Source organism: Pelodiscus sinensis, chromosome 25 (assembly GCF_049634645.1).
Source record: "Pelodiscus sinensis isolate JC-2024 chromosome 25, ASM4963464v1, whole genome shotgun sequence".
Classification (NCBI taxonomy): Eukaryota; Metazoa; Chordata; order Testudines; family Trionychidae; genus Pelodiscus; species Pelodiscus sinensis.
Window position 1 is genome coordinate 17,374,227 of NC_134735.1, and position 276,827 is coordinate 17,651,053.

Here is a 276,827-nt window from a genome sequence, read left to right on the forward strand (position 1 = left end):
GGCGGTGCCCAGTGGGCCGGGAGGGGGCGGCGGGGTGGGGCGGTGCCCAGTGGGCCGGGAGAGGGTGGCGGGGTGGGGCGGTGCCCAGCGGGCCGGGAGAGGGCGGCGGGGTGGGGCGGTGCCCAGGGGGCCGGGAGAGGGCGGCGGAGTGGGGCGGTGCCCAGTGGATTGGGAGGGGGCAGCGGGGTGGGGCGGTGCCCAGAGGGCCGGGAGAGGGCGGCGGGGTGGGGCGGTGCCCAGGGGGCCGGGAGAGGGCGGCGGGGTGGGGCGGTGCCCAGCGGGCCGGGAGAGGGCGGCGGGGTGGGGCGGTGCCCAGGAAGTGGAGCGCTCTGGGGCTGGCCCTCTGCTTCCTGATGCTGCGGAGAAGCCAAACCCAGCAGGCCGGGAGAGGGCGGTGGGGTGGGGCGGTGCCCAGCGGGCCGGGAGAGGGCGGTGGGGTGGGGCGGTGCCCAGGGGGCCGGGAGAGGGCGGTGGGGTGGGGCGGTGCCCAGCGGGCCGGGAGAGGGCAGTGGGGTGGGGCGGTGCCCAGGGGGCCGGGAGAGGGCGGTGGGGTGGGGCGGTGCCAGACGGCCAGGAGAGGGCGGCGGGGTGGGGAGGTGCCCAGCGGGCCGGGAGAGGGCGGCGGGGTGGGGCGGTGCCCAGCGGGCCGGGAGAGGGCGGCGGGGTGGGGAGGTGCCCAGCGGGCCGGGAGAGGGCGGAGGGGTGGGGCGGTGCCCAGCGGGCCGGGAGAGGGCGGAGGGGTGGGGCGGTGCCCAGCGGGCCGGGAGAGGGCGGAGGGGTGGGGCGGTGCCCAGCGGGCCGGGAGAGGGCGGAGGGGTGGGGAGGTGCCCAGCGGGCCGGGAGAGGGCGGAGGGGTGGGGCGGTGCCCAGCGGGCCGGGAGAGGGCGGCGGGGTGGGGCGGTGCCCAGCGGGCCGGGAGAGGGCGGCGGGGTGGGGCGGTGCCCAGCGGGCCGGGAGAGGTTGGCCGGAGCAGCTGCTGGGTCTCTCTGGCTTCCGTGGTCACAATGAGTTGGGGGGGAACCCTGCTGCTGCCCCATACGAGGCCCCTAATAATCTCCTGGGCCACCCCAGGAGGACAGCTGAGGTGGCTGCTACAGGCCCCAAAGCGCAGGACTTAGCGCAGCCGCCCCAGCTCTGGCTGGCAGGAGGGTGCACGCCTGGGCTGACAGACAGGCTACGTCTACACGGCAGCGCTATTTCGGGGTCCCGGAGGTACTGAAATGTAACGGGCTCGCTATTCCGACGTCCCTGTAACCCTCACTGCACGAGGGATAAGGGATGTTTCGGAATTGTGCTTTATTTCAAATTTACCTCAGAATAAGTTACCAAATCAGCCTAGTGCAAACTGCGTAGCTTATTTTGAGGTAAGGTGCTGTGGGCACGTCTGCACAGCGGTTAGACACCTGCCAGCTGACGGGGGGGGGGTTCGGGGGGCTAAGGGGCGGCTCCACCCTTACCTTGAACTAAGCTACACAATTTGCAGAGCTTGTTTTGAGGTAATTTCAAGAGCGTATTTGGCTTCACAGCACCAACCATGGAAATAACGGGCGATTCCGAAACGTCCCTACCCCTCGTGGAATGAGGGTTGCGGGGACGTCGGAATAGCGCGCCTGAAATATCGGGCTTGCTGGGAAGACGCGGGATAGCGATTTGGGGATACTCCGGGATCCTGAGCTAGCTCCGCAGTGTGGACGTAGCTCCCAATGGCCACAGCCCCGGATCCCGCCTGATGGAGGGTCGCAGAGCTCAGACCGAGGCCCAGTGAAGTGGCCCAGGGCCCAAGCCCGAGTCAGCTGGCTCAGGCCGGCTGCAGGTGTGGACACAGCCAGCGCGTGTCGGCAAATCTCGGTGCTGCGTCGGCGCAGAGCTCTGCGTTATGCAAATTGTTCACCCTCCAGAGAATTGCATTTGGTATAAGTGGCTGCCGCGGTTCTCTCCGGTCACTGATTCACGAGCACGCTTCTCTCTACTCCCCCCCTCGGCTGTTGTGAATGAGCCCACGGGCGGTGCCTGTCGCGCCCCCCAGTGGCCAGGACCCTGCACTGCTCTCCTGACCCGGAAGACCAATAAAACACGTTTGTCCTGGGACACTGCCCCCGACACCCAGCCACAGCTCTGACATCCCCTGCCTCCCCTGTGCAGCTCCCCTGCTGGTCTGACCTGCCCCCCCGCAGGCACCGACCGCCCAGCATCTGCTACTCCAGTCCTGCCCCTCTGCAAACTGGCCAGCCTGAAATTGCCAGCTTGATGGGCACAGGTCTAGCGGGGGGAGCCCCAATATCAGCTGGTGGCCTAGCCCAGGCTGAAGGCTCAGGGTTGCTCTGGTGGGAGAGCGACCGGACCACCGGTTTCTTTTGCTTCCCCTTTCTGCATTCACAGGGGAAGAAATCTAGCTGGGCAGAATTTCTCTGAGCCAGAGCAGCAGGGAGAGACACTGCCCTCCCCCAGCTCCCCAGCTCCGCACTGATTCGTTCAGCTCCCTGCTGCAGGCTCTGCAGCTGCCTACACGGGCGGTTATGAAAAAGCTTTTTTTTTAACAAAGATGATTCAGAAACCCGCAGGATGATCACAGCCTCGCTGCTGGAGGAGCCTGGGAAAGCAGCGGCTCCGAGGCATCTCTCTTGTCCCTGGCGCTCGCGTGTTTATGTATTAAAAAACCAATAATCCCGGCACCTTCTCATAGGGCCATTGAACACTGAAGGGGGCAGGGGATTGCATCCTGCTTGCTCAGTAACGACACTAGTCAGGAAGGGACCCCACCAATGTCCACCACCAAAGCAATAAACTCCCTGCCTCCGGCTGGAGAGCAGCTGTAATTCCTGGGCTCCATCCTGCTCCCAGCATGGATTCATAACTCTAATTTACCTGCATTTCAACACGTTATTTAATACCATACAGAGTTCAAAATAAATCTTCCCTGCCTGTCCGCTCCCTTCCTGCCTCCGGGTCCGATAGTCCTCAGTTTATGCACCTGGCATTGGCCACAGGACAAGATGGCCATTTGGTCTGATGCAGTATGGCCGCTCTTGTGTGTCTGTAGAGCCTTTCAGCCCAGGAGCTCCAGCAGCCGGGTTCACCTCTCGCTCACCCTCCAGTAACCCCACTGATTGCAGCCCAGGTGATGCCCAAAGCACAACAGGCTGAGCAGGCAGAGGGGGCCCTGGGACACACAGCAGCACTGGTGAGCAGCCAGGCGCACCGTGTGGAAGGTCTGATCGCCCACCGGGGCAAATGCCGACGGTTAGGGAACATGCTCTCAGGTCTCTGCCTTCCACCATGGCAGATCACAAGATCTTGGCGAAGGCGAAGTCTGCGCAGGCACATCCCAGCGCTGGAAACTTCTGGCTTGGGTGCGAAAAACTTCCCCTCCCCCGAGCAGAGCTAGGGTGCGTCTACTCTGCACCGGAACTCGAACTCAGACTCAGCTGCGCAGGGTGAGCTCTGCACATTGAGTATCTTATTTTGATGCTATTTCAAAAGAGCTTATTTCGCCAAATTTCAAAATAAATCGCTATTCCAAACGGTGCCTTCCTCTTCGTGGAATTAGGGTTCCAGGGACATCGGCATAGCGGGCCCCTTGGATTTGGAAATAACGGGCACGCTCAGCAGACATGGAATAGCTGTTTCGGGACTCCTCCGGTATCCAGCAATAGCGCTGCAGTGCGGACACAGCCTAGATGGGAATGTAATCATCTAGGCTTAACAAACCAGACCCTGGGCGGCTAATTCCACCGGCTCAGGACAATTAAATACGTTTGACCCATTGCGTTTTTGAAGAGATTCCGGGCGGGTTTCTGACACGGTTCCATTCAGCTCTGTGCCCACATCTGGGACCATGGGGCTGCAATGCAAGCTGTTTCTGTGGCCTGGGGGCAGGGGTGGGGAAAGGAGTTTGATGGGCCTGGGAACACGTGGATGTGCATGTTTATTGTGCACGGGGCAATTTGCTCCTGACTTCCTCCCCCTGGCCCACATTGCACACCGGGAAAAGGGGCTTGCCACAGGGCTCTCTGCTGGCTTGGCTGCCTGCTCCTGGCAGTGCTCTGCCTGTGCGATGCCTTGCCTGGGGCCGCACACACTCCGTGGCTCGGCCTGTGCCCTGCAGGAGCTACAGCTGCCTCTCCCCGCCAGGACTGGCCGTTCAGTCTCTCTCCCCCCACCCCCGCTTCCCGGGACCGGCCGTTCAGTCTCCCCCCCTGCCCCTTCCCGGGACTGGCTGTTCAGTTTCTCCCCCCCCCCCCCCTTCCCGGGACCGGCCGTTCAGTCTCTCCGCAAGCAGCACCAGGAGGCCTCAGGCCCGCCCAGTCAGCCACAGTGACTCTGGGAGGCTTCGTCCCCACTGCCCTTTGCAACACCTCTCTGCGGGGGAGTCAGGCCCATGTTGCACTCTGGGGGCCGTCCAGGGACCAGTCTGGCCCTACCCCAAGCTGCTGCTCTCACCCCGGCTTCCGTCTGACTGCAGCTTCCCCCCACCTAAGGCTGAGGGACTGCGGCGTCCTCCCTGCTGACCCCCACTGTCACCAGGCTCCTCACTTTACAGGAGCCCCTCCTGCCCCTCACAGGCAGCCTGCTTCTAGCTCCCTGCCCCCGCTGGCCAACACTCCCCCACTGGCAGTTAATTGGCTGATTGGGCCCCACTTGGCTTTACTCGGCTCTAGCAGGGCCCTGTGCGCTCAGCACACAGACGGTGCCGCACGCAGCACTCCCCAAGGAAGGGCCTTTGTCTTTTCCTCCCTCAGCTTCCCCCGCCCCCTCGGCAGGCCACGGCTACGGATGAGGTGGCGTGTCCCTCGCTTGCAAGCTCAGCCCTCTCTAGAACAGAGGCTCCTCAAACGGTGGCAAGCTCCATGCAGGGTTGGCGGATAGTTCCCCCTAAGGTGAGTGCCTGGGCAGCTGCACACAGGCGAAGGAAGCGCCGCCCACCTCACCACTGGAGCTGTTCACAGCTCCACTGATCAGGCGCCTGGACCCTGGAGAAGACACACGACGGGCCTTGGGGAGTATAGGGGGTAGGTGGCAGTGGATTGAAGGGGGGAATAGGAGGTAGGTGGGGTGCAGGGAGCTGGGGTGTGAAGAGTGGATGGAGGAATTTGAGAGAGTTGACTTTCCCCAGCCCCAGGGCTGTGGCTGCCGGGGAGAGAGACCTCCCTCCCTCTCAGCCGCCGCTCAGGAGCTGCTGCACAGCTCTTCCAACTACAGATAAGCCTAAAGGGAATCACTTGCCCAGACAACGCACAGGCAGCGCATTTGTCCAGAGCGCTCTGCAACAGCTCGCTGAGGATGTAAACGCTGCTTGGAAAGGTCACGCACCGACCCGCCGAGACCCAACCGCTCTAGATCTGCCATGGCTCATGTGGAGGTTCTGGGCTGGATGTAGTAAGGGCCTGGTGGAGCTCCATAGCCCATGGACTATGGGTCAGATTACATCAGGGTGGCGGTCATTTTTGAAGGGGGGGGCTACATCGTGAATTTCAGAAATGGTCACGGGCTGCCCCAGAAGGGGCGGGGCCTCAGGCAGAAGGGGTGGGGACAGGAGACTTCACATGCTCCCCCGCCCACAGACCTTATTGGCCTGGGAGTGGAGGAGCCCTACCCCCAGGTCCCAGTTGGCCTGGGGAGGGGCGAGCGGCAGGGCAGCTGCAGGTTGGCTCCATCGGCTTGTCAGGCTGGATCCAGCCCAGGGAGGCTCTCTCGCCCACCCCCGACTCGATCCTTCTACCCCCCCTTCGGGCTCTCTCGCCCACCCCCGACTCGATTCCTCTACCCCCCTTCGGTCTCTCTCGCCCACCCCCGACTCAATTCTTCTACCCCCCCTTCGGGCTCTCTCGCCCACCCCCGACTCAATTCTTCTACCCCCCCTTCGGGCTCTCTCGCCCACCCCCGACTCGATCCTTCTACCCCCCCTTCGGTCTCTCACCCACCCCCGACTCGATCCTTCTACCCCCCCTTCGGGCTCTCTCGCCCACCCCCGACTCAATTCTTCTACCCCCCCTTCGGGCTCTCTCGCCCACCCCCGACTCGATCCTTCTACCCCCCCTTCGGTCTCTCACCCACCCCCGACTCGATCCTTCTACCCCCCCTTCGGGCTCTCTCGCCCACCCCAGACTCGATCCTTCTACCCCCCCTTCGGGCTCTCTCGCCCACCCCAGACTCGATCCTTCTACCCCCCCTTCGGTCTCTCTCACCCACCCCCGACTCGATCCTTCTACCCCCCCTTCGGTCTCTCTCACCCACCCCCGACTCGATCCTTCTACCCCCCCTTCGGTCTCTCTCACCCACCCCCGACTCGATCCTTCTACCCCCCCTTCGGTCTCTCTCGCCCACCCCAGACTCGATCCTTCTACCCCCCCTTCGGGCCCCAAAGCCCACGAGCGCCTGATGAAAGAGCAGCAGGCTGCTGGACTCTGGCTGTGAGCTACACAGAGCCACTCGTCTTCTCACAACCTTGCACTATGCTGTCTGCACCCTCGTTAACCTTTCCGGCCCCCCGCTGGCCCGCCTCCCAGCAGCTCCCTCAGGCACCGGAGGCTCCCTCCAGAACCCTCCCCCCCACAAGCAGAGGCTGAGTGCAGGCATACGCTTCAGCTCTGGCTTCTTCAGGAACAGCCGCCCCTTGGCCAGAGCAGAACCTCCGGGGGAGGAATGTGCCATGGAAGGGAGCCCAGGTCCCTCGTGCGAGACCCTGCTCGGAAAAGTGGGGGGTCGTTGCAAGGGGCACAAAGCTGTCTGGGACAGGGAAACCCACCTGGGCACGCCCCAGCCCTGCTCAGAACAGAGCACACAAACGAGGGAGTCGGTTGATTTTGTGCAGGCAGGACATTTTTGCTTTACAAACCCAAAAAACTTGCCCTGCGGATAAAACCAATATTATACCTGCTCATCCCCCCCCGGACAGCACCCGGGGATGGGCAGGTAGAATGGGCACAGCCTGGGGAAATGCTGACAGCAGCACTTCTGGAAAGAATGGGTTTGGCTCAAAGGCCACAGCAGCGGCTCAGAGCAGGCCAGAGATGCTCTGCAGAGACACTTCCATTCACTTGAGAGAAACTGCAGGAAGAGGGAACCCCACTCACCCCCGCTGGGGGTCAGAATTGAAGGCACCTTGTCAAGAGGCTGCCCCCACCATCAGGAGGGCCAGGCAGAGACATGCAGGAAGGGGGCGGGGCGGAGCCTCTTTCATTCTGGTCTGGACCCATCCCCCGCAAAAAAACCCCAAACCCCTCTTTCTGCAGAAACTGCAGCTAAGGGGAAGGGGCTGGTTCCTTTGGCTGTCGAGTACTAAATATTCGTTGTTCTAGAAACTGCTGTTCTTTAAAGTTCGTTTATAGCCGTGGTCCCCAACACGGTGCCCCCTGGCGCCCGGCAACCCCAATGGTTGGGGACCACTGGTTTATAGCATTGGGCCGGTTTTTACTCAAAACAAGAAAATAGGATTCAGTGGCTGCCAGATAATTATTTCCAGTGTGGTCACTTTTATGGCTCTAAATAAAAAATAAAGTCGCTCCTCTGAAGATGAAGTGGATTCTTTCCCTGGATTCTATTAAAGCAACATTCCCCACTTAATGCTGAACAATAGATGAATAAATTCCAGTCACAATTCTTATAAACAGTCATCTATTTAGTTTGTTTGTACAAAAACAACCCGGAGAAAGTGGATAGGAAATATACAAATCACTTACCATTTGTTGACACGTATTAAAATGCAGTAAGTGATTCTGGCAATGGCCAATAACCTCTTCAGCAGTAGAAGTTGGGAATACAAGAAACATCTTAAAAATTCCAATGATTCCTACCGCCTCCCCTCCCCAAAATTCCTCCCTCCTTTTTGCTGGAGGAGCATCCAGAGAGTGGTTCTCCGAAGCCTGCTCGGTTAAGACAAAGATTGCTCTGCAAATGAAGCTGGCATGGTGGTCGCCACGTGTGTGAAGGGGCTGGCACTGGTTCGAAGCAATTCAATTCTACTTCTGTAAACCGAAGATGTCAAGGTCAAATATTAAGCTATCGTCTCATCACTGGATCTCTCCCATATACAGTCTTTTGTCACTAGATGCAGAGAGTACTGAATCGGGAGAGAGAGAAAAATCAAAATGTTAAGAGCCTGTGGAGAGTTCAGCTGCAGAGGAGTTAACCCCCATTTGGATTTAAGTGCCCATTTCTCTTGCTCTCACTCATGTCTATAAAGGAACTTTCGAACTAAAACGGTTCTCTCCCCAGCATGCTGGTCAGAATTATTCGGTTACTGACAGCTAATCACATTTTGCATATTCCTGACACATTTTTCTATTCCAAGTTCTAATTGCAGGCATGCTTCATGTGAAGTGACATATTAAATGTTTACACTGTTATTGCTGCTCTCCTTAAAATTAGCTATAAAATGTCAAACATGTTGGCTGCATCTAGACTGGCAAGTTTTTCCGCAAAAGCAGTTGCTTTTGCGGTAAAACTTGCCAGCTGTCTACACTAGCCACTTGAATTTCCGCAAGAACACTGACGATCTCATGTAAGATTGTCAGTGTTCTTGTGGAAATGCTGTGCTTCTCCCATTCGGGCAAAAGCCCTTTTCTGGAAATGCTATTGCGCAAAAGGGCCAGTGTAGACAGCTGAAAACTGTTTTGCGCAAAAAAGCCCCGATGGCGAAAATGGTGATTGGGGCTCTCTTGTGCAAAACCATGTCTAGATTGGCACGGACGCTGTGCCAATCTAGACGCTCTTTTCCACAAGTTTTTTTCCGTTAAAAGCATTTTTCTGTTAAAAGCATTTGCGGAAAATCATGCCAGTCTAGATGTAGCCGTTATGTATGTTCCTTGCCAAAAAGATGTTCAGATTCAAGAAATGTTAGTACTCCAATTCAGAGCACTAGCCACTAGAGGGAGGAATGTCTATCAAAAGTCTCCAAGGGCCAGTATGCTGGTTTACCACAATAGCTATAAAGCAAACCGATTCAGCCATCACCCCATCATCTTCAATTCAGATGAGGGAATTCAGTGGCTTCACGACACAGATCTCAAATGCAGCGAGTCTCTTTCTAGACCTGCTGTACCCATTACCCAGGGCAGGTTCCCAGGCAAGTCAACGACGATGCGACTACAGTGCACCTTGAGCTCGAAATAAGCTACACAATTTGAGTTACACAAATTGCAGAGCTTATTTCATTATGAAACTGCTATTCCAAAATGTCCCTTAATCCTTGTGGAACAAGGTTTACAGGGACATTAGAATAGTGCGCCCACTATTTCTAAAGATATTTTGAAACAGCAGGTGCACGGTCAAGACTAGGGATTGTTAAACTTCGATTAACTAATCGACCAGTCGATGGGATATCCATCCACTATTTGATTAGTCGTTAAGGACTAGCACGTGCTATCTCTGAAATGTACAAGAGCCCCAGCTCTCGAGCATTTCAAAGACTGAAACGCTACATGGAGCCCAGGGCCAAAGGGGAGTTCCACTGACCCCAGGCTCCATGCGGGCACTTCCGTTCTGAAATGTGCAAGAGACCCAGCAGTGGCAAGGTTAGTCGCTGCTGTGCCCCTCCCCCCCCAAAGCTGGAGGGAACCGGCTTTTTAAGTTGGCTCCACCTAGCATCCCTTCTCTTCCTCCCCTTGCTGCCTCTTTCGAATAGAGGGAGCAAGGAGGGGAAGCAACTAGTTGACCAGTGTGTCAACTACCTGATTAGTCGCTTACATCCCTAGTCAAGATGTGCAATAGCTATTTCAGGTACCGAAGTATCCCAAAATAGCACCGCAGTGTAGACGTACCCTTAAAGATCTTCTTATCTAAAGATGACTGATTTAGGCCCCTAATCTCAGCCCTCTTTAGAAGTCTGTGTGCCTCCAATGCAGAAGCCTGGGGATCTGTGAGCAAGGGAGCGGCTTACAAGGTTAGCTCCCTTTGATGTTAACATGAGTCACCCTCAAACCTTTGCCCATGGAGGGGACAGATCCCTGCTTTATTTTTCCAGATCAATGAATGATTCACAAAATAGTGCTTAGCTGCATGCAATTGCAAACAACAAGCCTCCTCTGTGCAGAGAGAGATTGCTCTGTGCTTCCAGCACCTCTCCGACCTGGAGACAGAACAATGAATAACTGAGGGACAAACTCATGAATTCCTGGCACTGAATTACCACACCCAACCTTCTGTGGAGATACTCGTTCCCAGGAACAATGCATTTACGGGGGTGACTAGTGTGAATTTCCTGGCCAACGCAAAGGGGCAACCCAGTCCATGATAACCATGAGTCTATGTTTCCATGGAAACAGTGTAACCCAGAGGACCTGTCTGTACTACAAAGACTGTTAAGAAACAGCTGTTGTTATGAATGGTTTCAGCTCTCAGTGCTGGCACAAGCAGAGAGGGCATGGTGTAGGGATGACAGTTTTTGAAACCATCTAGCAGATAGGGCTAGACCTCCCCTCCACCACCCTCCACCGGGGGACTGGTACCTTCTGAAACAGGCCATTTAAAGAAGCAGTAATAAAAAGGTCACCCCACATGCACTTGCAATGTTAGTTTCCGGGCACATCCCCTTTATGTTCATGAGTCCTGGGGCAGGGGGAGCTCAGCTCAGAGGTGAAGGAATGCATGGAAGGTTTATTAGGCTGTTTGCAGGTCACAGCTTCACTCCTCACAGAAAGCCTACAGCAGCATGCCCCTCTCCTGGGCTCGGGGGGAGGCCTGCGCTTCGCATAAAGCTTTGAAATACTCCGGCAGCATTCCACATCACTTCCCTAGAAGACTAGAGAGTCGTGACAAGTCAACAAGACTTACTAATTGGCTCCTCTGGATGAAAAGCCACCTCGTTTACGGAGCCAGCGTGGCCTGGCAGCTTGTAGAGAATTCTCCTGGAGGTTGTATCCCACACATAAACAAACCTGCAAGACACAATCGTTACGAGGGTGAGAGCTTCCCGAGGGCAGGACTTCAAAAAGGAAAGAAACCTCCCGCTTCAGCCTCCAATTTGTCTTGATTTCCCAGTAACTCTCATTTCCCATTACGCTTGAATAGCTACAATTGCCTTCCATCTTTAACATGCCAAGAAATGACTCCGGAGACAAAAGTGTATCGTTACCAGGTGCAGACAAAAGACAGGGTTAGACAGCGAGCAGCAGCCCAGGCAGACAGAAAGCCTCTCGGCCTATACCTGTGAAGGGCTGAGAGCCCTAGGGGGTTTCAGACAAGAAGGCAGATGGCTGGAATTCCAGGTCACAGGGGCTCTCTACAGCCATCGTAACAGCTTGGGATGAAGTGACACACGGGATGGGCAGGAGAGGTGGCAGTGGGGATTTTATCTGAGCGCCAAAGCCCCAGCAGGCTAGCACAAGGCACCGAGAGCTTGGCTGTGCAGCCTGTGGATGAGACGCAGCCTGAGAGCCTGAGCTTCGGCGGGCACGTCTCGCTTTGGAGGAGCAGAGACGCCCTCCCCAGCGTCCTAGGAAAACCCCAGCTCACCAATCCACCTGCCTACAAATTCATCCTGAACTGTCAGTGGCACATCAGCATTTGCCACCACTTGTGACAAACTGGCGTGTAGCACAGCTGTGTGCTGCCAAACCGCCCCAGCCCCCCGCAGCAGCTGCTCTCCGTCAGCATCAGTGCGCTTTGGAGGAGCACTGCTCCTGAAAGAGGCGCTGCTCCAGAGAGGAAGGGCTGACTTCCCCACGGAGCCAATTGGCACAGTTCAATCCGTCACAGCTACTGCCGTTTGGAGCTGGATTGCCATTGCCTACATGGTAACAAAGTCAGGATTCACTTCCAGTTGGCAGTTTACAAGGTGGCAACTCCCTTTCGTTGGTCGCTTCCTAATCTGTCTCCTGCCCTCGCGTGCATCATTTCTGGGACCTGCCTGGCTGCATCTCCTTGGCTGAAGGATATTCTGGGTCAGAAACTAACTTCTGGAAGTATGAGAAGTTCAGCTCTTAAGCAGATTAAAAAAAGGCAACTGCAAGTCATGCTACCCCCAAGAATGCAAACACATTATTGCAAATACAGTTTGTGTGTCATTTGTGACCAGTATGGCTGAGTGACTAGCTGCTCAGCTAATGCCCCAGTTTCTCTCGTGTTCTGACCTTAGCTACAGTGAAATTTTTAGGGGCTTTATTGACAGTCAGAATGAGAAAGATCGCTGAGCGGAAGATTATAAACGACGTGTGCACCACTTCCTGTCAAACATGCCAGAACTGCTTTAGCATGTGAAACCATTCGTTACAGGGTTCACCTCTTAAAGAATTCACTGAAATGGGCTCAGGAAAGCTGCCAGCTAGGAACTAAAGTGAGTCTGCTCTCTCTTGCTTTGGAACAGAAATGCTAACTGAAAGAAGAGCTCTCTCTGGACGTCACCAGCCTCTCAAACTAACCTTGCTAGCTGGGGGGGAAGTTTTGATGTTGCGGTAATTGGCTAGGCTGCATGAGAAGACTGGCTCAACTCCTCTCAAGTTAGGAGCATTGCTGTATCCATCAAAAGGGACACTGCAAAGGATGAGGGCACAAAGGACAACCAGACAAGAAAAATTGCAGAATGCAACCCACAGTGTTGTTCTGGTCTGAAACAGGTGTGTCTGCATGTTTATTTCTCTCCAAATCAGATGTGCTCTTAAGTCTTTTCTGCCAGCCCTACAAACTCAGCCTGAGATCCAAATGCCAAGCTCAGTCACGCCATTGCTTCTGCCTTCTGTATTAGTCATTGGGATTCAACACATTCTCAGTTACAGCTGGTAGCCTATTGCTTTCTACATGGTTCACAGGACCGAGAGCAGTATCGGGTCTTGGCATTAGTACTTCGTTAACAACTCTTAGAACTCTCCCTCCCCTTGCTCCACAGAGTTCACTGATTTTTGGTCCATCTCCTGAGTAAGTGTAGACAACAGAATTTTATAATGTTTTATGAGATGTGCTTAAATGGGTAGTATGAGAATAAATGTTAAACTAACTCTGCCAGCCACCCTTCTCTGGTGAGCAGGGAAGAACAGTCTTCTAGGTCCTTTAGGAAGATCTATCAGGCAGATTGCTTGTGTTTGTATCTGGTAACACAGAGATCAGAAGGGCTCCTTGTGATTCAGCACAATCACACGGTTGCTCTTAGGAGTAATCAGAATACAGGCTGTGTTATAAAGAAAATATGATGAATAATTAAAAATTTGTACTAGCAGAAGCTTTGTATTAGAAATATATGGATACAATTGTCCATACAAAAGGTATCCCTTTTCCCATGTGTGAAATAATTGTGTAGTTCCTGGGGAGGACAAAGTGAATGAGTTTGGAATGTGAGTGTTAGGAGGAGAGGCTGTAAGACTCTGAGGTGTCAGAGTACCATAAATTGAGGCCCAAAACAACGCAGACCGACGAAAGACACTACAGACAGCCGTGGAGTGAAGGGTAAGCACCCCTTTACAAACAAGGCAGCCTTGAGATAGACACTGGGAAGGAGGCACCAACATACTGATGTCAGATGGCAAAGAAGAATGACTTCCAGACAAACAGATGTTAAAATGGTGATTAAGAACGGATACAGCAAGATGTGTAGACTTGAATGGGAGAAAAGTCTTATAAGAGATGGGGTGTCTTGCATGAATCTCTGGGTGTCGTCAAGATCAGACCATCAGTCCGGACCGAGAGAAGGCCCTGCTCCTCTCTTTGCACTTAACCCATCTGGCCAGTGAGTTAGTGTGATCAACAGACTGGTAACTTTAAGCAAAAGCAAGATTGAGGGGGTGGGGGAGGAGGAGAGAGAGAGAGAGAGAGAATATGCACATAAACTAATGTTACATTGTCAATAAGTGTGGCATTTTGCCTTTCTCCCCCTAAAAAGATCCTGGGAAATTCTTTCAAGTATAACGTAAGGAATAGTCACTTTCCAGACTGTGGGGGAGAAGGCAAAACGCCACGTTTATTGACAATGCAACATTACTCTGTTGCATACATATTCACACCACACTTTACTCGCTTCATTAAAGTGCTTTAACAAGGAAAATAGCTATACACAAGCACGGGCTTTTAAAATTATTTAATGCAGCATCTCTTTACATTAGAATTCCCCTATTTCAACTTAGTAGGTGAAAGCTGTGATAAATTTTTGCTCCAACATTCTCTCCATTATATATGGTTATTAAAGCTGTGGGACAGGCGAGGCTCTGTTAATTGCTTCTTTTAACCACAACAAGTTTCTGAAGGCTCAGCAAATAGTCAATTTACAGCCCTAAGGATTTTCAGCTAAATTCAGCCATCTTCAGGGTCATATAACATAGCAGGAAGCCAATCACTACTTTGCAGCCAACTTTTGCATCTCAAAGAGGCAGAACGACTACTTTCATTTTGATCTCCTACCAGGACTTCTAAAAATAAGATCTTGCAGACATGCAGGCAGAAAGAGCTGTGGACATGTACGGAATCCAGCGTCTCTACTTGTCCCATCGTGGAAGATGATCCCACACACTTGGGTCATTTCAGGTTGTTGGACTTCACCCAGCGCCCATGGAACAGCTTGCAGTTTTAATCCTGAGTCACCATGCTGTGCTGTCCAGTCAAGGACCAGCCTAACACTAGCTGTGTTAATAAATAACAGCTGATCTCCTAGCTAAGCAATAGCAGCATTAGCATTTCATGCAGCAGCACATAAAGCTTACTCAGGCTTCGTCTACAGCAGCCACGGCAGTGCTTTAAACTGAAAGCAAGGCCACAGCACCACTGCTGGCAAAGAGCTCACTCAGCGCTCCGTGTTAACCACCTCCACAAGGGATGTAGCCACCTGCGTGGGGCGCACGACTCCAAGCGTTGTAGCCTGTTCATCCTGGTACTTTACGGCTCTGTAACTTGCTGTGCTCAGGGGCTGGGGAGGGGGGGTTCCACATCCCTGAGCCACAAAGTTACAGCGCTGTAAAGTGCCAGTGTAGACTTAGTCTCTCAGGCTCCTTAGCTGGATATTTAGAACCAGAATTTTCCCCCTCCTCCAGCACAAGTTCATATCTAATCTGCTGACTGCTATTATCTCTAGGTCTCTCAGGGAATGGCTATGCAGCAGCGTTATTCCAATATAACACAGTGCACATCTACACCACAAGTCGTTATTCCGAAATCATGGCGAGCTGGAGGACTTTTTACTCTGACTCCTGTACCCTCATTTCACAAGGAGTAAGGGAAACTGACGGAGGAGCGTTCTTCCTTTTGATATCCTGCTGCGTAGACAGCGTCAAAAGCCGAATTAAGCTATTTCAACTTAAGCTATGCCATTGATGTAGCTGAATTTGACTTTAGCCCTGCTGCATAGAATTCCTGTCACTGATGTGTTTGGATTAGCTCCTTCCAGCTGTGCTAGCATCCATTACAGCAACTGCCAGTCTCTTATGCCCAGATTTGACCTCCCTAGCTTCCTGTGTTTTACTTCTCAGTTGTCACGTGTGTTTTCAGCACCTTCCACTACAAAGTCCCAGAGGATGCTAATTTATGCATATTTAACTCATCCTTCAAAATCCTTAATAAAAATAGTTAATACAAGCACGGATCCCTGGAGTACCCCACTGAACGCATCCACCCAGTTACTCTAGCCATTAGCCTTTGCTTCGATTGCTCTGTTCATTTTCAATCCAGCTGGAAGCACTCACAGGCAAGCCATCTGGATTGCTTGCTTCTAGCATAGCTTCCCACAGCTCTATACCCAACAGTCTAAAAGTCTCCCGATATCTCTGCAGAACATGCCTTTTGTCCAGCTGTTCTGCAACTGGGTCAAGAAATGAGCATGTTGGTCTGGCATTGTCTATGTCCTTTGCAAAGCCCATCCTGTTAGTGCTGCAGGTTTTATTATCTTCGAAGCGTGTCTTGTATGCTGCTTTAATAACCACAGTCAGTGTTACCTTCCCAGAAGGCAGTGCAGTACACTGTGACAGGCTGCAGCTTCAGTCTCAGCTCTGCCCCTGCACTCATCTCCCGAAAAACGAGTCTAACAGAACGTAACTCACTGGCTCAGCTAGTGACTGTGAAGCACTTTGGGATAGAAGGTGACAGACAAAAGCACAATGATTAAGTGTTACCTGTCTGCTGAGCCGCCTGCTATTTTACTCCCATCTGGTGACCATGAGCATCTCAAAAGATTCTGAGAAACAAAACATAAATATGCAGAGTTCCATTAATAGGAGATGTTTTTGGTTTCCCCTTTGGCTTGAAATAAAAATCACCATGGGATTGGAATGATCATGAAGAACACTTTAATTATCTCTTTTTGGAAGATAAGCCTGTAGTTAAAAGACTGCATTTTAGTGCTGGAAACATCCAGTGCCTTGTTATTTTACACAAAGTGGATACTAAACATAGAAAATGTTTAATTTACAACTAATTATAGCTGAATTGAGCAAAGAAATCTTGTTACTGCAGCTTTAATTGGAACCCCCTTTACACATTAATCTTGCCCTTAGTCCTCATTAAATCCTTTCTAGTGTATATTTGAATTTAAAAAACAATGTACTGAGAAATGACTAGACAGCTGGAGCATTTCATCCACAAGCAGCCTTTCCAATGGCAGAACACTCACCTTCTCAAAATTATGCACATTCCCCTGGAATATCTTCACACATCTCTCTTTAGGGGCAAACGGTCGCACGTCCCAAATACGAACTGCAATGGAGCACAGAACAGCCGCCAAACTGGGTCAGACCACTGGCTCATCTAGCTCGGGATCCTGTCTGCCGACAGTGGCCAATGCAGATGCTTCAGAGGAACTGAACAGAACAGCCTCCCATTCCCAGCTTCTGGCAGAAGCAAGCGACACCATTCCTGCCCATGCCTAGATGGATGTATTCTCCATCAATTTATCTAGTTCTTTTATGAACCCTGTTATAGTCTTGGCCTTCACAACATCCTCTGGCAAGGAGTTCCACAAGTTGACTGTGCGCTGTGTTAAACACTTTTCTTGGTTTTTAAACCCACTAAATATTAATTCATTTGGTGCCTAGGGATGTGAGTAGTCAACTACCCAATAAGCCTAGGCTCATTGGGTGGTCAAGTCACTACTCAACTAGTCCCTTCTTTTCCCTTGCTGCCTATCAGAGGCAACAAGGGAAGAGAGCAGGAGCCAGTGCTGAAGGGAGCCATCTTAAAAGCTGGTTCCCCCCAGCACTGTCTCCGCAGGGGGACCAGGGAGGCAGAGGCGGGGGGGGGGGGGGGGAGGGGGAGGAGAGAGGACTAGGCACAAGTCGGGACTCAGTCCTGGCTTGCTCCAATTCCCAGACACTGCACCTCTGCCTTTTAAATGTAGTACATTTAAAAGACAGAGCTGCAGTGGAGTTTAGCTCCCAGCCCCAGGAGCTAACCCTGCTGCGGATCTGCAGTTTCCCCTGTTATCGACTAATCAAGTACTCAATGGAAATTCCATCGATTGCTCGATTAGCTGATTAAATACAATTTAACATCCTTATTGGTGACACCTAGTTCTTGTGCTATGAGGAGTAAATAACACTTCCTATTTATTTCTGTCAGGTCAGTCATGATTTTATAGCTCTCTATCACATCCGCCCCTTTAGTGATCTCTTTTCCAAACTGAACAGTCTCTGTTTTTTTAAGCTCTCCTCATATGGCAGCCATTCCTACCCCTCATCATTGTTGGTGCCCTTTTCTATACCAATCCTAATTCCAATATATCTTTCTTGAGATGGGATGACCCAGAACAGACAGTCCTGATTACATAAGGATGCTCACATAGCTATCAAAACCAAAGCATTCTGGCATAATAACTACCATACAAATTGATTACAGGAGCGGTCATCTCCACAAATGAGTATTCTTTCAAATTCTTTTTTGTTTTAAATATATTACCAGAAATAAAAGTTAAGCTATTATAAGTATGTTCAAACCACCTTAATTTCTAGGCTAAACCCACAAGCAGCAAGAAATTCAGAGAAAAGGCTAAAATTCCTTTCTTCCTTCAGTACATTGGGCCAAGACATTACCAGGTTCTCCAAACTGGAGTTGATTTTATATCGGGAAACCCTGAATCACTAATTCACTATGCTTGGTGTGTCAGGTGAGCTATCCGGCTCTCCCAATGCTCAATATTATGGCACCAGAGATAGCAGGATAGATTTGGGTCAGCTGACTTATGTCCTGACAAGGTGGAGCTGCTCCTCCCTGAATGCCTGCAGTGCTTTCCACTCTTACGCAATTTGGGGTTGCCTTTGCTTCACTTGGAAGAGATGACGAACCCTCCCAGTGCCATCACCCTGTTCACGAGAAGCATCACTGTAAACAGAGTGTCACTATAACGGGAATTAAAGCTTCAATACACACTCATCAGTCTCTCAGACAACTCCAACCTACATTTTCCTGTGGCACCCAATCGCATGGAGTTATTCCTCACACAAGGTTATACAATTTCCCCCGTAACCAGCTTTCGATCTTAGCAGCGGGAATGCTGCCTACATAGCTGCACTCAATTGCCACAACCTGGCATCCTAGGACTTACCTGTATTGTCCATTGCGTTGGAAAGCAAGTAAGAGCCTTCTGAACTCAGACTGAGGCCTGTCACCGAGTCAGCATGCCCTCTCATGGTGTACGTCAGTTTGTTCTGCCGAAGGTCCCATACCTTTGAGAAAAACGCACATGCACTGCATTGTGATTTGGTTCTCGTCAATGTAATTGACAGGGCTTGACAAACGGTGGCGAAAACCTCTTGCCAGCCCCATACTGTGCATGCACAAGAGCCACACTGCGCACGCGCGTGCCACAAATGAACGGGGCACGCAGCTGAAATCTACTTGACCGAGCCCTGGTGATTGATATGAGTGGAAGAAGCAGTGTGGCTGTTGGATGGTGAATTCACCGAATTGGTATGTCATAGGCAGCAACAGCGCAAAGTTCTCCACCCATTTGTCTCAAGTACAGATGTTAAAATACGTTTATTCAGGTAAACATGTCCCTTCTGAAAATTTCAGCCGTTACACATTTACATGCAGGGGGGAGGGGAGGCAGCTCTCCAAGAGCAGAGTCAGCAGTCCACAGTTCGGGGAGGTAAAAGTCTGCTTCCTATACATATTGGCTCCCATTTGCACCCCCATGCTGCTGCCTCTGATACAGGGGAATAATCATTTCTCTGGATCTGCTGCAAATGCTCCTCCTAATGCACCTCAATATGCCATTAGCCTTCTTGGCTATAAGGGTACACTGTTGATTCATATCCAGCTTCTCATCCACTGGAATCCCCAGGTCCTTTTCTGCAGAACTGCTACTTAGCCAATCGGTCCCCAGCCTGTAACAATACTTGGGATTCTTCCCTCCCAAGGGCAGGACTCTGCACTTGTCCTTCTTGAACCTCATCAGATTTCTTTTGGTCCAATCCTCTAATCTGTCTAGGTCACGCTGGACCCTATCCCTGCCCTCCAGCGTATGTACCTCTCCCCTTAGCTTAGTGTCATCAGTGAACTTGCTGAGGGTGCAATCCATCCCTTCATACCAGGTCTTTGTTGGTACTTCTCACCAAAGTCTAATTACAACAAATAATACTGCAACTTGTGATGCTTAGTCCTCAATTCTTTTCACACAGGTCACTGATCAGAACAGTCACGAGCTGTGAACAACTCTTCTTCACTGCCGAGCTGGATTTGCACTGGAGATCTAGGAGATTAAGCCAGCACATCTGTCCCAGGAACGGGACATATGGCTGCATATACTTCCTACCTAAGATGCCTCTGCTTTATGCAGTAAGACAAGGCATTGGATGCTGGCAGCAAAGTGATGGAGATAATCACCACATGGTCAGTGCTAGCCCCATCAGAACTTCAGCCACGACAAACTGTCTGACAGACGATGGACACTGAAGGATCCAGAGGCTGTGCTCTGTTCTCTCTGGAAAAAAGCTTCAAATGGTCTCACAGAAGTGCCCAGGCTAGCACCACCTTGTCCAGGCTCTAGATTAGATGGAGACTGGAGGCTCAGAAGCGATATCACCATCAGCTGTGCTAGAGTCATGTAAGGACTCTTCTGCAGACCTCTTAAACTAGCAAAGAGCTAACCAGTGTTTCATTTAAATCAAACACAATCTTAGCACCAGCCTGTGGTTCTCAGACCTAACAGAATAATGTCCTGGTAGGAAACTGGAGCCGGGTTTGCAGAGGTTAAGTTTATCACCAGCCACTCAATACTGCCAAATCAGGCTGGTTCTTTAGGAAAAATGTGCAAGTCTGACACTGGATTGCAAAATTAATATAACCACCAAGACTAACCCACTACCATACCATGCCCCTAATGCACAACAGCATCTGGGCTAATGCACGAACTGTGTTTGGGACTGTTACAAAGGGAAGTGCAGTAAAACAGTCACCATACCTTGATATCATTGTCTATGCCTCCCGAAATAATCTGATCGCTGGTGTCATTGAAGGTCACTGCTAATACTTGGTAAGTGTTCTGAAATGTCTGGACAGCTGCTTTTTTACGGATATCCCACAGCTGAAAGGACAGGGGAAGCAAAAGATACACATCATACATGTCACAGTACAACCAGGGAGTCTCACTGGTGTCCCCACTACCCTCTACACACAGTCAAAGTGCTCAAGGGCTGAATTTGGGGCTAGCACATGTGGAGGATCCCTACAGAAAGGATGAAACCTGTTGTCTTGACATAAATATGTATGTTTTCAAGTGGGGGGAGAGAAGGGGAAAAAAACCAGATTGCAGTTATGTATAAATATAACTCCATGCCCCAAGAAGGATCTAATAATACAGGTTAGACTACTCCAATATGGATATGACGCCTTGGTAACGGGGTTTGGGACAGGGAGAAAGAGAACAGCATTTATCATTTAAATGCTGATTTTTTTCAGCCAGTGAATTTACAGGAGCATAAATAAGGGCAGAACTGGAAGCACTCAGCTCCGATCCAAGAAAAATCTCATTAAAAATCCCAGCCTTGATTCACAAAAGGAGCCAGCCATTTTCCAGGCTTAGTCTCATGTTCTTTTCCAGGATTCTAATTTTATTTTTAAGTATCTAGTCCTGTTTAGCCAAAATATTTCAAGGATAACTGAGGAAGTTAATGAATAAGCGACTCAGGCTGGGATTTGATTCAGGGGCAAATCTGGATGACGAAGAGGGTATCAAATGAACAAAGTTTTACTCAAGTTTTACTCAACCTGTGGAACTCCTTGCCAGAGGATGCAGTGAAGGCTAGAACTTTTACAGGGTTCAAAAAAGAGCAAAATAGATTCATGGTCCATCAATGGCTATTAGCCAGGATGGGTAGGAATGATGTCCCTAGCCTGTTTCTCTGGAAATGGGTGACAGGGGAGGATCACATGGGGATTTCCTGTTGTGATCCCTCCCTTTGGGGCATCTGGCATTGGCCACTGTTGGCAGGCAGGATACTGGACTAGATGGATCTTTGGTCTGACCCAGTATGGCCGTTCTCACGTTTATTAAATTAGTTATTTTTAAATGGTCAATGACAATAAATGACCTTTATTTAGGTGGGCCATCTAGAGTTTGTATAGTCTCCATGAGTGCAAGAGTCACTCCACACAAAAACACTGACCTTTACTGTCCCATCATCGCTGCCGGTACAGACAAGCTGGGGTCCCCGCCTCGCAGGATAACAGGAATTAACAAATGACGTGTGCCCCTTCAACCTTTTCACTCTCTCTCCAGTCTCACTGTCCCACACCGCCACCGTTTTGTCCGTGGATGCTGAGAAGAGCATGCTGGCGGAGGGAAAAGGTGACACAGCTATGGAATCCTGAAGGGTGATAAAATATCTGCCCCAATCCCTTTTGTTACTCTACAAACACCACTCAGACTCCGGCTTGGAAAATTAAGGGGATACTTGCTAGCTAGAAAATTAAGGTCAATATTCAGAGGCTGTTGCCAAAAGATGGCGTGGGGTTTTGTGGCAGGACCAAGGAAGGGGTAGTATAATGATGAAAAATCCCACTTTCAATGTACCCCTCAATCCAGTTACTGAAGGGGGTGTCTGCTAGCTGCCTGTAGGATTTCATCTTCTTGACCCTGCTCAGGATGATGGGGGAGGGGGAGCCATCTCTTTTGTAAAAACCTCAGATAGCATTGGATAATCTGGAAAGCTGCCAACATCGCCTTCCTAGTTTTCCTTTTCTTATCCTGAATTGTTCCTTCGTTGTCTCTCCCATCCACTTTCCCACAGATTCACTTGCTAGGGGCGGGATGGGACGGGACGCCTGGCTTTAGATCTGCTTCCCATCCATGAGCCTTGGAACTTGCCACTTAGGTTCTACTCTTTGCTCCTGCACTCTACAACAGACGTAGCGTGTGGAGCTATTTCTGGGAGGGGGAGCCATTCAAAGAGCACCATTGCTTTTTCTCTTCAGAGCCACCAGGTGAGCACTGAAGCAATGAAGAGGAGCTGTAAAGCAACTTACATTCACCAGCAGCTAGTTCCCCACTTGCCAGTTGCAGGTACCTTTTACAAGTTTTATCCAAAGGTTACTGGCTTCATCTAGCAGCTTTTCATACCAACTCTCTCCCCAAACATTTCACAGAGTTCATTTGGAAACATCATCAAGGTAGGCTAATGACAGCTCAAGTCAGTTTCATCTGATATTTACCTGCCATCAGTATTATAGTGCAACTCCATAACTGCTCCACTGTGTCCCTTCAGAGTGGCATAATTATCACAGTCCCCATACACATTCCATAGCACTGGAAAGAAACCAAATACACATAAAACTATGTTCTACGCCCACATCATCACAGCTACACTTCCTGGGCTCACTAAAATGAAGCACTTACAATATTCAGCATAATCGCCAAACTCTCATTTTAAATAGGTTTTTAAATATGTGGAACAGAAGATGTGAAAGTTCTCCTCATCTGGGGGAAGGGTAGGGAGGCCCATGTCTCCCCATGGCCGCCACCCTTATTAACTTGTTCCTCAGCTGCCACTTGCCAGGCCAGCTGCTGCACCATCCCTGACAAAGTGCAGGGAACTTCGCTTCTCTGAGCGCCCCATCAACAGACAGAGGCGGTTGGTTAATAATGTGTTCCACAACCCGAGTCATATGAGCAGTAGGATTTTAATCCTAAATGTGAGAGTTACTGGCTAACTGATTGCTATAGGGCCTGAAATAGGAGAACTCAGCAAGGGAAAGCAAGACCAAGGATCACACTAAACAGAAAAATCTGCATCTTAATTTATTTATTAATGAAGCCGCTAAAATGTAAATAGGACTATTATTGACTTCAAAAAGTATCAGTGGCACACAGATCCATAAATAGAAGTGAATAAATTAAATCTTGGCATGTCACATCTGAAAGGTTGACAATCCCTGCCCTAGTACATTCTTAGGTTGAACAGCATGTTGTTGCAGTGAGTCCCAGAGGTTAATGATCCATTGTGTAGAAAAGTATTTCCTTTCAACAAACCTGAATGTCATCTTTGCTCCTGTATTATGAATAAGCATAAATAGAAACATCTGTTTTAACTCTTCTATACCCTTCATTTTGTATCCTTCTTAAATGTAGAGAGCTGACAGATTAGATGGGATATGAAAGGAGTCCCACATCAAGCTGTCCTTATGGAGAAGGATTTCTCATCCCTTTATAGTCCTGTATGGCTGTGCAACCCATAACTACAGTGTTGCAGTTAAATCCATATTCATACAAACAGGAATCCAAAATGTATATCTGCGTTCATAAAAATGAGTCACAGATATCTGCATCCACATCTGTGGATGTGGATACCAGGGGATATAAAGCAGATATCCATGGATTTGCAGAGCTCTAACTGTAACAATACTATGTGGCTTCTTACAAGAGTTAGGGTATGTCTACATTACCAAGTTTTGTTAACAAAATGTATATCAACACCCAAAAATTGATAAAAACAAAAATTGCCTAGAGGGTGTTCACACTTGCTCCCTCTGCTGACAGAGCATGTTCACGCTGAGGGCACTGTCATTGACAGTGTGAGCAAAGCACTGTGAGTATGTATCCCACAGTACAGTGTTGTGAGAAAGCAGAGCTGGGGGCATGGCCTGGCAGGGTAAGCAGGGGTCCACGGACTAGCAGTTGGGAACTGCTGATTTAGGGCATTAAAGAGGTTACCAACGCTTTTGAAATATGCTCAAAAGCGCACAGCTCATTACTGGCCTGCTGTCAACATTTCACCCCATTGCTCTCAGCAGCTCAGTCACTCCATTGCACTTGAATGAATGGAAAGCAGTTTACACCAGCAGTGTATTATTATTATTATTATTTTTTAAACAAACCACCCTCATAGCACAAACTACTGATCATTACAAACTCACAGATCAGTCTGTCAAATCCTGCAGATGCTAAAGTTGCTCCATTAGGGTGAAACTTGCAACAGTAAACTTCTCCTTCATGCCCCGAGAGCAGCATTATAGGTGCCTGGAGGGAAGAACAGCGTGGAGGGCCCTAAAACACAGAGGGAATGCAGACAGAAATGAAACAGAATAATAAATAATGAGCTAATGAAACCTCTGAACCAGAAGGTGGACGGTGTGGGGGAGCAGGCCAGAAAACACCCCCCCTCCCATAACTCCTTCACTAGTTTTAACTCGGGTCATATTTCCACTTTTCTGACACACACAAAATAATAATAATGGCAAAGCGCGTCTCACACCCCGCCCGCCACGGGCCCCACCTCCGATGGGGAGGCGGAGGCCCCGCGCAGCAAGAGGCCTGGTCTCGAGTCACACCAAGGCCGGTGTCAGTTCAGCGCGGAGGCTACGAACGACCCAAAGAGGCGGAGCCACGTTGCGACAGGAGTTGAGCGGCCCCCCCCGGCCCGGCCCCCGCCCCTCCGGGGAGCCTCGGGGTCACCGCCCGCGGGGGACGCGGCCCGGCCCATCCCGGGCCCCCCGCGCTCACCGCCTGCAGCAGGGCCCCCGGGGGCGGCGCCCCGCCCGGGCCGGGCCCCAGCAGCTCATGCCGGGGCCGCTTGGCCGCGGCCGCCACCAGCGCCAGCTCCGGGACCGGCCCCTTGCGCTTCTGCGGCTCGATCATCCCGGCCCGCGGCAGCCGCTCGGCCTCGGGCGTCCTGCAGCGCTAGGCCTCGCTCCGCCCGCGCCCGGCCCCCATTGGGCCGCGATGCCGCGCTCTGATTGGCTGCGAACGCCAAGCGTGCTGATTGGGCAGCGCTGGCCATGCTGGCTAGGGGATTCGCCGGAGAGTTCTAGCATCGGGCGCGCCCATTGGCTCCGTAAGTACCCCGCGCGAGTATGCCGTGCCGTGATTGGCGGGCGCAAGCTTCCTCAGCTCGAAGGGACCGGGGTGCAGGTGGGATGACGGCGGCCGCGGCGCCCTTGAGCGGGTGAGGGGGCGGCGCGGCCTCAGCCCCTTCCCCTTCCCGCGCTCGGCAGGCCCCGCTCGCGGTCCGGGCTCGCTGCTTCTGCCCGCGGGAGCCGCTGAGCGTCGCGTCCAGGCGCAGGCCGGGCCCTTTGCGCGCCCGCTGGCGTCAGGCCTGTGTCCCGGCGCGAGCGGGTTCCAACCGCCCGGGGCAGCGGCGGGAGAGCCGGCCGGGAGCCCGGTGGCCCCTCGCAGAGCGGGGCGGGGAGCCTAGAGCGGCCCCCCCCGGCCCCTCCCACGGGTACACAACCTGCCCCCCCCCCCCCCGGCTCTGGTGCGCGAGGGGGATGTGGGGAGCCCAGCAGTGAGGGGTTGTTGGGTTTGGGGCCGCTCATCTCTGTGCGGCTCCCGACTGACTCTTTCCTGTGGGTCCGTGGCCGCCACCCCCCCCCCAAAGTTCCACACTCCTGTTAGAGTCACCGATTTATTTTGGCGTAACCTCTCCTGAGTAAAAACCACTTGGTCAGCTGCGTGGAGTCTACAAGGGGCCACAGGACTCTTCATTTTCCCAAATACAGACTAGGGTTACTGACTGTGTTTAAAGTTACAGGCTAACGCAGCTACCCCTCTGAGGCCATCGGCTACCCCTGTGAAATAGGAATGAAGTGTCTGTGAGGCTGAATTCTGAGAATAGGGCAAAATTGGCTAGTTATTATCCAGAGCCAGTTTATAGTCACGTGTTCATATTTTGCTGTATCTGCCTAGGTACTTGAATACTTAGTGTTTTTGAGGTACTCTTCTGACATACCCTACTGCAGAAAGCTCTTTGAAATATATCATAGCACCCTTTTATCCAGGGAGAAACTGAGGCATAAAGTTTAGTAACTTGCTCATAATTGTACTGAAAGTTATTGGGAACTGTATCATTGAAGAACTCGGATTGTCTGTTTCCTCAACTTGTTCTCTATCCACTTGATTACACTGCCATAACGTATAGTGTGAGCACAAGACACTATGGACACATCTACACAAAAGTCGAATTAAGCCACGCAGCTTCAGCTATGTCAATTGTGTAGCTGAAGTTGAAATTAGGGATGTTAAATATTGATTAACTGATTGAATAGTTGATGGGATTTAATTGATAAGGACTAGTGCACATTCCACCTTTGAAATGTACAAGAGCACCAGTGGGGGCTCTTGGGCATTGTAAAGAGGAAGCATCTCATGGAGCCTAAGGTCAGTGGGGGACTCGGAGTCCACCCCAGGCTCTATGCAGCATTTCAGTCTCTGAAATCCACAAGAGCCCCTACTGGAACTCTTGAACATTTAAAAAAGAAAGCACTACTGCTGCTGTGCCCCGCCCCATCCCATGGAGCTGGAGCTGGGGGGAACTGACTTTTAAGCTGGCTCCCCCCAGCGCCCTTCCTCTTCAACCCTTTGTTGCCTCTTTGTGATAGCGGCAGCGAGGGGAGAGGGAGAGGGAGGAGGAGTGACTAGTTGACTAATGTGTTGACTATCCGATAAGCTTTTGCTTATCAGGTAGTCAGTCGCTTACATCCCTAGTCAAAATAGCTTAATTCGTCTCTTGGCGCTGTCTACACAGCAGGTAGACGAAGGAAGAACTCTCTTCTTTTGACTTCCTTTACTCCTTGGCTGTGTCTACACTGGCACCCTTTTCCGTAAAAGGGATGCTAATGAGACACTTCGGAGTTGCAAATGCCACAGGGGATTTAAATATCCCCCACGGCATTTGCATGAACATGGCTGCCGCTTTTTTCCGGCTCGGGGTTTTGCTGGAGAAAAGCGCCAGTCTAGACAGGATCTTGCGGAAAAGGGTTTATTTTCCGCAAGATCCCGTCTAGACTGGCGCTTTTCTCCGGCAAAACCCCGAGCCGGAAAAAAGCGGCAACCATGTTCATGCAAATGCCATGGGGGATATTTAAATCCCCTGCGGCATTTGCAATTCCAAAGAGTCTCATTAGCATCCCCTTTACGGAAAAGGGTGCCAGTGTAGACACAGCCCTTGTGAAATGAGGGTTACAGGAGTCAGAGTGAGAAGTCTTCCAGCTCGCTATTATTTCGAAATAATGTCTTGCTGTGTAGAAGCGTATTTGGTTATTTCAAAATAACATCACTTATTCTGAAATAACACATCTGTGTAGACTTACCCTATGGTATCAGATATTTAGAAATTAGTGAGAGTGAAAGCAGTGCAGATAAAAACCATCCCTGAAAAGTTTTCCCAGAGTTTATTTCTTTTATCACTAATGAAGATATTTCTTTCAATAAATGGTGTCTTTCTTTATTTCAGCTACGAATAGGGTTGCTCCACAGCAATAAATGGGACATCTAATACATGGAAACAAAGTAAGCTATAAAGGTTGGGAAAGAATTGTGGAATGCATACTCTTAGAAAACTTCCCAAATGAAGTCTGTGAGACCTGAGGCAATGGAGACTTTACCTGAACTCTATGATGTCTTCCAAGGAGAGGTATGTGTGGTGTTGCTTAGGGTCACAAAAGAAGCGTGGGAGACATGAATGGTGCAAGATACTGAGAGATAATAGAGAGCCTTTCATTTTTAAATCTTCAGTTCAGAATCAACCCTAGATACAGGCAGTAAAACTAAGTGACCAATGTAAAATGAGCTTGTGTTGTGTACTCTGGTTCATAGAGAGCAAATGTCCACATCACAAAACCCACTACTGTCACAGCTGTCTCACACTGACCTCCTGTTGGCATTCTCGGTAGAGCGTTTAAAGAATATGTAGGTTAGAGAGAGAGAAACGGAAATGAGACCCGAGGGCCATCAAAAGGGGCAGTGCCAGAGTGATGGGTTTTTTTAAAGCCATTCTCGTGATCTTGGCTTCTGGGCTCATTATTTTTGTTCACTCCTTTATGCTAGAGTTGATGCGCATTGACAGGGAGGTAAAGTCGACTTCAGTCTCTAGTGCTGCTGCCTTCTACTGGCAATCTCAGATTAAAAATGTAATACGCTTTTTTGTAAATACTAATGTTTTGAGAACCGGCTGAGACTTTTATTGCAGGTGTTATTTCATTAGATGTCTTAAAAATAAAACCACTTCAAAATAGTCACATTGCTAATGTCATTCTGAAAAGCAATATCTACTAATTTTGAGAAGATTAGCTAAGAATGTGTGTTCATAAACATGCTAGTCCACTCTTAGGATGGGAAAAGCTGTCTGCAGAAAATTCATGCTGATAATTTCTCTCAGCCAAGTCTAATTTTCGACCCAAGTGTAGGGGAATCTGAAAGACTTATTGCTTTAATTTTCACATTGTGTTGAGCTTGGGGATAAAGCTTTCCTTCTGCCTCATGCTGTGAGATACAAAAGACTTTGGCTCTTAAAGTAGGAAGCTGTTTTGAATAGCTGCTATCAAGATAATTTGTTGCTCAGTCTGGCACAACTTGAAGTTCTGAATTTCAATATTTTAGGTTCACTCCATGCTTGAACTTAGCATAAAAATCCGCAGTGCCCTTAGTTCCTTTCTTGTAATTAAAAAGGGAAGTGATATTCTGTTATCGTCTAAAGAGCCTTACGTAGTATGTTTAACTTCAAGAATGGGAGAGGACAAAGACTAGAATTAGAGATATCACGGGACTGGCAATGAGCTAAAGAGCCTCTCAAATTTCAATTGGTTCAAATCCAGCCTTAGGCCCTGATTCCAAAATAATGCTCTACACGGGTGGATCCATGCAGCACCTAATCAACTTCAGTGAAGTTCTGTGCAAACTCACTTGTCTATTTGCGTAAGTGTGGCAAAATTATTAGGGAGGGCAAGTTTTACCATCAGATGTTTGTTATAATTATGTGAAACTAGTTGGTGGGTCTCAGTCTAGATACTAGTGGACCAGTATCTATTTCAAAACCACCACTGCCACGGTTGGCACTGACCCATCTTCTAGTGGGCAGTCTCATTAGAGAGGCCTACGATTACAGGAAACCCCCACGTTACGATTGCCCGAGTTGCAACCCCCCGCACTTACAACCATTTTTGTAAGTGTGGAAGGGGCTGAAACCCCCTGACTTACGTCCTTAGCCCGCATTTACGACCGTGCACGGCGCCTATTGTAAATGTGGGTTCGAGTTACGACGCCTCTGACTTGTGACGCTTCCCCAGGAACTGATCGCATCGAATTTGGGGGTTGCCTGTAATCTGAGCATGGAGGGAAGGGTTAACTCCACCTTAGTGCTAGGATGAGGTCCTTCAGAGACATGCTGGTTTGCAGATTTGGGGATGTTTTTCTTGCCTGTCCAATGTCTGTTCCACAGAGGCTGTAAGTTCAGCATTAAATGTATTCAGATGGTAAAATGTTAACTCCTGCTGCTAAATATAGCAAATAGACGCTCTTTGAAAAATACCATTTTTCAAGATTTGTCTGTACTCTTGCAGGGCAGGAAATAATAATCCTGTGCTTTTGTTTGTGTGTGTGATGGAACAATAATTGTTATGTAGCGCCTTAGGTCAAAAGCTGGTGACATGAAGCAGACTCAGGAGGCAAATTAGAAACAGCTGAAACCAAAAAAGTGCACGGAAAGAATATGGGTTGAAGGGAATGAAAAAATAAGACAGAAAATGGGTGTAATGTACAAGTTTTTCTTTGTCAATGGAAATATTGATTTTCTTTGCAGGTTGCTGCTGTAACAGAATATGGGGCATTTATAAAAATTCCAGGCTGCAGGAAACAAGGTTTGTTTCTCAGACTAAATTTTCAGACTGGGTTTCATACTGATTTGCTTAAATCATACAATCTAACCCTTGTGGAAGTTCTTGGCATTTTCTTAGAAAAGTCTGCAACATGAGTCTACAGTTCACTTTTACCCAGTTGATTAAATCCAATTTCCCAGTGTGGGGTTTGGTTTCTTACTTAGATCTTGAATGTCCCATTTATGCCACGTAAGAATTCCAGATATGGTAATAGGGCTATATAAATGCTTGCATTAATACTGAACATACTCATATAACACTTTTTCTGTAAATGAAAATAAATACATTTCCAGGTGATTGTAAGACACTAGACTGGACTGCAGCAATTCCCTTCAAATTCAGGTTCTGACATGTTTAACTTCTGTTACGGATGGGAATTCATAGATGGAAGGAAAATCATAATGGCAAATCATTGACTTGCACTAAGTCCAAGCTTTCCTGGTTATTTTTCAGATTGTTCCCATTAGTTGTGCGAAAGATTTGTATTAACAGGTGAATGCAAGGGAAATTAGAATTTTGCAGGAAATCCTGCCAAATGCACAAGGTACACCAACTGAAAAAGTATTCAATATCTTTTTCTCCAGTTTCTGAGTTGCAGTGGTACTAAGGCACTATGGGTTCAGTAGTTAATCTTGGTTATAAAGTCTCATGGCAAATGTTTAGTCTGTGCTAAATAACATCCCGTTTGGTTTCCCTTAAGTGCGTTAGGTCCACAGGATTGGCAGGAATGAACACTTGTTTGTGCCTGTTTAAATTAGCATCCTAACAAACAGTGAAAGTGTTATTTCTGTGAGTTGCTTTCTTATTAACAACACTCTAAGATCCATAATTTGCAGCATCCCATTTTTCCCTTCCCACAGAAGTGATTCACGTTCAGAATTAATTAACACTGGGTTTCATATAGTAGGTATCTAATTCGGCAGTTTTTGTGGATATCTGCAGTTCACTGAAGTCCTTAGAGAGTTTTGACCCAGTCTCACAGTAAGCTCCATATGGCTGCAAGACTCCGATCTGCACAGAACTTCTTGTTTTACCAAAACCTTAGTTTTGCAAGCAGCTTGGTGTGCACAAAGACTTGCAGGATCAAACTCTGTGGGGTACATTATACCAGTTCTGTGATTAGCTGTCAGGTTCTCGTTAGGGATGTAAGCAACTAGTCCACTATTTCCTCGACTTTATTGCTCCCCCCCCACTTGTTGCCTTAAAAGCCGGTTCCCCCAGCACCATCTCTACGGGGGCAGGGGAGTAGCGGGGACTGGGCACAAGCCGAGAATCCGTTGATTCCCGACTTGCGCTCACTCCCAGATGCTGTGACTCTGCTTTTTAAATGTATTAAGAGCCTTCCAGCTTTTAATACATTTAAAAATCAGAAGCACAGTGAAGGGGACCCAGCGTGAACTGGGAATCTGCTGTCCCAACTCATGATGGATCCACCCCGCTGCACGCCGGCCTTTTAAATGTATTAAGAGCCTGCATGCTCTTAATATGTTTAAAAATCAGAAACTCAGCAGGGGAGACCCAGTGCAAGCCGGAAATCAGCTGTCCCATCTTGCGCTGGGTCCCTCTGCTGCACTTCACCTTTTTAAATCTATTTAGAGCCTGCCTGCTATTAATGCATTTAAAAGGCAGAGCTGTAGCGGGGTTAGTTCCCGGGAACGCTAACCCCACTGTGGGTTCCCCTGCTTATTGACTAATCAATGGAAAATCCCTCAACTAGTCGATTAGTTGATTAAAATATATTTAACATCCCTAGTCCTCATTTTTCAAGAGCTGATTCATTATGAGATTTGAGCAGATTTTGGTGGGTTTAGGTGTCTGCATTTGATGTAATGAGGTTTTAAAAAACCTTCTCATTTTTATTCTGCATGAAATGGTGATTGAAGAACCCAGCTATTTAATTTCATCTGAAGAAGTGGGTTTTGCCTATAAAGCTCATGATATCATCTACTTGTTTGTTAGTCTGTAAGGTGCTATTGGTTGGTTTTTTTAAGTTACTTCACCTGACATTCTGATTTCCTTGAGGATAGAATGTTATCTTCAACTATGACCAATTTATTTTATTTTTTTTCCTCCCATAAAAACCTCTAGGCCTTGTCCATAAAAGCCACATGTCAGCCTGCCGAGTGGACAAACCATCTGAGATGGTAGATGTTGGAGACAAAGTATGGGTGAAGCTTATTGGAAGAGAGGTAAAATTGTTTCTGGTGTAAAAAGCACTGTGTAAATGAAGAAAAAATTTGCAACTACTGCAAGCTAATGCTTTTCATGTTAAAAGAAGCTTAGTGTTTCAATCACTTTGTCTGGTGCAGGCCTGGGCAAATTACGTCCCGGGGGCCAGATCCACCCAGGGAAGCCACTTGTCTTGCCCCACCTGGACGCCACTCATAAACGTGGCTGTGGGGCTGGTTTCCTTTAAAAACTGTGAGCCCAGAGGGGAAGGGCAAAGCTTTAGGAGCTGCTGCCACCCCCAGCACAATTCCATTGGCCAGAAACTGACCAGTGGGAGCTGCCTGTTTCAATAACATGCAGCCATGAAGCACAAGGGGCTCCTGAGCACATGGCTGCAGCCTGTGCAGGGGGTGGGGCAGGCAGGGAGGCTGATTCAGGAACTGCTGCTGGCTGGTAAGTCTCCCAGCAGAGCCTACCTCTGGCACCCCAACCCCTCCCTTCCCCAACCTTTTTCCCCCACTCCTGTCCCCTACTCCACATACTCAAATCCTCTGCCCCCCTCCTATACTCCAATTCCTTGCCCAAGCTCACAATCCAACCCCCTCCAGTCTAGTCCAGTGCCCCAGGTTTCAACTTTCTCCTTCACCCAAACTCCCTCCCTTTCTCCTTCACGCAAGCTCCCTTCTGCACCCATCCTCCATCCCAGACCCTGCACATTCTCCATGAATATCATGGAAGAGTGCAGACCTCGATCACTTTCCAAATTCTTGGAGCTGCCCCCCATCAAAAATTATTGCCCATCCCGGTCTAGTGCATGATGCTGATGTTGTAAATGCAAGCTAGTCATGTTCCTTCCCACACGAGGACTTGAGGACCAATGCCTAGGCATCTGATTTGCATGGACTTGAAAGATCACGTGGCATTCTTCGTAAAAGTAGGAATGCATCTGTGATCAAATGTAGTTTTGCTTCCCCCCTGCACAGTTGTTCATCCCACTGTTTGTGGGTTAGCTTCTCACTCGGTAGGTAACTGCATGACTTAGAATATAGAATCCTAGGCTGGAAGAGACCTCAGGAGGTCATCAAGTCCAGCCCCCTGCCCAAAGCAGGACCAATCCCAACTAAATCATCCCATCCAGGGCTTTGTCAAGCCGAGACTTAAAAACCTCTAGGGATGGAGATTCCACCCCCTCCCTAGGGAACCCATCCCAGTGCTTCACCACCGTCCTAGTGAAATAGTTTTTCCTAATATCCAACCTAGATCTCCCCCACTGCAACTTTAGACCATTGCTCCTTGTTCTGCTGTCCCTCACCACTGAGAACAGCCTCTCTCCATCCTCTTTGGAACCTCCCTTCAGGAAGTTGAAGGCTGCTCTCAAATCCCCCCTCACTCTTCTCTTCTGCAGACTAAACAGACCCAACTCCCTCAGCCTCTCCTTGTAGGTCATGTACTCCAGCCCCCTAATCACTTTGGTTGCCCTCCACTGGACCCTCTCCAATGCGTCCACATCCTTTGTGTGGTGGGGGGCCCAGAACTGAACACAATACTCCAGATGTGGCCTCACCAGTGCCGAATAAACAGGAATAATCACTTCTCTAGATCTGCTGGAAATGTTCCTCCTAATGCACCTTAATATGCTATTGGCCCTCTTGGCTACATGGGTACACTGTTGACTCATATCCAGCTTCTCATCCACTGTAAACCTCAGGTCCTTTTCTGCTGAACTAAATCATAGAACCATAGAGCTGGAAGAGACCTTAGAAGGTCATCAAGTCCAGCCCCCTGCTCTAGGCAGGACCAATCCCAACTAAATCAACCCAGCTAGGGCTTTGTCAAGCCGAGACTTAAACACCTCTAGGGATGGAGACTCCACTACTTCCCTAGGTAACCCATTCCAGTGCTTCACCACTCTCCTAGTGAAATAGTTTTTCCTAATATCCAACCTGGACCTCTCCCACCACAACTTGAGACCATTGCTCCTTGTTCTGCCATCTGTCACTACTGAGAACAGCCTCTCTCCAGCCTCTTTGGAACCTCCCTTCAGAAAGTTGAAGGCTGCTATCAAATCCCCCCTCACTCTTCGCTTCTGCAGACTAAACAGACCCAGCTCCCTCAGCCTCTCCTCGTAGGTCATATGCTCCAGCTCCCTAATCATTTTGGTTGCTTTCCACTGGACCCTCTCCAGTGCGTCCACATCCTTTTTGTAGTGGGGGGGCCCCAGAACTGAACACATTACTCCAGATGTGGCCTCCCCAGAGCCGAATAAAGGGGAATAATCACTTCTCTGGATCTGCTGGCAATGCTCCTCTTAATGCAACCTAATATGCCATTAGCCTTCTTGGCTACAAGGACACACTGTTGACTCATATACAGCTTCTCATCCACTGTAACCCCCAGGTCCTTTTCTGCAGAATTACTACTTAGCTATTCAGTCCCCAGCCTGTAACAATGCTTGGGATTCTTCCGTCCCAAGTGCAGGACTCTACACTTGTCCTTGTTGAACCTCATCAGATTTCTTGTGGCCCAGTTCTCCAATTTGTCTAAGTCACTCTGGACCCTATCTCTCCCCTTAAGTGTATCTACTTCTCTCCCTAGCTTAGTGTCATCTGCAGACTTGCTGAGGGTGCAATCCATCCCCTCATCCAGGTCATTAATAAAGATATTGAACAAAACCGGTTCTAGAACTGATCCTTGGGGCACTTTGCTAAAAACCAACCACCAACCTGGCATCAAACTGTTGATCACTACCCGCTGGGCCCGGCCTTCTAGCCAGTTTTCTATTCATCTTACCGTCCATTTATCCAATCCACATTCCCTTAACTTGCTGGCAAGAATATTGTGGGAGACCGTATCAAAAGCTTTGCTATTTAAGTCAACATATATCACATCCACTGACTTCCCCATGTCCACAGAGCCAGTTACCTCATCATAGAAGCTAATCAGATTGGTCAGGCATGACTTGCCCTTAGTGAATCCATGTTTACTATTCCTGATCACTTTCTCTTCTTCCAAGTGCTTCAAAATGGTTTCCTTGAGGATCCCTTCCATGATTTTTCCAGGGTCTTCTGTGGTGGTTATATAGCATGTGAAGTACTTTAGAATTCATTGGAAGTTAAGGTGCTATATAAATGTAAACTCACGATTGGAAATGACTCTAAGCCCATTCTTAGCAAAAGCAGAGACATTTCTTAATTCTATTTAAGGGAATGATTTTCCTTTGAAAGGATACTGCTAAAATATTTATTTTTATTTTGCAAGTCTTTAAAAAGAGCTTTGGGACTTGTGTCAGTCTTCTCTTCTTTGTGGTATCTAAAGAAGGTCTGGTGAAATTCATGTTTGTTTAAAAAATCCATTTAAATTTAAATATACTCAAAATTAAATTTGAAATTGGTGGATACCTAAATTTATAAATATTAAAATCACTTAGAAAAAGTTAAGCAGCCTGTGTTTGCAGCTGAGTTTTAAAGAAAGTCAGACCAGTTGGTGTATGTTACTGGCCAGGCTCTTGAAACCAGATTAAATATTAAACCAGCTTTTGAAAGCAGTAGCATTTGTTGCAGGTGTAGGGAGAATTATTTTGTTTTCATTTAAGTTTGTTCTGCTAGTTCAGTTCAATGACTAGTTCATTCAAAGATAAGAAGCCAGTTGACACTTGCAAAGGCAGCAAACTTGTTTTCCCATTCCAATTTATGAATGTGAGATTGAAATGTATTCTAAATTTTAGAAGTGAGCAGAAACTATTAAATTGATCAATTACAGAAAATATTTGCTTAATAAATCACAAGTTTTCAGTGTAAAATATGTCAGTTTCTGGCACATTCAAATAGAGCTTGAGACAAGTCATAAGAAAAAATTAGTCAGCATACTAATTTTAGTATCTGTTGTTTGATATCATACTGAGAGACTAGCAGAATGTAAAGATTATCATATGAGATTACACCATGTTTTTCCCCAAACACAGAACAGAAATGTTTATTGAATGCTTTTACCTTGTCTGCATTATTTTTAATACTTCTACCATTTCCATCTAGCAATGAACCAGTATCATAATCAGTACTAGTGTAATGGGGTTGGCACTCACGTCACATAAACGCCACCGTTTGGCCAAGTGTGGCTTCCTGCACTGCCTCAGCTTTAAAAAGACTTGTGGCTATGCATCCCTCTGGCCAAGTTATACAGCCTTGTGTGCAGTCACAACCCCTTCCGGGGTACACCTCTAACAGAGGCCCAGACTGGTACCCTCTGTAGCGTCTCTCTCCAACTGTTTCCCCACTCAGTAGAAGAGTGGTGCCTCCAGGGCTTCTCCTCCTGGAGACAGTGTCCGAAACAGCTCCTCACTCTCAGCTGTCCTTGGTTCCGCCAGCCAGCTCCCTTGACCTTCTCCCTGCCAAGTCTGACTGAGCTGCTTCTAGTCCTGCAACTTCTTTTATAGTCCCTCCTGGCTCCTGGTTGACTGGTTCCTCCACAGCCACTCTAGCCTCCTGGAATACTTCCCTATGGCTCTCTTGGCCATAAGGCCTAGCCCCATTACAACCAGCGATGACTGTCTGTGTGAGGTCTAGGTGCACCTTTAATCTCCCCATCCCTGCTTGGCCTTCCTGGAGTACACCCATATAAGACTTCAAGGTCACAGCCATCACTTATCTTTGATGGATGTGCCTTTCCTTAGAGTCAAGGGTTTAGGACTCTAAATGGTGCAGTTCATTGGCACCACAGCAGCAGATCTGATGAGAAGTGAAGACCTGTTCTTGCTATATATGCAGAACTTTTAGCCATTTAAAGTAGAAAAAGTCCTCTTTTGGGGAAAAATTGTGGGAGTGTCTATACTTGCCAATCACTTTTTGCAGAGAAACTTAGAAGTTTCACTGCAAAAAGAAAACTACCCTCCACGAAAGATGGACAGCTATTACTGATGATGCTTTTGCTGATGAGCAAGTGAAGACCTGTTCTTGCTGTAGGTACAGAACTTTTAGCCTCTGCAGGAGATCTGCTGCAGCCAGCACCTTTGCTGCTTTGTTGCTGAATATACAGACATCCACCCCTCACCTGTATAGTCCTGGGAACTTGGAATCTCTATCATTAGAAATATTTAAGAGCAGGTTAGATAGATGTTGATCAGGGATGATCTAGACGGTGCTTGATCTTGCCAAGAGGGCAGGAGACTGGACTTGACGACCTCTCGAGGTCCCTCTAGTTCTAGTGTTCTATGATAAACCAGCCATGAGCCTGCCTAGGACCAGAAAGAAATTTTCTTAGTGATCAGGTTATTCCACAATTGTCTTTTTGGAGTTTCTTGTATAGCCCCTCCCCACAAAATATTTGGTCCTGGCCACTATTAAATACCAGATACCGTGTAGATGGGCCTATGATCTGATGTGGTAATTTTTATGATCTTATTTTGAGACAATTATTTTTAAGTAATCTACTCTGATCCATTAACTAGAACACTGGTATGTAAATAAAACTGAAATAAACTTGTCAAAATTCAAATACTTTGTATGCTTGACTTTAGAGCATTCATTTCTGTGCTAATTGACAGCTTTACTTGTTCTTTGTGGGCTTCCCTGTAGATAGTGGAAATTAACCAGGTTCTGCTATTATCCCTCAATGTCCGTCTCTTACAGATGAAAGATGACAAGTTGAAGCTGTCTCTTTCCATGAAGGTCGTCAACCAAGGAACAGGAAAGGACCTTGATCCAAATAATGTTGCCCTTGAGTAGGTAAATCTGCTCTGTTGGGTGCAGCAAACCAGCCTGGGGACTATTGCTTCCTTTTGTTGTGCCCTCCCATTACAGTAACTGTCTCAGTCCTCCCAGGAAGGAGGCAGTAGCTCCCTCCTAGCCCATTAGTGCTGCTCTGAAGTGAATGTAGGGGTTACTGGAGAATAATCTTAAAATGTTCCCTCTGCAGCACTGTCCGCAAAGGACTGCATTTGAATATCAAATTTTAGCATGCTAACAAAACCTGCTGTTCATAATGACTTATCCACGGAGATCTTTCTCTGCTGAGGGTGTATTTATTTCCTTTAAGCTTATAGCCCCACAAAATTATCCAAATCCCTAACATACCAGGCGCAAAATCTCATTGCCTGCCTTTTATTGCGATGCCATTTATTATCCCAGGCACATGTTTGTGTACATTATGTATATGTGTAACTATATATTCGTGTTAAGCAAGGCAGCTAAGAGTTAGATATCAGTGTAATAGACTTATACTTTGGCTGTATGTGTGTCTGTATTCTGTGAATCTGACTCTCAGATGAGTCCTCTTGTACCAAGAAACAAATTAGGGAACAAGCTGTCAGCCGACGGTCAGGGCAGTGTGTGCGTGTGTGTTACACCCAAGTCTTCAACTGCTGAGACACAAAGTCTCGTTGCAGCGGGCAGCCTAGGAGGCTGGAGGGTGCCCCGAAAAATAGTTTAACGTCCGTGACTTTACTACTAGGACCGAGGTCCCATCGCAGAGGGTAGCCAAACAGGCTAACAGACGCCCCAGTGTGTACAGGAAGAGCTTATTACACTTCAGATTTTAGCTGCTAGAATTCATAATTCCTTCGCAGCGGGCAGCCCAGGAAAGGCTGAGAAGTACCCCAGTGAACCCTGTCACCTGGGAGTGACACAGATCCAAACGCTCAAGCTCTTCCTATAACTGTCCCTTTATGACTGGCTGAAGTTCTTTTGTTTGTGTTCGGTTAGGGTACAGCAGCACGGGTTCAAGTCAGAAGCTTGACACTCACTGCCTTATTTATAGGAGAAAGAAAGAGAAAAGAAATAAAGAAACTTGGTTCAGTGTGTGTGTGTGTGTATATATATATATATATATATATATATATATATATATATTATAAGTGAATGAGGGCACCCCACTTGTTCCCAAAGTTTATAGCTAAATCACCTTACCAAAGGTGATTTACAATAGAAATGAAGCAGTTTGACTTTAAGAAAACTATAATAAAGTAACTAACTTACAACAGAGAGACAATTAGAGTGTACACATAAAGAAAACACATTGCAGGTACAATTCTCACCCCTGCGTTCCAGACTTGGCGTGGCCAGCGTCTTTCTCTCAATCCCTCGGGAAGAAGTAGGGCGAGGTTGGGCGTCCCACGGACTTCGGGAGACAATCAATACCTGCCAGCAGGTGTAGGTGATTGGAGCTCAGATTGGGCGGGCAACTCAACCCTCTTTGTACCCCTTGGGTCACATGGGCTTCTTCCTGGTCTCAAGTGGCCAATTAGGAAAAATGGCTTTGAATGCCAAGTTTCCCACGAAGGGTGCAAAGCATAATTCACACCTGGGAAGATGCAGACAATGGGCACCTCTGGTATGTGATGGGCGAAGATTCCTCTCCCGAGACAGTGCAGGCGTGTCAATTACTGATACTAGCCATCACGGCGACGGGAGGCCTCCCAGTCGTCAGCTAGCCCATTTACTGTCTGGTTTCTGTTTATGGTAGAGTCAGGGACAGGCACCACACCTGCGTTCCCAGGGACACAAGCGTAATACGCTGTTTGTGGCTTCCCCCAGTAAGTAGTCAGCTGGATTCTGCAACTTAGTTACTTTCCATGCCTAATTATGGACAGTAATAGAAATGTAGCCGTGTTAGTCTGGTGTAGCTGAAGCAAAATGCAGGACTATGTAGCACTTTAAAGACTAACAAGATGGTTTATTAGATGATGAGCTTTCGTGGGCCAGACCCACTTCCTCAGATCAAATAGTAGAAGAAAATAGTCACAACCATATATATACAGACACACACATATATATGGTTGTGACTATTTTCTTCCACTATTTGATCTGAGGAAGTGGGTCTGGCCCACGAAAGCTCATCATCTAATAAACCATCTTGTTAGTCTTTAAAGTGCTACATAGTCCTGTATTTTGCTTTAACTATGGACTTAGAAGTAGGCAGCCATGTTTGAAAACTTTGGTCTGAGCTTCCAAGTAAATGCATAGGATTAGAGATGATGCGGGTTGGAAGAGTAAAGTAGTTCTTTTCTTTCCACAGTCAGGATGAGCGGAAGAAACGTTCATTCAGAGACTACACTAGTCAGAAGATTACTCTGGAAGCTGTGTTAAACACTGTCTGCAAGAAATGTGGTTGCAAAGGTACATTTGTGCTGTTTCCATTCTTATTCCATTTTTTGTCTTGACCTACATTATGGATGTATCCGTAGTGACTCTGCAGTTTGGGCTGTTGATATCTTCATTTAAAACATGCTACACATTTCTGTTTTTCACTGAAAGGATTTAATCTAGGTCTCCAGGCATAATGCACCTAACTCTTCAGAGGGCAACTGGGTTTTCTGACTAAGGCGAGGGAAATAGTTAGAAATGCTCATTCTTAGAGATTTGGTTCTTACAGTCACGCTCTTTTTAACTTCATATAGCTAAAGAACAAGTTCCTACAGATTCCAAACTTTTATCTTGCACGTTAATTACACTTCATAGCAAGGATACTGTTCTAATTTTACACTTATAGAGAAAATTATTTCCTTAATTCATCCTAACTCCTTTCTGCTTCAAGAAATCCCGGTGGAACTACTTAGTTTCATCAGCTACTAGGAATTGGATGCATACTTATGAGTAGTTCTGTGTTAGAATCGCTACCCAAACACTCAGGCAAGTTTGAAATTATAGTATTCGATTTTTTTATTGGTAAATGTTGAGTTCACCAAAAACAGAGATCAACACACAATGGTAATTAAACTTCTAGATAGGGAAAGAAATTAAAATATGGCATGAAAATGAGTGAAGTAGTGAGCCCCAAAAAACTAACTGGCATCAAGACTCAGTATGATAAGTTTATGGAGGGGATGGTAGAGCCCTGCATGGATACAAATGTCTACCTGTGGATAGGGATGTTAAATAGTTAAATAGTTGTCAAAATTAATATTAGATTCTCTCAAGCCTATATATGAAGGTTGTAAGTGAATCTCAGCTTAACTGGCTTCTTAACTTAACTTTTATTGATGGCTCACATACATAAGCAACTTTTGTCCTAATTAAACATTTTGCCTGCGGAATTTGTACCATGCCCTACTTGTTCTTGTATATTACATAGCGTAACCAGTAGACGAAGGCTACGCTGGACTTTTAAACTGTTAAGAAAGCTTAATAAGCACAAATTTAAAAGCAGTTTCTGCTGATGCTAAATATAGTTAGCTCTCCAGTATAGACTGATTTGTCTGTTTAATCCCTTTTAAGTGACCTGTGTTCTATACAGTACCTGGGGGTTGGTTAATCAGTGTAGATTAAATCAGTTGAACATTAAAGGAAACAAATGCTGTAATGGAAGAGTCTCACTTCTGCATCTAGTAATAATAAAAAACAAACTTCAAACACAGTTTTAAGTGTCTGAAATACAATAAAACAAATGAGAAACTGCCATCTTTAGCCTTACAAGGCAGATCAGGACTGACATCTGGTCCCAGTTTCCAAGTATTTTAAAGTGCAGAACCCAAAGATTAATTACAGTTAATGTAAATTAATCAAAGCATATTTTAAAAATCATTCTCAAATATTTAATATTAATCTCTTGGCCCAGTTATCTCAGTGCTTTTCAGAGATGGATGAGCATTGTTATTCCCATTTTACAAATGAGGAAACCGAATCAAAGAATACTAGCACTGGAAGGGCCCTCAAGAAGTCATCAAGTCCAGTCCGCTGCCCTCACGGCAGGACCAAGCACCCTGATAAATGTTTATCTAACCTGCTCTTAAATATCTCTGCTAATGGAGATTCTACAATCGCCCTAGGCAACTTATTCCAGTGTTTAACAACCCTGACAGCTAAGTAGTTTTTCCTAATGTCCAACTTAAACCTCCCTTGCTGCAATTTAAGCCCATTGCTTCTTGTCCTGTCCTCAGAGGTCAAGGAGAAAATGTTTTCTCCCTCCTCCTTGTAACACCCTTTTAGATACTTGAAAACTGCTATCATGTCCTCTCTGTCTTTTCTCCTCTCTAAACTAAACAAGCCCAGTTCTTTGTCTTCCCTCATAGGTCATGTTTTCTAGACCTTTCGTCATTCTTGTTGCTTTTCTCTGGGTCTTGTAATGTGGGTCCCAGAACTGGAGACAATGCTCCAGCTGAGGCCTAATCAGTGCAGAATAGAGTGGAAGAAGTGTCTTGCTCACAACACTCTGTTAATGCATCCCAGAATGATGTTTGCTGCTTTTTTTTTTTTTTTTTTTTTGCAAGATACATGGAGAGGTGAAGAGACTTTTTCCCAAGGCTGTATAGTAAACTAATGGCGGAGCTAAAGATAGAACTAGTCCAGTCTCCTGTCTGAGTCATCTGCCTGAAACTCTGCTCTTTCATGGGACCTAAGTTCTCTCACTCGTGCCTCCTGCTGAGATGTTTTGAGCCATGTAATAAGATGGCAGCCTCAAATAAGAGGCAACAGTCACTGAGTGGAGTTTGAATAGTGATGGATTTTTAATAATATGGTGACAGCACCTTCCATCTGTCGCTCTGTAGTATGTAGTGGATTACTTTCATCGGCATTGTTAGTCATTTTCAAAAGGACTCCAGCTGTGAAGAGCAAGCATGTAGAGATCCCAAATGAAATCAGCACTCCATTATGCTAGAGCCAGATGTTGTCCATGCACATGACTGGAGAGCTTTGTCTAAACCAGTCAGAGGCTGAGGAGAGGAATAAAAGTGCAGAGGAGGGGAGCAGCACAATGCTGACTTGCTATTAAACAGGCATTCTATCACTTCTAAGGCTATTTTAACACCAATGGTCTGAATAAGTTACTATGGAAATGGGCTCCAGGTAGAATCTTCATTGTGTTCCTCAAAAGACATAACCCTGTTCTTTTCTATTTCAAATGTCATTTTGCAGGTCATTTTGCCAAAGAGTGTTTTATGCAGCCTGGGGGAACCAAGTACACTCTGATACCGGAGGAGGAGGAGGAAGAGAAAGCAGCCAAATATGAACATGATAAAAAATCAAGCCACGCTGAGAATTCTTCAAAGAAAAGAAAAAAGGTACAGGTTGCATCCTTGTTGATGTTAGACCAGAGGAGAATGGGCCAGGTTACAAATGTGACTCTAGGGAGAGAGTTAATCTACATTGCAAAGTGATAACAAACAGCCAGCTCCTTGGTTTGGGAAAGGGATAGATTTTGGTTTTGCACGGTTTCTGTGATGAAATGGACATCAAAGTTTTTTTTCCTAGTGGCTTTAGATTTGCTCATTTTTAAATAAATCTGGCTTGGATATTTGAGGTTCTTATTACCATAGTATACTGTAGTCTTACAGTCTCACCTGTTTCCTAATAGTCCACTTGTCCATTTTTTCATTCCCTGCCCCAGAAAAACAAATGGTAGAACTGAGCTACCATCAGTGAAGTAAACCTAACTCTAGTTTATCTCCAGGCTTTCAGTGTCAAATGGAGTTTTCATTTCTTTGATCTGCCACTTCCTTGAAGTCCCTTGATGGTTTTGTTTTTAGGTCCAGCGGAGGGCAACCAGAATGATTATGCGACAAGGAGTCCTGTGGCACCTTATAGACTAACAGATGTACTGGAGCATAAGCTTTTGTGGGCAAAGATCATCTGACAAGGTGGGTCTTTGCCCATGAAAGCTTATGCTCCAATATATCTGTTAGTCTATAAGGTGCCACAGGACTCCTTGTCGCTTTTGCAGATCCAGACTAACAGGGCTACCCCTCTGATCCTTGACAGAATGATTATGGGACCGAAGCACATGACCTACAAGGAGAAGCTGAGGGATTTCAGTTTATTTAGTCTACAGAAGAGAAGAGTGAGGGGGGATTTGAGAGCAGCCTCTAACTTCCTGAAGGGAGGTTCCAAAGAGGATGGAGAGAAGCTGTTCTCAGTAGTGACAGATGGCAGAACAAGGAGCAATGGTCTCAAGTTACAGTGCGGGCAGGGTATGTGTCTAGGCTGGATATTAGGAAAAACTATTTTATTAGGAGGGTGGTGAAGCACTGGACTGGGTTATCTAGGGAGGTGGAGGAATCTCCATCCCTAGGGGTTTTTAAGTTTCGGCTTGACAAAGCCCTGTCTGGGTTGATGTAGTTGGGATTGGTCCTGCTTTAGTCAGGGGACTGGACTCGATGACCTCCCGAGGTCTATGATCTCTCTCTCTCTGAAGGATCTCTCCTAGAATGGGAAGTCTCTTCTCACCTGCTCTCCACCTCAGCTGTTGATACATAGTAGCATAGCAGTAGAAGCCAGCCATGGTTCCTTCATGTTTGGAATGGCTAGATAGCGCTACCCCTCCTTGTCACAATTTAGGGCAACTGCACTGGTATTTCTCCTTACTTGCATGCTAATAAGCTTACCAGAGAACATCCCAATTCCAGAAGGGTGCTGGCAGGTGATCCACCCTTCTCCCCCCACAGACAGGGGTTTTCGGTAGTCACAAATTCATAGTATCTTCAGTTCAGAACAATCACACCCCTGAATCTGTGAACCCCTTCTTTATGCAGTGCAGGATTTGATCTTCAGATTCCAGAAATAGGTAATCAGCAGCCAGTGGGTTTTCCCATGGGGCATAGCTTCAAAAGGTTAGGTCCAGACATGGGAATTTGCATTCACTTTATCCTAGGTTTTTCCTAGGAAACCTACTCAACTTTGATCCAAACATGTCTCCTTGTCTGTTGTTTAAGATACTGTAGTCCTTTGATGCTCATATCACTTTCTAGGATTTACACTGGGTCGCATCTTCCCCTAGAGAAGTTGCATACAATCTCACAATAAAACTTGAATTTTGTGCTTATGATATAACAACTTCAGTTACATTGCCTTAATTCAATAAGCTCTCCCACATATATTGCAGGAAATTGCCAGTCTTTCACATTCTTACATACTTTGTTAAAAACAATTTTTTTTTTAAAGTTCTTCAACCTTTGGCACAAGCTACTTTCACGTGATTTGGGGACCCTTTTCAGGGGGGGGTACAACCTGTAGTATTATAGTTAAATTCTATATGGTGGTTCCAAAAGTGTGGTGATTTGTTATTCTTCATCTTAGGACTTCTGTGTATGAGTTGTGATCTAAGTATAGAACATTGACGTTTTCATCAGAGGCCATCAGAGGTCATCCTGTTTAGCTTGCTGACATTCAAATGCCCTCTTGGATTTCAGCCTTGGATTCAGGCATTTGCTGTGGAAATCAGGGAATCTGTACTCTGGCATTGCTGTCTTGGGTCACAGAAGGTAGTCAGTCTTAACAATTTACATAAACTATATTAATTCTTCACCTAGGCTGTCATGTTGGGAACGAGACGTACAATTTGGAGGGATCTGTTGTTTGGTCTACTTTTTTGCAGGAATTTTTGAAGGCAAACAAAGTTCATAGCAGAGTTAGTCATGTCTACCCAAAAGGCAGACAGCTATCAATTAGTATTAGATAGAATTCTCTCATGCACAGCCCCCTAGGTACCTTGACTGCCTAGAGAGTCTGCAGGACTAAAGCTAATGAAATACTAATGAGAAGAATGCATGGAGGGCCAGCCAACTTCCAAGTAATGATTCCTACTGATCAGCACAAATGCCAGCTTTTGTTAAGAAAACGGTAATATGTACCATGCTGTCTGTTCACATAGAGCCCAATTAACTGTCACACTGTTGATATAATTTCTCCTCAATAGTCCAGTAATGGCTAAAGCCCTAGCCTGAGACCTGGGTTTGTCTGATCTGCAACAGATTTTTTGTGTGACCTTGGGCAATTCACTTAGCCTATCTGTGCATCAGTTTCCCCTCATAAGTTACTCTGCTAAAGATTGTGAATTCTCAGATACTATTGTTGTGGTGTTGATGCCTTTGATATGGGAATGTTCTGTGAAAGCTGCCTCATGTTTTGTTACTTCAAAAAACCCTTTAACTTGTAACTCTTAGGGTCACAGGAGAACAAAGAAGTCTCCGAAAGGAAATGTGCATACCTAGTCTCCACTGGGCACATGTAGGAAGAAAATATACTGAGCAAAAATATGTCTTCTGGGTTTTTTTCTCCCATGTATCCTCCATTCATAAGAGGGCCAGCTATTCCCAAGAATAAGAATAAATGTCTTTGATTTATTTCATTTTTCTGTTTAACTGCTGTGATTTCTGCAGCTAAGCCACATCTTTCTTCTTTTAAAAAGTCCTAAACTGGACACTGCGTCAAAATTGGTCTAGCTAATGCTATATAAAGTGACCGCACAATATCCTTAGACATAATCCCAAACAAAGCTGTTTCAAGAGGTGACTTTCACAAAAAACTGGGTCAATATTTCAGAAGTATTTTTCCAGGCTTTCACTTCATGTAACTTGTCTCAGAAAAGTTCTGTTTGATTGGAAAAGGTGCTGAGAGAGACAAGGAAAATGATTAGGGAATGGAACATCTTGCACATGAGGAGAGATTAGAAAGATTAGGACTGTTCATTTTAGAAAAGAGATGAGTAAGGGGGGTGACACGGTAGAATTATGAATGATAAGGAGAAAGTGACGCATTGCTCCTTCGCATAACACTCAATGAAATTAATAGGAAGCTGTCTTAAACCAAACATAAGGAAGTTAGGGATGTAACTAGCCAAGAAAACTGTTAACTGGTTAAACGATTGTAATGTTACTGGTTAACCAATGGACAGCAGCCAGGAACAGGGGTCCTGTTGCCCGCCCAGGCCAACTCAGAGCAGCCAAGGCTCCCCTGCCAGCCCAGTGCAGCCAGGGCTGGAGTCCCACCTGGGCTGCTCCAGCACAGCTGGGGCTGGGGTTCACCGCTCTGACCAGGACTGGAACCCTGCCAGCTCACCCAAGCCGCTCCAGCCGTGGGACCACCCCCCGTCCTCCCATCCCTGCCTGCCTGCGTCAGCCGTCCTTTGGACAGGCTGGTTACTGAGTTTAGCATGCAGGAAGTGCCCTGGTCCTCGCCCGCTTTGCTCCTCCAAACACTGCAGCCCTCGGGGCAGCTGAGGGAAGCGGGCGGGGCCAGTGCACTCCACTTCCCATTGCTACAGTGAAGCGGAGCGACCCAGCTAGGAGATGGGCGGCGGGGTGGAGCAGGCTGCTGGGTTGCTCCTTTTCCTGCAGCTCCCGCCATCAGGATGAGTGCAGGGGGTCTGACCCCTGCTGCCACCCTGAGCCAGGCCCTCTGTTAAACCCCTGGCTCGGGTCTCGGGAGAGGGAGCTTTGGGGAAGGGGAGCAGTGGAAGTGGGAAGGGAGCATAGCAGGAGTGAGAAGAGGTAGGGCAGGCCTGTGGGAAAGGGGATTGCCCAGACCCTAGGCCTGGTGTGCGAGGGTTGCCCCATGCCCCCTCTAGGTGGGCAGCCCTGGGGACTGGACTACAGGGAGGTTGGCTGCACTATTTCACCTGCTGCAGACAACCTTTTGAGCTTGTTGCCATGGTTTATTATGCACACCAAAAGAATAACTGGGTTCAAAAAGAATTGGATACGTTCATGGAGGCTGTTAGCCAAGATGGTCAGAGCCATCTTGAGGGATACACTCCAGCTGTGTCTAAATAATAACACACTTTGTCCTAACTATAGCTCTGTGAGGTTGGGTGCAGGAGCAAGGAGGGAGGGGTGTTTGGGGTTGTGGGGGGAGGAGTGCACGAGGGGGATAGGAATGCAGGGTCTGGGCAGGAGGGAGATGGGAGACACTTACCTGGGTACATGCCCCCACCTGTTCCCATTGACTGTGACTGGGGCAATGGGGAAAGCCTCCAGGCATGTTGGGGGAGACAAGCCCTAAGCTTGCGGCCCACCTGCAAAATGGTCCATGGACCACACTTTGAGGACCGCTGATCTAAGGTCAGCATTGCCACACCTCTGCTGCAATAATATAGGTAGTTGAACTAAGGTGCAGAGAGGTGAAATGACTTGCTCAAGACCACAGAGCACGTTTGGTGAGAGAGCCAGGCCTATAACTCTGAAATTCTTACTTTCCAGCTCCCTGCCTGCAGTCATCATTAGACATGCTGGTAGGTTCTTAGGCTGGTTACATTGGTGCAGATCCATAAAGGGTAGAGTTATTCTGGATTTTCATGGCTGTTGCTCATATTGGAATTTGGGCTACCAGTTTGCTCTTCCCTTAGTTATGGCTACATTTCCTCATGCTATATTTCTGATTTTTTATCTTTTCCCTCTAAGTAAGCTGTGGGGATAGTCCACCTCATTGGCTGCTGGCTTAGAAAGAATCATTCTGTTTGTAGTCCCTTGAATTATGTAATGGTACCAGGAGGCTTGGTTATTCATTTCTGCTTCTCACCTGGAGCACTGCACAGCACAGCTGTGACAGGGCAGGAGTGATTTACAGCAAGGCTGTTCCAGCAAAACTCCCCGTAAGCCCAGGGATGGGCTTGAGGTTACCGGAAAACATCTTCCTAAGATAATAAGCAGTGCTGTTGGCTTTGGTGACACTTGGAATCTCCTGTTACACTCCCCTCAAGGGAGGAATGTAAATCATTCTTTATATGACAGAAACAATGAGAAGGTTATGGTTAGGGCTCCCATTACTTTGCTGCCTCATCTCCCTCTATCCTTCCATTCCCTGAAGCATGTTCACAGCCAAACCTTGAGCCTTGTTAACAGTCTTTCAACCAGTTGAACTAGAAAAGTAAAATAGAACGAGTCTTTGTCAGATGTACTGAGATCCCTTGTTCATCTGTTGTGGTGACAAGCAAGCGTAAATAGCCTCGGATTTCTCCAGCTAGTTGGCTTGAACGGGCAGCATCACACTGAGATAAAACAGGTCATCTGGGTGTTTCACTAACCATCTCTGAGAATATATGGAGATGCAACCTTGCATTCATTTGGAAATATTGTTTAAAAATGCTCTCATTCTGTAGAAATGCTGGGTACTCCAAAGCGGGCAGATTGAACTGGGAAAAACTCCAAGATATTGGGTGTTTGTCCACACTGCTCCAAAAGGGGATCAAGATACATGGTCCTTCTGAACTTTTCATATCCCTGTTTAATCCCTGTTTACAACCAGTGAGTGGTTGCAAATAGCCTGTCAGCATTGTTGTAAGACACAGAGTATAAAGCAAACCTTCTGTTAAGCTACTGCTTAACTCATTCCTTCTACCATGATTTTTGGTGTTCTTTTAATTTTGATTGCTTAACCAAAGAAAAATGACTTGAAAGTAGTTTTAAAGAGTTTATTAAATATCCTTAACAATAGCAACTAATAGTTTAGGATAGAAGGCTAAAATGGTTTTGGGCTATGATTTGATTACATAAATTAGAACATTGGAGGATACAACTATTTAGGTTTTTAGAATCAAATTTCATACCGACAATAGAGAATAATGCTTATATTCAGTTATTGTCTTGGGAATGTGACTTTTAGATTTTTGACTCAGTCCCTCATAACGTGACCTCACTTGCCAATAAGTTATCAACTCTCATGTTGATAGCACAACAAAGGAAAAACAAACGAAGGCTAGATCACAAGACACTTTGGTCAGTTATTTATGTCCCAGTTCGCCAAGGTCTCTTTTCTGATAGATTTGTCCTAGTCAGCCCTTGTTGCTTACTTCTCAGTGAATGATATTAGCCTCAGGATCAGATAAACACTAACTACCTAAAATAACTCTTACACCAGACTAACACGGCTACATTTCTATCACTATCTTACATTATGACAGACTACATAGACTGAGAGCTGTACCAGCAGTTAGAATGTTTGGTCATGTTTTATGTCTACATACACCTAGATTTGAAAAGCGGACACCTGTACAGTTTTGCAATCTTAGTAGCATAACTTTTTTCAGTTTTAAAGCTACTTTACAACATTCCTTAATGGGTACCTGTTCCAAAACAAAGAAACACATGCTAACTCTGCCAGTCTACAGAACATATACACAAGCATTGTGCTTTGTTTCAAGACTTGCTCGTTGACTGATTTGGGTAGTCACCCAAGAGAAAGCTTGTGTTGTTTCTCACCAGATCTTTACTCAGCTCCCAGCCCATTGATTATTCACAGCAGGAATTAATGCTGCCAAGGTAGGGGCAGTGAAGGACAGACAGGATTGTAGTCTCTTTCCAATGCCCTTGCAGGCAACTTGAATTGTCCTTAAGGAGACAGCTAAAGATGCCTATCTAAGATAAACACTGAGGAGTCACCCCGAGGACTCCCAGGTGGCCAGTCCAGGAGCTCTGTCTTCTCCTTTCTAGGCTTCTTTGGCTTCCCGTGAGCAATGTGCTGAAGAAGATAGGTTGTTTTTCCTATCCATGTGGTCTAATCTAGTTCCTCTTCCTGGAGAAGCTGATGTGGACCTTTCAGATGGTGGCTTCTATTTTTGGTGCTTTTAAACTTGTTCTAATTCCCCTCATTACACAGTATAAAGCCACTTCCAACCTGCTGGAGAACAACTGTCCTTGACCAGCTGTATAAATCTTCCATTTTTGTTCTCTTTTTTTAACAATAGGCTCTTACTATGTATTAAAGAAGTTAAGATGCATGTAATTCATTAATAGTGTAGTGAGAAACATTTTTGATTAATTGATAAGGGTTTGCATTGCAAGCACTCAGTCCTGACTCAAGGTAGGTCTCGACAACTACCTCTGCTGCTGGGAGTCTGCACTAGAAGCACTTTAAGAGCCGGTGTATGGGCAGGCTGGCTCAATCCTGGCTCGACCCGGATCCTGGCAACTACTGCAGTAGGAGTTGATGCTGGAAACATCATGATTTGAGACAGAGAGAGCCTGTCGGCCAGCCCACTAAAAGAGTACTTGAAGTGCCGGTAGAGGGGGTAGGATTGTGTAAAGCTGATACTAAACTGTTACATTTCTGATTTTTCCATTCTGTGATCAAATGTTCTTAAAACATACTGTTCAGTTTCAGTTGCTTTTATTTACGCCTGTTTCAGCAGAGATGCATTTTGCTGACTTTATGGCCTAGGCATGCCTGATTGTAACCATTAGCCTTACTTCTTCACTTTATTACTAAGTTAAAAGAAATCAATATGAATGCAACTCCTTGCCCTCTCTGACAGGATTCCTCATGAAATAAACCTGTCATTAAAGTTTCTTCATCCAATTAAACATAAAAATGGACTTACTGGATAATGCCAGTGGTCTGTTCAGTTCAATATCCTCTGTCTGACTGCTTCAGGAGAAGAAATCCTGCACTGTCAGTTATGGGGTAATCTGGTTGCTATGTCCCAAACATGGAAAGTTTCTTTAAAACTGAATTACTGCAACATGAGCTATTCTCCATCTCCACATAAATGTCCAGTCCTTTTTTGAATCCTGCTAAGCTCTTGCCCTCAGAGGTCTCTGACTGTAGAAACGGGAGGGTAGGTTGTCATAAGTTGCTTCATGCCTGATAGTGTATGTTGGACAGTTCAGCTGACAGGTGGTTTTGCTTTGAGTAGCTCTGAGTGGGAGTTAGAGTTGTACCTTCAGTGGGGTTGTATGTTTGTCCCTGCCTTTCACAGAAAGGGGTTGTGTCTATGTAGCTGCCATCATCAGTAAAAGGGTAGTGATTTATACTATACTGTGAGTGATTTTTATTAGTAATCCTCTAGCAGATTAATTGGCAAGAATGAGAAGAACATTGACATTAATTAAGGAGCTGGAGATTGGTGAATTAGGAGGAAATATGAGGAGTTAGATAGGCTAGAACAGCACAGCAGTGAGTTATATTCAAGAGATATTTATATATCTTCACAGCCATAAAAGCAAGAGAGGCTTTTCAAATGACACTTTCATTTGGCATACACTAATGGGGCACCATTCTGACACTTGCTGCTAGCTAGGTGCCTTTGTACCACTGTCATCAGTTCTGATAGATTCCTCTCTTTCTGTTTGTACACCTTCTTGTTCCTCTACCTCCATGTACCATCAGTCACCTGTGCTCTAATCTGGGCTACGTCTACACTGCAGAGTTTTTGTGCAAAAATGGCTGTTTTTGTGCAATAACTCGTGGAGCATCCACACTTCAAGTGCGTTTTTGCACAAGAAAAAGTACAGTAGATTGTCAGAAGATAGGGCTGTTTGTGCGAGAGTTATTCCTGTTTTATGAGGAATAAGCCTTTGTGCGCAAGTGCTGTTGCGCCAAAAGGCGTGTGTGGATGGCCCCTATCAGAAGAAGCACAGGTGCTCAGAGCTTTCTTGCACAAGTGCGTCCATGGCAGTGTGGACGCGCTCTTGCGCAAGAACATTTTGCAGAGGATCTCTTTCGCGAAAAGTTTTGCACAAGAAGCCTGCCATGTAGACGTAGCCCCTGGGTTCTCAACCTTTTTCTTTTCAAGCCCCACCCCCGGCTGTAAATACTCAGTGGCCCACCTGGTTTTCTGTATATAAAAGTGAGGGTGGGGTAGCAAGCAGAGCTGTTTTCTGGGGCCCTCAAAGCTCAGTTGCCCAGATACTGGGGCTTCAGCTAGTCTAACACTGGACCTGCTTGTCAGAGCCCCCCCGACTCCTGATGCTTTCACATGTTTCAGTGGGGGAGGGGAGATACAGAAATTGGTTTTAGAGCAGCTAGTTTAGAAACCTATTTTATTAATAAAGCAAAGTCCTGAACTTGTGAACTACCACACAAGTGAGTCATAGGTATCTGAATAGTCTGTGACCTCAGTGGGGCCAGGCTTGTGAGTAGGGATTATTGCAGTTTGAAGGGTTGGGGTTTGTGTGTTCTCAAACAGCCCCCACTGTGTCTCACCCCAGTTTGCTGATATGGTTTGATGCGTCAGGCCAGCCAGTTCTCCTTCCCAGCTAGCAACAGGTTGTATGTAAAGAACTGACTTGCCGTTTTTGGACTGAAAAGCAGCACGCTGCTAGACGAGTGAGCACTTGGCAACCAGAGTGGCTTTGTATCCTTCTCACCAACAGGAAAAGAAGAAGAAAAAGAAACACAAGAGCAAGAAGTCGTCCGAGTCTGACCATTCAGACAGCTCCGACTCGGATAGTGATGGGGCTCAACCAGCCAGCAAGAGGGCCAAGCACTCGGAGAAAGCTAGTAAGCCCCCGAAGAGGAAAAAGAAGAAGAAGCACAAGAAGAAGCACAAGGAATGAGGAGAAGGGGTGCTAGAAAGGAGCACTGGTGTTGTCAGCTCCCTGCCTGCCTGCTCTAGCCTTCCTGAGTAAGCTCCCTGGAGCGTGGGGCGGGTTCGTCGATACGCCCTTGTTAGGGATGAAGAGCTTCCTTCTAAAAGCAGCATTCAGTCATTGAGCTTAACGATGTTGACTTGGAAATTAATGATCCACTGTAGAATTACCCAGCCTGCCACTCTTCTCGGCTGAGAGGCCAGTGGCGGAGCCTGCCAAGAGAGATTAATTGCACCCATTCACCAGTGAGTCTCCAACCCTTGGAGTGAGCTGCCATTGCTGCCCAGTTCCTTTGGAGTAGCAAGGAGTGTGCAGCTCAGCCGCCGTATAGCATGTGCCAGTCAAAGGGTGGCAGCTGTGCCACTGTGGTGCCTGCCAAACATTAGGAGCCACTCATGCCCCAATTAGCTGATTGTCTAGTCATGGGCACAGCCTCCCTGCTGACTGAGACAGACCCGAGTCCTGCTCTGTGCCCAGCTTTTGTGCAGTGTTGCTACGTGGCTCGGTGAGGAGTTTTCTTACTGATGCAGTGATACGGACTCAGTTATTCCATATAAATGTCCTTGCCAGAGGTACCAATTCCAGGGATGCTCTGGGGCTGAAGCACCTAGAGAAAAAAAATAGTGGGTGCTCAGCATCCAGTGGCAGCCCTGCAGCTCAGCTCCTCCATCACCCTCCCTCCATTGCCTCCTGGCCTCTGGGGCCCTGCTGATCAGCACCCCCATCTCTCCCAGCACCTCCTGCCTACTGAGATCAGCTGTTCAGTGGGGTGCTAGGGGTGGGAGAAGGCGGGGCAGGGCCTGCGGCAAAGCAGGGCTCTAGCATCCCTAGGGAAATCACAGAGTGGGAGCCTCTGGTCCTTACACAGTGCATCTCATCCCTCTGTCCATATAGGAATGGCTGTCCCAGTATAAGGTGTCTTCATACAAAAGCATCTCCCCAGTAGGCAGGTTGTATTTCCAGGATAACAAACGCAGCACAACCTTTGTGGGTAGGCAACCCTCCAGTCATGCCCATTCTTCCTGCTAGCATTGGCAGGGGTTGTGACAAAATAGCTACATTACGTTCTGGAGACACTCCAGGGAAATGTTCACTTTGTCCATTGTTGCAAGCTGTGTAAATTATGAAAATAAACCCCTCAAATGCGAAATTACATTTGTATACTGTTCTGATTTCTTTTCTGGTTGTGTGTACACTGTAGGCTTCTCTTGGCTTGCCTTTGACAGTTGTGGGTGATTTTTGCCTGACCAAGTTGGGCCACAGTCATACTAGCAAAACCTCACTTATTGCTAAAGCTTGTGGGGGGGTGCTCTCACATGCCAGGAAAAACTCAGCGTTGTCAGTATAGCTGTGTCCAGCAGCAAAACTAAGGCCTTGTCTAAACACACAAGCTGCACTGGTTTAAAGGTGGATTATTTCAGATTAGTTGAAACTTGTTTCTAATCAATTTAAGTTAAACCACAATAGACCACCATTAAACTGAGCTACGGGCTGCCTCCATAAGGGGGTGGCATCAGTTTAATTAAATCAGTTTCAAATACCACCTTCCCTTGCAATGTTGCAGCTTTCTCAGCATGCTGCCAGACACACTGATCAACTTTAGGGTGACCTGCCAAGAGACAAGTGGCTTTGTGCCCTCTGGCTAGTCTGGTGTACAGACCAAAAGAGACTGACTGAAAAGTCTCTCCGCAGCAGAAGAGCTAAGATTCAAATTGGAAAATACCAGGATCATCTCGTTTGACCTGCGTGACGTGCACCAGAGAATTAGGGATGTTAGATACACAACTATTCCATTAATTGCTAACAGCACAAAATATCAGTTACACGACTATTCGATAATCCCCAGGGGTGGGGCTGGCAGCCAGTGTGCTCCAAGCCCCACTCCCAGGGAGCCCCTGCCACCCCACGCTGCTATCTTTGTATCAGAGGCAGCAGGGCTCCCTACAGACAGGCTGTGCCAGCATCCCATGGGGCAGCCTCTGTCTGCGGCAAGCCTGGGCCCCCTGCCTTCCCTCCCCCCCCCCCCCCCGCCCGCCAGCATATGGGGAGGAGGGCAAGCAGCTTGTGAGAGTTGATATGCGCAGGGAGCTGGCTTGAAAGCTGGCTTCCCACGTGAACTGGCTCTCACCGCCCCCCTCTCCCTCCACACTGCTGCCTCTATCAAAAGCAGCAGTGCTGGGCAGGGAGGGGAGGCTCCTTGAATCCGGTGCTCCCCGCAGCCCTGGCTCCCACTCCCACACCTCCCTTGCCTCTAATACACAGCAGCAAGGGGACAGGGAGTGTGTGTAGTCGGTAAGATTAACCGATAAGTTTATGATTATCGGTTAATTATGTGGTCGACTACACGTTGACGTCCCTTCAGAGAATGACATCACAGACAACACGAACGTAAGTGATTCTTACTCATTTAAAACAGACACCTATTTAATTCTCTAGGGAGACAATCTCTGGGAGAGAGGAAACCTGCCGAGTGCAAGGAGGGGCCTGCTCTAAAGTGGATGCACTGAACCGATGCAAAACAGGGCTTCCAGCAGGAGCTAAACCACTGAAGTGAGTGGAAACCCTGCTTGACACTGGTAAATTCTGGATCAGGAACGATCTCTCAGAGCACAATGTGCAGAGGACGGTGGGGACTTTGATCCCTCGCCAGGCCCCTAGTCACTAAAAGAAGGTTAGACAGCGCTGTAGCCGCCAGCCCTAGCTTGGAAGGGCAGGCTGGCAGGAGAGTTTGTTCCACGTGTTCTGTGGCGAAGTCAGGGAAGACCAAACGTTTCCCCCTTGTAAGGCCCTGGAGTACTGCGGGGGGGAGAGGGGGGGTGTGCCTGGGGCTGGAGGGCATGCCTGGTTCCATTCAAATCCAGCTCTTTGAAAACTCCAGAAGCATCATGGGGCTTCCTGGCCATGGAAAACTCATTTCCCAAACCTCAGTGTGACGCAACGAGCTGAGCATCCCTTTCTCCTGACTGTGACTCCCCAGCTTCCTTCCTGCCCACGTGTGCAGGGTCATGCTGCAGTGGCATTCTCTGCGGAATGTGTGGTGCCAGGATTTGGCACCGTGGAATGAACTGTGGATATAAATTATACTCGCAGCCACTCCTAGCAGAGTTGCTGGTGCAATAAATAGGACACCCCTGAGATCACCGGTCTAGACTGTGACTCATGCTTTCATGGCCGATACCAATCTACTGCAGGTGGCCACTAACAAAGGCCTCTTGTAGTTGGTCCTGAGAGGTTGGAGGGAAGGGTCAGTTTGAAGGCTGGGATTGTGGGATCTGCAGACTAATCATGGGCAGGCTGGACTAGCAGGGTCAGTTTGCTTTTCTTGTAAGGAATTGAGGCGGAACATTAAACTGCAGTGGCCCTGTAGTAAGTAAATGGGAGCAGTGTCTGTTCTGTCTGCAGCGGGAGCCAGCTTTCCCCGGTAGGGCAGAGTAGTCGAAATGTGGGCGTCAGCTTCCTGAATGGGCTGGTGAAAGCAACGCCTGCCCTGGGGAAAGGTTTTCCTCCTTTCCTAGCCGCGATTCTACCTGGGGCCCGGGCGCTAGCGGGAGCATAATGCACCATGGGAGCAAAGGTGCCTCATGGAGTTGGAGAGACCTGGGGAGCTGTAGCCACATGAGTAGCAGGATCCCTGTGTCCTTGTGGACCCCTGAGCCTAGCAGCTGGCATGTGATCCTAAGACCCAGCTGCTGCTCAGCTAATTGGCAAACTGGAGGGGGGTTGAATGAAGATTGGTGGGGTGGGGGGGGCTCAAGATTTCACAGTAGTCATTGGTCAGTCAGGCAGAGTGGTGGTGAGGCCTGGCCTGTTGTTTTTCCGCTGGTGGGAGCACTAGTAGAGAGGTCAGCAGGGGCTGCTTGTACTGCTCTGAGCTGGCTAGAAAACAGCCTTCCCCTCCCAGGACAAAGCTAGAATGATTGGAAGCCCATTTGTTCTGCCCTGGCCGCTGGGCAAGCCTGGAAGCAGCCTGGCTCTGCCTGCAGGGGGTATTACGCTGCTCTGACGTCTCCACTAGGCTTGGTTGCTCTCTGCAGGTCCACAGCCTACAGCATCACCTAGGCAGAGCTCGCCCTCTGCCCGTCTGGCCCAGAGGAGTCCGAATGAGTCCTGGTGTGGAGATGGCACACGAGTCTTTCCTAGAGCGAGCCAAAGCCCCGTCTGTAACGACTTTGGTTTATTATTTCCCACATGGGTTCTTACACGATTAAAAAACAAACCAACCACAGAAAGCACAGTCACGGGCTCACCCTGCACGGGCTTCATGCTGCAATATTGAATCACATACAGAAAGGGGGGGGAGGCAATTCTGCGAGTTCAGCACCAAGAGACGAGCAGCAATCCGGGGTCTATGTTGCTTTCTCATACGTGCGAGTGCAGACCACAGTGCCCATGGTGAGAGTCTGGAAACAGAAACAGAAGGAGGGAGATTAGAGGAGGAGGTGGGGTCAGTCCCTCTCCAGGAGCTGTGCAGCTGACTTTTCAACCATCTGGTTGTGTCAGGCATTGGCCCAGGGGATCCGGCAGGGCAGCTTTGGCTGGATTTCTGGGAATTCATAGTGTTTGGGGATCTGCCCCCAAACTCCTCTCTCAGCTTTTAACGTAACCCTATAGGATAGGCATTCAGCCAGCCGGTCTGGTTCTTATAACCCTTTCCAGGCCTGCTCTACCCATGTTGGGCTGGTTTAACTGCGGAGTCGGGGGGGGCGGATTTTTCTTTTACCAGGATATTTATACCAGGGATGTGTTGGTGGAAACGTGGAAACAGTTAACGGATGAGCCTGGGCTCATTGGTTAACCTTCATGGTTGCATGAAAATTCCACCCCCCGCCCCACATCCTGCTAAGGGGGGGAGCTGGCTTTTAAGCAGGCTCCTGGCAAGCACGGGCGCCCAGGGAGCTGCCTGCCTTCCCCGCATGCTGCTGCCTCTGATGCGGGGGCGGGGGGGTGGCTACCTGTGCTCCGCTGGAGCCACCTGCCTTCCTGTGTGTAAACAAGTAACTGCTGAAAATGTCAGTGGTTACACAGTTGCCAAAATAAACTGATGGTAACATCCCTCATTTATACTGGTACAACCCTAATCTAGGCTGGTGTAAATGTACCATATGACTAGTCTGATTTCTCTTTTCTTTAAGGGAATATGCATCTTCACACTGATGTATCTTCTTCCACACGAGGACTTAGTGCTATTTCCAGGGGCTGGTTGAAGCTGCGATTAGTTATCAGTCAGCATCACCCTGACCTGCTGGTGCTTACCAGTTACCGTTAAACAGCGGGAGCTGGCACAGCCCCTCTGCCCAATGCAGGCCAGGTGCTGCTCCAGCCCAGAGGGGCCCCCCATGGCTGGAGTAGCCCCTGTCCATGGCAGACCAGGCCCGGCCGGAGTAGCACACTGCGAGCGGGGATGGCGGGGGGGGGGGGGGCTCTCACCCAGTTGGGCTGGAGTGGCCCCCACCCATTTGCAAGTGGGCAACCAGTTAAGTGATGACATGGGATTTTGCTTCCCTAGTTAAAGCAGCTGCAGCTAACTGCCATAGACAAACCCTGGGCTTCTCCGAAGTACTGGGAGCAAATGGAAAGGCAGGTGCCCAGCAGACCCTAGCCCACTCACCAGAATTAACTTCCCATCCTGCAGTTCTCGGACCAATGTCGTCTCCTTTCCGTCCCATTTCTGCACGTGGACAAGTTTTCCTCCATCGAGCGTCACAAGGGACTGCAGGGGGGAGAGACAAAGCGCCTGGCATCTCAAGGGGGTAGGTAATAAGATCAACCCTTCCTGGGCTAAAGGTGCAGGATACACAGTCTCTGCTGCCCGCCCCAAGGCTTTACCCTGCAGTGTAGGTCACTAAGCCCTTTCCTGCCTGCCGAAGGGGCCCAGTCCCAGGAAGTGGGGTCACTGCAGAGCCAGCCCCATGCGCTCAGATGTTTATGTGCGACGGGTGCTTGGCTGTTGGTTGCTGCGCGCGAGTAGGACAGGGCGTTCTCCGGGCAAACCCCAGCGGCAGTAATTTGGTGAGTTGTACACACCGGGTCTCTTGGCGGCTGCAGCGAGAATGGACCCTGCCCTTCCTGCTGCTAGAATTAGAGAGATTTTAACCAGGCCCAGCGCGACACGGGGCAAAGGGAACAGCTCCCCTCCCCCCAAGAGATCAGACACTGGTTCCTCTAATTTTTCCCAACCCTGAGCAGAATGAATGTGCCCCAATGGAGAGGGGCTGCGCGACACAACACCGCCGTATTGGTGCACAGCACAAAATCCATGTGGGGCCGAGGGGCTGAGTGTGGGAGGGGGCTCAGGTTTGGAGCCGAGGGTGGGGGTGCAGGGATGCAAGGGCTCTTGCTGGGAGTGTAGACTCTGAGGTGGGGCTAGAGATGAGGGACCTGGGGTGCAGGGGTAGGGGCCAAGGAATTGGGAATATAGGAGGAGGCTTGTCTTGAGACAGGGTGTTGGGGTGCAGGATAAGGATGATAAGGACTAGTCACCAATCTGATAAGCACTAGTTGCTTCCCCCCTCCCCCTTGCTGCCTCTATTAGATAGAGGCAGCAAAGGGGGGGAAGAAGGGGTGTTTCAAAGTGGCAGAGCCGCATGGAGCTGACCCCGGGCTCCACGCGGACGCTTCCCCCAGCTCTTGTGCATTTCAAAGCGGAAGCGCCCATGTGGAGCCCGGAGTCAGCGGGACTTCACACTGCTCCTGGGCTCCAGGCAGAGTTCCAGGGGGGGCTCTTGTGCATTTCAAAGGAGGAATGTGGACGTGCCTGTGGACTAGTCCACTAGTTGATGGAAATTCCATCGACTACTCGACTAGTCAATTAATCGATATTTAACATCCTGAGTGCAGGAGCGCATGAGGGCTCAGGGATAGACCTGGGAATGTGGGGTTTGGGATGCAAGTGGGGGCTCCAGGTTTGAGGAGGGCCTCAGGCCTGGGGGTTGGGGTGCAGAAGGGGGCACGGGCTCTGGGCTGGGGTGTGGACTTTGGGGTGGAGCTGGGGATGAGAGGTTTGGGGTGCGGGAGGTGGATCTGGTTTGAGGGGCTCAGGGTGGGGGGGACAGTGGACTTGGTGCCTGCCTGTCCTGAGGCACCGTGCTGCCCTCCGGAGGCCGCCAGCAGGTCTGGCTCCAGGGCGGAGGCACGAGGCTCCGCACCACGCACACAAACACTGCCCCCTTAGCTCCCTTTGGCAAGTGGGAGTGGGGAACCGGTGCTCAGGGCAGGAGCAGTGCACAGAGCCCCATGGTCCCCCTGCCTAGGAGCTGGGGCTGGCAGGCGGGGCCCCTCTCCCCCCCTCAACCGCCACGCAGCTTAGAGAGCACTTGGATTGAGGAATCCTAAATTGTGAGAGGCTAAAACAGGAATCCAGTTACCCAGTGCTAAGCAGTGACCAGCGACCGCTGGGAGAGTCTCCATCCCTCAGCCAACCGATAAATGGCAGCAAAATACTGACCCAGGAGCAGCCCCTGCCCTTGTAGAAGGTGGGTTGGGGCCTCAAAAATACCCCCTAGCCACTTCTAGGGGCCTCAAAATACCCCCTAGCCACACCCCCCCATTCCTGGGACCATAGACCTGGCCCTGCTGCCCACCCAGAGTGAATGGTTTCCTTGGTGACTTAATGCCAGAGAAGCAGGAGGAGGAGGAAAGTTCCTGGCGATTCTCTCACCTCAACCTTAAATGGAAAGAGCCGATTAAGGCCCCGGGGGTGTGCCTGCTGCAGGAGATGCAGTGGGAAGAGGGGGTGCAGCTGCTGTTAGGGGCGGGCTTGGGGTGTCCCCATGGTGGAAAGGAAGGAGCAGCGCAAACCCCTGGCGAGTGGTTGGCTCGGTTTTGAGAACGGGCGTGTGCATGCCTCATGGCTGCTGGGAACAGGGCAGTCCAGGGCCGCTCCCACACGGGGCGGGGGATTGGCCAAACCTGCCCTCCCACGGCATCGCCTTCATTCTAACCCTGCTCAGCCCTCAGGCCAGACCCTGCCCTGAGACACCTGATCCCAGGCCTTCTCGGTTGGTGCTTGCATGACCCCACCTTGCTCTGCCTGGCGGGTGAGTCAGACAGAGAGCACGGCACCTCCTGGGGAATGGGTCAGAGATGCACTGGGCCAGGGCCTTAGGGCTTCTCTCTTCTCTCCAAGCAACTCCTGTCCCAGGCCTGACAAGCTCACCACACCTAACACAGCGCTTGTGTGTCATTTACCCATTAAAGGCGCCATTTGGCATCCCTGTCGAAAGCTTGTTTGTGATCCGTTGGTGACAGTTATGGGTAAATTATGCCTTGTGGGCTTGGAGTGAAAGTGAGGCACTAGGGAAATGTAAGTCTCAGGGCTGGTCCATAAAGCCGAGGGCCTTCTCCCGGCCCCTCACAAGCCGCTTAGCTCAAGTGTTGGTAACGGACTCTTCAGTTATCTCCCTAGTCACCCGCCCCGAGAAATCCCAGGCCAACCATAAACACCAACGCCTTGCAGCATGACACCAGGCGGGGGCTCCCCGACTCTGGAGAGAGACAGTGTAGCACATTGAGATGCTAAATTTCCATTTATCAGCTAATCAAGTAGTTGATGGAATTTCCACCAACTACTCGATTAGTCGACAAGGGGGGGGGCGCTCGTTAGCCCTTGCTAGAGGCAGTGGGAAGGGGACCACGCCGGCGAGAGCAGAACAGTCCCTGCTGGCCGGGTTCCCCTCTGTGCCTCTTCCTTTGAAATGTGCAAGAGCCGCCGTTACATCTTGTACGTTCCAAAGGGAGAGGAGCAGCAGCCAGGAACAGCGTGAGCGGGACTGTTTCAATACCCACCCGCTTTTAAGCCGGCTCCCCCCAGCAGTGGCTCCTGCTCCCCCTGCCCCCCTTGCTGCCTCCCTCAGGCTGTGTCTGCACTACAGAGGGTTTTTTTGGAAAAATGGCTGTTTTTCCAAAAAAAACTTCACTTCCGTCCACACTGCAATCGTGTTCTTTCGACAAAAAATCGAAAGAACAGAGGGGTTTTCCGACATTGATAAACTTCGTTCTATGAGGAAGAAGCCTTTTTCCAAGAGCTCTTTCAGAAAAAGGCGTGTGTGGGCGGGAAAGAGGGAGTTCCTTCCGAAGAAGAGGAAAGAGGAAAAAGCACAGGTGCCCTGGAGGCCACTCTGCCCACAGCAAACACAGCTGACATACGAGAGAGCATCCAGTGAGCGTGGACACTATCTTTTGAAAAAGCAGCTCGCTGTTTCAAGGCGCTTTGGCAGTGCGGACGCTCTCTCTCGGAAGAAGTTTTTTCAGAAGATCTCTTCCAGAAAAGCTTCTTCCGAAAGACGCCTGAAGTCTAGACGTAGCCTCTAACAGATGCAGCAAGGGAGGGGAGGGACTAGTCAAGTTCCTACTCGACTATCCAATAAGCATTTGCTAATATGCGTGGGGGTGGTTGGCCTGCGCTGTTCAGGAGACAGCTTGCGGAACCGGGTATTTCTGGCCCCCGTGAAGCCAGCCAGCGCTGCAACACCCTGACCTGGGGGCAAAGCCTGCCTCAGCAGCGAGGAAAGGGCACCGGTGAGATGGGCGGGCACCTGTTTGTGTGTCAGGGTTTTGTGCTTTTCTTAGGGGGTTCCACTACTCCCGTGTCCATGGAACTCTGGTTCTGTGCTATCGTAAGCGCTCCCCGCAATGACCCACCGCTCCCGTGTCCGTGGAACTCCGGTTCTGTGCTACCGTAAGCGCTCCCCTCAATGTTCTACCGCTCCCGTGTCCGTGGAACTCCGGTTCTGTGCTACCGTAAGCGCTCCCCTCAATGTCCCACCGCTCCCGTGTCCGTGGAACTCCGGTTCTGTGCTACAGCAATCGCTCCCCGCAATGACCCACCGCTCCCGTGTCCGTGGAACTCCAGTTCTGTGCTACCGTAATCGCTCCCCGCAATGACCCACCGCTCCCGTGTCCGTGGAACTCCAGTTCTGTGCTACCGTAAGCGCTCCCTGCAATGACCCACCGCTCCCGTGTCCGTGGAACTCCGGTTCTGTGCTACCGTCAGCGCTCCCTGCAATGACCCACAGCTCCCGTGTCCGTGGAACTCCTGATCTGTGCTACTGTCAGCGCTCCCCGCAATGACCCACCGCTCCCGTGTCCGTGGAACTCCGGTTCTGTGCTACCGTAAGCGCTCCCCTCAATGTCCCACCGCTCCCGTGTCCGTGGAACTCCGGTTCTGTGCTACCGTAAGCGCTCCCCTCAATGTCCCACCGCTCGCGTGTCCGTGGAACTCCGGTTCTGTGCTACCGTAAGCGCTCCCCGCAATGTCCCATCGCTCCCATGTCCGTGGAACTCCGGTTCTGTGCTACCGTAAGCGCTCCCCGCAATGACCCACCGCTCCCGTGTCCGTGGAACTCCGGATCTGTGCTAACATAAGCGCTCACCGCAATGTCCCATCGCTCGCGTGTTCGTGGAACACCGGATCTGTGCTACCGTAAGCGCTCCCCACAATGTTCCACCGCTCCCGTGTCCGTGGAACTCCTGATCTGTGCTACCGTAAGCGCTCCCCTCAATGTTCCACCGCTCCCGTGTCCGTGGAACACTGGTTCTGTGCTACCGTGAGCGCTCCCTGCAATGTTCCACCGCTCCCGTGTCCGTGGAACACCGGATCTGTGCTACCGTAAGCGCTCCCCGCAATGTTCCACCGCTCCCGTGTTCGTGGAACTCCGGTTCTGTGCTACCGTGAGCGCTCCCCGCAATGTTCCACCGCTTCCGTGTCCGTGGAACTCTGGATCTGTGCTACTGTAAGTGCTCACCGCAATGTCCCACCGCTCCCGTGTCCGTGGAATTCCGGTTCTGTGCTACCGTAAGCGCTCCCCGCAATGTTCCACCGCTCCCGTGTCCGTGGAACTCCGGTTCTGTGCCACTGTAAGTGGCACCGAGAGCTGTACTGCTGAGGCAGCGGCATAGCCTTGCGTGAGTCTGGGCATCTCCACTGAGCATCCAGGCCCACTCTTTCCCCTGCCCCAGCTTTGCTCTTCCCCAGAACTGCCTTGCTCAGCCGCTCTGGGGCGCCTGCTATGGACAGGGGTCAGGCTGTGGGGGCTTCCCCATTCTGCCCGCCCGGCGCTCTGCCCAGATCTGCTTGGCCCACCCAGAGCGCCAGCCGAGGGCTGATAGTAGAGTCGATTAACTAGTTAACCGATAAGTAAAAGCTTATAGGCTAATGCTATCGACTACACGCATCCCCCCCTCCCCACCCCAGCCAGTAAATTTGTTAGCAGTCCTGGCTTGCGACAGGTCCGGGATCTAGCCCCACTGCGGCTCTGCATTTCCAGTGTATTAGGAGTGTATTAGGAGCCATGTGGGCAGGCAGCCCAGCTCAGTTCTGGCTCGCACCGGGTCCGGGCGCTCAGACCCCTCCCCCAGACAGCGGCTGCTGCCACCGTGGCTCCTAATACAGAGGCAGCAGCGCAGAGAGGCGGGGGCTCTTTGGAAGTGGGGCTGGTGCGCACAGGCTGCCGGCCCCACCCCCACTACTAGGATGTGTCTAGACTACTTCCCCCCTTCGAAAGAGGAATGCAAATGAGGGAAATCGAAAATGCAAATGAAGCGCAGATTTACAAATCTCGGGCTTCATTTGCATAATCGCGTCCTATCACTTTTTCAAAAAAGTTAAAAAAAAAGCAATCTAGACGCGATTCTTTCAGAAAAAAAATCCTTTTTCAAAAGAACCCATATTCCTGAAAAAATGCAGAGTGGAGGGCGAGCACTTTTCTTCACCTCCGCTCCATAGCACTGGAGGTGGGAGAGGTGGCCCTGATGGCTCCTGCCCTGCCCTCCAGACCTTGCCCGCCCCCTACGTCTGGGCCCACACGGTGTCCCCATCTGCCTCCAGCCCTGTGCTGGCTGCTGCGTGGCCAACGTGCTCCTGCCAGGCTGCACCCTCTGGCCAGCTGCCAAGGGCACCTGAAGGGCAGGTGCTGATAGTCAGCAGCTCCCACGCGCCTGTCCACAGGGGACGCCAGCGTCAGACTTAGTCCCCCTGGACGCTTCCTCCAAGCTCCCCTGGGCAGCCTGAGCGGAGAGAAACCCTAACCCCCGCCCTTGCCCGACACAGGAGAATCCCCCGGACAGTCTGGGTGGTGACTTGTGGGCCTGGGGCGGCACAGCGCCCCACGTCAATGCACAGCGCCCCACGTCAACACACAGCGCCCCACGTCAACACACAGTGCCCCACATCAACGCACAGCGCCCCACGGCAACGCACAGCGCCCCACGTCAACACACAGCGCCCCACGGCAACGCACAGCGCCCCACGGCAACACACAGCGCCCCACGTCAACACACAGCGCCCCACGGCAACGCACAGCGCCCCACGTCAACACACAGCGCCCCACGGCAACGCACAGCGCCCCACGGCAACGCACAGCGCCCCACGGCAACATACAGGGATGCTCCTTTGCTGAGACTTACACCCAGCCGCACCCAGGAGCACTCGGCACCGGCAGGGAGGGGCCGTGGCCGGAGGACAGACACTGGGGTTGGGGGGGGCAGACGATGGATTCGTGGGCTCCAGCCCCAAGCATGGGTGGGCCCAGATGCTAAGTTGGTGGGCGTGGCCCACCTGTGGCTCTGCCCTGCTGTGAAATGACAGAGCCAGGGCAGGCATGCGACTGGTCGTCAGGCGTAGCTTTGCCACGTGGCTCTCGCATGCCATGGGGCAGGGCTTGGCATTTAGCTGGGCCGCGGGGCTGAGCAAGGGGGCAGTCCTGGCGCCCCAGTGGCGAGAGGCGCTCTGCAGGCACTGGCGGAGAGCTCCGGGGGCGCCAGCAGAGGGTGTTCAGAAATAGCCTCCGTGGGGCACAGTGAGTGTCCAGGGCCCGGCCAGACCTTTGGGGGGGGTCACGGAGGGTGGGGTGGGGACAGGTTTTTTAGGGGGGTGTTGGGAGTCATTGCACCCAACTGTAGCTCCTGCGTGGAAACCACTTCAAGCCCGGGGGTGCGGCAGGCCTCCCCCGTCCCCATCCTCGTTCCCACTCCTCGGGGCTGGCCGCATGCGCTCCTTGCTGTATTGCTGCAGGCAGTGGCGAGCCCCCACCTCGCCCGAAGAACTTAATGGCGCCTGCAGGGGGCTGGCTTTGTGCCTGAACTCGCCCCCACGTATGCACACGACTCCGCCCTTCCCCCCCCCGCTTGCCAGGATCCTTGTAGCTACTAATCAACACTGATGAGAGCAAAATCAGTTTAACGACAAACATGCCCAGGCGGACGCCCCAGGCCGCTGCGCGCCTCAGCGATCTGACAAGCCCCGAGGCAGCCGGGGTCTGTGTTTGCAACAGGACAGCCTGTGTCCCCGCTGCTAAAAGCAAGGGCACGGACTTGTCCTCAAGCCTTTGAAGTGTATTTAATGGTGCGGCTCCGAGCAGCCAGGTCTCACGGTGCTGCCTGCCAGGGAGGGGGAGGAGCTGTTGAGTGGGGAATTCAGGGTTTGCTCCCTTTGGGGGTTCCGCTGGGGGACAGAGGGACTAGGACAGGCAGGGTTCCTCCCCTCAGAAAGGGGCTTGTTTTATTTTCCTGGGGGGTATCCCGACTGGCCTGCCCTGCTCCTCTGGAGGACTCCGGCAGGAGGAGAGAGCTGGATGGGGCGTCCTGCAGCATAGAGGGGGCAGCGTTTGAATCTAGCATCACTGTGTGCCAGGCAGCAGCTACCGGAAGCAGCGGTTTCACACAGCCCCTCCAGAGCGCCAGTCCCTCCCCCATTTTCCACAGCCCCTGAGGGAGCAAACCGACCTCGCTGACAAAACAACACAGGTTTGTAAACCCCCTTCCGGGCTCTCCTGGGGGGGGGGGGGGGCAAGTGAGAGCAGGGTGTGGTGGGTCTATTTTGCCTCATAACTTGGTATCACTTTGCAGGCATCCGACAGCCAGGCCTGGCACAGCCGCCCCTTGCTTTTACCTCACGCAGTGTCTGAGTTTGCAGCTGTGAGCCCGGCCAGCAGCTCTTCTGCGCTCCCTGAAGTCCAGGGGCCACTCGCCTGAGGAAGGGCTTGAGAGCGGGCCCCATGCTGGGCCTGTCACAGAGCAGACGGGCCTTTGGGAAGGGGATGGCGGAGGCCAGGACTGAACCCCAGGGGCCAGGCTTCCGTAGCAAGCTCCCGGGGGACACACCAGCCACCCTTCCCAGGAGTGTTCACCAGCAACGGCCTGGGAGCGGGATGAGCTTTACCCACATCGGGCGCTTTCTGGCTGCTCTGCACATGCCTGGAGGGGGGGGGGGGTCACTCTCCTCTCTGCAGCAAGGCAGAGTCCAGGGCAGCTGGGGCTCTAGGCAGGTAGGGAGCCCCCCAGGCTGGGGTGCAGTTCTACCGAGGGCTCCTGAGAGCGTCCTGAGGCTCAGCAGCTGGGCCCTGGCAGCCCGTTTTGCACATCTGAACACTCAGCCTCTGCTGCTGCCCCCTCGGAGCCTCGCTCAGCCTGGGCAGGCACCTGGTGCTTGAAACGTCTGTTCCACCCCCTCCCTGTCTGGTCCGCACTGGCTCTTCATGGCTCTTACGCGCCGCTGTCTCCACCCCCCGCGCAGAATCTCGGCTGCACTCTCCTGGTCACTACAAAATACCGGGCCTGTTTCCTGCGCAGCACGGGTGAGCCACGTCCCCCCAGCCAGGCCAAGCCGGGGCCCGGCAGAGGGAGGGGCTGTAGGCCAGAAGGGTTAGCTGGACGAGGCCAGCGGAGCGGAGTAGGTGCTCAGGCTTGCAGAGGGCGCCAGGACGCCGGGCCTGGGCCGCAGGAGAGACCGGGCCGGCTGCGATGTTGGCTCTAGGTCTGTGTTTAGATTCCAAATAAATGCGCGAGTTTGGGGTTGTTTGGCTCTGGCCCATTGTCTACAACCCCTGGGCCATTTGGAAACCATGCCCTTGAGTCACAGCCCAGCATTATATCTGCTGTGCTGGCGGTGGGACACAGATCTAATTCGGACGTGTCTGCGTGGGGACACTCAGAAACGTGAATCCGAATTAATGTGGTGGTTTAATTAACTGCATTAACTCTACATAAGAGGCTCGCAGAAGGGCTTAAAGTTACCGTAATTCACTTCCAAAGTGAACGCTGAATAACAGCATCCACACTGGGCTTTAGTGAGATTTCACTAACGTACTTCCAATTCACTTTTCATTTGTTCACATCAGTGTTCCTGAGTGACCCCAACTTTTCTAGCAGCGTCCCTCGCGTCTCTGCCCTGCGTGTCTCAGGCCGGCGGTTCCTCCTACCTTGACATGTCTGTCATCTGCAGTCGTCTCCTCAAACTCCTCCTCGAGCTTGAAGCTGATCTCTGTGCTCTTGAAGGTGCTCTGGGTCTTCACGGTGACCGTGTCGCCCTCCAGCTCGATGATGGTGGTGGGCTTGGTCAGGTTTGCGATCTGCCTCGTGGCGAAGCCCACGCCTGAGGGGCAAACACGACCAGCCAGCCCTGAGTGGGGGCTGCAGGGGGCGGCTTGGGGCCACCCGTGGGGTAGGGGCAGCAGGCTCAGGGACCTCCTGTGGGGTGCTCGGCAGCAGGCCCAGGGCCCACCCACAATGCAGTGGGGGAACGGCGGAACTGACACCAGCCCAGACCTTTCTGCATTTCACTGCCTGCCTGGTCACTGCTGGGGCCTTCCCGCTGCCTCTTCACACTGCACCCGGGGTAGCTGGCTAATGAGAGCCCCCAGGGTACGTCGGCCTGATTCCCCATCGCCAACGGGGTGACTCCCCCCACACACTGGGGGGCAGAGGCAAACACTTCCTGTCTGTGTGAGCTCCCCGCGGGCTCCGGCGGGGCTTGTCCGTGGGCCCCTGCGGCAGGCAGGCTCCAGGGAAGGTCTGATGCACCACAAAGCCGGGCTCAGGTACATGCAGGGACAAAAGTGCCCCCTTGCACCCAGGTGCTTTGCTGAAGCAGGGCAGCTGTGCTGGGTTCACCCTCCCCCGGCTTCCATGTTCCTGCTGCCTTCTCCCCACCCTACTCCCAGCTGCTGTCCCTGGGACACCCCTGCTGGTTTCATCGGGGCTGTAGCAGTGCAGACTTTGGCCCGGCATCCGCTAGTTCCTCACTCAGCTACCTGGCAGCTGCCCCCACCGTGTGACTGGCGCTTTCAACGCCGCCGCAGCCAGGCTACATCTACACGGCAGGCTTCTTGCGCAAGGACCGTTTTGCGGAAGAGACCTTGCACAAGAGAGTGTGCACACCTCAAAAGCACATTGGGAAAGTGATGCGCTTTTGTGCAAGAGAGCGCCCACACGGCATGGATGCTCTCATGCAAGAAAGCTCTGATTGCCATTCGCAGAATGGCCACCAGGGCACCTGAGCTTTTTCCGATAGGCTGTTTTTGCACAAGAAACCGCTGTTGCCCGTCCACACATGCCTTTTACGCAAGAGCTCTTGTGCAAAAAGGCTTATTCCTTGTAGAAAAAGGAATAACTCTTGTGCAAAAAGCCCTGTCTTCTGACCATGTACTGTAAATGTTCTTGCACAAACTGGGATCCCAGTGGCTCCAGTCGGACCGACGACCAGGCCATTAAAAGTCTGCCGAGTGGCGCAGCAGGGGCTGGGGCTAAGGCAGGTTCCCTCCCTCCCAGAAGCAGATACCAGGTCCCTATGCACAGGAAGGCTCTGCATGCAGCCCCCGCCCTAGTGCCGGCTCCACAGCTCCCATTGGCAGGGACCTGCAGCCAATGGGAGCTGCAAGGGTGGCCGCTGCAGGCACAAGGGCAGCACATGGAGCCTTCCTGCCCAGCTTGGAGCTGCCATTCTGCACCCCAACACCCTCATCCCTGCCCCAGCCCCAGGGTGTGTGTGTACAGGAGTGTGCATGTGTGTGTACTGGTGTGTGTGTGTGTGTGTGTGTCTGTGTACAGGGGAGTGTTTGTATTCAGGAAAAGGGTGTGTGTTCAGGGGTGGCATGTGTGTATGTACAGGAGAGATGTGTGTACAGGGATGTGTGTGTACCAGGGTGGTGTGTGTGTGTGTACAGGGGTGTGTGTGTGTACAGAGGTGTGTATGAGCAGGAGTGGTGTGTGTGTGTGTACAGGGGTGTGTATGAGCAGGAGTGGTGTGTGTGTGTGTGTGTGTATAGGGGTGTGAATGAACAGGAGTGGTGTGTGTGTGTATAGGGGTGTGAATGAACAGGAGTGGTGTGTGTGTGTACAGGGGTATGTATGAACAGGAGTGGTGTCTGTGTGTACAGGGGTGTGTATGAGCAGGAGTGGTGTGTGTGTGTGTGTGTGTGTGTGTGTGTGTGTACAGGGGTGTGTATGAACAGGAGTGGTGTGTGTGTGCGCAGGGCTGTGTATGAACAGGAGTGGTGTGTGTGTGTGCAGGGGTGTGTATGAACAGGAGTGGTGTGTGTGTGTGTGTGCAGGGCTGTGTATGAACAGGAGTGCTGTGTGTGTGTGCAGGGGTGTGTATGAACAGGAGTGGTGTGTGTGTGTGTACAGGGGTGTGTATGAACAGGAGTGGTGTGTGTGTGCGCAGGGCTGTGTATGAACAGGAGTGCTGTGTGTGTGTGCAGGGGTGTGTATGAACAGGAGTGGTGTGTGTGTGTGCAGGGGTGTGTATGAACAGGAGTGGTGTGTGTGTGCGCAGGGCTGTGTATGAACAGGAGTGGTGTGTGTGTGCGCAGGGCTGTGTATGAACAGGAGTGGTGTGTGTGTGTGCAGGGGTGTGTATGAACAGGAGTGGTGTGTGTGTGTGTGCAGGGCTGTGTATGAACAGGAGTGCTGTGTGTGTGTGCAGGGGTGTGTATGAACAGGAGTGGTGTTTGTGTGTGTACAGGGGTGTGTATGAACAGGAGTGGTGTGTGTGTGTGTGCAGGGGTGTGTATGAACAGGAGTGCTGTGTGTGTGTGCAGGGGTGTGTATGAGCAGGAGTGGCGTGTGTGTGTGTGTACAGGGGTGTGTATGAACAGGAGTGGTGTGTGTGTGTGTACAGGGGTGTGTATGAACAGGAGTAGTGTGTGTGTGTGTGTGTGCAGGGCTGTGTATGAACAGGAGTGGTGTGTGTGTGTGTGTGTACAGGGGTGTGTATGAACAGGAGTGGTGTGTGTGTGTGTGTGTGTGCAGGGCTGTGTATGAACAGGAGTGGTGTGTGTGTGTGTGTGTGCAGGGCTGTGTATGAACAGGAGTGGTGTGTGTGTGTGCAGAGGTGTGTATGAACAGAAGTGGTGTGTGTGTACAGGGGTGTGTATGAACAGGAGTGGTGTGTGTGTGTGTACAGGGGTGTGTATGAGCAGGAGTGGTATGTGTGTGTGTACAGGGGTGTGTATGAACAGGAGTGGTGTGTGTGTGTGTACAGGGGTGTGTATGAACAGGAGTGGTGTGTGTGTGTGTACAGGGGTGTGTATGAACAGGAGTGGTGTGTGTGTGTGCAGGGGTGTGTATGAGCAGGAGTGGTGTGTGTGTGTGCAGGGGTGTGTATGAACAGGAGTGGTGTGTGTGTGTGTGCGCGCAGGGCTGTGTATGAACAGGAGTGGTGTGTGTGTGTGCAGGGGTGTGTATGAACAGGAGTGGTGTGTGTGTGTGCAGGGGTGTGTATGAACAGGAGTGGTGTGTGTGTGTGCAGGGGTGTGTATGAACAGGAGTGGTGTGTGTGTGTGTGTGTGCAGGGGTTTGTATGAACAGGAGTGGTGTGTGTGTGTGTGCAGGGGTGTGTATGAACAGGAGTGGTGTGTGTGTGCAGGGGTGTGTATGAGCAGGAGTGGTGTGTGTGTGTACAGGGGTGTGTATGAACGGGAGTGGTGTGTGTGTGTACAGGGGTGTGTATGAACAGGAGTGGTGTGTGTGTGTGTGCAGGGGTGTGTATGAACAGGAGTGGTGTGTGTGTGTGTGTGTGCAGGGCTGTGTATGAACAGGAGTGGTGTGTGTGTGTGTGTGTGCAGGGGTGTGTATGAACAGGAGTGGTGTGTGTGTGTGTGTGTGTGCAGGGCTGTGTATGAACAGGAGTGGTGTGTGTGTGTGTGTGTGTGTGTGTGCAGGGCTGTGTATGAACAGGAGTGGTGTGTGTGTGTGTGTGTGCAGGGGTGTGTATGAACAGGAGTGGTGTGTGTGTGCGCAGGGGTGTGTATGAACAGGAGTGGTGTGTGTGTGTGCAGGGGTGTGCGTACAGGTGTGTGTGTGTGCAGGGGTGTGTATGAACAGGAGTGGCGTGTGTGTGTGCAGGGGTGTGTATGAACAGGAGTGGTGTGTGTGTGTGCAGGGGTGTGCGTACAGGTGTGTGTGTGTGTGCAGGGGTGTGTATGAACAGGAGTGGCGTGTGTGTGTGCAGGGGTGTGCGTACAGGTGTGTGTGTGTGCAGGGGTGTGTATGAACAGGAGTGGCGTGTGTGTGTGCAGGGGTGTGCGTACAGGTGTGTGTGTGTGCAGGGGTGTGTATGAACAGGAGTGGCGTGTGTGTGTGCAGGGGTGTGCGTACAGGTGTGTGTGTATGCAGGGGTGTGCGTACAGGTGTGTGTGTGTACGGGAAGACATGTATAAACTGCCCCACTCATTTAGTCCCTGCCATGTTACACACACACCCCAGACGTCCATGTCTCAGCGGGTCCAGGCCACATAACTGCTGGGCCCCGCCGCTGGGGCCGAGCGGAGACGCAGGGTCCGAGGGAGCCGCCGTTTTCCCAGCGGCGCCTGCACTGCACTAGGGCGAAGCAGCCCCTCGCCCAGGGGAGCCCAGGACCCGGCCGCTCCGCTGATGCTGGAGGCTGTTTGGGCCGCGCTAGAGCAGAGTCTGCCCCACGCTCCCAGGCTCTGACGGGCAGAGCAACTGGCCCAGCCCCTCGTTCAGGCCTCAGGCCCCCGGCTTGCCTGGATCTGCCCCCCAAGGCTCGGGGCTCCCCCCCATTGGAGAGCCCGTGCTGGTGCGCCAGCCCCCCACTGTCCCACTGCAGAGCTGGAGTGCCCAGAATCTACTAGGCCGGGCCCCCCGAGGCTCTGGTGGGGGAGGGGAATGTGGGGAGTTGGGGGCCGCCTCCGTGAGGGTTTCTTGGGTTTTTTGCTCCTCACCTCTGTGCAGCCCCCGACTGATTTTTCTGTGGGTCAGTGGCCCCCGAGCCGAAGGAGTTCCCCAGCCCTGCCCCCAGGGAGCCGGACGCGGTGGGGTCTCCTGGGCAGGGCCACGGAGCCTTTCCCCCAGTGCAGACTGGGGTCCCATCCTGCCCTCAGCTCCCCTGCAGCTATGCTGGAGGTGGGGCCCGCGCTCCCCTGTGGCCGACGCCCAGCGCTGAACCCGCATCCCTCTGCGAATCCGCCTGGCATGGAGCCCCCGGCCTCAGCCAGGCACCGGCTGCCGGAGCAGTGACAAGGCAAAGGGCAGGAAGGATCTTGCATCAGGCCTAGTGGGCCACTCGCGCCCCTCCCCTGTGCTCCTGGGGCAGGACGGCCCGGGTGTGGCTGGTGCCTGGGATGCTGGTGCACCCAGTCCCTGGGAAGGAGCGCGAGGAGCCTGGCCGGCTGCCATGCCCAGCCTGGCCATCTGGCAGCTGATGCAGCCCCGCCCAAGGCTCCCCTTTTGTGTCTGCTTGTCAGAACAGCCGCGCCGGCCTTGGCTACTTGCTGCGCTGACCTTGCATCCAGCTGTCAGACGCACAAAGCCCTCCTGCCATGCCAGGCTGCTCCCGGAGCAATCAGGTGACAGCACATTAACCCTGCCACTTCCCCACACCCCCCAAGGTCGGGAAGGGGCAGGGTGGGGGGCTGTGCAGACAGCCCCCCACCCCGATGGCCAGGGATTTTTGGCTTGAGAACGTCTATTTCACAAAAACCAAACACGACAGGAGCAGAACCATTCTGCCCACTAAGCAACGCTGCCTGCGAGGCACGGCGAGCCCGAATTTCCCATTTCCAGAGCACTGCTCAGAACAACGGCCCCACCCCTCCGTGTGCTGGGAACTCAGTGTGTACCAGACAGAAAACAGACCTTGCTCACAAGTCGTCCCAAATGCCCCTGCGGCCCGAGGCCACCCCCTGAGCACTGGCCTGCATTGAATGCCCAGAAGCGGCTCTGCCGTGGGAATGCAGCTAGCACCGGGATCTCTGTCGCGTTCTTTGCCCTTGTCCCTGCAGCTCTCCCTGCGTCTCCAGGGCAAAGAATAACCCCCGGGAATCATTAGCCCTTTACAATAAGGGCTCCGCCGCTCCGCCAGCCAGTCCCAGCCCCCTGGATTCCCCAGGCTCACCGATCGCTTTCATGTATTCGTCGAAATGACTGCTGTCCACCAGCCGCCAGGTGCCTGCGAACGCCTCAGCCATGATGAGCCCTGTGCGCCCGCAGCTCTGAGGAGAGAGACTGCTCGCTAATCTAGGCACATTCTTCCTCTTTAAATAACCCATCTGATCACATGATTGGAGAGCGTGGCTCCAGAAACGTTTCCCCAGCCTCTCAGAGACAGTCGCACTGGAGCGGCCTCGGACTGCGTCGCTAGCACATCAGCTCTGCATGCACAGCCCTGCGTCCGCCCTCTCACTCCTGGGGCTGCCGCTCCCGCGTGCCCAGTGAAATCTCGGGCATGAACAGACGTCCTAGTGCAGGAACCAGACCCCGGCCGGGGCTCTCCTGGGACCGCGATGGATCTTGTGGGCATTTTAAAGTGCTTTGCACAGCCCTAACGCTGGCAGTGATGCGCCAATGATTGGTATGCCAGCGGAAATCCGGGTCCCCCGGTGCCGGGGGGGGGGGGGGTGACCACGCAGGGAGAGCCAGCCCCTGCCCTGAGTCACAGTCCAACAGGCAAGATGTGCAGGGCCTTGGGAAGGGAAATCCAGGGTCATTATGCCCATGCTACAGATGGGAAAGCGAGGCACAGCCAGCGAGGCAGGGCCTGGCTGCCTGGTTTCCCCCGACCAGAGCCCGCAGACAGTCCCCCAGGGCCCTTTGAGTCAGGGGAGTTGGAAATCTCTCCTGTCAGCCCTCAGGGAATGTGGCACAAATCCGCTTCTTCCCACGTCTCTGCCCTGCTCCACCCACCGTCCTAGCTCAGGGCTGGAGAGGGCAGAGCCAGGCTCTCTTGGGTAGCGAGGATTTGCCCATATCTGGCACCGTCAGCAGCCACACGCCCGGGAGCAGGCAAGGAGGGGCCATGGTGCGAGGCTGCTGCCTCTCTGAGTGCACCCCTCAGGCTTGGGGCTTTACCTCCTGGGCCTGTCATCCCCTATTGCCCCACTCTCAGAGCGGTGCCCGGCGCCTGACCCCCAGCACAGGCTCGGCTGTGGGGAGCCAGCGACCCCACCCAGCTCCATCTGAACAGGAGCCCAGCAGGAGAGTGATGTGAAAAAGCTCAGCGGTTGGTCAGAGTCCCAACGTGGAGACCTGGGCAGGCTCAGCTTCCTCAGGGCACCCCTAAGCATTGGGGCATTGCCTGACGCCCGGAGGCTTTTGCCCTCCCGGTGAATGCAGCCCTGTGAGGGCCCGGTGTTCAGTGATCTGCACTGGCCCACGTGGGCTGAAGGGGGATCAGGATCCTTCTCCCCGGTGCATTTCCTGCTCTTAATTTAACTCAGGCTAAGTCCTGGCCATCAGCCCCGGGCAGCTCCAGGCCCAGCACTGCAGGTCTGTCCTACTCTGCAGATCGGTTAAGTGAGGCACAGAGAATTTTCCCCCACCCACCCCCACAGCAATGGCAGGAAAAGACTCAGGCATCCAGGTCTCACCTCCCCTGAGTGTCACGCCAATGCTCATAGCTCTTAGCATTCACCAGGGGGTTTTCTTCCATACTCCACAATGCCGCATCATTAGCCTGGTCGCTGGGGAAACTGAGGCACAGAGTGAGGTAGGACCAGGTGCTCAGACATTTAGGCACCTAAGGACTTTTGGGGATCAGGGCTGAAGTGGCTTTCCCAAGGCCACAGAGTGAGTCAGTGGCAAAGCCTGGCAGCGGCTTCTGCCTTTGTTTTGCACTGTTCTAGCGAAGGGTGCAGCTGCGCTGGGCAAGGATCTGTGTGTCTCACGGCTTCATCTCATGGACACCGAGCTTTGTGCACCCCCTACCCCAGGGAGGTGCCCATGAAGAGACTGGCCTGGCAGCGGCACCTGTGGCCTGGCCCAGGGGAGTGTGGATCTTAGGAACTCTACCAAGAGCTCACCAAGGGAGAACGAGACAGCACAGTCCTGGTTTCGCCCCCCTGCTCCTTGCACCCTGTGTGTAAGGTACCATGTCTGTGACACGCAGCAGCCCCATTTCCTCTTGCCCTGGCCACACACTAGGAACAAGAGCAGCAATCCAGGCTCTCCATTTGTGCAGCACCTTGCACAGCGGCGTTCTGCTCCATGACTAGGGCTCCCAGCTGCTGTGAGAAGACAAGGAGGAAATAACCATCATGCAGACATTGATGGCGAAATTCCCATTGCCTGGGACAGTGCCTGACGCTTGCTCTAGAGCGTGTTCACATGGGGACTGTATGAAAAGCGCAGGCGGTCATTTTAGTATCATAGTATCATAGTAGCACAGAGCTGGAAGAGCCCTCAGAAGGTCATCAAGTTCAGCCCCCTGCTCAAGGCAGGACCAATCCCAATTTTGGAAGAACACGCTGCAGGCCACTGGCAGCAAACGTTCCCTGGGCTGCTCGTGCTCCAAGGCACTTCAGCCTCCTTAGCAGGGATGTAACAGCGGAGTCGATTAACCGATAAGCAAAAGCTCCGGTGAATGCTCTAGGCTACACACATCCCCCCCTACCCCTACATTTCTAGCAGGCTGGCCAGCAGCCCAGCTCAGTCCTGGGTCATTCTGGGTCTGGGCCCTGCCCTCGCTGTGGCTCTGCATTTAAAGTGTATTAGAGCCAGGTGGGCAGGGAGCCTGGTTCAGTTCTGGCTCGTGCCGGGTCTGGAAGCTCAGCCCCTCCCCTAGACAGGGGCTGCTGCCATCCTGTGCTGCTGCCTCTATATCAGAGACAGCAGCGCCGGGCGACAGGCAGATGGTCCGTGAGGGGAGCTGGTTTTTAAACTGGCTCCCCTTGTGGTCCAGTTTCCACCTGGCATCCCATGCTGCTGCCTCTGATACAGAGGCAGCAGCACAGAGTGGCAGGTGGCTCCTCGGGAGTGGGGCCGGAGCGCACTGGCTTTTGGCCCCACCCCCGGGGACTATAGAACAGTCGACAAACCGAAAAGAATTCACAAGGTTACTCGACTATTCGATTAACCGATATTTAACATCCCTACTCCTTAGCGTTTCTGTAGCATCTTTCGTGTGCAGAGCATTGCCCGGATATCAACGAGTGAACCCTCGCAAGGGCGGCTGGGAGGCTGGGGACCAGAGTCAGGCAGCTTTTAGTATGAAACTTTCCAGTGAAAAAAGAGCAGAGACAGTGACACGTAAACGCTTCTGCTGGTTTCCTGAATTGCTTTGGTTGAAATAAACCCTTCGAACCGCACTGAACGAAATCAGCGTGTTTCAGTGGTTTGGTTCAAAACCACCTTTCATTGCACAATAGCCCTTGAATTTTATTTAAAAAAGTAAATCAAAACCATTTAAAAAGTGAAATAAAACATCGATGTTGTCAAAACAACCGTTTGATTAAGAACAAAGTTTTTACTTTTCTATAGGACAAAAAGTATTGATGGCAGCGGCGGGTATAGGGCAGGGCGAGCGGGCGGCTGCCCCGGGCCCCGCGCCAGCGCCGGTGTTTTAAAACTCTCACCCGCCCTGCTGAGAGCAGGGTCGGCAGCCTGGGGCCCGCGCGGGAGCCCGACGTGGCGCTTTGGAAGCTCGAGCCCCGCCCCCCCCCCCACAGCAGGCAGCCCGCGCAGGCGCTGCAGCGGCCGGAGCAAACCCCGGGCCCTTTGTGATGTAGGAGCTGCGAGCCAGCAGGGGAGGGTCCCTCGGGGCCGCTCCCGCCCCCCCCCCCCCGCACAAGCCCATTGGCTGGACCTGGACAATGGCAGCTGCGGGAACCCACCAATCACCGCTCCCCTCAGGATTTTAATCCCCCAGCACATGGCCAGGCAGCGCCTGTGGGAGAAACGGGCGAGCGGCGCTTCTAGGTAAGTGGCCACTCCCACTGCGATATCTGCACCCACATAACCCTCCTCCCAGACCCTGCACCCCAACCCCCTCCCTGGGGCACAGTCCAGACCCCCCCAGGCCTGCTGGTCCCTGGCCTGCTTGTGTGGTCCCCAGCTGAGTTTTCTGTGCGATCAGTGTCCCCTAGCCCAAGAGAGGTTTCCCACCCCCCCACAAATACAGGAGGTCCCTGCTTTATAACAGCTCGATTTACAACCCTCCCCCCCACATTATGACCTTTTTCCAAAGTGGGGAAGAGGCCAAAATCCCCCAATTGACGTCCTTGGCCTAGTGTACATGCAGGCTGGAGTTAGCACGAGGGTTGCCAGGTGTCAGGTATTGGCCCCCACAGTCCAGTATTTGTGGCTTCTGTCAGGTAAAAAAACCCAGAAAATACCGGACCAGTAAAATGTCTGGGATTTCCACTTTTTCTCAGCTGGAAAGCCACTTGGGATATTCCTTCCCTGCCATGTCTGGTGGGGGTGGGGAGTGTGAGATTTAAAGGTGCCATGTTTATTTTGGGGGGGGAGGAGAGCACTTTTTTTGCTCAACATTTGGACATCCCCCCCTTTTTATTAAGGCAGAATTTTGTTTCAAAATGAATTACAATATAATTAGAATAAAATTATCCAACTAAATTAAGTTTATCGCATTTACCCAATTCACATTTAATATGAAAATAGCCTTCAATTTGTGCATTTGATGCCTTTTTTCTATTTTTTTCTCCAAAGGGGGGCCCAGAGAAATTGTGCTGCCTTGGGCCCCGCAAAACTCTCATCCGCCCCTGATTGATGGTTTTCATTTTGCTTTGACCCCAGTTTTCTGGTTTTTTTGTGACACAGAGCCTCATTGGTACCAACAGGGGCAGGGTTCATTGCTCTTCGCAAACAACTCCTGTCTCACACCTGACAAACTCACTTCACTTAAGGGCTGATTTACTCTGGGAACTTACTGCAGCACAGCTACATCTCTCCGGGGTGCAAAAAATCCAACCCTTCTTGAGAGACAGAGTTATGCCGATCTGCCCCCCTGTGTAGCCAGCTCTGGGTGGATGGAAGAATTCTTGCACTGGCCACACTTTCCCTGGCTGAGCAAATACGTCACCTAACAAAATTCATTTGTTTCCTTCTCCAAAGTGTGTGTAGACAGCAGGTGATTTTTCGGAATCATTTCTTATAAGAAACAATTTGCCAGCTAATCTCAGTGGCTATCTCTGGCCCTGGGTTGCAGTTGGAGAGTCTTTGAGATCAAAGAGCTTTGCATAGTTTGGCTGGGATGCAAAGATCTCCTGATTGATTTGAGTTCTGGACTGGATGAGGGTGATTCAGTGTCACGTTTCCAGTGCAAACACTCATGTTTACAAGGGGCAAATATTGCTTCCCCTCAGTGGGCTCCAAATGTTTACTTTGAATGTGCTGATTCAGGGAACACTTCTGCCACCAAACACATCTCTGGCCCGTTCCTCCGGAGCAAGTGCAAAACTGGCAAGAAACCTGGCCCTGGCAATTTCTTCTAATATTAGCGTGCGTGGGAAGGCGAGGGGAGAGTAGGTTGCAGTTCTGTTTAGCCCCTTAGCTACAGCTCCACATTTCCCCCCCTCCCTGTATGTCTACACCGCACACTTAATTCGGAATAAGCTTCTCCGGAAGAAATACCGCAAAACGAGTCCGAGGCCGGTTCCCCTAATGTGGATGCACTACCTCGAGTTAGAGCCCCAGGAGGCAGTACTAGGGAGTAGTTAGTTTGAATGGCCCTGGGGAGGAGCTATTTCAAAATAGCAGTGGTGCAGCATCCTCATTACAGCTGTTTCGGAAGGGGCGTTATTCCTCATGGAAAGAGGTTTATGGAAGTCGGACTAAGCGGCCTGTTGTTTCGAATTTATTTTGAACTAACAGACTTGCTGTGTAGACGCTCGCATTGTCATTCCGGAATAACGCCGCCGTGTAGTCGCGCCCTAGGAGAGCCATAACCCAGCTAGTTTGCATCTGGAAATAAAGGGCCATGTGACAAAGCCCTGCTCAGCCAGAGCTTCCTCTGTGACCTTAGTCGAGTTACTGGGGCCCAGGCCCTCCAACGCAGGGAGGGTCCGAGCGCCCACTGAAGTCTATGGAATTTAGGAGCCTAATGCTTGGGGGAATCTTGGCCACAGCGTGTGTGGGCCTGAGCCCCTGGCTGTGCTGCGGGGGGGACAGTGCTGCCCTTCTCCGCTGGATGTGGTGGGTACCCATGTCCGTGGGGCTCTGCAGGGTGGAGCTGTGGTGCAGCTGTTGCCTTGAAGACTCTGCGCTAATTTCATTAGTGGCTTCCGGAGGGTTGGTGTGGGCGGGGTTTGGTCCAGGGAGACCTTGGCTGCTCATATTTAAATTGCCTCTCCCAGAGGTCCTGTTATGGGGCCCTGTCAGCTTGTTGACAGTCTGGAGGGATTCCCATGAGTGGTTCACACTAGAGCTACAGGGGCCTCCTGCTATGGCTGACTGAGGCCCAGAAGGCTGGAGTTGCCAGATGGTTTCAACAAAAATACTGGACACACTTGACATTCCATCACCATCCACATTCCATCGCATGTCGAAAATACCGGACACTGATATTTTCTCATTTCTATTTTCTCAGTTGGTTTCCCGAACAAAGGCTCAAATACTGGACTGTCTGGTTCAAAACCGGAAGGCAGGGTCCTGCTCTCCCTTATGCTGGGAGTGACTCCCTTGCCTGCAGAGGGGTTACTCTGGGTGTGTCTACACTGCACCCTTAGCTCAAAATAAGCTGTGCAATTTGTGCTTTGCAAATTGCGTAGCTTATTTCGAGTTAATTTCAAAATAGCTTATTTTGAAATAGAGCGCTATTCCGAAATGCCCCTTATTCCTCATGGAACGAGGTTTAGGAACATCGGAATAGCAAGCCCGTTATTCTGAAAGCTGTTTCGAAATAACCTGGGCACACTGTCAAAATGTGGAAAACGCTATTTCGGGATACCAGAAGTATCCCAAAATAGCACCGCTGTCTAGATGCTCCCTCTGGTTTTCATCTGTGACAGGGATCAGAACTTCACCTGGGCCATGTCTACACTAGGAAAAAGTAGGGGTTACAAGAGTCGGAGTAAGAAGTCCTTCAGCTCAACATTATGTCGAAATAATGGCTTGTAGTGTGGACACGGATGATGTTATTTCAGAATAATGTCAGATGTACCCTCAGGCTACATCTACACTGCACAGTTATTTCAGATACGCTATTCTGGAATAGTTATTCCGAAATAACTTAGTTTGAAATAGCACATCTACACTGTAGGGAAACCTCAAAATTAATCCGAGGCCGGCTTCCCTAATGTAGACGTGCTATCTCGATGCAGGTGTGCTGCATGGAGACCACAGCGCCCAAACGGTCACTTGCGCCACTTACTCCCCTGGGGCGGCCCAACTGAGCGGCGCAGAAGTCAGCCGAGCACCACGGCAGGAGGCAAAGGACGTGACTGAGGCAACAGCGCCCCCCAGAGGGAACAGCCAGCATTTCAGCCACAGCGCCACCCAGAGGGAACAGCCAGAATTTCAGCCACAGCGTCCCCCAGAGGGAACAGCCAGCATTTCAGCCACAGCGCCCCCCAGAGGGAACAGCCAGCATTTCAGCCACAGCGTCCCCCAGAGGGAACAGCCAGAATTTCAGCATTACAGACTCTCAGACACTGAGCTACTATCTATGGCTGTGTCCAGACTCAGGGGTTTTTTCGAAAAAACATCCCCTGCGTCCAGACTCAAGCCGCGTTCTTTCGAAATTAATTCGAAAGAACGCGGCTTTTCTTTCGATGGCGGTAAACCTCAATTTACGAGGAAGAACGCCTTCTTTCGAAAGTTCCTCTTTCGAAAGAAGGTGTTCTTCAATGTAAATAGGGCTTCTTCGAAAGAGAGCATCCAGACTCACTGGATGCTTTCTTTCGAAAAAGCAAGCCGCTTTTTCGAAATTTCTCCGTGCAGTCTAGACGCTCTCTTTCGAAAGAGGCTTGCAGTCTAGACATAGCCTATATGACTAGCCGATTAGCCCATCATAAAACGGGATTTTCAGGTCTTCTCTCCTGAGCTCTCTCGCTCTGTCATTCTCTGTCTCTCTCTCTCAGCTCTCCTCCACCTCCTGCCTCTCTCTCCGTCTCTCTTTCTCTTCTCCCCCTCCTGCCTCTCTCTCCCCTCCGTCTCTCCCCGATCCCTTTCCCCGTCTACGTCCCTCCCACCATGGCGCTTGGCTGAGTGCTGCCTGCTCATCCGGGCTGCCGTGAGGGAGGGGGGCAGGGCGGTGACATACACGGCTGGGGGGCGGGGCCGTGTACGTCACTGCCCCACCCCATCCCCTTTCTCCTTCTGCAACAGGGGAGCCCAAACAGCCCCTTGCACTGCTGGCTCCCCCGGCGGCCTGGCTGAGGGGCGCAGCACTCAGCTGAGTGCCACAGTGGGAGGGGAAGGGGGGGCGGTGACCTACATGGCCCTGCCCCCGGCCGTGTACGTCAGTGCCCCGCCCCCTTTCCCTCCTGCCATGGTGGCTGGGCTGAGTGCTGCGCCCCTTAGTCGGGCCCCGGTGGGGGAGGGGAAGAAGGGGTGGTGACGTACACGGCCCCACCCCCTGGCCATGTACGTCACCACCCCGCCCCTCCTCCCCTGCAGTGGCCCAGCTGAACGCACAACACTCAGCCCAGCTGCCACGGCGGTAGGGGAAGGGGGACGGGGTGGTGACGTACATGGCCGGGGGCGGGGCAATCTACGTCACCACCCCCTTTCGCCTCTCCCGTGGCGGCCCCGCTGAGGGGCGCACCACTCAGCGCCACGGCGGGAGGAGGAAGGGGGGGCGGTGACGTACACGGCCCCGCCCCCTTTCCCCTCCCACCGGGGCCCAGCTGAGCGGCGCAGCGCTCGGCCGAGTCACCACGGAGGGAGGGGAAGGGGGGCGGGGCACTGACGTACACGGCCAGGGGGCGGGGCCATGTACGTCAGCGTTGCACTATAGATATGATAACTTTGCTGTGTAGACGCACTCTGAGTCTACACCAGGGGTGGGCAAAAGGGCCTCTGCCCAGATCCGGCCCGCCACGCAGGTGGATCCGGCCCACGGAAGCTCTGCTGCTCCCCCGCCCCCAGGCCAATCAGGGCCTAGGGACAGGGGATCATGCGGCACGCCGGAGGGCAGGGAGGGAGAGACGTTGCCCGTAGAAATGTCTGTCCCAGCGGAGGACATTGGAAGAGTAGGGAGGAGCTGCTGTGGGCAGAGGCTCCAGTGGGTTTTAAAGGAAACATGGGAGCAAGCGGATCGGAGCAGCCCTGTGGCCCATCACACGTGGACTCAGGGCTCCATGCTTCAGGGGACAGCTCAGGAGCCTCCTGTTCGGCAGCTGTGGGGTCCCGCCCCCCGCAGGGCTGTGAGCAGGGCCCCTGGGCCTGGCCAGGGCAGTGAGGCGCCATGGGGGTGACTCACAGGGCTGGGGAGCCGTGGCTCTAGGATGTCTCTGCTCACAGCCCCGGAGGGGACGGCTCGCCTGGCAGTTCCTGGTTAGCACGAGCCTGCGGCAGGAACAAGCTGATTAGGCAGAACAGTAGCGTGAGCAGCAAATTAAGCTGCTGACTTTGTGGGTCGCCTGAGCCCCTCCATAAGGAACCACAGATCAGTGGGCAGAGGCCTCCTGCCTGCCAGTCCTGCCCATCCCCAGTGCCGCCTGCGGCTCCAGGGCAGCCCAACCAGCCCCAAGCCTGGGCCCCGGAGAAACAGCGCTGGGAGGAGAGGGGTGAGAAGTGCTGAGAGCCAGCCTGGAGCCCTCTTCCCTCTGGGCTTGGTGGCGCTGGGGGTGCTGCGCGTCTAGCGGGGGGCCCGGGGAAGGGGTTGCTGCTTGCTGGCTGGGGCTCAGCTGGGATCCACACGGAGCACCCACCCTCTGGGTGTGGTTCACTGTCCCGCCGGAAGGCACCGCGCCCACTGGAGGAGAGAACGATGCGTCTGCTCTGCCGCCTAGCTGAGGGCGCTGCCTTTTTGCTCAGCTGTAGCGGCTTCCGCACGACACTCCAGAGGTGGCAGGTTCGCCTGTTGGCCTCACCTGCTGGGGCATCCCGCAGGCAGGAGCTGGTCGGTGGCTGTAGCAGGTCCCATGAGCACTGCAAGGATTTGCCCAGGCCCAGAAGGGGCCGGGAGTCTTTGCCCCCAGCCACTCACCCAGGTACGAGGGGCATCTCAGACCCTACGAGCCCAGGAGGGCAGCAGGGCCCCAGGGCCGGGTTGGCTGCCATGGACACCAGCAGGAGACATGCGGAGGCCTGACCCCGCCCTGCCCAGCGCACTCTGGGATATGGCCCTGCCCGCTCTGCTCAGGTCACAGAGCTGCTGCACTGATGAGCTGATCGGCCCCTGGGTGTCCAGTGTTCGGGGAAGGCAGAGTCGGAGCTGTTTAAAATATCAGCCCAGAGGAAAATCCGTCCCGAGCCTCGCCCCTCCACTGAGAAGACTGCCAGGGGATCCGGTGACACAGCAGGGCCAGAGGGCCAGAGGGAGCCAGGGGCAGGGCCGAACTAGGAGTGGGGATGGCTTGTAGCCTCACCTGTAAGATCCAGTTGGTCTTTGTCAGGGCTCCTCTGTAGCTTCGCCTCCTCTGAGTCATAAGAACATAAGGACGGCCCGACTGGGTCAGACCAGCCCACTGTCCTGTCGGCCCACAGTGGCCAATATCAGTTGCCTCAGAGGGAGGGATCACAACAGGGAATCCTCACGTGATCCCTGCCGTCACCCACTTCCAGAGAAACAAAGGCTAGGGACACCATTCCTACCCATCCTGGCTAATAGCCATTGATGGACCTAACCTCCAGGAATCTCTTTTTTGAACCCTGTTAAAGTTCTAGCCTTCACCACATCCTCTGGCAAGGAGTTCCACAGGTTTACTGTGCGCTGAGTGAAGACAAACTTCCTTTTGTTTGTTTTAAACCTGCTGCCTATTCATTTCATTTGGTGACCCCCTAGTTCTTATATTGGGGGAATAAGTAAATAATTTTTCTTTATTCACTTTTTCCATAGTGGTCATGATTTTATAGACCTCTAGCATATCCCTCTGTCGGCAGAGGGATGTAAATGGAGCACTTTGAAAGTGCAAATGAAGCCGGGATTTAAATATCTTGTGCTTCATTTGCATAATCATATAATGGTGCTTTTTTAAAAAAACACTATTTCAAAATTGAAACCGCAGTCTAGACACGGTTCTTTCAAAAATGGGGCGCGTTTTCGAAAGATCCTGAGGTTTACAGGATCCCTGTGGATTTCTTCCTCTTCCTCTTCTTCATCGTTGTCCTCAGGGAGACGTGTGTCCACACTCTTGGAGAGGAACATGTTCTCTCCCCGTCAGCATCTCCACAAGGTGCCAGAGTGGCTGCAGACACAGTCTTTTCATGATGGGTAGGAGCTTCCATGAGCCTTTGGTTTCCTCTGGCGAGGCCTGTGCTTGGGCCAACACTCTGTGCACATGGATCTCTCTGCTCCCTTGAGGAGTGTCTTTGAAACAAGGAATGAAGCCTGGAATAAAAAAAGGAGCAAAAGGGTTTTTCTGTCCTTGAAAACAAGGGAATTAGTTTGCCCAGGATTCCGAGACACAGGAGCAGTCTTTTGAAACCAGCAGCTCTTCTAAGAGCCAGATCTGGTTTGTAGAACCCAGTCCAAGGTGAAGACACATGGGGCTGTGGGTGAGACAGGAATTTTTGAGGGGAATTTCTAGGGCCTGTGTTGTGCAGGAGGTCAACTAGATGAGCAGGGCTGTCCCTTCCGGCTTTACCGCCTGGGAAGCTAGGAGACGATGACCCTAAAGTTGGCTTTAAGTGCTCGTATCAACGTTGCTGCTCCATACAAGAGAACAGGCTTTGTCTGAGGTTTTCTTAGGGAGAGGTCCCTGGGCCCCTGTTCCCTTTTTCTCATAGCAGCCCCTCCTGCTCTAGAAGGCTATGCCTACACTGTAGCTTTCTTCCGCAAAAGCTTATGCAAATGAAACGTGGAGTGGAATATCGCCATGCTTCATTTGCATAATTAATTAGCAGTCACTTTTGGGCAAGAGGCATTTGCACAAAAAGGAGCTGTGGAGTATAGCCTCAGGATATGTCTATACTACTAGGGCAGTGGTGCCCGCCGGCGCATTTGTGCGCGCCTGCCGACAACCTGGGTCTGCCCCGCCCCTGGTGCACAGCGCACCGGCGCCGGGTGCGTGGTGCTCGGGTGGCCCCAGCCCTGGGGCACATGCGGGCACTCCGGCGCGTGGCACTCGAGCAGCGCCGGTGCCAGCCCCAGGTGCGTGGCTTGGGCGGCAGCGCCGGCCCTGGGCCCATGGCACAAGGCACTCGGACGGCCCCAGCCCCGGCCCTGGGGCACATGCCGGCACTGGGTGCAAGGGCATCCCCATCCCCTGGCGTGCCCCAGGATGCACGTCCCTGCCCCTGGGCGCCTGGCGTGTGAGTGGCCCCACCCCCGGGCACCCGGGAGCCTCTAAAGGTTGGGGACCACTGTACTAGGGTATTTCAAAATAAGCTATTTTGGAATAATAACTCCTGAAATAGCTATTTCAAAATAACAGATCCACACTACAGGGAAGCCTTGAAATCAGTCCGAGGCAAGCTCCCCTAGGCTATGTCTACACTGACGGCTTCTTGTGCAAGAACATCTTGCGCAACAGTTCTTGTTCAAGAAGTATTGTGCAAGAACACGTCCACGCTGCCATGTGCGAGATGTGCTTTTGCGCAAGAGCATCCATGGCAGTGCAGACGCTCACTTGTGCAAGAAAGCTCTGATGGCCGTGCGTCCACGCTGCCCTCTTGCGCAAGAAGCCCTCTCTCGCCACGCCGTACTGTAAATCTTCTTGCTCAAGAGTGGGTGGGCAGTGTGGACGCTCAGCAGATAGTTGCGCAAGAAAGGCCGCTGCTGCACAAGAACCCACCAGTGTAGACATAGCGCTAATGTGGACCCGCTACCTCCATTTAGAGCCCCAGAAGTCTCTGGGGAGTAGTTACTTTGAATGGCCCTCTGGAGGAGCTATTTCGAAATAGCAGCTGTGGAGCGTCCACACTACCACTATTTTGAATTAACTATTTCAAAATAGGTCTTATTACTCATGAACTGAGGGTTTATTATTCTGGAATAAGAACCCTGTCATTTGAAAATAATTTCGAAATAACGGGCTTGCTGTGTTGACGCTCACCTAGTTATTTCAAAATTAAACGTGAGTTAAAAAGCCTCTTATTAAACCCCACAGCTCTGTGCACAGAATGTTGGGACTCTAGCAACAGATGGGAAGCAAGCAGAAAATCAATTACCTTCCATTCCCATCAAATCAAGTAAAAGGAATACAAGATAGTCAGCTACAAGGTTAGAAGGGCTGGAAGGATGGATTAGCAGCAGAAAATATTTAATTACTTTCAAATATTTCAAAATTTAGTACTTATTAGAGCATGAAAAACAACCAGTAAACTTACAATTAAGAATTTTACACGCTACTTAAAACATTGAATCAGAAGCTAGGTCGCCAACAAAATACAAAGAAATGACTCCTAGGCCCATAACAAATTTAGACAGGAGTTCATTTAAACCCATTTCCTGGAACAGAATGCAAGGGGGAATTTGCACAAACATTTTAGATAGTCGAGAGGAAGATAGATCAGAATTACCCCAGAGATTTGAATTCTAACTCCAGTTCTGTATGTGTTTGAGTCCGTTCCCAAAATTCCCTCTCCCCCTTTCCTTCGTTCTTTCCATTGATGATTCTGAAGGACTGTCACCTTGTGATTTTTGGCTCTGACTCTAAGGGATGAATTGAGCTGGGAATGTAGCTGCAACACTCTGCTCCCTTTGGCCTAGCCTGGCCTGACCTGGACTACCTGAAATCCACTCTAGCACATGGGCTGCGCAGACCTCTGGGCCTGTCTCATGCCTCCCCTGGGAAGCGTGGCCGTGCAAACTGAGCCCCAGTCGCAGCTCCCGAGGTTTCCTGTGCAGCCTTGGACTTGCATGGCTGCCATGGTTTCTCTTTGGAAGGGACTCGGTCCCGCTTGGACAGGCGACTCGCCCGTGTGACTCCAAACGCCATCTTGTGGCTGTCTTTTTCCCCCACAGCCAGAACACCAGGATTGGCCTCCCACGGCAGAAGATGCAAAAGGCCCTGGAAGGAAAGCCCTCCTGCTTTTTTACCTCGGGAGGATGTGGGCTACCAACCGAAGCTCTGAGCCAAGGACTGAAGGACCCGTCCAAGCCGTGGCCGTACTCCCGAGACTTGACCGAAGCCAGCTCTCTCTTCCATGACTGCTGCAAGCCTCAACCGAGAACGTGGCGAGTGCTGCCCGTGCTCCCACAATTCCCTCTCCCCCTTTCCATTGAGGATTCTGAAGGACCGTCAGCTGGTGATTTTTGGCTCTGACTGTAAGGGATGAATTGAGCCGGGAACGTAGCTGGTCCTCTTGGGCTGGGCAGAAGCTTTTGATGGGATGAGATGGGTTTTGGTCAGCCGGCGTGTGCCTAAAGAGCGTGGGTGGTGGCGATGCGGGAGAAGCGGCGCGTCGGAGGGAATTGCTCGCGTGTCCTGTTGTTGAGCAGTATGGCGAAGGCAGAAGTTCTCTTTGTGAGGGGTTTGGCGTGCCTGGGAGTAGTAGAGCAAGGCCAGTGTTGATGCTGTGGCAGCTCTTTGTCTAGGCGTTTTGTCTAGGCCTGAATGAAGGCTCTGGGTAGCGTGGTCCAGAAGTGCTTTGTTCCACGAGCGTCTGGAGAGCCTCCCTGGCGCGCTCCCTGAGCGGGTCCCGGCGGCCCTTGTGGGTGGGAAAAGGGCAGGAGGAAGCCCTGTTGCCTGAGGACAGAAGAGGAGGCCTCCGTGCCTCCCACACAGGAAGCGGGGGGCTGCCGAGAGCTTCCCCGCAGGCGGCATCCTGGCCTGGCCTTTAGCTACTTGCAGCCTGGAGTGAAGGCGCGGAGTCAAAAGAGGTCAGCCCACACGTAGCAGAGGATGGTTTCGATCCATTGACCTCTGGGTTATGGGCCTAGCACGCTTCCGCTGCGCCACTCTGCTCCCTTTGGGCTAGACTGCCCGCAATCCACTCTAGCACCTGGGCTGCACTGGCACGGCCAGGCAGAGGAGCAGGCTGCTAGGCAGCGTTTCGGAAACCCCTTCGAGGTCTCTGTGGCGCAATGGGTCAGCGCGTTTGGCTGTTAACCAAAAGGATGGTGGTTCGAGCCCACCCAGGGACGTGGCTACGCTCGGCCTCCTGGCGCTTGCTAGCGGGCTCCCTTTTGCCACCTCCAAGCCATCCCTCTCGGCCTCGGTGAGGTCATCTTGTGGCCGGCAAGGTTCAGGGGCCGTGCCGTGCCACAGGAGCCCGTCTCCCAGCAACCGCGCCGGGGCCTCGGCCTCAGGGCTTAAGCCCCGAGCCCAAGCGCGAAAGCTCCAGCCGGGCAGGTGTCGCTCCCCTCCCGCCTCTACGCCAGCTGAGAGGGAGAAACGCACGAGCCGCGCGGGTTCTTAGCCGCCTCCCTCCTGCGGGCCTGTTTGCTGCGCAGACCTCTGGGCCTGTCTCATGCCTCCCCTAGGAAGCGTGGCCGCGCGAACTGAGCCCCAGTCGCAGCTCCCGAGGTTTCCTGTGTAGCCTTGGACTTGCATGGCTGCCATGGTTTCTCTTTGGGAGGGACTCGGTCCCGCTTGGACAGGCGACTCGCCCGTGTGACTCCAAACGCCATCTTGTGGCTGTCTTTTTCCCCCACAGCCAGAACACCAGGATTCGCCTCCCACGGCAGAAGATGCAAAAGGCCCTGGAAGGAAAGCCCTCCTGCTTTTTTACCTCGGGAGGATGTGGGCTACCAACCGAAGCTCTGAGCCAAGGACTGAAGGACCCGTCCAAGCCGTGGCCGTACTCCCGAGACTTGACCGAAGCCAGCTCTCTCTTCCATGACTGCTGCAAGCCTCAACCGAGACCGTGGCGAGTGCTGCCCGTGCTCCCACAATTCCCTCTCCCCCTTTCCATTGAGGATTCTGAAGGACCGTCAGCTGGTGATTTTTGGCTCTGACTGGAAGGGATGAATTGAGCCGGGAACGTAGCTGGTCCTCTTGGGCTGGGCAGAAGCTTTTGATGGGATGAGATGGGTTTTGGTCAGCCGGCGTGTGCCTAAAGAGCGTGGGTGGTGGCGATGCGGGAGAAGCGGCGCGTCGGAGGGAATTGCTCGCGTGTCCTGTTGTTGAGCAGTATGGCGAAGGCAGAAGTTCTCTTTGTGAGGGGTTTGGCGTGCCTGGGAGTAGTAGAGCAAGGCCAGTGTTGATGCTGTGGCAGCTCTTTGTCTAGGCGTTTTGTCTAGGCCTGAATGAAGGCTCTGGGTAGCGTGGTCCAGAAGTGCTTTGTTCCACGAGCGTCTGGAGAGCCTCCCTGGCGCGCTCCCTGAGCGGGTCCCGGCGGCCCTTGTGGGTGGGAAAAGGGCAGGAGGAAGCCCTGTTGCCTGAGGACAGAAGAGGAGGCCTCCGTGCCTCCCACACAGGAAGCGGGGGGCTGCCGAGAGCTTCCCCGCAGGCGGCATCCTGGCCTGGCCTTTAGCTACTTGCAGCCTGGAGTGAAGGCGCGGAGTCAAAAGAGGCCGGCCCACACGTAGCAGAGGATGGTTTCGATCCATCGACCTCTGGGTTATGGGCCCAGCACGCTTCCGCTGCGCCACTCTGCTCCCTTTGGGCTAGACTGCCCGCAATCCACTCTAGCACCTGGGCTGCACTGGCACGGCCAGGCAGAGGAGCAGGCTGCTAGGCAGCGTTTCGGAAACCCCTTCGAGGTCGCTGTGGCGCAATGGGTCAGCGCGTTCGGCTGTTAACCGAAAGGATGGTGGTTCGAGCCCACCCAGGGACGTGGCTACGCTCGGCCTCCTGGCGCTTGCTAGCGGGCTCCCTTTTGCCACCTCCAAGCCATCCCTCTCGGCCTCGGTGAGGTCACCTTGTGGCCGGCAAGGTTCAGGGGCCGTGCCGTGCCACAGGAGCCCGTCTCCCAGCAACCGCCCCGGGGCCTCGGCCTCAGGGCTTAAGCCCCGAGCCCAAGCGCGAAAGCTCCAGCCGGGCAGGTGTCGCTCCCCTCCCGCCTCTACGCCAGCTGAGAGGGAGAAACGCACGAGCCGCGCGGGTTCTTAGCCGCCTCCCTCCTGCGGGCCTGTTTGCTGCGCAGACCTCTGGGCCTGTCTCATGCCTCCCCTAGGAAGCGTGGCCGCGCGAACTGAGCCCCAGTCGCAGCTCCCGAGGTTTCCTGTGTAGCCTTGGACTTGCATGGCTGCCATGGTTTCTCTTTGGGAGGGACTCGGTCCCGCTTGGACAGGCGACTCGCCCGTGTGACTCCAAACGCCATCTTGTGGCTGTCTTTTTCCCCCACAGCCAGAACACCAGGATTCGCCTCCCACGGCAGAAGATGCAAAAGGCCCTGGAAGGAAAGCCCTCCTGCTTTTTTACCTCGGGAGGATGTGGGCTACCAACCGAAGCTCTGAGCCAAGGACTGAAGGACCCGTCCAAGCCGTGGCCGTACTCCCGAGACTTGACCGAAGCCAGCTCTCTCTTCCATGACTGCTGCAAGCCTCAACCGAGACCGTGGCGAGTGCTGCCCGTGCTCCCACAATTCCCTCTCCCCCTTTCCATTGAGGATTCTGAAGGACCGTCAGCTGGTGATTTTTGGCTCTGACTGGAAGGGATGAATTGAGCCGGGAACGTAGCTGGTCCTCTTGGGCTGGGCAGAAGCTTTTGATGGGATGAGATGGGTTTTGGTCAGCCGGCGTGTGCCTAAAGAGCGTGGGTGGTGGCGATGCGGGAGAAGCGGCGCGTCGGAGGGAATTGCTCGCGTGTCCTGTTGTTGAGCAGTATGGCGAAGGCAGAAGTTCTCTTTGTGAGGGGCTTGGCGTGCCTGGGAGTAGTAGAGCAAGGCCAGTGTTGATGCTGTTGCAGCTCTTTGTCTAGGCGTTTTGTCTAGGCCTGAATGAAGGCTCTGGGTAGCGTGGTCCAGAAGTGCTTTGTTCCACGAGCGTCTGGAGAGCCTCCCTGGCGCGCTCCCTGAGCGGGTCCCGGCGGCCCTTGTGGGTGGGAAAAGGGCAGGAGGAAGCCCTGTTGCCTGAGGACAGAAGAGGAGGCCTCCGTGCCTCCCACACAGGAAGCGGGGGGCTGCCGAGAGCTTCCCCGCAGGCGGCATCCTGGCCTGGCCTTTAGCTACTTGCAGCCTGGAGTGAAGGCGCGGAGTCAAAAGAGGCCGGCCCACACGTAGCAGAGGATGGCTTCAATCCATCGACCTCTGGGTTATGGGCCCAGCACGCTTCCGCTGCGCCACTCTGCTCCCTTTGGGCTAGATTGCCCGCAATCCACTCTAGCACCTGGGCTGCACTGGCACGGCCAGGCAGAGGAGCAGGCTGCTAGGCAGCGTTTCGGAAAGCCCTTCGAGGTCTCTGTGGCGCAATGGGTCAGCGCGTTCGGCTGTTAACTGAAAGGATGGTGGTTCGAGCCCACCCAGGGACGTGGCTGCGCTCGGCCTCCTGGCGCTTGCTAGCGGGCTCCCTTTTGCCACCTCCAAGCCATCCCTCTCGGCCTCTGTGAGGTCACCTTGTGGCCGGCAAGGTTCAGGGGCCGTGCCGTGCCACAGGAGCCTGTCTCCCAGCAACCGCGCCGGGGCCTCGGCCTCAGGGCTTAAGCCCCGAGCCCAAGCGCGAAAGCTCCAGCCGGGCAGGTGTCGTTCCCCTCCCGCCTCTACGCCAGCTGAGAGGAAGAAACGCACGAGCCGCGCGGGTTCTTAGCCGCCTCCCTCCTGCGGGCCTGCTTGCTGCGCAGACCTCTGGGCCTGTCTCATGCCTCCCCTGGGAAGCGTGGCCGCGCGAACTGAGCCCCAGTCGCAGCTCCCGAGGTTTCCTGTGCAGCCTTGGACTTGCATGGCTGCCATGGTTTCTCTTTGGAAGGGACTCGGTCCCGCTTGGACAGGCGACTCGCCCGTGTGACTCCAAACGCCATCTTGTGGCTGTCTTTTTCCCCCACAGCCAGAACACCAGGATTCGCCTCCCACGGCAGAAGATGCAAAAGGCCCTGGAAGGAAAGCCCTCCTGCTTTTTTACCTCGGGAGGATGTGGGCTACCAACCGAAGCTCTGAGCCAAGGACTGAAGGACCCGTCCAAGCCGTGGCCGTACTCCCGAGACTTGACCGAAGCCAGCTCTCTCTTCCATGACTGCTGCAAGCCTCAACCGAGACCGTGGCGAGTGCTCCCACAATTCCCTCTCCCCCTTTCCATTGAGGATTCTGAAGGACCGTCAGCTGGTGATTTTTGGCTCTGACTGTAAGGGATGAATTGAGCCGGGAACGTAGCTGGTCCTCTTGGGCTGGGCAGAAGCTTTTGATGGGATGAGATGGGTTTTGGTCAGCCGGCGTGTGCCTAAAGAGCGTGGGTGGTGGCGATGCGGGAGAAGCGGCGCGTCGGAGGGAATTGCTCGCGTGTCCTGTTGTTGAGCAGTATGGCGAAGGCAGAAGTTCTCTTTGTGAGGGGCTTGGCGTGCCTGGGAGTAGTAGAGCAAGGCCAGTGTTGATGCTGTGGCAGCTCTTTGTCTAGGCGTTTTGTCTAGGCCTGAATGAAGGCTCTGGGTAGCGTGGTCCAGAAGTGCTTTGTTCCACGAGCGTCTGGAGAGCCTCCCTGGCGCGCTCCCTGAGCGGGTCCCGGCGGCCCTTGTGGGTGGGAAAAGGGCAGGAGGAAGCCCTGTTGCCTGAGGACAGAAGAGGAGGCCTCCGTGCCTCCCACACAGGAAGCGGGGGGCTGCCGAGAGCTTCCCCGCAGGCGGCATCCTGGCCTGGCCTTTAGCTACTTGCAGCCTGGAGTGAAGGCGCGGAGTCAAAAGAGGCTGGCCCACACGTAGCAGAGGATGGTTTCGATCCATTGACCTCTGGGTTATGGGCCCAGCACACTTCCGCTGCGCCACTCTGCTCCCTTTGGGCTAGATTGCCCGCAATCCACTCTAGCACCTGGGCTGCACTGGCACGGCCAGGCAGAGGAGCAGGCTGCTAGGCAGCGTTTCGGAAACCCCTTCGAGGTCGCTGTGGCGCAATGGGTCAGCGCGTTCGGCTGTTAACTGAAAGGATGGTGGTTTGAGCCCACCCAGGGACGTGGCTACGCTCGGCCTCCTGGCGCTTGCTAGCGGGCTCCTTTTTGCCACCTCCAAGCCATCCCTCTCGGCCTCGGTGAGGTCACCTTGTGGCCGGCAAGGTTCAGGGGCCGTGCCGTGCCACAGGAGCCCGTCTCCCAGCAACCGCGCCGGGGCCTCGGCCTCAGGGCTTAAGCCCCGAGCCCAAGCGCGAAAGCTCCAGCCGGGCAGGTGTCGCTCCCCTCCCGCCTCTACGCCAGCTGAGAGGGAGAAACGCACGAGCCGCGCGGGTTCTTAGCCGCCTCCCTCCTGCGGGCCTGTTTGCTGCGCAGACCTCTGGGCCTGTCTCATGCCTCCCCTAGGAAGCGTGGCCGCGCGAACTGAGCCCCAGTCGCAGCTCCCGAGGTTTCCTGTGTAGCCTTGGACTTGCATGGCTGCCATGGTTTCTCTTTGGGAGGGACTCGGTCCCGCTTGGACAGGCGACTCGCCCGTGTGACTCCAAACGCCATCTTGTGGCTGTCTTTTTCCCCCACAGCCAGAACACCAGGATTCGCCTCCCACGGCAGAAGATGCAAAAGGCCCTGGAAGAAAAGCCCTCCTGCTTTTTTACCTCGGGAGGATGTGGGCTACCAACCGAAGCTCTGAGCCAAGGACTGAAGGACCCGTCCAAGCCGTGGCCGTACTCCCGAGACTTGACCGAAGCCAGCTCTCTCTTCCATGACTGCTGCAAGCCTCAACCGAGACCGTGGCGAGTGCTGCCCGTGCTCCCACAATTCCCTCTCCCCCTTTCCATTGAGGATTCTGAAGGACCGTCAGCTGGTGATTTTTGGCTCTGACTGGAAGGGATGAATTGAGCCGGGAACGTAGCTGGTCCTCTTGGGCTGGGCAGAAGCTTTTGATGGGATGAGATGGGTTTTGGTCAGCCGGCGTGTGCCTAAAGAGCGTGGGTGGTGGCGATGCGGGAGAAGCGGCGCGTCTGAGGGAATTGCTCGCGTGTCCTGTTGTTGAGCAGTATGGCGAAGGCAGAAGTTCTCTTTGTGAGGGGCTTGGCGTGCCTCGGAGTAGTAGAGCAAGGCCAGTGTTGATGCTGTGGCAGCTCTTTGTCTAGGCGTTTTGTCTAGGCCTGAATGAAGGCTCTGGGTAGCGTGGTTCAGAAGTGCTTTGTTCCACGAGCGTCTGGAGAGCCTCCCTGGCGCGCTCCCTGAGCGGGTCCCGGCGGCCCTTGTGGGTGGGAAAAGGGCAGGAGGAAGCCCTGTTGCCTGAGGACAGAAGAGGAGGCCTCCGTGCCTCCCACACAGGAAGCGGGGGGCTGCCGAGAGCTTCCCCGCAGGCGGCATCCTGGCCTGGCCTTTAGCTACTTGCAGCCTGGAGTGAAGGCGCGGAGTCAAAAGAGGCCGGCCCACACGTAGCAGAGGATGGTTTCGATCCATCGACCTCTGGGTTATGGGCCCAGCACGCTTCCGCTGCGCCACTCTGCTCCCTTTGGGCTAGACTGCCCGCAATCCACTCTAGCACCTGGGCTGCACTGGCACGGCCAGGCAGAGGAGCAGGCTGCTAGGCAGCGTTTCGGAAACCCCTTCGAGGTCTCTGTGGCGCAATGTGTCAGCGCGTTTGGCTGTTAACCGAAAGGATGGTGGTTCGAGCCCACCCAGGGACGTGGCTACGCTCGGCCTCCTGGCGCTTGCTAGCGGGCTCCCTTCTGCCACCTCCAAGCCATCCCTCTCGGCCTCGGTGAGGTCACCTTGCGGCCGGCAAGGTTCAGGGGCCGTGCCGTGCCACAGGAGCCCGTCTCCCAGCAACCGCGCCGGGGCCTCGGCCTCAGGGCTTAAGCCCCGAGCCCAAGCGCGAAAGCTCCAGCCGGGCAGGTGTCGCTCCCCTCCCGCCTCTACGCCAGCTGAGAGGAAGAAACGCACGAGCCGCGCGGGTTCTTAGCCGCCTCCCTCCTGCGGGCCTGTTTGCTGCGCAGACCTCTGGGCCTGTCTCATGCCTCCCCTGGGAAGCGTGGCCGCGCGAACTGAGCCCCAGTCGCAGCTCCCGAGGTTTCCTGTGCAGCCTTGGACTTGCATGGCTGCCATGGTTTCTCTTTGGAAGGGACTCGGTCCCGCTTGGACAGGCGACTCGCCCGTGTGACTCCAAACGCCATCTTGTGGCTGTCTTTTTCCCCCACAGCCAGAACACCAGGATTGGCCTCCCACGGCAGAAGATGCAAAAGGCCCTGGAAGGAAAGCCCTCCTGCTTTTTTACCTCGGGAGGATGTGGGCTACCAACCGAAGCTCTGAGCCAAGGACTGAAGGACCCGTCCAAGCCGTGGCCGTACTCCCGAGACTTGACCGAAGCCAGCTCTCTCTTCCATGACTGCTGCAAGCCTCAACCGAGACCGTGGCGAGTGCTGCCCGTGCTCCCACAATTCCCTCTCCCCCTTTCCATTGAGGATTCTGAAGGACCGTCAGCTGGTGATTTTTGGCTCTGACTGTAAGGGATGAATTGAGCTGGGAACGTAGCTGGTCCTCTTGGGCTGGGCAGAAGCTTTTGATGGGATGAGATGGGTTTTGGTCAGCCGGCGTGTGCCTAAAGAGCGTGGGTGGTGGCGATGCGGGAGAAGCGGCGCGTCGGAGGGAATTGCTCGCGTGTCCTGTTGTTGAGCAGTATGGCGAAGGCAGAAGTTCTCTTTGTGAGGGGTTTGGCGTGCCTGGGAGTAGTAGAGCAAGGCCAGTGTTGATGCTGTGGCAGCTCTTTGTCTAGGCGTTTTGTCTAGGCCTGAATGAAGGCTCTGGGTAGCGTGGTCCAGAAGTGCTTTGTTCCACGAGCGTCTGGAGAGCCTCCCTGGCGCGCTCCCTGAGCGGGTCCCGGCGGCCCTTGTGGGTGGGAAAAGGGCAGGAGGAAGCCCTGTTGCCTGAGGACAGAAGAGGAGGCCTCCGTGCCTCCCACACAGGAAGCGGGGGGCTGCCGAGAGCTTCCCCGCAGGCGGCATCCTGGCCTGGCCTTTAGCTACTTGCAGCCTGGAGTGAAGGCGCGGAGTCAAAAGAGGCTGGCCCACACGTAGCAGAGGATGGTTTCGATCCATTGACCTCTGGGTTATGGGCCCAGCACACTTCCGCTGCGCCACTCTGCTCCCTTTGGGCTAGATTGCCCGCAATCCACTCTAGCACCTGGGCTGCACTGGCACGGCCAGGCAGAGGAGCAGGCTGCTAGGCAGCGTTTCGGAAACCCCTTCGAGGTCGCTGTGGCGCAATGGGTCAGCGCGTTCGGCTGTTAACTGAAAGGATGGTGGTTTGAGCCCACCCAGGGACGTGGCTACGCTCGGCCTCCTGGCGCTTGCTAGCGGGCTCCTTTTTGCCACCTCCAAGCCATCCCTCTCGGCCTCGGTGAGGTCACCTTGTGGCCGGCAAGGTTCAGGGGCCGTGCCGTGCCACAGGAGCCCGTCTCCCAGCAACCGCGCCGGGGCCTCGGCCTCAGGGCTTAAGCCCCGAGCCCAAGCGCGAAAGCTCCAGCCGGGCAGGTGTCGCTCCCCTCCCGCCTCTACGCCAGCTGAGAGGGAGAAACGCACGAGCCGCGCGGGTTCTTAGCCGCCTCCCTCCTGCGGGCCTGTTTGCTGCGCAGACCTCTGGGCCTGTCTCATGCCTCCCCTAGGAAGCGTGGCCGCGCGAACTGAGCCCCAGTCGCAGCTCCCGAGGTTTCCTGTGTAGCCTTGGACTTGCATGGCTGCCATGGTTTCTCTTTGGGAGGGACTCGGTCCCGCTTGGACAGGCGACTCGCCCGTGTGACTCCAAACGCCATCTTGTGGCTGTCTTTTTCCCCCACAGCCAGAACACCAGGATTCGCCTCCCACGGCAGAAGATGCAAAAGGCCCTGGAAGAAAAGCCCTCCTGCTTTTTTACCTCGGGAGGATGTGGGCTACCAACCGAAGCTCTGAGCCAAGGACTGAAGGACCCGTCCAAGCCGTGGCCGTACTCCCGAGACTTGACCGAAGCCAGCTCTCTCTTCCATGACTGCTGCAAGCCTCAACCGAGACCGTGGCGAGTGCTGCCCGTGCTCCCACAATTCCCTCTCCCCCTTTCCATTGAGGATTCTGAAGGACCGTCAGCTGGTGATTTTTGGCTCTGACTGGAAGGGATGAATTGAGCCGGGAACGTAGCTGGTCCTCTTGGGCTGGGCAGAAGCTTTTGATGGGATGAGATGGGTTTTGGTCAGCCGGCGTGTGCCTAAAGAGCGTGGGTGGTGGCGATGCGGGAGAAGCGGCGCGTCTGAGGGAATTGCTCGCGTGTCCTGTTGTTGAGCAGTATGGCGAAGGCAGAAGTTCTCTTTGTGAGGGGCTTGGCGTGCCTCGGAGTAGTAGAGCAAGGCCAGTGTTGATGCTGTGGCAGCTCTTTGTCTAGGCGTTTTGTCTAGGCCTGAATGAAGGCTCTGGGTAGCGTGGTCCAGAAGTGCTTTGTTCCACGAGCGTCTGGAGAGCCTCCCTGGCGCGCTCCCTGAGCGGGTCCCGGCGGCCCTTGTGGGTGGGAAAAGGGCAGGAGGAAGCCCTGTTGCCTGAGGACAGAAGAGGAGGCCTCCGTGCCTCCCACACAGGAAGCGGGGGGCTGCCGAGAGCTTCCCCGCAGGCGGCATCCTGGCCTGGCCTTTAGCTACTTGCAGCCTGGAGTGAAGGCGCGGAGTCAAAAGAGGCCGGCCCACACGTAGCAGAGGATGGTTTCGATCCATCGACCTCTGGGTTATGGGCCCAGCACGCTTCCGCTGCGCCACTCTGCTCCCTTTGGGCTAGACTGCCCGCAATCCACTCTAGCACCTGGGCTGCACTGGCACGGCCAGGCAGAGGAGCAGGCTGCTAGGCAGCGTTTCGGAAACCCCTTCGAGGTCTCTGTGGCGCAATGTGTCAGCGCGTTTGGCTGTTAACCGAAAGGATGGTGGTTCGAGCCCACCCAGGGACGTGGCTACGCTCGGCCTCCTGGCGCTTGCTAGCGGGCTCCCTTTTGCCACCTCCAAGCCATCCCTCTCGGCCTCGGTGAGGTCACCTTGCGGCCGGCAAGGTTCAGGGGCCGTGCCGTGCCACAGGAGCCCGTCTCCCAGCAACCGCGCCGGGGCCTCGGCCTCAGGGCTTAAGCCCCGAGCCCAAGCGCGAAAGCTCCAGCCGGGCAGGTGTCGCTCCCCTCCCGCCTCTACGCCAGCTGAGAGGAAGAAACGCACGAGCCGCGCGGGTTCTTAGCCGCCTCCCTCCTGCGGGCCTGTTTGCTGCGCAGACCTCTGGGCCTGTCTCATGCCTCCCCTGGGAAGCGTGGCCGCGCGAACTGAGCCCCAGTCGCAGCTCCCGAGGTTTCCTGTGCAGCCTTGGACTTGCATGGCTGCCATGGTTTCTCTTTGGAAGGGACTCGGTCCCGCTTGGACAGGCGACTCGCCCGTGTGACTCCAAACGCCATCTTGTGGCTGTCTTTTTCCCCCACAGCCAGAACACCAGGATTGGCCTCCCACGGCAGAAGATGCAAAAGGCCCTGGAAGGAAAGCCCTCCTGCTTTTTTACCTCGGGAGGATGTGGGCTACCAACCGAAGCTCTGAGCCAAGGACTGAAGGACCCGTCCAAGCCGTGGCCGTACTCCCGAGACTTGACCGAAGCCAGCTCTCTCTTCCATGACTGCTGCAAGCCTCAACCGAGACCGTGGCGAGTGCTGCCCGTGCTCCCACAATTCCCTCTCCCCCTTTCCATTGAGGATTCTGAAGGACCGTCAGCTGGTGATTTTTGGCTCTGACTGTAAGGGATGAATTGAGCTGGGAACGTAGCTGGTCCTCTTGGGCTGGGCAGAAGCTTTTGATGGGATGAGATGGGTTTTGGTCAGCCGGCGTGTGCCTAAAGAGCGTGGGTGGTGGCGATGCGGGAGAAGCGGCGCGTCGGAGGGAATTGCTCGCGTGTCCTGTTGTTGAGCAGTATGGCGAAGGCAGAAGTTCTCTTTGTGAGGGGTTTGGCGTGCCTGGGAGTAGTAGAGCAAGGCCAGTGTTGATGCTGTGGCAGCTCTTTGTCTAGGCGTTTTGTCTAGGCCTGAATGAAGGCTCTGGGTAGCGTGGTCCAGAAGTGCTTTGTTCCACGAGCGTCTGGAGAGCCTCCCTGGCGCGCTCCCTGAGCGGGTCCCGGCGGCCCTTGTGGGTGGGAAAAGGGCAGGAGGAAGCCCTGTTGCCTGAGGACAGAAGAGGAGGCCTCCGTGCCTCCCACACAGGAAGCGGGGGGCTGCCGAGAGCTTCCCCGCAGGCGGCATCCTGGCCTGGCCTTTAGCTACTTGCAGCCTGGAGTGAAGGCGCGGAGTCAAAAGAGGCCGGCCCACACGTAGCAGAGGATGGTTTCGATCCATCGACCTCTGGGTTATGGGCCCAGCACGCTTCCGCTGCGCCACTCTGCTCCCTTTGGGCTAGATTGCCCGCAATCCACTCTAGCACCTGGGCTGCACTGGCACGGCCAGGCAGAGGAGCAGGCTGCTAGGCAGCATTTCCGAAACCCCTTCGAGGTCTCTGTGGCGCAATGGGTCAGCGCGTTTGGCTGTTAACCACCCAGGGACGTGGCTACGCTCGGCCTCCTGGCGCTTGCTAGCGGGCTCCCTTTTGCCACCTCCAAGCCATCCCTCTCGGCCTCGGTGAGGTCACCTTGTGGCCGGCAAGGTTCAGGGGCCGTGCCGTGCCACAGGAGCCCGTCTCCCAGCAACCGCCCCGGGGCCTCGGCCTCAGGGCTTAAGCCCCGAGCCCAAGCGCGAAAGCTCCAGCCGGGCAGGTGTCGCTCCCCTCCCGCCTCTACGCCAGCTGAGAGGGAGAAACGCACGAGCCGCGCGGGTTCTTAGCCGCCTCCCTCCTGCGGGCCTGTTTGCTGCGCAGACCTCTGGGCCTGTCTCATGCCTCCCCTAGGAAGCGTGGCCGCGCGAACTGAGCCCCAGTCGCAGCTCCCGAGGTTTCCTGTGTAGCCTTGGACTTGCATGGCTGCCATGGTTTCTCTTTGGGAGGGACTCGGTCCCGCTTGGACAGGCGACTCGCCCGTGTGACTCCAAACGCCATCTTGTGGCTGTCTTTTTCCCCCACAGCCAGAACACCAGGATTCGCCTCCCACGGCAGAAGATGCAAAAGGCCCTGGAAGGAAAGCCCTCCTGCTTTTTTACCTCGGGAGGATGTGGGCTACCAACCGAAGCTCTGAGCCAAGGACTGAAGGACCCGTCCAAGCCGTGGCCGTACTCCCGAGACTTGACCGAAGCCAGCTCTCTCTTCCATGACTGCTGCAAGCCTCAACCGAGACCGTGGCGAGTGCTGCCCGTGCTCCCACAATTCCCTCTCCCCCTTTCCATTGAGGATTCTGAAGGACCGTCAGCTGGTGATTTTTGGCTCTGACTGTAAGGGATGAATTGAGCCGGGAACGTAGCTGGTCCTCTTGGGCTGGGCAGAAGCTTTTGATGGGATGAGATGGGTTTTGGTCAGCCGGCGTGTGCCTAAAGAGCGTGGGTGGTGGCGATGCGGGAGAAGCGGCGCGTCGGAGGGAATTGCTCGCGTGTCCTGTTGTTGAGCAGTATGGCGAAGGCAGAAGTTCTCTTTGTGAGGGGCTTGGCGTGCCTGGGAGTAGTAGAGCAAGGCCAGTGTTGATGCTGTGGCAGCTCTTTGTCTAGGCGTTTTGTCTAGGCCTGAATGAAGGCTCTGGGTAGCGTGGTCCAGAAGTGCTTTGTTCCACGAGCGTCTGGAGAGCCTCCCTGGCGCGCTCCCTGAGCGGGTCCCGGCGGCCCTTGTGGGTGGGAAAAGGGCAGGAGGAAGCCCTGTTGCCTGAGGACAGAAGAGGAGGCCTCCGTGCCTCCCACACAGGAAGCGGGGGGCTGCCGAGAGCTTCCCCGCAGGCGGCATCCTGGCCTGGCCTTTAGCTACTTGCAGCCTGGAGTGAAGGCGCGGAGTCAAAAGAGGCCAGCCCACACGTAGCAGAGGATGGTTTCGATCCATCGACCTCTGGGTTATGGGCCCAGCACGCTTCCGCTGCGCCACTCTGCTCCCTTTGGGCTAGATTGCCCGCAATCCACTCTAGCACCTGGGCTGCACTGGCACGGCCAGGCAGAGGAGCAGGCTGCTAGGCAGCGTTTCGGAAAGCCCTTCGAGGTCTCTGTGGCGCAATGGGTCAGCGCGTTCGGCTGTTAACTGAAAGGATGGTGGTTCGAGCCCACCCAGGGACGTGGCTGCGCTCGGCCTCCTGGCGCTTGCTAGCGGGCTCCCTTTTGCCACCTCCAAGCCATCCCTCTCGGCCTCTGTGAGGTCACCTTGTGGCCGGCAAGGTTCAGGGGCCGTGCCGTGCCACAGGAGCCTGTCTCCCAGCAACCGCGCCGGGGCCTCGGCCTCAGGGCTTAAGCCCCGAGCCCAAGCGCGAAAGCTCCAGCCGGGCAGGTGTCGTTCCCCTCCCGCCTCTACGCCAGCTGAGAGGAAGAAACGCACGAGCCGCGCGGGTTCTTAGCCGCCTCCCTCCTGCGGGCCTGTTTGCTGCGCAGACCTCTGGGCCTGTCTCATGCCTCCCCTGGGAAGCGTGGCCGCGCGAACTGAGCCCCAGTCGCAGCTCCCGAGGTTTCCTGTGCAGCCTTGGACTTGCATGGCTGCCATGGTTTCTCTTTGGAAGGGACTCGGTCCCGCTTGGACAGGCGACTCGCCCGTGTGAGTCCAAACGCCATCTTGTGGCTGTCTTTTTCCCCCACAGCCAGAACACCAGGATTCGCCTCCCACGGCAGAAGATGCAAAAGGCCCTGGAAGGAAAGCCCTCCTGCTTTTTTACCTCGGGAGGATGTGCGCTACCAACCGAAGCTCTGAGCCAAGGACTGAAGGACCCGTCCAAGCCGTGGCCGTACTCCCGAGACTTGACTGAAGCCAGCTCTCTCTTCCATGACTGCTGCAAGCCTCAACCGAGACCGTGGCGAGTGCTGCCCGTGCTCCCACAATTCCCTCTCCCCCTTTCCATTGGGGATTCTGAAGGACCGTCAGCTGGTGATTTTTGGCTCTGACTGGAAGGGATGAATTGAGCCGGGAACGTAGCTGGTCCTCTTGGGCTGGGCAGAAGCTTTTGATGGGATGAGATGGGTTTTGGTCAGCCGGCGTGTGCCTAAAGAGCGTGGGTGGTGGCGATGCGGGAGAAGCGGCGCGTCGGAGGGAATTGCTCGCGTGTCCTGTTGTTGAGCAGTATGGCGAAGGCAGAAGTTCTCTTTGTGAGGGGCTTGGCGTGCCTGGGAGTAGTAGAGCAAGGCCAGTGTTGATGCTGTGGCAGCTCTTTGTCTAGGCGTTTTGTCTAGGCCTGAATGAAGGCTCTGGGTAGCGTGGTCCAGAAGTGCTTTGTTCCACGAGCGTCTGGAGAGCCTCCCTGGCGCGCTCCCTGAGCGGGTCCCGGCAGCCCTTGTGGGTGGGAAAAGGGCAGGAGGAAGCCCTGTTGCCTGAGGACAGAAGAGGAGGCCTCCGTGCCTCCCACACAGGAAGCGGGGGGCTGCCGAGAGCTTCCTCGCAGGCGGCATCCTGGCCTGGCCTTTAGCTACTTGCAGCCTGGAGTGAAGGCGCGGAGTCAAAAGAGGCTGGCCCACACGTAGCAGAGGATGGTTTCGATCCATCGACCTCTGGGTTATGGGCCCAGCACGCTTCCACTGCGCCACTCTGCTCCCTTTGGGCTAGACTGCCCGCAATCCACTCTAGCACGTGGGCTGCACTGGCACGGCCAGGCAGAGGAGCAGGCTGCTAGGCAGCGTGTCTGGAACCCCTTCGAGGTCTCTGTGGCGCAATGGGTCAGCGCGTTTGGCTGTTAACCGAAAGGATGGTGGTTCGAGCTCACCCAGGGACGTGGCTACGCTCGGCCTCCTGGCGCTTGCTAGGGGGCTCCCTTTTGCCACCTCCAAGCCATCCCTCTCGGCCTCGGTGAGGTCACCTTGCCGCCGGCAAGGTTCAGGGGCCGTGCCGTGCCACAGGAGCCCGTCTCCCAGTAACCGCGCCGGGGCCTCGGCCTCAGGGCTTAAGCCCCGAGCCCAAGCGCGAAAGCTCCAGCCGGGCAGGTGTCGCTCCCCTCCCGCCTCTACGCCAGCTGAGAGGGAGAAACGCACGAGCCGCGCGGGTTCTTAGCTGCCTCCTTCCTGGGGGCCTGTTTGCTGCGCAGACCTCTGGGCCTGTCTCATGCCTCCCCTGGGAAGCGTGGCCGCGCGAACTGAGCCCCAGTCGCAGCTCCTGAGGTTTCCTGTGCAGCCTTGGACTTTCATGGCTGCCATGGTTTCTCTTTGGAAGGGACTCGGTCCCGCTTGGACAGGCGACTCGCCCGTGTGAGTCCAAACGCCATCTTGTGGCTGTCTTTTTCCCCCACAGCCAGAACACCAGGATTGGCCTCCCATGGCAGAAGATGCAAAAGGCCCTGGAAGGAAAGCCCTCCTGCTTTTTTACCTCGGGAGGATGTGGGCTACCAACCGAAGCTCTGAGCCAAGGACTGAAGGACCCGTCCAAGCCGTGGCCGTACTCCCGAGACTTGACCGAAGCCAGCTCTCTCTTCCATGACTGCTGCAAGCCTCAACCGAGACCGTGGCGAGTGCTGCCCGTGCTCCCACAATTCCCTCTCCCCCTTTCCATTGAGGATTCTGAAGGACCGTCAGCTGGTGATTTTTGGCTCTGACTGGAAGGGATGAATTGAGCCGGGAACGTAGCTGGTCCTCTTGGGCTGGGCAGAAGCTTTTGATGGGATGAGATGGGTTTTGGTCAGCCGGCGTGTGCCTAAAGAGCGTGGGTGGTGGCGATGCGGGAGAAGCGGCGCGTCGGAGGGAATTGCTCGCGTGTCCTGTTGTTGAGCAGTATGGCGAAGGCAGAAGTTCTCTTTGTGAGGGGTTTGGCGTGCCTGGGAGTAGTAGAGCAAGGCCAGTGTTGATGCTGTGGCAGCTCTTTGTCTAGGCGTTTTGTCTAGGCCTGAATGAAGGCTCTGGGTAGCGTGGTCCAGAAGTGCTTTGTTCCACGAGCGTCTGGAGAGCCTCCCTGGCGCGCTCCCTGAGCGGGTCCCGGCAGCCCTTGTGGGTGGGAAAAGGGCAGGAGGAAGCCCTGTTGCCTGAGGACAGAAGAGGAGGCCTCCGTGCCTCCCACACAGGAAGCGGGGGGCTGCCGAGAGCTTCCTCGCAGGCGGCATCCTGGCCTGGCCTTTAGCTACTTGCAGCCTGGAGTGAAGGCGCGGAGTCAAAAGAGGCTGGCCCACACGTAGCAGAGGATGGTTTCGATCCATCGACCTCTGGGTTATGGGCCCAGCACGCTTCCACTGCGCCACTCTGCTCCCTTTGGGCTAGACTGCCCGCAATCCACTCTAGCACCTGGGCTGCACTGGCACGGCCAGGCAGAGGAGCAGGCTGCTAGGCAGCGTTTCGGAAACCCCTTCGAGGTCGCTGTGGCGCAATGGGTCAGCGCGTTCGGCTGTTAACCGAAAGGATGGCGGTTCGAGCCCACCCAGGGACGTGGCTACGCTCGGCCTCCTGGCGCTTGCTAGCGGGCTGCATTTTGCCACCTCCAAGCCATCCCTCTCAGCCTCGGTGAGGTCACCTTGCCGCCGGCAAGGTTCAGGGGCCGTGCCGTGCCACAGGAGCCCGTCTCCCAGTAACCGCGCCGGGGCCTCGGCCTCAGGGCTTAAGCCCCGAGCCCAAGCGCGAAAGCTCCAGCCGGGCAGGTGTCGCTCCCCTCCCGCCTCTACGCCAGCTGAGAGGGAGAAACGCACGAGCCGCGCGGGTTCTTAGCCGCCTCCCTCCTGCGGGCCTGTTTGCTGCGCAGACCTCTGGGCCTGTCTCATGCCTCCCCTGGGAAGCGTGGCCGCGCGAACTGAGCCCCAGTCGCAGCTCCCGAGGTTTCCTGTGCAGCCTTGGACTTGCATGGCTGCCATGGTTTCTCTTTGGAAGGGACTCGGTCCCGCTTGGACAGGCGACTCGCCCGTGTGACTCCAAACGCCATCTTGTGGCTGTCTTTTTCCCCCACAGCCAGAACACCAGGATTCGCCTCCCACGGCAGAAGATGCAAAAGGCCCTGGAAGGAAAGCCCTCCTGCTTTTTTACCTCGGGAGGATGTGGGCTACCAAGCGAAGCTCTGAGCCAAGGACTGAAGGACCCGTCCAAGCCGTGGCCGTACTCCCGAGACTTGACCGAAGCCAGCTCTCTCTTCCATGACTGCTGCAAGCCTCAACCGAGACCGTGGCGAGTGCTGCCCGTGCTCCCACAATTCCCTCTCCCCCTTTCCACTGAGGATTCTGAAGGACCGTCAGCTGGTGATTTTTGGCTCTGACTGTAAGGGATGAATTGAGCCGGGAACGTAGCTGGTCCTCTTGGGCTGGGCAGAAGCTTTTGATGGGATGAGATGGGTTTTGGTCAGCCGGCGTGTGCCTAAAGAGCGTGGGTGGTGGCGATGCGGGAGAAGCGGCGCGTCGGAGGGAATTGCTCGCGTGTCCTGTTGTTGAGCAGTATGGCGAAGGCAGAAGTTCTCTTTGTGAGGGGTTTGGCGTGCCTGGGAGTAGTAGAGCAAGGCCAGTGTTGATGCTGTGGCAGCTCTTTGTCTAGGCGTTTTGTCTAGGCCTGAATGAAGGCTCTGGGTAGCGTGGTCCAGAAGTGCTTTGTTCCACGAGCGTCTGGAGAGCCTCCCTGGCGCGCTCCCTGAGCGGGTCCCGGCGGCCCTTGTGGGTGGGAAAAGGGCAGGAGGAAGCCCTGTTGCCTGAGGACAGAAGAGGAGGCCTCCGTGCCTCCCACACAGGAAGCGGGGGGCTGCCGAGAGCTTCCCCGCAGTCGGCATCCTGGCCGGGCCTTTAGCTACTTGCAGCCTGGAGTGAAGGCGCGGAGTCAAAAGAGGCCGGCCCACACGTAGCAGAGGATGGTTTCAATCCATCGACCTCTGGGTTATGGGCCCAGAATGCTTCCACTGCGCCACTCTGCTCCCTTTGGGCTAGACTGCCCGCAATCCACTCTAGCACCTGGGCTGCACTGGCACGGCCAGGCAGAGGAGCAGGCTGCTAGGCAGCGTTTCGGAAACCTGTTCAAGGTCGCTGTGGCGCAATGGGTCAGCGCGTTCGGCCGTTAAGCGAAAGGATGGTGGTTCGAGCCCACCCAGGGACGTGGCTATGCTCGGCCTCCTGGCGCTTGCTAGCGGGCTCCCTTTTGCCACCTCCAAGCCATCCCTCTCGGCCTCGGTGAGGTCACCTTGCCGCCGGCAAGGTTCAGGGGCCGTGCCGTGCCACAGGAGCCCGTCTCCCAGCAACCGCGCCGGGGCCTCGGCCTCAGGGCTTAAGCCCCGAGCCCAAGCGCGAAAGCTCCAGCCGGGCAGGTGTCGCTCCCCTCCCGCCTCTACGCCAGCTGAGAGGGAGAAACGCACGAGCCGCGCGGGTTCTTAGCCGCCTCCCTCCTGCGGGCCTGTTTGCTGCGCAGACCTCTGGGCCTGTCTCATGCCTCCCCTGGGAAGCGTGGCCGCGCGAACTGAGCCCCAGTCGCAGCTCCTGAGGATTCCTGTGCAGCCTTGGACTTGCATGGCTGCCATGGTTTCTCTTTGGAAGGGACTCGGTCCCGCTTGGACAGGCGACTCGCCCGTGTGACTCCAAACGCCATCTTGTGGCTGTCTTTTTCCCCCACAGCCAGAACACCAGGATTCGCCTCCCACGGCAGAAGATGCAAAAGGCCCTGGAAGGAAAGCCCTCCTGCTTTTTTACCTCGGGAGGATGTGGGCTACCAACTGAAGCTCTGAGCCAAGGACTGAAGGACCCGTCCAAGCCGTGGCCGTACTCCCGAGACTTGACCGAAGCCAGCTCTCTCTTCCATGACTGCTGCAAGCCTCAACCGAGACCGTGGCGAGTGCTGCCCGTGCTCCCACAATTCCCTCTCCCCCTTTCCATTGAGGATTCTGAAGGACCGTCAGCTGGTGATTTTTGGCTCTGACTGTAAGGGATGAATTGAGCCGGGAACGTAGCTGGTCCTCTTGGGCTGGGCAGAAGCTTTTGATGGGATGAGATGGGTTTTGGTCAGCCGGCGTGTGCCTAAAGAGCGTGGGTGGTGGCGATGCGGGAGAAGCGGCGCGTCGGAGGGAATTGCTCGCGTGTCCTGTTGTTGAGCAGTATGGCGAAGGCAGAAGTTCTCTTTGTGAGGGGTTTGGCGTGCCTGGGAGTAGTAGAGCAAGGCCAGTGTTGATGCTGTGGCAGCTCTTTGTCTAGGCGTTTTGTCTAGGCCTGAATGAAGGCTCTGGGTAGCGTGGTCCAGAAGTGCTTTGTTCCACGAGCGTCTGGAGAGCCTCCCTGGCGCGCTCCCTGAGGGGGTCCCGGCGGCCCTTGTGGGTGGGAAAAGGGCAGGAGGAAGCCCTGTTGCCTGAGGACAGAAGAGGAGGCCTCCGTGCCTCCCACACAGGAAGCGGGGGGCTGCCGAGAGCTTCCCCGCAGGCGGCATCCTGGCCTGGCCTTTAGCTACTTGCAGCCTGGAGTGAAGGCGCGGAGTCAAAAGAGGCCGGCCCACACGTAGCAGAGGATGGTTTCGATCCATCGACCTCTGGGTTATGGGCCCAGCACGCTTCCGCTGCGCCACTCTGCTCCCTTTGGGCTAGACTGCCCGCAATCCACTCTAGCACCTGGGCTGCACTGGCACGGCCAGGCAGAGGAGCAGGCTGCTAGGCAGCGTGTCTGAAACCCCTTCGAGGTCGCTGTGGTGCAATGGGTCAGCGCGATCGGCTGTGAAGCGAAAGGATGGTGGTTCGAGCCCACCCAGGGACGTGGCTACGCTCGGCCTCCTGGCGCTTGCTAGCGGGCTGCATTTTGCCACCTCCAAGCCATCCCTCTCAGCCTCCGTGAGGTCACCTTGCCGCCGGCAAGGTTCAGGGGCCGTGCCGTGCCACAGGAGCCCGTCTCCCAGTAACCGCGCCGGGGCCTCGGCCTCAGGGCTTAAGCCCCGAGCCCAAGCGCGAAAGCTCCAGCCGGGCAGGTGTCGCTCCCCTCCCGCCTCTACGCCAGCTGAGAGGGAGAAACGCACGAGCCGCGCGGGTTCTTAGCCGCCTCCCTCCTGCGGGCCTGTTTGCTGCGCAGACCTCTGGGCCTGTCTCATGCCTCCCCTGGGAAGCGTGGCCGCGCGAACTGAGCCCCAGTCGCAGCTCCCGAGGTTTCCTGTGCAGCCTTGGACTTGCATGGCTGCCATGGTTTCTCTTTGGAAGGGACTCAGTCCCGCTTGGACAGGCGACTCGCCCGTGTGACTCCAAACGCCATCTTGTGGCTGTCTTTTTCCCCCACAGCCAGAACACCAGGATTCGCCTCCCACGGCAGAAGATGCAAAAGGCCCTGGAAGGAAAGCCCTCCTGCTTTTTTACCTCGGGAGGATGTGGGCTACCAACCGAAGCTCTGAGCCAAGGACTGAAGGACCCGTCCAAGCCGTGGCCGTACTCCCGAGACTTGACCGAAGCCAGCTCTCTCTTCCATGACTGCTGCAAGCCTCAACCGAGACCGTGGCGAGTGCTGCCCGTGCTCCCACAATTCCCTCTCCCCCTTTCCATTGAGGATTCTGAAGGACCGTCAGCTGGTGATTTTTGGCTCTGACTGTAAGGGATGAATTGAGCCGGGAACGTAGCTGGTCCTCTTGGGCTGGGCAGAAGCTTTTGATGGGATGAGATGGGTTTTGGTCAGCCGGCGTGTGCCTAAAGAGCGTGGGTGGTGGCGATGCGGGAGAAGCGGCGCGTCGGAGGGAATTGCTCGCGTGTCCTGTTGTTGAGCAGTATGGCGAAGGCAGAAGTTCTCTTTGTGAGGGGTTTGGCGTGCCTGGGAGTAGTAGAGCAAGGCCAGTGTTGATGCTGTGGCAGCTCTTTGTCTAGGCGTTTTGTCTAGGCCTGAATGAAGGCTCTGGGTAGCGTGGTCCAGAAGTGCTTTGTTCCACGAGCGTCTGGAGAGCCTCCCTGGCGCGCTCCCTGAGCGGGTCCCGGCAGCCCTTGTGGGTGGGAAAAGGGCAGGAGGAAGCCCTGTTGCCTGAGGACAGAAGAGGAGGCCTCCGTGCCTCCCACACAGGAAGCGGGGGGCTGCCGAGAGCTTCCCCGCAGGCGGCATCCTGGCCTGGCCTTTAGCTACTTGCAGCCTGGAGTGAAGGCGCGGAGTCAAAAGAGGTCAGCCCACACGTAGCAGAGGATGGTTTCGATCCATCGACCTCTGGGTTATGGGCCCAGCACGCTTCCGCTGCGCCACTCTGCTCCCTTTGGGCTAGACTGCCCGCAATCCACTCTAGCACCTGGGCTGCACTGGCACGGCCAGACAGAGGAGCAGGCTGCTAGGCAGCGTGTCTGAAACCCCTTCGAGGTCTCTGTGGCGCAATGGGTCAGCGCGTTCGGCTGTTAACCGAAAGGATGGTGGTTCGAGCCCACCCAGGGACGTGGCTATGCTCGGCCTCCTGGCGCTTGCTAGCGGGCTCCCTTTTGCCACCTCCAAGCCATCCCTCTCGGCCTCGGTGAGGTCACCTTGCCGCCGGCAAGGTTCAGGGGCCGTGCCGTGCCACAGGAGCCCGTCTCCCAGCAACCGCGCCGGGGCCTCGGCCTCAGGGCTTAAGCCCCGAGCCCAAGCGCGAAAGCTCCAGCCGGGCAGGTGTCGCTCCCCTCCCGCCTCTACGCCAGCTGAGAGGGAGAAACGCACGAGCCGCGCGGGTTCTTAGCCGCCTCCCTCCTGCGGGCCTGTTTGCTGCGCAGACCTCTGGGCCTGTCTCATGCCTCCCCTAGGAAGCGTGGCCGCGCGAACTGAGCCCCAGTCGCAGCTCCCGAGGCTTCCTGTGTAGCCTTGGACTTGCATGGCTGCCATGGTTTCTCTTTGGGAGGGACTCGGTCCCGCTTGGACAGGCGACTCGCCCGTGTGACTCCAAACGCCATCTTGTGGCTGTCTTTTTCCCCCACAGCCAGAACACCAGGATTCGCCTCCCACGGCAGAAGATGCAAAAGGCCCTGGAAGGAAAGCCCTCCTGCTTTTTTACCTCGGGAGGATGTGGGCTACCAACCGAAGCTCTGAGCCAAGGACTGAAGGACCCGTCCAAGCCGTGGCCGTACTCCCGAGACTTGACCGAAGCCAGCTCTCTCTTCCATGACTGCTGCAAGCCTCAACCGAGACCGTGGCGAGTGCTGCCCGTGCTCCCACAATTCCCTCTCCCCCTGTCCATTGAGGATTCTGAAGGACCGTCAGCTGGTGATTTTTGGCTCTGACTGGAAGGGATGAATTGAGCCGGGAACGTAGCTGGTCCTCTTGGGCTGGGCAGAAGCTTTTGATGGGATGAGATGGGTTTTGGTCAGCCGGCATGTGCCTAAAGAGCGTGGGTGGTGGCGATGCGGGAGAAGCGGCGCGTCTGAGGGAATTGCTCGCGTGTCCTGTTGTTGAGCAGTATGGCGAAGGCAGAAGTTCTCTTTGTGAGGGGCTTGGCGTGCCTGGGAGTAGTAGAGCAAGGCCAGTGTTGATGCTGTGGCAGCTCTTTGTCTAGGCGTTTTGTCTAGGCCTGAATGAAGGCTCTGGGTAGCGTGGTCCAGAAGTGCTTTGTTCCACGAGCGTCTGGAGAGCCTCCCTGGCGCGCTCCCTGAGCGGGTCCCGGCGGCCCTTGTGGGTGGGAAAAGGGCAGGAGGAAGCCCTGTTGCCTGAGGACAGAAGAGGAGGCCTCCGTGCCTCCCACACAGGAAGCGGGGGGCTGCCGAGAGCTTCCCCGCAGGCGGCATCCTGGCCTGGCCTTTAGCTACTTGCAGCCTGGAGTGAAGGCGCGGAGTCAAAAGAGGCCGGCCCACACGTAGCAGAGGATGGTTTCGATCCATCGACCTCTGGGTTATGGGCCCAGCACGCTTCCGCAGCGCCACTCTGCTCCCTTTGGGCTAGATTGCCCGCAATCCACTCTAGCACCTGGGCTGCACTGGCACGGCCAGGCAGAGGAGCAGGCTGCTAGGCAGCGTTTCGAAAAGCCCTTCGAGGTCTCTGTGGCGCAATGGGTCAGCGCGTTTGGCTGTTAACCGAAAGGATGGTGGTTCGAGCCCACCCAGGGACGTGGCTACGCTCGGCCTCCTGGCGCTTGCTAGCGGGCTCCCTTTTGCCACCTCCAAGCCATCCCTCTCGGCCTCGGTGAGGTCACCTTGCGGCCGGCAAGGTTCAGGGGCCGTGCCGTGCCACAGGAGCCCGTCTCCCAGCAACCGCGCCGGGGCCTCAGCCTCAGGGCTTAAGCCCCGAGCCCAAGCGCGAAAGCTCCAGCCGGGCAGGTGTCGTTCCCCTCCCGCCTCTACGCCAGCTGAGAGGAAGAAACGCACGAGCCGCGCGGGTTCTTAGCCGCCTCCCTCCTGCGGGCCTGTTTGCTGCGCAGACCTCTGGGCCTGTCTCATGCCTCCCCTGGGAAGCGTGGCCGCGCGAACTGAGCCCCAGTCGCAGCTCCCGAGGTTTCCTGTGCAGCCTTGGACTTGCATGGCTGCCATGGTTTCTCTTTGGAAGGGACTCGGTCCCGCTTGGACAGGCGACTCGCCCGTGTGACTCCAAACGCCATCTTGTGGCTGTCTTTTTCCCCCACAGCCAGAACACCAGGATTCGCCTCCCACGGCAGAAGATGCAAAAGGCCCTGGAAGGAAAGCCCTCCTGCTTTTTTACCTCGGGAGGATGTGGGCTACCAACCGAAGCTCTGAGCCAAGGACTGAAGGACCCGTCCAAGCCGTGGCCGTACTCCCGAGACTTGACCGAAGCCAGCTCTCTCTTCCATGACTGCTGCAAGCCTCAACCGAGACCGTGGCGAGTGCTGCCCGTGCTCCCACAATTCCCTCTCCCCCTTTCCATTGGGGATTCTGAAGGACCGTCAGCTGGTGATTTTTGGCTCTGACTGTAAGGGATGAATTGAGCCGGGAACGTAGCTGGTCCTCTTGGGCTGGGCAGAAGCTTTTGATGGGATGAGATGGGTTTTGGTCAGCCGGCGTGTGCCTAAAGAGCGTGGGTGGTGGCGATGCGGGAGAAGCGGCGCGTCGGAGGGAATTGCTCGCGTGTCCTGTTGTTGAGCAGTATGGCGAAGGCAGAAGTTCTCTTTGTGAGGGGTTTGGCGTGCCTGGGAGTAGTAGAGCAAGGCCAGTGTTGATGCTGTGGCAGCTCTTTGTCTAGGCGTTTTGTCTAGGCCTGAATGAAGGCTCTGGGTAGCGTGGTCCAGAAGTGCTTTGTTCCACGAGCGTCTGGAGAGCCTCCCTGGCGCGCTCCCTGAGCGGGTCCCGGCGGCCCTTGTGGGTGGGAAAAGGGCAGGAGGAAGCCCTGTTGCCTGAGGACAGAAGAGGAGGCCTCCGTGCCTCCCACACAGGAAGCGGGGGGCTGCCGAGAGCTTCCCCGCAGGCGGCATCCTGGCCTGGCCTTTAGCTACTTGCAGCCTGGAGTGAAGGCGCGGAGTCAAAAGAGGCCGGCCCACACGTAGCAGAGGATGGTTTCGATCCATCGACCTCTGGGTTATGGGCCCAGCACACTTCCGCTGCCCCACTCTGCTCCCTTTGGGCTAAAGTGCCCGCAATCCACTCTAGCACCTGGGCTGCACTGGCACGGCCAGGCAGAGGAGCAGGCTGCTAGGCAGCGTTTCGGAAACCCCTTCGAGGTCTCTGTGGCGCAATGGGTCAGCGCGTTCGGCTGTTAACCGAAAGGATGGTGGTTCGAGCCCACCCAGGGACGTGGCTACGCTCGGCCTCCTGGCGCTTGCTAGCGGGCTCCCTTTTGCCACCTCCAAGCCATCCCTCTCGGCCTCGGTGAGGTCACCTTGCCGCCGGCAAGGTTCAGGGGCCGTGCCGTGCCACAGGAGCCCGTCTCCCAGTAACCGCGCCGGGGCCTCGGCCTCGGGGCTTAAGCCCCGAGCCCAAGCGCGAAAGCTCCAGCCGGGCAGGTGTCGCTCCCCTCCCGCCTCTACGCCAGCTGAGAGGGAGAAACGCACGAGCCGCGTGGGTTCTTAGCCGCCTCCCTCCTGCGGGCCTGTTTGCTGCGCAGACCTCTGGGCCTGTCTCATGCCTCCCCTGGGAAGCGTGGCCGCGCGAACTGAGCCCCAGTCGCAGCTCCTGAGGTTTCCTGTGCAGCCTTGGACTTGCATGGCTGCCATGGTTTCTCTTTGGAAGGGACTCGGTCCCGCTTGGACAGGCGACTCGCCCGTGTGACTCCAAACGCCATCTTGTGGCTGTCTTTTTCCCCCACAGCCAGAACACCAGGATTCGCCTCCCACGGCAGAAGATGCAAAAGGCCCTGGAAGGAAAGCCCTCCTGCTTTTTTACCTCGGGAGGATGTGGGCTACCAACCGAAGCTCTGAGCCAAGGACTGAAGGACCCGTCCAAGCCGTGGCCGTACTCCCGAGACTTGACCGAAGCCAGCTCTCTCTTCCATGACTGCTGCAAGCCTCAACCGAGACCGTGGCGAGTGCTGCCCGTGCTCCCACAATTCCCTCTCCCCCTTTCCACTGAGGATTCTGAAGGACCGTCAGCTGGTGATTTTTGGCTCTGACTGTAAGGGATGAATTGAGCCGGGAACGTAGCTGGTCCTCTTGGGCTGGGCAGAAGCTTTTGATGGGATGAGATGGGTTTTGGTCAGCCGGCGTGTGCCTAAAGAGCGTGGGTGGTGGCGATGCGGGAGAAGCGGCGCGTCGGAGGGAATTGCTCGCGTGTCCTGTTGTTGAGCAGTATGGCGAAGGCAGAAGTTCTCTTTGTGAGGGGTTTGGCGTGCCTGGGAGTAGTAGAGCAAGGCCAGTGTTGATGCTGTGGCAGCTCTTTGTCTAGGCGTTTTGTCTAGGCCTGAATGAAGGCTCTGGGTAGCGTGGTCCAGAAGTGCTTTGTTCCACGAGCGTCTGGAGAGCCTCCCTGGCGCGCTCCCTGAGCGGGTCCCGGCGGCCCTTGTGGGTGGGAAAAGGGCAGGAGGAAGCCCTGTTGCCTGAGGACAGAAGAGGAGGCCTCCGTGCCTCCCACACAGGAAGCGGGGGGCTGCCGAGAGCTTCCCCGCAGGCGGCATCCTGGCCTGGCCTTTAGCTACTTGCAGCCTGGAGTGAAGGCGCGGAGTCAAAAGAGGCCGGCTCACACGTAGCAGAGGATGGTTTTGATCCCTCAACCTCTGGGTTATGGCCGCTATGCGCCCGTAGACGGCCACGTTCCTCCTCCTAGTACAGAGATCATGGACGCTGGGGCCCTGCCCCCAAACCTCAATGAGGTCCATGACCTCCACACTAGACCAGGAGGGTGCGCGCCATCTACGGCCCCTGGCTGGCCCCTGGGTGCTGGGGGACTGGGCGGGGGGACGGCTCGCTGGCACTGGCTGCCTGGCTCATCCTGCAGCCCCTGGTTCGGGGCAGAGACTGCTGCCAGGGCTGGCTCTGGCAAGTGCCGTCTGGCCAGAGTCTACCCCTTTAAGGGCCCCAGGGCTGGGGAGAGGAGAGGAGTTTTCCTGCTTTGGCCCAGAGCAGCCACCAGGGGAACCTGGGGAGGGCTGGGCTCCAGCTACTTCGAATTAAGTGGCTACACAGCCCTTAATTCCAACTACTGAATTCGAATTTGGCGTTACTCCTGGTAGAATGAGGTTTACCTAGTTCGAATTAAGTCCAAACTAGCGGTTTGTATGTGTAGCACCTATGAAAGTTAATTCCAACTAACGGCTGTTAGTTCGAATTAACTTTGTAGTGTAGTCATACCCATAGTTCCTATACAACTAGCAGCTAATGGGTAGTCTCCAGTAGTTTAAATCTTGGGGCATTTGGAAAAGGAGGGGGAGCTACATGTGTGCGGGGTGTATTGTTGCCCTCTGCTGGATGGACTGTAAATGCTTTATGTATGTATCATATGCCCTATAGTGCTAACAGTTAATGGAGATTCTCCTCTAGCTCACACCTGGCATTTTCTAAAGTAATATATGTGTGTGTATGTGCGAGAGAGAGCAAGAGCCTGGGGGCTCCCTCATGTCTCCTCCCCATCCTGATCTGCTTGGCTTAAGTGCAGGAAAGAAGAAGTAGTGAGCTTTGTGTATTTGACATCAGGTGGAAGCAGGGGAATGGAGGAGTAGTGGGAACAAGAGCACTTGGCTTCTTTTCCTGCAGACCGAGAGGGGTGGGGACTGGGTTGAGCTATATAAATCAGATGCCGCTCCATGCCTCAGTTTCCCCCTTCATACAATGCCGATGACACAGAGAATGTTTGTAAAGTGCCTTGTTGTTAGCCCATGGGGCAGAGGGGGAAACTCGGTCTCAGAAGCAGACTGGGGGGAGGTAAAAGCCTACCTAGGCAGCGCTGGTTCCATTACGTCACGCTGCCAGACCGGTCTGAGTGGGTCCCTCTCTTGGCTGCTCCTCCCCCCAGGAGGAGTGGGTTCCTCTCCATCGGCTGCAGGAACCAGCATTTCAAGGTCTTTGCCAATGGGCAGCCGTTCTGCAATTCAGCTCTGCCGCGGCTTCCAGCAGATCGATACACTGGAGATCGATGGTGCCGTGGTCGGGTCCTGTGCCCAGTTGTGAGCCCGACCGGTGCCGCTGCCCAGACGGAGATGAGTGGCACACACACGACACCCCCCTATGGCCGCCCTCGCAGACCCAATAAACCTCTCCCTTTCGCAGAACGACTCTGCTCCTGCGTGGTTCTGGGGCTACTTGTGTGTGTGTCCTAGACCCCCTTTCTGCTCAGCGCAGATAGAGACTCCTCTGCAGGTAGAGCTGAGTGCGACGCCTGCACTGGGATGGCGTATTGGGATAATGTACTGACAGCTCCTCTGCGCCACCCCTCCTCTTCCTGCCGCTGCAACATCAAATTAACCTTCCTGGTCTGCCCCCGTCCTCCCTCCGGTACCAGGAGACCCCACGCATGATGGGAGGGGCTGCAAACTGGGGAGCAGGCTACTGCAGGGCTGAGGGCAGCAAACCAGCCCCCAGAGCCCTGCAGGGCCTGGCCACGGGGAAGGGGAACTGATGTGAGCAGCATTTAGAGCTGGGGGGGGCTGCGGGGAGGAGGACAACGGAGCCACGAGCAGGACAGGGAGTGAGCCAGCACCAGTGAGTCTCAGGGGGTATGTCTACACTACCCCGCTAGTTCGAACTAGGGGGGTAATGTATGCATACCGAACTTGCTAATGAAGCCCGGGATTTGAATTTCCCGGGCTTCATTAGCATAAAGCCGGCGCTGCCATTTTTAAAAGCCGGCTAGTGCGTACCCCGAGCCGTGGAACGAGGAGTACAGATAGTTCGGAATGGCTACGTAGTTCGAACTATCTAGCCCGTGCCGCGTGTAGCCGCGCGGCACGGGGTTCGCACTAGCCGGCTTTTAAAAATGGCGGCGCTGGCTTTATGCTAATGAAGCCCGGGAAATTCAAATCCCGGGCTTCATTAGCAAGTTCGGTATGCATACATTACCCCCCTAGTTCGAACTAGCGGGGTAGTGTAGAAATACATACCCAGGGGGCCTAGAGCCTCCAGGCCTGGCCCCCGTTGAGAGAGAAGCTCAGAGATTGGAGCTGGGGCAGCCAGGAGCCCCCCACTGCTTTGTGGGGTGCAGAACAATGACTGCTCCCGAGGGGGGAAAGGAAGGTGCCTGCACTGCAGGGCCTCCCTGGAGAGACAGTATCGGTCCCTGGCAGACAAAGGTGGAACCAGTTCCAGGTCCTGGCCAGGAAAGAGCCCAAGTCCTGGGAGAAATCAGGCTCCATGCTCAGCTGTGAGTCCGAGTCCCATAGACAAAAGCGCCCCAGGGCAGTGGTGGATTCTCCACATGTCAATGGGTCTAGTGCAGGCCAGAGGCCTTGCTGGGATGCGCTAGGGCAAAGCCCAGGGCTGGGGCCGGACGGGAGCCCGTGAGAGGCAGCGGGGCGAGTGGGAGGCTCTAACTCTTGCTCCTGGCCAGGAAGTCCAGTGCTGGGTGACACCAAGGCCACGCCTGCACTGCAGGCATTTTGCTCAAGAACAACTGTTCTTGTGCAAAAACTTGTGGCGCGTCTACACTGCACGTGAATTCTTGTGCAAGTAAATTTGCAGTAAAGCATCAGAAAAGAGGGCTTCTTGCACAGGAGTTATTCCTCTCCCCACGAGGAATAAGCCCCTTTTGTGCAAGAGCTGTTGTGCAAGAAGGCAGCGTGGACGGGCACCAGGGGCTTCTTGAGCAAGACACTTTTATGGCTAAAATGGTCATCAGAGCTTTCTTGCACGAGAAAACGTTCACAGTGCCATGGACACTCTTGTGCAAAAGCACATGGCAGGGTGGAGGTGCTCTTGCACGAGACCTTTTGCGCAAGAACTCCGGTGTGAAACAGTTCTTGTGCAAGAAGCCTGCAGTGTAGGGCAGGGAGCAGCCTATGGGGCTACTGGAGCTGCTGGCTGCAGGATGCCCAGTCAGGGAGTGGGGGGGACCCCTAGGAATGGCTCCAACTTCCCAGAGGGGTGGCCAGAGGCAGGACATTTGCCTGGCAGGGTGAGGTGGGGGGGGCAGTGACCTCACAGGGGCTTTGGGCAGCCCTCAGCAGATCAGGCAAAGGGCAGGTGGGGAGGTGGTGACCTCACAGAGGAACCCACATCTCAGGCTGAGAAAAGGGGGGGGCGGGCCCAGGGGACTTTGGAGACCCCCGGTTGCTTTAGCTCTGGTGCGTCTCCTGCTCACAGTTGCTTTGTCCTCTGTGAGTTCCACATCCGGACAGCGTTTTGCAGAAGGTAAGAGCCCCCAGGGGTTTGGATCCCGCCCGGGGCCGGCTGGGTTCCAGGCAGGCCCAGCCCTCGGTCAAGGGCCAGAAGTGCCTGTGCAAGACCGAGCCGATAAGCAAGGGGCCATTTGGGGGCTGGGGGCAGTCGCTCTGGGGAGCTGGAACCCCTGGATTTCGCTCTGCAGGCTGCGCCCCAAGCTCCCCTTTGCTCCCCTCATTTGCAGCATGGCCAAACACATCAGGCTGTGGTTCCGGAAAGCCCTGAAGATGGCCCCAGGGCCGGTGGGAAGCAGCTCCTCCGTCCCCGCGGGCGGGGAAGCTGAATCCCACCAGCTCGGGGCGACTCGCCCACCAGCCAGGCCCCTCCGGACCTGGCTCCAGAGGCGGCTGGGAAGGCGGGACCCAGCCCAGCGGGGCAGCCGGGTAGGGTGGCTCTGGGGCCTCCTCTGTGGAGAGAAACACCTGCCCCAGGAGCCCAGCCCCCATTACCACCAGGGGGCATCGCCCTGCCCGGCCCCCGGGGACCTGCCAGTTTCCGGGAGCCCCCAGCCTCTCCGCACCAGCCCCTGCAGCTGTGGGTCCAGCTCAGTGAGCAGCAGCGCCTGGGCCTCCAGCTGCAGCCGGGCCACCTCCTGCAGCCGCTCAGACCCAGATGAGGGGCCGTGAACATGCTGGGCCCAGGGGCTCACCCAGTACACGGGGGGGCAGCCCCAGTGTCTGCCCCGCAGCCAGGGCAATGGATGGGGGCGGGAGCTGCTGCTTGGCTCTCTTGTTCCTGGCGGGGGCTCTGCTGAGGGCGTTGGCAGATGTGAGGGTGGAAGGGGGATGGGTCCCTGCGAGGGGCGTGTGGGGCCCAAGCTGCCCTGGGTCCCTGACATGGGGGCGCGTGACCCCTGCTGGCCGCTGGAGTCACCCTGGTCCCTTCCCTCCCGCACAGAGCCCCCCTGCGCCTCGGCGGAGCTCTGCCAGGAGCGGATGGACTCCCGGGTGGAGGAAGGGGCCATCTATGATATTGAAGAGCAGCTCCACACCCGGGACACGGTAGGAACCTTCTCCACACGGGGGGGACCCGAGATTGTCCGGCCCCTTCCCAGCACGTCCCCCCCTCCGGGAAGGGCTTGTCCCTGGGGATCCCCCTGGGGCCCCTTCTCCTGCATGACCTGGGCCCCCCAAGCTGAGGTCTCTTGTCATGCACCAGCTGGGCCCCCACAAGCCTGAGGAAGCAGTTGGGGGGGGAGTGTGGGTGCTTGGACAACCGGCAGCTCCCACCTCCACTCCTGGGAGGCCTGAGCCCTGCAGCTGTCCGTGGGGGGCAGGCAGGCCCCAGGCTCACAGACTCTCTCTGGGGTGCAGAGCCCAGCCGCCCTGCAGCGGTTCCTCCTGGCCGTCCCCCCCGCCTGCCTCGCCGCCCTCCAAAGGGGCGAGGACACCCTGGCGCCGCGCTGCTGCAAGGACACCATGATGGCCAGGATCGTGGTGAGCGAGTCGCGGCGGCCGGGAGGAGGGGAGGGGATACGTGGGGTGGACAGGGGTCTGCCTGGGCCATGGCGGCGGGTGGGGGTGCTGGAAATGGGATGGGTGGGGCCAGGAGTGCTGGAGGGGGAGGGGGAGGTGGACATGGGGAGGGTGGGCGGGGATGCTGGAGGAGGGAGGGACACAGAAATGGGGCAGGTCTGGGGAGCTGGACAGGGAGGGGGATTCGGAACAGGGAGGGGTCTCCCCGGGCCATGGGGGGGGGGGAGCTGGAAGGTTAGCAGAGCGGGCTGCTGAGGATGCGCCTGGGGAGCAGGGATGAGGAGGTTCAGAGGCTGGTCACCAGGGCAGTGAGGGGCAGGAGACGGCCTGGGGACAAGGATTGAGCTGGTCCCGGTTTGGGAGGGGGGTGCTGGGAGGGGCCCTGTGCCGGGCAGGGGGGCTACAGGCCAGCGGGAGGCAGTGGGGTTGGATCCTGCTGGGTGGGGGCGCTGGCCGTGTGAGCGTCTCTTGGGGGCCCCAGCCTCACACGCCCCTTTGTCTCCTTGGGTCTCACAGGAGATCATGGAGGACTCCCCCCCCGCACTGGTCTTGGCCGACTGCCTCAACGCCGCCTGCAGCCTCAGGTACCGACCCCCCCCCGCCGACTCCCCCCCAGAGCAGATCCCCTGACCAGGGAGTGGGAAAGTCTCTGTCTCCTGGGCTATGTCTAGACTGCAAGCCTCTTTCGAAAGAGAGCACCCAGTGAGTCTGGATGCTCTCTTTCGAAGAAGCCCTAGTTCCATTCAAGAACGCCTTCGTTCGAAAGAAGCACTTTCCAAAGAAGGCGTTCTTCCTCGTGAAATGAGGTTTACCGCCGTGGAAAGAAAAGCCGCGTTCTTTCGATTTAATTTCGAAAGAACGCGACTGCAGTCTAGACGCAGGTGATGTTTTTTCGGAAAAAGGCTACTTTTCCCGAAAAACCCCCTGAGTCTGGACACAGCCCTGCTGCTGAATGAACAGTCTCTGCCCCTCTCTCCTGCCAGCACCTTGCAGCCTCCCCTACAGGCCCAGCTCCTGAGCCCCCTGCTGAGGGCGGCCGTGGGACAGACTGTGTCTGGGGACTGGCAGCAGGAGCCCATCCACACACAGGTACGTCCCTCCGGGCCCTGCTCCCGGGCTGGGCTGGAGCTCCAGAGAGGAGTGGGGGTGGGGGCAGAGGGAGAGAAGAAGCTGCAGGTTTGGATCCTTCCCTCCAGGTTTCCCGTTGCTCTCCCTGGGGGCCCGTCCCTTCCATGCCCAGCCTGGGCTCCTCCCTGCTCTGCGAGGCGGCTCAGACCCTGCTCAAGGCTGCACCCCGGGGCCAGCGGGTGGCCTGGATTCCCCAACCCCCCTCTGACCCAGGGCTCCCCCTTGTCTTGCAGCAGTTCATCCGGGCCCTTCCCGTCGACCTCCAGGCCCTACTGGCAAGCCTCCTCGCCGAGTCCCCAGACACCGCCAGGCTGCAGCTGATCATGGAGGTGAGCCCCGTGGGGGGGACGGGGCCATTGGCCCTGCTTCCTCGGGGGGCCGAGAGAGGAGCTGTGTCAGTGGCTGGGGGGGGGGGGGGGCACAGTCTGAGAGGAGCCCCAGGCTCTGCCCAGAACCGGCGCCTCCCTACGGGTCCTGACCTGCCTCTTTCCCCCCCAGCACCTGAGCCCGTGGCTGGAGTCCCGCCTGCCCCAGGAGCGAGCCAGGGCCCTTGGCAGCACCACGGCCCTGCTGGGAGTCGCCACCACCCTCCCGGGGTTTGAGGTAAGTGACCTCGGAGCCGGGGGGTCTGGGGCTGCAGGGCGCGGGGCTGGGAGCGTCCCCGGGAGGCAGAGCTGGGAATGGGCCGGGAATGGGCCGCGTTCTCCTTTCCCCGGGGAGGGGCGACCCTGGGCCTTTCCGGGGGGCACCTGGGCCCCAGACTGGGGAGTGGCCGTCAGTGGATCCCCTTGTTCCACCCCCGGAGTGACCCTTCAGTCGGGGCCATTGCTCAGGGTTGTCTCCTCGCAAGGCCGGCCCCGCCCCGCCCCGCCCCGCCCCGCCCCGGGAGGTGTCTCTGTCCGTCCCCGAGCTCAGAACCGCCTCGGCGGCCGTTAGCATGGGACGTGCAGCCCCAGGATGCTGAGGGACCCCCCCTCTTCTCTCCCCTCAGAACTCCGCCGACTGGCCGAGGATGGGTCACCACGTGGCCCAGCTGGGCCTTTTTATTTCGGACCCATCCGAAGACGTCAGCCGGCTGGCCCGGAAGGGGGTGCACAGCCTGTACCGACTCCTCCTGCACCACAGGGGTAAGGAACCCAGCCGGGACCTGGGCCCCAGGGACACCCTGAGGGTGCCGGCGGCGGGGGGAGGGGACCCAGCCCTTTTCCCCCAGACTGGCCCAAGGGGGGATGCGTCCCTCTGTGTTCCCCTTCTGCCCCCTGTGCCCCTCCATTTGCCCAGGGATGCCTGCAGGGACCCGTGGGAGGGGAAGGGCTCAGACCTGCCAGCAGAATCACCCTGGTTTGTCTCTTGCAGGCCTCAACATCCACCAGGCAGAGGACCTGTGGTGCAGGCACTACTATAAGGAGAGATGGGTCCTGGCGCACAGCAACACCGTGCGGGTGGGAGAGGTAAGGACGCGCTGCCAGGGCAGGGCAGGGCTCGGGGGTGGGGCTGGCTGGGGCCCTCGTGCGGGTAGGACGCGGGGTGGGAGCGGGGAGTCGCTGATCGAATGGTCGATGCATTTTCCCTCGACTATTCGAGCCGTGGACAGGGCGGCGCTGCCCCTTTGTGACGCTGTCCCGGCGTTTCAAAGGGGCGGCGCTTCCTAGGGGCAGCGCCGCACCTTGCCCCGGATCTCCCGTAGGAGGGGAAGCAGGGCGGGGGGGGGGCAACACTTTTTGATGGAGGTCGCTCCAAGATGTTGGCCAGTGGCCTAGGGCTGCTCTGTTGTGCGGAGGGGGGTGAGGTCTGGGAGGGTCTTGGGGGCAGGAGGAAGGTGTGACCTGGGGCAGGGGTTAGGGTGCAGGGTGAGGAGAGCGTCTGGGTGCAGGGTCTGGAAGGGAGTTTGCAGAAGGAGGAAGCTGTTTTAGCCCCAGGAGTTGGGGCCGGGCTCTGGGCCGTCAGCTGAAACCTCCCGTGCTCTTGATTTCAGGTCTTTGGGCAGCTCTTCACGCCAGAGCAGGAGAACTGCTTTTTAGACAAGGCTCTGCTCGCTGCCCGCTCCCCCCTGAGGCGCCCCAGCCAGGCCGGGCTGGTCCTGGCCCACGCCCTGCATGGGCAGGCCCATCAGCTCCTGGGATACATGGTGAGCAGCCGGAGCAGATGCAGGAGAGCGGGGCAGGGCCAGGGTCTCCTTCCCATCCCCTCAGGGAGTCCCCCGCCCCTTTCCTCATGCTGCCCCCACCCCACGTCCCTGCTGGGTGGGTCAGAAGCTCACCCTGCGGGCCTGACGGGGGGTGACCAGAGAGCAGAACAAGTCTCAGCGCAGGGGGGAGGAGGGTGGAAATGCTGGGGGGGCCCAGTACCCCTGAGTCCCCAGGGATGAATGTGACGGATTCTGCTTCCCTTGCAGCAGGAAGACAGCCAGTGAGAGCACAAGGAGCTGAGGAGCCAGCAGCTGCGTCCCCCTCCCCCCAACCCTCCCAATTGTATAGAATGTATTTAAATTCGGATTAAATAACGTTTCAAAAAACATTTGGATCAGGCTTTGTCAATAATTTTTAATGGGGGAGGGGCATTTTGGCAAGTGGTCAAGGGCCACATTTCTACCGAGGAGTTTGGGGTCTGGGACGGGGCGGTTGGGTGCAGAAGAGAGCTGAGGGGAGGAGCCTGGGTGCGCACCGTCCATTGCATCATCACGCGGCGCCATTGTGCTAGTGCTGGAGCTTGGGTGACTGGTTTAATTTGAATGTTTACACAGATTAGGTGTTTTAACTTTAGGAAACTTCATTTTCAATAAGGTCAAATGTTAATTTCTGTCTACCACAAAGGGTTTCAAAGTTTTCTTTCTTAAAGGCAGGGATGAGGAACCTTTTTTGTCTCCAGGGCCACTGACCCCCAGAAAAACCAGTTGGGGACCACACACGAGAAAAGCAAAATACAAAAACCCTTCTTCCAAAACCCACAAGCCTCACTGAGGTGAGGGGGAGGGACAGGGAGGACTGAGGTTCGGGGATCCCTCATTTTTGGCCCCCCCTCAGATTGAGAGGGACCCGCAAATGCCACTCTCCCTGGAACCCAGGAGAGTTAATCTGTGCTGGGGCTGGAGTGCCAGGGGAGTGAGATGTCTCAGTCGGGGCCACATTCGTGAGGCTTGGGGGGGGTTGGAGGCGCCAGGGACGCATTCAGATAGAGCAGGGGAGCCGGCAGGGACCCTGAGAGGAGAAGTGGGAGTGAGAGCCCAGCCGGGGAGACACAAGGAAACCAGAGTCAGTCTAGTATCTCTCAGGCAGCTGGGGTAGACACCCCCCACCCCAAACCCCAGCCTCCTGTTGGATCCTCCTCCCACAGTTAACTGCCTCTGAGTCTGCACCCAAACTCCCATCGCTGCCCTGAACCTGTCCCAGAGCCTGCAACCCGCAGCCTCTCCCGCGCCCCACTCCCCAGCCATCCTGCACCGTAACCCCAGCCTCAGGCCAGCGAACCTGAGTGAGGGTGGGGGAGCCCAAGCAGCAGAGGGAGGGGGGAGTGGAATGAGTGGGGGCGTGGCCTCAGAACAGGGGCAGGGGTAGGTGCGGGGAAGGGGGCGGGGCAATGGTAGTGGCCTCTAATGCCCACACCCCTCCCTTCGGCATCGCTTATGTCCCATGTCCGCCCCCTCCTGAGCCCACAGCCGGTGCCAAGGCCTCGTGCCCAGGGCGGGGTCGCCCCTGTGAGCTGCCAGCCATACTGGGGAGAGGCGAGAGGGTCTGGGCTGCTGTGTCCGTTGCTGGCTCCTGTCAGGCCTTTGCACCAAGTCCTGGTGCAGCCTGAGCAAACCTGGGTCCTTCCCTGCTCCTCCAACACCACCTGGGCAAAGGGAGGAGAGTCCCCAACAGCCTCTGTCACTTCGGCCTCCTGTCGGGGGAACATGCCCCCTGCAGCATGATCCCCTGTAGATCTAGCCCTCTGGGCACTCACCCAAGGTCTCTACACGGCAGCTGCTCTGTGCCTAGTGCTGGCACTGCAGAGCCATTTGCCACTTTGCACCCGACTGTCACCAGGTCCTTTCCATTTGCAGGGCCGGCCACATCTCCTGCCCGCTAGGCCATTGGCTGCACCCTCGTCTCGCTCCTCCTGGTGTCTGTATCCGTCATCACCTTGGTGCTGGAGAGATGGGGCCTGCCCCAGCCTGCCGGGCTGCAAGGGACTCCTGTTGGGAGCAGCTGCATGGGAACCAGAGGCCCAAGAATGGGAGAACCCTATTGACCTGCTGTGAGCAGGAGACGGGGGTGGGGAGGGGGCTGGGGAGGTACCTGTACTCAGCTCTGAATGGGGGCTGGGGAGACACAGACACTGCTGATGATTGCTGCACTGTGGGCCCCTGGGTTACAGTCTATGCCCAGGCAGCTCCTCCAGTCACTGCCTGTCACATTACTGGATCTTGAGGGGAGCAGCCAGATCACTGCTGCACCCATAGGTGGGGGTGTTGGCCCCAGAAAATGGTAGAAAAGGGGGCCATGTGGGGTGCTGAATAGAAGCTTATTATCTGATAGTCCTATGTAAGCTATTTATGTGGTTGTATAACGTCTGTGTGTGTAGTTAGGAATCTGTTGTCTGTGTGGATCCTGAATATTTCTCTGCATGTGGTTGAGCATTGGGCAGAGCCCGGTCTGTGGACATGCTAATTAGCGAGGCCCTGTGGGACAATGGCACTGAATGGGCCAAGGACACACCTAAAGCATGAGAGCGGACAACTAAGAGCGGCCAGCAGAGAGAGGCTGAGGACCAGGTGATCTTCTGCAGCCAAGAAGAGGCCAGGAAGGAGGGATAAATAGGCCATGTGGTCGATGCCATCTTGGTTCTCAGCTCAGCACTTCATCCCAGAGGCAGCATTGCAGGGATCGAAGAGCCCGAGAGACCTGTGAACCCATCCTGATCGTAGGATGTGCAACAAGAACTCTTAAACCAGCAGCTGTAACATCTCTGCTAGAGGCTGCATCGAGAACTGGGGGTATGTCTACACTACAAAGTTAGTTCGAACTAACGGACGTTAGTTCGAACTAACTTTAATAGGTGCTACATTAGCGCTCCGCTAGTTCGAATTTGAATCTAACTAGCGGAGCGCTTAGTTCGAACTAGGTAAACCTCATTTAACGAGGACTAACGCCTAGTTCGAACTAGCTAGTTCGAACTAAGGGCTGTGTAGCCCTTTAGTTCGAACTAGTGGGAGGCTAGCCCTCCCCAGGTTTCCCTGGTGGCCACTCTGGCCAACACCAGGGAAACTCTATGCCCCCCTCCCGGCCCCGGACCCTTAAAGGGGCACGGGCTGGCTACGGTGCCCGTGCCAGGTGCAAGCCTGCCAGCACCCAGCTAGCAGACCCTGCACCTGGCACGGCACAGAGCCACCCACCCGATGCCCCCCAGCCCACCCCCTCTTGCCGGGACCAGGCTGGCGGCTCCCGGGAGCTTGCCCTGGACCGCAAGAGGCGGGCACCTTCCTGGGCTAGTGCGGACATAGTGGACCTCGTCCACGATCTCCGCACTAGGCACAGGAAAGTGGCCGTCTAGGGCAGGAGAGCTGCCAGCCTGGCCACCCAGGACCAGGTGTGCATGAAAATCAAGGGGGTCCACTGAGACCCCCGACCCTGAGCCCTGAGCTTACAATGGCCGTCCTGGGTCAGACCAAAGGTCCATCTAGCCCAGTAGCCTGTCTGCCAACAGCGGCCAACCCTAGGGACCCTGGAGGGGATGGACCGAAGACAATGACCAAGCCATTTGTCTCGTGCCATCCCTCTCCAGCCTTCCACAAACTTTGGGCAGGGACACCACTCCTACCCCCTGGCTAAGACTACTCCATGGACCCAACCTCCATGACTTGATCTCACTTCCCTTTCAACTCTGTTCTAGTTCCAGCCTTCACAGCCTCCTGCAGCAAGGAGTTCCGCAGGTTAACTATTTGCTTTGTCAAGAACAACTTTCTCTTACTAGTTTGAAGCCGGCTACCCATTCCTTTCCTTCGGTGTCCTCTAGTCCTTCTTTATGGGAACTCATGAAGAACTTTTCTGAATGCACCCTCTCCACCCAACCCCTGCTTTTAGAGACCTCTATCCTGTCCCCCCTCCATCTCCTCTTTTCTAAGCTGAACAGTCCCAGTCTCTGTAGCCTTTCTTCATCTGGGACCTGTTCCCAACCCCTGATCATGTTAGTTGCCCTCCCCTCTCCCAGCCTTTCTCTTCCCCTCTCCCACCTCCTTTTCCCAGTCTCCCCCAGTTTTTTTTCAATAAAGACAGAGTCAATGTTGGAAGAAACGTTATCTTTATTTTGTACATCAATAAGAAGGGGGGCTAAGGAAGGGTAAGTGGAAGGAGGTGAGGGAGGAATGGGGTACGAGCCCCCGATGGGGAGGACTGGGCTGGCTCTGCGGGCTTCTGGGGGTGGAAGCTCTCCTGCAGCCCCCCAATTACTCCCTCTCCCCAGATGGCAGCCTGCGGCAAGTGCAGCTGGGCTGATGGCCGAGTGGTGTGATGTGCCCAGTGTGGGCACTCAGGGCACTCCAAGCCAGAACTTCTTTGCAAGCGGGGCACCCCTTAGAACTGTGTGTCCGGGGTGGGGGTCGGGACCCTTTAAGCGCAGCCCTCGGCTAGCCTGAGACAGCATCTCCATGCTCTAAGTCCTCCTTTTATGCCCTGCCGGCACTGCTTCCGGCCATCCTTAAGCCCTGTTCAGAGTCCACTCAATGTGGACTTGCTAGTTCGAACTAGCAAAACGCTAGTTCGAACTAGTTTTTAGTTCTAGATGCGTTAGTTCGAACTAGCTTAGTTCGAATTAACTAATTCGAACTAAGTTAGTTCGAACTAGCGCTGTAGTGTAGACGTACCCCAGTCCCCTGCCCTGAGCCTCCAAACACCCCCCACCACCTACCCCTGACTCCTGCACCACAATCCCTGCACTGCGCCCCCCCTCACTCCTGGACTCCCTGCCCTGAGCTCTCCACACCCATACACTCTCCAGCCCCCTGTCCTGAGCTCCACCATACCCCTGCCCTGAGCTCCCCATCCTCCCACACTCCCCACCCCCTGCCCTGAGCTCCCCCACATCCTCACACTCCTCATCCCCCGCCCTGAGCTCCCCATACTCCCACATTCCCCATCCCACTGCTCTGAGCTCCCCCACATCTACAGACTTCCCACCCCCCTGCCCTGAGCTCCCCCACATCCTCACACTCCATCCCCCTAACCTGAGCTCCCCACACCCACACACCCCAGCCCTGAGCTCCCTGGATTCCACACATTCAAATTTCTCACAGGTAAGACCAGCTTGGCTTAACAAGGAGATCTTGCATGATCTCAAAATAAAAAAGGAGTCGTATAAAAAATGGAAACTAGGACAACTAACAAAGGATGAATATAGGCAAGCAACACGGGAATGCAGGGGCAAGATTAGAAAGGCAAAGGCACAAAATGCGATCAAACTAGCTACAGGCATAAAGGGAAACAAGAAGACCTTTTATAAATACATTAAAAGCAAGAGGAAGACCAAGGACAGGGTAGGCCCACTGCTTAGTGAGGAGGGAGAAGCAGTAACAGGAAACTTGGAAATGGCAGAGATGCTCAATGACTTCTTTGTTTCGGTCTTCACCGAGAAGTCTGGAGGTGTGCCTAACGTAGTGAATACAAGCAGAGAGAGGGTAAGTTTAGAAGATAGGATACACAAAGAACAAGTTAAAAATCACTTAGGAAAGTTAGATGTCAGCAAGTCACCAGCTCCTGATGAAATGCATCCCAGGATACTCAAGGAGCTGATAGAGGAGCTATCTGAGCCTTTAGCTATGATTTTTGAAAAATCATGGCAGACAGGGGAGATTCCAGAAGACTGGAAAAGGGCAAATATTGTGCCCATCTATAAAAAGGGGAATAAGAACAACCCAGGAAACTACAGACCGGTCAGTTTAACGTCTGTCCCAGGGAAGATAATGGAGCAGGTAATTAAGGAAATCATATGCAAACACTTGGAAGGTAATAAAGTGATAGGGAATAGCCAGCATGGGTTTGTGAAGAACAAGTCATGCCAAACTAATCTGATAGCTTTCTTTGATAGGATAACGAGCCTTGTGGATAAGGGAGAAGCGGTGGATGTCATATACCTAGACTTTAGTAAGGCATTTGATACGGTCTCGCATGATATTCTTATTGATAAACTAGGCAAATATAACTTAGATAGGGCCACGATAAGGTGGGTGCATAATTGGCTGGGTAACCGTAGTCAGAGAGTTGTTGTTAACGGTTCTAAATCCTGCTGGAAAGGGATAACAAGTGGAGTTCCTCAAGGGTCTGTTTTGGGACCCGTACTGTTCAATATCTTCATCAATGATGTAGATATTGGGATAGAGGTTACGCTTATTAAGTTTGCAGATGATACCAAACTGGGTGGGGTTGCAACTTCTTTGGAGGAGAGGGACATAATTCAAAATGACCTTAGCAAGTTAGGGAAATGGTTAGAGGTAAACAGGATGAGGTTTAATAAAGAGAAATGCAAAGTGCTCCACTTAGGAAGGAACAATCAGTTCCATACATACAAGATGGGAAGCGACTGTCTAGGAAGGAGCATGGTGGAAAGAGATCTAGGGGTCACAGTGGACCACAAGTTGAATATGAGTCAACAGTGTGATGCTGTTGCAAAAAAAGCAAATATGATTCTAGGTTGTATCAACAGGTGTGTTGTAAGCAAAACTCGTGAAGTTGTGGTACCGCCCCAGGGTCAGGAGCATGTCAGGTCTCTTCAGACATGCATGTGCCTATTGGGCCACGGCCCCTGGGTGTCACGCAGCTGGAGCGTGGCATGGCATGTACTTGCACGTGCACAGGTGTCTGTGTGATCCGTGCGAGGCATGGCCCACGTGCGCGGTCCCTGGTCTCCCTCCCGCCTCCTCCCCCGAACTACTTAATTCGAACTACTTCCCCGGTACGGTCTCCCTGGATGACCCTGCCGACTCCAGTGCTGGAACTCCTTGTGGTGGCCCCTCCGGTGTGCCCAGGTCAGGGCCCTCCAGTCCTGGCTCGCTGCCTCCCGGGCTGGCACGGACCGCCCCGCCCCCCAAGAGTCGGTCGAGGGCAGGGAAGTAGGGGCAGGTGGCAGCCCCTGCTGCGGCGCCGCCCCTAGTGGCCATGGCGTACGCCTGCCGCAGCTGTTTTACTTTCAGGTGCTCCCACGGCAGAAGATGCAAAAGGCCCTGGAAGGAAAGCCCTCCTGCTTTTTTACCTCGGGAGGATGTGGGCTACCAACCGAAGCTCTGAGCCAAGGACTGAAGGACCCGTCCAAGCCGTGGCCGTACTCCCGAGACTTGACCGAAGCCAGCTCTCTCTTCCATGACTGCTGCAAGCCTCAACCGAGAACGTGGCGAGTGCTGCCCGTGCTCCCACAATTCCCTCTCCCCCTTTCCATTGAGGATTCTGAAGGACCGTCAGCTGGTGATTTTTGGCTCTGACTGTAAGGGATGAATTGAGCCGGGAACGTAGCTGGTCCTCTTGGGCTGGGCAGAAGCTTTTGATGGGATGAGATGGGTTTTGGTCAGCCGGCGTGTGCCTAAAGAGCGTGGGTGGTGGCGATGCGGGAGAAGCGGCGCGTCGGAGGGAATTGCTCGCGTGTCCTGTTGTTGAGCAGTATGGCGAAGGCAGAAGTTCTCTTTGTGAGGGGTTTGGCGTGCCTCGGAGTAGTAGAGCAAGGCCAGTGTTGATGCTGTGGCAGCTCTTTGTCTAGGCGTTTTGTCTAGGCCTGAATGAAGGCTCTGGGTAGCGTGGTCCAGAAGTGCTTTGTTCCACGAGCGTCTGGAGAGCCTCCCTGGCGCGCTCCCTGAGCGGGTCCCGGCGGCCCTTGTGGGTGGGAAAAGGGCAGGAGGAAGCCCTGTTGCCTGAGGACAGAAGAGGAGGCCTCCGTGCCTCCCACACAGGAAGCGGGGGGCTGCCTAGAGCTTCCCCGCAGGTGGCATCCTGGCCTGGCCTTTAGCTACTTGCAGCCTGGAGTGAAGGCGCGGAGTCAAAAGAGGCCAGCCCACACGTGGCAGAGGATGGTTTCAATCCATCGACCTCTGGGTTATGGGCCCAGCACGCTTCCGCTGCACCACTCTGCTTCCTTTGGGCTAGACTGCCCGCAATCCACTCTAGCACCTGGGCTGCACTGGCACGGCCAGGCAGAGGAGCAGGCTGCTAGGCAGCGTTTCGGAAAGCCCATCGAGGTCTCTGTGGCGTAATGGGTCAGCGCGTTTGGCTGTTAACCGAAAGGATGGTGGTTCGAGCCCACCCAGAGACGTGGCTACGCTCGGCCTCCTGGCGCTTGCTAGCGGGCTACCTTTTGCCACCTCCAAGCCATCCCTCTCGGCCTCGGTGAGGTCACCTTGTGGCCGGCAAGGTTCAGGGGCCGTGCCGTACCACAGGAGCCCGTCTCCCAGCAACCGCGCCGGGGCCTCGGCCTCAGGGCTTAAGCCCCGAGCCCAAGCGCGAAAGCTCCAGCCGGGCAGGTGTCGTTCCCCTCCCGCCTCTACGCCAGCTGAGAGGGAGAAACGCACGAGCCGCGCGGGTTCTTAGCCGCCTCCCTCCTGCGGGCCTGTTTGCTGCGCAGACCTCTGGGCCTGTCTCATGCCTCCCCTGGGAAGCGTGGCCGCGCGAACTGAGCCCCAGTCGCAGCTCCTGAGGTTTCCTGTGCAGCCTTGGACTTGCATGGCTGCCATGGTTTCTCTTTGGAAGGGACTCGGTCCCGCTTGGACAGGCGACTCGCCCGTGTCACTCCAAACGCCATCTTGTGGCTGTCTTTTTCCCCCACAGCCAGAACACCAGGATTCGCCTGCTCCTGGGTGGCCTGTGTCCCTTTCGGGCCATGGCGGCCGCTATGCGCCCGTAGACGGCCACGTTCCTCCTCCTAGTACAGAGATCATGGACGCTGGGGCCCTGCCCCCAAACCTCAATGAGGTCCATGACCTCCACACTAGACCAGGAGGGTGCGCGCCATCTACGGCCCCTGGCTGGCCCCTGGGTGCTGGGGGACTGGGCGGGGGGACGGCTCGCTGGCACTGGCTGCCTGGCTCATCCTGCAGCCGCTGGCTCGGGGCAGAGACTGCTGGCAGGGCTGGCTCTGGCAAGTGCCGTCTGGCCAGAGTCTACCCCTTTAAGGGCCCCAGGGCTGGGGAGAGGAGAGGAGTTTTCCTGCTTTGGCCCAGAGCAGCCACCAGGGGAACCTGGGGAGGGCTGGGCTCCAGCTACTTCGAATTAAGTGGCTACACAGCCCTTAATTCCAACTACTGAATTCGAATTTGGCGTTAATCCTGGTAGAATGAGGTTTACCTAGTTCGAATTAAGTCCAAACTAGCGGTTTGTATGTGTAGCACCTATGAAAGTTACTTCCAACTAACGGCTGTTAGTTCGAATTAACTTTGTAGTGTAGACATACCCATAGTTCCTATACAACTAGCAGCTAATGGGTAGTCTCCAGTAGTTTAAATCTTGGGGCATTTGGAAAAGGAGGGGGAGCTACATGTGTGCGGGGTGTATTGTTGCCCTCTGCTGGATGGACTGTAAATGCTTTATGTATGTATCATATGCCCTATAGTGCTAACAGTTAATGGAGATTCTCCTCTAGCTCACACCTGGCATTTTCTAAAGTAATATATGTGTGTGTATGTGCGAGAAAGAGCAAGAGCCTGGGGGCTCCCTCATGTCTCCTCCCCATCCTGATCTGCTTGGCTTAAGTGCAGGAAAGAAGAAGTAGTGAGCTTTGTGTATTTGACATCAGGTGGAAGCAGGGGAATGGAGGACTGGTGGGAACAAGAGCACTTGGCTTCTTTTCCTGCAGACCGAGAGGGGTGGGGACTGGCTTGAGCTATATAAATCAGATGCCGCTCCATGCCTCAGTTTCCCCCTTCATACAATGCCGATGACACAGAGAATGTTTGTAAAGTGCCTTGTTGTTAGCCCATGGGGCAGAGGGGGAAACTCGGTCTCAGAAGCAGACTGGGGGGAGGTAAAACTCTACCTAGGCAGCGCTGGTTCCACTACGTCACGCTGCCAGACCGGTCTGAGTGGGTCCCTCTCTTGGCTGCTCCTCCCCCCAGGAGGAGTGGGTTCCTCTCCATCGGCTGCAGGAACCAGCATTTCAAGGTCTTTGCCAATGGGCAGCCGTTCTGCAATTCAGCTCTGCCGCGGCTTCCAGCAGATCGATAATACACTGGAGATCGATGGTGCCGTGGTCGGGTCCTGTGCCCAGTTCTGAGCCCGACCGGTGCCGCTGCCCAGACGGAGATGAGTGGCACACACACGACACCCCCCTACGGCCGCCCTCGCAGACCCAATAAACCTCTCCCTTTCGCAGAACGACTCTGCTCCTGCGTGGTTCTGGGGCTACTTGTGTGTGTGTCCTAGACCCCCTTTCTGCTCAGCGCAGATAGAGACTCCTCTGCAGGTAGAGCTGAGTGCGACGCCTGCACTGGGATGGCGTATTGGGATAATGTACTGACAGCTCCTCTGCGCCACCCCTCCTCTTCCTGCCGCTGCAACATCAAATTAACCTTCCTGGTCTGCCCCCGTCCTCCCTCCGGTACCAGGAGACCCCACGCATGATGGGAGGGGCTGCAAACTGGGGAGCAGGCTACTGCAGGGCTGAGGGCAGCAAACCAGCCCCCAGAGCCCTGCAGGGCCTGGCCACGGGGAAGGGGAACTGATGTGAGCAGCATTTAGAGCTGGGGGGGGCTGCGGGGAGGAGGACAACGGAGCCACGAGCAGGACAGGGGGTGAGCCAGCACCAGTGAGTCTCAGGGGGTATGTCTACACTACCCCGCTAGTTCGAACTAGGGGGGTAATGTATGCATACCGAACTTGCTAATGAAGCCCGGGATTTGAATTTCCCGGGCTTCATTAGCATAAAGCCGGCGCTGCCATTTTTAAAAGCCGGCTAGTGCGTACCCCGAGCCGTGGAACGAGGAGTACAGATAGTTCGGAATGGCTACGTAGTTCGAACTATCTAGCCCGTGCCGCGTGTAGCCGCGCGGCACGGGGTTCGCACTAGCCGGCTTTTAAAAATGGCGGCGCCGGCTTTATGCTAATGAAGCCCGGGAAATTCAAATCCCGGGCTTCATTAGCAAGTTCGGTATGCATACATTACCCCCCTAGTTCGAACTAGCGGGGTAGTGTAGAAATACATACCCAGGGGGACTAGAGCCTCCAGGCCTGGCCCCCGTTGAGAGAGAAGCTCAGAGATTGGAGCTGGGGCAGCCAGGAGCCCCCCACTGCTTTGTGGGGTGCAGAACAATGACTGCTCCCGAGGGGGGAAAGGAAGGTGCCTGCACTGCAGGGCCTCCCTGGAGAGACAGTATCGGTCCCTGGCAGACAAAGGTGGAACCAGTTCCAGGGCCTGGCCAGGAAAGAGCCCAAGTCCTGGGAGAAATCAGGCTCCATGCTCAGCTGTGAGTCCGAGTCCCATAGACAAAAGCGCCCCAGGGCAGTGGTGGATTCTCCACATGTCAATGGGTCTAGTGCAGGCCAGAGGCCTTGCTGGGATGCGCTAGGGCAAAGCCCAGGGCTGGGGCCGGACGGGAGCCCGTGAGAGGCAGCGGGGCGAGTGGGAGGCTCTAACTCTTGCTCCTGGCCAGGAAGTCCAGTGCTGGGTGACACCAAGGCCACGTCTGCACTGCAGGCATTTTGCTCAAGAACAACTGTTCTTGTGCAAAAACTTGTGGCGCGTCTACACTGCACGTGAATTCTTGTGCAAGTAAATTTGCAGTAAAGCATCAGAAAAGAGGGCTTCTTGCACAGGAGTTATTCCTCTCCCCACGAGGAATAAGCCCCTTTTGTGCAAGAGCTGTTGTGCAAGAAGGCAGCGTGGACGGGCACCAGGGGCTTCTTGAGCAAGACACTTTTATGGCTAAAATGGTCATCAGAGCTTTCTTGCACGAGAAAACGTTCACAATGCCATGGACACTCTTGTGCAAAAGCACATGGCAGGGTGGAGGTGCTCTTGCACGAGACCTTTTGCGCAAGAACTCCGGTGTGAAACAGTTCTTGTGCAAGAAGCCTGCAGTGTAGGGCAGGGAGCAGCCTATGGGGCTACTGGAGCTGCTGGCTGCAGGATGCCCAGTCAGGGAGTGGGGGGGACCCCTAGGAATGGCTCCAACTTCCCAGAGGGGTGGCCAGAGGCAGGACATTTGCCTGGCAGGGTGAGGTGGGGGGGGCAGTGACCTCACAGGGGCTTTGGGCAGCCCTCAGCAGATCAGGCAAAGGGCAGGTGGGGAGGTGGTGACCTCACAGAGGAACCCACATCTCAGGCTGAGAAAAGGGGGGGGCGGGCCCAGGGGACTTTGGAGACCCCCGGTTGCTTTAGCTCTGGTGCGTCTCCTGCTCACAGTTGCTTTGTCCTCTGTGAGTTCCACATCCGGACAGCGTTTTGCAGAAGGTAAGAGCCCCCAGGGGTTTGGATCCCGCCCGGGGCCGGCTGGGTTCCAGGCAGGCCCAGCCCTCGGTCAAGGGCCAGAAGTGCCTGTGCAAGACCGAGCCGATAAGCAAGGGGCCATTTGGGGGCTGGGGGCAGTCGCTCTGGGGAGCTGGAACCCCTGGATTTCGCTCTGCAGGCTGCGCCCCAAGCTCCCCTTTGCTCCCCTCATTTGCAGCATGGCCAAACACATCAGGCTGTGGTTCCGGAAAGCCCTGAAGATGGCCCCAGGGCCGGTGGGAAGCAGCTCCTCCGTCCCCGCGGGCGGGGAAGCTGAATCCCACCAGCTCGGGGCGACTCGCCCACTGGCCAGGCCCCTCCGGACCTGGCTCCAGAGGCGGCTGGGAAGGCGGGACCCAGCCCAGCGGGGCAGCCGGGTAGGGTGGCTCTGGGGCCTCCTCTGTGGAGAGAAACACCTGCCCCAGGAGCCCAGCCCCCATTACCACCAGGGGGCATCGCCCTGCCCGGCCCCCGGGGACCTGCCAGTCTCCGGGAGCCCCCAGCCTCTCCGCACCAGCCCCTGCAGCTGTGGGTCCAGCTCAGTGAGCAGCAGCGCCTGGGCCTCCAGCTGCAGCCGGGCCACCTCCTGCAGCCGCTCAGACCCAGGTGAGGGGCCGTGAACATGCTGGGCCCAGGGGCTCACCCAGTACACGGGGGGGCAGCCCCAGTGTCTGCCCCGCAGCCAGGGCAATGGATGGGGGCGGGAGCTGCTGCTTGGCTCTCTTGTTCCTGGCGGGGGCTCTGCTGAGGGCGTTGGCAGATGTGAGGGTGGAAGGGGGATGGGTCCCTGCGAGGGGCGTGTGGGGCCCAAGCTGCCCTGGGTCCCTGACATGGGGGCGCGTGACCCCTGCTGGCCGCTGGAGTCACCCTGGTCCCTTCCCTCCCGCACAGAGCCCCCCTGCGCCTCGGCGGAGCTCTGCCAGGAGCGGATGGACTCCCGGGTGGAGGAAGGGGCCATCTATGATATTGAAGAGCAGCTCCACACCCGGGACACGGTAGGAACCTTCTCCACACGGGGGGGACCCGAGATTGTCCGGCCCCTTCCCAGCACGTCCCCCCCTCCGGGAAGGGCTTGTCCCTGGGGATCCCCCTGGGGCCCCTTCTCCTGCATGACCTGGGCCCCCCAAGCTGAGGTCTCTTGTCATGCACCAGCTGGGCCCCCATAAGCCTGAGGAAGCAGTTGGGGGGGGAGTGTGGGTGCTTGGACAACCGGCAGCTCCCACCTCCACTCCTGGGAGGCCTGAGCCCTGCAGCTGTCCGTGGGGGGCAGGCAGGCCCCAGGCTCACAGACTCTCTCTGAGGTGCAGAGCCCAGCCGCCCTGCAGCGGTTCCTCCTGGCCGTCCCCCCCGCCTGCCTCGCCGCCCTCCAAAGGGGCGAGGACACCCTGGCGCCGCGCTGCTGCAAGGACACCATGATGGCCAGGATCGTGGTGAGCGAGTCGCGGCGGCCGGGAGGAGGGGAGGGGATACGTGGGGTGGACAGGGGTCTGCCTGGGCCATGGCGGCGGGTGGGGGTGCTGGAAATGGGATGGGTGGGGCCAGGAGTGCTGGAGGGGGAGGGGGAGGTGGACATGGGGAGGGTGGGTGGGGATGCTGGAGGAGGGAGGGACACAGAAATGGGGCAGGTCTGGGGTGCTGGACAGGGAGGGGGATTCGGAACAGGGAGGGGTCTCCCCGGGCCATGGGGGGGGGGAGCTGGAAGGTTAGCAGAGCGGGCTGCTGAGGATGCTCCTGGGGAGCAGGGATGAGGAGGTTCAGAGGCTGGTCACCAGGGCAGTGAGGGGCAGGAGACGGCCTGGGGACAAGGATTGAGCTGGTCCCGGTTTGGGAGGGGGGTGCTGGGAGGGGCCCTGTGCCGGGCAGGGGGGCTACAGGCCAGCGGGAGGCAGTGGGGTTGGATCCTGCTGGGTGGGGGCGCTGGCCGTGTGAGCGTCTCTTGGGGGCCCCAGCCTCACACGCCCCTTTGTCTCCTTGGGTCTCACAGGAGATCATGGAGGACTCCCCCACCCCACTGGTCTTGGCCGACTGCCTCAACGCCGCCTGCAGCCTCAGGTACCGACCCCCCCCCCCCCGCCGACTCCCCCCCAGAGCAGATCCCCTGACCAGGGAGTGGGAAAGTCTCTGTCTCCTGGGCTATGTCTAGACTGCAAGCCTCTTTCGAAAGAGAGCACCCAGTGAGTCTGGATGCTCTCTTTCGAAGAAGCCCTAGTTCCATTCAAGAACGCCTTCGTTCGAAAGAAGCACTTTCCAAAGAAGGCGTTCTTCCTCGTGAAATGAGGTTTACCGCCGTGGAAAGAAAAGCCGCGTTCTTTCGATTTAATTTCGAAAGAACGCGACTGCAGTCTAGACGCAGGTGATGTTTTTTCGGAAAAAGGCTACTTTTCCCGAAAAACCCCCTGAGTCTGGACACAGCCCTGCTGCTGAATGAACAGTCTCTGCCCCTCTCTCCTGCCAGCACCTTGCAGCCTCCCCTACAGGCCCAGCTCCTGAGCCCCCTGCTGAGGGCGGCCGTGGGACAGACTGTGTCTGGGGACTGGCAGCAGGAGCCCATCCACACACAGGTACGTCCCTCCGGGCCCTGCTCCCGGGCTGGGCTGGAGCTCCAGAGAGGAGTGGGGGTGGGGGCAGAGGGAGAGAAGAAGCTGCAGGTTTGGATCCTTCCCTCCAGGTTTCCCGTTGCTCTCCCTGGGGGCCCGTCCCTTCCATGCCCAGCCTGGGCTCCTCCCTGCTCTGCGAGGCGGCTCAGACCCTGCTCAAGGCTGCACCCCGGGGCCAGCGGGTGGCCTGGATTCCCCAACCCCCCTCTGACCCAGGGCTCCCCCTTGTCTTGCAGCAGTTCATCCGGGCCCTTCCCGTCGACCTCCAGGCCCTACTGGCAAGCCTCCTCGCCGAGTCCCCAGACACCGCCAGGCTGCAGCTGATCATGGAGGTGAGCCCCGTGGGGGGGACGGGGCCATTGTCCCTGCTTTCTCGGGGGGCCGAGAGAGGAGCTGTGTCAGTGGCCGGGGGGTGGGGGGGCACAGTCTGAGAGGAGCCCCAGGCTCTGCCCAGAACCGGCGGCTCCCTACGGGTCCTGACCTGCCTCTTTCCCCCCCAGCACCTGAGCCCGTGGCTGGAGTCCCGCCTGCCCCAGGAGCGAGCCAGGGCCCTTGGCAGCACCACGGCCCTGCTGGGAGTCGCCACCACCCTCCCGGGGTTTGAGGTAAGTGACCTCGGAGCCGGGGGGTCTGGGGCTGCAGGGCGCGGGGCTGGGAGCGTCCCCGGGAGGCAGAGCTGGGAATGGGCCGGGAATGGGCCGCGTTCTCCTTTCCCCGGGGAGGGGCGACCCTGGGCCTTTCCGGGGGGCACCTGGGCCCCAGACTGGGGAGTGGCCGTCAGTGGATCCCCTTGTTCCACCCCCGGAGTGACCCTTCAGTCGGGGCCATTGCTCAGGGTTGTCTCCTCGCAAGGCCGGCCCCGCCCCGCCCCGCCCCGCCCCGGGAGGTGTCTCTGTCCGTCCCCGAGCTCAGAACCGCCTCGGCGGCCGTTAGCATGGGACGTGCAGCCCCAGGATGCTGAGGGACCCCCCCTCTTCTCTCCCCTCAGAACTCCGCCGACTGGCCGAGGATGGGTCACCACGTGGCCCAGCTGGGCCTTTTTATTTCGGACCCATCCGAAGACGTCAGCCGGCTGGCCCGGAAGGGGGTGCACAGCCTGTACCGACTCCTCCTGCACCACAGGGGTAAGGAACCCAGCCGGGACCTGGGCCCCAGGGACACCCTGAGGGTGCCGGCGGCGGGGGGAGGGGACCCAGCCCTTTTCCCCCAGACTGGCCCAAGGGGGGATGCGTCCCTCTGTGTTCCCCTTCTGCCCCCTGTGCCCCTCCATTTGCCCAGGGATGCCTGCAGGGACCCATGGGAGGGGAAGGGCTCAGACCTGCCAGCAGAATCACCCTGGTTTGTCTCTTGCAGGCCTCAACATCCACCAGGCAGAGGACCTGTGGTGCAGGCACTACTATAAGGAGAGATGGGTCCTGGCGCACAGCAACACCGTGCGGGTGGGAGAGGTAAGGACGCGCTGCCAGGGCAGGGCAGGGCTCGGGGGTGGGGCTGGCTGGGGCCCTCGTGCGGGTAGGACGCGGGGTGGGAGCGGGGAGTCGCTGATCGAATGGTCGATGCATTTTCCCTCGACTATTCGAGCCGTGGACAGGGCGGCGCTGCCCCTTTGTGACGCTGTCCCGGCGTTTCAAAGGGGCGGCGCTTCCTAGGGGCAGCGCCGCACCTTGCCCCGGATCTCCCGTAGGAGGGGAAGCAGGGCGGGGGGGGGCAACACTTTTTGATGGAGGTCGCTCCAAGATGTTGGCCAGTGGCCTAGGGCTGCTCTGTTGTGCGGAGGGGGGTGAGGTCTGGGAGGGTCTTGGGGGCAGGAGGAAGGTGTGACCTGGGGCAGGGGTTGGGGTGCAGGGTGAGGAGAGCGTCTGGGTGCAGGGTCTGGAAGGGAGTTTGCAGAAGGAGGAAGCTGTTTTAGCCCCAGGAGTTGGGGCCGGGCTCTGGGCCGTCAGCTGAAACCTCCCGTGCTCTTGATTTCAGGTCTTTGGGCAGCTCTTCACGCCAGAGCAGGAGAACTGCTTTTTAGACAAGGCTCTGCTCGCTGCCCGCTCCCCCCTGAGGCGCCCCAGCCAGGCCGGGCTGGTCCTGGCCCACGCCCTGCATGGGCAGGCCCATCAGCTCCTGGGATACATGGTGAGCAGCCGGAGCAGATGCAGGAGAGCGGGGCAGGGCCAGGGTCTCCTTCCCATCCCCTCAGGGAGTCCCCCGCCCCTTTCCTCATGCTGCCCCCACCCCACGTCCCTTCTGGGTGGGTCAGAAGCTCACCCTGCGGGCCTGACGGGGGGTGACCAGAGAGCAGAACAAGTCTCAGCGCAGGGGGGAGGAGGGTGGAAATGCTGGGGGGGCCCAGTACCCCTGAGTCTCCAGGGATGAATGTGACGGATTCTGCTTCCCTTGCAGCAGGAAGACAGCCAGTGAGAGCACAAGGAGCTGAGGAGCCAGCAGCTGCGTCCCCCTCCCCCCAACCCTCCCAATTGTATAGAATGTATTTAAATTTGGATTAAATAACGTTTCAAAAACCATTTGGATCAGGCTTTGTCAATAATTTTTAATGGGGGGGGGCATTTTGGCAAGTGGTCAAGGGCCACATTTCTACCGAGGAGTTTGGGGTCTGGGACGGGGCGGTTGGGTGCAGAAGAGAGCTGAGGGGAGGAGCCTGGGTGCGCACCGTCCATTGCATCATCACGCGGCGCCATTGTGCTAGTGCTGGAGCTTGGGTGACTGGTTTAATTTGAATGTTTACACAGATTAGGTGTTTTAACTTTAGGAAACTTCATTTTCAATAAGGTCAAATGTTAATTTCTGTCTACCACAAAGGGTTTCAAAGTTTTCTTTCTTAAAGGCAGGGATGAGGAACCTTTTTTGTCTCCAGGGCCACTGACCCCCAGAAAAACCAGTTGGGGACCACACACGAGAAAAGCAAAATACAAAAACCCTTCTTCCAAAACCCACAAGCCTCACTGAGGTGAGGGGAAGGGACAGGGAGGACTGAGGTTCGGGGATCCCTCATTTTTGGCCCCCCCTCAGATTGAGAGGGACCCGCAAATGCCACTCTCCCTGGAACCCAGGAGAGTTAATCTGTGCTGGGGCTGGAGTGCCAGGGGAGTGAGATGTCTCAGTCGGGGCCACATTCGTGAGGCTTGGGGGGGGTTGGAGGCGCCAGGGACGCATTCAGATAGAGCAGGGGAGCCGGCAGGGACCCTGAGAGGAGAAGTGGGAGTGAGAGCCCAGCCGGGGAGACACAAGGAAACCAGAGTCAGTCTAGTATCTCTCAGGCAGCTGGGGTAGACACCCCCCACCCCAAACCCCAGCCTCCTGTTGGATCCTCCTCCCACAGTTAACTGCCTCTGAGTCTGCACCCAAACTCCCATCGCTGCCCTGAACCTGTCCCAGAGCCTGCAACCCGCAGCCTCTCCCGCGCCCCACTCCCCAGCCATCCTGCACCGTAACCCCAGCCTCAGGCCAGCGAACCTGAGTGAGGGTGGGGGAGCCCAAGCAGCAGAGGGAGGGGGGAGTGGAATGAGTGGGGGCGTGGCCTCAGAACAGGGGCAGGGGTAGGTGCGGGGAAGGGGGCGGGGCAATGGTAGTGGCCTCTAATGCCCACACCCCTCCCTTCGGCATCGCTTATGTCCCATGTCCGCCCCCTCCTGAGCCCACAGCCGGTGCCAAGGCCTCGTGCCCAGGGCGGGGTCGCCCCTGTGAGCTGCCAGCCATACTGGGGAGAGGCGAGAGGGTCTGAGCTGCTGTGTCCGTTGCTGGCTCCTGTCAGGCCTTTGCACCAAGTCCTGGTGCAGCCTGAGCAAACCTGGGTCCTTCCCTGCTCCTCCAACACCACCTGGGCAAAGGGAGGAGAGTCCCCAACAGCCTCTGTCACTTCGGCCTCCTGTCGGGGGAACATGCCCCCTGCAGCATGATCCCCTGTAGATCTAGCCCTCTGGGCACTCACCCAAGGTCTCTACACGGCAGCTGCTCTGTGCCTAGTGCTGGCACTGCAGAGCCATTTGCCACTTTGCACCCGACTGTCACCAGGTCCTTTCCATTTGCAGGGCCGGCCACATCTCCTGCCCGCTAGGCCATTGGCTGCACCCTCGTCTCGCTCCTCCTGGTGTCTGTATCCGTCATCACCTTGGTGCTGGAGAGATGGGGCCTGCCCCAGCCTGCCGGGCTGCAAGGGACTCCTGTTGGGAGCAGCTGCATGGGAACCAGAGGCCCAAGAATGGGAGAACCCTATTGACCTGCTGTGAGCAGGAGACGGGGGTGGGGAGGGGGCTGGGGAGGTACCTGTACTCAGCTCTGAATGGGGGCTGGGGAGACACAGACACTGCTGATGATTGCTGCACTGTGGGCCCCTGGGTTACAGTCTATGCCCAGGCAGCTCCTCCAGTCACTGCCTGTCACATTACTGGATCTTGAGGGGAGCAGCCAGATCACTGCTGCACCCATAGGTGGGGGTGTTGGCCCCAGAAAATGGTAGAAAAGGGGGCCATGTGGGGTGCTGAATAGAAGCTTATTATCTGATAGTCCTATGTAAGCTATTTATGTGGTTGTATAATGTCTGTGTGTGTAGTTAGGAATCTGTTGTCTGTGTGGATCCTGAATATTTCTCTGCATGTGGTTGAGCATTGGGCAGAGCCCGGCCTGTGGACATGCTAATTAGCGAGGCCCTGTGGGACAATGGCACTGAATGGGCCAAGGACACACCTAAAGCATGAGGGCGGACACCTAAGAGCGGCCAGCAGAGAGAGGCTGAGGACCAGGTGATCTCCTGCAGCCAAGAAGAGGCCAGGAAGGAGGGATAAATAGGTCATGTGGTCGATGCCATCTTGGTTCTCAGCTCAGCACTTCATCCCAGAGGCAGCATTGCAGGGATCGAAGAGCCTGGAAGACCTGTGAACCCATCCTGACCCTAGGATGTGCAACAAGAACTCTTAAATCAGCAGCTGTAACATCTCTGCTAGAGGCTGCATCGAGAACTGGGAGATTCGGTGCATGTAACATACTATTCCTTTAACAACCTTACTCTCATGCTTTTCTTTATTGTAATAATAAACCTTTAGGTGTTAGATGCTAAAGGATTGGCTCAGCATGATTTGTGGGTAAGATCCAGAGGGTAAATTGACCAGGGATCTGTGGCTGGTTTCTTGGGACCAGACAGAACTTGTTCAGGGTAGGTGGGATTGGGTGCTAGGACCCCCACCGGTGTATGAGGCCCGGGGCCATCGGGGGCATGGATATTGCTGGGGTGCCGGAGGGGTTTTGCTCGTGAGGCTTCAGGCAGGCAGCTGAAGCGCTCTGTGGGACTGGTTTGTGGCCTGTGTGGAGAGGTCACCAGTCTGGGGGCTGTAAGGAGCCCCGAAGTTGAGCAATTCGCCCTGAGCAGACGCCCTCAGCTGTGCCCAGACACGGCCCGGTCCGTCACACTGCCCCTCAGCCTGCAGGCCTCTCCTCGCTCTCAGCCAGGCCAAGGGCTGAGCCCTGCTGTGGCCTGCCCCAGCCAGCCAGCCAGCCCAGCTCCTCCTGCACAAACAGTCCCGCCTGCTCCTTTAGCAAAGCAGAGCGGGCTGGTTGTGGAACTTCTGGGAGACTGAGGTTCAAGTCCCAGGTCTGCTGCAGAGCCCTTGGCCCTGCCACTCCCCTGAGTGGGCCTCAGCTCCCGTCTGTGAAACGGGGACACTGATTCTAACTCGTCTAAGGGGAGAATTTTCAAAGCCCTAAGGGAGTTGGGAGCACAAGTGTGTGACTGTGCTTTGTGCCCACTGCTTGGTGCTCCTAAATCCCCCAGGTGCTTAGCTTGGGAGCTTTTCCGGGCAGGGGCTGCGGCTAGGGTTGCCAGGTGTCCCGTTTGAACCGGACAGTCCAGTATTTGAGCTTTCTGTCCAGGAGATAAATTGAGAAAATATCTCAGTTTTCTAAATAAGATGTACTCTAGGTTGTGATGCAATGGCAAGTATGTCTGGTATTTTTATTGACCATCTGGCAACCCTGGCTGCGGCTGCCTCTCACTACTCTGGTGTGGACAAAGCACTGCAGTCATCCCGGGACAACGCCCCCAGAGACGCTCTCCCTCTGGGGCAGGGTCCTTTAATGCTTTTCACACTGACATAGGCTACGGGACAGCCCCTTGGACACGGGCATGAGTGTCCCCGCGGGGCGGTATCCCCCGGACGCTGCGCAATGCAGAGAAGAGGGGTGAGTCCTGGGGGATTGGTGGGACAAGAGACGTTCCGTTATTTTAACCCCACCCGCTATAAAGCAGCAAAACCCTGGGTCCAGGTACTCAAAAGTGCAGGGCTCTGCTTCTGCGGGATTAGCCGCCCCTTCTCGGCTGGGAACACGCAGGCGAAGCATCAAAGGGCTCCCACCCCACTGAGATGGTGACTGCATGTCTCAGGAAGGGAAGAATCCAGCCATGGGGGGGGGGAAGGGATCCCCTCTGGCACTGACAGAGAGGCCCAGAGACATGCAGAAGGAAAGTTCGGGAGGGAGGGGGCAGAGATACCAGGTAGGGAGTAGGACGGAGGTGCAGCTAACTCTGGTACTCGTGACACCCAGACCCCATCTCTCCCCACCTCCTTGGACCCAGGCAGCACCTGCTCCTTTTTGTCTCCTCTCCCATTGACTGCCGCCCTCCTCACCACCAGGTCTCCCAAAGGTTCCTCTCCCCAAATGTTTCCCACTCCCCTCCCACTGTTCCTCGCTCCCAAATCCCTGGGGTCCTGTCAAACAAACGTCTCTTCCTCCCTCCTGTGGCTGGCACCTCCATGTCCTGTAGCCTGGCCCCCCTCCCTTTACTCCATCCTTCACCAACCCTTCCAGCTCCTTGAGTTCCATTTCTTCCAGCCTCCACCCCAACTCCCTCCATGTGCATCTCCACCCCAGCCCTGCCTCCCAGCCCCGCCTCTTAGCCCCCGGCCCCAAACCTTCCCTTCCCTGGTTCTTCCCTCCCCAAACTGCCTGTTCTGGTTATTTCTAGGCCAGGGGTGAAGCAGGAGCCATTCTGCTGGGCACTCTGCAAACACAGAACAAGGACAGTCCCAGCCCCACACATCTGGCCCTTGAAGAACAAACCCAGAGGCAGAGGGACCTGGACAGACGGGATGGTGAGGGGCAATTTCCCTCAGCAGCTTGGGCCGTCCTGGCAGAATGGTGTCTCAGTCTCCTAGGAGATCACGGTAGTGGGAACCAACTGTCCATGTTGTGCTAGACAAGGGCGATAGGAAGCCGCTCTGGGGTGCCCCACTAAGCCTGGCGGGCTGGGGGCGGGGCTTTGGGTGCTGTCAGCACGCTGGGCTGCACAGCCACAGTGTACTCCAGGGATCTGGTGGCCAAGTAGTGTAGTGGCTGCACTCCCAGTCCCCTGCCCTGAGCCTCCAAACACCCCCCACCACCTACCCCTGACTCCTGCACCACAATCCCTGCACTGCGCCCCCCCCCACTCCTGGACTCCCTGCCCTGAGCTCCCCACACCCATACACTCCCCAGCCCCCTGTCCTGAGCTCCACCATACCCCTGCCCTGAGCTCCCCATCCTCCCACACTCCCCACCCCCTGCCCTGAGCTCCCCCACATCCTCACACTCCTCATCCCCCGCCCTGAGCTCCCCATACTCCCACATTCCCCATCCCACTGTTCACCAGGTCCTGATGAAATGCATCCCAGGATACTCAAGGAGCTGATAGAGGAGCTATCTGAGCCTTTAGCTATGATTTTTGAAAAATCATGGCAGACAGGGGAGATTCCAGAAGACTGGAAAAGGGCAAATATTGTGCCCATCTATAAAAAGGGGAATAAGAACAACCCAGGAAACTACAGACCGGTCAGTTTAACGTCTGTCCCAGGGAAGATAATGGAGCAGGTAATTAAGGAAATCATATGCAAACACTTGGAAGGTAATAAAGTGATAGGGAATAGCCAGCATGGGTTTGTGAAGAACAAGTCATGCCAAACTAATCTGATAGCTTTCTTTGATAGGATAACGAGCCTTGTGGATAAGGGAGAAGCGGTGGAGGTCATATACCTAGACTTTAGTAAGGCATTTGATACGGTCTCGCATGATATTCTTATTGATAAACTAGGCAAATATAACTTAGATAGGGCCACGATAAGGTGGGTGCATAATTGGTTGGATAACCGTAGTCAGAGAGTTGTTGTTAACGGTTCTAAATCCTGCTGGAAAGGGATAACAAGTGGAGTTCCTCAAGGGTCTGTTTTGGGACCCGTACTGTTCAATATCTTCATCAATGATGTAGATATTGGGATAGAGCGTACGCTTATTAAGTTTGCAGATGATACCAAACTGGGTGGGGTTGCAACTTCTTTGGAGGAGAGGGACATAATTCAAAATGACCTTAGCAAGTTAGGGAAATGGTTAGAGGTAAACAGGATGAGGTTTAATAAAGAGAAATACTCCACTTAGGAAGGAACAATCAGTTCCATACATACAAGATGGGATGCGACTGTCTAGGAAGGAGCATGGTGGAAAGAGATCTAGGGGTCATAGTGGACCACAAGTTGAATATGAGTCAACAGTGTGATGCTGTTGCAAAAAAAGCAAATATGATTCTAGGTTGTATCAACAGGTGTGTTGTAAGCAAAACTCGTGAAGTCATTCTGCCGCTCTACTCTGCACTAGTTAGGCCTCAGCTGGAGTACTGTGTCCAGTTCTGGGCGCCACATTTCAAGAAAGAGGTGGAGAAATTGGAAAGGGTACAGAGAAGAGCGACAAGAATGATTAAAGGTTTAGAGAACATGACCTATGAAGCCAGGCTTCATGAACTGGGCTTGTTTAGTTTGGAAAAAAGAAGATTAAGGGGGGACATGATAGCGGTTTTCAAATATCTAAAAGGGTGTCACAAGGAGGAAGGAGAAAATTTGTTCCTCTTGGTTTCTGAGGACAGGACAAGGAGTAATGGGCTTAAAGTGCAGCAGGGGAGGTTTAGATTGGACATTAGGAAAAAATTCCTAACCGTCAGGGTGGTCAAATATTGCAATAAATTGCCAAGGGAGGTGGTGGAATCTCCCTCTCTGGAGTTATTTAAGAACAGGTTAGATAGACATCTGTCAGGGATGGTGTAGACTGAGCTTGGTCCTGCCTTGAGGGCGGGAGGCTGGACTCGATGACCTCTTGAGGTCCCTTCCAGTCCTATTATTCTATGATTCTGTGATTCAAGCTCTTGCCTTGACCTCCACAAAGGGAGGTGTGGTACCACAGTACCTGTAAGAATTTTAAGTTGCTTTCACTCCTGACGCTAGACACAGAAAGTGAGGGGGGATTTTTAGGAAACAATGTGGGGGAGAGGAAAGCAACTTTTCCTCCCTGCCCCCAGTCATGTTACTGGATGTTGAGGGGAGCAGCCAGATCACTGCTGCACCCATGTGGGGGTGTTGGCCCCAAAAGTGGCACAAAGGGGGGCCACGTGAGGTGTCCAGTAGAAGCCTATTTTCTTCTGATTCCATATATGCTATTCCTGTGATTGTATAATGTTGGTATGTGAAGTTATAAGCATGTATTTTGTATGGATACCAGATGTTTCTCTGTATGTGGTTGAACTATGGGCAAAGCAGCTCAGCCTATGGATATGCTAACGAGTAAAGCTCTGGAACAATAGCCCTCTTTAGGCCAAGGACACACCTCAAGAGTGGTGACTCATACCTAGTGGCTACCAGCAGGGAACACAGGGATAAGCCATGGGCCAGGTGACCTGCTGTAGCCAAGAAGAGACCAGGAAGGAGGGATAAATAGGCCATGTGGTCGACTCCATCTTGGTACTCAGCTCAGCACTTCATCCCAGAGGCAGCAGTGCAGGGATCGAAGAGCCAGGAAGAACTGTGTGCCCATCCTGACCCTAGGATGTGCAACAAGGACTTGTAAGCCAGCAGCTGTAACATCTCTGCTAGAGGCTGCATCGAGAACCGGGAAATTTGATGCATGTAATGTACTATCCTTTAACAACCTTACTCTCATGCTTTTCTTTATTGTAATAATAAACCTTTAGATGTTAGATGCTAAAGGATTGGCTCAGCATGATTTGTGGGTAAGGTCCAGAGGGTAAATTGACCAGGGATCTGTGGCTGGTTTCTTGGAACCGGACAGTACTTGTTCGGGGTAGGTGGGATTGGGTGCTAAGACCCCCCCCACCGGTGTATGAGGCCCGGGGCCATCGGGGGCATGGATATTGCTGGGGTTTCGGAGGGGTTTTGCTCGTGAGGCTTCAGGCAGGCAGCTGAAGCACTCTGTGAGACTGGTTTGTGGCCTGTTTGGAGAGGTAACCAGTCTGGGGACTGTAAGGAGCCCCGAAGTTGAGCAATTCGCCCTGAGCGGAAGCCCTCAGCTGTGCCCAGACACAGTCCGGTCTGTCACAGCCCCAGCCAAGCCGTTTGCTGCGCCCTGAGGAGAACCGCCCTGTGCTGGGCACCTGATCAGTGAAGAGAAGTTCAGCGCCCAGACTGCCTGGGAGGGCAGCACAAGGAGTCATCGTCTCCAGGAGAGGCAGTGGTCTCATCACCCCATCAGCCCCAGGGTTCTCCTGGCTTTGCAGGCGTCATGGAGACGGGGAGTGCTACGGAGGGAAGGGATGATGAGGCAGCTCAATGGATGTTTTCGGGGAGTTCATTCAGAGCAGCGAGGCAGAAAGCACAGAGCCCTGGAGGGGCAGGGCTTCAAGAAACCCCCTGAAATCTTCAAGTCTGAGCTGTGAGGGGAGCACGTCACCCTGGACCATTCCTCACAGGTGTCTGCCCAGCCTCTTTTTAAACGCCTCCAGCGACAGCGATTCCACAGCCTCCTTTGGGAGCCTCTTCCAGAGCTTAACTGCCCTTAGGGACAGAAAGTTCCCCTAAATCTCCCTCGGTGCAGGTAAAGTCCCTCACACATTGTCCAACTTCAGTGGACATAGAGAGAAGTGATCATCAGCCCCTTTAGAAGAGCCCGTAACACACGTGAAGGCCTGTTATCGGCCCTCCCTACCTTTTCTTTTCTCAAGACTGTCTATGGCGTTCTCATGGGTCAGGTATTTTACACCTTTTATCATTTTTGTGACTCTCCCCTGGACTCGCTCCACCTGGCCCACATCTTCCCTACAGTGTGGCAGCCAGAACCCAACAGAGTCCGTCAGCTGAGACTGGTGGAGGAGGACAGGCACCGGCCAGATCTGACAAGCCAGAGCCCTGTTTAGACAAACCCTTTTTTGCAGCTGTATTACCTTGTTGACTCATATGCCCATTTGTGATCTTGGATAACCCCCAGATCGTGTTCAGCAGCACTGTCCCCAGCCCATGGGCCATCCTCAGCTGGAGCAATTGCACAATCTGGCCTGGGACTTCCTGTCCATTACTGCCCCATGCCCTGCTCTTTCCCACCATCACCCCGCCCTCTCCCTGCGTGGCATCTTGTACCCTAGGATGCAGCTTTGGGGATCACTGGGGGGCTGGCACCACATGGAGGCAGCAGTCATGCCCCCTCTATTCTCTGTGTGGCAGGAGCCATGGCGGAGTCAGACAGCACTGGACAAATGCACTTGCTCTGTTGTGCTCTGCTTCCCCATGGCTCCTACTGATGTGGGGAGTGTGTGTGGGGCCCGACTGCTGCCTCTGCACAGCACCAGGCCCCCCAGTGACCTCCAAAGCCACGTCCTCCCTCTTCCCAAGCAGAGAGATCCGATCCCAGACAGGAGATGCCACAGCTGAGGATGGCACAACTATGAGGAGCTGCCGGTGTGGGATGCTGGCTCCTGGGAACTTCTTCAGAGGGGTATCCCAAGCTCTGCTACCACTAGCAAGCTTGAAGAAAACCCAATAATCTCTGATAGCTGACCTCTCAGTCTTAGTCATGCACTCACCCACCTCCTATTACTTTCCAGGACACAAGAATCAGATCCTAGTCTTTAAAAGGGTGTTCTTATTAACAAAACAAAAAGATATTCTTGATAAAGGATACTTCATTGCTAGGTGTTATAGAGCAGCTGAGAAAAGAATAGATTAAAACACAGAGAATTGCTTCCCTGGGATTCAGTTTTAGTTACAGCGTAAGGGGGGGTTAACTAAACACCAAAACAAAGAAAATTGTGTAGAACTATAAACATTCCCTATCTACTCACATGTTTGTACTTCCAAAGTCTAGTCCATTTCTAGGCATGGGTATTCATCTCCCTTCCCCCCAGTTCTTGGTTTGAATGCCCAAAGGAAAAGCAGCAGGCAGATTCCCTTTCAAGCCAACTCTAACACGGTCTTCCCATTGGTTCTCCTGGCTACCTGCCAACACTTCCTGGTCACCCACTTTCCAGGGTGAACCCTTTAGTTACTGAATGCTGAACTGTTTCTTCAGACAACGAGGGTGAGAAAGGCCAATCTGTACCTCTCTCCTTCACTCTCTTACCAAAACATTGCTTCTCTTTTGAAGCTGTAATATTTTACTAGAAGACTTACTTGGCCTTGCTCGGGTCCTTCAGGGCAGGGGGCTGGCGGTGTGGGGAGTGCAGGAGTCAGAGCTAAGTGGGATGGGCCCTGCCAGCAAGGAGGAGACAGGAAGCCTGCACCTCGTGCTCCTGCGAAAAGCCTGCCTGGGGGAAACTCAGCTCTGGAGGGAAGAAGGAAGCCACAGGCTGGCGCACACAGGGCTCTGTGGGCTTGTCGGAGGCTATGGGTGTCAGGCTGTGAGCCCAGCAGCAGAGCATTTAAGGCACCCAGAGTTCCAGGGCAGACGATGACACAACACCTCACTCCCAGAACATGCACCTCAGTCTGTAGAGCGGTGCCGGTAAGGTTCAGGGAGGTGTCACAGGCCGAGGGAGCGAGCTGCAGTGGCTGGAGGCTGACCCTGGAGGTGCTCCCTGTGGCAATAAGAGGCCAGGCTGATTATGGAACCTGGTGGGAGGGAGGGCAAGGGCATGGCAGGTAGCACTGGCATGAAATGCCCAAGCCAGGCAACGCTCCTCAGCCTGGTCCATCCTGCCAGGCCGGAGCCATTCCCTCCCATAGGCTGTGTGAACCACGGCAGCCAGCCACTCCCAGCAACTCAGCCCTGGCTCCTCGTGGTCTCCTGGATGCTTTATTCCCACTGTTCAATCCCAGGGCGCATCCCAGGGGAACGCCCCCAGGAGGCCTCCCATGCGGTCCCGGTAGATCCCGTCGAAGGCCTTGCTCTGCGCCGCTGTGAAATGGTTCTTCCAGTCCCCACAGATGCCTGTGGAAGGCGAGTGGCGCTGCTCAGGATTCGCACCATGGCCATCGCGGGGACTGGGACTCGCCTCCCACCCTGCAGATCGCGGGGCGCTTGCTGCTGCAAGGGGGGTTGAGCCCACCCTGCTCCCAGTGCACAATCCTGGCTCTGCCCCCGGCTCATCCCCCACAAGGGCTCGATGGGATCTGTGAAGCTCCCCAATGATGGGGCTGCCTGACAGCAGCCTCCTCACTATAACTTTGGGCTGGGCCCTGACTGAGCTCCCAGGCAGCCTTCTTATAGTCCTAGTCCCGCCCTTTGACTTCCGGTCAGGTGAGGGGGCGGGGCTAGGCGGGGCCCAAAATGGCTCCCAGAGGGGTTCCTCCGCCTCCGGCTCAGTGGGTGGCCATTCCACCCCCCTACACTCCTCCCCCCTTAAGTCCAGCTCCCAATCTCCGGGACCGGGATTCTGCTCTTCCTCCCTGCGGGACAGGGCATCGACATTGTCCCTCCCTGCTCGGTGTTTCACTGTGAATACATACGGTTGGAGGGACAGGTACCATCTCATGATGCGACTGTTGGTATCCCGCATCTGATGGAGCCATTGTAGGGGTGCATGGTCTGTAAAAAGAATAAAAGAGTCTCCAAGGAGGTAATACCGCAGCGCCTCGATGGCCCACTTTATCGCTAGGGCCTCCTTCTCAATTGCAGCGTAGCGGGGCTCTCGAGGAAATAGTTTTCGGCTGATATACAGCACTGGGTGTTCTTCTCCCTCAATTTCCTGGGACAGTACTGCCCCCAGTCCGCAGTCTGACGCGTCCGTCTGGACAATGAAGGGCCGGGAGAAATCGGGGCTGAACAGAACTGGCTCGCTGCACACAGCGGCTTTTAGGTCCTGAAAAGCTGTCTTGCATTCCGGCGACCACCTGATCCTTTGAGGACTGTCTTTCTTGAGGAGCGCCGTGAGAGGCGCGGCTCGAGTTGCAAAGTGTGGCACAAAACGGCGATAGTAGCCTGCCAACCCTAAAAACTGTCTTACTTTCTTCTTGGAGTTGGGTGCCGGGTAGTTTTGGACCGCCTCCACCTTCCCTACTAGAGGCCGGACTAGGCCCCACCCCAGCTGGTACCCGAGGTAGGTGGTTTCCTGCCAGCCAAGTTTACATTTCGTGGGATTGGTGGTCAGGCCGGCATCCCGCAATGTCCGCATTACGGCCGCTACCCGCTCCAGATGTTCCTCCCAATCTTGGCTGTAAATTACCACATCATCTAGGTACGCGGCGGCATACGCCGTATGCGGGAATAGCAAGCGGTCCATCATTCGCTGAAATGTTGCAGGGGCCCCATGGAGTCCGAATGGCATCCTTATAAAATGGAACAATCCCGGGGGAGTTGAAAAGGCAGTTTTTTCTCTCGATTCGGAGTCCAGGGGGATCTGCCAATATCCCTCTGTAAGATCTAGGGTGGTTATAAAGTCGGCTCTCCCCAAGCGTTCTAACAGTGTGTCTGTTCGCGGCATGGGGTAGGCGTCAAATTTTGAAATTTCATTTACTCGTCTGAAATCGATGCAGAAGCGGACACTGCCATCTGGCTTCGGCACCAAGACGATTGGGCTACGCCACTCGCTCTGGGAGCGCTCTATCACTCCCAGTTGCAGCATCGACTGGACTTCCTCCTCGACTACCTTCCGCATCTGGCGGGGGAGAGGCCGAGTACCTTCTCGTACCACTTGGCCTGGAGGGGTCCAAATGTTATGTGTTATTACCCCAGTATGGCCGGGTTGGGTTGTGAAGGTCTTTCGAAATGTCTCTCTGGGTATGTCTACACTACCCTCCTAGTTCGAACTAGGAGGGTAATGTAGGCATACCGCACTTGCAGATGAAGCCCGGGATTTGAATTTCCCGGGCTTCATTTGCATAAGCGGGGCGCCGCCATTTTTAAAAGCCCGCTGGTTCGAACCCCGTGCAGCGCGGCTACACGGGGCACGAACTAGGTAGTTCGAACTAGGCTTCCTAGTTCGAACTACCGTTACTCCTCATTCCACATACCCTATGAGACAATGTGCTTGTTTCACCTGGGTTGCAGAGAGGGTGTTTCCCAGCTGTGGCTCTCTTTCCTCCCCCAGATCAGGTATTTCCGGCCCTAGAGTGGGCTCCGCTGGCTAGGGGGTAATCATCAGGGCCTCCCGTTCTCGCCAGTGCTTCAGGAAATTTACATGAAATATTTGGGTTTTCTTCTTCCGATCCGGTTGATAGATCTCGTAGTTCACCGGCCCGACCTGACGAGTGACCTCACCGGTGTATGAGGCCCGGGGCCATCTGGGGCACGGATATTGCTGGGGTGTCGGAGGGGTTTTGCTCGGGAGGCTTCAGGCAGGCTGCTGAAGCGCTCCGTGGGACTGGTTTGTGGCCTGTTTGGAAAGGTCACCAGTCTGGGGGCTGTAAGGAGCCCCGAATTTGAGCAATTCGCCCTGAGCGGATGCCCTCAGCTGTGCCCAGACACGGCCCGGTCCGGTCCGGTCCGTCACACATGGCAACGGATGCCAAAGGAAATATGATGACACAACAGGGGGGGGGCGGGCTTGTCCAATGAGATGCTTTGTCTCCATGCCCCTTTCCTGGGCTTCGCCCAGCATGACTGAGCCTGGAAATGTCTTTTCAGGGCAGGAAAGTGGCTCTTTCCGAGGGGGAATGCCAAACCCTTCTGCTGGGCGAGTTTCTTCTGGAATTCCCTGCCCCTGTCGTAACCCGGCAGCCAGTGAGTTATTGCCTCCTCTGCACTCACTGGGCGGGGGGTTGCTGTGGCAGGAGGCACCAGACGTATCATCCCACCTGGGCTTCTATTTGACATTTTCCTTTGTTTTGAGTTTTTTGCAAATGAAAGGAGACAGAACGGTCAGTTAGAAGCACAAATGGCTTGTGTGAGGTTTAGTTTCAAATAGACATTTTCCTGCCAGTTTGGATTTGGATGCCCAAATCCAAATTGTCACCGCAAAGCACAGGAAAAGATCGCCTTTCAATGCTAAATGATTGTGTGGAATGCCCAAGATCATTGCACGTGAAGTGTTTGAGGGCAAAGATTTAACTGAAATTAAACGATTTGTGCTTTAAAAATGTTGGTAAAATATTGTAGAATAACTTCAATCAGCTTTTTTTTTCATACGCAACGTTTTCGGTGCAGTCTGTTGCCCTCTGTTGCATGGCATCAGAACTGCAAGAGTGTGTCATTAATGGGTATGTCTACACTACAGCACGAATTCGAACTAACTGAATTCGAATTAGTTAATTCGAACTAAGCTAATTTGAACTAGTGTATCTAGACCTAAAAGCTAATTTGAATTCAATCGGGGGACTGTCAGGATCCAGGAGGCCCTGCAGGAGAGCTTCCACCCAAGGAGCCTGCAGAGCCACCCTAGTCCTCCCCATCGGGGGCTCATGCCCCATTCCTCCCTCACCTTCTTCCACTTACCCCTCCCTAGCCCCCCTTCCTGATGTAAAAAAAAATAAAGGACACGTGTGTTCAAAAATACAAACTCTCTTTATTTAACAAAACTGGGGAGGGGAAATAAAACTGTGGGGAGACGGGGGAAAGGAGGCAGGAAAGGGCAGGAGAGAGTGTGGGAGAGGGGTGGGGGAAAACTGGGAGGAGGGAGCTGGAAGGGGAAAGCAAGGGGAAAGAGGGGGAGGGGAAACTCAGGGATCGGGGTGGGGGTGACGCCGGGCCAACCGCCTCCCAGCACGGCAAGGGAGGGGGCCTCGGCGTCCCCGGGGGGATGGGGTGGAGGGTGCAGAGGTTGAGGTGGGGGGTGTGGACATTGAGGAGGAGGAGGGTGTGGGGGTTGAGGAGGAAGAGGTGGGAGGGGGGCAGGAGTGGGAGGAGGGACAGTTGTTGGGGGGGCAGCAGGCGCAGGATCAGCACAGGGCACCATGCTCTGCAGCAGGGCCTGCAGATTTGCATTTCTGGCTCGGTCCTCAGCCAGCTGCTCCTGGCGGAGCTGCAGGTCTTCCCACATCCAGGCCTTGACGGTGTGGTGCAGGGCTCGCAAGGACCCCAGGTGCTGGTCCCAGTACTCCTGCTCTGTGGTGGCGGACCGGAGCAGGCCATGGGTGCGGGAGCATGTCCCGGGTGGGGTGGCGCGCCCTGCACGAGCAGCTGGTACAGCTGTAGAGAAAGAGAGTGGTCACTTCTCCCTGGGGACACAGTAGATGATGCCCAGCCCCCTCCCCCCGCCCCGCAACGTGAGGGCGACCATGCCCTGCACCGTCAGAGCCGCTGTGCTTGTACAGAGGCCATGGTCAGGATGTCTGGCTCTCCCCGGGACGGGGAGCTGCCCCAAGACTGCACCCATGTCCCTGTGCCATGTATAGTGTGGCCGGGGCGGTGGGCGGGCGGGGGGGGGAGATGTCCCCTGCCTCCATGTAGAGGAGACGTGTGGAGGGAAAGCATCCTGCTGGGTCCCGCCCCAGGGTCAGGAGCATGTCAGGTCTCTTCAGACATGCATGTGCCTATTGGGCCACGGCCCCTGGGTGTCACGCAGCTGGAGCGTGGCATGGCATGTGCTTGCACGTGCACAGGTGTCTGTGTGATCCGTGGGAGGCATGGCCCACGTGCGCGGTCCCTGGTCTCCCTCCCGCCTCCTCCCCCGAACTACTTAATTGGAACTACTTCCCCGGTACGGTCTCCCTGGATGACCCTGCCGACTCCAGTGCTGGAACTCCTTGTGGTGGCCCCTCCGGTGTGCCCAGGTCAGGGCCCTCCAGTCCCGGCTCGCTGCCTCCCGGGCTGGCACGGACCGCCCCGCCCCCCAAGAGTCGGTCGAGGGCAGGGAAGTAGGGGCAGGTGGCAGCCCCTGCTGCGGCGCCGCCCCTGGTGGCCATGGCGTACGCCTGCCGCAGCTGTTTTACTTTCAGGTGCACCTGCTCCTGGGTGGCCTGTGTCCCTTTCGGGCCATGGCGGCCGCTATGCGCCCGTAGACGGCCACGTTCCTCCTCCTAGTACAGAGATCATGGACGCTGGGGGCCTGCCCCCAAACCTCAATGAGGTCCATGACCTCCACACTAGACCAGGAGGGTGCGCGCCATCTACGGCCCCTGGCTGGCCCCTGGGTGCTGGGGGACTGGGCGGGGGGACGGCTCGCTGGCACTGGCTGCCTGGCTCATCCTGCAGCCCCTGGTTCGGGGCAGAGACTGCTGGCAGGGCTGGCTCTGGCAAGTGCCGTCTGGCCAGAGTCTACCCCTTTAAGGGCCCCAGGGCTGGGGAGAGGAGAGGAGTTTTCCTGCTTTGGCCCAGAGCAGCCACCAGGGGAACCTGGGGAGGGCTGGGCTCCAGCTACTTCGAATTAAGTGGCTACACAGCCCTTAATTCCAACTACTGAATTCGAATTTGGCGTTACTCCTGGTAGAATGAAGTTTACCTAGTTCGAATTAAGTCCAAACTAGCGGTTTGTATGTGTAGCACCTATGAAAGTTACTTCCAACTAACGGCTGTTAGTTCGAATTAACTTTGTAGTGTAGACATACCCATAGTTCCTATACAACTAGCAGCTAATGGGTAGTCTCCAGTAGTTTAAATCTTGGGGCATTTGGAAAAGGAGGGGGAGCTACATGTGTCCGGGGTGTATTGTTGCCCTCTGCTGGATGGACTGTAAATGCTTTATGTATGTATCATATGCCCTATAGTGCTAACAGTTAATGGAGATTCTCCTCTAGCTCACACCTGGCATTTTCTAAAGTAATATATGTGTGTGTATGTGCGAGAGAGAGCAAGAGCCTGGGGGCTCCCTCATGTCTCCTCCCCATCCTGATCTGCTTGGCTTAAGTGCAGGAAAGAAGAAGTCGTGAGCTTTGTGTATTTGACATCAGGTGGAAGCAGGGGAATGGAGGAGTAGTGGGAACAAGAGCACTTGGCTTCTTTTCCTGCAGACCGAGAGGGGTGGGGACTGGGTTGAGCTATATAAATCAGATGCCGCTCCATGCCTCAGTTTCCCCCTTCATACAATGCCGATGACACAGAGAATGTTTGTAAAGTGCCTTGTTGTTAGCCCATGGGGCAGAGGGGGAAACTCGGTCTCAGAAGCAGACTGGGGGGAGGTAAAACCCTACCTAGGCAGCGCTGGTTCCACTACGTCACGCTGCCAGACCGGTCTGAGTGGGTCCCTCTCTTGGCTGCTCCTCCCCCCAGGAGGAGTGGGTTCCTCTCCATCGGCTGCAGGAACCAGCATTTCAAGGTCTTTGCCAATGGGCAGCCGTTCTGCAATTCAGCTCTGCCGCGGCTTCCAGCAGATCGATACACTGGAGATCGATGGTGCCGTGGTCGGGTCCTGTGCCCAGTTGTGAGCCCGACCGGTGCCGCTGCCCAGACGGAGATGAGTGGCACACACACGACACCCCCCTACGGCCGCCCTCGCAGACCCAATAAACCTCTCCCTTTCGCAGAACGACTCTGCTCCTGCGTGGTTCTGGGGCTACTTGTGTGTGTGTCCTAGACCCCCTTTCTGCTCAGCGCAGATAGAGACTCCTCTGCAGGTAGAGCTGAGTGCGACGCCTGCACTGGGATGGCGTATTGGGATAATGTACTGACAGCTCCTCTGCGCCACCCCTCCTCTTCCTGCCGCTGCAACATCAAATTAACCTTCCTGGTCTGCCCCCGTCCTCCCTCCGGTACCAGGAGACCCCACGCATGATGGGAGGGGCTGCAAACTGGGGAGCAGGCTACTGCAGGGCAGAGGGCAGCAAACCAGCCCCCAGAGCCCTGCAGGGCCTGGCCACGGGGAAGGGGAACTGATGTGAGCAGCATTTAGAGCTGGGGGGGGGCTGTGGGGAGGAGGACAACGGAGCCACGAGCAGGACAGGGGGTGAGCCAGCACCAGTAAGTCTCAGGGGGTATGTCTACACTACCCCGCTAGTTCGAACTAAAATCGGGCTCCATGCTCAGCTGTGAGTCCGAGTCCCATAGACCAAAGCGCCCCAGGGCAGTGGTGGATTCTCCACATGTCAATGGGTCTAGTGCAGGCCAGAGGCCTTGCTGGGATGCGCTAGGGCAAAGCCCAGGGCTGGGGCCGGACGGGAGCCCGTGAGAGGCAGCGGGGCGAGTGGGAGGCTCTAACTCTTGCTCCTGGCCAGGAAGTCCAGTGCTGGGTGACACCAAGGCCACGTCTGCACTGCAGGCATTTTGCTCAAGAACAACTGTTCTTGTGCAAAAACTTGTGGCGCGTCTACACTGCACGTGAATTCTTGTGCAAGTAAATTTGCAGTAAAGCATCAGAAAAGAGGGCTTCTTGCACAGGAGTTATTCCTCTCCCCACGAGGAATAAGCCCCTTTTGTGCAAGAGCTGTTGTGCAAGAAGGCAGCGTGGACGGGCACCAGGGGCTTCTTGAGCAAGACACTTTTATGGCTAAAATGGTCATCAGAGCTTTCTTGCACGAGAAAGCGTTCACAATGCCATGGACACTCTTGTGCAAAAGCACATGGCAGGGTGGAGGTGCTCTTGCACGAGACCTTTTGCGCAAGAACTCCGGTGTGAAACAGTTCTTGTGCAAGAAGTCTGCAGCGTAGGGCAGGGAGCAGCCTATGGGGCTACTGGAGCTGCTGGCTGCAGGATGCCCAGTCAGGGAGTGGGGGGGACCCCTAGGAATGGCTCCAACTTCCCAGAGGGGTGGCCAGAGGCAGGACATTTGCCTGGCAGGGTGAGGTGGGGGGGGGGGGGCAGTGACCTCACAGGGGCTTTGGGCAGCCCTCAGCAGATCAGGCAAAGGGCAGGTGGGGAGGTGGTGACCTCACAGAGGAACCCACATCTCAGGCTGAGAAAAGGGGGGGGCGGGCCCAGGGGACTTTGGAGACCCCCGGTTGCTTTAGCTCTGGTGCGTCTCCTGCTCACAGTTGCTTTGTCCTCTGTGAGTTCCACATCCGGACAGCGTTTTGCAGAAGGTAAGAGCCCCCAGGGGTTTGGATCCCGCCCGGGGCCGGCTGGGTTCCAGGCAGGCCCAGCCCTCGGTCAAGGGCCAGAAGGTGATTCCTCACCTGGGCTGTGTCCTTAGCGCCACTGGGGCTTTCTCCTGGTTGGTTTCCCTTTTCCTCCATCCCGCCCACATTTCTGCTCTGTTCTTGCCTCTTCTGTGACCTTCCCCTGCTGCCCCCCCAGCTTGTGACCCAACAGACTAGCTGAAGGAGGGGGGGTGGTTTGCAGGAGCCGTGGGGCGGGGGATGCAGCCCCCATTGTGGGGACTGGGGAGGTGGGGCTGGACCAGGTCTATGCCGGTGTCTTTGGGGAGAACGCTGCACCCCCCGCCCCCCCACACCTTAGACTCTCCCCTGATTGGCCGAGCAGGGGCTGTTGATGGGCAGGAGACTCAGGTCCTTGCAGTGCCTGTGCAAGACCGAGCCGATAAGCAAGGGGCCATTTGGGGGCTGGGGGCAGTCGCTCTGGGGAGCTGGAACCCCTGGATTTCGCTCTGCAGGCTGCGCCCCAAGCTCCCCTTTGCTCCCCTCATTTGCAGCATGGCCAAACACATCAGGCTGTGGTTCCGGAAAGCCCTGAAGATGGCCCCAGGGCCGGTGGGAAGCAGCTCCTCCGTCCCCGCGGGCGGGGAAGCTGAATCCCACCAGCTCGGGGCGACTCGCCCACCGGCCAGGCCCCTCCGGACCTGGCTCCAGAGGCGGCTGGGAAGACGGGACCCAGCCCAGCGGGGCAGCCGGGTAGGGTGGCTCTGGGGCCTCCTCTGTGGAGAGAAACACCTGCCCCAGGAGCCCAGCCCCCATTACCACCAGGGGGCATCGCCCTGCCCGGCCCCCGGGGACCTGCCAGTCTCCGGGAGCCCCCAGCCTCTCCGCACCAGCCCCTGCAGCTGTGGGTCCAGCTCAGTGAGCAGCAGCGCCTGGGCCTCCAGCTGCAGCCGGGCCACCTCCTGCAGCCGCTCAGACCCAGGTGAGGGGCCGTGAACATGCTGGGCCCAGGGGCTCACCCAGTACACGGGGGGGCAGCCCCAGTGTCTGCCCCGCAGCCAGGGCAATGGATGGGGGCGGGAGCTGCTGCTTGGCTCTCTTGTTCCTGGCGGGGGCTCTGCTGAGGGCGTTGGCAGATGTGAGGGTGGAAGGGGGATGGGTCCCTGCGAGGGGCGTGTGGGGCCCAAGCTGCCCTGGGTCCCTGACATGGGGGCGCGTGACCCCTGCTGGCCGCTGGAGTCACCCTGGTCCCTTCCCTCCCGCACAGAGCCCCCCTGCGCCTCGGCGGAGCTCTGCCAGGAGCGGATGGACTCCCGGGTGGAGGAAGGGGCCATCTATGATATTGAAGAGCAGCTCCACACCCGGGACACGGTAGGAACCTTCTCCACACGGGGGGGGACCCGAGATTGTCCGGCCCCTTCCCAGCACGTTCCCCCCTCCGGGAGGGGCTTGTCCCTGGGGATCCCCCTGGGGCCCCTTCTCCTGCATGACCTGGGCCCCCCAAGCTGAGGTCTCTTGTCATGCACCAGCTGGGCCCCCACAAGCCTGAGGAAGCAGTTGGGGGGGGAGTGTGGGTGCTTGGACAACCGGCAGCTCCCACCTCCACTCCTGGGAGGCCTGAGCCCTGCAGCTGTCCGTGGGGGGCAGGCAGGCCCCAGGCTCACAGACTCTCTCTGGGGTGCAGAGCCCAGCCGCCCTGCAGCGGTTCCTCCTGGCCGTCCCCCCCGCCTGCCTCGCCGCCCTCCAAAGGGGCGAGGACACCCTGGCGCCGCGCTGCTGCAAGGACACCATGATGGCCAGGATCGTGGTGAGCGAGTCGTGGCGGCCGGGAGGAGGGGAGGGGATACGTGGGGTGGACAGGGGTCTGCCTGGGCCATGGCGGCGGGTGGGGGTGCTGGAAATTGGATGGGTGGGGCCAGGAGTGCTGGAGGGGGAGGGGGAGGTGGACATGGGGAGGGTGGGTGGGGATGCTGGAGGAGGGAGGGACACAGAAATGGGGCAGGTCTGGGGTGCTGGACAGGGAGGGGGATTCGGAACAGGGAGGGGTCTCCCCGGGCCATGGGGGGGGGGAGCTGGAAGGTTAGCAGAGCGGGCTGCTGAGGATGCGCCTGGGGAGCAGGGAGGAGGAGGTTCAGAGGCTGGTCACCAGGGCAGTGAGGGGCAGGAGACGGCCTGGGGACAAGGATTGAGCTGGTCCCGGTTTGGGAGGGGGGTGCTGGGAGGGGCCCTGTGCCGGGCAGGGGGGCTACAGGCCAGCGGGAGGCAGTGGGGTTGGATCCTGCTGGGTGGGGGCGCTGGCCGTGTGAGCGTCTCTTGGGGGCCCCAGCCTCACACGCCCCTTTGTCTCCTTGGGTCTCACAGGAGATCATGGAGGACTCCCCCCCTCCACTGGTCTTGGCCGACTGCCTCAACGCCGCCTGCAGCCTCAGGTACCGACCCCCCCCCCCGCCGACTCCCCCCCAGAGCAGATCCCCTGACCAGGGAGTGGGAAAGTCTCTGTCTCCTGGGCTATGTCTAGACTGCAAGCCTCTTTCGAAAGAGAGCACCCAGTGAGACTGGATGCTCTCTTTCGAAGAAGCCCTAGTTCCATTCAAGAACGCCTTCGTTCGAAAGAAGCACTTTCCAAAGAAGGCGTTCTTCCTCGTGAAATGAGGTTTACCGCCGTGGAAAGAAAAGCCGCGTTCTTTCGATTTAATTTCGAAAGAACGCGACTGCAGTCTAGACGCAGGTGATGTTTTTTCGGAAAAAGGCTACTTTTCCCGAAAAACCCCTGAGTCTGGACACAGCCCTGCTGCTGAATGAACAGTCTCTGCCCCTCTCTCCTGCCAGCACCTTGCAGCCTCCCCTACAGGCCCAGCTCCTGAGCCCCCTGCTGAGGGCGGCCGTGGGACAGACTGTGTCTGGGGACTGGCAGCAGGAGCCCATCCACACACAGGTACGTCCCTCCGGGCCCTGCTCCCGGGCTGGGCTGGAGCTCCAGAGAGGAGTGGGGGTGGGGGCAGAGGGAGAGAAGAAGCTGCAGGTTTGGATCCTTCCCTCCAGGTTTCCCGTTGCTCTCCCTGGGGGCCCGTCCCTTCCATGCCCAGCCTGGGCTCCTCCCTGCTCTGCGAGGTGGCTCAGACCCTGCTCAAGGCTGCACCCCGGGGCCAGCGGGTGGCCTGGATTCCCCAACCCCCCTCTGACCCAGGGCTCCCCCTTGTCTTGCAGCAGTTCATCCGGGCCCTTCCCGTCGACCTCCAGGCCCTACTGGCAAGCCTCCTCGCCGAGTCCCCAGACACCGCCAGGCTGCAGCTGATCATGGAGGTGAGCCCCGTGGGGGGGACGGGGCCATTGTCCCTGCTTCCTCGGGGGGCCGAGAGAGGAGCTGTGTCAGTGGCTGGGGGGGGGGCACAGTCTGAGAGGAGCCCCAGGCTCTGCCCAGAACCGGCGCCTCCCTACGGGTCCTGACCTGCCTCTTTCCCCCCCAGCACCTGAGCCCGTGGCTGGAGTCCCGCCTGCCCCAGGAGCGAGCCAGGGCCCTTGGCAGCACCACGGCCCTGCTGGGAGTCGCCACCACCCTCCCGGGGTTTGAGGTAAGTGACCTTGGAGCCGGGGGGTCTGGGGCTGCAGGGCGCGGGGCTGGGAGCGTCCCCGGGAGGCAGAGCTGGGAATGGACCGGGAATGGGCCGCGTTCTCCTTTCCCCGGGGAGGGGCGACCCTGGGCCTTTCCGGGGGGCACCTGGGCCCCAGACTGGGGAGTGGCCGTCAGTGGATCCCCTTGTTCCACCCCCGGAGTGACCCTTCAGTCGGGGCCATTGCTCAGGGTTGTCTCCTCGCAAGGCCGGCCCCGCCCCGCCCCGCCCCGCCCCGGGAGGTGTCTCTGTCCGTCCCCGAGCTCAGAACCGCCTCGGCGGCCGTTAGCATGGGACGTGCAGCCCCAGGATGCTGAGGGACCCCCCCTCTTCTCTCCCCTCAGAACTCCGCCGACTGGCCGAGGATGGGTCACCACGTGGCCCAGCTGGGCCTTTTTATTTCGGACCCATCCGAAGACGTCAGCCGGCTGGCCCGGAAGGGGGTGCACAGCCTGTACCGACTCCTCCTGCACCACAGGGGTAAGGAACCCAGCCGGGACCTGGGCCCCAGGGACACCCTGAGGGTGCCGGCGGCGGGGGGAGGGGACCCAGCCCTTTTCCCCCAGACTGGCCCAAGGGGGGATGCGTCCCTCTGTGTTCCCCTTCTGCCCCCTGTGCCCCTCCATTTGCCCAGGGATGCCTGCAGGGACCCGTGGGAGGGGAAGGGCTCAGACCTGCCAGCAGAATCACCCTGGTTTGTCTCTTGCAGGCCTCAACATCCACCAGGCAGAGGACCTGTGGTGCAGGCACTACTATAAGGAGAGATGGGTCCTGGCGCACAGCAACACCGTGCGGGTGGGAGAGGTAAGGACGCGCTGCCAGGGCAGGGCAGGGCTCGGCTCGGGGGTGGGGCTGGCTGGGGCCCTCGTGCGGGTAGGACGCGGGGTGGGAAGCGGGGAGTCGCTGATCGAATGGTCGATGCATTTTCCCTCGACTATTCGAGCCGTGGACAGGGCGGCGCTGCCCCTTTGTGACACTGTCCCGGCGTTTCAAAGGGGCGGCGCTTCCTAGGGGCAGCGCCGCACCTTGCCCCGGATCTCCCGTAGGAGGGGAAGCAGGGCGGGGGGGGGCAACACTTTTTGATGGAGGTCGCTCCAAGATGTTGGCCAGTGGCCTAGGGCTGCTCTGTTGTGCGGAGGGGGGTGAGGTCTGGGAGGGTCTTGGGGGCAGGAGGAAGGTGTGACCTGGGGCAGGGGTTGGGGTGCAGGGTGAGGAGAGCGTCTGGGTGCAGGGTCTGGAAGGGAGTTTGCAGAAGGAGGAAGCTGTTTTAGCCCCAGGAGTTGGGGCCGGGCTCTGGGCCGTCAGCTGAAACCTCCCGTGCTCTTGATTTCAGGTCTTTGGGCAGCTCTTCACGCCAGAGCAGGAGAACTGCTTTTTAGACAAGGCTCTGCTCGCTGCCCGCTCCCCCCTGAGGCGCCCCAGCCAGGCCGGGCTGGTCCTGGCCCACGCCCTGCATGGGCAGGCCCATCAGCTCCTGGGATACATGGTGAGCAGCCGGAGCAGATGCAGGAGAGCGGGGCAGGGCCAGGGGCTCCTTCCCATCCCCTCAGGGAGTCCCCCGCCCCTTTCCTCATGCTGCCCCCACCCCACGTCCCTGCTGGGTGGGTCAGAAGCTCACCCTGCGGGCCTGACGGGGGGTGACCAGAGAGCAGAACAAGTCTCAGCGCAGGGGGGAGGAGGGTGGAAATGCTGGGGGGGCCCAGTACCCCTGAGTCTCCAGGGATGAATGTGACGGATTCTGCTTCCCTTGCAGCAGGAAGACAGCCAGTGAGAGCACAAGGAGCTGAGGAGCCAGCAGCTGCGTCCCCCTCCCCCCAACCCTCCCAATTGTATAGAATGTATTTAAATTCGGATTAAATAACGTTTCAAAAACCATTTGGATCAGGCTTTGTCAATAATTTTTAATGGGGGAGGGGCATTTTGGCAAGTGGTCAAGGGCCACATTTCTACCGAGGAGTTTGGGGTCTGGGACGGGGCGGTTGGGTGCAGAAGAGAGCTGAGGGGAGGAGCCTGGGTGCGCACCGTCCATTGCATCATCACGCGGCGCCATTGTGCTAGTGCTGGAGCTTGGGTGACTGGTTTAATTTGAATGTTTACACAGATTAGGTGTTTTAACTTTAGGAAACTTCATTTTCAATAAGGTCAAATGTTAATTTCTGTCTACCACAAAGGGTTTCAAAGTTTTCTTTCTTAAAGGCAGGGATGAGGAACCTTTTTTGTCTCCAGGGCCACTGACCCCCAGAAAAACCAGTTGGGGACCACACACGAGAAAAGCAAAATACAAAAACCCTTCTTCCAAAACCCACAAGCCTCACTGAGGTGAGGGGAAGAGACAGGGAGGACTGAGGTTCGGGGATCCCTCATTTTTGGCCCCCCCTCAGATTGAGAGGGACCCGCAAATGCCACTCTCCCTGGAACCCAGGAGAGTTAATCTGTGCTGGGGCTGGAGTGCCAGGGGAGTGAGATGTCTCAGTCGGGGCCACATTCGTGAGGCTTGGGGGGGGTTGGAGGCGCCAGGGACGCATTCAGATAGAGCAGGGGAGCCGGCAGGGACCCTGAGAGGAGAAGTGGGAGTGAGAGCCCAGCCGGGGAGACACAAGGAAACCAGAGTCAGTCTAGTATCTCTCAGGCAGCTGGGGTAGACACCCCCCACCCCAAACCCCAGCCTCCTGTTGGATCCTCCTCCCACAGTTAACTGCCTCTGAGTCTGCACCCAAACTCCCATCGCTGCCCTGAACCTGTCCCAGAGCCTGCAACCCGCAGCCTCTCCCGCGCCCCACTCCCCAGCCATCCTGCACCGTAACCCCAGCCTCAGGCCAGCGAACCTGAGTGAGGGTGGGGGAGCCCAAGCAGCAGAGGGAGGGGGGAGTGGAATGAGTGGGGGCGTGGCCTCAGAACAGGGGCAGGGGTAGGTGCGGGGAAGGGAGCGGGGCAATGGTAGTGGCCTCTAATGCCCACACCCCTCCCTTCGGCATCGCTTATGTCCCATGTCCGCCCCCTCCTGAGCCCACAGCCGGTGCCAAGGCCTCGTGCCCAGGGCGGGGTCGCCCCTGTGAGCTGCCAGCCATACTGGGGAGAGGCGAGAGGGTCTGGGCTGCTGTGTCCGTTGCTGGCTCCTGTCAGGCCTTTGCACCAAGTCCTGGTGCAGCCTGAGCAAACCTGGGTCCTTCCCTGCTCCTCCAACACCACCTGGGCAAAGGGAGGAGAGTCCCCAACAGCCTCTGTCACTTCGGCCTCCTGTCGGGGGAACATGCCCCCTGCAGCATGATCCCCTGTAGATCTAGCCCTCTGGGCACTCACCCAAGGTCTCTACACGGCAGCTGCTCTGTGCCTAGTGCTGGCACTGCAGAGCCATTTGCCACTTTGCACCCGACTGTCACCAGGTCCTTTCCATTTGCAGGGCCGGCCACATCTCCTGCCCGCTAGGCCATTGGCTGCACCCTCGTCTCGCTCCTCCTGGTGTCTGTATCCGTCATCACCTTGGTGATGCCCCAGCCTGCCAGGCTGCAAGGGACTCCTGTTGGGAGCAGCTGCATGGAAACCAGAGGCCCAAGAATGGGAGAACCCTATTGACCTGCTGTGAGCAGGAGACGGGGGTGGGGAGGGGGCTGGGGAGGTACCTGTACTCAGCTCTGAATGGGGGCTGGGGAGACACAGACACTGCTGATGATTGCTGCACTGTGGGCCCCTGGGTTACAGTCTATGCCCAGGCAGCTCCTCCAGTCACTGCCTGTCACATTACTGGATCTTGAGGGGAGCAGCCAGATCACTGCTGCACCCATAGGTGGGGGTGTTGGCCCCAGAAAATGGTAGAAAAGGGGGCCATGTGGGGTGCTGAATAGAAGCTTATTATCTGATAGTCCTATGTAAGCTATTTATGTGGTTGTATAACGTCTGTGTGTGTAGTTAGGAATCTGTAGTCTGTGTGGATCCTGAATATTTCTCTGCATGTGGTTGAGCATTGGGTAGAGCCCGGCCTGTGGACATGCTAATTAGCGAGGCCCTGTGGGACAATGGCACTGAATGGGCCAAGGACACACCTAAAGCATGAGGGTGGACACCTAAGAGCGGCCAGCAGAGAGAGGCTGAGGACCAGGTGATCTCCTGCAGCCAAGAAGAGGCCAGGAAGGAGGGATAAATAGGCCATGTGGTCGATGCCATCTTGGTTCTCAGCTCAGCACTTCATCCCAGAGGCAGCATTGCAGGGATCGAAGAGCCCGAGAGACCTGTGAACCCATCCTGACCCTAGGATGTGCAACAAGAACTCTTAAACCAGCAGCTGTAACATCTCTGCTAGAGGCTGCATCGAGAACTGGGAGATTCGGTGCATGTAACATACTATTCCTTTAACAACCTTACTCTCATGCTTTTCTTTATTGTAATAATAAACCTTTAGGTGTTAGATGCTAAAGGATTGGCTCAGCATGATTTGTGGGTAAGATCCAGAGGGTAAATTGACCAGGGATCTGTGGCTGGTTTCTTGGGACCAGACAGAACTTGTTCGGGGTAGGTGGGATTGGGTGCTAGGACCCCCACCGGTGTATGAGGCCCGGGGCCATCGGGGGCATGGATATTGCTGGGGTGCCGGAGGGGTTTTGCTCGTGAGGCTTCAGGCAGGCAGCTGAAGCGCTCTGTGGGACTGGTTTGTGGCCTGTGTGGAGAGGTCACCAGTCTGGGGGCTGTAAGGAACCCCGGATTTGAGCAATTCGCCCTGAGCAGACGCCCTCAGCTGTGCCCAGACACGGCCCGGTCCGTCACACTGCCCCTCAGCCTGCAGGCCTCTCCTCGCTCTCAGCCAGGCCAAGGGCTGAGCCCTGCTGTGGCCTGCCCCAGCCAGCCAGCCAGCCCAGCTCCTCCTCCTGCACAAACAGTCCCGCCTGCTCCTTTAGCAAAGCAGAGCGGGCTGGTTGTGGAACTTCTGGGAGACTGAGGTTCAAGTCCCAGGTCTGCTGCAGAGCCCTTGGCCCTGCCACTCCCCTGAGTGGGCCTCAGCCCCTGTGTGTGAAACGGGGACACTGATTCTAACTCGTCTAAGGGGAGCATTTTCAAAGCCCTAAGGGAGTTGGGAGCACAAGTGTGTGACTGTGCTTTGTGCCCACTCCTTGGTGCTCCTAAATCCCCCAGGTGCTTAGCTTGGGAGCTTTTCTGGGCAGGGGCTGCGGCTAGGGTTGCCAGGTGTCCCGTTTGAACCGGACAGTCCAGTATTTGAGCTTTCTGTCCAGGAGATAAATTGAGAAAATATCTCAGTTTTCTAAATAAGATGTACTCTAGGTTGTGATGCAATGGCAAGTATGTCTGGTATTTTTATTGACCATCTGGCAACCCTGGCTGCGGCTGCCTCTCACTACTCTGGTGTGGACAAAGCACTGCAGTCATCCGGGGACAACGCCCCCAGAGACGCTCTCCCTCTGGGGCAGGGTCCTTTAATGCTTTTCACACTGACATAGGCTACGGGACAGCCCCTTGGACACGGGCATGAGTGTCCCCGCGGGGCGGTATCCCCCGGATGCTGCGCAATGCAGAGAAGAGGGGTGAGTCCTGGGGGATTGGTGGGACAAGAGACGTTCCGTTATTTTAACCCCACCCGCTATAAAGCAGCAAAACCCTGGGTCCAGGTACTCAAAAGTGCAGGGCTCTGCTTCTGCGGGATTAGCCGCCCCTTCTCGGCTGGGAACACGCAGGCGAAGCATCAAAGGGCTCCCACTCCACTGAGATGGTGACTGCATGTCTCGGGAAGGGAAGAATCCAGCCATGGGGGGGGGGAAGGGATCCCCTCTGGCACTGACAGAGAGGCCCAGAGACATGCAGAAGGAAAGTTCGGGAGGGAGGGGGCAGAGATACCAGGTAGGGAGGAGGACGGAGGTGCAGCTAACTCTGGTACTCGTGACACCCAGACCCCATCTCTCCCCACCTCCTTGGACCCAGGCAGCACCTGCTCCTTTTTGTCTCCTCTCCCATTGACTGCCGCCCTCCTCACCACCAGGTCTCCCAAAGGTTCCTCTCCCCAAATGTTTCCCACTCCCCTCCCACTGTTCCTCGCTCCCAAATCCCTGGGGTCCTGTCAAACAAACGTCTCTTCCTCCCTCCTGTGGCTGGCACCTCCATGTCCTGTAGCCTGGCCCCCCTCCCTTTACTCCATCCTTCACCAACCCTTCCAGCTCCTTGAGTTCCATTTCTTCCAGCCTCCACCCCAACTCCCTCCATCTGCATCTCCACCCCAGCCCTGCCTCCCAGCCCCGCCTCTTAGCCCCCGGCCCCAAACCTTCCCTTCCCTGGTTCTTCCCTCCCCAAACTGCCTGTTCTGCTTATTTCTAGGCCAGGGGTGAAGCAGGAGCCATTCTGCTGGGCACTCTGCAAACACAGAACAAGGACAGTCCCAGCCCCACGCGTCTGGCCCTTGAAGAACAAACCCAGAGGCAGAGGGACCTGGACAGACGGGATGGTGAGGGGCAATTTCCCTCAGCAGCTTGGGCCGTCCTGGCAGAATGGTGTCTCAGTCTCCCAGGAGTTCACGGTAGTGGGAACCAACTGTCCATGTTGTGCTAGACAAGGGCGATAGGAAGCCGCTCTGGGGTGCCCCACTAAGCCTGGCGGGCTGGGGGCGGGGCTTTGGGTGCTGTCAGCACGCTGGGCTGCGCAGCCACAGTGTACTCCAGGGATCTGGTGGCCAAGTAGTGTAGTGGCTGCACTCCCAGTCCCCTGCCCTGAGCCTCCAAACACCCCCCCCCCACCTACCCCTGACTCCTGCACCACAATCCCTGCACTACGCCCCCCCTCACTCCTGGACTCCCTGCCCTGAGCTCCCCACACCCATACACTCCCCAGCCCCCTGTCCTGAGCTCCACCATACCCCTTCCCTGAGCTCCCCATCCTCCCACACTCCCCACCCCCTGCCCTGAGCTCCCCCACATCCTCACACTCCTCATCCCCCGCCCTGAGCTCCCCATACTCCCACATTCCCCATCCCACTGTTCACCAGGTCCTGATGAAATGCATCCCAGGATACTCAAGGAGCTGATAGAGGAGCTATCTGAGCCTTTAGCTATGATTTTTGAAAAATCATGGCAGACAGGGGAGATTCCAGAAGACTGGAAAAGGGCAAATATTGTGCCCATCTATAAAAAGGGGAATAAGAACAACCCAGGAAACTACAGACCGGTCAGTTTAACGTCTGTCCCAGGGAAGATAATGGAGCAGGTAATTAAGGAAATCATATGCAAACACTTGGAAGGTAATAAAGTGATAGGGAATAGCCAGCATGGGTTTGTGAAGAACAAGTCATGCCAAACTAATCTGATAGCTTTCTTTGATAGGATAACGAGCCTTGTGGATAAGGGAGAAGCGGTGGATGTCATATACCTAGACTTTAGTAAGGCATTTGATACGGTCTCGCATGATATTCTTATTGATAAACTAGGCAACTATAACTTAGATAGGGCCACGATAAGGTGGGTGCATAATTGGCTGGATAACCGTAGTCAGAGAGTTGTTGTTAACGGTTCTAAATCCTGCTGGAAAGGGATAACAAGTGGAGTTCCTCAAGGGTCTGTTTTGGGACCCGTACTGTTCAATATCTTCATCAATGATGTAGATATTGGGATAGAGGTTACGCTTATTAAGTTTGCAGATGATACCAAACTGGGTGGGGTTGCAACTTCTTTGGAGGAGAGGGACATAATTCAAAATGACCTTAGCAAGTTAGTGAAATGGTCAGAGGAAAACAGGATGAGGTTTAATAAAGAGAAATGCAAAGTGCTCCACTTAGGAAGGAACAATCAGTTCCATACATACAAGATGGGATGCGACTGTCTAGGAAGGAGCATGGTGGAAAGAGATCTAGGGGTCACAGTGGACCACAAGTTGAATATGAGTCAACAGTGTGATGCTGTTGCAAAAAAAGCAAATATGATTCTAGGTTGTATCAACAGGTGTGTTGTAAGCAAAACTCGTGAAGTTGTGGTACCGCCCCAGGGTCAGGAGCATGTCAGGTCTCTTCAGACATGCATGTGCCTATTGGGCCACGGCCCCTGGGTGTCACGCAGCTGGAGCGTGGCATGGCATGTACTTGCACGTGCACAGGTGTCTGTGTGATCCGTGGGAGGCATGGCCCACGTGCGCGGTCCCTGGTCTCCCTCCCGCCTCCTCCCCCGAACTACTTAATTGGAACTACTTCCCCGGTACGGTCTCCCTGGATGACCCTGCCGACTCCAGTGCTGGAACTCCTTGTGGTGGCCCCTCCGGTGTGCCCAGGTCAGGGCCCTCCAGTCCCGGCTCGCTGCCTCCCGGGCTGGCACGGACCGCCCCGCCCCCCAAGAGTCGGTCGAGGGCAGGGAAGTAGGGGCAGGTGGCACCCCTGCTGCGGCGCCGCCCCTGGTGGCCATGGCGTACGCCTGCCGCAGCTGTTTTACTTTCAGGTGCGCCCACGGCAGAAGATGCAAAAGGCCCTGGAAGGAAAGCCCTCCTGCTTTTTTACCTCGGGAGGATGTGGGCTACCAACCGAAGCTCTGAGCCAAGGACTGAAGGACCCGTCCAAGCCGTGGCCGTACTCCCGAGACTTGACCGAAGCCAGCTCTCTCTTCCATGACTGCTGCAAGCCTCAACCGAGAACGTGGCGAGTGCTGCCCGTGCTCCCACAATTCCCTCTCCCCCTTTCCATTGAGGATTCTGAAGGACCGTCAGCTGGTGATTTTTGGCTCTGACTGTAAGGGATGAATTGAGCCGGGAACGTAGCTGGTCCTCTTGGGCTGGGCAGAAGCTTTTGATGGGATGAGATGGGTTTTGGTCAGCCGGCGTGTGCCTAAAGAGCGTGGGTGGTGGCGATGCGGGAGAAGCGGCGCGTCGGAGGGAATTGCTCGCGTGTCCTGTTGTCGAGCAGTATGGCGAAGGCAGAAGTTCTCTTTGTGAGGGGTTTGGCGTGCCTGGGAGTAGTAGAGCAAGGCCAGTGTTGATGCTGTGGCAGCTCTTTGTCTAGGCGTTTTGTCTAGGCCTGAATGAAGGCTCTGGGTAGCGTGGTCCAGAAGTGCTTTGTTCCACGAGGGTCTGGAGAGCCTCCCTGGCGCGCTCCCTGAGCGGGTCCCGGCGGCCCTTGTGGGTGGGAAAAGGGCAGGAGGAAGCCCTGTTGCCTGAGGACAGAAGAGGAGGCCTCCGTGCCTCCCACACAGGAAGCGGGGGGCTGCCGAGAGCTTCCCCGCAGGCGGCATCCTGGCCTGGCCTTTAGCTACTTGCAGCCTGGAGTGAAGGCGCGGAGTCAAAAGAGGCCGGCCCACACGTAGCAGAGGATGGTTTCGATCCATCGACCTCTGGGTTATGGGCCCAGCACGCCTCCGCTGCGCCACTCTGCTCCCTTTGGGCTAGACTGCCCGCAATCCACTCTAGCACCTGGGCTGCACTGGCACGGCCAGGCAGAGGAGCAGGCTGCTAGGCAGCGTTTCGGAAGCCCCTTCGAGGTCTCTGTGGCGCAATGGGTCAGCGCGTTCGGCTGTTAACCGAAAGGATGGTGGTTCGAGCCCACCCAGGGACGTGGCTACGCTCGGCCTCCTGGCGCTTGCTAGCGGGCTCCCTTTTGCCACCTCCAAGCCATCCCTCTCGGACTCGGTGAGGTCACCTTGTGGCCGGCAAGGTTCAGGGGCCGTGCCGTGCCACAGGAGCCCGTCTCCCAGCAACCGCGCCGGGGCCTCGGCCTCGGGGCTTAAGCCCCGAGCCCAAGCGCGAAAGCTCCAGCCGGGCAGGTGTCGTTCCCCTCCCGCCTCTACGCCAGCTGAGAGGGAGAAACGCACGAGCCGCGCGGGTTCTTAGCCGCCTCCCTCCTGCGGGCCTGTTTGCTGCGCAGACCTCTGGGCCTGTCTCATGCCTCCCCTGGGAAGCGTGGCCGCGCGAACTGAGCCCCAGTCGCAGCTCCTGAGGTTTCCTGTGCAGCCTTGGACTTGCATGGCTGCCATGGTTTCTCTTTGGAAGGGACTCGGTCCCGCTTGGACAGGCGACTCGCCCGTGTGACTCCAAACGCCATCTTGTGGCTGTCTTTTTCCCCCACAGCCAGAACACCAGGATTCGCCTGCTCCTGGGTGGCCTGTGTCCCTTTCGGGCCATGGCGGCCGCTATGCGCCCGTAGACGGCCACGTTCCTCCTCCTAGTACAGAGATCATGGACGCTGGGGGCCTGCCCCCAAACCTCAATGAGGTCCATGACCTCCACACTAGACCAGGAGGGTGCGCGCCATCTACGGCCCCTGGCTGGCCCCTGGGTGCTGGGGGACTGGGCGGGGGGACGGCTCGCTGGCACTGGCTGCCTGGCTCATCCTGCAGCCCCTGGTTCGGGGCAGAGACTGCTGGCAGGGCTGGCTCTGGCAAGTGCCGTCTGGCCAGAGTCTACCCCTTTAAGGGCCCCAGGGCTGGGGAGAGGAGAGGAGTTTTCCTGCTTTGGCCCAGAGCAGCCACCAGGGGAACCTGGGGAGGGCTGGGCTCCAGCTACTTCGAATTAAGTGGCTACACAGCCCTTAATTCCAACTACTGAATTCGAATTTGGCGTTACTCCTGGTAGAATGAAGTTTACCTAGTTCGAATTAAGTCCAAACTAGCGGTTTGTATGTGTAGCACCTATGAACGTTAATTCCAACTAACGGCTGTTAGTTCGAATTAACTTTGTAGTGTAGACATACCCATAGTTCCTATACAACTAGCAGCTAATGGGTAGTCTCCAGTAGTTTAAATCTTGGGGCATTTGGAAAAGGAGGGGGAGCTACATGTGTGCGGGGTGTATTGTTGCCCTCTGCTGGATGGACTGTAAATGCTTTATGTATGTATCATATGCCCTATAGTGCTAACAGTTAATGGAGATTCTCCTCTAGCTCACACCTGGCATTTTCTAAAGTAATATATGTGTGTGTATGTGCGAGAAAGAGCAAGAGCCTGGGGGCTCCCTCATGTCTCCTCCCCATCCTGATCTGCTTGGCTTAAGTGCAGGAAAGAAGAAGTAGTGAGCTTTGTGTATTTGACATCAGGTGGAAGCAGGGGAATGGAGGAGTAGTGGGAACAAGAGCACTTGGCTTCTTTTCCTGCAGACCGAGAGGGGTGGGGACTGGGTTGAGCTATATAAATCAGATGCCGCTCCATGCCTCAGTTTCCCCCTTCATACAATGCCGATGACACAGAGAATGTTTGTAAAGTGCCTTGTTGTTAGCCCATGGGGCAGAGGGGGAAACTCGGTCTCAGAAGCAGACTGGGGGGAGGTAAAAGCCTACCTAGGCAGCGCTGGTTCCACTACGTCACGCTGCCAGACCGGTCTGAGTGGGTCCCTCTCTTGGCTGCTCCTCCCCCCAGGAGGAGTGGGTTCCTCTCCATCGGCTGCAGGAACCAGCATTTCAAGGTCTTTGCCAATGGGCAGCCGTTCTGCAATTCATCTCTGCCGCGGCTTCCAGCAGATCGATACACTGGAGATCGATGGTGCCGTGGTCGGGTCCTGTGCCCAGTTGTGAGCCCGACCGGTGCCGCTGCCCAGACGGAGATGAGTGGCACACACACGACACCCCCCTACGGCCGCCCTCGCAGACCCAATAAACCTCTCCCTTTCGCAGAACGACTCTGCTCCTGCGTGGTTCTGGGGCTACTTGTGTGTGTGTCCTAGACCCCCTTTCTGCTCAGCGCAGATAGAGACTCCTCTGCAGGTAGAGCTGAGTGCGACGCCTGCACTGGGATGGCGTATTGGGATAATGTACTGACAGCTCCTCTGCGCCACCCCTCCTCTTCCTGCCGCTGCAACATCAAATTAACCTTCCTGGTCTGCCCCCGTCCTCCCTCCGGTACCAGGAGACCCCACGCATGATGGGAGGGGCTGCAAACTGGGGAGCAGGCTACTGCAGGGCTGAGGGCAGCAAACCAGCCCCCAGAGCCCTGCAGGGCTTGGCCACGGGGAAGGGGAACTGATGTGAGCAGCATTTAGAGCTGGGGGGGGCTGCGGGGAGGAGGACAACGGAGCCACGAGCAGGACAGGGGGTGAGCCAGCACCAGTGAGTCTCAGGGGGTATGTCTACACTACCCCGCTAGTTCGAACTAGGGGGGTAATGTATGCATACCGAACTTGCTAATGAAGCCCGGGATTTGAATTTCCCGGGCTTCATTAGCATAAAGACGGCGCTGCCATTTTTAAAAGCCGGCTAGTGCGTACCCCGAGCCGTGGAACGAGGAGTACAGATAGTTCGGAATGGCTACGTAGTTCGAACTATCTAGCCCGTGCCGCGTGTAGCCGCGCGGCACGGGGTTCGCACTAGCCGGCTTTTAAAAATGGCGGCGCCGGCTTTATGCTAATGAAGCCCGGGAAATTCAAATCCCGGGCTTCATTAGCAAGTTCGGTATGCATACATTACCCCCCTAGTTCGAACTAGCGGGGTAGTGTAGAAATACATACCCAGGGGGACTAGAGCCTCCAGGCCTGGCCCCCGTTGAGAGAGAAGCTCAGAGATTGGAGCTGGGGCAGCCAGGAGCCCCCCACTGCTTTGTGGGGTGCAGAACAATGACTGCTCCCGAGGGGGGAAAGGAAGGTGCCTGCACTGCAGGGCCTCCCTGGAGAGACAGTATCGGTCCCTGGCAGACAAAGGTGGAACCAGTTCCAGGGCCTGGCCAGGAAAGAGCCCAAGTCCTGGGAGAAATCAGGCTCCATGCTCAGCTGTGAGTCCGAGTCCCATAGACAAAAGCGCCCCAGGGCAGTGGTGGATTCTCCACATGTCAATGGGTCTAGTGCAGGCCAGAGGCCTTGCTGGGATGCGCTAGGGCAAAGCCCAGGGCTGGGGCCGGACGGGAGCCCGTGAGAGGCAGCGGGGCGAGTGGGAGGCTCTAACTCTTGCTCCTGGCCAGGAAGTCCAGTGCTGGGTGACACCAAGGCCACGTCTGCACTGCAGGCATTTTGCTCAAGAACAACTGTTCTTGTGCAAAAACTTGTGGCGCGTCTACACTGCACGTGAATTCTTGTGCAAGTAAATTTGCAGTAAAGCATCAGAAAAGAGGGCTTCTTGCACAGGAGTTATTCCTCTCCCCACGAGGAATAAGCCCCTTTTGTGCAAGAGCTGTTGTGCAAGAAGGCAGCGTGGACGGGCACCAGGGGCTTCTTGAGCAAGACACTTTTATGGCTAAAATGGTCATCAGAGCTTTCTTGCACGAGAAAGCGTTCACAGTGCCATGGACACTCTTGTGCAAAAGCACATGGCAGGGTGGAGGTGCTCTTGCACGAGACCTTTTGCGCAAGAACTCCGGTGTGAAACAGTTCTTGTGCAAGAAGCCTGCAGTGTAGGGCAGGGAGCAGCCTATGGGGCTACTGGAGCTGCTGGCTGCAGGATGCCCAGTCAGGGAGTGGGGGGGACCCCTAGGAATGGCTCCAACTTCCCAGAGGGGTGGCCAGAGGCAGGACATTTGCCTGGCAGGGTGAGGTGGGGGGGGCAGTGACCTCACAGGGGCTTTGGGCAGCCCTCAGCAGATCAGGCAAAGGGCAGGTGGGGAGGTGGTGACCTCACAGAGGAACCCACATCTCAGGCTGAGAAAAGGGGGGGGCGGGCCCAGGGGACTTTGGAGACCCCCGGTTGCTTTAGCTCTGGTGCGTCTCCTGCTCACAGTTGCTTTGTCCTCTGTGAGTTCCACATCCGGACAGCGTTTTGCAGAAGGTAAGAGCCCCCAGGGGTTTGGATCCCGCCCGGGGCCGGCTGGGTTCCAGGCAGGCCCAGCCCTCGGTCAAGGGCCAGAAGGTGATTCCTCACCTGGGCTGTGTCCTTAGCGCCACTGGGGCTTTCTCCTGGTTGGTTTCCCTTTTCCTCCATCCCGCCCACATTTCTGCTCTGTTCTTGCCTCTTCTGTGACCTTCCCCTGCTGCCCCCCCAGCTTGTGACCCAACAGACTAGCTGAAGGAGGGGGGGTGGTTTGCAGGAGCCGTGGGGCGGGGGATGCAGCCCCCATTGTGGGGACTGGGGAGGTGGGGCTGGACCAGGTCTATGCCGGTGTCTTTGGGGAGAACGCTCCACCCCCCCCCCCCCCACACCTTAGACTCTCCCCTGATTGGCCGAGCAGGGGCTGTTGATGGGCAGGAGACTCAGGTCCTTGCAGTGCCTGTGCAAGACCGAGCCGATAAGCAAGGGGCCATTTGGGGGCTGGGGGCAGTCGCTCTGGGGAGCTGGAACCCCTGGATTTCGCTCTGCAGGCTGCGCCCCAAGCTCCCCTTTGCTCCCCTCATTTGCAGCATGGCCAAACACATCAGGCTGTGGTTCCGGAAAGCCCTGAAGATGGCCCCAGGGCCGGTGGGAAGCAGCTCCTCCGTCCCCGCGGGCGGGGAAGCTGAATCCCACCAGCTCGGGGCGACTCGCCCACCGGCCAGGCCCCTCCGGACCTGGCTCCAGAGGCGGCTGGGAAGGCGGGACCCAGCCCAGCGGGGCAGCCGGGTAGGGTGGCTCTGGGGCCTCCTCTGTGGAGAGAAACACCTGCCCCAGGAGCCCAGCCCCCATTACCACCAGGGGGCATCGCCCTGCCCGGCCCCCGGGGACCTGCCAGTCTCCGGGAGCCCCCAGCCTCTCCGCACCAGCCCCTGCAGCTGTGGGTCCAGCTCAGTGAGCAGCAGCGCCTGGGCCTCCAGCTGCAGCCGGGCCACCTCCTGCAGCCGCTCAGACCCAGGTGAGGGGCCGTGAACATGCTGGGCCCAGGGGCTCACCCAGTACACGGGGGGGCAGCCCCAGTGTCTGCCCCGCAGCCAGGGCAATGGATGGGGGCGGGAGCTGCTGCTTGGCTCTCTTGTTCCTGGCGGGGGCTCTGCTGAGGGCGTTGGCAGATGTGAGGGTGGAAGGGGGATGGGTCCCTGCGAGGGGCGTGTGGGGCCCAACCTGCCCTGGGTCCCTGACATGGGGGCGCGTGACCCCTGCTGGCCGCTGGAGTCACCCTGGTCCCTTCCCTCCCGCACAGAGCCCCCCTGCGCCTCGGCGGAGCTCTGCCAGGAGCGGATGGACTCCCGGGTGGAGGAAGGGGCCATCTATGATATTGAAGAGCAGCTCCACACCCGGGACACGGTAGGAACCTTCTCCACACGGGGGGGACCCGAGATTGTCCGGCCCCTTCCCAGCACGTCCCCCCCTCCGGGAGGGGCTTGTCCCTGGGGATCCCCCTGGGGCCCCTTCTCCTGCATGACCTGGGCCCCCCAAGCTGAGGTCTCTTGTCATGCACCAGCTGGGCCCCCACAAGCCTGAGGCAGCAGTTGGGGGGGGAGTGTGGGTGCTTGGACAACCGGCAGCTCCCACCTCCACTCCTGGGAGGCCTGAGCCCTGCAGCTGTCCGTGGGGGGCAGGCAGGCCCCAGGCTCACAGACTCTCTCTGGGGTGCAGAGCCCAGCCGCCCTGCAGCGGTTCCTCCTGGCCGTCCCCCCCGCCTGCCTCGCCGCCCTCCAAAGGGGCGAGGACACCCTGGCGCCGCGCTGCTGCAAGGACACCATGATGGCCAGGATCGTGGTGAGCGAGTCGCGGCGGCCGGGAGGAGGGGAGGGGATACGTGGGGTGGACAGGGGTCTGCCTGGGCCATGGCGGCGGGTGGGGGTGCTGGAAATGGGATGGGTGGGGCCAGGAGTGCTGGAGGGGGAGGGGGAGGTGGACATGGGGAGGGTGGGTGGGGATGCTGGAGGAGGGAGGGACACAGAAATGGGGCAGGTCTGGGGTGCTGGACAGGGAGGGGGATTCGGAACAGGGAGGGGTCTCCCCGGGCCATGGTGGGGGGGGAGCTGGAAGGTTAGCAGAGCGGGCTGCTGAGGATGCTCCTGGGGAGCAGGGATGAGGAGGTTCAGAGGCTGGTCACCAGGGCAGTGAGGGGCAGGAGACGGCCTGGGGACAAGGATTGAGCTGGTCCCGGTTTGGGAGGGGGGTGCTGGGAGGGGCCCTGTGCCGGGCAGGGGGGCTACAGGCCAGCGGGAGGCAGTGGGGTTGGATCCTGCTGGGTGGGGGCGCTGGCCGTGTGAGCGTCTCTTGGGGGCCCCAGCCTCACACGCCCCTTTGTCTCCTTGGGTCTCACAGGAGATCATGGAGGACTCCCCCACCCCACTGGTCTTGGCCGACTGCCTCAACGCCGCCTGCAGCCTCAGGTACCGACCCCCCCCCGCCGACTCCCCCCCAGAGCAGATCCCCTGACCAGGGAGTGGGAAAGTCTCTGTCTCCTGGGCTATGTCTAGACTGCAAGCCTCTTTCGAAAGAGAGCACCCAGTGAGTCTGGATGCTCTCTTTCGAAGAAGCCCTAGTTCCATTCAAGAACGCCTTCGTTCGAAAGAAGCACTTTCCAAAGAAGGCGTTCTTCCTCGTGAAATGAGGTTTACCGCCGTGGAAAGAAAAGCCGCGTTCTTTCGATTTAATTTCGAAAGAACGCGACTGCAGTCTAGACGCAGGTGATGTTTTTTCGGAAAAAGGCTACTTTTCCCGAAAAACCCCCTGAGTCTGGACACAGCCCTGCTGCTGAATGAACAGTCTCTGCCCCTCTCTCCTGCCAGCACCTTGCAGCCTCCCCTACAGGCCCAGCTCCTGAGCCCCCTGCTGAGGGCGGCCGTGGGACAGACTGTGTCTGGGGACTGGCAGCAGGAGCCCATCCACACACAGGTACGTCCCTCCGGGCCCTGCTCCCGGGCTGGGCTGGAGCTCCAGAGAGGAGTGGGGGTGGGGGCAGAGGGAGAGAAGAAGCTGCAGGTTTGGATCCTTCCCTCCAGGTTTCCCGTTGCTCTCCCTGGGGGCCCGTCCCTTCCATGCCCAGCCTGGGCTCCTCCCTGCTCTGCGAGGCGGCTCAGACCCTGCTCAAGGCTGCACCCCGGAGCCAGCGGGTGGCCTGGATTCCCCAACCCCCCTCTGACCCAGGGCTCCCCCTTGTCTTGCAGCAGTTCATCCGGGCCCTTCCCGTCGACCTCCAGGCCCTACTGGCAAGCCTCCTCGCCGAGTCCCCAGACACCGCCAGGCTGCAGCTGATCATGGAGGTGAGCCCCGTGGGGGGGACGGGGCCATTGTCCCTGCTTCCTCGGGGGGCCGAGAGAGGAGCTGTGTCAGTGGCCGGGGGGGGGGGGGGCACAGTCTGAGAGGAGCCCCAGGCTCTGCCCAGAACCGGCGCCTCCCTACGGGTCCTGACCTGCCTCTTTCCCCCCCAGCACCTGAGCCCGTGGCTGGAGTCCCGCCTGCCCCAGGAGCGAGCCAGGGCCCTTGGCAGCACCACGGCCCTGCTGGGAGTCGCCACCACCCTCCCGGGGTTTGAGGTAAGTGACCTCGGAGCCGGGGGGTCTGGGGCTGCAGGGCGCGGGGCTGGGAGCGTCCCCGGGAGGCAGAGCTGGGAATGGGCCGGGAATGGGCCGCGTTCTCCTTTCCCCGGGGAGGGGCGACCCTGGGCCTTTCCGGGGGGCACCTGAGCCCCAGACTGGGGAGTGGCCGTCAGTGGATCCCCTTGTTCCACCCCCGGAGTGACCCTTCAGTCGGGGCCATTGCTCAGGGTTGTCTCCTCGCAAGGCCGGCCCCGCCCCGCCCCGCCCCGCCCCGCCCCGCCCCGGGAGGTGTCTCTGTCCGTCCCCGAGCTCAGAACCGCCTCGGCGGCCGTTAGCATGGGACGTGCAGCCCCAGGATGCTGAGGGACCCCCCCTCTTCTCTCCCCTCAGAACTCCGCCGACTGGCCGAGGATGGGTCACCACGTGGCCCAGCTGGGCCTTTTTATTTCGGACCCATCCGAAGACGTCAGCCGGCTGGCCCGGAAGGGGGTGCACAGCCTGTACCGACTCCTCCTGCACCACAGGGGTAAGGAACCCAGCCGGGACCTGGGCCCCAGGGACACCCTGAGGGTGCCGGCGGCGGGGGGAGGGGACCCAGCCCTTTTCCCCCAGACTGGCCCAAGGGGGGATGCGTCCCTCTGTGTTCCCCTTCTGCCCCCTGTGCCCCTCCATTTGCCCAGGGATGCCTGCAGGGACCCGTGGGAGGGGAAGGGCTCAGACCTGCCAGCAGAATCACCCTGGTTTGTCTCTTGCAGGCCTCAACATCCACCAGGCAGAGGACCTGTGGTGCAGGCACTACTATAAGGAGAGATGGGTCCTGGCGCACAGCAACACCGTGCGGGTGGGAGAGGTAAGGACGCGCTGCCAGGGCAGGGCAGGGCTCGGGGGTGGGGCTGGCTGGGGCCCTCGTGCGGGTAGGACGCGGGGTGGGAGCGGGGAGTCGCTGATCGAATGGTCGATGCATTTTCCCTCGACTATTCGAGCCGTGGACAGGGCGGCGCTGCCCCTTTGTGACGCTGTCCCGGCGTTTCAAAGGGGCGGCGCTTCCTAGGGGCAGCGCCGCACCTTGCCCCGGATCTCCCGTAGGAGGGGAAGCAGGGCGGGGGGGGGCAACACTTTTTGATGGAGGTCGCTCCAAGATGTTGGCCAGTGGGCTAGGGCTGCTCTGTTGTGCGGAGGGGGGTGAGGTCTGGGAGGGTCTTGGGGGCAGGAGGAAGGTGTGACCTGGGGCAGGGGTTAGGGTGCAGGGTGAGGAGAGCGTCTGGGTGCAGGGTCTGGAAGGGAGTTTGCAGAAGGAGGAAGCTGTTTTAGCCCCAGGAGTTGGGGCCGGGCTCTGGGCCGTCAGCTGAAACCTCCCGTGCTCTTGATTTCAGGTCTTTGGGCAGCTCTTCACGCCAGAGCAGGAGAACTGCTTTTTAGACAAGGCTCTGCTCGCTGCCCGCTCCCCCCTGAGGCGCCCCAGCCAGGCCGGGCTGGTCCTGGCCCACGCCCTGCATGGGCAGGCCCATCAGCTCCTGGGATACATGGTGAGCAGCCGGAGCAGATGCAGGAGAGCGGGGCAGGGCCAGGGTCTCCTTCCCATCCCCTCAGGGAGTCCCCCGCCCCTTTCCTCATGCTGCCCCCACCCCACGTCCCTGCTGGGTGGGTCAGAAGCTCACCCTGCGGGCCTGACGGGGGGTGACCAGAGAGCAGAACAAGTCTCAGCGCAGGGGGGAGGAGGGTGGAAATGCTGGGGGGGCCCAGTACCCCTGAGTCCCCAGGGATGAATGTGACGGATTCTGCTTCCCTTGCAGCAGGAAGACAGCCAGTGAGAGCACAAGGAGCTGAGGAGCCAGCAGCTGCGTCCCCCTCCCCCCAACCCTCCCAATTGTATAGAATGTATTTAAATTCGGATTAAATAACGTTTCAAAAAACATTTGGATCAGGCTTTGTCAATAATTTTTAATGGGGGGGGGGCATTTTGGCAAGTGGTCAAGGGCCACATTTCTACCGAGGAGTTTGGGGTCTGGGACGGGGCGGTTGGGTGCAGAAGAGAGCTGAGGGGAGGAGCCTGGGTGCGCACCGTCCATTGCATCATCACGCGGCGCCATTGTGCTAGTGCTGGAGCTTGGGTGACTGGTTTAATTTGAATGTTTACACAGATTAGGTGTTTTAACTTTAGGAAACTTCATTTTCAATAAGGTCAAATGTTAATTTCTGTCTACCACAAAGGGTTTCAAAGTTTTCTTTCTTAAAGGCAGGGATGAGGAACCTTTTTTGTCTCCAGGGCCACTGACCCCCAGAAAAACCAGTTGGGGACCACACACGAGAAAAGCAAAATACAAAAACCCTTCTTCCAAAACCCACAAGCCTCACTGAGGTGAGGGGGAGGGACAGGGAGGACTGAGGTTCGGGGATCCCTCATTTTTGGCCCCCCCTCAGATTGAGAGGGACCCGCAAATGCCACTCTCCCTGGAACCCAGGAGAGTTAATCTGTGCTGGGGCTGGAGTGCCAGGGGAGTGAGATGTCTCAGTCGGGGCCACATTCGTGAGGCTTGGGGGGGGTTGGAGGCGCCAGGGACGCATTCAGATAGAGCAGGGGAGCCGGCAGGGACCCTGAGAGGAGAAGTGGGAGTGAGAGCCCAGCCGGGGAGACACAAGGAAACCAGAGTCAGTCTAGTATCTCTCAGGCAGCTGGGGTAGACACCCCCCACCCCAAACCCCAGCCTCCTGTTGGATCCTCCTCCCACAGTTAACTGCCTCTGAGTCTGCACCCAAACTCCCATCGCTGCCCTGAACCTGTCCCAGAGCCTGCAACCCGCAGCCTCTCCCGCGCCCCACTCCCCAGCCATCCTGCACCGTAACCCCAGCCTCAGGCCAGCGAACCTGAGTGAGGGTGGGGGAGCCCAAGCAGCAGAGGGAGGGGGGAGTGGAATGAGTGGGGGCGTGGCCTCAGAACAGGGGCAGGGGTAGGTGCGGGGAAGGGGGCGGGGCAATGGTAGTGGCCTCTAATGCCCACACCCCTCCCTTCGGCATCGCTTATGTCCCATGTCCGCCCCCTCCTGAGCCCACAGCCGGTGCCAAGGCCTCGTGCCCAGGGCGGGGTCGCCCCTGTGAGCTGCCAGCCATACTGGGGAGAGGCGAGAGGGTCTGGGCTGCTGTGTCCGTTGCTGGCTCCTGTCAGGCCTTTGCACCAAGTCCTGGTGCAGCCTGAGCAAACCTGGGTCCTTCCCTGCTCCTCCAACACCACCTGGGCAAAGGGAGGAGAGTCCCCAACAGCCTCTGTCACTTCGGCCTCCTGTCGGGGGAACATGCCCCCTGCAGCATGATCCCCTGTAGATCTAGCCCTCTGGGCACTCACCCAAGGTCTCTACACGGCAGCTGCTCTGTGCCTAGTGCTGGCACTGCAGAGCCATTTGCCACTTTGCACCCGACTGTCACCAGGTCCTTTCCATTTGCAGGGCCGGCCACATCTCCTGCCCGCTAGGCCATTGGCTGCACCCTCGTCTCGCTCCTCCTGGTGTCTGTATCCGTCATCACCTTGGTGCTGGAGAGATGGGGCCTGCCCCAGCCTGCCGGGCTGCAAGGGACTCCTGTTGGGAGCAGCTGCATGGGAACCAGAGGCCCAAGAATGGGAGAACCCTATTGACCTGCTGTGAGCAGGAGACGGGGGTGGGGAGGGGGCTGGGGAGGTACCTGTACTCAGCTCTGAATGGGGGCTGGGGAGACACAGACACTGCTGATGATTGCTGCACTGTGGGCCCCTGGGTTACAGTCTATGCCCAGGCAGCTCCTCCAGTCACTGCCTGTCACATTACTGGATCTTGAGGGGAGCAGCCAGATCACTGCTGCACCCATAGGTGGGGGTGTTGGCCCCAGAAAATGGTAGAAAAGGGGGCCATGTGGGGTGCTGAATAGAAGCTTATTATCTGATAGTCCTATGTAAGCTATTTATGTGGTTGTATAACGTCTGTGTGTGTAGTTAGGAATCTGTTGTCTGTGTGGATCCTGAATATTTCTCTGCATGTGGTTGAGCATTGGGCAGAGCCCGGTCTGTGGACATGCTAATTAGCGAGGCCCTGTGGGACAATGGCACTGAATGGGCCAAGGACACACCTAAAGCATGAGAGCGGACAACTAAGAGCGGCCAGCAGAGAGAGGCTGAGGACCAGGTGATCTTCTGCAGCCAAGAAGAGGCCAGGAAGGAGGGATAAATAGGCCATGTGGTCGATGCCATCTTGGTTCTCAGCTCAGCACTTCATCCCAGAGGCAGCATTGCAGGGATCGAAGAGCCCGAGAGACCTGTGAACCCATCCTGATCGTAGGATGTGCAACAAGAACTCTTAAACCAGCAGCTGTAACATCTCTGCTAGAGGCTGCATCGAGAACTGGGGGTATGTCTACACTACAAAGTTAGTTCGAACTAACGGACGTTAGTTCGAACTAACTTTAATAGGTGCTACATTAGCGCTCCGCTAGTTCGAATTTGAATCTAACTAGCGGAGCGCTTAGTTTGAACTAGGTAAACCTCATTTAACGAGGACTAACGCCTAGTTCGAACTAGCTAGTTCGAACTAAGGGCTGTGTAGCCCTTTAGTTCGAACTAGTGGGAGGCTAGCCCTCCCCAGGTTTCCCTGGTGGCCACTCTGGCCAACACCAGGGAAACTCTATGCCCCCCTCCCGGCCCCGGACCCTTAAAGGGGCACGGGCTGGCTACGGTGCCCGTGCCAGGTGCAAGCCTGCCAGCACCCAGCTAGCAGACCCTGCACCTGGCACGGCACAGAGCCACCCACCCGATGCCCCCCAGCCCACCCCCTCTTGCCGGGACCAGGCTGGCGGCTCCCGGGAGCTTGCCCTGGACCGCAAGAGGCGGGCACCTTCCTGGGCTAGTGCGGACATAGTGGACCTCGTCCACGATCTCCGCACTAGGCACAGGAAAGTGGCCGTCTAGGGCAGGAGAGCTGCCAGCCTGGCCACCCAGGACCAGGTGTGCATGAAAATCAAGGGGGTCCACTGAGACCCCCGACCCTGAGCCCTGAGCTTACAATGGCCGTCCTGGGTCAGACCAAAGGTCCATCTAGCCCAGTAGCCTGTCTGCCAACAGCGGCCAACCCTAGGGACCCTGGAGGGGATGGACCGAAGACAATGACCAAGCCATTTGTCTCGTGCCATCCCTCTCCAGCCTTCCACAAACTTTGGGCAGGGACACCACTCCTACCCCCTGGCTAAGACTACTCCATGGACCCAACCTCCATGACTTGATCTCACTTCCCTTTCAACTCTGTTCTAGTTCCAGCCTTCACAGCCTCCTGCAGCAAGGAGTTCCGCAGGTTAACTATTTGCTTTGTCAAGAACAACTTTCTCTTACTAGTTTGAAGCCGGCTACCCATTCCTTTCCTTCGGTGTCCTCTAGTCCTTCTTTATGGGAACTCATGAAGAACTTTTCTGAATGCACCCTCTCCACCCAACCCCTGCTTTTAGAGACCTCTATCCTGTCCCCCCTCCATCTCCTCTTTTCTAAGCTGAACAGTCCCAGTCTCTGTAGCCTTTCTTCATCTGGGACCTGTTCCCAACCCCTGATCATGTTAGTTGCCCTCCCCTCTCCCAGCCTTTCTCTTCCCCTCTCCCACCTCCTTTTCCCAGTCTCCCCCAGTTTTTTTTCAATAAAGACAGAGTCAATGTTGGAAGAAACGTTATCTTTATTTTGTACATCAATAAGAAGGGGGGCTAAGGAAGGGTAAGTGGAAGGAGGTGAGGGAGGAATGGGGTACGAGCCCCCGATGGGGAGGACTGGGCTGGCTCTGCGGGCTTCTGGGGGTGGAAGCTCTCCTGCAGCCCCCCAATTACTCCCTCTCCCCAGATGGCAGCCTGCGGCAAGTGCAGCTGGGCTGATGGCCGAGTGGTGTGATGTGCCCAGTGTGGGCACTCAGGGCACTCCAAGCCAGAACTTCTTTGCAAGCGGGGCACCCCTTAGAACTGTGTGTCCGGGGTGGGGGTCGGGACCCTTTAAGCGCAGCCCTCGGCTAGCCTGAGACAGCATCTCCATGCTCTAAGTCCTCCTTTTATGCCCTGCCGGCACTGCTTCCGGCCATCCTTAAGCCCTGTTCAGAGTCCACTCAATGTGGACTTGCTAGTTCGAACTAGCAAAACGCTAGTTCGAACTAGTTTTTAGTTCTAGATGCGTTAGTTCGAACTAGCTTAGTTCGAATTAACTAATTCGAACTAAGTTAGTTCGAACTAGCGCTGTAGTGTAGACGTACCCCAGTCCCCTGCCCTGAGCCTCCAAACACCCCCCACCACCTACCCCTGACTCCTGCACCACAATCCCTGCACTGCGCCCCCCCTCACTCCTGGACTCCCTGCCCTGAGCTCTCCACACCCATACACTCTCCAGCCCCCTGTCCTGAGCTCCACCATACCCCTGCCCTGAGCTCCCCATCCTCCCACACTCCCCACCCCCTGCCCTGAGCTCCCCCACATCCTCACACTCCTCATCCCCCGCCCTGAGCTCCCCATACTCCCACATTCCCCATCCCACTGCTCTGAGCTCCCCCACATCTACAGACTTCCCACCCCCCTGCCCTGAGCTCCCCCACATCCTCACACTCCATCCCCCTAACCTGAGCTCCCCACACCCACACACCCCAGCCCTGAGCTCCCTGGATTCCACACATTCAAATTTCTCACAGGTAATTTCCTGTCATTCAGTTTGGACACAGGCCGGCTAACCTTGTGAGGAGGGCTTTAAACTAGGTTCGACGGGGACAGGTGAGCAAAGCCCACAGGTAAGTGCTGAATGTGCGGGACTGAGAGATGGGTTGGAAATGGGGGGGATTACGGCCTATAATGGGAAGGAGCAAGGAGGGTCAGGGCACAACAGGGAGGCAAGATCAAATCAGTATCTTAGATGCCTATATACAAATCCAAGAAGTATGGGTAATAAGCAGGAAGAACTGGAATTGCTAACCAATAAATACAACTTTGATATCATTGGTATTACAGAAACCTGGTGGGATGGGACGCACGATTGGAATGTTGGTATGGAAGGGTACGGCTTGCTCAGGAAGGACAGACAGGGAAAAAAGGGAGGAGGGGTTGCCTTGTATATTAAAAATGTACACACTTGGACTGAAGTGGAGATGAACGTAGGAGATAGCTGTGTAGACAGTCTCTGGGTTAAGCTAAAAGGGGTAAAAAACGAGGGTGATATCATGCTAGGAGTCTACTACAGGCCACCTAGCCAGGTGGAAGAGGTGGATGAGGCCTTTTTTAAACAATTAACAAAACTAGCCAAAGCCCAAGATTTGGTGGTGATGGGGGACTTCAACTATCCAGACATATGTTGGGAAACTAACACAGCGGGGCGCAGGCTATCCAAGAAGTTTCTGGACTGCATTGGAGACAACTTTCTGTTTCAGAAGGTTGAAAAAGCTACCAGAGGAGACGCTGTTCTGGATTTGGTTTTAAGAAATAGGGAGGAACTAGTTGAGAACTTGAAAGTGGAAGACAGTATAGGGGACAGTGATCATGAAATAATAGAGTTCATGATCTTAAGGAAAGGTAGAAGGGAGACCAGCACAATTGAGCTAATGGATTTCAGGAAGGCAGATTTTGATAAGCTCAGAGAACTTGTAGGTAAGGTCCCATGGGAAGCAAGACTGAAGGGAAAAACAACTGAGGAGAGTTGGAAGTATTTCAAAGGGACGTTGTTAAGGGCCCAAAAGCAAACAATTCCGCTGTGTAGGAAAGATAGAAAATATGGCAAAAGACCAGCTTGGCTTAACAAGGAGATCTTGCATGATCTCAAAATAAAAAAGGAGTCGTATAAAAAATGGAAACTAGGACAACTAACAAAGGATGAATATAGGCAAGCAACACGGGAATGCAGGGGCAAGATTAGAAAGGCAAAGGCACAAAATGAGATCAAACTAGCTACAGGCATAAAGGGAAACAAGAAGACCTTTTATAAATACATTAAAAGCAAGAGGAAGACCAAGGACAGGGTAGGCCCACTGCTTAGTGAGGAGGGAGAAGCAGTAACAGGAAACTTGGAAATGGCAGAGATGCTCAATGACTTCTTTGTTTCGGTCTTCACCGAGAAGTCTGGAGGTGTGCCTAACGTAGTGAATACAAGCAGAGAGAGGGTAAGTTTAGAAGATAGGATACACAAAGAACAAGTTAAAAATCACTTAGGAAAGTTAGATGTCAGCAAGTCACCAGCTCCTGATGAAATGCATCCCAGGATACTCAAGGAGCTGATAGAGGAGCTATCTGAGCCTTTAGCTATGATTTTTGAAAAATCATGGCAGACAGGGGAGATTCCAGAAGACTGGAAAAGGGCAAATATTGTGCCCATCTATAAAAAGGGGAATAAGAACAACCCAGGAAACTACAGACCGGTCAGTTTAACGTCTGTCCCAGGGAAGATAATGGAGCAGGTAATTAAGGAAATCATATGCAAACACTTGGAAGGTAATAAAGTGATAGGGAATAGCCAGCATGGGTTTGTGAAGAACAAGTCATGCCAAACTAATCTGATAGCTTTCTTTGATAGGATAACGAGCCTTGTGGATAAGGGAGAAGCGGTGGATGTCATATACCTAGACTTTAGTAAGGCATTTGATACGGTCTCGCATGATATTCTTATTGATAAACTAGGCAAATATAACTTAGATAGGGCCACGATAAGGTGGGTGCATAATTGGCTGGGTAACCGTAGTCAGAGAGTTGTTGTTAACGGTTCTAAATCCTGCTGGAAAGGGATAACAAGTGGAGTTCCTCAAGGGTCTGTTTTGGGACCCGTACTGTTCAATATCTTCATCAATGATGTAGATATTGGGATAGAGGTTACGCTTATTAAGTTTGCAGATGATACCAAACTGGGTGGGGTTGCAACTTCTTTGGAGGAGAGGGACATAATTCAAAATGACCTTAGCAAGTTAGGGAAATGGTTAGAGGTAAACAGGATGAGGTTTAATAAAGAGAAATGCAAAGTGCTCCACTTAGGAAGGAACAATCAGTTCCATACATACAAGATGGGAAGCGACTGTCTAGGAAGGAGCATGGTGGAAAGAGATCTAGGGGTCACAGTGGACCACAAGTTGAATATGAGTCAACAGTGTGATGCTGTTGCAAAAAAAGCAAATATGATTCTAGGTTGTATCAACAGGTGTGTTGTAAGCAAAACTCGTGAAGTTGTGGTACCGCCCCAGGGTCAGGAGCATGTCAGGTCTCTTCAGACATGCATGTGCCTATTGGGCCACGGCCCCTGGGTGTCACGCAGCTGGAGCGTGGCATGGCATGTACTTGCACGTGCACAGGTGTCTGTGTGATCCGTGCGAGGCATGGCCCACGTGCGCGGTCCCTGGTCTCCCTCCCGCCTCCTCCCCCGAACTACTTAATTCGAACTACTTCCCCGGTACGGTCTCCCTGGATGACCCTGCCGACTCCAGTGCTGGAACTCCTTGTGGTGGCCCCTCCGGTGTGCCCAGGTCAGGGCCCTCCAGTCCTGGCTCGCTGCCTCCCGGGCTGGCACGGACCGCCCCGCCCCCCAAGAGTCGGTCGAGGGCAGGGAAGTAGGGGCAGGTGGCAGCCCCTGCTGCGGCGCCGCCCCTAGTGGCCATGGCGTACGCCTGCCGCAGCTGTTTTACTTTCAGGTGCTCCCACGGCAGAAGATGCAAAAGGCCCTGGAAGGAAAGCCCTCCTGCTTTTTTACCTCGGGAGGATGTGGGCTACCAACCGAAGCTCTGAGCCAAGGACTGAAGGACCCGTCCAAGCCGTGGCCGTACTCCCGAGACTTGACCGAAGCCAGCTCTCTCTTCCATGACTGCTGCAAGCCTCAACCGAGAACGTGGCGAGTGCTGCCCGTGCTCCCACAATTCCCTCTCCCCCTTTCCATTGAGGATTCTGAAGGACCGTCAGCTGGTGATTTTTGGCTCTGACTGTAAGGGATGAATTGAGCCGGGAACGTAGCTGGTCCTCTTGGGCTGGGCAGAAGCTTTTGATGGGATGAGATGGGTTTTGGTCAGCCGGCGTGTGCCTAAAGAGCGTGGGTGGTGGCGATGCGGGAGAAGCGGCGCGTCGGAGGGAATTGCTCGCGTGTCCTGTTGTTGAGCAGTATGGCGAAGGCAGAAGTTCTCTTTGTGAGGGGTTTGGCGTGCCTCGGAGTAGTAGAGCAAGGCCAGTGTTGATGCTGTGGCAGCTCTTTGTCTAGGCGTTTTGTCTAGGCCTGAATGAAGGCTCTGGGTAGCGTGGTCCAGAAGTGCTTTGTTCCACGAGCGTCTGGAGAGCCTCCCTGGCGCGCTCCCTGAGCGGGTCCCGGCGGCCCTTGTGGGTGGGAAAAGGGCAGGAGGAAGCCCTGTTGCCTGAGGACAGAAGAGGAGGCCTCCGTGCCTCCCACACAGGAAGCGGGGGGCTGCCTAGAGCTTCCCCGCAGGTGGCATCCTGGCCTGGCCTTTAGCTACTTGCAGCCTGGAGTGAAGGCGCGGAGTCAAAAGAGGCCGGCCCACACGTGGCAGAGGATGGTTTCGATCCATCGACCTCTGGGTTATGGGCCCAGCACGCCTCCGCTGCGCCACTCTGCTCCCTTTGGGCTAGACTGCCCGCAATCCACTCTAGCACCTGGGCTGCACTGGCACGGCCAGGCAGAGGAGCAGGCTGCTAGGCAGCGTTTCGGAAAGCCCATCGAGGTCTCTGTGGCGCAATGGGTCAGCGCGTTTGGCTGTTAACCGAAAGGATGGTGGTTCGAGCCCACCCAGAGACGTGGCTACGCTCGGCCTCCTGGCGCTTGCTAGCGGGCTACCTTTTGCCACCTCCAAGCCATCCCTCTCGGCCTCGGTGAGGTCACCTTGTGGCCGGCAAGGTTCAGGGGCCGTGCCGTACCACAGGAGCCCGTCTCCCAGCAACCGCGCCGGGGCCTCGGCCTCAGGGCTTAAGCCCCGAGCCCAAGCGCGAAAGCTCCAGCCGGGCAGGTGTCGTTCCCCTCCCGCCTCTACGCCAGCTGAGAGGGAGAAACGCACGAGCCGCGCGGGTTCTTAGCCGCCTCCCTCCTGCGGGCCTGTTTGCTGCGCAGACCTCTGGGCCTGTCTCATGCCTCCCCTGGGAAGCGTGGCCGCGCGAACTGAGCCCCAGTCGCAGCTCCTGAGGTTTCCTGTGCAGCCTTGGACTTGCATGGCTGCCATGGTTTCTCTTTGGAAGGGACTCGGTCCCGCTTGGACAGGCGACTCGCCCGTGTGACTCCAAACGCCATCTTGTGGCTGTCTTTTTCCCCCACAGCCAGAACACCAGGATTCGCCTGCTCCTGGGTGGCCTGTGTCCCTTTCGGGCCATGGCGGCCGCTATGCGCCCGTAGACGGCCACGTTCCTCCTCCTAGTACAGAGATCATGGACGCTGGGGCCCTGCCCCCAAACCTCAATGAGGTCCATGACCTCCACACTAGACCAGGAGGGTGCGCGCCATCTACGGCCCCTGGCTGGCCCCTGGGTGCTGGGGGACTGGGCGGGGGGACGGCTCGCTGGCACTGGCTGCCTGGCTCATCCTGCAGCCGCTGGCTCGGGGCAGAGACTGCTGGCAGGGCTGGCTCTGGCAAGTGCCGTCTGGCCAGAGTCTACCCCTTTAAGGGCCCCAGGGCTGGGGAGAGGAGAGGAGTTTTCCTGCTTTGGCCCAGAGCAGCCACCAGGGGAACCTGGGGAGGGCTGGGCTCCAGCTACTTCGAATTAAGTGGCTACACAGCCCTTAATTCCAACTACTGAATTCGAATTTGGCGTTAATCCTGGTAGAATGAGGTTTACCTAGTTCGAATTAAGTCCAAACTAGCGGTTTGTATGTGTAGCACCTATGAAAGTTACTTCCAACTAACGGCTGTTAGTTCGAATTAACTTTGTAGTGTAGACATACCCATAGTTCCTATACAACTAGCAGCTAATGGGTAGTCTCCAGTAGTTTAAATCTTGGGGCATTTGGAAAAGGAGGGGGAGCTACATGTGTGCGGGGTGTATTGTTGCCCTCTGCTGGATGGACTGTAAATGCTTTATGTATGTATCATATGCCCTATAGTGCTAACAGTTAATGGAGATTCTCCTCTAGCTCACACCTGGCATTTTCTAAAGTAATATATGTGTGTGTATGTGCGAGAAAGAGCAAGAGCCTGGGGGCTCCCTCATGTCTCCTCCCCATCCTGATCTGCTTGGCTTAAGTGCAGGAAAGAAGAAGTAGTGAGCTTTGTGTATTTGACATCAGGTGGAAGCAGGGGAATGGAGGACTGGTGGGAACAAGAGCACTTGGCTTCTTTTCCTGCAGACCGAGAGGGGTGGGGACTGGCTTGAGCTATATAAATCAGATGCCGCTCCATGCCTCAGTTTCCCCCTTCATACAATGCCGATGACACAGAGAATGTTTGTAAAGTGCCTTGTTGTTAGCCCATGGGGCAGAGGGGGAAACTCGGTCTCAGAAGCAGACTGGGGGGAGGTAAAACTCTACCTAGGCAGCGCTGGTTCCACTACGTCACGCTGCCAGACCGGTCTGAGTGGGTCCCTCTCTTGGCTGCTCCTCCCCCCAGGAGGAGTGGGTTCCTCTCCATCGGCTGCAGGAACCAGCATTTCAAGGTCTTTGCCAATGGGCAGCCGTTCTGCAATTCAGCTCTGCCGCGGCTTCCAGCAGATCGATAATACACTGGAGATCGATGGTGCCGTGGTCGGGTCCTGTGCCCAGTTCTGAGCCCGACCGGTGCCGCTGCCCAGACGGAGATGAGTGGCACACACACGACACCCCCCTACGGCCGCCCTCGCAGACCCAATAAACCTCTCCCTTTCGCAGAACGACTCTGCTCCTGCGTGGTTCTGGGGCTACTTGTGTGTGTGTCCTAGACCCCCTTTCTGCTCAGCGCAGATAGAGACTCCTCTGCAGGTAGAGCTGAGTGCGACGCCTGCACTGGGATGGCGTATTGGGATAATGTACTGACAGCTCCTCTGCGCCACCCCTCCTCTTCCTGCCGCTGCAACATCAAATTAACCTTCCTGGTCTGCCCCCGTCCTCCCTCCGGTACCAGGAGACCCCACGCATGATGGGAGGGGCTGCAAACTGGGGAGCAGGCTACTGCAGGGCTGAGGGCAGCAAACCAGCCCCCACAGCCCTGCAGGGCCTGGCCACGGGGAAGGGGAACTGATGTGAGCAGCATTTAGAGCTGGGGGGGGCTGCGGGGAGGAGGACAACGGAGCCACGAGCAGGACAGGGGGTGAGCCAGCACCAGTGAGTCTCAGGGGGTATGTCTACACTACCCCGCTAGTTCGAACTAGGGGGGTAATGTATGCATACCGAACTTGCTAATGAAGCCCGGGATTTGAATTTCCCGGGCTTCATTAGCATAAAGCCGGCGCTGCCATTTTTAAAAGCCGGCTAGTGCGTACCCCGAGCCGTGGAACGAGGAGTACAGATAGTTCGGAATGGCTACGTAGTTCGAACTATCTAGCCCGTGCCGCGTGTAGCCGCGCGGCACGGGGTTCGCACTAGCCGGCTTTTAAAAATGGCGGCGCCGGCTTTATGCTAATGAAGCCCGGGAAATTCAAATCCCGGGCTTCATTAGCAAGTTCGGTATGCATACATTACCCCCCTAGTTCGAACTAGCGGGGTAGTGTAGAAATACATACCCAGGGGGACTAGAGCCTCCAGGCCTGGCCCCCGTTGAGAGAGAAGCTCAGAGATTGGAGCTGGGGCAGCCAAGAGCCCCCCACTGCTTTGTGGGGTGCAGAACAATGACTGCTCCCGAGGGGGGAAAGGAAGGTGCCTGCACTGCAGGGCCTCCCTGGAGAGACAGTATCGGTCCCTGGCAGACAAAGGTGGAACCAGTTCCAGGGCCTGGCCAGGAAAGAGCCCAAGTCCTGGGAGAAATCAGGCTCCATGCTCAGCTGTGAGTCCGAGTCCCATAGACAAAAGCGCCCCAGGGCAGTGGTGGATTCTCCACATGTCAATGGGTCTAGTGCAGGCCAGAGGCCTTGCTGGGATGCGCTAGGGCAAAGCCCAGGGCTGGGGCCGGACGGGAGCCCGTGAGAGGCAGCGGGGCGAGTGGGAGGCTCTAACTCTTGCTCCTGGCCAGGAAGTCCAGTGCTGGGTGACACCAAGGCCACGTCTGCACTGCAGGCATTTTGCTCAAGAACAACTGTTCTTGTGCAAAAACTTGTGGCGCGTCTACACTGCACGTGAATTCTTGTGCAAGTAAATTTGCAGTAAAGCATCAGAAAAGAGGGCTTCTTGCACAGGAGTTATTCCTCTCCCCACGAGGAATAAGCCCCTTTTGTGCAAGAGCTGTTGTGCAAGAAGGCAGCGTGGACGGGCACCAGGGGCTTCTTGAGCAAGACACTTTTATGGCTAAAATGGTCATCAGAGCTTTCTTGCACGAGAAAACGTTCACAATGCCATGGACACTCTTGTGCAAAAGCACATGGCAGGGTGGAGGTGCTCTTGCACGAGACCTTTTGCGCAAGAACTCCGGTGTGAAACAGTTCTTGTGCAAGAAGCCTGCAGTGTAGGGCAGGGAGCAGCCTATGGGGCTACTGGAGCTGCTGGCTGCAGGATGCCCAGTCAGGGAGTGGGGGGGACCCCTAGGAATGGCTCCAACTTCCCAGAGGGGTGGCCAGAGGCAGGACATTTGCCTGGCAGGGTGAGGTGGGGGGGGCAGTGACCTCACAGGGGCTTTGGGCAGCCCTCAGCAGATCAGGCAAAGGGCAGGTGGGGAGGTGGTGACCTCACAGAGGAACCCACATCTCAGGCTGAGAAAAGGGGGGGGCGGGCCCAGGGGACTTTGGAGACCCCCGGTTGCTTTAGCTCTGGTGCGTCTCCTGCTCACAGTTGCTTTGTCCTCTGTGAGTTCCACATCCGGACAGCGTTTTGCAGAAGGTAAGAGCCCCCAGGGGTTTGGATCCCGCCCGGGGCCGGCTGGGTTCCAGGCAGGCCCAGCCCTCGGTCAAGGGCCAGAAGTGCCTGTGCAAGACCGAGCCGATAAGCAAGGGGCCATTTGGGGGCTGGGGGCAGTCGCTCTGGGGAGCTGGAACCCCTGGATTTCGCTCTGCAGGCTGCGCCCCAAGCTCCCCTTTGCTCCCCTCATTTGCAGCATGGCCAAACACATCAGGCTGTGGTTCCGCAAAGCCCTGAAGATGGCCCCAGGGCCGGTGGGAAGCAGCTCCTCCGTCCCCGCGGGCGGGGAAGCTGAATCCCACCAGCTCGGGGCGACTCGCCCACCGGCCAGGCCCCTCCGGACCTGGCTCCAGAGGCGGCTGGGAAGGCGGGACCCAGCCCAGCGGGGCAGCCGGGTAGGGTGGCTCTGGGGCCTCCTCTGTGGAGAGAAACACCTGCCCCAGGAGCCCAGCCCCCATTACCACCAGGGGGCATCGCCCTGCCCGGCCCCCGGGGACCTGCCAGTCTCCGGGAGCCCCCAGCCTCTCCGCACCAGCCCCTGCAGCTGTGGGTCCAGCTCAGTGAGCAGCAGCGCCTGGGCCTCCAGCTGCAGCCGGGCCACCTCCTGCAGCCGCTCAGACCCAGGTGAGGGGCCGTGAACATGCTGGGCCCAGGGGCTCACCCAGTACACGGGGGGGCAGCCCCAGTGTCTGCCCCGCAGCCAGGGCAATGGATGGGGGCGGGAGCTGCTGCTTGGCTCTCTTGTTCCTGGCGGGGGCTCTGCTGAGGGCGTTGGCAGATGTGAGGGTGGAAGGGGGATGGGTCCCTGCGAGGGGCGTGTGGGGCCCAACCTGCCCTGGGTCCCTGACATGGGGGCGCGTGACCCCTGCTGGCCGCTGGAGTCACCCTGGTCCCTTCCCTCCCGCACAGAGCCCCCCTGCGCCTCGGCGGAGCTCTGCCAGGAGCGGATGGACTCCCGGGTGGAGGAAGGGGCCATCTATGATATTGAAGAGCAGCTCCACACCCGGGACACGGTAGGAACCTTCTCCACACGGGGGGGACCCGAGATTGTCCGGCCCCTTCCCAGCACGTCCCCCCCTCCGGGAAGGGCTTGTCCCTGGGGATCCCCCTGGGGCCCCTTCTCCTGCATGACCTGGGCCCCCCAAGCTGAGGTCTCTTGTCATGCACCAGCTGGGCCCCCACAAGCCTGAGGAAGCAGTTGGGGGGGGAGTGTGGGTGCTTGGACAACCGGCAGCTCCCACCTCCACTCCTGGGAGGCCTGAGCCCTGCAGCTGTCCGTGGGGGGCAGGCAGGCCCCAGGCTCACAGACTCTCTCTGGGGTGCAGAGCCCAGCCGCCCTGCAGCGGTTCCTCCTGGCCGTCCCCCCCGCCTGCCTCGCCGCCCTCCAAAGGGGCGAGGACACCCTGGCGCCGCGCTGCTGCAAGGACACCATGATGGCCAGGATCGTGGTGAGCGAGTCGCGGCGGCCGGGAGGAGGGGAGGGGATACGTGGGGTGGACAGGGGTCTGCCTGGGCCATGGCGGCGGGTGGGGGTGCTGGAAATGGGATGGGTGGGGCCAGGAGTGCTGGAGGGGGAGGGGGAGGTGGACATGGGGAGGGTGGGCGGGGATGCTGGAGGAGGGAGGGACACAGAAATTGGGCAGGTCTGGGGTGCTAGACAGGGAGGGGGATTCGGAACAGGGAGGGGTCTCCCCGGGCCATGGGGGGGGGGAGCTGGAAGGTTAGCAGAGCGGGCTGCTGAGGATGCGCCTGGGGAGCAGGGAGGAGGAGGTTCAGAGGCTGGTCACCAGGGCAGTGAGGGGCAGGAGACGGCCTGGGGACAAGGATTGAGCTGGTCCCGGTTTGGGAGGGGGGTGCTGGGAGGGGCCCTGTGCCGGGCAGGGGGGCTACAGGCCAGCGGGAGGCAGTGGGGTTGGATCCTGCTGGGTGGGGGCGCTGGCCGTGTGAGCGTCTCTTGGGGGCCCCAGCCTCACACGCCCCTTTGTCTCCTTGGGTCTCACAGGAGATCATGGAGGACTCCCCCACCCCACTGGTCTTGGCCGACTGCCTCAACGCCGCCTGCAGCCTCAGGTACCGACCCCCCCCCCCCCGCCGACTCCCCCCCAGAGCAGATCCCCTGACCAGGGAGTGGGAAAGTCTCTGTCTCCTGGGCTATGTCTAGACTGCAAGCCTCTTTCGAAAGAGAGCACCCAGTGAGTCTGGATGCTCTCTTTCGAAGAAGCCCTAGTTCCATTCAAGAACGCCTTCGTTCGAAAGAAGCACTTTCCAAAGAAGGCGTTCTTCCTCGTGAAATGAGGTTTACCGCCGTGGAAAGAAAAGCCGCGTTCTTTTGATTTAATTTCGAAAGAACGCGACTGCAGTCTAGACGCAGGTGATGTTTTTTTGGAAAAAGGCTACTTTTCCCGAAAAACCCCCTGAGTCTGGACACAGCCCTGCTGCTGAATGAACAGTCTCTGCCCCTCTCTCCTGCCAGCACCTTGCAGCCTCCCCTACAGGCCCAGCTCCTGAGCCCCCTGCTGAGGGCGGCCGTGGGACAGACTGTGTCTGGGGACTGGCAGCAGGAGCCCATCCACACACAGGTACGTCCCTCCGGGCCCTGCTCCCGGGCTGGGCTGGAGCTCCAGAGAGGAGTGGGGGTGGGGGCAGAGGGAGAGAAGAAGCTGCAGGTTTGGATCCTTCCCTCCAGGTTTCCCGTTGCTCTCCCTGGGGGCCCGTCCCTTCCATGCCCAGCCTGGGCTCCTCCCTGCTCTGCGAGGCGGCTCAGACCCTGCTCAAGGCTGCACCCCGGGGCCAGCGGGTGGCCTGGATTCCCCAACCCCCCTCTGACCCAGGGCTCCCCCTTGTCTTGCAGCAGTTCATCCGGGCCCTTCCCGTCGACCTCCAGGCCCTACTGGCAAGCCTCCTCGCCGAGTCCCCAGACACCGCCAGGCTGCAGCTGATCATGGAGGTGAGCCCCGTGGGGGGGACGGGGCCATTGTCCCTGCTTTCTCGGGGGGCCGAGAGAGGAGCTGTGTCAGTGGCCGGGGGGTGGGGGGGCACAGTCTGAGAGGAGCCCCAGGCTCTGCCCAGAACCGGCGGCTCCCTACGGGTCCTGACCTGCCTCTTTCCCCCCCAGCACCTGAGCCCGTGGCTGGAGTCCCGCCTGCCCCAGGAGCGAGCCAGGGCCCTTGGCAGCACCACGGCCCTGCTGGGAGTCGCCACCACCCTCCCGGGGTTTGAGGTAAGTGACCTCGGAGCCGGGGGGTCTGGGGCTGCAGGGCGCGGGGCTGGGAGCGTCCCCGGGAGGCAGAGCTGGGAATGGGCCGGGAATGGGCCGCGTTCTCCTTTCCCCGGGGAGGGGCGACCCTGGGCCTTTCCGGGGGGCACCTGGGCCCCAGACTGGGGAGTGGCCGTCAGTGGATCCCCTTGTTCCACCCCCGGAGTGACCCTTCAGTCGGGGCCATTGCTCAGGGTTGTCTCCTCGCAAGGCCGGCCCCGCCCCGCCCCGCCCCGCCCCGCCCCGGGAGGTGTCTCTGTCCGTCCCCGAGCTCAGAACCGCCTCGGCGGCCGTTAGCATGGGACGTGCAGCCCCAGGATGCTGAGGGACCCCCCCTCTTCTCTCCCCTCAGAACTCCGCCGACTGGCCGAGGATGGGTCACCACGTGGCCCAGCTGGGCCTTTTTATTTCGGACCCATCCGAAGACGTCAGCCGGCTGGCCCGGAAGGGGGTGCACAGCCTGTACCGACTCCTCCTGCACCACAGGGGTAAGGAACCCAGCCGGGACCTGGGCCCCAGGGACACCCTGAGGGTGCCGGCGGCGGGGGGAGGGGACCCAGCCCTTTTCCCCCAGACTGGCCCAAGGGGGGATGCGTCCCTCTGTGTTCCCCTTCTGCCCCCTGTGCCCCTCCATTTGCCCAGGGATGCCTGCAGGGACCCGTGGGAGGGGAAGGGCTCAGACCTGCCAGCAGAATCACCCTGGTTTGTCTCTTGCAGGCCTCAACATCCACCAGGCAGAGGACCTGTGGTGCAGGCACTACTATAAGGAGAGATGGGTCCTGGCGCACAGCAACACCGTGCGGGTGGGAGAGGTAAGGACGCGCTGCCAGGGCAGGGCAGGGCTCGGGGGTGGGGCTGGCTGGGGCCCTCGTGCGGGTAGGACGCGGGGTGGGAGCGGGGAGTCGCTGATCGAATGGTCGATGCATTTTCCCTCGACTATTCGAGCCGTGGACAGGGCGGCGCTGCCCCTTTGTGACGCTGTCCCGGCGTTTCAAAGGGGCGGCGCTTCCTAGGGGCAGCGCCGCACCTTGCCCCGGATCTCCCGTAGGAGGGGAAGCAGGGCGGGGGGGGGCAACACTTTTTGATGGAGGTCGCTCCAAGATGTTGGCCAGTGGCCTAGGGCTGCTCTGTTGTGCGGAGGGGGGTGAGGTCTGGGAGGGTCTTGGGGGCAGGAGGAAGGTGTGACCTGGGGCAGGGGTTGGGGTGCAGGGTGAGGAGAGCGTCTGGGTGCAGGGTCTGGAAGGGAGTTTGCAGAAGGAGGAAGCTGTTTTAGCCCCAGGAGTTGGGGCCGGGCTCTGGGCCGTCAGCTGAAACCTCCCGTGCTCTTGATTTCAGGTCTTTGGGCAGCTCTTCACGCCAGAGCAGGAGAACTGCTTTTTAGACAAGGCTCTGCTCGCTGCCCGCTCCCCCCTGAGGCGCCCCAGCCAGGCCGGGCTGGTCCTGGCCCACGCCCTGCATGGGCAGGCCCATCAGCTCCTGGGATACATGGTGAGCAGCTGGAGCAGATGCAGGAGAGCGGGGCAGGGCCAGGGTCTCCTTCCCATCCCCTCAGGGAGTCCCCCGCCCCTTTCCTCATGCTGCCCCCACCCCACGTCCCTGCTGGGTGGGTCAGAAGCTCACCCTGCGGGCCTGACGGGGGGTGACCAGAGAGCAGAACAAGTCTCAGCGCAGGGGGGAGGAGGGTGGAAATGCTGGGGGGGCCCAGTACCCCTGAGTCTCCAGGGATGAATGTGACGGATTCTGCTTCCCTTGCAGCAGGAAGACAGCCAGTGAGAGCACAAGGAGCTGAGGAGCCAGCAGCTGCGTCCCCCTCCCCCCAACCCTCCCAATTGTATAGAATGTATTTAAATTCGGATTAAATAACGTTTCAAAAACCATTTGGATCAGGCTTTGTCAATAATTTTTAATGGGGGGGGGCATTTTGGCAAGTGGTCAAGGGCCACATTTCTACCGAGGAGTTTGGGGTCTGGGACGGGGCGGTTGGGTGCAGAAGAGAGCTGAGGGGAGGAGCCTGGGTGCGCACCGTCCATTGCATCATCACGCGGCGCCATTGTGCTAGTGCTGGAGCTTGGGTGACTGGTTTAATTTGAATGTTTACACAGATTAGGTGTTTTAACTTTAGGAAACTTCATTTTCAATAAGGTCAAATGTTAATTTCTGTCTACCACAAAGGGTTTCAAAGTTTTCTTTCTTAAAGGCAGGGATGAGGAACCTTTTTTGTCTCCAGGGCCACTGACCCCCAGAAAAACCAGTTGGGGACCACACACGAGAAAAGCAAAATACAAAAACCCTTCTTCCAAAACCCACAAGCCTCACTGAGGTGAGGGGAAGGGACAGGGAGGACTGAGGTTCGGGGATCCCTCATTTTTGGCCCCCCCTCAGATTGAGAGGGACCCGCAAATGCCACTCTCCCTGGAACCCAGGAGAGTTAATCTGTGCTGGGGCTGGAGTGCCAGGGGAGTGAGATGTCTCAGTCGGGGCCACATTCGTGAGGCTTGGGGGGGGTTGGAGGCGCCAGGGACGCATTCAGATAGAGCAGGGGAGCCGGCAGGGACCCTGAGAGGAGAAGTGGGAGTGAGAGCCCAGCCGGGGAGACACAAGGAAACCAGAGTCAGTCTAGTATCTCTCAGGCAGCTGGGGTAGACACCCCCCACCCCAAACCCCAGCCTCCTGTTGGATCCTCCTCCCACAGTTAACTGCCTCTGAGTCTGCACCCAAACTCCCATCGCTGCCCTGAACCTGTCCCAGAGCCTGCAACCCGCAGCCTCTCCCGCGCCCCACTCCCCAGCCATCCTGCACCGTAACCCCAGCCTCAGGCCAGCGAACCTGAGTGAGGGTGGGGGAGCCCAAGCAGCAGAGGGAGGGGGGAGTGGAATGAGTGGGGGCGTGGCCTCAGAACAGGGGCAGGGGTAGGTGCGGGGAAGGGGGCGGGGCAATGGTAGTGGCCTCTAATGCCCACACCCCTCCCTTCGGCATCGCTTATGTCCCATGTCCGCCCCCTCCTGAGCCCACAGCCGGTGCCAAGGCCTCGTGCCCAGGGCGGGGTCGCCCCTGTGAGCTGCCAGCCATACTGGGGAGAGGCGAGAGGGTCTGGGCTGCTGTGTCCGTTGCTGGCTCCTGTCAGGCCTTTGCACCAAGTCCTGGTGCAGCCTGAGCAAACCTGGGTCCTTCCCTGCTCCTCCAACACCACCTGGGCAAAGGGAGGAGAGTCCCCAACAGCCTCTGTCACTTCGGCCTCCTGTCGGGGGAACATGCCCCCTGCAGCATGATCCCCTGTAGATCTAGCCCTCTGGGCACTCACCCAAGGTCTCTACACGGCAGCTGCTCTGTGCCTAGTGCTGGCACTGCAGAGCCATTTGCCACTTTGCACCCGACTGTCACCAGGTCCTTTCCATTTGCAGGGCCGGCCACATCTCCTGCCCGCTAGGCCATTGGCTGCACCCTCGTCTCGCTCCTCCTGGTGTCTGTATCCGTCATCACCTTGGTGATGCCCCAGCCTGCCGGGCTGCAAGGGACTCCTGTTGGGAGCAGCTGCATGGAAACCAGAGGCCCAAGAATGGGAGAACCCTATTGACCTGCTGTGAGCAGGAGACGGGGGTGGGGAGGGGGCTGGGGAGGTACCTGTACTCAGCTCTGAATGGGGGCTGGGGAGACACAGACACTGCTGATGATTGCTGCACTGTGGGCCCCTGGGTTACAGTCTATGCCCAGGCAGCTCCTCCAGTCACTGCCTGTCACATTACTGGATCTTGAGGGGAGCAGCCAGATCACTGCTGCACCCATAGGTGGGGGTGTTGGCCCCAGAAAATGGTAGAAAAGGGGGCCATGTGGGGTGCTGAATAGAAGCTTATTATCTGATAGTCCTATGTAAGCTATTTATGTGGTTGTATAACGTCTGTGTGTGTAGTTAGGAATCTGTTGTCTGTGTGGATCCTGAATATTTCTCTGCATGTGGTTGAGCATTGGGTAGAGCCCGGCCTGTGGACATGCTAATTAGCGAGGCCCTGTGGGACAATGGCACTGAATGGGCCAAGGACACACCTAAAGCATGAGGGCGGACACCTAAGAGCGGCCAGCAGAGAGAGGCTGAGGACCAGGTGATCTCCTGCAGCCAAGAAGAGGCCAGGAAGGAGGGATAAATAGGCCATGTGGTCGATGCCATCTTGGTTCTCAGCTCAGCACTTCATCCCAGAGGCAGCATTGCAGGGATCGAAGAGCCCGAGAGACCTGTGAACCCATCCTGACCCTAGGATGTGCAACAAGAACTCTTAAACCAGCAGCTGTAACATCTCTGCTAGAGGCTGCATCGAGAACTGGGAGATTCGGTGCATGTAACATACTATTCCTTTAACAACCTTACTCTCATGCTTTTCTTTATTGTAATAATAAACCTTTAGGTGTTAGATGCTAAAGGATTGGCTCAGCATGATTTGTGGGTAAGATCCAGAGGGTAAATTGACCAGGGATCTGTGGCTGGTTTCTTGGGACCAGACAGAACTTGTTCGGGGTAGGTGGGATTGGGTGCTAGGACCCCCACCGGTGTATGAGGCCCGGGGCCATCGGGGGCATGGATATTGCTGGGGTGCCGGAGGGGTTTTGCTCGGGAGGCTTCAGGCAGGCAGCTGAAGCGCTCTGTGGGACTGGTTTGTGGCCTGTGTGGAGAGGTCACCAGTCTGGGGGCTGTAAGGAACCCCGGATTTGAGCAATTCGCCCTGAGCAGACGCCCTCAGCTGTGCCCAGACACGGCCCGGTCCGTCACACTGCCCCTCAGCCTGCAGGCCTCTCCTCGCTCTCAGCCAGGCCAAGGGCTGAGCCCTGCTGTGGCCTGCCCCAGCCAGCCAGCCAGCCCAGCTCCTCCTCCTGCACAAACAGTCCCGCCTGCTCCTTTAGCAAAGCAGAGCGGGCTGGTTGTGGAACTTCTGGGAGACTGAGGTTCAAGTCCCAGGTCTGCTGCAGAGCCCTTGGCCCTGCCACTCCCCTGAGTGGGCCTCAGCCCCTGTGTGTGAAACGGGGACACTGATTCTAACTCGTCTAAGGGGAGCATTTTCAAAGCCCTAAGGGAGTTGGGAGCACAAGTGTGTGACTGTGCTTTGTGCCCACTGCTTGGTGCTCCTAAATCCCCCAGGTGCTTAGCTTGGGAGCTTTTCCGGGCAGGGGCTGCGGCTAGGGTTGCCAGGTGTCCCGTTTGAACCGGACAGTCCAGTATTTGAGCTTTCTGTCCAGGAGATAAATTGAGAAAATATCTCAGTTTTCTAAATAAGATGTACTCTAGGTTGTGATGCAATGGCAAGTATGTCTGGTATTTTTATTGACCATCTGGCAACCCTGGCTGCGGCTGCCTCTCACTACTCTGGTGTGGACAAAGCACTGCAGTCATCCGGGGACAACGCCCCCAGAGACGCTCTCCCTCTGGGGCAGGGTCCTTTAATGCTTTTCACACTGACATAGGCTACGGGACAGCTCCTTGGACACGGGCATGAGTGTCCCCGCGGGGCGGTATCCCCTGGACGCTGCGCAATGCAGAGAAGAGGGGTGAGTCCTGGGGGATTGGTGGGACAAGAGACGTTCCGTTATTTTAACCCCACCCGCTATAAAGCAGCAAAACCCTGGGTCCAGGTACTCAAAAGTGCAGGGCTCTGCTTCTGCGGGATTAGCCGCCCCTTCTCGGCTGGGAACACGCAGGCGAAGCATCAAAGGGCTCCCACTCCACTGAGATGGTGACTGCATGTCTCGGGAAGGGAAGAATCCAGCCATGGGGGGGGGGAAGGGATCCCCTCTGGCACTGACAGAGAGGCCCAGAGACATGCAGAAGGAAAGTTCGGGAGGGAGGGGGCAGAGATACCAGGTAGGGAGGAGGACGGAGGTGCAGCTAACTCTGGTACTCGTGACACCCAGACCCCATCTCTCCCCACCTCCTTGGACCCAGGCAGCACCTGCTCCTTTTTGTCTCCTCTCCCATTGACTGCCGCCCTCCTCACCACCAGGTCTCCCAAAGGTTCCTCTCCCCAAATGTTTCCCACTCCCCTCCCACTGTTCCTCGCTCCCAAATCCCTGGGGTCCTGTCAAACAAACGTCTCTTCCTCCCTCCTGTGGCTGGCACCTCCATGTCCTGTAGCCTGGCCCCCCTCCCTTTACTCCATCCTTCACCAACCCTTCCAGCTCCTTGAGTTCCATTTCTTCCAGCCTCCACCCCAACTCCCTCCATCTGCATCTCCACCCCAGCCCTGCCTCCCAGCCCCGCCTCTTAGCCCCCGGCCCCAAACCTTCCCTTCCCTGGTTCTTCCCTCCCCAAACTGCCTGTTCTGCTTATTTCTAGGCCAGGGGTGAAGCAGGAGCCATTCTGCTGGGCACTCTGCAAACACAGAACAAGGACAGTCCCAGCCCCACGCGTCTGGCCCTTGAAGAACAAACCCAGAGGCAGAGGGACCTGGACAGACGGGATGGTGAGGGGCAATTTCCCTCAGCAGCTTGGGCCGTCCTGGCAGAATGGTGTCTCAGTCTCCCAGGAGTTCACGGTAGTGGGAACCAACTGTCCATGTTGTGCTAGACAAGGGCGATAGGAAGCCGCTCTGGGGTGCCCCACTAAGCCTGGCGGGCTGGGGGCGGGGCTTTGGGTGCTGTCAGCACGCTGGGCTGCGCAGCCACAGTGTACTCCAGGGATCTGGTGGCCAAGTAGTGTAGTGGCTGCACTCCCAGTCCCCTGCCCTGAGCCTCCAAACACCCCCCCCCCCACCTACCCCTGACTCCTGCACCACAATCCCTGCACTACGCCCCCCCTCACTCCTGGACTCCCTGCCCTGAGCTCCCCACACCCATACACTCCCCAGCCCCCTGTCCTGAGCTCCACCATACCCCTTCCCTGAGCTCCCCATCCTCCCACACTCCCCACCCCCTGCCCTGAGCTCCCCCACATCCTCACACTCCTCATCCCCCGCCCTGAGCTCCCCATACTCCCACATTCCCCATCCCACTGTTCACCAGGTCCTGATGAAATGCATCCCAGGATACTCAAGGAGCTGATAGAGGAGCTATCTGAGCCTTTAGCTATGATTTTTGAAAAATCATGGCAGACAGGGGAGATTCCAGAAGACTGGAAAAGGGCAAATATTGTGCCCATCTATAAAAAGGGGAATAAGAACAACCCAGGAAACTACAGACCGGTCAGTTTAACGTCTGTCCCAGGGAAGATAATGGAGCAGGTAATTAAGGAAATCATATGCAAACACTTGGAAGGTAATAAAGTGATAGGGAATAGCCAGCATGGGTTTGTGAAGAACAAGTCATGCCAAACTAATCTGATAGCTTTCTTTGATAGGATAACGAGCCTTGTGGATAAGGGAGAAGCGGTGGATGTCATATACCTAGACTTTAGTAAGGCATTTGATACGGTCTCGCATGATATTCTTATTGATAAACTAGGCAACTATAACTTAGATAGGGCCACGATAAGGTGGGTGCATAATTGGCTGGATAACCATAGTCAGAGAGTTGTTGTTAACGGTTCTAAATCCTGCTGGAAAGGGATAACAAGTGGAGTTCCTCAAGGGTCTGTTTTGGGACCCGTACTGTTCAATATCTTCATCAATGATGTAGATATTGGGATAGAGGTTACGCTTATTAAGTTTGCAGATGATACCAAACTGGGTGGGGTTGCAACTTCTTTGGAGGAGAGGGACATAATTCAAAATGACCTTAGCAAGTTAGTGAAATGGTCAGAGGAAAACAGGATGAGGTTTAATAAAGAGAAATGCAAAGTGCTCCACTTAGGAAGGAACAATCAGTTCCATACATACAAGATGGGAAGCGACTGTCTAGGAAGGAGCATGGTGGAAAGAGATCTAGGGGTCACAGTGGACCACAAGTTGAATATGAGTCAACAGTGTGATGCTGTTGCAAAAAAAGCAAATATGATTCTAGGTTGTATCAACAGGTGTGTTGTAAGCAAAACTCGTGAAGTTGTGGTACCGCCCCAGGGTCAGGAGCATGTCAGGTCTCTTCAGACATGCATGTGCCTATTGGGCCACGGCCCCTGGGTGTCACGCAGCTGGAGCGTGGCATGGCATGTGCTTGCACGTGCACAGGTGTCTGTGTGATCCGTGGGAGGCATGGCCCACGTGCGCGGTCCCTGGTCTCCCTCCCGCCTCCTCCCCCGAACTACTTAATTGGAACTACTTCCCCGGTACGGTCTCCCTGGATGACCCTGCCGACTCCAGTGCTGGAACTCCTTGTGGTGGCCCCTCCGGTGTGCCCAGGTCAGGGCCCTCCAGTCCCGGCTCGCTGCCTCCCGGGCTGGCACGGACCGCCCCGCCCCCCAAGAGTCGGTCGAGGGCAGGGAAGTAGGGGCAGGTGGCACCCCTGCTGCGGCGCCGCCCCTGGTGGCCATGGCGTACGCCTGCCGCAGCTGTTTTACTTTCAGGTGCGCCCACGGCAGAAGATGCAAAAGGCCCTGGAAGGAAAGCCCTCCTGCTTTTTTACCTCGGGAGGATGTGGGCTACCAACCGAAGCTCTGAGCCAAGGACTGAAGGACCCGTCCAAGCCGTGGCCGTACTCCCGAGACTTGACCGAAGCCAGCTCTCTCTTCCATGACTGCTGCAAGCCTCAACCGAGACCGTGGCGAGTGCTGCCCGTGCTCCCACAATTCCCTCTCCCCCTTTCCATTGAGGATTCTGAAGGACCGTCAGCTGGTGATTTTTGGCTCTGACTGTAAGGGATGAATTGAGCCGGGAACGTAGCTGGTCCTCTTGGGCTGGGCAGAAGCTTTTGATGGGATGAGATGGGTTTTGGTCAGCCGGCGTGTGCCTAAAGAGCGTGGGTGGTGGCGATGCGGGAGAAGCGGCGCGTCGGAGGGAATTGCTCGCGTGTCCTGTTGTCGAGCAGTATGGCGAAGGCAGAAGTTCTCTTTGTGAGGGGTTTGGCGTGCCTGGGAGTAGTAGAGCAAGGCCAGTGTTGATGCTGTGGCAGCTCTTTGTCTAGGCGTTTTGTCTAGGCCTGAATGAAGGCTCTGGGTAGCGTGGTCCAGAAGTGCTTTGTTCCACGAGGGTCTGGAGAGCCTCCCTGGCGCGCTCCCTGAGCGGGTCCCGGCGGCCCTTGTGGGTGGGAAAAGGGCAGGAGGAAGCCCTGTTGCCTGAGGACAGAAGAGGAGGCCTCCGTGCCTCCCACACAGGAAGCGGGGGGCTGCCGAGAGCTTCCCCGCAGGCGGCATCCTGGCCTGGCCTTTAGCTACTTGCAGCCTGGAGTGAAGGCGCGGAGTCAAAAGAGGCCGGCCCACACGTAGCAGAGGATGGTTTCGATCCATCGACCTCTGGGTTATGGGCCCAGCACGCCTCCGCTGCGCCACTCTGCTCCCTTTGGGCTAGACTGCCCGCAATCCACTCTAGCACCTGGGCTGCACTGGCACGGCCAGGCAGAGGAGCAGGCTGCTAGGCAGCGTTTCGGAAGCCCCTTCGAGGTCTCTGTGGCGCAATGGGTCAGCGCGTTCGGCTGTTAACCGAAAGGATGGTGGTTCGAGCCCACCCAGGGACGTGGCTACGCTCGGCCTCCTGGCGCTTGCTAGCGGGCTCCCTTTTGCCACCTCCAAGCCATCCCTCTCGGACTCGGTGAGGTCACCTTGTGGCCGGCAAGGTTCAGGGGCCGTGCCGTGCCACAGGAGCCCGTCTCCCAGCAACCGCGCCGGGGCCTCGGCCTCGGGGCTTAAGCCCCGAGCCCAAGCGCGAAAGCTCCAGCCGGGCAGGTGTCGTTCCCCTCCCGCCTCTACGCCAGCTGAGAGGGAGAAACGCACGAGCCGCGCGGGTTCTTAGCCGCCTCCCTCCTGCGGGCCTGTTTGCTGCGCAGACCTCTGGGCCTGTCTCATGCCTCCCCTGGGAAGCGTGGCCGCGCGAACTGAGCCCCAGTCGCAGCTCCTGAGGTTTCCTGTGCAGCCTTGGACTTGCATGGCTGCCATGGTTTCTCTTTGGAAGGGACTCGGTCCCGCTTGGACAGGCGACTCGCCCGTGTGACTCCAAACGCCATCTTGTGGCTGTCTTTTTCCCCCACAGCCAGAACACCAGGATTCGCCTGCTCCTGGGTGGCCTGTGTCCCTTTCGGGCCATGGCGGCCGCTATGCGCCCGTAGACGGCCACGTTCCTCCTCCTAGTACAGAGATCATGGACGCTGGGGGCCTGCCCCCAAACCTCAATGAGGTCCATGACCTCCACACTAGACCAGGAGGGTGCGCGCCATCTACGGCCCCTGGCTGGCCCCTGGGTGCTGGGGGACTGGGCGGGGGGACGGCTCGCTGGCACTGGCTGCCTGGCTCATCCTGCAGCCCCTGGTTCGGGGCAGAGACTGCTGGCAGGGCTGGCTCTGGCAAGTGCCGTCTGGCCAGAGTCTACCCCTTTAAGGGCCCCAGGGCTGGGGAGAGGAGAGGAGTTTTCCTGCTTTGGCCCAGAGCAGCCACCAGGGGAACCTGGGGAGGGCTGGGCTCCAGCTACTTCGAATTAAGTGGCTACACAGCCCTTAATTCCAACTACTGAATTCGAATTTGGCGTTACTCCTGGTAGAATGAAGTTTACCTAGTTCGAATTAAGTCCAAACTAGCGGTTTGTATGTGTAGCACCTATGAACGTTAATTCCAACTAACGGCTGTTAGTTCGAATTAACTTTGTAGTGTAGACATACCCATAGTTCCTATACAACTAGCAGCTAATGGGTAGTCTCCAGTAGTTTAAATCTTGGGGCATTTGGAAAAGGAGGGGGAGCTACATGTGTGCGGGGTGTATTGTTGCCCTCTGCTGGATGGACTGTAAATGCTTTATGTATGTATCATATGCCCTATAGTGCTAACAGTTAATGGAGATTCTCCTCTAGCTCACACCTGGCATTTTCTAAAGTAATATATGTGTGTGTATGTGCGAGAAAGAGCAAGAGCCTGGGGGCTCCCTCATGTCTCCTCCCCATCCTGATCTGCTTGGCTTAAGTGCAGGAAAGAAGAAGTAGTGAGCTTTGTGTATTTGACATCAGGTGGAAGCAGGGGAATGGAGGAGTAGTGGGAACAAGAGCACTTGGCTTCTTTTCCTGCAGACCGAGAGGGGTGGGGACTGGGTTGAGCTATATAAATCAGATGCCGCTCCATGCCTCAGTTTCCCCCTTCATACAATGCCGATGACACAGAGAATGTTTGTAAAGTGCCTTGTTGTTAGCCCATGGGGCAGAGGGGGAAACTCGGTCTCAGAAGCAGACTGGGGGGAGGTAAAAGCCTACCTAGGCAGCGCTGGTTCCACTACGTCACGCTGCCAGACCGGTCTGAGTGGGTCCCTCTCTTGGCTGCTCCTCCCCCCAGGAGGAGTGGGTTCCTCTCCATCGGCTGCAGGAACCAGCATTTCAAGGTCTTTGCCAATGGGCAGCCGTTCTGCAATTCATCTCTGCCGCGGCTTCCAGCAGATGGATACACTGGAGATCGATGGTGCCGTGGTCGGGTCCTGTGCCCAGTTGTGAGCCCGACCGGTGCCGCTGCCCAGACGGAGATGAGTGGCACACACACGACACCCCCCTACGGCCGCCCTCGCAGACCCAATAAACCTCTCCCTTTCGCAGAACGACTCTGCTCCTGCGTGGTTCTGGGGCTACTTGTGTGTGTGTCCTAGACCCCCTTTCTGCTCAGCGCAGATAGAGACTCCTCTGCAGGTAGAGCTGAGTGCGCCTGCACTGGGATGGCGTATTGGGATAATGTACTGACAGCTCCTCTGCGCCACCCCTCCTCTTCCTGCCGCTGCAACATCAAATTAACCTTCCTGGTCTGCCCCCGTCCTCCCTCCGGTACCAGGAGACCCCACGCATGATGGGAGGGGCTGCAAACTGGGGAGCAGGCTACTGCAGGGCTGAGGGCAGCAAACCAGCCCCCAGAGCCCTGCAGGGCTTGGCCACGGGGAAGGGGAACTGATGTGAGCAGCATTTAGAGCTGGGGGGGGCTGCGGGGAGGAGGACAACGGAGCCACGAGCAGGACAGGGGGTGAGCCAGCACCAGTGAGTCTCAGGGGGTATGTCTACACTACCCCGCTAGTTCGAACTAGGGGGGTAATGTATGCATACCGAACTTGCTAATGAAGCCCGGGATTTGAATTTCCCGGGCTTCATTAGCATAAAGACGGCGCCGCCATTTTTAAAAGCCGGCTAGTGCGTACCCCGTGCCGTGGAACGAGGAGTACAGATAGTTCGGAATGGCTACGTAGTTCGAACTATCTAGCCCGTGCCGCGTGTAGCCGCGCGGCACGGGGTTCGCACTAGCCGGCTTTTAAAAATGGCGGCGCCGGCTTTATGCTAATGAAGCCCGGGAAATTCAAATCCCGGGCTTCATTAGCAAGTTCGGTATGCATACATTACCCCCCTAGTTCGAACTAGCGGGGTAGTGTAGAAATACATACCCAGGGGGACTAGAGCCTCCAGGCCTGGCCCCCGTTGAGAGAGAAGCTCAGAGATTGGAGCTGGGGCAGCCAGGAGCCCCCCACTGCTTTGTGGGGTGCAGAACAATGACTGCTCCCGAGGGGGGAAAGGAAGGTGCCTGCACTGCAGGGCCTCCCTGGAGAGACAGTATCGGTCCCTGGCAGACAAAGGTGGAACCAGTTCCAGGGCCTCGCCAGGAAAGAGCCCAAGTCCTGGGAGAAATCAGGCTCCATGCTCAGCTGTGAGTCCGAGTCCCATAGACAAAAGCGCCCCAGGGCAGTGGTGGATTCTCCACATGTCAATGGGTCTAGTGCAGGCCAGAGGCCTTGCTGGGATGCGCTAGGGCAAAGCCCAGGGCTGGGGCCGGACGGGAGCCCGTGAGAGGCAGCGGGGCGAGTGGGAGGCTCTAACTCTTGCTCCTGGCCAGGAAGTCCAGTGCTGGGTGACACCAAGGCCACGTCTGCACTGCAGGCATTTTGCTCAAGAACAACTGTTCTTGTGCAAAAACTTGTGGCGCGTCTACACTGCACGTGAATTCTTGTGCAAGTAAATTTGCAGTAAAGCATCAGAAAAGAGGGCTTCTTGCACAGGAGTTATTCCTCTCCCCACGAGGAATAAGCCCCTTTTGTGCAAGAGCTGTTGTGCAAGAAGGCAGCGTGGACGGGCACCAGGGGCTTCTTGAGCAAGACACTTTTATGGCTAAAATGGTCATCAGAGCTTTCTTGCACGAGAAAGCGTTCACAATGCCATGGACACTCTTGTGCAAAAGCACATGGCAGGGTGGAGGTGCTCTTGCACGAGACCTTTTGCGCAAGAACTCCGGTGTGAAACAGTTCTTGTGCAAGAAGCCTGCAGCGTAGGGCAGGGAGCAGCCTATGGGGCTACTGGAGCTGCTGGCTGCAGGATGCCCAGTCAGGGAGTGGGGGGGACCCCTAGGAATGGCTCCAACTTCCCAGAGGGGTGGCCAGAGGCAGGACATTTGCCTGGCAGGGTGAGGTGGGGGGGGGGGCAGTGACCTCACAGGGGCTTTGGGCAGCCCTCAGCAGATCAGGCAAAGGGCAGGTGGGGAGGTGGTGACCTCACAGAGGAACCCACATCTCAGGCTGAGAAAAGGGGGGGGCGGGCCCAGGGGACTTTGGAGACCCCCTGTTGCTTTAGCTCTGGTGCGTCTCCTGCTCACAGTTGCTTTGTCCTCTGTGAGTTCCACATCCGGACAGCGTTTTGCAGAAGGTAAGAGCCCCCAGGGGTTTGGATCCCGCCCGGGGCCGGCTGGGTTCCAGGCAGGCCCAGCCCTCGGTCAAGGGCCAGAAGTGCCTGTGCAAGACCGAGCCGATAAGCAAGGGGCCATTTGGGGGCTGGGGGCAGTCGCTCTGGGGAGCTGGAACCCCTGGATTTCGCTCTGCAGGCTGCGCCCCAAGCTCCCCTTTGCTCCCCTCATTTGCAGCATGGCCAAACACATCAGGCTGTGGTTCCGCAAAGCCCTGAAGATGGCCCCAGGGCCGGTGGGAAGCAGCTCCTCCGTCCCCGCGGGCGGGGAAGCTGAATCCCACCAGCTCGGGGCGACTCGCCCACCGGCCAGGCCCCTCCGGACCTGGCTCCAGAGGCGGCTGGGAAGGCGGGACCCAGCCCAGCGGGGCAGCCGGGTAGGGTGGCTCTGGGGCCTCCTCTGTGGAGAGAAACACCTGCCCCAGGAGCCCAGCCCCCATTACCACCAGGGGGCATCGCCCTGCCCGGCCCCCGGGGACCTGCCAGTCTCCGGGAGCCCCCAGCCTCTCCGCACCAGCCCCTGCAGCTGTGGGTCCAGCTCAGTGAGCAGCAGCGCCTGGGCCTCCAGCTGCAGCCGGGCCACCTCCTGCAGCCGCTCAGACCCAGGTGAGGGGCCGTGAACATGCTGGGCCCAGGGGCTCACCCAGTACACGGGGGGGCAGCCCCAGTGTCTGCCCCGCAGCCAGGGCAATGGATGGGGGCGGGAGCTGCTGCTTGGCTCTCTTGTTCCTGGCGGGGGCTCTGCTGAGGGCGTTGGCAGATGTGAGGGTGGAAGGGGGATGGGTCCCTGCAAGGGGCGTGTGGGGCCCAAGCTGCCCTGGGTCCCTGACATGGGGGCGCGTGACCCCTGCTGGCCGCTGGAGTCACCCTGGTCCCTTCCCTCCCGCACAGAGCCCCCCTGCGCCTCGGCGGAGCTCTGCCAGGAGCGGATGGACTCCCGGGTGGAGGAAGGGGCCATCTATGATATTGAAGAGCAGCTCCACACCCGGGACACGGTAGGAACCTTCTCCACACGGGGGGGACCCGAGATTGTCCGGCCCCTTCCCAGCACGTCCCCCCCTCCGGGAGGGGCTTGTCCCTGGGGATCCCCCTGGGGCCCCTTCTCCTGCATGACCTGGGCCCCCCAAGCTGAGGTCTCTTGTCATGCACCAGCTGGGCCCCCACAAGCCTGAGGCAGCAGTTGGGGGGGGAGTGTGGGTGCTTGGACAACCGGCAGCTCCCACCTCCACTCCTGGGAGGCCTGAGCCCTGCAGCTGTCCGTGGGGGGCAGGCAGGCCCCAGGCTCACAGACTCTCTCTGGGGTGCAGAGCCCAGCCGCCCTGCAGCGGTTCCTCCTGGCCGTCCCCCCCGCCTGCCTCGCCGCCCTCCAAAGGGGCGAGGACACCCTGGCGCCGCGCTGCTGCAAGGACACCATGATGGCCAGGATCGTGGTGAGCGAGTCGCGGCGGCCGGGAGGAGGGGAGGGGATACGTGGGGTGGACAGGGGTCTGCCTGGGCCATGGCGGCGGGTGGGGGTGCTGGAGGAGGGAGGGACACAGAAATGGGGCAGGTCTGGGGTGCTAGACAGGGAGGGGGTTTTCGGAACAGGGAGGGGTCTCCCCGGGCCATGGTGGGGGGGGAGCTGGAAGGTTAGCAGAGCGGGCTGCTGAGGATGCGCCTGGGGAGCAGGGATGAGGATGTTCAGAGGCTGGTCACCAGGGAAGTGAGGGGCAGGAGACGGCCTGGGGACAAGGATTGAGCTGGTCCCGGTTTGGGAGGGGGGTGCTGGGAGGGGCCCTGTGCCGGGCAGGGGGGCTACAGGCCAGCGGGAGGCAGTGGGGTTGGATCCTGCTGGGTGGGGGCGCTGGCCGTGTGAGCGTCTCTTGGGGGCCCCAGCCTCACACGCCCCTTTGTCTCCTTGGGTCTCACAGGAGATCATGGAGGACTCCCCCCCCCCACTGGTCTTGGCCGACTGCCTCAACGCCGCCTGCAGCCTCAGGTACCGACCCCCCCCCCCCCGCCGACTCCCCCCCAGAGCAGATCCCCTGACCAGGGAGTGGGAAAGTCTCTGTCTCCTGGGCTATGTCTAGACTGCAAGCCTCTTTCGAAAGAGAGCACCCAGTGAGTCTGGATGCTCTCTTTCGAAGAAGCCCTAGTTCCATTCAAGAACGCCTTCGTTCGAAAGAAGCACTTTGCAAAGAAGGCGTTCTTCCTCGTGAAATGAGGTTTACCGCCGTGGAAAGAAAAGCCGCGTTCTTTCGATTTAATTTCGAAAGAACGCGACTGCAGTCTAGACGCAGGTGATGTTTTTTCGGAAAAAGGCTACTTTTCCCGAAAAACCCCCTGAGTCTGGACACAGCCCTGCTGCTGAATGAACAGTCTCTGCCCCTCTCTCCTGCCAGCACCTTGCAGCCTCCCCTACAGGCCCAGCTCCTGAGCCCCCTGCTGAGGGCGGCCGTGGGACAGACTGTGTCTGGGGACTGGCAGCAGGAGCCCATCCACACACAGGTACGTCCCTCCGGGCCCTGCTCCCGGGCTGGGCTGGAGCTCCAGAGAGGAGTGGGGGTGGGGGCAGAGGGAGAGAAGAAGCTGCAGGTTTGGATCCTTCCCTCCAGGTTTCCCGTTGCTCTCCCTGGGGGCCCGTCCCTTCCATGCCCAGCCTGGGCTCCTCCCTGCTCTGCGAGGCGGCTCAGACCCTGCTCAAGGCTGCACCCCGGGGCCAGCGGGTGGCCTGGATTCCCCAACCCCCCTCTGACCCAGGGCTCCCCCTTGTCTTGCAGCAGTTCATCCGGGCCCTTCCCGTCGACCTCCAGGCCCTACTGGCAAGCCTCCTCGCCGAGTCCCCAGACACCGCCAGGCTGCAGCTGATCATGGAGGTGAGCCCCGTGGGGGGGACGGGGCCATTGGCCCTGCTTCCTCGGGGGGCCGAGAGAGGAGCTGTGTCAGTGGCTGGGGGTGGGGGGGGGGCACAGTCTGAGAGGAGCCCCAGGCTCTGCCCAGAACCGGCGCCTCCCTACGGGTCCTGACCTGCCTCTTTCCCCCCCAGCACCTGAGCCCGTGGCTGGAGTCCCGCCTGCCCCAGGAGCGAGCCAGGGCCCTTGGCAGCACCACGGCCCTGCTGGGAGTCGCCACCACCCTCCCGGGGTTTGAGGTAAGTGACCTCGGAGCCGGGGGGTCTGGGGCTGCAGGGCGCGGGGCTGGGAGCGTCCCCGGGAGGCAGAGCTGGGAATGGGCCGGGAATGGGCCGCGTTCTCCTTTCCCCGGGGAGGGGCGACCCTGGGCCTTTCCGGGGGGCACCTGGGCCCCAGACTGGGGAGTGGCCGTCAGTGGATCCCCTTGTTCCACCCCCGGAGTGACCCTTCAGTCGGGGCCATTGCTCAGGGTTGTCTCCTCGCAAGGCCGGCCCCGCCCCGCCCCGCCCCGCCCCGCCCCGGGAGGTGTCTCTGTCCGTCCCCGAGCTCAGAACCGCCTCGGCGGCCGTTAGCATGGGACGTGCAGCCCCAGGATGCTGAGGGACCCCCCCTCTTCTCTACCCTCAGAACTCCGCCGACTGGCCGAGGATGGGTCACCACGTGGCCCAGCTGGGCCTTTTTATTTCGGACCCATCCGAAGACGTCAGCCGGCTGGCCCGGAAGGGGGTGCACAGCCTGTACCGACTCCTCCTGCACCACAGGGGTAAGGAACCCAGCCGGGACCTGGGCCCCAGGGACACCCTGAGGGTGCCGGCGGCGGGGGGAGGGGACCCAGCCCTTTTCCCCCAGACTGGCCCAAGGGGGGATGCGTCCCTCTGTGTTCCCCTTCTGCCCCCTGTGCCCCTCCATTTGCCCAGGGATGCCTGCAGGGACCCGTGGGAGGGGAAGGGCTCAGACCTGCCAGCAGAATCACCCTGGTTTGTCTCTTGCAGGCCTCAACATCCACCAGGCAGAGGACCTGTGGTGCAGGCACTACTATAAGGAGAGATGGGTCCTGGCGCACAGCAACACCGTGCGGGTGGGAGAGGTAAGGACGCGCTGCCAGGGCAGGGCAGGGCTCGGGGGTGGGGCTGGCTGGGGCCCTCGTGCGGGTAGGACGCGGGGTGGGAGCGGGGAGTCGCTGATCGAATGGTCGATGCATTTTCCCTCGACTATTCGAGCCGTGGACAGGGCGGCGCTGCCCCTTTGTGACGCTGTCCCGGCGTTTCAAAGGGGCGGCGCTTCCTAGGGGCAGCGCCGCACCTTGCCCCGGATCTCCCGTAGGAGGGGAAGCAGGGCGGGGGGGGGCAACACTTTTTGATGGAGGTCGCTCCAAGATGTTGGCCAGTGGGCTAGGGCTGCTCTGTTGTGCGGAGGGGGGTGAGGTCTGGGAGGGTCTTGGGGGCAGGAGGAAGGTGTGACCTGGGGCAGGGGTTAGGGTGCAGGGTGAGGAGAGCGTCTGGGTGCAGGGTCTGGAAGGGAGTTTGCAGAAGGAGGAAGCTGTTTTAGCCCCAGGAGTTGGGGCCGGGCTCTGGGCCGTCAGCTGAAACCTCCCGTGCTCTTGATTTCAGGTCTTTGGGCAGCTCTTCACGCCAGAGCAGGAGAACTGCTTTTTAGACAAGGCTCTGCTCGCTGCCCGCTCCCCCCTGAGGCGCCCCAGCCAGGCCGGGCTGGTCCTGGCCCACGCCCTGCATGGGCAGGCCCATCAGCTCCTGGGATACATGGTGAGCAGCCGGAGCAGATGCAGGAGAGCGGGGCAGGGCCAGGGTCTCCTTCCCATCCCCTCAGGGAGTCCCCCGCCCCTTTCCTCATGCTGCCCCCACCCCACGTCCCTGCTGGGTGGGTCAGAAGCTCACCCTGCGGGCCTGACGGGGGGTGACCAGAGAGCAGAACAAGTCTCAGCGCAGGGGGGAGGAGGGGGGAAATGCTGGGGGGGCCCAGTACCCCTGAGTCCCCAGGGATGAATGTGACGGATTCTGCTTCCCTTGCAGCAGGAAGACAGCCAGTGAGAGCACAAGGAGCTGAGGAGCCAGCAGCTGCGTCCCCCTCCCCCCAACCCTCCCAATTGTATAGAATGTATTTAAATTCGGATTAAATAACGTTTCAAAAAACATTTGGATCAGGCTTTGTCAATAATTTTTAATGGGGGGGGCATTTTGGCAAGTGGTCAAGGGCCACATTTCTACCGAGGAGTTTGGGGTCTGGGACGGGGCGGTTGGGTGCAGAAGAGAGCTGAGGGGAGGAGCCTGGGTGCGCACCGTCCATTGCATCATCACGCGGCGCCATTGTGCTAGTGCTGGAGCTTGGGTGACTGGTTTAATTTGAATGTTTACACAGATTAGGTGTTTTAACTTTAGGAAACTTCATTTTCAATAAGGTCAAATGTTAATTTCTGTCTACCACAAAGGGTTTCAAAGTTTTCTTTCTTAAAGGCAGGGATGAGGAACCTTTTTTGTCTCCAGGGCCACTGACCCCCAGAAAAACCAGTTGGGGACCACACACGAGAAAAGCAAAATACAAAAACCCTTCTTCCAAAGCCCACAAGCCTCACTGAGGTGAGGGGAAGGGACAGGGAGGACTGAGGTTCGGGGATCCCTCATTTTTGGCCCCCCCTCAGATTGAGAGGGACCCGCAAATGCCACTCTCCCTGGAACCCAGGAGAGTTAATCTGTGCTGGGGCTGGAGTGCCAGGGGAGTGAGATGTCTCAGTCGGGGCCACATTCGTGAGGCTTGGGGGGGGTTGGAGGCGCCAGGGACGCATTGAGATAGAGCAGGGGAGCCGGCAGGGACCCTGAGAGGAGAAGTGGGAGTGAGAGCCCAGCCGGGGAGACACAAGGAAACCAGAGTCAGTCTAGTATCTCTCAGGCAGCTGGGGTAGACACCCCCCACCCCAAACCCCAGCCTCCTGTTGGATCCTCCTCCCACAGTTAACTGCCTCTGAGTCTGCACCCAAACTCCCATCGCTGCCCTGAACCTGTCCCAGAGCCTGCAACCCGCAGCCTCTCCCGCGCCCCACTCCCCAGCCATCCTGCACCGTAACCCCAGCCTCAGGCCAGCGAACCTGAGTGAGGGTGGGGGAGCCCAAGCAGCAGAGGGAGGGGGGAGTGGAATGAGTGGGGGCGTGGCCTCAGAACAGGGGCAGGGGTAGGTGCGGGGAAGGGGGCGGGGCAATGGTAGTGGCCTCTAATGCCCACACCCCTCCCTTCGGCATCGCTTATGTCCCATGTCCGCCCCCTCCTGAGCCCACAGCCGGTGCCAAGGCCTCGTGCCCAGGGCGGGGTCGCCCCTGTGAGCTGCCAGCCATACTGGGGAGAGGCGAGAGGGTCTGGGCTGCTGTGTCCGTTGCTGGCTCCTGTCAGGCCTTTGCACCAAGTCCTGGTGCAGCCTGAGCAAACCTGGGTCCTTCCCTGCTCCTCCAACACCACCTGGGCAAAGGGAGGAGAGTCCCCAACAGCCTCTGTCACTTCGGCCTCCTGTCGGGGGAACATGCCCCCTGCAGCATGATCCCCTGTAGATCTAGCCCTCTGGGCACTCACCCAAGGTCTCTACACGGCAGCTGCTCTGTGCCTAGTGCTGGCACTGCAGAGCCATTTGCCACTTTGCACCCGACTGTCACCAGGTCCTTTCCATTTGCAGGGCCGGCCACATCTCCTGCCCGCTAGGCCATTGGCTGCACCCTCGTCTCGCTCCTCCTGGTGTCTGTATCCGTCATCACCTTGGTGCTGGAGAGATGGGGCCTGCCCCAGCCTGCCGGGCTGCAAGGGACTCCTGTTGGGAGCAGCTGCATGGGAACCAGAGGCCCAAGAATGGGAGAACCCTATTGACCTGCTGTGAGCAGGAGACGGGGGTGGGGAGGGGGCTGGGGAGGTACCTGTACTCAGCTCTGAATGGGGGCTGGGGAGACACAGACACTGCTGATGATTGCTGCACTGTGGGCCCCTGGGTTACAGTCTATGCCCAGGCAGCTCCTCCAGTCACTGCCTGTCACATTACTGGATCTTGAGGGGAGCAGCCAGATCACTGCTGCACCCATAGGTGGGGGTGTTGGCCCCAGAAAATGGTAGAAAAGGGGGCCATGTGGGGTGCTGAATAGAAGCTTATTATCTGATAGTCCTATGTAAGCTATTTATGTGGTTGTATAACGTCTGTGTGTGTAGTTAGGAATCTGTAGTCTGTGTGGATCCTGAATATTTCTCTGCATGTGGTTGAGCATTGGGTAGAGCCCGGCCTGTGGACATGCTAATTAGCGAGGCCCTGTGGGACAATGGCACTGAATGGGCCAAGGACACACCTAAAGCATGAGGGCGGACACCTAAGAGCGGCCAGCAGAGAGAGGCTGAGGACCAGGTGATCTCCTGCAGCCAAGAAGAGGCCAGGAAGGAGGGATAAATAGGTCATGTGGTCGATGCCATCTTGGTTCTCAGCTCAGCACTTCATCCCAGAGGCAGCATTGCAGGGATCGAAGAGCCCGAGAGACCTGTGAACCCATCCTGACCCTAGGATGTGCAACAAGAACTCTTAAACCAGCAGCTGTAACATCTCTGCTAGAGGCTGCATTGAGAACTGGGACATTCGGTGCATGTAACATACTATTCCTTTAACAACCTTACTCTCATGCTTTTCTTTATTGTAATAATAAACCTTTAGGTGTTAGATGCTAAAGGATTGGCTCAGCATGATTTGTGGGTAAGATCCAGAGGGTAAATTGACCAGGGATCTGTGGCTGGTTTCTTGGGACCAGACAGAACTTGTTCGGGGTAGGTGGGATTGGGTGCTAGGACCCCCACCAGTGTATGAGGCCCGGGGCCATCGGGGGCATGGATATTGCTGGGGTGCCGGAGGGGTTTTGCTCGTGAGGCTTCAGGCAGGCAGCTGAAGTGCTCTGTGGGACTGGTTTGTGGCCTGTGTGGAGAGGTCACCAGTCTGGGGGCTGTAAGGAACCCCGGATTTGAGCAATTCGCCCTGAGCAGACGCCCTCAGCTGTGCCCAGACACGGCCCGGTCCGTCACACTGCCCCTCAGCCTGCAGGCCTCTCCTCGCTCTCAGCCAGGCCAAGGGCTGAGCCCTGCTGTGGCCTGCCCCAGCCAGCCAGCCAGCCCAGCTCCTCCTGCACAAACAGTCCCGCCTGCTCCTTTAGCAAAGCAGAGCGGGCTGGTTGTGGAACTTCTGGGAGACTGAGGTTCAAGTCCCAGGTCTGCTGCAGAGCCCTTGGCCCTGCCACTCCCCTGAGTGGGCCTCAGCTCCCGTCTGTGAAACGGGGACACTGATTCTAACTCATCTAAGGGGAGCATTTTCAAAGCCCTAAGGGAGTTGGGAGCACAAGTGTGTGACTGTGCTTTGTGCCCACTGCTTGGTGCTCTTAAATCCCCCAGGTGCTTAGCTTGGGAGCTTTTCCGGGCAGGGGCTGCGGCTAGGGTTGCCAGGTGTCCCGTTTGAACCGGACAGTCCAGTATTTGAGCTTTCTGTCCAGGAGATAAATTGAGAAAAGATCTCAGTTTTCTAAATAAGATGTACTCTAGGTTGTGATGCAATGGCAAGTATGTCTGGTATTTTTATTGACCATCTGGCAACCCTGGCTGCGGCTGCCTCTCACTACTCTGGTGTGGACAAAGCACTGCAGTCATCCCGGGACAACGCCCCCAGAGACGCTCTCCCTCTGGGGCAGGGTCCTTTAATGCTTTTCACACTGACATAGGCTACGGGACAGCCCCTTGGACACGGGCATGAGTGTCCCCGCGGGGCGGTATCCCCCGGACGCTGCGCAATGCAGAGAAGAGGGGTGAGTCCTGGGGGATTGGTGGGACAAGAGACGTTCCGTTATTTTAACCCCACCCGCTATAAAGCAGCAAAACCCTGGGTCCAGGTACTCAAAAGTGCAGGGCTCTGCTTCTGCGGGATTAGCCGCCCCTTCTCGGCTGGGAACACGCAGGCGAAGCATCAAAGGGCTCCCACCCCACTGAGATGGTGACTGCATGTCTCGGGAAGGGAAGAATCCAGCCATGGGGGGGGGGGGATCCCCTCTGGCACTGACAGAGAGGCCCAGAGACATGCAGAAGGAAAGTTCGGGAGGGAGGGGGCAGAGATACCAGGTAGGGAGGAGGACGGAGGTGCAGCTAACTCTGGTACTCGTGACACCCAGACCCCATCTCTCCCCACCTCCTTGGACCCAGGCAGCACCTGCTCCTTTTTGTCTCCTCTCCCATTGACTGCCGCCCTCCTCACCACCAGGTCTCCCAAAGGTTCCTCTCCCCAAATGTTTCCCACTCCCCTCCCACTGTTCCTCGCTCCCAAATCCCTGGGGTCCTGTCAAACAAACGTCTCTTCCTCCCTCCTGTGGCTGGCACCTCCATGTCCTGTAGCCTGGCCCCCCTCCCTTTACTCCATTCTTCACCAACCCTTCCAGCTCCTTGAGTTCCATTTCTTCCAGCCTCCACCCCAACTCCCTCCATCTGCATCTCCACCCCAGCCCTGCCTCCCAGCCCCGCCTCTTAGCCCCCGGCCCCAAACCTTCCCTTCCCTGGTTCTTCCCTCCCCAAACTGCCTGTTCTGGTTATTTCTAGGCCAGGGGTGAAGCAGGAGCCATTCTGCTGGGCACTCTGCAAACACAGAACAAGGACAGTCCCAGCCCCACGCGTCTGGCCCTTGAAGAACAAACCCAGAGGCAGAGGGACCTGGATAGACGGGATGGTGAGGGGCAATTTCCCTCAGCAGCTTGGGCCATCCTGGCAGAATGGTGTCTCAGTCTCCCAGGAGATCACGGTAGTGGGAACCAACTGTCCATGTTGTGCTAGACAAGGGCGATAGGAAGCCGCTCTGGGGTGCCCCACTAAGCCTGGCGGGCTGGGGGCGGGGCTTTGGGTGCTGTCAGCACGCTGGGCTGCACAGCCACAGTGTACTCTAGGGATCTGGTGGCCAAGTAGTGTAGTGGCTGCACTCCCAGTCCCCTGCCCTGAGCGTCCAAACACCCCCCCCCACCTACCCCTGACTCCTGCACCACAATCCCTGCACTGCGCCCCCCCTCACTCCTGGACTCCCTGCCCTGAGCTCTCCACACCCATACACTCTCCAGCCCCCTGTCCTGAGCTCCACCATACCCCTGCCCTGAGCTCCCCATCCTCCCACACTCCCCACCCCCTGCCCTGAGCTCCCCCACATCCTCACACTCCTCATCCCCCGCCCTGAGCTCCCCATACTCCCACATTCCCCATCCCACTGCTCTGAGCTCCCCCACATCTACAAACTTCCCACCCCCCTGCCCTGAGCTCCCCCACATCCTCACACTCCATCCCCCTAACCTGAGCTCCCCACACCCACACACCCCAGCCCTGAGCTCCCTGGATTCCACACATTCAAATTTCTCACAGGTAATTTCCTGTCATTCAGTTTGGACACAGGCCGGCTAACCTTGTGAGGAGGGCTTTAAACTAGGTTCGACGGGGACAGGTGAGCAAAGCCCACAGGTAAGTGCTGAATGTGCGGGACTGAGAGATGGGTTGGAAATGGGGGGGATTACGGCCTATAATGGGAAGGAGCAAGGAGGGTCAGGGCACAACAGGGAGGCAAGATCAAATCAGTATCTTAGATGCCTATATACAAATCCAAGAAGTATGGGTAATAAGCAGGAAGAACTGGAATTGCTAACCAATAAATACAACTTTGATATCATTGGTATTACAGAAACCTGGTGGGATGGGACGCACGATTGGAATGTTGGTATGGAAGGGTACGGCTTGCTCAGGAAGGACAGACAGGGAAAAAAGGGAGGAGGGGTTGCCTTGTATATTAAAAATGTACACACTTGGACTGAAGTGGAGATGAACGTAGGAGATAGCTGTGTAGACAGTCTCTGGGTGAAGCTAAAAGGGGTAAAAAACGAGGGTGATATCATGCTAGGAGTCTACTACAGGCCACCTAGCCAGGTGGAAGAGGTGGATGAGGCCTTTTTTAAACAATTAACAAAACTAGCCAAAGCCCAAGATTTGGTGGTGATGGGGGACTTCAACTATCCAGACATATGTTGGGAAACTAACACAGCGGGGCGCAGGCTATCCAAGAAGTTTCTGGACTGCATTGGAGACAACTTTCTGTTTCAGAAGGTTGAAAAAGCTACCAGAGGAGAAGCTGTTCTGGATTTGGTTTTAAGAAATAGGGAGCAACTAGTTGAGAACTTGAAAGTGGAAGACAGTATAGGGGACAGTGATCATGAAATAATAGAGTTCATGATCTTAAGGAAAGGTAGAAGGGAGACCAGCACAATTGAGCTAATGGATTTCAGGAAGGCAGATTTTGATAAGTTCAGAGAACTTGTAGGTAAGGTCCCATGGGAAGCAAGACTGAAGGGAAAAACAACTGAGGAGAGTTGGAAGTATTTCAAAGGGACGTTGTTAAGGGCCCAAAAGCAAACAATTCCGCTGTGTAGGAAAGATAGAAAATATGGCAAAAGACCAGCTTGGCTTAACAAGGAGATCTTGCATGATCTCAAAATAAAAAAGGAGTCGTATAAAAAATGGAAACTAGGACAACTAACAAAGGATGAATATAGGCAAGCAACACGGGAATGCAGGGGCAAGATTAGAAAGGCAAAGGCACAAAATGCGATCAAACTAGCTACAGGCATAAAGGGAAACAAGAAGACCTTTTATAAATACATTAAAAGCAAGAGGAAGACCAAGGACAGGGTAGGCCCACTGCTTAGTGAGGAGGGAGAAGCAGTAACAGGAAACTTGGAAATGTCAGAGATGCTCAATGACTTCTTTGTTTCGGTCTTCACCGAGAAGTCTGGAGGTGTGCCTAACGTAGTGAATACAAGCAGAGAGAGGGTAAGTTTAGAAGATAGGATACACAAAGAACAAGTTAAAAATCACTTAGGAAAGTTAGATGTCAGCAAGTCACCAGCTCCTGATGAAATGCATCCCAGGATACTCAAGGAGCTGATAGAGGAGCTATCTGAGCCTTTAGCTATGATTTTTGAAAAATCATGGCAGACAGGGGAGATTCCAGAAGACTGGAAAAGGGCAAATAATGTGCCCATCTATAAAAAGGGGAATAAGAACAACCCAGGAAACTACAGACCGGTCAGTTTAACGTCTGTCCCAGGGAAGATAATGGAGCAGGTAATTAAGGAAATCATATGCAAACACTTGGAAGGTAATAAAGTGAAAGTGCAGATGATACCAAACTGGGTGGGGTTGCAACTTCTTTGGAGGAGAGGGACATAATTCAAAATGACCTTAGCAAGTTAGGGAAATGGTCAGAGGTAAACAGGATGCGGTTTAATAAAGAGAAATGCAAAGTGCTCCACTTAGGAAGGAACAATCAGTTCCATACATACAAGATGGGAAGCGACTGTCTAGGAAGGAGCATGGTGGAAAGAGATCTAGGGGTCACAGTGGACCACAAGTTGAATATGAGTCAACAGTGTGATGCTGTTGCAAAAAAAGCAAATATGATTCTAGGTTGTATCAACAGGTGTGTTGTAAGCAAAACTCGTGAAGTTGTGGTACCGCCCCAGGGTCAGGAGCATGTCAGGTCTCTTCAGACATGCATGTGCCTATTGGGCCACCGCCCCTGGGTGTCACGCAGCTGGAGCGTGGCATGGCATGTGCTTGCACGTGCACAGGTGTCTGTGTGATCCGTGGGAGGCATGGCCCACGTGCGCGGTCCCTGGTCTCCCTCCCGCCTCCTCCCCCGAACTACTTAATTGGAACTACTTCCCCGGTACGGTCTCCCTGGATGACCCTGCCGACTCCAGTGCTGGAACTCCTTGTGGTGGCCCCTCCGGTGTGCCCAGGTCAGGGCCCTCCAGTCCCGGCTCGCTGCCTCCCGGGCTGGCACGGACCGCCCCGCCCCCCAAGAGTCGGTCGAGGGCAGGGAAGTAGGGGCAGGTGGCAGCCCCTGCTGCGGCGCCGCCCCTGGTGGCCATGGCGTACGCCTGCCGCAGCTGTTTTACTTTCAGGTGCTCCCACGGCAGAAGATGCAAAAGGCCCTGGAAGGAAAGCCCTCCTGCTTTTTTACCACGGGAGGATGTGGGCTACCAACCGAAGCTCTGAGCCAAGGACTGAAGGACCCGTCCAAGCCGTGGCCGTACTCCCGAGACTTGACCGAAGCCAGCTCTCTCTTCCATGACTGCTGCAAGCCTCAACCGAGAACGTGGCGAGTGCTCCCACAATTCCCTCTCCCCCTTTCCATTGAGGATTCTGAAGGACCGTCAGCTGGTGATTTTTGGCTCTGACTGTAAGGGATGAATTGAGCCGGGAACGTAGCTGGTCCTCTTGGGCTGGGCAGAAGCTTTTGATGGGATGAGATGGGTTTTGGTCAGCCGGCGTGTGCCTAAAGAGCGTGGGTGGTGGCGATGCGGGAGAAGCGGCGCGTCGGAGGGAATTGCTCGCGTGTCCTGTTGTTGAGCAGTATGGCGAAGGCAGAAGTTCTCTTTGTGAGGGGTTTGGCGTGCCTGGGAGTAGTAGAGCAAGGCCAGTGTTGATGCTGTGGCAGCTCTTTGTCTAGGCGTTTTGTCTAGGCCTGAATGAAGGCTCTGGGTAGCGTGGTCCAGAAGTGCTTTGTTCCACGAGCGTCTGGAGAGCCTCCCTGGCGCGCTCCCTGAGCGGGTCCCGGCGGCCCTTGTGGGTGGGAAAAGGGCAGGAGGAAGCCCTGTTGCCTGAGGACAGAAGAGGAGGCCTCCGTGCCTCCCACACAGGAAGCGGGGGGCTGCCGAGAGCTTCCCCGCAGGCAGCATCCTGGCCTGGCCTTTAGCTACTTGCAGCCTGGAGTGAAGGCGCGGAGTCAAAAGAGGCCGGCCCACACGTAGCAGAGGATGGTTTCGATCCATCGACCTCTGGGTTATGGGCCCAGCACGCTTCCGCTGCGCCACTCTGCTCCCTTTGGGCTAGAGTGCCCGCAATCCACTCTAGCACCTGGGCTGCACTGGCACGGCCAGGCAGAGGAGCAGGCTGCTAGGCAGCGTTTTGGAAAGCCCTTTGAGGTCTCTGTGGCGCAATGGGTCAGCGCATTCGGCTGTTAACCGAAAGGATGGTGGTTCGAGCCCACCCGGGGACGTGGCTACGCTCGGCCTCCTGGTGCTTGCTAGCGGGCTCCCTTTTACCACCTCCAAGCCATCCCTCTCGGCCTCGGTGAGGTCACCTTGTGGCCGGCAAGGTTCAGGGGCCGTGCCGTGCCACAGGAGCCCGTCTCCCAGCAACCGCGCCGGGGCCTCGGCCTCAGGGCTTAAGCCCCGAGCCCAAGCGCGAAAGCTACAGCCGGGCAGGTGTCGTTCCCCTCCCGCCTCTACGCCAGCTGAGAGGGAGAAACGCACGAGCCGCGCGGGTTCTTAGCCGCCTCCCTCCTGCGGGCCTGTTTGCTGCGCAGACCTCTGGGCCTGTCTCATGCCTCCCCTAGGAAGCGTGGCCGCGCGAACTGAGCCCCAGTCGCAGCTCCCGAGGTTTCCTGTGTAGCCTTGGACTTGCATGGCTGCCATGGTTTCTCTTTGGGAGGGACTCGGTCCCGCTTGGACAGGCGACTCGCCCGTGTGACTCCAAACGCCATCTTGTGGCTGTCTTTTTCCCCCACAGCCAGAACACCAGGATTCGCCTGCTCCTGGGTGGCCTGTGTCCCTTTCGGGCCATGGCGGCCGCTATGCGCCCGTAGACGGCCACGTTCCTCCTCCTAGTACAGAGATCATGGACGCTGGGGCCCTGCCCCCAAACCTCAATGAGGTCCATGACCTCCACACTAGACCAGGAGGGTGCGCGCCATCTACGGCCCCTGGCTGGCCCCTGGGTGCTGGGGGACTGGGCGGGGGGACGGCTCGCTGGCACTGGCTGCCTGGCTCATCCTGCAGCCCCTGGTTCGGGGCAGAGACTGCTGGCAGGGCTGGCTCTGGCAAGTGCCGTCTGGCCAGAGTCTACCCCTTTAAGGGCCCCAGGGCTGGGGAGAGGAGAGGAGTTTTCCTGGTTTGGCCCAGAGCAGCCACCAGGGGAACCTGGGGAGTGCTGGGCTCCAGCTACTTCGAATTAAGTGGCTACACAGCCCTTAATTCCAACTACTGAATTCGAATTTGGCGTTACTCCTGGTAGAATGAAGTTTACCTAGTTCGAATTAAGTCCAAACTAGCAGTTTGTATGTGTAGCACCTATGAACGTTAATTCCAACTAACGGCTGTTAGTTCGAATTAACTTTGTAGTGTAGACATACCCATAGTTCCTATACAACTAGCAGCTAATGGGTAGTCTCCAGTAGTTTAAATCTTGGGGCATTTGGAAAAGGAGGGGGAGCTACATGTGTGCGGGGTGTATTGTTGCCCTCTGCTGGATGGACTGTAAATGCTTTATGTATGTATCATATGCCCTATAGTGCTAACAGTTAATGGAGATTCTCCTCTAGCTCACACCTGGCATTTTCTAAAGTAATATATGTGTGTGTATGTGCGAGAGAGAGCAAGAGCCTGGGGGCTCCCTCATGTCTCCTCCCCATCCTGATCTGCTTGGCTTAAGTGCAGGAAAGAAGAAGTAGTGAGCTTTGTGTATTTGACATCAGGTGGAAGCAGGGGAATGGAGGAGTAGTGGGAACAAGAGCACTTGGCTTCTTTTCCTGCAGACCGAGAGGGGTGGGGACTGGGTTGAGCTATATAAATCAGATGCCGCTCCATGCCTCAGTTTCCCCCTTCATACAATGCCGATGACACAGAGAATGTTTGTAAAGTGCCTTGTTGTTAGCCCATGGGGCAGAGGGGGAAACTCAGTCTCAGAAGCAGACTGGGGGGAGGTAAAACCCTACCTAGGCAGCGCTGGTTCCACTACGTCACGCTGCCAGACCGGTCTGAGTGGGTCCCTCTCTTGGCTGCTCCTCCCCCCAGGAGGAGTGGGTTCCTCTCCATCGGCTGCAGGAACCAGCATTTCAAGGTCTTTGCCAATGGGCAGCCGTTCTGCAATTCATCTCTGCCGCGGCTTCCAGCAGATCGATACACTGGAGATCGATGGTGCCGTGGTCGGGTCCTGTGCCCAGTTGTGAGCCCGACCGGTGCCGCTGCCCAGACGGAGATGAGTGGCACACACACGACACCCCCCTACGGCCGCCCTCGCAGACCCAATAAACCTCTCCCTTTCGCAGAACGACTCTGCTCCTGCGTGGTTCTGGGGCTACTTGTGTGTGTGTCCTAGACCCCCTTTCTGCTCAGCGCAGATAGAGACTCCTCTGCAGGTAGAGCTGAGTGCGACGCCTGCACTGGGATGGCGTATTGGGATAATGTACTGACAGCTCCTCTGCGCCACCCCTCCTCTTCCCGCCGCTGCAACATCAAATTAACCTTCCTGGTCTTCCCCCGTCCTCCCTCCGGTACCAGGAGACCCCACGCATGATGGGAGGGGCTGCAAACTGGGGAGCAGGCTACTGCAGGGCTGAGGGCAGCAAACCAGCCCCCAGAGCCCTGCAGGGCCTGGCCACGGGGAAGGGGAACTGATGTGAGCAGCATTTAGAGCTGGGGGGGGGCTGTGGGGAGGAGGACAACGGAGCCACGAGCAGGACAGGGGGTGAGCCAGCACCAGTGAGTCTCAGGGGGTATGTCTACACTACCCCGCTAGTTCGAACTAAAATCGGGCTCCATGCTCAGCTGTGAGTCCGAGTCCCATAGACAAAAGCGGCCCAGGGCAGTGGTGGATTCTCCACATGTCAATGGGTCTAGTGCAGGCCAGAGGCCTTGCTGGGATGCGCTAGGGCAAAGCCCAGGGCTGGGGCCGGACGGGAGCCCGTGAGAGGCAGCGGGGCGAGTGGGAGGCTCTAACTCTTGCTCCTGGCCAGGAAGTCCAGTGCTGGGTGACACCAAGGCCACGTCTGCACTGCAGGCATTTTGCTCAAGAACAACTGTTCTTGTGCAAAAACTTGTGGCGCGTCTACACTGCACGTGAATTCTTGTGCAAGTAAATTTGCAGTAAAGCATCAGAAAAGAGGGCTTCTTGCACAGGAGTTATTCCTCTCCCCACGAGGAATAAGCCCCTTTTGTGCAAGAGCTGTTGTGCAAGAAGGCAGCGTGGACGGGCACCAGGGGCTTCTTGAGCAAGACACTTTTATGGCTAAAATGGTCATCAGAGCTTTCTTGCACGAGAAAGCGTTCACAGTGCCATGGACACTCTTGTGCAAAAGCACATGGCAGGGTGGAGGTGCTCTTGCACGAGACCTTTTGCGCAAGAACTCCGGTGTGAAACAGTTCTTGTGCAAGGAGCCTGCAGTGTAGGGCAGGGAGCAGCCTATGGGGCTACTGGAGCTGCTGGCTGCAGGATGCCCAGTCAGGGAGTGGGGGGGACCCCTAGGAATGGCTCCAACTTCCCAGAGGGGTGGCCAGAGGCAGGACATTTGCCTGGCAGGGTGAGGTGGGGGGGCAGTGACCTCACAGGGGCTTTGGGCAGCCCTCAGCAGATCAGGCAAAGGGCAGGTGGGGAGGTGGTGACCTCACAGAGGAGCCCACATCTCAGGCTGAGAAAAGGGGGGGGCGGGCCCAGGGGACTTTGGAGACCCCCGGTTGCTTTAGCTCTGGTGCGTCTCCTGCTCACAGTTGCTTTGTCCTCTGTGAGTTCCACATCCGGACAGCGTTTTGCAGAAGGTAAGAGCCCCCAGGGGTTTGGATCCCGCCCGGGGCCGGCTGGGTTCCAGGCAGGCCCAGCCCTCGGTCAAGGGCCAGAAGTGCCTGTGCAAGACCGAGCCGATAAGCAAGGGGCCATTTGGGGGCTGGGGGCAGTCGCTCTGGGGAGCTGGAACCCCTGGATTTCGCTCTGCAGGCTGCGCCCCAAGCTCCCCTTTGCTCCCCTCATTTGCAGCATGGCCAAACACATCAGGCTGTGGTTCCGGAAAGCCCTGAAGATGGCCCCAGGGCCGGTGGGAAGCAGCTCCTCCGTCCCCGCGGGCGGGGAAGCTGAATCCCACCAGCTCGGGGCGACTCGCCCACCGGCCAGGCCCCTCCGGACCTGGCTCCAGAGGCGGCTGGGAAGGCGGGACCCAGCCCAGCGGGGCAGCCGGGTAGGGTGGCTCTGGGGCCTCCTCTGTGGAGAGAAACACCTGCCCCAGGAGCCCAGCCCCCATTACCACCAGGGGGCATCGCCCTGCCCGGCCCCCGGGGACCTGCCAGTCTCCGGGAGCCCCCAGCCTCTCCGCACCAGCCCCTGCAGCTGTGGGTCCAGCTCAGTGAGCAGCAGCGCCTGGGCCTCCAGCTGCAGCCGGGCCACCTCCTGCAGCCGCTCAGACCCAGGTGAGGGGCCGTGAACATGCTGGGCCCAGGGGCTCACCCAGTACACGGGGGGGCAGCCCCAGTGTCTGCCCCGCAGCCAGGGCAATGGATGGGGGCGGGAGCTGCTGCTTGGCTCTCTTGTTCCTGGCGGGGGCTCTGCTGAGGGCGTTGGCAGATGTGAGGGTGGAAGGGGGATGGGTCCCTGCGAGGGGCGTGTGGGGCCCAACCTGCCCTGGGTCCCTGACATGGGGGCGCGTGACCCCTGCTGGCCGCTGGAGTCACCCTGGTCCCTTCCCTCCCGCACAGAGCCCCCCTGCGCCTCGGCGGAGCTCTGCCAGGAGCGGATGGACTCCCGGGTGGAGGAAGGGGCCATCTATGATATTGAAGAGCAGCTCCACACCCGGGACACGGTAGGAACCTTCTCCACACGGGGGGGACCCGAGATTGTCCGGCCCCTTCCCAGCACGTCCCCCCCTCCGGGAGGGGCTTGTCCCTGGGGATCCCCCTGGGGCCCCTTCTCCTGCATGACCTGGGCCCCCCAAGCTGAGGTCTCTTGTCATGCACCAGCTGGGCCCCCACAAGCCTGAGGAAGCAGTTGGGGGGGGAGTGTGGGTGCTTGGGCAACCGGCAGCTCCCACCTCCACTCCTGGGAGGCCTGAGCCCTGCAGCTGTCCGTGGGGGGCAGGCAGGCCCCAGGCTCACAGACTCTCTCTGGGGTGCAGAGCCCAGCCGCCCTGCAGCGGTTCCTCCTGGCCGTCCCCCCCGCCTGCCTCGCCGCCCTCCAAAGGGGCGAGGACACCCTGGCGCCGCGCTGCTGCAAGGACACCATGATGGCCAGGATCGTGGTGAGCGAGTCGCGGCGGCCGGGAGGAGGGGAGGGGATACGTGGGGTGGACAGGGGTCTGCCTGGGCCATGGCGGCGGGTGGGGGTGCTGGAGGAGGGAGGGACACAGAAATGGGGCAGGTCTGGGGTGCTAGACAGGGAGGGGGATTCGGAACAGGGAGGGGTCTCCCCGGGCCATGGTGGGGGGGGAGCTGGAAGGTTAGCAGAGCGGGCTGCTGAGGATGCGCCTGGGGAGCAGGGATGAGGATGTTCAGAGGCTGGTCACCAGGGAAGTGAGGGGCAGGAGACGGCCTGGGGACAAGGATTGAGCTGGTCCCGGTTTGGGAGGGGGGTGCTGGGAGGGGCCCTGTGCCGGGCAGGGGGGCTACAGGCCAGCGGGAGGCAGTGGGGTTGGATCCTGCTGGGTGGGGGCGCTGGCCGTGTGAGCGTCTCTTGGGGGCCCCAGCCTCACACGCCCCTTTGTCTCCTTGGGTCTCACAGGAGATCATGGAGGACTCCCCCACCCCACTGGTCTTGGCCGACTGCCTCAACGCCGCCTGCAGCCTCAGGTACCGACCCCCCCCCCTCCCCCGCCGACTCCCCCCCAGAGCAGATCCCCTGACCAGGGAGTGGGAAAGTCTCTGTCTCCTGGGCTATGTCTAGACTGCAAGCCTCTTTCGAAAGAGAGCACCCAGTGAGTCTGGATGCTCTCTTTCGAAGAAGCCCTAGTTCCATTCAAGAACGCCTTCGTTCGAAAGAAGCACTTTCCAAAGAAGGCGTTCTTCCTCGTGAAATGAGGTTTACCGCCGTGGAAAGAAAAGCCGCGTTCTTTCGATTTAATTTCGAAAGAACGCGACTGCAGTCTAGACGCAGGTGATGTTTTTTCGGAAAAAGGCTACTTTTCCCGAAAAACCCCCTGAGTCTGGACACAGCCCTGCTGCTGAATGAACAGTCTCTGCCCCTCTCTCCTGCCAGCACCTTGCAGCCTCCCCTACAGGCCCAGCTCCTGAGCCCCCTGCTGAGGGCGGCCGTGGGACAGACTGTGTCTGGGGACTGGCAGCAGGAGCCCATCCACACACAGGTACGTCCCTCCGGGCCCTGCTCCCGGGCTGGGCTGGAGCTCCAGAGAGGAGTGGGGGTGGGGGCAGAGGGAGAGAAGAAGCTGCAGGTTTGGATCCTTCCCTCCAGGTTTCCCGTTGCTCTCCCTGGGGGCCCGTCCCTTCCATGCCCAGCCTGGGCTCCTCCCTGCTCTGCGAGGCGGCTCAGACCCTGCTCAAGGCTGCATCCCGGAGCCAGCGGGTGGCCTGGATTCCCCAACCCCCCTCTGACCCAGGGCTCCCCCTTGTCTTGCAGCAGTTCATCCGGGCCCTTCCCGTCGACCTCCAGGCCCTACTGGCAAGCCTCCTCGCCGAGTCCCCAGACACCGCCAGGCTGCAGCTGATCATGGAGGTGAGCCCCGTGGGGGGGACGGGGCCATTGGCCCTGCTTCCTCGGGGGGCCGAGAGAGGAGCTGTGTCAGTGGCTGGGGGGGGGGGGGGGGGGGGCACAGTCTGAGAGGAGCCCCAGGCTCTGCCCAGAACCGGCGCCTCCCTACGGGTCCTGACCTGCCTCTTTCCCCCCCAGCACCTGAGCCCGTGGCTGGAGTCCCGCCTGCCCCAGGAGCGAGCCAGGGCCCTTGGCAGCACCACGGCCCTGCTGGGAGTCGCCACCACCCTCCCGGGGTTTGAGGTAAGTGACCTCGGAGCCGGGGGGTCTGGGGCTGCAGGGCGCGGGGCTGGGAGCGTCCCCGGGAGGCAGAGCTGGGAATGGGCCGGGAATGGGCCGCGTTCTCCTTTCCCCGGGGAGGGGCGACCCTGGGCCTTTCCGGGGGGCACCTGGGCCCCAGACTGGGGAGTGGCCGTCAGTGGATCCCCTTGTTCCACCCCCGGAGTGACCCTTCAGTCGGGGCCATTGCTCAGGGTTGTCTCCTCGCAAGGCCGGCCCCGCCCCGCCCCGCCCCGCCCCGGGAGGTGTCTCTGTCCGTCCCCGAGCTCAGAACCGCCTCGGCGGCCGTTAGCATGGGACGTGCAGCCCCAGGATGCTGAGGGACCCCCCCTCTTCTCTCCCCTCAGAACTCCGCCGACTGGCCGAGGATGGGTCACCACGTGGCCCAGCTGGGCCTTTTTATTTCGGACCCATCCGAAGACGTCAGCCGGCTGGCCCGGAAGGGGGTGCACAGCCTGTACCGACTCCTCCTGCACCACAGGGGTAAGGAACCCAGCCGGGACCTGGGCCCCAGGGACACCCTGAGGGTGCCGGCGGCGGGGGGAGGGGACCCAGCCCTTTTCCCCCAGACTGGCCCAAGGGGGGATGCGTCCCTCTGTGTTCCCCTTCTGCCCCCTGTGCCCCTCCATTTGCCCAGGGATGCCTGCAGGGACCCGTGGGAGGGGAAGGGCTCAGACCTGCCAGCAGAATCACCCTGGTTTGTCTCTTGCAGGCCTCAACATCCACCAGGCAGAGGACCTGTGGTGCAGGCACTACTATAAGGAGAGATGGGTCCTGGCGCACAGCAACGCCGTGCGGGTGGGAGAGGTAAGGACGCGCTGCCAGGGCAGGGCAGGGCTCGGGGGTGGGGCTGGCTGGGGCCCTCGTGCGGGTAGGACGCGGGGTGGGAAGCGGGGAGTCGCTGATCGAATGGTCGATGCATTTTCCCTCGACTATTCGAGCCGTGGACAGGGCGGCGCTGCCCCTTTGTGACGCTGTCCCGGCGTTTCAAAGGGGCGGCGCTTCCTAGGGGCAGCGCCGCACCTTGCCCCGGATCTCCCGTAGGAGGGGAAGCAGGGCGGGGGGGGGCAACACTTTTTGATGGAGGTCGCTCCAAGATGTTGGCCAGTGGCCTAGGGCTGCTCTGTTGTGCGGAGGGGGGTGAGGTCTGGGAGGGTCTTGGGGGCAGGAGGAAGGTGTGACCTGGGGCAGGGGTTAGGGTGCAGGGTGAGGAGAGCGTCTGGGTGCAGGGTCTGGAAGGGAGTTTGCAGAAGGAGGAAGCTGTTTTAGCCCCAGGAGTTGGGGCCGGGCTCTGGGCCGTCAGCTGAAACCTCCCGTGCTCTTGATTTCAGGTCTTTGGGCAGCTCTTCACGCCAGAGCAGGAGAACTGCTTTTTAGACAAGGCTCTGCTCGCTGCCCGCTCCCCCCTGAGGCGCCCCAGCCAGGCCGGGCTGGTCCTGGCCCACGCCCTGCATGGGCAGGCCCATCAGCTCCTGGGATACATGGTGAGCAGCCGGAGCAGATGCAGGAGAGCGGGGCAGGGCCAGGGTCTCCTTCCCATCCCCTCAGGGAGTCCCCCGCCCCTTTCCTCATGCTGCCCCCACCCCACGTCCCTGCTGGGTGGGTCAGAAGCTCACCCTGCGGGCCTGACAGGGGGTGACCAGAGAGCAGAACAAGTCTCAGTGCAGGGGGGAGGAGAGGGGAAATGCTGGGGGGGCCCAGTACCCCTGAGTCCCCAGGGATGAATGTGACGGATTCTGCTTCCCTTGCAGCAGGAAGACAGCCAGTGAGAGCACAAGGAGCTGAGGAGCCAGCAGCTGCGTCCCCCTCCCCCCAACCCTCCCAATTGTATAGAATGTATTTAAATTCGGATTAAATAACGTTTCAAAAACCATTTGGATCAGGCTTTGTCAATAATTTTTAATGGGGGGGGGCATTTTGGCAAGTGGTCAAGGGCCACATTTCTACCGAGGAGTTTGGGGTCTGGGACGGGGCGGTTGGGTGCAGAAGAGAGCTGAGGGGAGGAGCCTGGGTGCGCACCGTCCATTGCATCATCACGCGGCGCCATTGTGCTAGTGCTGGAGCTTGGGTGACTGGTTTAATTTGAATGTTTACACAGATTAGGTGTTTTAACTTTAGGAAACTTCATTTTCAATAAGGTAAAATGTTAATTTCTGTCTACCACAAAGGGTTTCAAAGTTTTCTTTCTTAAAGGCAGGGATGAGGAACCTTTTTTGTCTCCAGGGCCACTGACCCCCAGAAAAACCAGTTGGGGACCACACACGAGAAAAGCAAAATACAAAAACCCTTCTTCCAAAACCCACAAGCCTCACTGAGGTGAGGGGAAGGGACAGGGAGGACTGAGGTTCGGGGATCCCTCATTTTTGGCCCCCCCTCAGATTGAGAGGGACCCGCAAATGCCACTCTCCCTGGAACCCAGGAGAGTTAATCTGTGCTGGGGCTGGAGTGCCAGGGGAGTGAGATGTCTCAGTCGGGGCCACATTCGTGAGGCTTGGGGGGGGTTGGAGGCGCCAGGGACGCATTGAGATAGAGCAGGGGAGCCGGCAGGGACCCTGAGAGGAGAAGTGGGAGTGAGAGCCCAGCCGGGGAGACACAAGGAAACCAGAGTCAGTCTAGTATCTCTCAGGCAGCTGGGGTAGACACCCCCCACCCCAAACCCCAGCCTCCTGTTGGATCCTCCTCCCACAGTTAACTGCCTCTGAGTCTGCACCCAAACTCCCATCGCTGCCCTGAACCTGTCCCAGAGCCTGCAACCCGCAGCCTCTCCCGCGCCCCACTCCCCAGCCATCCTGCACCGTAACCCCAGCCTCAGGCCAGCGAACCTGAGTGAGGGTGGGGGAGCCCAAGCAGCAGAGGGAGGGGGGAGTGGAATGAGTGGGGGCGTGGCCTCAGAACAGGGGCAGGGGTAGGTGCGGGGAAGGGGGCGGGGCAATGGTAGTGGCCTCTAATGCCCACACCCCTCCCTTCGGCATCGCTTATGTCCCATGTCCGCCCCCTCCTGAGCCCACAGCCGGTGCCAAGGCCTCGTGCCCAGGGCGGGGTCGCCCCTGTGAGCTGCCAGCCATACTGGGGAGAGGCGAGAGGGTCTGGGCTGCTGTGTCCGTTGCTGGCTCCTGTCAGGCCTTTGCACCAAGTCCTGGTGCAGCCTGAGCAAACCTGGGTCCTTCCCTGCTCCTCCAACACCACCTGGGCAAAGGGAGGAGAGTCCCCAACAGCCTCTGTCACTTCGGCCTCCTGTCGGGGGAACATGCCCCCTGCAGCATGATCCCCTGTAGATCTAGCCCTCTGGGCACTCACCCAAGGTCTCTACACGGCAGCTGCTCTGTGCCTAGTGCTGGCACTGCAGAGCCATTTGCCACTTTGCACCCGACTGTCACCAGGTCCTTTCCATTTGCAGGGCCGGCCACATCTCCTGCCCGCTAGGCCATTGGCTGCACCCTCGTCTCGCTCCTCCTGGTGTCTGTATCCGTCATCACCTTGGTGCTGGAGAGATGGGGCCTGCCCCAGCCTGCCGGGCTGCAAGGGACTCCTGTTGGGAGCAGCTGCATGGGAACCAGAGGCCCAAGAATGGGAGAACCCTATTGACCTGCTGTGAGCAGGAGACGGGGGTGGGGAGGGGGCTGGGGAGGTACCTGTACTCAGCTCTGAATGGGGCCTGGGGAGACACAGACACTGCTGATGATTGCTGCACTGTGGGCCCCTGGGTTACAGTCTATGCCCAGGCAGCTCCTCCAGTCACTGCCTGTCACATTACTGGATCTTGAGGGGAGCAGCCAGATCACTGCTGCACCCATAGGTGGGGGTGTTGGCCCCAGAAAATGGTAGAAAAGGGGGCCATGTGGGGTGCTGAATAGAAGCTTATTATCTGATAGTCCTATGTAAGCTATTTATGTGGTTGTATAACGTCTGTGTGTGTAGTTAGGAATCTGTAGTCTGTGTGGATCCTGAATATTTCTCTGCATGTGGTTGAGCATTGGGCAGAGCCCGGCCTGTGGACATGCTAATTAGCGAGGCCCTGTGGGACAATGGCACTGAATGGGCCAAGGACACACCTAAAGCATGAGGGCGGACACCTAAGAGCGGCCAGCAGAGAGAGGCTGAGGACCAGGTGATCTCCTGCAGCCAAGAAGAGGCCAGGAAGGAGGGATAAATAGGCCATGTGGTCGATGCCATCTTGGTTCTCAGCTCAGCACTTCATCCCAGAGGCAGCATTGCAGGGATCGAAGAGCCTGGAAGACCTGTGAACCCATCCTGACCCTAGGATGTGCAACAAGAACTCTTAAACCAGCAGCTGTAACATCTCTGCTAGAGGCTGCATCGAGAACTGGGAGATTCGGTGCATGTAACATACTATTCCTTTAACAACCTTACTCTCATGCTTTTCTTTATTGTAATAATAAACCTTTAGGTGTTAGATGCTAAAGGATTGGCTCAGCATGATTTGTGGGTAAGATCCAGAGGGTAAATTGACCAGGGATCTGTGGCTGGTTTCTTGGGACCAGACAGAACTTGTTCGGGGTAGGTGGGATTGGGTGCTAGGACCCCCACCGGTGTATGAGGCCCGGGGCCATCGGGGGCATGGATATTGCTGGGGTGCCGGAGGGGTTTTGCTCGTGAGGCTTCAGGCAGGCAGCTGAAGCGCTCTGTGGGACTGGTTTGTGGCCTGTGTGGAGAGGTCACCAGTCTGGGGGCTGTAAGGAACCCCGGATTTGAGCAATTCGCCCTGAGCAGACGCCCTCAGCTGTGCCCAGACACGGCCCGGTCCGTCACACTGCCCCTCAGCCTGCAGGCCTCTCCTCGCTCTCAGCCAGGCCAAGGGCTGAGCCCTGCTGTGGCCTGCCCCAGCCAGCCAGCCAGCCCAGCTCCTCCTCCTGCACAAACAGTCCCGCCTGCTCCTTTAGCAAAGCAGAGCGGGCTGGTTGTGGAACTTCTGGGAGACTGAGGTTCAAGTCCCAGGTCTGCTGCAGAGCCCTTGGCCCTGCCACTCCCCTGAGTGGGCCTCAGCTCCCGTCTGTGAAACGGGGACACTGATTCTAACTCGTCTAAGGGGAGCATTTTCAAAGCCCTAAGGGAGTTGGGAGCACAAGTGTGTGACTGTGCTTTGTGCCCACTGCTTGGTGCTCCTAAACCCCCCAGGTGCTTAGCGTGGGAGCTTTTCCGGGCAGGGGCTGCGGCTAGGGTTGCCAGGTGTCCCGTTTGAACCGGACAGTCCAGTATTTGAGCTTTCTGTCCAGGAGATAAATTGAGAAAATATCTCAGTTTTCTAAATAAGATGTACTCTAGGTTGTGATGCAATGGCAAGTATGTCTGGTATTTTTATTGACCATCTGGCAACCCTGGCTGCGGCTGCCTCTCACTACTCTGGTGTGGACAAAGCACTGCAGTCATCCCGGGACAACGCCCCCAGAGACGCTCTCCCTCTGGGGCAGGGTCCTTTAATGCTTTTCACACTGACATAGGCTACGGGACAGCCCCTTGGACACGGGCATGAGTGTCCCCGCGGGGCGGTATCCCCCGGATGCTGCGCAATGCAGAGAAGAGGGGTGAGTCCTGGGGGATTGGTGGGACAAGAGACGTTCCGTTATTTTAACCCCACCCGCTATAAAGCAGCAAAACCCTGGGTCCAGGTACTCAAAAGTGCAGGGCTCTGCTTCTGCGGGATTAGCCGCCCCTTCTCGGCTGGGAACACGCAGGCGAAGCATCAAAGGGCTCCCACCCCACTGAGATGGTGACTGCATGTCTCGGGAAGGGAAGAATCCAGCCATGGGGGGGGGGGGGGAGGGATCCCCTCTGGCACTGACAGAGAGGCCCAGAGACATGCAGAAGGAAAGTTCGGGAGGGAGGGGGCAGAGATACCAGGTAGGGAGGAGGACGGAGGTGCAGCTAACTCTGGTACTTGTGACACCCAGACCCCATCTCTCCCCACCTCCTTGGACCCAGGCAGCACCTGCTCCTTTTTGTCTCCTCTCCCATTGACTGCCGCCCTCCTCACCACCAGGTCTCCCAAAGGTTCCTCTCCCCAAATGTTTCCCACTCCCCTCCCACTGTTCCTCGCTCCCAAATCCCTGGGGTCCTGTCAAACAAACGTCTCTTCCTCCCTCCTGTGGCTGGCACCTCCATGTCCTGTAGCCTGGCCCCCCTCCCTTTACTCCATCCTTCACCAACCCTTCCAGCTCCTTGAGTTCCATTTCTTCCAGCCTCCACCCCAACTCCCTCCATCTGCATCTCCACCCCAGCCCTGCCTCCCAGCCCTGCCTCTTAGCCCCCGGCCCCAAACCTTCCCTTCCCTGGTTCTTCCCTCTCCAAACTGCCTGGTCTGGTTATTTCTAGGCCAGGGGTGAAGCAGGAGCCATTCTGCTGGGCACTCTGCAAACACAGAACAAGGACAGTCCCAGCCCCACGCGTCTGGCCCTTGAAGAACAAACCCAGAGGCAGAGGGACCTGGACAGACGGGATGGTGAGGGGCAATTTCCCTCAGCAGCTTGGGCCGTCCTGGCAGAATGGTTTCTCAGTCTCCTAGGAGATCACGGTAGTGGGAACCAACTGTCCATGTTGTGCTAGACAAGGGCGATAGGAAGCCGCTCTGGGGTGCCCCACTAAGCCTGGCGGGCTGGGGGCGGGGCTTTGGGTGCTGTCAGCACGCTGGGCTGCACAGCCACAGTGTACTCCAGGGATCTGGTGGCCAAGTAGTGTAGTGGCTGCACTCCCAGTCCCCTGCCCTGAGCCTCCAAACACCCCCCCCCCCCACCTACCCCTGACTCCTGCACCACAATCCCTGCACTGCGCCCCCCCTCACTCCTGGACTCCCTGCCCTGAGCTCCCCACACCCATACACTCCCCAGCCCCCTGTCCTGAGCTCCACCATACCCCTTCCCTGAGCTCCCCATCCTCCCACACTCCCCACCCCCTGCCCTGAGCTCCCCCACATCCTCACACTCCTCATCCCCCACCCTGAGCTCCCCATACTCCCACATTCCCCATCCCACTGTTCACCAGGTCCTGATGAAATGCATCCCAGGATACTCAAGGAGCTGATAGAGGAGCTATCTGAGCCTTTAGCTATGATTTTTGAAAAATCATGGCAGACAGGGGAGATTCCAGAAGACTGGAAAAGGGCAAATATTGTGCCCATCTATAAAAAGGGGAATAAGAACAACCCAGGAAACTACAGACCGGTCAGTTTAACGTCTGTCCCAGGGAAGATAATGGAGCAGGTAATTAAGGAAATCATATGCAAACACTTGGAAGGTAATAAAGTGATAGGGAATAGCCAGCATGGGTTTGTGAAGAACAAGTCATGCCAAACTAATCTGATAGTTTTCTTTGATAGGATAACGAGCCTTGTGGATAAGGGAGAAGCGGTGGATGTCATATACCTAGACTTTAGTAAGGCATTTGATACGGTCTCGCATGATATTCTTATTGATAAACTAGGCAAATATAACTTAGATAGGGCCACGATAAGGTGGGTGCATAATTGGTTGGATAACCGTAGTCAGAGAGTTGTTGTTAACGGTTCTAAATCCTGCTGGAAAGGGATAACAAGTGGAGTTCCTCAAGGGTCTGTTTTGGGACCCGTACTGTTCAATATCTTCATCAATGATGTAGATATTGGGATAGAGAGTACGCTTATTAAGTTTGCAGATGATACCAAACTGGGTGGGGTTGCAACTTCTTTGGAGGAGAGGGACATAATTCAAAATGACCTTAGCAAGTTAGGGAAATGGTCAGAGGTAAACAGGATGAGGTTTAATAAAGAGAAATGCAAAGTGCTCCACTTAGGAAGGAACAATCAGTTCCATACATACAAGATGGGAAGCGACTGTCTAGGAAGGAGCATGGTGGAAAGAGATCTAGGGGTCACAGTGGACCACAAGTTGAATATGAGTCAACAGTGTGATGCTGTTGCAAAAAAAGCAAATATGATTCTAGGTTGTATCAACAGGTGTGTTGTAAGCAAAACTCGTGAAGTCATTCTGCCGCTCTACTCTGCACTAGTTAGGCCTCAGCTGGAGTACTGTGTCCAGTTCTGGGCGCCACATTTCAAGAAAGAGGTGGAGAAATTGGAAAGGGTACAGAGAAGAGCGACAAGAATGATTAAAGGTTTAGAGAACATGACCTATGAAGCCAGGCTTCATGAACTGGGCTTGTTTAGTTTGGAAAAAAGAAGATTAAGGGGGGACATGATAGCGGTTTTCAAATATCTAAAAGGGTGTCACAAGGAGGAAGGAGAAAATTTGTTCCTCTTGGTTTCTGAGGACAGGACAAGGAGTAATGGGCTTAAAGTGCAGCAGGGGAGGTTTAGATTGGACATTAGGAAAAAATTCCTAACCGTCAGGGTGGTCAAATATTGCAATAAATTGCCAAGGGAGGTGGTGGAATCTCCCTCTCTGGAGTTATTTAAGAACAGGTTAGATAGACATCTGTCAGGGATGGTGTAGACTGAGCTTGGTCCTGCCTTGAGGGCGGGAGGCTGGACTCGATGACCTCTTGAGGTCCCTTCCAGTCCTATTATTCTATGATTCTGTGATTCAAGCTCTTGCCTTGACCTCCACAAAGGGAGGTGTGGTACCACAGTACCTGTAAGAATTTTAAGTTGCTTTCACTCCTGACGCTAGACACAGAAAGTGAGGGGGGATTTTTAGGAAACAATGTGGGGGAGAGGAAAGCAACTTTTCCTCCCTGCCCCCAGTCATGTTACTGGATGTTGAGGGGAGCAGCCAGATCACTGCTGCACCCATGTGGGGGTGTTGGCCCCAAAAGTGGCACAAAGGGGGGCCACGTGAGGTGTCCAGTAGAAGCCTACTTTCTTCTGATTCCATATATGCTATTCATGTGATTGTATAATGTTGGTATGTGAAGTTATAAGCATGTATTTTGTGTGGATACCAAATGTTTCTCTGTATGTGGTTGAACTATGGGCAAAGCAGCTCAGCCTATGGATATGCTAACGAGTAAAGCTCTGGAACAATAGCCCTCTTTAGGCCAAGGACACACCTCAAGAGTGGTGACTCATACCTAGTGGCTACCAGCAGGGAACACAGGGATAAGCCATGGGCCAGGTGACCTGCTGTAGCCAAGAAGAGACCAGGAAGGAGGGATAAATAGGCCATGTGGTCGACTCCATCTTGGTACTCAGCTCAGCACTTCATCCCAGAGGCAGCAGTGCAGGGATCGAAGAGCCAGGAAGAACTGTGTGCCCATCCTGACCCTAGGATGCGCAACAAGGACTTGTAAGCCAGCAGCTGTAACATCTCTGCTAGAGGCTGCATCGAGAACCGGGCAATTTGATGCATGTAATGTACTATCCTTTAACAACCTTACTCTCATGCTTTTCTTTATTGTAATAATAAACCTTTAGATGTTAGATGCTAAAGGATTGGCTCAGCATGATTTGTGGGTAAGGTCCAGAGGGTAAATTGACCAGGGATCTGTGGCTGGTTTCTTGGAACCGGACAGTACTTGTTCGGGGTAGGTGGGATTGGGTGCTAAGACCCCCCCCACCGGTGTATGAGGCCCGGGGCCATCTGGGGCATGGATATTGCTGGGGTTTCGGAGGGGTTTTGCTCGTGAGGCTTCAGGCAGGCAGCTGAAGCACTCTGTGAGACTGGTTTGTGGCCTGTTTGGAGAGGTAACCAGTCTGGGGACTGTAAGGAGCCCCGAAGTTGAGCAATTCGCCCTGAGCGGAAGCCCTCAGCTGTGCCCAGACACAGTCCGGTCTGTCACAGGCCCAGCCAAGCCGTTTGCTGCGCCATGAGGAGAACCGCCCTGTGCTGGGCACCTGAGCAGTGAAGAGAAGTTCAGCGCCCAGACTGCCTGGGAGGGCAGCACAAGGAGTCATCGTCTCCAGGAGAGGCAGTGGTCTCATCACACCATCAGCCCCAGGGTTCTCCTGGCTTTGCAGGCGTCATGGAGACGGGGAGTGCTACGGAGGGAAGGGATGATGAGGCAGCTCAATGGATGTTTTCGGGGAGTTCGTTCAGAGCAGCGAGGCAGAAAGCACAGAGCCCTGGAGGGGCAGGGCGTCAAGAAACCCCCTGAAATCTTCAAGTCTGAGCTGTGAGGGGAGCACGTCACCCTGGACCATTCCTCACAGGTGTCTGCCCAGCCTCTTTTTAAACGCCTCCAGCGACAGCGATTCCACAGCCTCCTTTGGGAGCCTCTTCCAGAGCTTAACTGCCCTTAGGGACAGAAAGTTCCCCTAAATCTCCCTCGGTGCAGGTAAAGTCCCTCACACATTGTCCAACTTCAGTAGACATAGAGAGAAGTGATCATCAGCCCCTTTAGAAGAGCCCGTAACACACGTGAAGGCCTGTTATCGGCCCTCCCTACCTTTTCTTTTCTCAAGACTGTCTATGGCGTTCTCATGGGTCAGGTATTTTACGCCTTTTATCATTTTTGTGACTCTCCCCTGGACTCGCTCCACCTGGCCCACATCTTCCCTACAGTGTGGCAGCCAGAACCCAACAGAGTCCGTCAGCTGAGACTGGTGGAGGAGGACAGGCACCGCCCAGATCTGACAAGCCAGAGCCCTGTTTAGACAAACCCTTTTTTGCAGCTGTATTACCTTGTTGACTCATATGCCCATTTGTGATCTTGGATAACCCCCAGATCGTGTTCAGCAGCACTGTCCCCAGCCCATGGGCCATCCTCAGCTGGAGCAATTGCACAATCTGGCCTGGGACTTCCTGTCCATTACTGCCCCATGCCCTGCTCTTTCCCACCATCACCCCGCCCTCTCCCTGCGTGGCATCTTGTACCCTAGGATGCAGCTTTGGGGATCACTGGGGGGCTGGCACCACATGGAGGCAGCAGTCATGCCCCCTCTATTCTCTGTGTGGCAGGAGCCATGGCGGAGTCAGACAGCACTGGACAAATGCACTTGCTCTGTTGTGCTCTGCTTCCCCATGGCTCCTACTGATGTGGGGAGTGTGTGTGGGGCCCGACTGCTGCCTCTGCACAGCACCAGGCCCCCCAGTGACCTCCAAAGCCACGTCCTCCCTCTTCCCAAGCAGAGAGATCCGATCCCAGACAGGAGATGCCACAGCTGAGGATGGCACAACTATGAGGAGCTGCCGGTGTGGGATGCTGGCTCCTGGGAACTTCTTCAGAGGGGTATCCCAAGCTCTGCTACCACTAGCAAGCTTGAAGAAAACCCAATAATCTCTGATAGCTGACCTCTCAGTCTTAGTCATGCACTCACCCACCTCCTCTTACTTTCCAGGACACAAGAATCAGATCCTAGTCTTTAAAAGGGTGTTCTTATTAACAAAACAAAAAGATATTCTTGATAAAGGATACTTCATTGCTAGGTGTTATAGAGCAGCTGAGAAAAGAATAGATTAAAACACAGAGAATTGCTTCCCTGGGATTCAGTTTTAGTTACAGCGTAAGGGGGGGTTAACTAAACACCAAAACAAAGAAAATTGTGTAGAACTATAAACATTCCCTATCTACTCACATGTTTGTACTTCCAAAGTCTAGTCCATTTCTAGGCATGGGTATTCATCTCCCTTCCCCCCAGTTCTTGGTTTGAATGCCCAAAGGAAAAGCAGCAGGCAGATTCCCTTTCAAGCCAACTCTAACACGGTCTTCCCATTGGTTCTCCTGGCTACCTGCCAACACTTCCTGGTCACCCACTTTCCAGGGTGAACCCTTTAGTTACTGAATGCTGAACTGTTTCTTCAGACAACGAGGGTGAGAAAGGCCAATCTGTACCTCTCTCCTTCACTCTCTTACCAAAACATTGCTTCTCTTTTGAAGCTGTAATATTTTACTAGAAGACTTACTTGGCCTTGCTCGGGTCCTTCAGGGCAGGGGGCTGGCGGTGTGGGGAGTGCAGGAGTCAGAGCTAAGTGGGATGGGCCCTGCCAGCAAGGAGGAGACAGGAAGCCTGCACCTCGTACTCCTGCGAAAAGCCTGCCTGGGGGAAACTCAGCTCTGGAGGGAAGAAGGAAGCCACAGGCTGGCGCACACAGGGCTCTGTGGGCTTGTCGGAGGCTATGGGTGTCAGGCTGTGAGCCCAGCAGCAGAGCATTTAAGGCACCCAGAGTTCCAGGGCAGACGATGACACAACACCTCACTCCCAGAACATGCACCTCAGTCTGTAGAGCGGTGCCGGTAAGGTTCAGGGAGGTGTCACAGGCCGAGGGAGCGAGCTGCAGTGGCTGGAGGCTGACCCTGGAGGTGCTCCCTGTGGCAATAAGAGGCCAGGCTGATTATGGAACCTGGTGGGAGGGAGGGCAAGGGCATGGCAGGTAGCACTGGCATGAAATGCCCAAGCCAGGCAACGCTCCTCAGCCTGGTCCATCCTGCCAGGCCGGAGCCATTCCCTCCCATAGGCTGTGTGAACCACGGCAGCCAGCCACTCCCAGCAACTCAGCCCTGGCTCCTCGTGGTCTCCTGGATGCTTTATTCCCACTGTTCAATCCCAGGGCGCATCCCAGGGGAACGCCCCCAGGAGGCCTCCCATGCGGTCCCGGTAGATCCCGTCGAAGGCCTTGCTCTGCGCCGCTGTGAAATGGTTCTTCCAGTCCCCACAGATGCCTGTGGAAGGCGAGTGGCGCTGCTCAGGATTCGCACCATGGCCATCGCGGGGACTGGGACTCGCCTCCCACCCTGCAGATCGCGGGGCGCTTGCTGCTGCAAGGGGGGTTGAGCCCACCCTGCTCCCAGTGCACAATCCTGGCTCTGCCCCCGGCTCATCCCCCACAAGGGCTCGATGGGATCTGTGAAGCTCCCCAATGATGGGGCTGCCTGACAGCAGCCTCCTCACTATAACTTTGGGCTGGGCCCTGACTGAGCTCCCAGGCAGCCTTCTTATAGTCCTAGTCCCGCCCTTTGACTTCCGGTCAGGTGAGGGGGCGGGGCTAGGCGGGGCCCAAAATGGCTCCCAGAGGGGTTCCTCCGCCTCCGGCTCAGTGGGTGGCCATTCCACCCCCCTACACTCCTCCCCCCTTAAGTCCAGCTCCCAATCTCCGGGACCGGGATTCTGCTCTTCCTCCCTGCGGGACAGGGCATCGACATTGTCCCTCCCTGCTCGGTGTTTCACTGTGAATACATACGGTTGGAGGGACAGGTACCATCTCATGATGCGACTGTTGGTATCCCGCATCTGATGGAGCCATTGTAGGGGTGCATGGTCTGTAAAAAGAATAAAAGAGTCTCCAAGGAGGTAATACCGCAGCGCCTCGATGGCCCACTTTATCGCTAGGGCCTCCTTCTCAATTGCGGCGTAGCGGGGCTCTCGAGGAAATAGTTTTCGGCTGATATACAGCACTGGGTGTTCTTCTCCCTCAATTTCCTGGGACAGTACTGCCCCCAGTCCGCAGTCTGACGCGTCCGTCTGGACAATGAAGGGCCGGGAGAAATCGGGGCTGAACAGAACTGGCTCGCTGCACACAGCGGCTTTTAGGTCCTGAAAAGCTGTCTTGCATTCCTGATCCTTTGAGGACTGTCTTTCTTGAGGAGCGCCGTGAGAGGCGCGGCTCGAGTTGCAAAGTGTGGCACAAAACGGCGATAGTAGCCTGCCAACCCTAAAAACCGTCTTACTTTCTTCTTGGAGTTGGGTGCCGGGTAGTTTTGGACCGCCTCCACCTTCCCTACTAGAGGCCGGACTAGGCCCCACCCCAGCTGGTACCCGAGGTAGGTGGTTTCCTGCCAGCCAAGTTTACATTTCGTGGGATTGGTGGTCAGGCCGGCATCCCGCAATGTCCACATTACGGCCGCTACCCGCTCCAGATGTTCCTCCCAATCTTGGCTGTAAATTACCACATCATCTAGGAACACGGCGGCATACGCCGTATGCGGGGATAGCAAGCGGTCCATCATTCGCTGAAATGTTGTAGGGGCCCCATGGAGTCCGAATGGCATCCTTATAAAATGGAACAATCCCGGGGGAGTTGAAAAGGCAGTTTTTTCTCTCGATTCGGAGTCCAGGGGATCTGCCAATATCCCTCTGTAAGAGCTAGGGTGGTTATAAAGTCGGCTCTCCCCAAGCGTTCTAACAGTGCGTCTGTTCGCGGCATGGGGTAGGCGTCAAATTTTGAAATTTCATTTACTCGTCTGAAATCGATGCAGAAGCGGACACTGCCATCTGGCTTCGGCACCAAGACGATTGGGCTACGCCACTCGCTCTGGGAGCGCTCTATCACTCCCAGTTGCAGCATCGACTGGACTTCCTCCTCGACTACCTTCCGCATCTGGCGGGGGAGAGGCCGAGTACCTTCTCATACCACTTGGCCTGGAGGGGTCCAAATGTTATGTGTTATTACCCCAGTATGGCCGGGTTGGGTTGTGAAGGTCTTTCGAAATGTCTCTCTGGGTATGTCTACACTACCCTCCTAGTTCGAACTAGGAGGGTAATGTAGGCATACCGCACTTGAAGATGAAGCCCGGGATTTGAATTTCCCGGGCTTCATTTGCATAAGCGGGGCGCCGCCATTTTTAAAAGCCCGCTGGTTCGAACCCCGTGCAGCGCGGCTACATTCCACGAGGAGTAACGGTAGTTTGAACTAGGAAGCCTAGTTCGAACTACCTAGTTCGTGCCCCGTGTAGCCGCGCTGCACGGGGTTCGAACCAGTGGGGTTTTAAAAATGGCGCCGGCCGGCTTATGCAAATGAAGCCCGGGAAATTCAAATCCCGGGCTTCATTTGCAAGTGCGGTATGCCTACATTACCCCGCTAGTTCGAACTAGCGGGGTAGTGTCGACATACCCTATGAGACAATGTGCTTGTTTCACCTGGGTTGCAGAGAGGGTGTTTCCCAGCTGTGGCTCTCTTTCCTCCCCCAGATCAGGTATTTCCGGCCCTAGAGTGGGCTCCGCTGGCTAGTGGGTAATCATCAGGGCCTCCCGTTCTCGCCAGTGCTTCAGGAAATTTACATGAAATATTTGGGTTTTCTTCTTCCGATCCGGTTGATAGATCTCGTAGTTCACCGGCCCGACCTGACGAGTGACCTCACCGGTGTATGAGGCCCGGGGCCATCTGGGGCACTGATATTGCTGGGGTGTCGGAGGGGTTTTGCTCGGGAGGCTTCAGGCAGGCTGCTGAAGCGCTCCGTGGGACTGGTTTGTGGCCTGTTTGGAAAGGTCACCAGTCTGGGGGCTGTAAGGAGCCCCGAATTTGAGCAATTCGCCCTGAGCGGATGCCCTCAGCTGTGCCCAGACACGGCCCGGTCCGGTCCGGTCCGTCACACATGGCAACGGATGCCAAAGGAAATATGATGACACAACGGGGGGGGCGGGCTTGTCCAATGAGATGCTTTGTCTCCATGCCCCTTTCCTGGGCTTCGCCCAGCATGACTGAGCCTGGAAATGTCTTTTCAGGGCAGGAAAGTGGCTCTTTCCGAGGGGGAATGCCAAACCCTTCTGCTGGGCGAGTTTCTTCTGGAATTCCCTGCCCCTGTCGTAACCCGGCAGCCAGTGAGTTATTGCCTCCTCTGCACTCACTGGGCGGGGGGTTGCTGTGGCAGGAGGCACCAGACGTATCATCCCACCTGGGCTTCTATTTGACATTTTCCTTTGTTTTGAGTTTTTTGCAAATGAAAGGAGACAGAACGGTCAGTTAGAAGCACAAATGGCTTGTGTGAGGTTTAGTTTCAAATAGACATTTTCCTGCCAGTTTGGATTTGGATGCCCAAATCCAAATTGTCACCGCAAAGCACAGGAAAAGATCGCCTTTCAATGCTAAATGATTGTGTGGAATGCCCAAGATCATTGCACGTGAAGTGTTTGAGGGCAAAGATTTAACTGAAATTAAACGATTTGTGCTTTAAAAATGTTGGTAAAATATTGTAGAAAAACTTCAATAAGCTTTTTTTTTCATACGCAACGTTTTCGGTGCAGTCTGTTGCCCTCTGTTGCATGGCATCAGAACTGCAAGAGTGTGTCATTAATGGGTATGTCTACACTACAGCACGAATTCGAACTAACTGAATTGGAATTAGTTAATTCGAACTAAGCTAATTTGAACTAGTGTATCTAGACCTAAAAGCTAATTTGAATTCAATCGGGGGACTGTCAGGATCCAGGAGGCCCTGCAGGAGAGCTTCCACCCAAGGAGCCTGCAGAGCCACCCTAGTCCTCCCCATCGGGGGCTCATGCCCCATTCCTCCCTCACCTTCTTCCACTTACCCCTCCCTAGCCCCCCTTCCTGATGTAAAAAAAAATAAAGGACACGTGTGTTCAAAAATACAAACTCTCTTTATTTAACAAAACTGGGGAGGGGAAATAAAACTGTGGGGAGACGGGGGAAAGGAGGCAGGAAAGGGCAGGAGAGAGTGTGGGAGAGGGGAGGGGGAAAACTGGGAGGAGGGAGCTGGAAGGGGAAAGAGGGGGAGGGGAAACTCAGGGATCGGGGTGGGGGTGACGCCGGGCCAACCGCCTCCCAGCACGGCAAGGGAGGGGGCCTCGGCGTCCCCGGGGGGATGGGGTGGAGGGTGCAGAGGTTGAGGTGGGGGGTGTGGACATTGAGGAGGAGGAGGGTGTGGGGGTTGAGGAGGAAGAGGTGGGAGGGGGGCAGGAGTGGGAGGAGGGACAGTTGTTGGGGGGGCAGCAGGCGCAGGATCAGCACAGGGCACCATGCTCTGCAGCAGGGCCTGCTTTTAAAAATGGCAGCGCTGGCTTTATGCTAATGAAGCCCGGGAAATTCAAATCCCGGGCTTCATTAGCAAGTTCGGTATGCATACATTACCCCCCTAGTTCGAACTAGCGGGGTAGTGTAGAAATACATACCCAGGGGGCCTATAGCCTCCAGGCCTGGCCCCCGTTGAGAGAGAAGCTCAGAGATTGGAGCTGGGGCAGCCAAGAGCCCCCCACTGCTTTGTGGGGTGCAGAACAATGACTGCTCCCGAGGGGGGAAAGGAAGGTGCCTGCACTGCAGGGCCTCCCTGGAGAGACAGTATCGGTCCCTGGCAGACAAAGGTGGAACCAGTTCCAGGGCCTGGCCAGGAAAGAGCCCAAGTCCTGGGAGAAATCAGGCTCCATGCTCAGCTGTGAGTCCGAGTCCCATAGACAAAAGCGCCCCAGGGCAGTGGTGGATTCTCCACATGTCAATGGGTCTAGTGCAGGCCAGAGGCCTTGCTGGGATGCGCTAGGGCAAAGCCCAGGGCTGGGGCCGGACGGGAGCCCGTGAGAGGCAGCGGGGCGAGTGGGAGGCTCTAACTCTTGCTCCTGGCCAGGAAGTCCAGTGCTGGGTGACACCAAGGCCACGTCTGCACTGCAGGCATTTTGCTCAAGAACAACTGTTCTTGTGCAAAAACTTGTGGCGCGTCTACACTGCACGTGAATTCTTGTGCAAGTAAATTTGCAGTAAAGCATCAGAAAAGAGGGCTTCTTGCACAGGAGTTATTCCTCTCCCCACGAGGAATAAGCCCCTTTTGTGCAAGAGCTGTTGTGCAAGAAGGCAGCGTGGACGGGCACCAGGGGCTTCTTGAGCAAGACACTTTTATGGCTAAAATGGTCATCAGAGCTTTCTTGCACGAGAAAGCGTTCACAATTCCATGGACACTCTTGTGCAAAAGCACATGGCAGGGTGGAGGTGCTCTTGCACGAGACCTTTTGCGCAAGAACTCCGGTGTGAAACAGTTCTTGTGCAAGAAGTCTGCAGCGTAGGGCAGGGAGCAGCCTATGGGGCTACTGGAGCTGCTGGCTGCAGGATGCCCAGTCAGGGAGTGGGGGGGACCCCTAGGAATGGCTCCAACTTCCCAGAGGGGTGGCCAGAGGCAGGACATTTGCCTGGCAGGGTGAGGTGGGGGGGGCAGTGACCTCACAGGGGCTTTGGGCAGCCCTCAGCAGATCAGGCAAAGGGCAGGTGGGGAGGTGGTGACCTCACAGAGGAACCCACATCTCAGGCTGAGAAAAGGGGGGGGCGGGCCCAGGGGACTTTGGAGACCCCCGGTTGCTTTAGCTCTGGTGCGTCTCCTGCTCACAGTTGCTTTGTCCTCTGTGAGTTCCACATCCGGACAGCGTTTTGCAGAAGGTAAGAGCCCCCAGGGGTTTGGATCCCGCCCGGGGCCGGCTGGGTTCCAGGCAGGCCCAGCCCTCGGTCAAGGGCCAGAAGGTGATTCCTCACCTGGGCTGTGTCCTTAGCGCCACTGGGGCTTTCTCCTGGTTGGTTTCCCTTTTCCTCCATCCCGCTCACATTTCTGCTCTGTTCTTGCCTCTTCTGTGACCTTCCCCTGCTGCCCCCCCAGCTTGTGACCCAACAGACTAGCTGAAGGAGGGGGGGTGGTTTGCAGGAGCCGTGGGGCGGGGGATGCAGCCCCCATTGTGGGGACTGGGGAGGTGGGGCTGGACCAGGTCTATGCCGGTGTCTTTGGGGAGAACGCTCCACCCCCCCCCCCCACACCTTAGACTCTCCCCTGATTGGCCGAGCAGGGGCTGTTGATGGGCAGGAGACTCAGGTCCTTGCAGTGCCTGTGCAAGACCGAGCCGATAAGCAAGGGGCCATTTGGGGGCTGGGGGCAGTCGCTCTGGGGAGCTGGAACCCCTGGATTTCGCTCTGCAGGCTGCGCCCCAAGCTCCCCTTTGCTCCCCTCATTTGCAGCATGGCCAAACACATCAGGCTGTGGTTCCGGAAAGCCCTGAAGATGGCCCCAGGGCCGGTGGGAAGCAGCTCCTCCGTCCCCGCGGGCGGGGAAGCTGAATCCCACCAGCTCGGGGCGACTCGCCCACCGGCCAGGCCCCTCCGGACCTGGCTCCAGAGGCGGCTGGGAAGGCGGGACCCAGCCCAGCGGGGCAGCCGGGTAGTGTGGCTCTGGGGCCTCCTCTGTGGAGAGAAACACCTGCCCCAGGAGCCCAGCCCCCATTACCACCAGGGGGCATCGCCCTGCCCGGCCCCCGGGGACCTGCCAGTCTCCGGGAGCCCCCAGCCTCTCCGCACCAGCCCCTGCAGCTGTGGGTCCAGCTCAGTGAGCAGCAGCACCTGGGCCTCCAGCTGCAGCCGGGCCACCTCCTGCAGCCGCTCAGACCCAGGTGAGGGGCCGTGAACATGCTGGGCCCAGGGGCTCACCCAGTACACGGGGGGGCAGCCCCAGTGTCTGCCCCGCAGCCAGGGCAATGGATGGGGGCGGGAGCTGCTGCTTGGCTCTCTTGTTCCTGGCGGGGGCTCTGCTGAGGGCGTTGGCAGATGTGAGGGTGGAAGGGGGATGGGTCCCTGCGAGGGGCGTGTGGGGCCCAACCTGCCCTGGGTCCCTGACATGGGGGCGCGTGACCCCTGCTGGCCGCTGGAGTCACCCTGGTCCCTTCCCTCCCGCACAGAGCCCCCCTGCGCCTCGGCGGAGCTCTGCCAGGAGCGGATGGACTCCCGGGTGGAGGAAGGGGCCATCTATGATATTGAAGAGCAGCTCCACACCCGGGACACGGTAGGAACCTTCTCCACACGGGGGGGACCCGAGATTGTCCGGCCCCTTCCCAGCATGTCCCCCCCTCTGGGAGGGGCTTGTCCCTGGGGATCCCCCTGGGGCCCCTTCTCCTGCATGACCTGGGCCCCCCAAGCTGAGGTCTCTTGTCATGCACCAGCTGGGCCCCCACAAGCCTGAGGCAGCAGTTGGGGGGGGAGTGTGGGTGCTTGGACAACCGGCAGCTCCCACCTCCACTCCTGGGAGGCCTGAGCCCTGCAGCTGTCCGTGGGGGGCAGGCAGGCCCCAGGCTCACAGACTCTCTCTGGGGTGCAGAGCCCAGCCGCCCTGCAGCGGTTCCTCCTGGCCGTCCCCCCCGCCTGCCTCGCCGCCCTCCAAAGGGGCGAGGACACCCTGGCGCCGCGCTGCTGCAAGGACACCATGATGGCCAGGATCGTGGTGAGCGAGTCGCGGCGGCCGGGAGGAGGGGAGGGGATACGTGGGGTGGACAGGGGTCTGCCTGGGCCATGGCGGCGGGTGGGGGTGCTGGAAATGGGATGGGTGGGGCCAGGAGTGCTGGAGGGGGAGGGGGAGGTGGACATGGGGAGGGTGGGTGGGGATGCTGGAGGAGGGAGGGACACAGAAATGGGGCAGGTCTGGGGTGCTGGACAGGGAGGGGGATTCGGAACAGGGAGGGGTCTCCCCGGGCCATGGTGGGGGGGGAGCTGGAAGGTTAGCAGAGCGGGCTGCTGAGGATGCTCCTGGGGAGCAGGGATGAGGAGGTTCAGAGGCTGGTCACCAGGGCAGTGAGGGGCAGGAGACGGCCTGGGGACAAGGATTGAGCTGGTCCCGGTTTGGGAGGGGGGTGCTGGGAGGGGCCCTGTGCCGGGCAGGGGGGCTACAGGCCAGCGGGAGGCAGTGGGGTTGGATCCTGCTGGGTGGGGGCGCTGGCCGTGTGAGCGTCTCTTGGGGGCCCCAGCCTCACACGCCCCTTTGTCTCCTTGGGTCTCACAGGAGATCATGGAGGACTCCCCCACCCCACTGGTCTTGGCCGACTGCCTCAACGCCGCCTGCAGCCTCAGGTACCGACCCCCCCCCGCCGACTCCCCCCCAGAGCAGATCCCCTGACCAGGGAGTGGGAAAGTCTCTGTCTCCTGGGCTATGTCTAGACTGCAAGCCTCTTTCGAAAGAGAGCACCCAGTGAGTCTGGATGCTCTCTTTCGAAGAAGCCCTAGTTCCATTCAAGAACGCCTTCGTTCGAAAGAAGCACTTTCCAAAGAAGGCGTTCTTCCTCGTGAAATGAGGTTTACCGCCGTGGAAAGAAAAGCCGCGTTCTTTCGATTTAATTTCGAAAGAACGCGACTGCAGTCTAGACGCAGGTGATGTTTTTTCGGAAAAAGGCTACTTTTCCCGAAAAACCCCCTGAGTCTGGACACAGCCCTGCTGCTGAATGAACAGTCTCTGCCCCTCTCTCCTGCCAGCACCTTGCAGCCTCCCCTACAGGCCCAGCTCCTGAGCCCCCTGCTGAGGGCGGCCGTGGGACAGACTGTGTCTGGGGACTGGCAGCAGGAGCCCATCCACACACAGGTACGTCCCTCCGGGCCCTGCTCCCGGGCTGGGCTGGAGCTCCAGAGAGGAGTGGGGGTGGGGGCAGAGGGAGAGAAGAAGCTGCAGGTTTGGATCCTTCCCTCCAGGTTTCCCGTTGCTCTCCCTGGGGGCCCGTCCCTTCCATGCCCAGCCTGGGCTCCTCCCTGCTCTGCGAGGCGGCTCAGACCCTGCTCAAGGCTGCACCCCGGAGCCAGCGGGTGGCCTGGATTCCCCAACCCCCCTCTGACCCAGGGCTCCCCCTTGTCTTGCAGCAGTTCATCCGGGCCCTTCCCGTCGACCTCCAGGCCCTACTGGCAAGCCTCCTCGCCGAGTCCCCAGACACCGCCAGGCTGCAGCTGATCATGGAGGTGAGCCCCGTGGGGGGGACGGGGCCATTGTCCCTGCTTCCTCGGGGGGCCGAGAGAGGAGCTGTGTCAGTGGCTGGGGGGGGGGCACAGTCTGAGAGGAGCCCCAGGCTCTGCCCAGAACCGGCGCCTCCCTACGGGTCCTGACCTGCCTCTTTCCCCCCCAGCACCTGAGCCCGTGGCTGGAGTCCCGCCTGCCCCAGGAGCGAGCCAGGGCCCTTGGCAGCACCACGGCCCTGCTGGGAGTCGCCACCACCCTCCCGGGGTTTGAGGTAAGTGACCTCGGAGCCGGGGGGTCTGGGGCTGCAGGGCGCGGGGCTGGGAGCGTCCCCGGGAGGCAGAGCTGGGAATGGGCCGGGAATGGGCCGCGTTCTCCTTTCCCCGGGGAGGGGCGACCCTGGGCCTTTCCGGGGGGCACCTGAGCCCCAGACTGGGGAGTGGCCGTCAGTGGATCCCCTTGTTCCACCCCCGGAGTGACCCTTCAGTCGGGGCCATTGCTCAGGGTTGTCTCCTCGCAAGGCCGGCCCCGCCCCGCCCCGCCCCGCCCCGCCCCGGGAGGTGTCTCTGTCCGTCCCCGAGCTCAGAACCGCCTCGGCGGCCGTTAGCATGGGACGTGCAGCCCCAGGATGCTGAGGGACCCCCCCTCTTCTCTCCCCTCAGAACTCCGCCGACTGGCCGAGGATGGGTCACCACGTGGCCCAGCTGGGCCTTTTTATTTCGGACCCATCCGAAGACGTCAGCCGGCTGGCCCGGAAGGGGGTGCACAGCCTGTACCGACTCCTCCTGCACCACAGGGGTAAGGAACCCAGCCGGGACCTGGGCCCCAGGGACACCCTGAGGGTGCCGGCGGCGGGGGGAGGGGACCCAGCCCTTTTCCCCCAGACTGGCCCAAGGGGGGATGCGTCCCTCTGTGTTCCCCTTCTGCCCCCTGTGCCCCTCCATTTGCCCAGGGATGCCTGCAGGGACCCGTGGGAGGGGAAGGGCTCAGACCTGCCAGCAGAATCACCCTGGTTTGTCTCTTGCAGGCCTCAACATCCACCAGGCAGAGGACCTGTGGTGCAGGCACTACTATAAGGAGAGATGGGTCCTGGCGCACAGCAACGCCGTGCGGGTGGGAGAGGTAAGGACGCGCTGCCAGGGCAGGGCAGGGCTCGGGGGTGGGGCTGGCTGGGGCCCTCGTGCGGGTAGGACGCGGGGTGGGAGCGGGGAGTCGCTGATCGAATGGTCGATGCATTTTCCCTCGACTATTCGAGCCGTGGACAGGGCGGCGCTGCCCCTTTGTGACGCTGTCCCGGCGTTTCAAAGGGGCGGCGCTTCCTAGGGGCAGCGCCGCACCTTGCCCCGGATCTCCCGTAGGAGGGGAAGCAGGGCGGGGGGGGGCAACACTTTTTGATGGAGGTCGCTCCAAGATGTTGGCCAGTGGCCTAGGGCTGCTCTGTTGTGCGGAGGGGGGTGAGGTCTGGGAGGGTCTTGGGGGCAGGAGGAAGGTGTGACCTGGGGCAGGGGTTAGGGTGCAGGGTGAGGAGAGCGTCTGGGTGCAGGGTCTGGAAGGGAGTTTGCAGAAGGAGGAAGCTGTTTTAGCCCCAGGAGTTGGGGCCGGGCTCTGGGCCGTCAGCTGAAACCTCCCGTGCTCTTGATTTCAGGTCTTTGGGCAGCTCTTCACGCCAGAGCAGGAGAACTGCTTTTTAGACAAGGCTCTGCTCGCTGCCCGCTCCCCCCTGAGGCGCCCCAGCCAGCCCGGGCTGGTCCTGGCCCACGCCCTGCATGGGCAGGCCCATCAGCTCCTGGGATACATGGTGAGCAGCCGGAGCAGATGCAGGAGAGCGGGGCAGGGCCAGGGTCTCCTTCCCATCCACTCAGGGAGTCCCCCGCCCCTTTCCTCATGCTGCCCCCACCCCACGTCCCTGCTGGGTGGGTCAGAAGCTCACCCTGCGGGCCTGACGGGGGGTGACCAGAGATCAGAACAAGTCTCAGCGCAGGGGGGAGGAGGGTGGAAATGCTGGGGGGGCCCAGTACCCCTGAGTCCCCAGGGATGAATGTGACGGATTCTGCTTCCCTTGCAGCAGGAAGACAGCCAGTGAGAGCACAAGGAGCTGAGGAGCCAGCAGCTGCGTCCCCCTCCCCCCAACCCTCCCAATTGTATAGAATGTATTTAAATTCGGATTAAATAACGTTTCAAAAACCATTTGGATCAGGCTTTGTCAATAATTTTTAATGGGGGGGGGCATTTTGGCAAGTGGTCAAGGGCCACATTTCTACCGAGGAGTTTGGGGTCTGGGACGGGGCGGTTGGGTGCAGAAGAGAGCTGAGGGGAGGAGCCTGGGTGCGCACCGTCCATTGCATCATCACGCGGCGCCATTGTGCTAGTGCTGGAGCTTGGGTGACTGGTTTAATTTGAATGTTTACACAGATTAGGTGTTTTAACTTTAGGAAACTTCATTTTCAATAAGGTCAAATGTTAATTTCTGTCTACCACAAAGGGTTTCAAAGTTTTCTTTCTTAAAGGCAGGGATGAGGAACCTTTTTTGTCTCCAGGGCCACTGACCCCCAGAAAAACCAGTTGGGGACCACACACGAGAAAAGCAAAATACAAAAACCCTTCTTCCAAAACCCACAAGCCTCACTGAGGTGAGGGGAAGGGACAGGGAGGACTGAGGTTCGGGGATCCCTCATTTTTGGCCCCCCCTCAGATTGAGAGGGACCCGCAAATGCCACTCTCCCTGGAACCCAGGAGAGTTAATCTGTGCTGGGGCTGGAGTGCCAGGGGAGTGAGATGTCTCAGTCGGGGCCACATTCGTGAGGCTTGGGGGGGGTGGAGGCGCCAGGGACGCATTCAGATAGAGCAGGGGAGCCGGCAGGGACCCTGAGAGGAGAAGTGGGAGTGAGAGCCCAGCCGGGGAGACACAAGGAAACCAGAGTCAGTCTAGTATCTCTCAGGCAGCTGGGGTAGACACCCCCCACCCCAAACCCCAGCCTCCTGTTGGATCCTCCTCCCACAGTTAACTGCCTCTGAGTCTGCACCCAAACTCCCATCGCTGCCCTGAACCTGTCCCAGAGCCTGCAACCCGCAGCCTCTCCCGCGCCCCACTCCCCAGCCATCCTGCACCGTAACCCCAGCCTCAGGCCAGCGAACCTGAGTGAGGGTGGGGGAGCCCAAGCAGCAGAGGGAGGGGGGAGTGGAATGAGTGGGGGCGTGGCCTCAGAACAGGGGCAGGGGTAGGTGTGGGGAAGGGGGCGGGGCAATGGTAGTGGCCTCTAATGCCCACACCCCTCCCTTCGGCATCGCTTATGTCCCATGTCCGCCCCCTCCTGAGCCCACAGCCGGTGCCAAGGCCTCGTGCCCAGGGCGGGGTCGCCCCTGTGAGCTGCCAGCCATACTGGGGAGAGGCGAGAGGGTCTGGGCTGCTGTGTCCGTTGCTGGCTCCTGTCAGGCCTTTGCACCAAGTCCTGGTGCAGCCTGAGCAAACCTGGGTCCTTCCCTGCTCCTCCAACACCACCTGGGCAAAGGGAGGAGAGTCCCCAACAGCCTCTGTCACTTCGGCCTCCTGTCGGGGGAACATGCCCCCTGCAGCATGATCCCCTGTAGATCTAGCCCTCTGGGCACTCACCCAAGGTCTCTACACGGCAGCTGCTCTGTGCCTAGTGCTGGCACTGCAGAGCCATTTGCCACTTTGCACCCGACTGCCACCAGGTCCTTTCCATTTGCAGGGCCGGCCACATCTCCTGCCCGCTAGGCCATTGGCTGCACCCTCGTCTCGCTCCTCCTGGTGTCTGTATCCGTCATCACCTTGGTGCTGGAGAGATGGGGCCTGCCCCAGCCTGCCGGGCTGCAAGGGACTCCTGTTGGGAGCAGCTGCATGGGAACCAGAGGCCCAAGAATGGGAGAACCCTATTGACCTGCTGTGAGCAGGAGACGGGGGTGGGGAGGGGGCTGGGGAGGTACCTGTACTCAGCTCTGAATGGGGGCTGGGGAGACACAGACACTGCTGATGATTGCTGCACTGTGGGCCCCTGGGTTACAGTCTATGCCCAGGCAGCTCCTCCAGTCACTGCCTGTCACATTACTGGATCTTGAGGGGAGCAGCCAGATCACTGCTGCACCCATAGGTGGGGGTGTTGGCCCCAGAAAATGGTAGAAAAGGGGGCCATGTGGGGTGCTGAATAGAAGCTTATTATCTGATAGTCCTATGTAAGCTATTTATGTGGTTGTATAACGTCTGTGTGTGTAGTTAGGAATCTGTAGTCTGTGTGGATCCTGAATATTTCTCTGCATGTGGTTGAGCATTGGGCAGAGCCCGGCCTGTGGACATGCTAATTAGCGAGGCCCTGTGGGACAATGGCACTGAATGGGCCAAGGACACACCTAAAGCATGAGGGCGGACACCTAAGAGCGGCCAGCAGAGAGAGGCTGAGGACCAGGTGATCTCCTGCAGCCAAGAAGAGGCCAGGAAGGAGGGATAAATAGGCCATGTGGTCGATGCCATCTTGGTTCTCAGCTCAGCACTTCATCCCAGAGGCAGCATTGCAGGGATCGAAGAGCCTGGAAGACCTGTGAACCCATCCTGACCCTAGGATGTGCAACAAGAACTCTTAAACCAGCAGCTGTAACATCTCTGCTAGAGGCTGCATCGAGAACTGGGAGATTCGGTGCATGTAACATACTATTCCTTTAACAACCTTACTCTCATGCTTTTCTTTATTGTAATAATAAACCTTTAGGTGTTAGATGCTAAAGGATTGGCTCAGCATGATTTGTGGGTAAGATCCAGAGGGTAAATTGACCAGGGATCTGTGGCTGGTTTCTTGGGACCAGACAGAACTTGTTCGGGGTAGGTGGGATTGGGTGCTAGGACCCCCACCGGTGTATGAGGCCCGGGGCCATCGGGGGCATGGATATTGCTGGGGTGCCGGAGGGGTTTTGCTCGTGAGGCTTCAGGCAGGCAGCTGAAGCGCTCTGTGGGACTGGTTTGTGGCCTGTGTGGAGAGGTCACCAGTCTGGGGGCTGTAAGGAGCCCCGAAGTTGAGCAATTCGCCTTGAGCAGACGCCCTCAGCTGTGCCCAGACACGGCCCGGTCCGTCACACTGCCCCTCAGCCTGCAGGCCTCTCCTCGCTCTCAGCCAGGCCAAGGGCTGAGCCCTGCTGTGGCCTGCCCCAGCCAGCCAGCCAGCCCAGCTCCTCCTCCTGCACAAACAGTCCCGCCTGCTCCTTTAGCAAAGCAGAGCGGGCTGGTTGTGGAACTTCTGGGAGACTGAGGTTCAAGTCCCAGGTCTGCTGCAGAGCCCTTGGCCCTGCCACTCCCCTGAGTGGGCCTCAGCTCCCGTCTGTGAAACGGGGACACTGATTCTAACTCGTCTAAGGGGAGCATTTTCAAAGCCCTAAGGGAGTTGGGAGCACAAGTGTGTGACTGTGCTTTGTGCCCACTGCTTGGTGCTCCTAAATCCCCCAGGTGCTTAGCTTGGGAGCTTTTCCGGGCAGGGGCTGCGGCTAGGGTTGCCAGGTGTCCCGTTTGAACCGGACAGTCCAGTATTTGAGCTTTCTGTCCAGGAGATAAATTGAGAAAAGATCTCAGTTTTCTAAATAAGATGTACTCTAGGTTGTGATGCAATGGCAAGTATGTCTGGTATTTTTATTGACCATCTGGCAACCCTGGCTGCGGCTGCCTCTCACTACTCTGGTGTGGACAAAGCACTGCAGTCATCCCGGGACAACGCCCCCAGAGACGCTCTCCCTCTGGGGCAGGGTCCTTTAATGCTTTTCACACTGACATAGGCTACGGGACAGCCCCTTGGACACGGGCATGAGTGTCCCCGCGGGGCGGTATCCCCCGGACGCTGCGCAATGCAGAGAAGAGGGGTGAGTCCTGGGGGATTGGTGGGACAAGAGACGTTCCGTTATTTTAACCCCACCCGCTATAAAGCAGCAAAACCCTGGGTCCAGGTACTCAAAAGTGCAGGGCTCTGCTTCTGCGGGATTAGCCGCCCCTTCTCGGCTGGGAACACGCAGGCGAAGCATCAAAGGGCTCCCACCCCACTGAGATGGTGACTGCATGTCTCGGGAAGGGAAGAATCCAGCCATGGGGGGGGGGAGGGATCCCCTCTGGCACTGACAGAGAGGCCCAGAGACATGCAGAAGGAAAGTTTGGGAGGGAGGGGGCAGAGATACCAGGTAGGGAGGAGGACGGAGGTGCAGCTAACTCTGGTACTCGTGACACCCAGACCCCATCTCTCCCCACCTCCTTGGACCCAGGCAGCACCTGCTCCTTTTTGTCTCCTCTCCCATTGACTGCCGCCCTCCTCACCACCAGGTCTCCCAAAGGTTCCTCTCCCCAAATGTTTCCCACTCCCCTCCCACTGTTCCTCGCTCCCAAATCCCTGGGGTCCTGTCAAACAAACGTCTCTTCCTCCCTCCTGTGGCTGGCACCTCCATGTCCTGTAGCCTGGCCCCCCTCCCTTTACTCCATCCTTCACCAACCCTTCCAGCTCCTTGAGTTCCATTTCTTCCAGCCTCCACCCCAACTCCCTCCATGTGCATCTCCACCCCAGCCCTGCCTCCCAGCCCCGCCTCTTAGCCCCCGGCCCCAAACCTTCCCTTCCCTGGTTCTTCCCTCCCCAAACTGCCTGTTCTGGTTATTTCTAGGCCAGGGGTGAAGCAGGAGCCATTCTGCTGGGCACTCTGCAAACACAGAACAAGGACAGTCCCAGCCCCACGCGTCTGGCCCTTGAAGAACAAACCCAGAGGCAGAGGGACCTGGACAGACGGGATGGTGAGGGGCAATTTCCCTCAGCAGCTTGGGCCGTCCTGGCAGAATGGTGTCTCAGTCTCCCAGGAGATCACGGTAGTGGGAACCAACTGTCCATGTTGTGCTAGACAAGGGCGATAGGAAGCCGCTCTGGGGTGCCCCACTAAGCCTGGCGGGCTGGGGGCGGGGCTTTGGGTGCTGTCAGCACGCTGGGCTGCACAGCCACAGTGTACTCCAGGGATCTGGTGGCCAAGTAGTGTAGTGGCTGCACTCCCAGTCCCCTGCCCTGAGCCTCCAAACACCCCCCACCACCTACCCCTGACTCCTGCACCACAATCCCTGCACTGCGCCCCCCCTCACTCCTGGACTCCCTGCCCTGAGCTCCCCACACCCATACACTCTCCAGCCCCCTGTCCTGAGCTCCACCATACCCCTTCCCTGAGCTCCCCATCCTCCCACACTCCCCACCCCCTGCCCTGAGCTCCCCATCCTCCCACACTCCCCACCCCCTGCCCTGAGCTCCCCCACATCCTCACACTCCTCATCCCCCGCCCTGAGCTCCCCATACTCCCACATTCCCCATCCCACTGCTCTGAGCTCCCCCACATCTACAGACTTCCCACCCCCCTGCCCTGAGCTCCCCCACATCCTCACACTCCATCCCCCTAACCTGAGCTCCCCACACCCACACACCCCAGCCCTGAGCTCCCTGGATTCCACACATTCAAATTTCTCACAGGTAATTTCCTGTCATTCAGTTTGGACACAGACCGGCTAACCTTGTGAGGAGGGCTTTAAACTAGGTTCGACGGGGACAGGTGAGCAAAGCCCACAGGTAAGTGCTGAATGTGCGGGACTGAGAGATGGGTTGGAAATGGGGGGGATTACGGCCTATAATGGGAAGGAGCAAGGAGGGTCAGGGCACAACAGGGAGGCAAGATCAAATCAGTATCTTAGATGGCTATATACAAATCCAAGAAGTATGGGTAATAAGCAGGAAGAACTGGAATTGCTAACCAATAAATACAACTTTGATATCATTGGTATTACAGAAACCTGGTGGGATGGGACGCACGATTGGAATGTTGGTATGGAAGGGTACGGCTTGCTCAGGAAGGACAGACAGGGAAAAAAGGGAGGAGGGGTTGCCTTGTATATTAAAAATGTGCACACTTGGACTGAAGTGGAGATGAACGTAGGAGATAGCTGTGTAGACAGTCTCTGGGTTAAGCTAAAAGGGGTAAAAAACGAGGGTGATATCATGCTAGGAGTCTACTACAGGCCACCTAGCCAGGTGGAAGAGGTGGATGAGGCCTTTTTTAAACAATTAACAAAACTAGCCAAAGCCCAAGATTTGGTGGTGATGGGGGACTTCAACTATCCAGACATATGTTGGGAAACTAACACAGCGGGGCGCAGGCTATCCAAGAAGTTTCTGGACTGCATTGGAGACAACTTTCTGTTTCAGAAGGTTGAAAAAGCTACCAGAGGAGAAGCTGTTCTGGATTTGGTTTTAAGAAATAGGGAGGAACTAGTTGAGAACTTGAAAGTGGAAGACAGTATAGGGGACAGTGACCACGAAATAATAGAGTTCATGATCTTAAGGAAAGGTAGAAGGGAGACCAGCACAATTGAGCTAATGGATTTCAGGAAGGCAGATTTTGATAAGTTCAGAGAACTTGTAGGTAAGGTCCCATGGGAAGCAAGACTGAAGGGAAAAACAACTGAGGAGAGTTGGAAGTATTTCAAAGGGACGTTGTTAAGGGCCCAAAAGCAAACAATTCCGCTGTGTAGGAAAGATAGAAAATATGGCAAAAGACCAGCTTGGCTTAACAAGGAGATCTTGCATGATCTCAAAATAAAAAAGGAGTCGTATAAAAAATGGAAACTAGGACAACTAACAAAGGATGAATATAGGCAAGCAACACGGGAATGCAGGGGCAAGATTAGAAAGGCAAAGGCACAAAATGAGATCAAACTAGCTACAGGCATAAAGGGAAACAAGAAGACCTTTTATAAATACATTAAAAGCAAGAGGAAGACCCAGGACAGGGTAGGCCCACTGCTTAGTGAGGAGGGAGAAGCAGTAACAGGAAACTTGGAAATGTCAGAGATGCTCAATGACTTCTTTGTTTCGGTCTTCACCGAGAAGTCTGGAGGTGTGCCTAACGTAGTGAATACAAGCAGAGAGAGGGTAAGTTTAGAAGATAGGATACACAAAGAACAAGTTAAAAATCACTTAGGAAAGTTAGATGTCAGCAAGTCACCAGCTCCTGATGAAATGCATCCCAGGATACTCAAGGAGCTGATAGAGGAGCTATCTGAGCCTTTAGCTATGATTTTTGAAAAATCATGGCAGACAGGGGAGATTCCAGAAGACTGGAAAAGGGCAAATATTGTGCACATCTATAAAAAGGGGAATAAGAACAACCCAGGAAACTACAGACCGGTCAGTTTAACGTCTGTCCCAGGGAAGATAATGGAGCAGGTAATTAAGGAAATCATATGCAAACACTTGGAAGGTAATAAAGTGATAGGGAATAGCCAGCATGGGTTTGTGAAGAACAAGTCATGCCAAACTAATCTGATAGCTTTCTTTGATAGGATAACGAGCCTTGTGGATAAGGGAGAAGCGGTGGATGTCATATACCTAGACTTTAGTAAGGCATTTGATACGGTCTCGCATGATATTTTTATTGATAAACTAGGCAAATATAACTTAGATAGGGCCACGATAAGGTGGGTGCATAATTGGTTGGATAACCGTAGTCAGAGAGTTGTTGTTAACAGTTCTAAATCCTGCTGGAAAGGGATAACAAGTGGAGTTCCTCAAGGGTCTGTTTTGGGACCCGTACTGTTCAATATCTTCATCAATGATGTAGATATTGGGATAGAGAGTACGCTTATTAAGTTTGCAGATGATACCAAACTGGGTGGGGTTGCAACTTCTTTGGAGGATAGGGACATAATTCAAAATGACCTTAGCAAGTTAGGGAAATGGTCAGAGGTAAACAGGATGAGGTTTAATAAAGAGAAATGCAAAGTGCTCCACTTAGGAAGGAACAATCAGTTCCATACATACAAGATGGGATGCGACTGTCTAGGAAGGAGCATGGTGGAAAGGGATCTAGGGGTCATAGTGGACCACAAGTTGAATATGAGTCAACAGTGTGATGCTGTTGCAAAAAAAGCAAATATGATTCTAGGTTGTATCAACAGGTGTGTTGTAAGCAAAACTCGTGAAGTTGTGGTACCGCCCCAGGGTCAGGAGCATGTCAGGTCTCTTCAGACATGCATGTGCCTATTGGGCCACGGCCCCTGGGTGTCACGCAGCTGGAGCGTGGCATGGCATGTACTTGCACGTGCACAGGTGTCTGTGTGATCCGTGGGAGGCATGGCCCACGTGCGCGGTCCCTGGTCTCCCTCCCGCCTCCTCCCCCGAACTACTTAATTCGAACTACTTCCCAGGTACGGTCTCCCTGGATGACCCTGCCGACTCCAGTGCTGGAACTCCTTGTGGTGGCCCCTCCGGTGTGCCCAGGTCAGGGCCCTCCAGTCCCGGCTCGCTGCCTCCCGGGCTGGCACGGACCGCCCCGCCCCCCAAGAGTCGGTCGAGGGCAGGGAAGTAGGGGCAGGTGGCAGCCCCTGCTGCGGCGCCGCCCCTGGTGGCCATGGCGTACGCCTGCCGCAGCTGTTTTACTTTCAGGTGCTCCCACGGCAGAAGATGCAAAAGGCCCTGGAAGGAAAGCCCTCCTGCTTTTTTACCTCGGGAGGATGTGGGCTACCAACCGAAGCTCTGAGCCAAGGACTGAAGGACCCGTCCAAGCCGTGGCCGTACTCCCGAGACTTGACCGAAGCCAGCTCTCTCTTCCATGACTGCTGCAAGCCTCAACCGAGACCGTGGCGAGTGCTCCCACAATTCCCTCTCCCCCTTTCCATTGAGGATTCTGAAGGACCGTCAGCTGGTGATTTTTGGCTCTGACTGTAAGGGATGAATTGAGCCGGGAACGTAGCTGGTCCTCTTGGGCTGGGCAGAAGCTTTTGATGGGATGAGATGGGTTTTGGTCAGCCGGCGTGTGCCTAAAGAGCGTGGGTGGTGGCGATGCGGGAGAAGCGGCGCGTCGGAGGGAATTGCTCGCGTGTCCTGTTGTTGAGCAGTATGGCGAAGGCAGAAGTTCTCTTTGTGAGGGGTTTGGCGTGCCTGGGAGTAGTAGAGCAAGGCCAGTGTTGGTGCTGTGGCAGCTCTTTGTCTAGGCGTTTTGTCTAGGCCTGAATGAAGGCTCTGGGTAGCGTGGTCCAGAAGTGCTTTGTTCCACGAGCGTCTGGAGAGCCTCCCTGGCGCGCTCCCTGAGCGGGTCCCGGCGGCCCTTGTGGGTGGGAAAAGGGCAGGAGGAAGCCCTGTTGCCTGAGGACAGAAGAGGAGGCCTCCGTGCTTCCCACACAGGAAGCGGGGGGCTGCCGAGAGCTTCCCCGCAGGCGGCATCCTGGCCTGGCCTTTAGCTACTTGCAGCCTGGAGTGAAGGCGCGGAGTCAAAAGAGGCCGGCCCACACGTAGCAGAGGATGGTTTCGATCCATCGACCTCTGGGTTATGGGCCCAGCACGCTTCCGCTGTGCCACTCTGCTCCCTTGGGGCTAGACTGCCCGCAATCCACTCTAGCACCTGGGCTGCACTGGCACGGCCAGGCAGAGGAGCAGGCTGCTAGGCAGCGTTTCGGAAAGCCCTTCGAGGTCTCTGTGGCGCAATGGGTCAGCGCGTTCGGCTGTTAACCGAAAGGATGGTGGTTCGAGCCCACCCGGGGACGTGGCTACGCTCGGCCTCCTGGAGCTTGCAAGTGGGCTCCCTTTTGCCACCTCCAAGCCATCCCTCTCGGCCTCGGTGAGGTCACCTTGTGGCCGGCAAGGTTCAGGGGCCGTGCCGTGCCACAGGAGCCCGTCTCCCAGCAACCGCGCCGGGGCCTCGGCCTCAAGGCTTAAGCCCCGAGCCCAAGCGCGAAAGCTCCAGCCGGGCAGGTGTCGCTCCCCTCCCGCCTCTACGCCAGCTGAGAGGGAGAAACGCACGAGCCGCGCAGGTTCTTAGCCGCCTCCCTCCTGCGGGCCTGTTTGCTGCGCAGACCTCTGGGCCTGTCTCATGCCTCCCCTGGGAAGCGTGGCCGCGCGAACTGAGCCCCAGTCGCAGCTCCCGAGGTTTCCTGTGCAGCCTTGGACTTGCATGGCTGCCATGGTTTCTCTTTGGAAGGGACTCGGTCCCGCTTGGACAGGCGACTCGCCCGTGTGACTCCAAACGCCATCTTGTGGCTGTCTTTTTCCCCCACAGCCAGAACACCAGGATTCGCCTGCTCCTGGGTGGCCTGTGTCCCTTTCGGGCCATGGCGGCCGCTATGCGCCCGTAGACGGCCACGTTCCTCCTCCTAGTACAGAGATCATGGACGCTGGGGCCCTGCCCCCAAACCTCAATGAGGTCCATGACCTCCACACTAGACCAGGAGGGTGCGTGCCATCTACGGCCCCTGGCTGGCCCCTGGGTGCTGGGGGACTGGGCGGGGGGACGGCTCGCTGGCACTGGCTGCCTGGCTCATCCTGCAGCCCCTGGTTCGGGGCAGAGACTGCTGGCAGGGCTGGCTCTGGCAAGTGCCGTCTGGCCAGAGTCTACCCCTTTAAGGGCCCCAGGGCTGGGGAGAGGAGAGGAGTTTTCCTGGTTTGGCCCAGAGCAGCCACCAGGGGAACCTGGGGAGTGCTGGCCTCCAGCTACTTCGAATTAAGTGGCTACACAGCCCTTAATTCCAACTACTGAATTCGAATTTGGCGTTACTCCTGGTAGAATGAAGTTTACCTAGTTCGAATTAAGTCCAAACTAGCGGTTTGTATGTGTAGCACCTATGAAAGTTACTTCCAACTAACGGCTGTTAGTTCGAATTAACTTTGTAGTGTAGACATACCCATAGTTCCTATACAACTAGCAGCTAATGGGTAGTCTCCAGTAGTTTAAATCTTGGGGCATTTGGAAAAGGAGGGGGAGCTACATGTGTGCGGGGTGTATTGTTGCCCTCTGCTGGATGGACTGTAAATGCTTTATGTATGTATCATATGCCCTATAGTGCTAACAGTTAATGGAGATTCTCCTCTAGCTCACACCTGGCATTTTCTAAAGTAATATATGTGTGTGTATGTGCGAGAAAGAGCAAGAGCCTGGGGGCTCCCTCATGTCTCCTCCCCATCCTGATCTGCTTGGCTTAAGTGCAGGAAAGAAGAAGTAGTGAGCTAAGTAGTGACAAACTAGGTTTGTCGGGGGCAGGTGAGCAAAGCCCACAGGTAAGTGCTGAATGTGCGGGACTGGGAGATGGGTTGGAAATGGGGGGGACTACGGCCTATAATGGCAAGGAGAAAGGAGGGTCAGGGCACAACAGGGAGGCAAGATCAAATCAGTATCTTAGATGCCTATATACAAATGCGAGAAGTATGGGTAATAAGCAGGAAGAACTGGAATTGCTAACCAATAAATACAACTATGATATCATTGGTATTACAGAAACCTGGTGGGATGGGACGCATGATTGGAATATTGGTATGGAAGGGTACGGCTTGCTCAGGAAGGACAGACAGGGAAAAAAGGGAGGAGGGGTTGCCTTGTATATTAAAAATGTACACACTTGGACTGAAGTGGAGATGAACGTAGGAGATAGCTGTGTAGAGAGTCTCTGGGTTAAGCTAAAAGGGGTAAAAAACGAGGGTGATATCATGCTAGGAGTCTACTACAGGCCACCTAGCCAGGTGGAAGAGGTGGATGAGGCCTTTTTTAAACAATTAACAAAACTAGCCAAAGCCCAAGATTTGGTGGTGATGGGGGACTTCAACTATCCAGACATATGTTGGGAAACTAATACAGCGAGGCACAGGCTATCCAATAAGTTTCTGGACTGCATTGGAGACAACTTTCTGTTTCAGAAGGTTGAAAAAGCTACCAGAGGAGAAGCTGTTCTGGATTTGGTTTTAACAAATAGGGAGGAACTAGTTGAGAACTTGAAAGTGGAAGACAGTATAGGGGACAGTGATCACGAAATAATAGAGTTCATGATCTTAAGGAAAGGTAGAAGGGAGACCACCACAATTGAGGTTATGGATTTCAGGAAGGCAGATTTTGATAAGCTCAGAGAACTTGTAGGTAAGGTCCCATGGGAAGCAAGACTGAAGGGAAAAACAACTGAGGAGAGTTGGAAGTATTTCAAAGGGACGTTGTTAAGGGCCCAAAAGCAAACAATTCCGCTGTGTAGGAAAGATAGAAAATATGGCAAAAGACCAGCTTGGCTTAACAAGGAGATCTTGCATGATCTCAAAATAAAAAAGGAGTCATATAAAAAATGGAAACTAGGACAACTAACAAAGGATGAATATAGGCAAGCAACACGGGAATGCAGGGGCAAGATTAGAAAGGCAAAGGCACAAAATGAGATCAAACTAGCTACAGGCATAAAGGGAAACAAGAAGACCTTTTATAAATACATTAAAAGCAAGAGGAAGACCAAGGACAGGGTAGGCCCACTGCTTAGCGAGGAGGGAGAAGCAGTAACAGGGAACTTGGAAATGGCGGAGATGCTCAATGACTTCTTTGTTTCGGTCTTCACCGAGAAGTCTGGAGGTGTGCCTAACGTAGTGAATACAAGCAGAGAGAGGGTAAGTTTAGAAGATAGGATACACAAAGAACAAGTTAAAAATCACTTAGGAAAGTTAGATGTCAGCAAGTCACCAGGTCCTGATGAAATGCATCCCAGGATACTCAAGGAGCTGATAGAGGAGGTATCTGAGCCTTTAGCTATGATCTTTGAAAAATCATGGCAGACAGGGGAGATTCCAGAAGACTGGAAAAGGGCAAATATTGTGCCCATCTATAAAAAGGGGAATAAGAACAACCCAGGAAATTATAGACCGGTCAGTTTAACGTCTGTCCCAGGGAAGATAATGGAGCAGGTAATTAAGGAAATCGTATGCAAACACTTGGAAAGTAATAAAGTGATAGGGAATAGCCAGCATGGGTTTGTGAAGAACAAGTCATGCCAAACTAATCTGATAGCTTTCTTTGAAAAGATAACGAGCCTTGTGGATAAGGGAGAAGCGGTGGATGTCATATACCTAGACTTTAGTAAGGCATTTGATACGGTCTCGCATGATATTCTTATTGATAAACTAGGCAAATATAACTTAGATAGGGCCACGATAAGGTGGGTGCATAATTGGCTGGATAACCGTAGTCAGAGAGTTGTTGTTAACGGTTCTAAATCCTGCTGGAAAGGGATAACAAGTGGAGTTCCTCAAGGGTCTGTTTTGGGACCCGTACTATTCAATATCTTCATCAATGATGTAGATATTGGGATAGAGAGTACTCTTATTAAGTTTGCAGATGATACCAAACTGGGTGGGGTTGCAACTTCTTTGGAGGATAGGGACATAATTCAAAATGACCTTAGCAAGTTAGAGAAATGGTCAGAGGTAAACAGGATGAGGTTTAATAAGGAGAAATGCAGAGTGCTCCACTTAGGAAGGAACAATCAGTTCCATACATACAAGATGGGAAGCGACTGTCTAGGAAGGAGCATGGCGGAAAGGGATCTAGGGGTCATAGTGGACCACAAGTTGAATATGAGTCAACAGTGTGATGCTGTTGCAAAAAAAGCAAATATGATTCTAGGTTGTATCAACAGGTGTGTTGTAAGCAAAACTCGTGAAGTCATTCTGCCGCTCTATTCTGCACTAGTTAGGCCTCAGCTGGAGTACTGTGTCCAGTTCTGGGCGCCACATTTCAAGAAAGATGTGGAGAAATTGGAAAGGGTACAGAGAAGAGCGACAAGAATGATTAAAGGTTTAGAGAACATGACCTATGAAGCCAGGCTTCATGAACTGGGCTTGTTTAGTTTGGAAAAAAGAAGATTAAGGGGGGACATGATAGCGGTTTTCAAATATCTAAAAGGGTGTCACAAGGAGGAAGGCGAAAATTTGTTCCTCTTGGTTTCTGAGGACAGGACAAGGAGTAATGGGCTTAAAGTGCAGCAGGGGAGGTTTAGATTGGACATTAGGAAAAAATTCCTAACTGTCAGGGTGGTCAAATATTGGAATAAATTGCCAAGGGAGGTGGTGGAATCTCCCTCTCTGGAGATATTTAAGAACAGGTTAGATAGACATCTGTCAGGGATGGTGTAGACGGAGCTTGATCCTGCCTTGAGGGCGGGGGGCTGGACTCGATGACCTCTCGAGGTCCCTTCCAGTCCTATTATTCTATGATTCTATGATTCTATGATTGTGTATTTGACATCAGGTGGAAGCAGGGGAATGGAGGACTGGTGGGAACAAGAGCACTTGGCTTCTTTTCCTGCAGACCGAGAGGGGTGGGGACTGGCTTGAGCTATATAAATCAGATGCCGCTCCATGCCTCAGTTTCCCCCTTCATACAATGCCGATGACACAGAGAATGTTTGTAAAGTGCCTTGTTGTTAGCCCATGGAGCAGAGGGGGAAACTCGGTCTCAGAAGCAGACTGGGGGGAGGTAAAAGCCTACCTAGGCAGCGCTGGTTCCACTACGTCACGCTGCCAGACCGGTCTGAGTGGGTCCCTCTCTTGGCTGCTCCTCCCCCCAGGAGGAGTGGGTTCCTCTCCATCGGCTGCAGGAACCAGCATTTCAAGGTCTTTGCCAATGGGCAGCCGTTCTGCAATTCAGCTCTGCCGCGGCTTCTAGCAGATCGATACACTGGAGATCGATGGTGCCGTGGTCGGGTCCTGTGCCCAGTTGTGAGCCCGACCGGTGCCGCTGCCCAGACGGAGATGAGTGGCACACACACGACACCCCCCTACGGCCGCCCTCGCAGACCCAATAAACCTCTCCCTTTCGCAGAACGACTCTGCTCCTGCGTGGTTCTGGGGCTACTTGTGTGTGTGTCCTAGACCCCCTTTCTGCTCAGCGCAGATAGAGACTCCTCTGCAGGTAGAGCTGAGTGCGACGCCTGCACTGGGATGGCGTATTGGGATAATGTACTGACAGCTCCTCTGCGCCACCCCTCCTCTTCCTGCCGCTGCAACTTCAAATTAACCTTCCTGGTCTGCCCCCGTCCTCCCTCCGGTACCAGGAGACCCCACGCATGATGGGAGGGGCTGCAAACTGGGGAGCAGGCTACTGCAGGGCTGAGGGCAGCAAACCAGCCCCCAGAGCCCTGCAGGGCCTGGCCACGGGGAAGGGGAACTGATGTGAGCAGCATTTAGAGCTGGGGGGGGGCTGTGGGGAGGAGGACAACGGAGCCACGAGCAGGACAGGGGGTGAGCCAGCACCAGTAAGTCTCAGGGGGTATGTCTACACTACCCCGCTAGTTCGAACTAAAATCGGGCTCCATGCTCAGCTGTGAGTCCGAGTCCCATAGACCAAAGCGCCCCAGGGCAGTGGTGGATTCTCCACATGTCAATGGGTCTAGTGCAGGCCAGAGGCCTTGCTGGGATGCGCTAGGGCAAAGCCCAGGGCTGGGGCCGGACGGGAGCCCGTGAGAGGCAGCGGGGCGAGTGGGAGGCTCTAACTCTTGCTCCTGGCCAGGAAGTCCAGTGCTGGGTGACACCAAGGCCACGTCTGCACTGCAGGCATTTTGCTCAAGAACAACTGTTCTTGTGCAAAAACTTGTGGCGCGTCTACACTGCACGTGAATTCTTGTGCAAGTAAATTTGCAGTAAAGCATCAGAAAAGAGGGCTTCTTGCACAGGAGTTATTCCTCTCCCCACGAGGAATAAGCCCCTTTTGTGCAAGAGCTGTTGTGCAAGAAGGCAGCGTGGACGGGCACCAGGGGCTTCTTGAGCAAGACACTTTTATGGCTAAAATGGTCATCAGAGCTTTATTGCACGAGAAAGCGTTCACAGTGCCATGGACACTCTTGTGCAAAAGCACATGGCAGGGTGGAGGTGCTCTTGCACGAGACCTTTTGCGCAAGAACTCCGGTGTGAAACAGTTCTTGTGCAAGAAGCCTGCAGTGTAGGGCAGGGAGCAGCCTATGGGGCTACTGGAGCTGCTGGCTGCAGGATGCCCAGTCAGGGAGTGGGGGGGACCCCTAGGAATGGCTCCAACTTCCCAGAGGGGTGGCCAGAGGCAGGACATTTGCCTGGCAGGGTGAGGTGGGGGGGCAGTGACCTCACAGGGGCTTTGGGCAGCCCTCAGCAGATCAGGCAAAGGGCAGGTGGGGAGGTGGTGACCTCACAGAGGAACCCACATCTCAGGCTGAGAAAAGGGGGGGGCGGGCCCAGGGGACTTTGGAGACCCCCTGTTGCTTTAGCTCTGGTGCGTCTCCTGCTCACAGTTGCTTTGTCCTCTGTGAGTTCCACATCCGGACAGCGTTTTGCAGAAGGTAAGAGCCCCCAGGGGTTTGGATCCCGCCCGGGGCCGGCTGGGTTCCAGGCAGGCCCAGCCCTCGGTCAAGGGCCAGAAGGTGATTCCTCACCTGGGCTGTGTCCTTAGCGCCACTGGGGCTTTCTCCTGGTTGGTTTCCCTTTTCCTCCATCCCGCCCACATTTCTGCTCTGTTCTTGCCTCTTCTGTGACCTTCCCCTGCTGCCCCCCCAGCTTGTGACCCAACAGACTAGCTGAAGGAGGGGGGGTGGTTTGCAGGAGCCGTGGGGCGGGGGATGCAGCCCCCATTGTGGGGACTGGGGAGGTGGGGCTGGACCAGGTCTATGCCGGTGTCTTTGGGGAGAAGGCTCCACCCCCCCCCCCCACACCTTAGACTCTCCCCTGATTGCCGAGCAGGGGCTGTTGATGGGCAGGAGACTCAGGTCCTTGCAGTGCCTGTGCAAGACCGAGCCGATAAGCAAGGGGCCATTTGGGGGGGAAGCTGAATCCCACCAGCTCGGGGCGACTCGCCCACCGGCCAGGCCCCTCCGGACCTGGCTCCAGAGGCGGCTGGGAAGGCGGGACCCAGCCCAGCGGGGCAGCCGGGTAGGGTGGCTCTGGGGCCTCCTCTGTGGAGAGAAACACCTGCCCCAGGAGCCCAGCCCCCATTACCACCAGGGGGCATCGCCCTGCCCGGCCCCCGGGGACCTGCCAGTCTCCGGGAGCCCCCAGCCTCTCCGCACCAGCCCCTGCAGCTGTGGGTCCAGCTCAGTGAGCAGCAGCGCCTGGGCCTCCAGCTGCAGCCGGGCCACCTCCTGCAGCCGCTCAGACCCAGGTGAGGGGCCGTGAACATGCTGGGCCCAGGGGCTCACCCAGTACACGGGGGGGCAGCCCCAGTGTCTGCCCCGCAGCCAGGGCAATGGATGGGGGCGGGAGCTGCTGCTTGGCTCTCTTGTTCCTGGCGGGGGCTCTGCTGAGGGCGTTGGCAGATGTGAGGGTGGAAGGGGGATGGGTCCCTGCGAGGGGCGTGTGGGGCCCAAGCTGCCCTGGGTCCCTGACATGGGGGCGCGTGACCCCTGCTGGCCGCTGGAGTCACCCTGGTCCCTTCCCTCCCGCACAGAGCCCCCCTGCGCCTCGGCGGAGCTCTGCCAGGAGCGGATGGACTCCCGGGTGGAGGAAGGGGCCATCTATGATATTGAAGAGCAGCTCCACACCCGGGACACGGTAGGAACCTTCTCCACACGGGGGGGACCCGAGATTGTCCGGCCCCTTCCCAGCACGTCCCCCCCTCCGGGAGGGGCTTGTCCCTGGGGATCCCCCTGGGGCCCCTTCTCCTGCATGACCTGGGCCCCCCAAGCTGAGGTCTCTTGTCATGCACCAGCTGGGCCCCCACAAGCCTGAGGAAGCAGTTGGGGGGGGAGTGTGGGTGCCTGGACAACCGGCAGCTCCCACCTCCACTCCTGGGAGGCCTGAGCCCTGCAGCTGTCCGTGGGGGGCAGGCAGGCCCCAGGCTCACAGACTCTCTCTGGGGTGCAGAGCCCAGCCGCCCTGCAGCGGTTCCTCCTGGCCGTCCCCCCCGCCTGCCTCGCCGCCCTCCAAAGGGGCGAGGACACCCTGGCGCCGCGCTGCTGCAAGGACACCATGATGGCCAGGATCGTGGTGAGCGAGTCGCGGCGGCCGGGAGGAGGGGAGGGGATACGTGGGGTGGACAGGGGTCTGCCTGGGCCATGGCGGCGGGTGGGGGTGCTGGAAATGGGATGGGTGGGGCCAGGAGTGCTGGAGGGGGAGGGGGAGGTGGACATGGGGAGGGTGGGTGGGGATGCTGGAGGAGGGAGGGACACAGAAATGGGGCAGGTCTGGGGTGCTGGACAGGGAGGGGGATTCGGAACAGGGAGGGGTCTCCCCGGGCCATGGTGGGGGGGGAGCTGGAAGGTTAGCAGAGCGGGCTGCTGAGGATGCTCCTGGGGAGCAGGGATGAGGAGGTTCAGAGGCTGGTCACCAGGGCAGTGAGGGGCAGGAGACGGCCTGGGGACAAGGATTGAGCTGGTCCCGGTTTGGGAGGGGGGTGCTGGGAGGGGCCCTGTGCCGGGCAGGGGGGCTACAGGCCAGCGGGAGGCAGTGGGGTTGGATCCTGCTGGGTGGGGGCGCTGGCCGTGTGAGCGTCTCTTGGGGGCCCCAGCCTCACACGCCCCTTTGTCTCCTTGGGTCTCACAGGAGATCATGGAGGACTCCCCCCCCCCACTGGTCTTGGCCGACTGCCTCAACGCCGCCTGCAGCCTCAGGTACCGACCCCCCCCCCCACCGCCGACTCCCCCCCAGAGCAGATCCCCTGACCAGGGAGTGGGAAAGTCTCTGTCTCCTGGGCTATGTCTAGACTGCAAGCCTCTTTCGAAAGAGAGCACCCAGTGAGTCTGGATGCTCTCTTTCGAAGAAGCCCTAGTTCCATTCAAGAACGCCTTCGTTCGAAAGAAGCACTTTCCAAAGAAGGCGTTCTTCCTCGTGAAATGAGGTTTACCGCCGTGGAAAGAAAAGCCGCGTTCTTTCGATTTAATTTCGAAAGAACGCGACTGCAGTCTAGACGCAGGTGATGTTTTTTCGGAAAAAGGCTACTTTTCCCGAAAAACCCCCTGAGTCTGGACACAGCCCTGCTGCTGAATGAACAGTCTCTGCCCCTCTCTCCTGCCAGCACCTTGCAGCCTCCCCTACAGGCCCAGCTCCTGAGCCCCCTGCTGAGGGCGGCCGTGGGACAGACTGTGTCTGGGGACTGGCAGCAGGAGCCCATCCACACACAGGTACGTCCCTCCGGGCCCTGCTCCCGGGCTGGGCTGGAGCTCCAGAGAGGAGTGGGGGTGGGGGCAGAGGGAGAGAAGAAGCTGCAGGTTTGGATCCTTCCCTCCAGGTTTCCCGTTGCTCTCCCTGGGGGCCCGTCCCTTCCATGCCCAGCCTGGGCTCCTCCCTGCTCTGCGAGGCGGCTCAGACCCTGCTCAAGGCTGCACCCCGGGGCCAGCGGGTGGCCTGGATTCCCCAACCCCCCTCTGACCCAGGGCTCCCCCTTGTCTTGCAGCAGTTCATCCGGGCCCTTCCCGTCGACCTCCAGGCCCTACTGGCAAGCCTCCTCGCCGAGTCCCCAGACACCGCCAGGCTGCAGCTGATCATGGAGGTGAGCCCCGTGGGGGGGACGGGGCCATTGTCCCTGCTTCCTCGGGGGGCCGAGAGAGGAGCTGTGTCAGTGGCTGGGGGGGGGGCACAGTCTGAGAGGAGCCCCAGGCTCTGCCCAGAACCGGCGCCTCCCTACGGGTCCTGACCTGCCTCTTTCCCCCCCAGCACCTGAGCCCGTGGCTGGAGTCCCGCCTGCCCCAGGAGCGAGCCAGGGCCCTTGGCAGCACCACGGCCCTGCTGGGAGTCGCCACCACCCTCCCGGGGTTTGAGGTAAGTGACCTCGGAGCCGGGGGGTCTGGGGCTGCAGGGCGCGGGGCTGGGAGCGTCCCCGGGAGGCAGAGCTGGGAATGGGCCGGGAATGGGCCGCGTTCTCCTTTCCCCGGGGAGGGGCGACCCTGGGCCTTTCCGGGGGGCACCTGGGCCCCAGACTGGGGAGTGGCCGTCAGTGGATCCCCTTGTTCCACCCCCGGAGTGACCCTTCAGTCGGGGCCATTGCTCAGGGTTGTCTCCTCGCAAGGCCGGCCCCGCCCCGCCCCGCCCCGCCCCGGGAGGTGTCTCTGTCCGTCCCCGAGCTCAGAACCGCCTCGGCGGCCGTTAGCATGGGACGTGCAGCCCCAGGATGCTGAGGGACCCCCCCTCTTCTCTCCCCTCAGAACTCCGCCGACTGGCCGAGGATGGGTCACCACGTGGCCCAGCTGGGCCTTTTTATTTCGGACCCATCCGAAGACGTCAGCCGGCTGGCCCGGAAGGGGGTGCACAGCCTGTACCGACTCCTCCTGCACCACAGGGGTAAGGAACCCAGCCGGGACCTGGGCCCCAGGGACACCCTGAGGGTGCCGGCGGCGGGGGGAGGGGACCCAGCCCTTTTCCCCCAGACTGGCCCAAGGGGGGATGCGTCCCTCTGTGTTCCCCTTCTGCCCCCTGTGCCCCTCCATTTGCCCAGGGATGCCTGCAGGGACCCGTGGGAGGGGAAGGGCTCAGACCTGCCAGCAGAATCACCCTGGTTTGTCTCTTGCAGGCCTCAACATCCACCAGGCAGAGGACCTGTGGTGCAGGCACTACTATAAGGAGAGATGGGTCCTGGCGCACAGCAACACCGTGCGGGTGGGAGAGGTAAGGACGCGCTGCCAGGGCAGGGCAGGGCTCGGGGGTGGGGCTGGCTGGGGCCCTCGTGCGGGTAGGACGCGGGGTGGGAGCGGGGAGTCGCTGATCGAATGGGAGGACTGAGGTTCGGGGATCCCTCAGATTGAGAGGGACCCGCAAATGCCACTCTCCCTGGAACCCAGGAGAGTTAATCTGTGCTGGGGCTGGAGTGCCAGGGGAGTGAGATGTCTCAGTCGGGGCCACATTCGTGAGGCTTGGG

At 56.7% G+C, this 276,827-nt stretch overlaps 3 protein-coding genes and 21 non-coding genes across 28 annotated transcripts; 12 read left to right on the forward strand and 12 right to left on the reverse strand.

The window, feature by feature from the left end:
• Window positions 1-7,597: 7,597 nt before the first annotated feature.
• SNRNP40 (small nuclear ribonucleoprotein U5 subunit 40) lies at window positions 7,598-24,979 on the reverse strand. Its single transcript, XM_075908884.1, has 10 exons — window positions 24,842-24,979; window positions 24,256-24,385; window positions 22,555-22,648; window positions 21,510-21,675; window positions 20,306-20,428; window positions 18,446-18,566; window positions 16,520-16,602; window positions 16,023-16,084; window positions 10,771-10,874; window positions 7,598-8,059 (listed from the first exon to the last, which is right to left on the reverse strand). Exons 1-10 carry the CDS (start codon window positions 24,974-24,976, stop codon window positions 8,010-8,012), a joined length of 1,068 nt encoding a protein of 355 aa, XP_075764999.1. The 5' UTR covers window positions 24,977-24,979; the 3' UTR covers window positions 7,598-8,009.
• Window positions 24,980-25,032: 53 nt separating this feature from the next.
• Window positions 25,033-54,317, forward strand: ZCCHC17 (zinc finger CCHC-type containing 17). Of its 5 annotated transcripts, none has more exons than XM_075908888.1 (8): window positions 25,033-25,172; window positions 27,570-27,749; window positions 29,913-29,970; window positions 32,077-32,177; window positions 37,782-37,873; window positions 40,165-40,265; window positions 43,002-43,147; window positions 52,949-54,317. In XM_075908888.1, the coding sequence occupies exons 2-8, from the start codon at window positions 27,684-27,686 to the stop codon at window positions 53,129-53,131; spliced, it is 747 nt and encodes a 248-aa protein (XP_075765003.1). In that variant the 5' UTR covers window positions 25,033-25,172; window positions 27,570-27,683; the 3' UTR covers window positions 53,132-54,317. The 5 variants fall into 5 exon arrangements, with proteins under 5 accessions (XP_075765003.1, XP_075765001.1, XP_075765000.1 ...); XM_075908886.1 differs by lacking the exon at window positions 25,033-25,172 and adding an exon at window positions 25,185-25,249; XM_075908885.1 differs by lacking the exon at window positions 25,033-25,172 and adding an exon at window positions 25,201-25,283.
• Window positions 54,318-57,323: 3,006 nt separating this feature from the next.
• FABP3 (fatty acid binding protein 3) lies at window positions 57,324-74,495 on the reverse strand. The gene is made up of 4 exons (XM_075908890.1): window positions 74,295-74,495; window positions 68,359-68,531; window positions 58,773-58,874; window positions 57,324-57,564 (listed from the first exon to the last, which is right to left on the reverse strand). Exons 1-4 carry the CDS (start codon window positions 74,446-74,448, stop codon window positions 57,511-57,513), a joined length of 483 nt encoding a protein of 160 aa, XP_075765005.1. The 5' UTR covers window positions 74,449-74,495; the 3' UTR covers window positions 57,324-57,510.
• Window positions 74,496-89,253: 14,758 nt separating this feature from the next.
• Window positions 89,254-89,327, forward strand: TRNAN-GUU (transfer RNA asparagine (anticodon GUU)). The gene has a single exon. It is a non-coding gene; the product is annotated as a tRNA-Asn (tRNA).
• A 1,383-nt stretch (window positions 89,328-90,710) lies between these two features.
• TRNAM-CAU (transfer RNA methionine (anticodon CAU)) lies at window positions 90,711-90,782 on the reverse strand. Its single transcript has one exon. It is a non-coding gene; the product is annotated as a tRNA-Met (tRNA).
• A 1,739-nt stretch (window positions 90,783-92,521) lies between these two features.
• TRNAN-GUU (transfer RNA asparagine (anticodon GUU)) lies at window positions 92,522-92,595 on the forward strand. Its single transcript has one exon. It is a non-coding gene; the product is annotated as a tRNA-Asn (tRNA).
• Window positions 92,596-95,603: 3,008 nt separating this feature from the next.
• On the reverse strand, window positions 95,604-95,675 carry TRNAM-CAU (transfer RNA methionine (anticodon CAU)). The gene has a single exon. It is a non-coding gene; the product is annotated as a tRNA-Met (tRNA).
• A 3,196-nt stretch (window positions 95,676-98,871) lies between these two features.
• On the reverse strand, window positions 98,872-98,943 carry TRNAM-CAU (transfer RNA methionine (anticodon CAU)). The gene has a single exon. It is a non-coding gene; the product is annotated as a tRNA-Met (tRNA).
• A 1,562-nt stretch (window positions 98,944-100,505) lies between these two features.
• TRNAM-CAU (transfer RNA methionine (anticodon CAU)) lies at window positions 100,506-100,577 on the reverse strand. Its single transcript has one exon. It is a non-coding gene; the product is annotated as a tRNA-Met (tRNA).
• Window positions 100,578-102,117: 1,540 nt separating this feature from the next.
• TRNAM-CAU (transfer RNA methionine (anticodon CAU)) lies at window positions 102,118-102,189 on the reverse strand. Its single transcript has one exon. It is a non-coding gene; the product is annotated as a tRNA-Met (tRNA).
• A 105-nt stretch (window positions 102,190-102,294) lies between these two features.
• On the forward strand, window positions 102,295-102,368 carry TRNAN-GUU (transfer RNA asparagine (anticodon GUU)). The gene has a single exon. It is a non-coding gene; the product is annotated as a tRNA-Asn (tRNA).
• Window positions 102,369-103,751: 1,383 nt separating this feature from the next.
• TRNAM-CAU (transfer RNA methionine (anticodon CAU)) lies at window positions 103,752-103,823 on the reverse strand. Its single transcript has one exon. It is a non-coding gene; the product is annotated as a tRNA-Met (tRNA).
• Window positions 103,824-105,385: 1,562 nt separating this feature from the next.
• On the reverse strand, window positions 105,386-105,457 carry TRNAM-CAU (transfer RNA methionine (anticodon CAU)). The gene has a single exon. It is a non-coding gene; the product is annotated as a tRNA-Met (tRNA).
• Window positions 105,458-108,653: 3,196 nt separating this feature from the next.
• Window positions 108,654-108,725, reverse strand: TRNAM-CAU (transfer RNA methionine (anticodon CAU)). The gene has a single exon. It is a non-coding gene; the product is annotated as a tRNA-Met (tRNA).
• Window positions 108,726-110,287: 1,562 nt separating this feature from the next.
• TRNAM-CAU (transfer RNA methionine (anticodon CAU)) lies at window positions 110,288-110,359 on the reverse strand. Its single transcript has one exon. It is a non-coding gene; the product is annotated as a tRNA-Met (tRNA).
• Window positions 110,360-110,464: 105 nt separating this feature from the next.
• On the forward strand, window positions 110,465-110,538 carry TRNAN-GUU (transfer RNA asparagine (anticodon GUU)). The gene has a single exon. It is a non-coding gene; the product is annotated as a tRNA-Asn (tRNA).
• Window positions 110,539-112,098: 1,560 nt separating this feature from the next.
• Window positions 112,099-112,172, forward strand: TRNAN-GUU (transfer RNA asparagine (anticodon GUU)). Its single transcript has one exon. It is a non-coding gene; the product is annotated as a tRNA-Asn (tRNA).
• A 1,560-nt stretch (window positions 112,173-113,732) lies between these two features.
• TRNAN-GUU (transfer RNA asparagine (anticodon GUU)) lies at window positions 113,733-113,806 on the forward strand. The gene has a single exon. It is a non-coding gene; the product is annotated as a tRNA-Asn (tRNA).
• Window positions 113,807-172,588: 58,782 nt separating this feature from the next.
• Window positions 172,589-172,662, forward strand: TRNAN-GUU (transfer RNA asparagine (anticodon GUU)). Its single transcript has one exon. It is a non-coding gene; the product is annotated as a tRNA-Asn (tRNA).
• Window positions 172,663-191,047: 18,385 nt separating this feature from the next.
• TRNAN-GUU (transfer RNA asparagine (anticodon GUU)) lies at window positions 191,048-191,121 on the forward strand. Its single transcript has one exon. It is a non-coding gene; the product is annotated as a tRNA-Asn (tRNA).
• A 16,850-nt stretch (window positions 191,122-207,971) lies between these two features.
• On the forward strand, window positions 207,972-208,045 carry TRNAN-GUU (transfer RNA asparagine (anticodon GUU)). Its single transcript has one exon. It is a non-coding gene; the product is annotated as a tRNA-Asn (tRNA).
• A 17,892-nt stretch (window positions 208,046-225,937) lies between these two features.
• Window positions 225,938-226,009, reverse strand: TRNAM-CAU (transfer RNA methionine (anticodon CAU)). Its single transcript has one exon. It is a non-coding gene; the product is annotated as a tRNA-Met (tRNA).
• Window positions 226,010-226,114: 105 nt separating this feature from the next.
• Window positions 226,115-226,188, forward strand: TRNAN-GUU (transfer RNA asparagine (anticodon GUU)). Its single transcript has one exon. It is a non-coding gene; the product is annotated as a tRNA-Asn (tRNA).
• A 39,502-nt stretch (window positions 226,189-265,690) lies between these two features.
• Window positions 265,691-265,764, forward strand: TRNAN-GUU (transfer RNA asparagine (anticodon GUU)). The gene has a single exon. It is a non-coding gene; the product is annotated as a tRNA-Asn (tRNA).
• The last annotated feature ends 11,063 nt before the right edge of the window (window positions 265,765-276,827 follow it).

Coding starts and splice junctions, on each gene's coding strand:
- ZCCHC17 (XM_075908888.1), top strand. CDS start 27,684: ATGAAGTCTGTGAGACCTGAGGCAATGGAGACTTTACCTGAACTCTAT. Junction 32,178..37,781: donor TGAAGCTTATTGGAAGAGAG/GTAAAATTGTTT, acceptor CGTCTCTTACAG/ATGAAAGATGACAAGTTGAA. Junction 37,874..40,164: donor CCAAATAATGTTGCCCTTGA/GTAGGTAAATCT, acceptor TTCTTTCCACAG/TCAGGATGAGCGGAAGAAAC.
- SNRNP40 (XM_075908884.1), bottom strand. CDS start 24,976: ATGATCGAGCCGCAGAAGCGCAAGGGGCCGGTCCCGGAGCTGGCGCTG. Junction 10,875..16,022: donor GCAGGCGGCTCAGCAGACAG/GTAACACTTAAT, acceptor TGTGTCTTGCAG/GTTTGTTTATGTGTGGGATA. Junction 8,060..10,770: donor TCATCCAGAGGAGCCAATTA/GTAAGTCTTGTT, acceptor CTCCCGATTCAG/TACTCTCTGCATCTAGTGAC.
- FABP3 (XM_075908890.1), bottom strand. CDS start 74,448: ATGGGTTATTTAAAGAGGAAGAATGTGCCTAGATTAGCGAGCAGTCTC. Junction 58,875..68,358: donor CAGATGACAGACATGTCAAG/GTAGGAGGAACC, acceptor TCCCCCCTGCAG/TCCCTTGTGACGCTCGATGG. Junction 57,565..58,772: donor AGGATGGGAAGTTAATTCTG/GTGAGTGGGCTA, acceptor TTCTGTTTCCAG/ACTCTCACCATGGGCACTGT.